Here is a 226,556-nt window from a genome sequence, read left to right as displayed (position 1 = left end):
TTAGCCAGGGGTTCCAGCCTGCGCCACCGGCGCCCGGCCTGCCATCTTAGGGATCGCCTTAGCTTGTTCCGCCGACGCTCGCCGATAGCATGTTTCGTTCCGCTTTTGAATTGCGATCTTACTGCTGTATTGCCCAGACAGGGCTTCAACGCAGTCTCCAGCGTGACCCTTCGCGTCCAGCAAGACGGGATGGGTAGTTCCAGTAGAGTTTGTTGTCCTTGAGAAAAATAAAGCAGCTGGGGTTATCCTTCTTTAAAGTGACAAAATGCATGTATGCTGTCATCGGTGTTTTATGTATCCTTTCAGAGTTGCACAGTATTTTCACCAAACAATATCGGATATATCGATGAAAAGAATGGTAGGGGTACAGAATATGCCACTTTGGTGTAAGGAATACCTGGAGCTGTCTTGAGATTTGAGTTCTCTGCCCTCCCCTTATTTGCTTAAAATCAAGATATGAATTTCTTTCTGTGAAGAGTGCTTAACCTGAGGCAGGATCGCCTAGGGAGATGAGGCATGATAAATGGCTGCCAGGAATTCAAAAACTCAAGCTTAAAGCCCGTCTATCCACATTAAGGGAATAAAATTATATTAGGGGAAAGGAGCTACAGTCAGCTCACAGCAAATACAGGAGACATTCCTTCCTGTCCTTCCCTTAAGATTAAAGGAATGGCCGGGCGCTGGTGTCTCAGGCCTGTAATCCTAGCTACTAAGGAGGCTGAGATCTGAGGATCGCGGTTCAAAGCCAGCCCGGGCAGGAAAGACCGTGAGACTCTTATCTTCAATAAACCACCAGAAAAACCGGAAGTGGCGCTGTAGCTCAAGTGGTAGAGCGCTCGCCTTGAGCTGAAGAGCTGAGGGACAGCGCCCAGGCCCAGAGTTCAAGCCCCACGACCGACAAAAAAAAAAAAGATTAAAGGAATGACCAGGCGCCGGTGGCTCAGGCCTGTAATCCTAGCTACTCAGGAGGCTGAGATTTGACAAGGGTCGCAGTTGAAAGCCACCAGGGCAGGAAAATGCATAAGACTCTTATCTCCAATAAACCACCCGAAAACCGGAAGTGGCTCTGTGGCTCAAGTGGGAGAGCACCAGCCCTGAGCTGAAGAGCTGAGGGACAGCGTCCAGGTCGAGTTCAAGCCCCACAACCAAAAAAATTAAAAAAATAAAGGAATGAGTCATTCTAGGGGAAATGAAGCTGGATAGGCTAAGGGAAAATAAAGTGTGGTAAACACCGCAAATACAGGAGATATTCCTTCATGTACTTCCCTTAAGATTAAAGGACCAAAGTCATTTAGGGGAAAATGAAACAACATAACTTAAGAGACCTGATGAAGACAACTCAGAAATATGGTATTTAGAAACATAGAAGTGCCATCTTTGCTTCAAAGAGAGATAACAGGATGCATTTCTTCCTGAGAAAATTGCTTCCCCCAAACTTAAGCAACCTCCTACCCAAAATGCAGATAACAGGATGTCCTCTTTATCTCAAGGTTAAGGACCTGTTTTACCTGGAAACTCATAAAGTAACACCAAGTGGATTAGAACAAAGACAAAAACACCTATCTTTGCAAAACTTTGAAGCCAGAACCCTTATCTTCCCATGTGAATACCCCAAGAGCCACAGAGCTGTGTTTGTCCATCTCTCTGTGAGAGTACCCACACTCTGCTAACATGTGCCTCTGCCCTTTGGCTTGCCTGTCTGATTGCCTGCTTGTTTACTTACTCAATAAAGCTCTGCCAGCTGGGCACCAGTGGCTCATTCCCATAATCCTAGCTACTCAGGAGGCTGAGATCTGAGGATGGTAGTTCAAAACCGGCCTGGGGAAAGTCTGTGAGATTCTTATCTCCAATAAACTACTAGAAAACCAGAAGTGGCTCTGTGGCTCAAGCGGTAAAGCGCTCACTTTGAGCTGAAGAGCTGAGGGACAGTGCCCAAGCCGAGTTCAAGCCCCACGACCGATCAAGAAATAAAAAAAATTAAAAATAAAGTAATGCTCCACCAAGTTTTCTTACCATGGTCATTTGTCCAGAAATTCTTATTCTGCGATCAAAGTCAAGGATCATAAGTGAAGAATTCCTACATGTAAAGGAAAACTTCACTAAACCTCACCGGCATCCCGTGACAAACCCCCTTACCAGTAAGGAAGGACAATTCTTATCAAATAGTCAATACCAAAATGAGTTTGCATAAACACACTGTACTTTAAACCTTATTCTAACCCTTATTCACCACTAGTTCCCCTGTATATTACTTGGTTGCTTCATGGTTTATCACCCACCAAAGTTCAAACTTTCTTTTGCTAAAAGGATATCTAAACCTCAAAGTCTAATGGCTTGTTAGTTTCACCTCTTTTTCTGTGAACTTCCAAAAGGTAAATATTGATGAGAAGTAGAATGCTTTTTCTTCTGATAATTTTATTAGTTTAATTCATACGCCTTCATGATTGAACCTAAGAGCATAGAGGAAAGGTTTTTCCTCCTTAACACTTTACATTTCTGGAGAATCAGGAAATCCTGGAGAATTTTTTAGAACAATAAAGTAATTATGCATAGATTTAAAATAGTTATCACAGTCATTTATAATAATATGGAAAATTTGGAAATGAATTATATTTAAATCATTAGAGTTGAGTACCTAAATGGAATACCATACAGTTAGGTAGCTTTTTATTCAAAAATATATCAGGTGGGAAAAAAGAAAAGCATGGAATGGGAGGGAAAAACTGGGAGAAGGTGAAGGAAGGGGTGACATTTACCTGACTTATGTAAGTATAACCTTCTGTAGACCGTTATAACAATAAAAAGAAAAGCAGATATATGATTGCCTTGATTAGACAAAATTAGGAATAAGCATCATTATAGGAAACATATACCATATATTTGATGTATGTATATACTTGTGATATATTTTCTTTTTTTTCTTTTTTGCAAGGCAAGCCCTCTACTACTGAGCCACCTTCCTAGCCCTTGTGATATATTGTCTTTCTTAGATTTTTTGGGTTTTTTTGGTCAGTTGTGGGGCTTAAACTCAGGGCCAGGGCACTGTTCCTGAGCTCTTATTGCTCAAGGTTAGAGGTCTCTCACTTTGAGCCACAGCTCTACTTCTAATTTTCTGGTGGTTAATTGGAGATAAGAGTCACTGAGACTACTGCCCAGGCTGACTGAACAGTGATCCTCAGATCTCAACCTCCTGAACAGCTAGGATTACAGGTGTGAGCCACCAGGACCTGGCTTCTTCTTGGTGTCTTTATGTTTGATATGTAATTGTTGTTATTCTAGTTCTAGTACTGAGGCTGGAACTCAGGTATTGTGTGTGTGTGTGTGTGTGTGTGTGTGTGTGTGCACGTGTGTGTGCGTGCGTGTGTGCGCACCATCGTGGGATTGAACTCAGAACTCAGCATTGATGCTGTCCCTGAGCTTCTTTTGCTAGTATTCTGCCATCTGAGCTACAGCTCCACATCTGGCTTTTCTCAATAGTTTAGTGGAGATAAGAGCTGGGAATGTGGCTTAGTGGTAGAGTGCTTGCCTCGCATACATGAAGCCCTGGGTTTGATTCCTCAGTACCACATAAACAGAAAAAGCTGGAAGTAGAACTGTGGCTCAAGTGGTAGAGCGCTAGCATTGAGCAAAAGCAGCTCAGTGACAGTGCTCAGGCCCTGAGTTCAAGCCCCAGCATTGGCAAAAAAAAAAAAAGTATCGCAGACTTTCTTGCCTGGGCTGGCTTTGAACTGCGATCCTCAGATCTCAGCCTCCTGAGTAGGATTACAGGTGTGAGTCCCTGGCACATGGTGGTCTTCTCATTCTTGATTAACATTTTTATTCCTGGTTGGCATTCTACCTCTTGAGCCATGCCTTCAGTCCTTATAAAAATGTATTTTTACACACCAGGATATTGTAAAGACTTGCACACCCATGCGCACTGTTGCTGTATCCACAATAGCTAAGTTATGGAAACATCCCAGATAAGTGGATCCAAAAAAATGTGGCACCTATACACAATGGAATTTTACACAGAAAGTAGAAAGAACAATATTAAGCCATTTTCAGGGAAATAGAACAAGTCATGTTAAATGAGGTTAGCCAAACTAACCTTGTGTCTCTTAGCTAAGCTCAGAGACATAAACAGTACATGTTTTCTCTCATGTAAAAACTAGATCTAAAATACATAATAAATTATACAGAACTCTAGGCATTCACACACAGTGAGAACAAAGGAGAGTGCACGAAGCTGCAATGCCTGTGTTTATCTGGTCATATCAAATGTATTTATTGAAATGAACTCCAGGAAGTGGAAATGAGGGTTTTTTTCTTTGTTACTGTTATTGTTTACTTTTGTGTTGTTTTTTCATTTATCTGCCTTTGGGATAGTAAAGGGGAGGCACAAAGGGTGAACAAATGCAGCAATAGTACTCACTAGAGATTATATTGAAAATGAATTATACAACTTGTGAGGGGAGACAGGAAAGAAAAACTAGGAGAGAGGGAGAGAAAGGGTGACCTTGTCCAAGAAGAAATGTACTCTTTACCTGACATACATAACTGTAACCTCCCTGTACACACCTTTACAATAATAAATTTTTATAAAGAAAACCATTGAAAATGTATTTTTGACTTCTTTTTTTCTGTTTTTGGTCAGTCATGGGGCTTGAACTCTGGGACTGGGCACTGTCCTTCAGATCGTCAGCTCAAGACTAGCACTCTACCACTTGAGCCACTGCACCACTTCCAGTTTTCTGGTGGTTTATTGGAGATAAGTGTCTCACAGACTTTTCTGCCCCAGCTGGCTTTGAACCTCAATCCTCAGATCTCAGTCTCCTGAGTAGATAGGATTACAAGCGTGAGCCACTGACACCGGCTTTTATATTTTTAAAAGAATGATAAAAAAGCACTTATTTAAAGATCAAATTTATACAACTTGTTAAAAAACCACTAGGCAGTAATTTTATATTCAGAAAAAAGCTACTTTATGTTTTGAGGAAAAAAAACTAAATATAAGTTTGTTTTTTAATTGGTTCTTTTTGTTCCTATATTACATCTAATACCTTAAAATATTAATATTTATACAAATCAGCATTTACCATAAGCTGTTAAACAGGACTAAAGGCATAATGTGATTTCTGGTCCCAAGTTTGTTTCTATTAAAATTTGTGTAAGTAAAAGACAGGCATGCCAGTCATACTGAGGCAGGAGGATTTGGAGTTCAAGGCCATCCTGGGCTACATAGTAAGACTCAAGAAATAAACAAAAATTAGGTAACTATATTGCATTTCCAAGTAAAGTTAATGCATTAAAATTATAGGGGTTTTCTTGGCCATTAAAACTAGAACAAAAATTCCTAAGTAGTTCCTATAAACCTAATTCAACCAAATTAAGTATTCTGAAATGCTAGCTGTAAAGAAAATATCCCTAGTCTATGTGCACAGTAGGATGGGGGAGGGAAATCTCTGTTATACAGCAGTACATGTGTATAGAAGTTACATGTTTTGTGAAAACCAATTGCAGTTATATAATAAAACTGCATATAAGGCTTCATTCATTCATTTAGTGGTGTAGTATTCCCTAGGCCCAGAAAGGTTAAGACTGGTTTACAGAATGTCTCAGAGCCAATTTTGCTCCCTTGACCTGCATTCATTGCTGCTTCAAAGATTCCCTCAGTTATTGGCTATTTACTGCACAGCTCACAGCAGTCTTCTATAAACAGTTGCTGGTCCAAAGTAAAGTTTCCTTATTACCATGCAATTTCAAGCAAGGGATTAAGAAAGCAACAAGGTTCTTTTTTGCCTAAGCTAGTTGTCTACCAGAGTTTTGCTTATTTTGTAGGAAGTCAAGTTTTACCAGGCAAGGAGACAATCTATAGATTGTCCATTTAATTTTGGAGGTAATTGTTTTTTTTTTTTTTTTTTTTTTGGGGGGGGGGGTCCGGTTGTGGGGCCTGAACTCTGGGCCTGGGCGCTGTCCCTCAGCTCTTCAGCTCAAGGCTAGCACTCTACCACTTGAGTCACAGTGCCACTTCCAGCTTTTTCTTTTTGCTTATGTGGTGCTGAGGAATCAAACCCAGGGCCTCATGCATGCAAGGCAAGAGCTCTACCACTGAGCCACCTTCCCAGCCCCTGGAGGTAATTCTATCCAGGCTGCCTAATTAACTTTTTTTCCCACTGGTTTCTTGTCTTTTGAAGTCTTTACAGAAAATCCTCTAATCTGACTTACCTTAGTTGTGCACAGTTAGTGTACATTTTCATTTGTTTTAATCATATTGTTCATTTTCTGATTTTTGCCTTTTTTAACTTAAATTGTTTCCTCTCGGGTTATAAAAATAACATAATCAACATATAGTTTTCAGAATATAGAAAATATAAAGAAAAAATTAAGTTCCTGCAGTCCTATTCACTAGAGAGATGTCTCAACTAATCTAATAGGTATGCAGCAGGTGAGAACTATAATTTCCTGCTCTAGTATATAGGCAAACAGCCATGTCCCCTTGCTCTCTGCAGGCCTCAAGAACCTTGTTTCATTGTTCCTGCTTGTTTTACTTTCTCCCACCTTCCTCTGCATGGAATACCCTCTTCCCTTGATCTTTTTTTTTTTTTTTTCAAGTCCTGTGGCTTGAACTCAGGACTTGGGCACTGTCCCTGAACTTCCTTTGCTCAAGGCTAGTGCTCTACCACTTGAGCCACAGCGCCACTTCCAGTTTTCTGGTGGTTAATTCCTGCTGGCTTTGAACCACGATCCTCAGTAGCTAGAATTACATTATACCTTTACAATGGGCTGGTCCACAATCATATTTAATTGAATTGAGTTTAATATTAACCTAGTTGGAGATAAAAGGAAAAGTAAACTGAGGTTCCTAACTGCGATGACCTTTTCTCCAGTCTTTGAACAAAAAACAAAAATGGGTACTGGGACTTGAGCTCAGGATCTGGGTGCTGTTCCTTAGCTTTTTCACCCAGATTGCCTGTGTGGCATAGCTTCACGTCTGTCTTTTTTTTTTTTTTTTTTGGTTGGTCGTGGGGCTTGAACTCTGGGCCTGGGCGCTGTCCCTCAGCTCTTCAGCTCAAGGCGAGCGCTCTACCACTTGAGCTACAGTGCCACTTCCGGTTTGAAGAGTCTCACGGACTTTGCTGCCCCGATTGGCTTTGAATGGTGATCCTCATATCTCAGCCTCCTGAGTAGCTAGGATTACAGGCATGAGCCACCAGCTCCTGGCTCACTTCAGGCTTTTTGCTGGTTAGCTGGAGATAAGAATCTCATGCTCTGGCTGGCTTCGAGCCTCAATCTTCAGATCTCAGCCCGGGAGTGGCTAAGGATTGCAGGTGTGAGGCACTGGTGCCCTGCTCAAAGTCATGGTCTTTATACATCTCCTCATACTTCAGCCTGTACCTGTGTGTGTCTGCTTTGGCAGTGCTGTGCCAGGTAGACTCCATTCTACTGACAGTGGGTCTTTAGAATATACTTCCTGTGGGGCATGGTTAGGGAAAGAAGAGGCTAGTACAAATTAGTTTTTAAAAACTCACTGTGCTATATGTTAGGTTTTTAAAAAGAGGTAGCCGAGTAAGAACAGCACCAGCACGTGGTATTCAGGTAAGGGGTAGGTTTATTCAGTTGACCTGCTGGGACCAGGTACGGTTGGCACTCCAAGAGGCTGGCAAAAAGAGCGTCTGGCCCCGGGTTAGGCCTTATATAGGGTAGGGGGCGGGGAAGGGTGTGTCCAGGTAAAGAGAAGTGGGATCAGGTGGGAGAAAGGTGTGGCCACATCAGATTAAGATGTGACCTCAGCGGATGCTGATGTGACCTGTTCCAGGTGTCCCAGTTGCCTAGGTAACGCAGGTACTGGGCCAGGTCTGTTCGCCGTCCAGGAATGGACCTTACACTATACAGCCATCTATATTTAAGGCAAAATGTTGTCTTGCCAGTCCCGAGGCTTGAACTCCGGGTCTAAGCACTGTTCGGGAGCTCCCTTTGCCCGAGGCTAGCACTCTACCACTTGAACCACAGCACCACGTCCGGCCTTTTCTGTTTACGTGGTACTGAGGCATCGAACCCAGGGCTTCATGCATGCTAGGCAAGCACTCTACCCCTGAGCCACCTTCCGAGCCCTAAAGCAAAATCGGAGTCACACTGTCTACACTTTTCTACACGTTTTCACCATTTGTTAAGCAGTGGGACATTGACAGGATGACGGAAGCCAGAATAACCAAGGCGGGTCTCACGCAGTCTACTTAACTTGGATTTTGATGGTTAGACACTCTGGTCTCAGCAAGAGAAAAGACAGAAGTTACGTTACAAATTAAGGATAGATCGGTGAGGAGGTCGCCGCTTCCTGCCGTCCGGGGCCACGCGGCTCGGATGGGGAGGCTCGCGGTCAACCGGAAGCTGAGGAGGGCTGGGGAGAGGCTCCCGGAACGCTCGCGCCAGGGGTGCGGCACCCGGCCGAGCAACGCGCAGCGCCGGCCCGCCGCCAGCTTCCGGTGCCGGCCGGCCGGATCCCGGGCCGGGACTTCCGCCTCGGTCCGGTCGCCGAGGCCGTGGCGTGGCGTGGCGTGGCGTGGCGGGGCGGAGGCATGTCGGGCACGGAGCTACGGGCGGCGCTGGAGCAGCGGCTGGGCGCCCTCGCCATCCGCACGGAGGTCGTGGAGCACCCCGAGGTGAGGGTGTCGCCCGCGGGGTGGCCGCTGCGCAGGCGCTGGCCGGCAGGGCGCCGCTGCCGGACGGGCCCGAGGCTGCGGGTGGAGAGCCAGGCCGTCACGCCGGTGCGGTGTCACGCACACCTCGGGTAGGCGGGTTGCTCAGCGGAAGCCTGTTGGCGTGGCTGCCATGAATGCGGCGCCCCAGGTTTGCTCTTGTGCTTCTGGGGGCTTTGCAGCGCGCCCCACTAACACCCCTACCCCTCACCACCGAATGCACATCGCTGCGTCTTACATAGAGTCACATGCAAACGCACTTAGCTTTCCTCACCTCTACGGTATAACATTAAAACCGTATTCCCTTCATTTTTACTGCCTTTTTTTTGTTACTACTGGTGTTTGAACTCGAGGCCTAACTACTGCTGTAGACATGGCTGAGCCCCTCAAACCGTTGCTAGAATTATATTTTTAACGTGTAAGTCCCGGTTTTACTGTCTTCTCACCCTCAGTGTGGTTACAAATCTGTGGAGTGAATGTTGCCATATGGTTTGAATTACTAGAAAACCATAGGAATCGAAGGACTGACTGTATACTTTTAACATTAAAAGTTTGAAATGTAAAAACGTAAGTTTTCCAGGAATGTGACGCCATGGTTTGTACACAGCAGTAAAAACCTGCACTGAAAGAAACTGAGATCAGAAACTGATGGCAAAGGTTTTTTTTTTTTTTTTTTAATATATTTAGTAATGGGCTAAGTATGATTTCATCTTGCTCTTATTATCTAGCAAACAAAATACATACAAATGTGTGGTTGTACACTGCTTCTAAACTCATCTTGTGATATTTTTATAGGTGTTTACAGTTGAAGAAATGATGCCTCATATCCAACATTTGAAAGGAGCTCATAGTAAGAACCTATTTCTTAAAGACAAAAAGAAAAAATGCTATTGGCTGGTGACAGTTCTTCATGATCGACAAATTAATTTAAATGATCTTGCCAAGCAGTTAGGTGTTGGGAGTGGAAATCTGCGGTTTGCTGATGAAACGGCCATGCTAGAAAAACTCAAAGTTGGTCAAGGTTGTGCTACGCCCCTAGCACTCTTCTGTGATGATGGAGATGTGAAATTTGTTTTGGATTCTGCTTTTCTGGAAGGTGGACATGAAAAGGTGTACTTTCACCCAATGACTAACAGTGCAACCATGGGACTGAGTCCTGAAGACTTTCTCACATTTGTGAAGACAACAGGACATGATCCTATAATACTGAACTTTAATTAAAACTTACTGGGTTAATGTTTAAAATACATTTAGTAGTTAGGAGTTAGTACTTGATCCAGGTAGGAGATTCCATGGGACTCTTGCCTCTTTCTCTCCCCAAAAGCTGAGAATAGAGCTGTCCCTCAAATGATAGAGCACTAGCCTTGATCACAAAACCTCAGGGACAGTGACCACACCATGAGTTCAAGCCCCAGGACTGGCACACACAAAAACAATTATTAGTGGAAAAAATAATGGAATTCTTTGCCTCCATCAGAAAGAATGAAATTGCCACATTTGTTAGGAAATGGAAAGACTTGGAAAAACTATTAAGTGAACTAAGCCAGGCCCAAAGAAACATAGGTCCCATGCTTTCCCTTATCTGCAATAACTAGTATATGTCTGAGACAAGCAGAAATGGTCAGATAAATTGATGTTAAGCGAAATGAACCCCAAGTTAAAGACTCAAATGTTTTTTCTTTCTTGCTATTGTGTCTAACATATTTATAAGATGATTTCTTTCTTGCTTTGTATGTCCCTCCCCCACGTATAACTCCTTTTTTCACTGCATTTGATGTTGGTATAATTTGTGGAGGGGAAGGGAAAAAACAAATTGTTTAAATAGGGGTACAGGTAGACCTATTGCACCAATGAGATGTACAAGATGTTATGTCGAAAATGAACTTTACGGCTGGGAAGGTGGCTCAGTGGAAGAGCGCTTGCCTTGCATGCATGAGGCCCTGGGTTCGATTCCCCAGCACCACATAAGCAAAAAGGAAAAAAGCCGGAAGTGGTGTTGTGGTTCAAGTGGTAGAGCACTAGCCTTGAGCTGAAGAGCTGAGGGACAGCGCCCAGACCCAGAGTTCAGGCCAATGACCGGACCCCCCCAAAAAAAACAAAAACAAAAAAGAAAATGGGGGATGGGAAGGTGAAACAAAGGAGGAGGCAACAATGCTTGATAAGAAATGTACTCATAGCCAGACACCGGTGGCTCATGCCTGTAATCCTAGCTACTCGGGAGGCTGAGATCTGAGGATCTCAGTTCAAAGCTAGCCCGGGCAGAAAAGTCTGTGAGACTCTTATCTCCAATAAACCACTAGAAAACCGGACGTGGCTCTGTGGCTCAAGCAGTAGAGCACTTGCCTTGAGCTGAAGAGCTGAGGGACAGCGCCCAAGCCCAGAGTTCAAGCCCCACGACCGACCAAAAAAAGAAATGTACTCATTACCTTGCCCATGTAATTGTAACCCCTCTGTACGGTATTTTCTTTTGTCTGTCGTGGGGTTTGAACTCTGGGCTTGGGCGCTGTCCCTGTGCTCTTCAGCTCAAGGTGAGCGCTCTAATGCTTGAGCCACAGCACCACTTCCCTGTATGGTATTTTCACAATTATATATAAATAAAAAGTATTGAAAGTGATAAAAATAGTATCCTTGATTTGCAGACTCTCAGAATTTTCATCTTAAAAGCTTTCTTAAAAAGGAAGGCGTCAAGGTAGTTTTACATACCAGATTCAGTCTCCCATCTTCCTTGACAGCTACTCATTATAAAAATTCCTTTAAAGCTGGTTGCAGTGGCTCACGCTTGTAATCCTAGCTACTCGAGGCTGAGGACTGTGGTTTTAAAGCCAGCCTAGGCAAGGAAGTCTGAGACTTTACCTCTAATTCACTAAAAAAGCTAGATGTGGAGCTGTGGCTCAAGTGGTAGAGCACTAGCCTTGAGCAAAAAATGCTCAGGGACATCACCCAGGCCCTGAGTTCAAACTTTAGCACCTGCACAAAAAATACCACAAAATGCTTAGGCATATTTTCAAGATTAACTAACTTAATACATCTTAAGAATGTTTATTGTACTTTTGAAAGAAAGCAAGTAATGTATAGAATTAAACAATAGAATTAAGCATGTAGAATACACAGTATAGAAAAAAACCCCAAAGGAATAGAATTATTATTTTTTTTTTTTTTGGCAGTTGTGGGGCTTGAACTCTGGGCCTGGGCGCTGTCCCTAAGCTCTTCAGCTCAAGGCGAGCGCTCTACCACTTGAGCTACAGCGCCACTTCCAGGAATAGAATTATTGATAGTGGTTATTTTTTAGAAAATGGAGATTAAGGAATATGAATTGCCAGATGATTAAATCCGACAAGGGTAAAAACTTTACCTTGTTGGGCATTTGCCTGTTCTTTTTCTGCAAAAGTAATATAAAAAATATTTTTGAAGCTGGGCACTGGTGGCTCATGCCTGTAATCCTAGCTATTCAGGAGGCTGAGATCTGAGGATCATAGTTCAAAGCCAGCCCAGGCAGAAAAGTCCATGAGACTCTTACCTCCAATTAACCACCAGAAAACCAGAAGTGGCGCTGTAGCTCAAGTGGTAGAGTGCTCACTGTTGAGCTGAAGAGCTGAGGGACAGCACCCAGGCCGAGTTCAAGCCCCATGACTGACCAAAAAAAAATTTTTTTCTGTTTAGAAAAAGTAGGTGAAAAATGTGACAAATTGTCATACTATAAGATTACATTTTAAACTCAGTAGCAAAATAATAAAAACAATTTTTAGTGTGTTCATAGGTTAAGAATGTGAAGTTTGTTTTATATTCTACACTATTTTACAATCCTATTTCTAGAACCTTCCCCCCCCCCAGTTATGATACCTGAAACAGTATTAAAGCCTAGGAAAATGTACAGACAGTTGTAACAGAAAAACATGAAGAATGAGAAATCAGACAAGTTTTTTTCACCTAACTTAGATTCAAACAAAAGCTTTCAGTAGTTGATAAACCAACATAGGTTAGATTACAGAAATTATTCTTTGGGCCAAGGACTGGTGGCTCATAATCCTAGCTACTCGGGAGGCTGAGATCTAAGGGTCACAGTTGGAAGCCAACTAGGGCAGAAAAGTCTGTCTAGTTAACCATTAAAAAAAGGGCGGGGGGGCTGGGAAGGTGGCTCAGTGGTAGAGCGCTTGCCTTGCATGCCTGAGGCCCTGGGTTCGATTCCTCAGCACCACATAAGCAAAAAAAGAAAAAAAAGCTGGAAGTGGTGCTGTGGCTCAAGTGGTAGAGTGCTAGCCTTGAGCTGAAGAGCTGAGGGACAGCGCCCAGGACCAGAGTTCAGGCCCCACAACCAGAACCCCCCCCCCAAAAAAAGGTGGGGGGAGGTGTGTTACAAGTGGTAGAGTGCTGGCCTTGAGATTTTACAAAAGCTCAGGGACAGTACCCAGGCTCTGAATTCAAGCCCCAGGACTTAAGTGAGAAGAAAATCTTAACTTTCCTCTTATACAATATAGGGTTTTTCCCCCCTCCCCTTTCTCCCTTAGTGGCACTAACATTTGAACTAAGGTCCTGAGCTAGCTCATCTGGCATGCTAGTCACACCTCCAGCCCAGCTTTGTTTTTGTTGTTTTTTGAGATGGTGGTCTGGTGGATTTTTCTGCTTGGGATCCTCCAAGTCTCTAAATAGGGTATTTTCCTTTTGAGCCTTCAAAAATATGTGGAAAAGATATCTTGGAAGGTAAAATAGGTTACGTGTTTAGTCTTCACTAAGGCAGTTTTAAAGTTGATAATACACATAAAATGAAGGAATAGTGTAATTGTGGACCTGGCACACGTGATCTGCTATATGAAAATAGGTTGAGAAAAAAATGCGTCAAAAGATAGTCTGAGCCAGGCATCAGTGGCTCATACCTGTAATCCTTGCTACTCAGGAAGGTCAGATCTGAGGATGGCTGTTCAACACCAACCAGCTTGAGTAGGAAAAGTCCTTGAGACTCTTATCTCCAATTCACCACCAAAAACCGGAAGTGACACTTTAGCTCACATAGAGCGCTCCCCTTGAGCTTCTGTGCTCAGGGACAGCCTCCAGGCCAAGAGTTCAAGCCCCACAACCAACACCCTCTCCCCCAAAAAAGTCTAAGTGAAAATGAAAAATTAATTTTTGTAGCTTCTCACTTCTTACTGATTTTGCTTCTAGAAGTTTCAGTTATCTGTGCTCAACTACTCCAGGAAATTCCAGGAACAAAAAATTCATACTTTTTTTTTTTTGGTCAGTTGTGGGGCCTGAACTCAGAGCCTGGGCGCTGTCCCTCAGCCTTTCAGCTCAAGGCTAGCACTCTACCACTTGAGCCACAGCACCACTTCTGGCTTTTTTCTGCTTATGTGTGCTGAGGAATCAAACCCAGGGCCTCATGCATGCCAGGCAAGCACTCTACCACTGAGCCAACTTCCCATCCCCTCATACATTTTTTAAAATTGCTTAAGTGTACGATTTCATACATCACTGAATTCTTTGTCCAGCATAACCAAACTACATGCTTATTATTCACTTATAGCATTTTTGGTTAATCAGGCTGATTGGTATTATCAACTATGGTGATATCAAGTGCTGGTTTCCATGTCATACTGCCTAGTCACTGACCTCACATGCCTCTCTTCAACTCATATAGGTATTTTATCTTGCATCACCAGGGGGGAAAAAAGCACAGCTGGGCACTAGGGGCTCATGCCTGTAATCCTAAGTACTCAGGAGGCTAAGATCTGAGGACTGCAGTTCAAAGCCAGCCTGGGCAGCAAAGTCCATGAGATTTACCTTTAACTACCAAAAACACTTGGAGATAGCTCCCAGGTCCTAAGCTCAAACCCTAGGCCTGGCACAATAAAAAACACCCAAAGAATACAATAATACAGGTATATTTCAAAAAGATAATATTCATGTAATTTTTATTATAGTTTTATGACTAGTTACACTTGTCAATCTCTTACTGGACCTATGTAATAAATTATTTCAGCAATGTATGGTAGGAAAAATCTGTTCAGATAGGACGTAGTACTATTTGTGGTTGAATTTCAGGTATCCACTAAGGGTCTTGGTAAATTGCCCTCAGATTAGTTGGACTATCTGTAAGTTGTATTGAAACCTATGTTGAGACAGATGGAACTAATACTAATCTTACTCCCCAAACTTGTTAGCACTCATCTGCAAATGATTAGGACCAAAATAATCTATATAAAAATTATAGGCTGTGTCTGAAAACTGTTCTCTAAAGCAAAGAATAGCATTTGGATAAAACAAAATTTTTAAATGATTACTAATCACTTGTTATAAATATTACCTGTTTTATTTCTTTTTATATCAGAAAATGAATGTTAATTCATAATCCAACTTTAAAGAAACAAAATTAAACTAAAATGAAAAGGTTTTAAAAAGACAAACAATGGTGCCTCTTGTCATGAGTTGGAATCCTATGGCTAATAGGTATTGCCAAGTAATAAAACATTTGGCATTCAAATCCTTCATTAGCATTAGTTTTAAAGGAAATGTTACAGATTTTGTATTACTTGATTTGGTTTTAATAACAATTATTAAGTACAATAGCAAACACTGAAGAAACCCCTTAGAAGAAAAAGACAATTTAAAATCAGGTTTTGTTAACAGGTGTTGTAAGTGCAACATTATCCATTAAGCATTCCTTTTAAGGCATTTTCACTGTTCAAATATCTCAACATGTACATCAAGGTTTATATTATAAAATGGGCTCCTTTTGTATTTCATTCAATGGTTAAAGAAAAGAATACATTTCAGGACTAAGTAGCTGAAAAGAAAAAGACAGTTTACCACTTTTTTCATAAAACGTAACTTAAAATACAAGTAATTTAACATACATTATTATTTCCCATTATAATTCCAGATTTGGTACAGTAATTTTTTCACTTCTTGACAGAAACTTAAGACAGTACAGGCTGTAGTACTTCACTTGTGAGGTGGTACAATTCTATAATATGCACAGTGATTTTTAAATAGGCTTTGCCATGAAAGGTGCTACATATAAGGTTGTGAATTCTTTGGTAACCACCATTCAAAAACTTGGACCAAAATACTTTATGGTCAGATCTGAAGTACATTAGAGCTCTGGGCTGAAACTATTACCCTGTATGTTGAATTTTTTTTCAGTTTCCTTGGGGGTTTAGGCATTGTCTTAGAATATAGCCAGATTAAAAGCATGTTATGAAAATGGCCCTGATAAATTCACCTTACTATTCTGTTTGGCAGAAGGTTAAAGGAAAAGAGTGGCTTCTTACCAACTGCCTCTGAGGATAGCTTTTCCATGTAATTAGCTGGTGTAGGGGTGGGGAACTTCTCCTAAGGGCCTTAGAAGGGCCTCAAAATCACCTGGTACATGATGGGACACACATGCAAGTTTCTGCTGTATGTCTCATCAGCTTCCCTTGACTGTCTACTTGTGTTGATGACCTTTAAACAATGTAATATCCAAATAGCTCTTGGCAAAAATAGGTTCCCTACTTCTGAGTCCTTTCTTGAAATGGTATTAAAAGGTAATGAACATAATTGAGTATACTTGTATGTTATATATATAGTCACAAGATTTTACAATTGGTTTTATCTGTCTTTCTCAGGGTCAGCCTACTTCAATTTAGTACTTTACAGCCTGTCATTCAGTGTTTTCCTTTGAAACAGTAGTGTGTTTGGCTACCTCAGAAACGTTCTGATTTAGGATATTAGTACTGTGGAGAGGTCAAACTGCTATCATTCACTCTCACCAGATCTCACACTCATTAAGTCTCAACTTTCAGTAACTGTCCTGGGATATGTCCTAGTTGTGCAAATTTGATGCTAGTTAATATAAATCTAAGTTACCCACTTTATTTAGCTAAAACATAATTCTACATTTACTTTCAGCTTACATAACTCAAAATTAATTTACAATTTTTACATGAAAGTGTCTCTAGGCTGCCATAATACCCATTTACCAATTATGTACTTGAATCCAGGGTGTCATGATGGAGAGAGGTATTTCACAGTCTAGAGAATACATTTTAAATATTTTGTCATGCAATATTTGTATTGCATTATGAATGCTTTGTATTTACATTTACATAGCACCTTTCATCCAAAAGTTTCAAAGTGATCTTACAGCATTATTTGCTGGCAAAACCTACGTTGATGGTGGCACTGAGTTAAAATAAATCCAAGCTATCTTTCAATATAACTTTCTGGACAACTAAACATGCTGTCTCTTTTTTACTGGTGGCCTTTCCAAAGGGACTAAACACACATTGCTACTGGCCTACCACTTACCAAAAGGCGAGAGAGTCAGACAGACAGTGAAGAGAGGCTTTGCTCGTGGTTACTGGGTTAGTGATGATGTACGTAGTTCATAAACAACATTATGGAATATGGAATTATTCCAAAAAGTTCTTTAGAGCTGGTAAGGAGAGCCTAAGAAGTGCATTGTTAAAATAAAAAAGTCAGTATCTTCTCATTTTCAGAAGATTATTCTGATAGTTTTATGTTGAACAATGAATTTGCATCAATGCATTCATTGCATTTTACTTCATAAGAAAATAAACCTGTGATATAAAATTGGAACTACTAAAAATTGATGTTTCCCTGGGTTAACTAAACCTACTTTTTGTGCTTCTTCCAAATGTTTAAGGTAACAAACATACAAATATTTCAAAAGTACCAGTTATCAACTTTAATGTAATATTATAAAGGACAAAACAAAAATCCTTATTAATAAATGATAACATTAATAATAAATGAGTTCTTGGCAAATTGCAGATCATAATAAATTATTTACATTATTTGTTTTGCCATAAGAAAACTTCTTAAGCAATAATCAGCTCTCAAGTTAAAAAAACACACACTTACATAACCCAACAGCAAAGAAGTGAAATGAGCTAAAACAACAGCTTTATCTTGGGAATGCCTTGCTGGAAAATGATCCTAAAAAGGTCTCAAAAAACCACTTTTATCTGGGGTCCATGTATGCCTGTTAAGTGTTGCTTGATGGGAATATGGAAAAATAATATAACTTATGCTGTTTATAATATATCTCATGTATTTTTCAGATGTATTTTATAAACTGAATTTCTTCTGGAGTGCACTAGAGTAACTGGCCTCAAAAGAAAAGTACCAACACATGCAGTCTGCTAACCAAAAAAAGGCTCGTTATAACATGCCAAAACATTTTTTTCCTCTGTATCTTGATATATAAGTACATTCCACAAAATACTACAGCATTTAATTTAGGTTTACACAACTAAATATAAATGGCTAGATTTTGGCTAATACTTAGCATTAAGCAAACATGGATAAATTCATAACTGATGAAAAGCAGACTGTTCTTGGAATACTTCTTATAACATTTGACCTTGAAACACTTGGTCCTTAGTGAGAGAATGTCCTTTATTCAGAAGAGCTTAACGATACAATATAGTAAGTCCTAAAACCTTCTAAAACTTTTGGCAGTTGAATCCAGTAGAGCTCCTTGATTCAAGGAAGGAATGAAGGTTTGTATTTCTTGCCTGCTCTATTCACGAAGGATTGTTAAAGGTCTCCTTAAAGATTTTTAAGAAATGGCTCCTATAGTTGCTAGGTGTCTTGTTACTTCAGAAAAAAGCTTCACACTGAGAAACTGAAGGGCACTTTTCTCTCTGCATTTAGTTGGAAGGTAGAAAGAAAGAAAGAAAATGTAAGAATAGAGAAGAGGGATATAAACTTTACAGAGCAGCCTCAATTAGAAAGCATGCATCAGATATTTCTATTAGAATGCAGATGTGACAGGAAAATCAGATACAACTTTTGAGAGGCTTTTCATAAAATAAGCATCTAGTTTATTATTATTATTAGTTAGTTGTGGGGCCCGAACTCTGGGCCTGGGTGCTGTCCCTCAGCTCTTCAGCTCAAGGCTAGCACTCTACCACTTGAGCCACAGTGTCACTTCTGGCTTTTCCTGCTTATGTGGTGCTGAGGAATCAAACCCAGGGCCTCATGCATGCAAGGCAAGCAAGCACTCTACCACTGAGTTACCTTTCTTCTTAATCATCAAGAAAGTTATGGGGAAAATTGTATTCTTGCCACAAAACACAATGTTATTTGCTAGTAAAGGTAAGTTGAAATTGAGGGGAAAGTAGCTTTCAACGATTTGAGTCCTAAACTGACAGGCAAAAACCTTTGGCAACAAATTAATGTTGCTTTGCTAGTAAGTATGTCAGAAAAATCAATGAATCAAGCAAGCAATATTTACATCTGTTAATGCAATATGCACTTGTTCTCATACTTAATTTGGTTAGTTTTATAAATGAGACTAATCTCATTTACAGTTGAAGTAGTTAACTCACCACTTGGCCCACATGTCATGTAGTGGGTAACAGAATTAGGAGCTTTGTTGCTCCCTAGACCTGCTTTTTGAATTTCTGCTTTCTTGTACTTTGTCCACATCTGCAGGAGAAAAGTATTTCATGTTATTTAGTCAAAGGTTAAACAACATAATTCATGATGACAAGAAACTAATAAAGAGCTCTCACTAGGCAAGAAGGATGTTTTAAATGTGTGGGAAAATTATTAATCTGATTAGTCTCATTACCTAAAGACTGATTTTTATACTCTAAAACCACAAATAACCTTATGAAAGATGTAACTTTTAAAAACCTAGAACAATTATTTCTTCCTTCTTACTGTCAGAAGGCTTTTGCATATGTACACTTACTGTATTTATATATTAAATGGTCACCAAAGTTTTAAAATAAAAAACAATATTGTAATACAACAGAAGAAATAACCACATTGAAATATTTATATGATTTACTAGGAAAATTAGTCCTGCTGGGAGCCAGTGGCTCATGCCTGTAATCTTAGTTATTCAGGAGGCTGAGATCTGAGGATCACTGTTCAAAGCCAGCCACGGCAGGAGAGTCTGTGAGACTCTTGTCTCCGATAAATCACCAGAAAACTGGAAGTGGTGCTGTGGGTCAAATGGTAGAGCACTTGCCTTGTACTGAACGCTGAGGGACAGCGCCCAGGCCCATACTTCAACCCCCATGACTGGGAAAAAGAAAAGAAAAGTAATTCTAAGGCTATTTTGCAATATATCTACTTTACAGTATACCTACTTAACCCTGACTGCCTTGCTCAAAGTGGACATAACATGTGATTCATAGTACCTCACAAATTATATTGTATAAGTTCTAGAAAGATAAGCCAGGAATACAAAAGCTATTCAGTTTCATTACAATCAGGGTACTGAATCTTCAAAGTTTTCTAATTCTAATCCTTGGTGAATGGTGAAACTATGTAAATATTTATGGAGTGTCTTAGAGGAAATAAGAATAGCTGCTTCAAATAATTTGAGCTACATGAATTTTCATTTACAGAAATTATGCTAATTTGAAAAATTGAAGAGAAAGGTTTTTTGAAAATAATTAAACATGTGTTTACATATGCTGTGAAGAAACACAGGTAAGATACTAGTGTTGTTTGGAGAACTTATTATTTGACTGTTGGTAATGGTTTTTGGGAGAATTGTCAAATATGCTTCAAAACATTTACATACAAGGTATTTGTCATACCTGCATACTGTATATATTCTTTCTGAAAACATGAGCTATAACCATTCGGTAGGAAATAATTCAAGTCTGTAAAGTAACTATATAGCTTTAAATAAAAGAGTAAATGATTTTTAAGTAATTTTGAATGACTGAGGTTAATATTTCAAATTGAAAGTATAATGGCCAAATTTATGACATCTAACCTAAAAATTTGAAATAGTTGTAAAATAATATTTGAATCATCATGGAAAAGATATATTAGCTATTATTTTTGTGTCATGTATGTCTCTCATCTAATCTCAACTAATTCAATTATTATCATTAAATTTTATTCCTAGGTTATAAGAAAAAAGGAAACATTAGCACCAAAAATACTTCAAGTATTAGGACTCACTAGGTAAAAACTAACAGTAAAATAGTATGATGCATTAATGTAGAAAATGGTACTAAAATATGAAGTTTCTGACTGTGTTCATCTGATTACCTGTACCATAATTATTTTTAGTAAAAGCTATGAGGTGGGGGAGAACCATGGCTAACAACATTTCAGGGACTTAACTCTGAAATGATCTTGCATAAGTACAAGACGCTAGTTCAGTTTATAAAGAAGTAAATATAAATTTCACTATACAAAGTTTCTGTTCACTTTTTTTTGGGGGGGGGGTGACCACACTGGGGCTTGAACTAAGGGCCTTTTGCTCTTGCTTGGCTTTTTCGCTAAAGGCTAGCATTCTGCAACATGAGCCACACACACCTCCACTTTTGGCTTTTTTCTGGTTGATGGAGATTAGAGTCTCATACAGTTTACTCCACAGACTGGCTTCCAATTTTTCTGGCTAGGCTAGCTTTGAACTGTGATCCTTAGATCACAGCCATCTGTGTAGCTAAGACTATAGGCATGCGCAATCAGTGCCTAGTGATTTTTGTCATTTTGGTTCAGCCTAAATACTGATTGTTTAGCCTGAACCAAAATGGCAAAATCATTCCAGAGGTTAGACATCCTTCTAGAAGTAAATCAGGGTTACAACAGGTTTTTTTGCCCCCTCTCTAAAAATATTCTGAGATTTGAGTTTAGCTGACTTATTCTAAATAATCTGAACACAGACAATTTAAAAGCCTAAGGTATTTTTTTCTGCTCAAGACTACAACTATACTACTTGAGCCACAACTCTACTAAAAGCCTATGATATGTAAGTCAGAGTTTACAGTTGTGTGCATCTTGTATCTTCAGAATATGTTTGTTTTACTTGAGTATGTTTTTAATAGGGTAAATTTTAGATCCAAGAATTGATATATACTTGTTAAAATTGTTACATGTGGTTTTTTTTGTTTTTGTTTTTTTTTGCTGGTCGTGGGGCCTGAACTCTGAGCCTGGGTACTATCCCTCAGCTCTTCAGTTCAAGGCTAGTGCTCTACCATTTGAGCCACAGTGCCACTTCTGGCCTTTTCTGCGTTTGTGGTGTGATGAGGAATCAAACCCAGAGCCTCATGCATTCAGGGCAAGCACTCCTGAGCCACCTTCCCAGCCCACAAGTCATTGTTTTATAGTGCAAAGTATTTTAAAAATATAAATGCATTTAAAATGTTTTAAGAATATCTATACTTTAGTAAGTTAGTGATATTGCTATCACTTTGCATAGAAGTAAAAATACCATTTCCCAACATATTAAGTGTGATTTGGTTTATTTCTCTTTGACTCTTATATATAAAAAGAACTGGAGAAATTATTATATAACTGATTTCATGTTAAGTAAGTCAGTCATCTTGATGGAAAGATAATATTTGAACTATTATATTTATCAGATGTACAAAGTACAAAGAACAAAATGAATACAATGTTCCTAATTACTGTGTAATTACATTTAAATTTGATTGAGATTTCTAGGAATAACACTACATTTTCAAAAAACAATGTTTTAAATCTGACAAAGGGTTTATCAACATGGACATTAATTAAAATTAAATTGAATTGTAAAATATTTCTTTAAATATGTAACAGGACAGAAGGTATAAAGGATAAACGAAAGACTAATGTATTTTTTACATATTTTCTTACTAATATTGTAATGTGCAACAAGAAGTGCACATTCTGGAAACCAAAGAAAGAGCAAGAAAAGGGGCAAGCGTGGGAGGAATAGAGGAAAAAACATTCCTTTTTGGAAGCAACAAAGCAAATCACTTGGATATGACTTCTTGGTAAAAAACATGCAACTACTTTAACATGCTTCTGGACATCAAACTACTAAGAGGAACATGCATGATTGAGAATTCAAAATGCATGCAGAAATGTACAAGGTAACTAATAATTCATGCTGGCTTTGGTATGGTTACACATTCACATTTATATACATGCCATCATGTACAGCTGAATTCTATGCAACAATTTAAAAATAAAAATACAGACCTAACTAAATGATTGTGTTCAACAGCAAGTCTTCAAAGAAGTACAGTGCATATCAAGTAACATTATGCAGTTTGGGTCATACACAACCATATTCATACCAAACAGTTTGATTATCCTCAGAAACCAACAATGCAGCTTCTACGTCATCAGGACATAGGCATGCAGGAATGATAAGATTACTATCTACAGAGGATTGTGGGTTACTGTAACTAGGGCTCTGACTGTCAGGAAACTGTTCATTGTCTTTCTGTGCAGTTTTACTCAAAGAAGAAGCCTGGTTAGTTACTCTTGTCATGAGCTTGGGAGGTAACCCACTTATGTTACTAACTAATTCTGTGTTTAAGGAAAGAAATGGCTGAGATGAATCAATCACAGTAAAAGACTCTACACTATCTTTAGCTGATACTCCAAATGAATCATTAGGTATTTTGACAGTGTCAAAAGTTTGGTTTAGAAACAATGATCTTTTTGTTCTTGAATTTCTAGCTTGGTCATACAGAGACTCAGGCATATCTGTAGCTAAATTATTCTGAGTATAAAAACCTTTAAAAGGTGTAGGACCACGAAGAGTGTGAGAGGACCACTGATGTAAATGGTACTCACTAGACGCTGCAGTGATGTTGCTATCAGCAGTAGGCAGTGGAGAATCAATTGACAAAGGCAGTCTACTGTCCTTGGCCAAAAAATCATGTATGCTTGTCCTCCGTGTTGTTCCTTCGGCTGTGGAGATCACACTACTTGCACGAGGTAAAGTGGCATAAGGATTGCTATCTTTTGATTGTCTTGACAGAGAGGTTTCTTTTACTAGTTTTATCTTTCCTTGAGTGCCTGATGCAGACTTTCCTGTAGAACCAATGAAGTAGGCATCTTCAGTCTTTCGAGGACCAGGTCTCACAAACTCAGGCTTAGTTGTCCTTCTGTCATGGAAGTCCCCTGGGGTTTTTCCACTTACTGACCTGGACAGACCACAACTAACTGGCTTGTCTTTTCCCAAAAAGTCAGAAGAAACAGATAAACTTTTCATTACTTCATCTAAAAGATTCTCTTGACTTGAGGACTTTAGCTGTTTAAAAAACAATGAAACAGGTTAGTGAATACAACGCCTTGCTGTGCTGAGACAGTCTTATGAAGCTTTTAAGTGTTGGCCTCTCACTCACTATCCTCCTGTCTCTATCTCCCAGGAAGCTATAACTACAGGTATATACCACCATGCACGGTTTGAGTATAGCCATATAAACATTTTCGTGATATAGCTGTTTTGCTTAAATTTTAGTAATGTGGCTTGAACTCTGGGTCTGGGTGCTGTTCCTCAGCTCTTCAACTCAAGGTGAACACTCTATCTCTTGAGCTACAGCGCCACTTCGAGTTTTCTGGTGGTTTACTGGAGGTGAGAGTCTCACAGACTTTCCTGACTGGGCTGGCTTTGAACCACGATCCTCAGATGTCAGCCTCCAGAGGAGCAAGGATTACAGGTGTGAGCTGCCGATGCCCAGCTTCAATATCTGTTTTTTTTTCCTTCTTTTTCTTTTTGTCAGGACCCGATGCGAACTCAAGGTCTCATGCTTGCTAGGCTAACACACTCTACCACACTTCCAGTGTACCCTCCCCCTCTTTTTTTCTTGCCTGGGAAGGATTTGAACTATGATCCTCCAGCTCTCAGGATCCTGAACAGCTAGGATTACTGACATGTGTTATGTATGCCCATTTCAGTAACAAACATTCCTCCCCCCACCCCCACCCCCCCGCTTCCCCCCTTCCCCCCACCGTCACTGCAAGCATTCCACTCCTTGAGTGACTCCCTCCAGTCTGGCTTGGTTGCTGGGTATTGACTGGTTTCAAATCATGACCCTAAGATTCAGTTTCTTGTGTAGCTAGAAATACTGCAGTGACCTGCCAATGCTTAGCTTTAATCATATTAAAGGTCACCCCACATAAAACTAACCTGTATTGAGGTAAGCTTGTTGCTTTCTTCCAGAAACTGTTGTAGAGTAACAACTTCACTTCCAGGGGAACCAGTTTTAATTTTATGAAGTCCTCGACTTTCTAGTGTTTCTGGCATTTTGTGCTGGAGCACTGGACTTGATCTGGCTTGTCTTTTCAAGTACTGGATTGGACTGCTACCACTGCTGGACCAAGTCTCATGATCATGAGGCAGGCTAAATTCTCCACTGCTGTGGCTTTGTGGCCTGCTTTGGTTATTAACTGCACCTGCTTTTAGAATAAATGCTGTGTTGAGACTTTAGTAATAGAAATCAGATTGTAAACAATAAAATTATTAAGTGGGCTTTTTCCATGAATAGCCAAACTTAATATTCAAGCTTTAAGAAATGCTTAGTAAACCATGTTAGTCTTCAGTGAAATCAACAACTGCCTGCCAGAGCTTGCTTTATTTTATCGAACTGACAAGTATTTTAAGCATTGCAAGGATAAAGACTTGCTCTTACCACAAAAGTCAAATTTAACAGTCCACTACAAAGCAAGCACTTAAGTACATTTGAAGATTAAATAAACAAGTAAATTGAATGAATGATAAATTGTTTAAATTCAGGTCCAAATAACTGTAAAAAATAAATAATTCAAAATTTAGAATTAGGACTTGATTATATACATTTTCAATTATTCATAAGGTTAAAGCCCAAGATTTTAAATGCAAAAATAGCATATTCTAATTATTTGTTTACAAAACCATGTTTTTTTCTGTTCATTCTAAATGAGGAAACATAAATTTAAAAACCAAGTAAAGACATGACAATTAATTTAAAAATTCCTATAAATATTAAGATCCAACTAATTAATTAAAGCCAGAAGCAATATAGGCCTGGAAGTAGATATGTATATATAGCCCAAGATGGCCTAGAATTTATTTCATTAGTTTTATTTTTTAGTTTGCCAGTCCTGGGGCTTGAATGCAGGGCCTGGGCACTGTCTCTGAGCTTCTTTTGCTCAAGGCCAGCACTCTACCACTTGAGCCACAGTGCCACTTCTGGCCTTTTTTGTTTATGGTTTTCTAATCACAAAGCATAAAGGGGTCATGGAAAAATTTGTTTCAACTTATTGACTGAAGAACTGAACTCAGGACTTCATGCATGCTAAGTAAGCACTCTATCACTAAGCTATATTCTCAGCCCTTGCCTAGAATTTATGATGTGTCTTCCTTAGCTTCCCAAGCTATTTTGTTTTCTTTTTTGTGTGTGCCAGGCTTGAACTCAAGTGCCCCATGTTCTTATTTGTCTTTCTTTGGCACTTAAGGCTGATGCTGTAAAACCTGACCAATACTACTAGTTTTGGCCTTTTGCTGGTTATTTGGAGTTGAGTTTCACAAATTTGCCTGCCCAGGTTGGTTTAAAACTGTGATCCTCAAGCCTGGTACTGGTAACTTGCACCAGTGGCTCATACCTGTAATCCTAGCTACTCAGGAGACTCAGATCTGAGGATCATGGTTAGAAACCAGCTCAGGTAGGAAAGTCCCCAAGACTCTTATCTCCACTAAACTACCAAGAAAGCTGGAAGTGGAGCTGTAGGCTTAAGAGACAGAGTGTTAGCCTTTGAGCAAAAGCTCAGGACAGGGCTCAGGCTCCGAGTTCAAGCCATAGGAGCTGCACCAAAAAAAAAAAAAAGCCAAAATATCTCAGTTTTTTTTTTTTTTGTTCCAATCCTGGGGCTGGGTACTGTCAGGTCTGGGGACTATCCTTGGAAAAATTTTTTTTTGTCAGTGTGGGGCTTGAACTCTGGGCTTGGGCACCATCCCTGAGCTCCTCAGCTAAAAGCGAGTATTCTACCAAGTGAGCCACAGTGCCATTTCCCATTTTCTAGTGTTTAATTGCAGATAGAGTGTCACAGACTTTACTGCCTAGGCTGGCTTTCAACAGAGATCCTCAGATCTCAGCCTCCAGAGTAGCTAGGATTACAGGTGTGAGCCACCATCACATTGCCTGGCTGTCCTTGAGATTTTTGCTCAAGAATAATGCTCTACCATTTGAGCCACAGCTTCACTTCTAGCCTTTTGGTGGTTAAATTGGAGGTAATTTATGAGTATCATAGATTTCCTGCCCAAGCTGGCTTTGAACCTCAATCCTCAAATCTCAGCTTCCTGAATAATAGCTACAATTACAGGCAATGAGCCACTGGCACCTGGATTAGATCTCAGCCCCTTGAGTAGTTAGAATTATAGGAGTGAGCCACCAGTGCCTGACCAATTAATTCAGTTTACTATTTTTTTAATATTTTTTTTGTTGTTTTGTTTTTTTTGTCACAGGAGCTGATCCAGGAGCTTGAACTCAATGCCGGAGTGCTGTCCCTAAGCTTCTTTTACTCAACGGATAGCACTCTACCACTTAAGCCACAGCTCCACTTCTGGCTTTTTGGCAGTTTGTTGGAGATAAGTCTCATGGACTTTCCTACCCAGGCTGGCCTCAGATCTTAGCCTCCTGAGTACCTAAGATTACAGGCGTGAGCCCCTAGCACCTGACATTACTTAATGTCTGAATTATCTGATTGTTCTTGCTGTCTACTGTTTGTATGTTATCTAGATAACCTTGAAAGACTCAGTTGTGGTTGAACTATACAGAATAGAAATCAGCAAGCTATGGAATAAACTCACTAAATCTGTGCTGTTCAGTAATACTACTACTGGTTTTGATAAATAGCAAACTGACAATAAGTAGTTTTCTAAACACAAAACGTAAAGGGGAAAAATTTGTTTCAAATTATTTAATGGTTTCCAGAAATAAGATTTTAAAACTGGGTGAAATTCTTCATGCTTTCAGACTATATTTTTCTTCTATCATGCTTTAGGACTGTATTTTTCTTCTAGACATAAAATGAACTAAAAAATTATCTCCTCCATATATCATATTATCACAAATAGTCATAACATTAATGATAAAATTATAACTGAAACAATTTTTTTATCCAAAAGTAATAAAACAAATGTATTACTCAACAATTCTGGACTACCCAAAATAACAATAATGGGTTAAATGCCTCCAAGAATTTGAAAAAGATAGTAAAGTTTGAAGGATTTAAAAAGGGTCAACCAGTTTCTAGCTATTCATATAAATATCTTACACAATACATTATTTTAAGATTAAGAAAACATATTTCCATTTGTTATATAGGGTATATTTGTAACCATAAAATTCTTGTGAAACACACATACACAAAACTGCTTCTCAAATTTTACATAAATAAGCTACACTATTTTCTTTCTTTCTTTCTTTCTTTCTTTTTTGGGGGGGTCCGGTCGTGGGGCCTGAACTCTGGGCCTGGGCGCTATCCCTCAGCTCCTTCAGCTCAAGGCTAGCGCTCTACCACTTGAGCCTCGGCGCCACTTCCGGCTTTTTTCTTTTTGCTTATGTGCTGAGGAATCAAACCCAGGGCCTCATGCATGCAAGGCAAGCGCTCTACCACTGAGCCACCTTCCCAACCCAGTATTTTGTAATACATGAGTAATGCAGGTTTAATGTACATAAAGCATAAAAAATTAGACACTTAGATGTCAAAAAAATCAAAAGCTACAGATAATTATCAAGTATAAAGATTACAATAAGACTTTTATCTGTGAAGATAAAAGCTAAAACCACCAAAATAACTGCTCCTGTTTTTACATTCGTATACATTGAAATACATCTGTATTACAATGTAAACAGTGTAAATGTTCCAAAGAACTATGTTTCAAACATAAGTGATTTGGATTTAAACTTTACCTCCAAAAATCTTCATACCATCTCTAATATTTTCCCACTTGGTGGTAGGGACTGAACTCAGAGCCTTGTATGTGCTAAGCACGTGCTCTACTTTTTTTTTTTTTTGCCAGTTATGGGACTTGAACTTAGGGCCTGGGCACTATCCTTGAGCTCCTTTTGCTTAAGGCTAGCACTTTACCACTTAAGCTATAGCACCACTTCTGGCTTTTTCTGCATATGTGGTACAGAGGAATCAAAGCTAGGGCCTCATGCATGCGAGGCAAGCACTCTTGGACTAAGCCACATTCCCAGCCCTACTCTTTGCCCCTCTCCCACCTGTGTATGTACTGGAAATGGGTGGAGTATATTAAATTTACCTACAGCATACCTTTGACTTCATGGAGTGAAGCATTGTTATTGCTATTGCTAGTGGATGTTCTGCCACTATCAAGGCTGGCTGGTCTTGAAGCTAAGTGAAAAAAATCAGGAGACAGTGTGATAAAAAATTTCCAGTTGATAATACTGAATTCTGATGTTTTAAGAAAGTAATCATGCATACTTTCCCAGGTTGAGCATGTCCACAAATGGATCTTACAGAGTTAAAAAGCAAAGACATTTCCAGATAGTTCAGTACGACACGAGAATAGGACACTTCTAAAACAATAGCTGACATTCAAAAGAAAGACATATTTATACTTGAAAATTATTTCTAGATAAATTTTACAACTGTTTTAGTTGAACAGAATGATGCTGCACCAAAATGCTAGTGATTAGATCACTTAGAACATACCAAACAAGGAACCCTGCACATTACAGATGAGTCATGAAGAGGAATATGAGCATCTACAGAGTTAATGCCCTGTGTTCCTATCCATAAAAGAGAAATAATTATATAGTTATCACTGCCTATGCTACTTCTTAAAATCCTGCTCATGTATCAATTTCCTTTACCATATTATCCATGTTAATAATAATTTAGTCTGGTAAGATATGATTTTCCAGATGGAAACTTAAAAATCTAAGATATTCCCCAGGTGCTAGTGGCTCATGCCTATAATCCTAGCTACTCGGGAGGGTGAGATCTGAAGACCACTGTTCAAAGGCAGTCTGGGCAAGAAAAGCTGTGAAACTCTTTTTTTTTTTTGGGGGGGGGGGGGGTTGGTCACTGGGCTTGAACTCTGGGCTTGGGCACTGTCCCTGTGCATTTCAGCTCAAGGCGAGTGCTCTACCGATTAAGCCACAATGCCACTTCTGGTTTTCGTGGTTTATTGGAGATAAGTGTTTCACGGATGTTCCTGCCCGGGCTAGCTTTGAACCGTGATCCTCAGACCTTAGCCTCCTGAGTAGCTAGAATTAAAGGGGTGAGCCACTGGCACACGGCTAGCTATGAAACTCTTATCTCCAATAAACCACCAGAACTGGCGCTGTGGCTCAAGTGGTAGAGCACTAGCCTTGAGCTGAAGAGCTGAGGGACAGAGCTCAGACCCAGAGCTCAAGCCCCATGACTGACCAAAAAACCCCAAAAAACTAAGATACTCAACACTGCAATAATTTTTTCTTAATAGTTTACCAAAATAGTTAAAACCAATGGTAAAATGCAACTCACAATAACTTTATATAAAAACAGTTAACTGTTTTTGAGGTTTCTGAAGGTACTTATTCTTAGTTAAAATACTGTACATTTAGATGAAACAGCAATTTTTAAGGCAATTATTAAGCTGACGAAATGAGAGAACTATGAGATGTAAGACAGAGAAAATATGTTTTCTGGCAATGGCTCATTTACCTATTCATAAAAGAGTCTCAGCATTCCCATTTAGTATTTAATTCATACTATCTAATTAAATTCATATCTTACCATGAACTCTTGATCCCGTACTAGAATCATCACTAATACCTTGTGGACTTATATCTTCAAAGGATGTAGTATCTACATAAAATAGCAAAATGGATATAAACATATTTTTGTAACAAAATAATTTCATTATAAAAATTTATATAGAATATGGATATTGTTTTTAGTCACATATAATACATCTTGACCTAGCATATTTTATAAACTCAGCAAGAAGTAGGAGTAAGAAGTTAACTATAAGGAGAGGCGACTTAGGAAAAATGCCAGAAGCAATGAGATAATCTCTCTTGTCATCCTGCAAAGCAAAGCAAAGAACCTCTGTTTTTGTTCTATATGATTTTCTGAAGTAGTATGCATCTCTCTTTTTTAAAACATATACTACTCTCTCCTTTTTTTTCATTTTAAATGGCTTACTTCTTTTCTTGTTTATAAACTTATTATGAAAAGAGACCTAGGAAAAGTTCTACTTATTTTTGTAATAATTTATATATTTGAAATGATTTGAACATTTCCCCTAAATCAAATCTATATCATGGTTGATAGTTATTCTTGGTTGTTTGGAAGAAAAATACATGGGAAGTCAAATTAAAATTCTTGTTGTCAACAGTTACACCACAGTGCAAACAGCAGACGGCCTATACCTTTATTATTAACCAACTGCTTGGATCTGAAGCCTGCAGAAGAGTTGACAGTTGAAAAGTTGATGGCTGTAGTAGAGAAGGCCATAGCTCCCAATTCTTTTCTCCTTTTACCAGTTGAAATATCATCAGGAACCTCCAAATTCTCAGTACTACCTGTCCACTGTCCTCCTGCTAGGACCATGGACTGCACCAGGTCATTCATGGCTGGGATGCAAATGAAAGCAAATGAATCAGCATGGTTAATGTCTTATTTCTATTTTGTATTCTAAATGATCTGGTTTTTGTCTATGAATTAATGAACATGGACCTAATAATAATCATAGTGTCATTTGAATTATGAAATGCATTCAGCTGAATGAAGTGAGGAGGCCAAACCCTGATAAAGTTCAGTAAATATTTATATTTCACCTCTGCCCCTTTTAAAGGACAGAAAGGATTTTACTATGATCAATTGCCATGCATTTTGCACAATGATGTGTAATATAGCTAGAAGCCTTCATAATGTGGTTTTGTGGTGATAAAAATGAAGATGAAATGCAATTCTTATACAGCATCATTATTGCAAATGAAAGAGTCCTTGGTCAGAGCAGGTTACTGAAGAAATTACTCATTTTATAAATCAAATAAGTATACCATTGAATAAAAACCTGAAAGAGATATCCAAAGTGACAGACATTGATTATATAATTAATCCACTTAAAAAAAAAAAGAAAACCCAGACTAAGAAATGACAAACATTTTGAAGGGTTGTAGGCCATTTGTTTATTTATTTAATTAGGTTCATTCAGGAAGTAAGTGCCTAATGCTAATGGTTTTATTATATTTTCCTTAAGTACATTTCTTGGGGGAAAATTCTCTATGGCAAGTTTGTGTTTTTTCCTGCCAACTTTTAGAAAGCACTGGAAATTTACAAGTATATTACATGTATTACTAAATATATGCATATATGTATCAGTAGATATACATATAATGCAAATGCAGTGCAATTAAAAAAATATTCTTCTAGCTCTTCGTATTAAAGGAAGACTGCACTTTGCTTTGCAAAATAAGCAATCAGCACAGTCCAGAGAATGGTTAGTGAAAAATTAATAATGGAAGCCAGTGTAGTTATTTGAAAGAAGCTGAACTGTCATAAAGTCTTACACATGGAACGACGGTAGCAGGCCTTCATTTTGTCTTTATCCTTCGGTCTGTTCCTCAAAAAGGGCAGTCTTTTCAGTGCAACCACTTTAATGTCAGAGCATGAGGAAAAACAGAAACAGGAAAATGAAAGAAAAAAGGGAGAAGAACAGATGGGAGTTAAATGTTGAAATTAAGGACAGAAATGAATGTTGAGTTTCAGCTATGTATGCTATATTAAGCTATTATTCTCATGCTGCTGAGTGATAATGAAACATGAAATATGTACTTTGATACTTTATAAATACTTGGAAAAGCACTGAAGACAATGATGAGGAACATACTACTTGGAAAGCATGGACTGGCTATAGTCCTATAAAGACAAGAAGTAATTAGAATTATTTATGGAGTGACTAAATTCCCTAGTAGTAGTTGTAAAGGTAAACTTAAAAAATTAGGTGACTAATAGTTCATATTCTTTTTTTTTTTTTTTTGGGGGTCCAGTCATGAGGCCTGAACTCTGGGCCTGGGCGCTCTAGGTTAGAGCTCTACCACTTGAGCCACAGCCCACTTCCAGCTTTTTTCTTATGTGGTGCTGAGGAATCAAACCCAGGGCCTCAGGCATGCAAGGCAAGCACTCTACCACTGAGCCACCTTCCCAGCCCTAATAGTTCATATTCTAAATAATGAAAATATATACATTTTTTTCAAGTCTCTATTTAGTTTTTTTAAATTAAAAGCTTTATTTTGGGGGGGGGGGGGGAGGACAGGAAAATGCACATCCTAACAAAGTATTTTAGTAATACATCAACAAAAATTAGGGTGCCAGATACTAAAAACAATCTAAAGAAAATAATCAAAAGAATTTTTAGAAGTAATCTAAAAACCTAAAGAAACTTTAGAAAATAATCTAAAGAAACTTTAAAAATCACCTTAAAAACTTTAGTGATTCTCCTAAGCTTTAGTGTTATTATCAATACCTGGAAATACATATTTTCTTTCTTAATATATTTTTATTTTTTGTTGATTGGGGGGGGGTTGAACTCAGGTTGCTCAAGGCTAGCTCTCTCTACCACTTTAAGCCACAGCTCCACTTTTGGTGAAACACAGTTTCTTTCAAATAATTTTTGAAAAGATAAAATAGCAATTATATTGAGTTCACTTTATTAAAAAATGGTTGCAAGAAAGAAGAAGAAAAAAACAGTCTTTTGACAGTAGTAAAAGTATTAGCACTAAGCTCTGAAAAATGTTAAAGATAAGGAAGCACCCCAAAGCATGCAAAATGAAAGAAAAAAAATATAACCCTCTGGTTATATTTCACATAAAATGTGAGCTTATGTTAAAAAAAATTAAATGAAGCACTGGAAGCAAAAAAACAACAACCCAACAACCAATTTTACGAATCAAAGTTTTATCAGCAAAGTAGAGGAGTCATTGGGACAAAAAACTCATTAACCATTTAAGATTTAGTTATACCCTTTAATTTTTTTTAGTACTGAGAACTGAACTCAGGGCCTTGCATATTTGGCAAATGCTGTACCACTGAGGTGCCTCCTTAGCCCTATTATACCTTTTGGAAATGTAATTTAGGAATTAAGAAAACAACTTACAAAAAGATACACAGGCTTAATAACTAACCTCTTTTTTATAATCTTGTAAATAATAAAAAGTTTTGATAAACTGACAAGAATCATTCGTTAAAGATAGTACAATCGACATACAGGCTTTTTAACTTGTTTAACTGCTTTAAGGAAAATTTGTGATTCATTTAAGGTTTTTAATCTGACCTACTTTTTTTTTCAAACTTGGTAAGACACACTGTTTTCAATGGTTAAAAAGAAATGAACTGAAAGCAATGTAAAAATGGACAATTAGCTAAAACAAAGCTGAATGATTGAAGCATGCACATGTCATGTTTAGATACTTTTTTTCCTTTGTCTGTTTTTAACTGTTTGCAAAGACTGCTTCAACTAACAGATGCTCTTCTAAAATGAACCAGGATAAAGAAGAGTTTTAAATGTGTGAGGAAGGAATATGATCCTTATGGTAATTAGTTGGGAGATAAATAATGTTTTTTTCTCAAAGCATTTACTAAAATTAAGGGACTATTAGTATTGGATTCTGTGTCTAAAATGACTGCCTTCTGATTCTTATTCTGAACAATTTCAGCAGAGTATGAAAGAATAACATACTGACACTCCCAACAGACAAAAGTACCTCAAGACTGCTGTGCTTTCTTATGTAACCAACTTAAAAACATACATCACTACTTCTTAATTGGATGTTAGATTTGCATCTAGAGGGAACAGATAAAATTGATTTATAAGCCACTTTAAAGGAATGCTTGAGGATCTTCCCACAATATTAATTGTTAATTTAGTGGAAAAGGCTGTATAGCAAAAGACCCAGTGGAAACAATATACATGTATGTGTATAGATTTGTCCTTTATTGCCACTTATGTACTATAATGTGTAATAGCTTACATACTAATCTTTTCAGAGATAGTTTATTCACCTGAGGCCAAAACAGGGGTACAATTTTTTTGAGAGCCTTGAGAGTCATCATGGACTATCTTTGGAGGAGACAGCAACTTCATTTGCTTGTTATTTATTTTAACAGAATGATGAATGTGTTGTGTTGTATTTTTTAACTTGTGACACAGGTAATAATTCGAAGATTCAAAAATAGTTCCCCCTCCCCCCATTTTTTTTTTTTTTTTGGGTTGGTCATGTGGGCTTGAACTCTGGGCCTGGGTGCTGTCCCTCCGCTCTTCAGCTCAAGGCTAGTTCTCTACCACTTGAAGCACAGCACCACTTCCAATTTTCTGGTGGTTAATTGGAGATAAGAGTCTCATGGACTTTCCTGCCCCAGCTGGTTATGAACCGCGATCCTCAGATTTCAGCCTCCTGAGTAGCTAGGATTACAGGCATGAACCACTGGCACTGGGTCTTTCTTTTTTTAAAAACATAATCCCTAAGAATAGTGACAGACAACCTCTTGAACATCTTCACAGGATTTAGTATTGAATTTTTTTTCTACTGAAACATACTTTTTTAGGCCTTTACTCTTGCTACTTGGTTAAACATACTAAAAATGAAGTATCAGCCATGTTAGGATGTAATACTTCTAGATCCTAAAAATTAAAATACAAGTTTATATACGAAGTTATATATCACCATCTTTATTTCATTTAAATCAAAACATTACCAGACACCCCTCAATAATTTTCTTAACCTTTAACTCATTTCTAAATAGTAACACCTCTTCCAATTCATACCTATTTTCCTTTGCTTCATCCAATGTAATAACTTTAGTCCAGTTTGCTAAGCTCTGAGGAAGAATCCTGGTATAAAATGCTTTATTTTCATTAAATTACAGCTATTAATGAAAATAAAATTATATATATTTATCTGTATAAATATATATATATTATCTGCAAGGGATAAAGACATTCTAGCTCTTAATTCAATGTTCTTTTTAAAATATTTTACTTCACTGGCCAACTGAGAGCATCTCTGTGTATGTCTCAGAAAACCATACAGTTATGCACTATTATGCAATTAATTTTATACTAATATAAAATTAAAAGGTGATGCCATTCCATTCATTAGACCATTTCCTGAAAGGACTGAAGTTGTAGTTTTCTATTTTAATAGAAAGCTTTCAAAAGATTCTAGGTCAAAAAAATATGTTTAAAGAGTTTAAGTTAAGCACTCACTGCTGCTTTTCTTGGTCCCCAGAGTTTGTCCATCTTCTAAAGAATTTGACCCTACTGAAGAACTATCTTGACTATCTTGATGGGGCAGTTGAAGAAATCCTTCGCTGGAATCTGAGCGTGTAGGTGTTAATGTTAGAGATTTCTGACGTTCCCGGTTAATATCTTTCTTGGACTTTATCAATTTTCTCATTTTTAGAGTAATCCAGTTGCCTCTCCTAATAGAATAATGTAAAAAATTCTCAGTCTAAAATTCAACACATAAATCCAACACCAAATTAGAAATTTTCAAAGTACTAGAAATACATTTTTTTCTAAATAAAAATTCATAAAATTTGGTTAGTGATACCTTCTAGGAGGAGATGGGTCATAAAACTTGTACTGATCCATAATTTTCTCTTCCAATTTCTCCTTCTGTCGTCTTAATTCATTTAACTTATCACTATAAAATAAAAATTACTTTAAAAAATATGTATATTTTATATAGACATGAATAAGACTAAATTATTTTGTATTTAATGTTCTTCTTTCCGAAACATAAATACAGATCCCACTAGTGACAACTGAATTTGTAAGACAGTAACCATGAATTTTCTGTATTTCTCCTTTGCTTTAAACTTACCATTTACTTAAAAATAAAAGTATATAGAATTTAAAGTTTCAATTCTTCAACAGACTTGTTCAAAGAAAAAATTTCATACTATTATCTCATCATATAAAGAAATTCTACAGGTTTGGTACAGCTTTTTTAACAGTATGAACATTAACTATTTCCCTACTCTTCTGGATCTTTATAATCCCAAAATTTTTTCACAGAAGGATGATTTATTTTAACTTACATGAGCAACAAGTGAAAATGCTAAGATATTTAATTTGCTTATAATTAAAATAAACACAGGAGGCTGAGATCTGAAGATCACACTTCAAAGCCTGCCTGGGGGAAAGTCCTAAGGCTCTTATCTCCAATTAACCATTAAAAAGCTGGAAGTGGAGTTGTGGCTCAAGGTAGAAAACCAGCCTTGAGGGGAAGAAAGCTAAAGGGCAGCACCCTTGCTCCAATATTGGCAAACCCACACGGGCACACACATGTGTGCTACACACACATACACACATAAAACCCTCAAAATAAGCATAATAAAGAATTGTGCACGGGGCTGGGAAGGTGGCTCAGTGGTAGAGTGCTTGCCTTGCATGCATGAGGCCCTGGGTTCGATTCCTCAGCTCCACATAAGCAAAAAGAAAAAAGCCGGAAGTGGCACTCTGGCTCAAGTGGTAGAGCGCTAGCCTTGAGCTGAAGAGCTAAGGGACAGCGCCCAGGCCCAGAGTTCAGGCCCCATGACTGGACCCCCCCCCCCCCAAAAAAAAAAAAGAATTGTGCAATCAACATCTTTATGCAAATAAATATTTTTTCCCTCCTGGCTTTAAATACTTAGATTAAATTTACTTGTATAGAATTATTTCCTGACCATTGCAATGGATAAGTATGCTAGTTTCATTATGTCCTACTAGTAGAATTTATCATATACAGAAACATCGAAGACCACAAACCAAAGCAGAGGGATCACTTTTTGGGGTCGAGGGAACCCACAAAAAAACATTAGTAATGAAAACCTTATTGTCAGAGACTGGTGGCTCACACCTATAATCCTACTTGTGAGGCTGAGAACTGAGGATAGAGATTTAAAGCCATCTATCTCAGTCAGATACATTTGAGAGACTCTTATCTCCAATTATCCAGCAAAAAGTGGAAGTGTGGCTCCAGTGGTAAAATACCATCCTTGAGCAAAAAAAGCTAGTAAGCAAGAATGCAAGGGCCTTACTTAAAACATCAATGTCAGCGCAAGTGCAAATAGACACATACACACAACAGTTGCAATGTAAGAAACATAAGGTTGCTAACCAAGTAGTTTACTTTGAACACAGAAGGGGAAGCAGTAAAGGAGTCTTGGGTTTAGATTTTGCTCAGTAGAAAGTCAGATACATATTTCACAAAGTGATATTGTGAAATCTTTGCCTAAGGTACCTTAATCTAATGATGGAAACATCTGAAAGGCTAGAGGTAAAGACAATACTCAAGAAGCTTGAACCACAATCCTCCAGAGCTCTTCTTCTTGAATCATTAGGATTTCAGATGTGAGCTACTTCGTACAATTAGGTCTTTTTATGCTCAGGCTGGTCAAACAATCTTCTTGCTACAGCCTACTAAGTGCTGTGGCAACAGGGGTGCAATGCCTCACTTGAATTCATTTCTTGGTTTAAGTACTATACTAATTCCTCTAAGGCAAGACCTATGTGTTTTCATATTAGTATTTCTGGTTATTTGAGGAGGGCCTGCAATATAAGCATTCAAAAATACATACTGAAGAAGTTAAAGATCAAGAAAAATGAGCATAATTTTTTCTGCTACTGGAAGAAGCAATGAACATCATGGGTAATATTTAAAAGTACAGAATTATTTGGTACCCACATGTACTGTCTTTGCTCTACATGAAAAAGATCCTTGCTCTCCATATTTTGTTCCAACAGTGTTCTATTCTGAAGCATTAGTGTCTGGATTTGATCTAGTAGATGTCGATTTTCTTCTTCCAAATTTCCTTTAAGTTGGCTGAGCAACTGTTTAAAACAAATTTTTTTAGAAACATTGACATTTAGCATAAGTCACCTGAAACATTCAAAATACAGTATTTCATGAAGACTTGCCTTAACTGTTTGAATAAACAGATGACTGTACTTTGATCAGAACATAAATTATAGTAGTAAAAACAGCTACAGACTGATTTCCAAGCTATACATATGTATTTCTTAATTCCCACAAACACTGGATAGGTCTACTATGAAATAAATTACCTAGGTCTAAAAGTCTGCTACTTTTGAAATAACTTAGTCTGTAGCCCCAAGGCTAGACTCTTATCCCTGGTCTTTTATTTAAGTAGCTAAGAAATGTTGGAGAAGTTAATTAATTCTCAAATCTATAAAACTATCCTCAGATAGTTCTTATCCCACCAAATTGTTGGAACAATTATTTATGTAAAGTATCTGGCTATATGTTCCACTTCATAAATGTTATTCTTCTCCTAACCACTATTTTCAAGTAAGCTTAAAAGTTTGTGTTTTATGGCTTGATAAAATGGAGTAAGATTTATTCTCAGCTAGTTTGGACTTTTTGTGTGCCTTAATAGAAACTGGAAACACACTGCAACTACAGCAGAAGTTCTAGTAGAAGTCAAGCTCTCAAAGAAGTGTTTCTCAAAACTGAGCATCCCTTTTAGGGCAGATTTCTGAATTCCAACATTTGAATTTAACAGGGCTAGAATGAACCACAGAGATCTGTATCTAAAATAAAGACAATATATATTCCTTGCACCTCACCAGAAAGAAAAACTCCAATATTGTAAAAAATTTTTAAAGGTACAGAAAATCAGGAACAATATTTTCTAGGACTATAAACAATTACTTAAATCCAACAACTACTATTGCATCATGTTTGGTTTATGTATTTACGGTTAAATTAAAATATAACAACACACAGCAGAGTCACTGAAAACTATTCTCTTCCTTAATTGTACCTCTTTCTTGTAATTTTGTGTACCTGTGTGTGTGTGTGTGTGTGCGTGCGCGCATGTGTATGCATGTGTAAGGCTTGAACACTGTCTCTGAGCTTTAAAAGAATTTTTTTTTTTTTTGCTCAAGGCTAGTAATCTACCACTTGAGCCACAGCTTCACTTTCAGCTTTTTAGTGGTTAACAGGAAGTTAGAGTCTCATTGACTCTCTTGCCTGGGCTGGTTTGGAACCATGATCCTCAGATATTAGCTTCCTGAGTCACTAGGATCCCCGGGTGTCTGGAACCTTCCTGTAATGGACTTCCCACTCTTCTCAGTAATTAGGGAAATCTACTTCCCTCTTTTGAATTTAGAATGCCTTTGGCCCACAGAAAGTGGAAGTGAAGCACGAAAGTTCTAAACCTTTCCTGGAGGCCTTAAGTACTTCCACTCAGCTTTAAGAACCTTGCTAGATAATGAGAAACCACGTATAACAGAATGGAGGTGACCAGCCAATCCTTTAATATACCTGCAACCTAACTATAGATGCAGAAGCAAACCTTTGGGCTTGGAACCCACATACTTAAGCAAAAAGAGATATTTACTTCTCCATTACAAACTGAGGTTCTATGGTTATTATTGTATCAGATAACTGGTAAGACATATATTCAGAAAAGAGAAGAAATTTGTGTATATACAGGGTAAGTGAATTATCACAAATTTAACACCATGTTAAAGCAGCATACAGATCAAGAAATAGATTGTTAATTGTATTTTACAATCATTTCTGTGCTACCTTCCAATCATCATCAATATTAAAATCACACCCTGACTTCTCACCATAGAAAGTTTCTACCATTTCCAAATCATGACATTATATACCACACCACAGTAAAGGGTTAATGTCTGATCTGAATTAGGACAATCGACCAGAAAAGAGGACTCTTCTCTGGTAGTAACATGTGAGGCATTACCAAAATTCAGTGTTGCTGTCTCATTTCTTCAATCTTCTTGTTAAATTTTCTGAGTAGTTTGCTTTTATACGACTATTTGCCTCAACTAGCATTTCAACTTTAAGCTAGATGAGGAATGAATAACCCCTAAGCACAGGACTTTGTTCCATTCTGCTTCAAATCAAATCTATCTCAATTTGGGGGCTGGTGGGTCACACTTGTAATACTAGCTATACAGGAGGTTGAGATCAGGATTGAGGCTCAAAGCCTGTCCAGAAGGAAAGTCTGTAAGACTCTTGCCTTCAATTAACCACCAAAAAGCTGGAAGTGGAGCTGTGGAGTTGTGGCTCAAATGGCAGAATGGTATCCTTGAGCTAAAAAGCTCAGGGACAGCACCCAGGCCCTAAGTTTAAGCCCCAGGACTGACACAAAAGAAGAAAAAAAAATCCCCCAAGTCTGTCTCCCCAGTAGCAAAACTGCTGGATTTTACAGCTTATTTTGTGTACTGTTAGAACTGTTGGCAAACAACATATACCTTTCCCCTCATAACCACCTATATATAATAGAAAAAGAAAATTTTCAAATAGGTACAGAAAAATCAGAATATTATGAATATATATAAACAACCATCTAGATTCAACAACTGTTAATAATATACCGTGTTTATTTATATAATGCTCAATGCACTTGCTTAAAATATGACTTTACTTCAAGTCAGTCTGCACCAGGGAAGGCGAAGGGAAAGAGAAACTATAAAATACAAATACTACATATAATCAAAGTTACTTCTCAAGGTTGAGTAGTTTTCTTTCAGAAGTGCCTCTTATATGTCAATAAAGTCCTAAAATGGTTCTTTTTGACAATTTTATCCAACTTTATATTTTTTGTTTTTGTTTTTTTTCAAATCAAACCAATAAAGCCACAGCCCAACTTTTACTAACAGAAATTTGCAACATTCAAAAGCTCCACTCCTTTTACATATTCACTAGCTTTTGACTTTGGAAGGCAATTCTCTTAACAAACACATGCCATAAGACTTCAGAATTAGTATGCTACATTCTCAAATATACCAAACTACTTCTTTCCTCTTCTTGAGCACTGTCATAAGAGGATTATGTATTTGTGGTTTATTTATCTTTGTTCAGATGCTTGTTGATTTTTTCAGTGTGTGTTCAAAGTGTTTAATTAGCTCTCGGCTTTTGAATCTTTTCATGTCCTCGATAGCATATTCAACAAGTTCTTTCTTAAATTCCAGAGTTCCTTGCATTTCCTCAAGCAACTCGAAGACCTTTTCATATCCTTGTCCCAACTTTTGAATTTCCTTCCTGAGCTCACGTTTTGTATTGAAGACTCTTTTAGGTCTCCCTTGCTTCCCTTTAGACACCACAGCGGATTTAGGCATTGCTCCAATCTTGTGGTCACCTTCTCTCTCAGCCTTCGCTGAGGCCTCAAGATAGGATTCATCCTCTCCTGCTGCTTTCTTGGTTGTAATGATCCTAGTGTATTTCTTAGGTAGTGGTAGAGGAACCATTATTTTATTATCTGAATTCACTGCTCTAGTTCTTACAGAATTCTTATCTGCTTTATCAGCCATCACTTTCAATGAGTGGAAGTGTGGCAGGATCAAGTTCAAGTCCCGGTCTCGGATCTGGAGTTGGGAGCCGGAGAGCACCTCCAAAGTGGTGGGGTAGCTGTGCACCTTGCTTCCAGGGTGACTTTTTCTCCAACTTTACTTTGAATATTAATTATTCACTATTCTGGATGTACATCAACCTAAGTATATTTTACTTATACTTTTATAAATTATGGGTAGAGGGGCTGGGAAGGTGGCTCAGTGGCAGAGCGCTTGCCTTGCATGCATGAGGCCCTGGGTTCCATTCCTCAGCACCACATAAGCAAAAAGAAAAAAGCCGGAAGTGGCGCTGTGGCTCAAGTGGTAGAGCACTAGCCTTGAGCTGAAGAGCTGAAGGACAGCGCCCAGGCCCAGAGTTCAGGCCCCATGACCGGACCCCCCCAAAAAAAATTAAAAATAAATAAATAAATAAATAATAGGTGGAATAAATGCTATGAACCTTCTGAGTTTTGTTGCATATGATTTCAAACTATTTTTTTCTATTGGCTTATTATCTCATGCTAAGTTTACAATGCATATTTTATTATCAAATAAAAGCACATAACTAAAATTTGAAAGCATCTGTACAATAAAAATTGAACTGTCAGTAAAAAAATGAAATTAATGATAAGTTTCTCAATTATTTGTAAATGTCAGTTATCCTTAACCAACCTTTTTTTTTTTTTGGTCAGTTGTGGGCTTGAACTCTGGGCCTGGGTGCTGTCCCTGCTCTCTTCAGCTCAAGGCGAACACTCTACCTCTTGAGTCACAGCACCACTTTTAACCAACTAGTATAGAAGCAACCCACTAAGTAGCTACTGCTATTGTCACTTATCATATGATTAGGTTACATTTAGGGCATGGCCATAGAAAGAAACAGAACTGTGATGAGACTTGTAGCTTACCTCACACTGGTTATTTAGCTTTGTGGATGTGATATCCAGCTGTTGGTACTGTTCCTTTAGCTTCGAAAATTCAGCTTCTAATCTTGTTTGTTCCAGTTTAGAATTATTTAGGAGACTTTTCAAATTTTTGTGGTCAGTTTGTAAAATTTCAGTCTCTTTTAAAAGCTGGCTATATGTATAATTTAACCTATAAATAGAAATCATAATAGAAGTAGTTAGACTAATTTTTTTTTGGTGCTTCTGGGACTTGAACTCAGTGCCTCCCATTTCCTACCCATGATTTACCACATGAGCCATGCCCCTACCCTTTTAATTTTAATTATTTTTCAAGTAGGGTTCTAAGATTTTTGCCTGAGTGGGCCTGAACTGTTCTCTCTCTCTCTTTTTTGTGGTTGTGGGGCTTGAACTCTGGGCCTGGGCCCTGTCCCTCGGCTTTTCAGCTCAAGGCGAGTGTTCTACCACTTGAGCCACAGCATCACTTCCAGTTTTCTGGTGGTTAACCGGGCATAAGAGTCTCACGGACTGTTCTGCCCAGGCTGGCTTTGACCCGTGATCCTCAAATCTCAGCCTCCTGAATAACTAGGATTATAGGCGTAAGTCATCAGCACCAGGCTTCTCTTCTTATTTTAAGACTCCTGCACAGACAAAATGACAGTTGTATATCCCCATGCCCAGCTTTTCTGTTGCAATGAGATTCTCGTGAATTTTTTTTTTGCCCATGTTTGAGGACAACTTCTATCCTCCTAATCTCCACTCAAGTAGCTGGGCTTACAGGAGTCAGTCACTGTACCCAACCTACTAGATTTTCTTTACAGATTTCACTGTAATTTACACCATTTGAAAATGCCTAAAAAAAAGTTCAGACAGTGAAAATACAAAAGATTCTTTTGCCAGTTACTAAACTGATTTAAAAAATCAGTTTCTTGTCTTTAAAAACTAGATTAAAAATATTCTAAGAGTGGTGCTGTGGCTCAAGTGGTAGAGCGCTAGCCTTGAGCTGAAGAGCTGAGGGACAGAGCTCAGGCCCAGAGTTCAAGCCCCACGACCGACAAAAATATTCTAAGTACAGGCAGGGAAGGTGGCTCAGTGGTAGAGTGCTTGCTTTGCATGCATGAGGCCCTGGGTTTAATTCCTCAGCACTATATAAGCAGAAAAAGCTGGAAATGGCGCTGTGGCTCAAGTGGTAGAGCCCTAGCCTTGAGCTAAAGAGCTGAGGGACAGTGTCCAAGCCTAGAGTTCAGGCCCCACAACTGACAAAAATAAAAAAAAAAAAAAGAAGAAGAAAAAAGAACTCCCTCCCCGCCCCCAAATATTCTAAGTACATCTTTTCCAAAAAAGAATATTTTAGGTTTTAAATATGCTTAAATAGACATTTTTTTTTTTTTTTTTGCCAAGTCCTGGGGCTTGAACTCAGGGCCTGGGCACTGTCCCTAAGCTTCTTTTTTTGCTCAAAGATAGCACTCTTACCACTTGAGCCACAGCACCACATCCAGCTTTTTCTGTCTATGTGATACTGAGGAATCGAATCCAGGGCTTCATGTATGCTAGGCAAGCACTCTACCACTAAGCCACATTCCCAGTCCAAATAAACACTTTTATCACATAAAACTTAAAAAGTGTTAATAAAAATATTTAAAGAATGAAAGAAAAAACGATCAATAGTTATTTTTTCTCTATGCTGGTATTGGGGCTTGAACTTAGAACCTTGTATTCTTGCTCAGCTTTTTTGCTCACATCTGACACTCTGCCACTTGAGTCACGTAACTATTTTTTTTCTTTTTCAAAATTATATTTTATTATCTATAAAATAGTGTTCAAAGGAGATACCATTCAACAAATCAGTTTATGAATATAATGCATCTTGACAATTCTGGCTTTTTGCTGGTTAAGGGGAGGTAAGTCTTCTGGATGTATCTGACTGAGTTGGCTTTGAACCAAGATTTTCAAATCTCAAGTTCCTGAGTAGCAAGGATTATAGGCATGAGCCATTGGTGCCAGGCACCAATCCAGTTTTTTTTTTTTAATTTAATTTAATTTTATTTGTGAACATACTGTACAGAGGGGTTACAATTACATGGGCAGGATAATGCGTACATTTCTTACCAAGCATTGCAGCCTCCTCCTTTGTTTACCCTTCACCTCCCTTCCCAGCCTCCCCCCTCCCCCCCAATCCCAATCCTTCTCCTTCCCCCCCCCCTCCCCCCACCAATCCAGTTTTTATTTCTGCTTTTTTGTGTTTTTTTTTTGGCTGGTATTGGGCTTGAACTCAGAGCTTTGCACTTTTACTTGGCTTATCTTGCTCAGGCTGGTACTCTACCACTTCATCCAACACCTTAACTTCTAGTTTCTTGCTGCTTAACTGGAGGTAAAAGTCTCAAAGACTTTCTTGCCTGGGTTAGCTTTGAACCTTGATCCTCAGATCTCAGCCTCAAGAGTAGCTAGTTTAAACATGAGGCACAGGTGCCCAGTCCAATCCCCTTTTGATTCAAAGAAAATATAGAATCTAAAATTTCACACGAAACAAGGATTGGATAAACAGAATGTGTAAATTCAATATGAAACACTATGTTGACACATTTGCTGATAATTAATATGTACAAGTTTAAACCAAATTTTAGTTGGTAAGCTTTCTCTAGTTATTGCAAATTATTAGTATTTATACAACATTTGATTGTTATTATGTAAAAATATAGTTTTTCTTTTCTTGCCACAATTCACTTTTAGAGCAAGGTTCACTGATCTCTAAGTATGGGGACTGACACATTTCTTTTTTTTTTTTGCCAGTCCTGGGCTTGAACTCTAGGTCTGGGCGCTGTCCCTCAGCTCTTCAGCTCAAGGCAAGCACCCTACCACTTGAGCCACAGCGCCACTCTGGCTTTTTCTTCTTCTTCTTCTTTTTTTTTTTTGTCGGTCGTGGGGCTTGAACTCTGGGCCTTGGCACTGTCCCTCAGCTCTTCAGCTCAAGGCGAGCACTCTACCACTTGAGCTACAGCGCCACTTCCGGTTTTCTGGTGGTTTATTGGAGATAGGAGTCTCACGGTCTCTCCTGCCCGGGCTGGCTTTGAACTACGATCCTCAGATCTCAGCCTCGTGAGTAGCTAGGATTACAGGCGTGAGCCACCAGCGCCCGGCTTTGGCTTTTTCTTCTTATGTGGTGCTGAGGAATCGAACCCAGGGCCTCATGCATGCAAGGCAAGCACTCTGCCACTGAGCCACCTTCCCAGCCCTGACACATTTCTTATAAAGACCAAAGAGTAAAGACTCAAGGCCTTGTAGGCCATGTGTAGTCATAGTAGCATACTTCTTTACTTCCATTTTACCAATGCATCAAATTATGAAATTTTTCTTTTCTTAGTTTGGAGGCTGTCCTGAGACAATACCTAAATGAACTTTGTGCTGGGCTGGCTACAGTTTGCCAATCTTTTTTTTTTGGTCTGGTTGTGGGGCCTGAACTCTACGCCTGGGTGCTGTCCCTCAGCTCTTCAGCTCGAGGTTAGCACTCTACCACTTGAGCCACAGCACCACTTCTGGCTTTTTTTTCCCCTGCTTATGTGGTGCTGAGGAATCAAACCCAGGGCCTCATGCATGCAAGGCAAGCGCTCTACCACTGAGCCACCTTCCCAGTCCATCCAATCTTATCTTATCCCAAGGCTAGTAAGGAAGCTCAGTGGAAGTGTGCTTGCCTAGCATGCATGAAGCCCTGGGTTTGATTCCTCAGTACCACATAAACAGAAAAAGCCACAAGTAATGCTGTGGTAGAGTGCTAGCCTTGAGCAAAAGAAGCTCAGGGACAGTGCCCAGGCCCTGACTGAGTTCAAGCCCCAGGGATGGAAAAAAAAAAAGTTTCAGAATCCCCTAAGAAAAACAGGCAACCAAATGAAGGAATTTCTTGCTTAGGGTGGTCTTTGTTTGGAACATCTGATCATTTACCAGAACTCATTTCCTCATAGAAATTTAGTCAGCTTACAAAAGTCATTATAAAATATATTTTTTTAATCAAGAATTGGTACAAGCCAGGCACTGATGGCTCACGCCTGTAATTCTAGCTATTCAGGAAGCTGATATCTGAGGATTACAGTTCAAAGCCAGTCTGGGTAGGAAAGTCTATGACTCTTATCGCTAATTAACCATCAGAAAACTGTGGCTGAAAGTGGGAGAGTGCTAGCCTTGAGCCCAAACCCCGAGTTCAAGCCCCACAACTAATTAAAAAAAAAATAGAATTGGTATAAAAACCAAACTGGCAAAACTAGACATATACAATAAACGCTATATAAATAGACTGACTCCTTAATTAGATGCAAACCATTCATACAAATATAGGTAGTATATCAACACCTATGATAATAAAAAATTTCCTAAAGATGCTTCATAGGAAGGAGACAATGTTTGAGATCCCATATCCCCACTACAAATGCTAAGATAAGCTCTTGGAGTCCCTTCCTACCTTTTAAAAGACTTTTTTTTTCTTTTTTGCTGGTCATGAGGCCTGAACTCTGGGCCTGGGCACTGTCCCTCAGCTCTTCAGCTCAAGGTTAGTGCTCTACCACTTGAGCCACAGCGCCACTTCCAGCTTTTTCTGCTTATGTGGTGCTGAGGAATTAAACCCAGGGCCTCATGCATTAAGGCAAGCACTCTACCACTGAGCCACCTTCCTAGCCCCTTTTAAAAGATTTTTGAGACAATATCTCCCTTTGTAGCTCAGACTGGCCTAGAACTTAACAATCTTCCTTCCTCAGCCTCCTGTGTGCTAGGATTACAGGCTCATACCTTTACACCTGGGTTCTTGAATTTGTTATACTGTCTTTTAAAACAGTAATAAGAAAATACAGTTCAGTGAATACAATTCTAATAAGGCCTAGACAACTTAAGTCCATTAAAGAAACTCTGTTTGGCATTATCTAAAATTAAATAGACTATTCAGAGAGACAAATTATTATCCTTCAGATGTCTTCATAAATATCTTTATTTGAGGGGAGAAGGGTGAAACATGTTCCACTTAAAGACTTTTCTTCCCTTAGAACCAAGACCTTCATTCTAAGACATGAGTACATAAAAAGTAGGCTGGAATATAACTGAGACAGAAAATACTCAGATTGGGTAGTATAACCACAGACAAAAATAATCTCTCAATGGTCATTATTTTCTACAAACCTGGAGAATTTTAGAGTTAAGCCTATCATGCTCAATTTCTTCTTCAGTTTTGCTATGTCCTTTACCTGCAGGGTCCTACTAACATACACAATTACATTCCTAGAAGGACCAACTAAATCTAGGAATTGCTTCAGCTATCTATGAATCCTAGCAATGAACAAAAAATAGATAAAAATGGGACACTTCTACAGGGAATGTGTTCCTCAAAGTTTGGTATATAATAAAAATGAAGGCAGGCAATAATGATTCATACCTGTAAGCCTAGCTATTAAGGGGGCTGAGACCTGGCGAACTGTAGTTCAAAGCCATTTCAGACAGAAAAGTTCTTAAGTTCCATCTCTGACTGACCAGCAAAAAGCCAGACTAAAGGTATGGTTCAACTGGTAAAGTTCAGGGCATGAGTTAAGGAAGCCAAGGGCATGGGAAGACTGTAGTTAAAACCCCAGTACTGGGGGGAAAAGAAGACCCTGTAACTTGTGGGAGTTTGGTCTACTACTGCATATACTGATATGTGTGTGTATGTATATATAGATATGTATTTATATATCTATATATATCTATATATATATCTATTTATATATCTATCTATATAAATACATATCTATATATATATACATACACACACACACACATATATATCCTCTTTATCATACATTGTCTTTATTCTAATGAAATGTGGTGTTTAACTCATTGAAGTTCAAATCCCACAATAGAGAATTTCAACAATAGGATAAGAAACTGTTGAGCATGAAAATGAACATGGTTCATTTTATCTAGAATTTGTGTGTGTGTGTATGCATTCACACACACCAGTACTGGGACTTGAACTTAGGGACTAGGTGCTATTCCTTTGTCACTTAATGAGCCACAGCTTCACTTTCAGTTTTTGAAAGTCTCACAGACCTTTGTGCATGGGCTGGCATCAAACTGTGACATTTAGATTTCAGCCTCTTGAGTAACTAAGATTACAACAAGCGTGAGCCACTGGTATCTCTCTAGAAATTTTTTTTTTTAATTGTGAAAATACTGTACAGAGGGGTTACAATTACATGGGCAAGACAATGAGTATATTTCTTATCAAGCATTGTAGCCTCCTCCTTTGTTTCCCCTTCCCATCTTCCCCCTGTCCCCCTCATTCCTTTTCCCCCCCTCCCCTACACCAAAGTTGTAAAGTTCATTTTCAACATAATGACTTGTACATCTCATTGTCTCTAGGAATTTTTTTTTTTTTGGCTAACCCTGAGGCTTGAACTCCGGGCCTGGGTACTGTCCCTGAGCTTCTGAGCTTCTTTTTGTTCAAGGACCACTTGAGTCACAGCTCTACTTCCAGCTTTTTCTTTCTTTCTTTCTTTTTTTTTTTGGGGGGGGGGGGGTCCGGTCGTGGGGCCTGAACTCTGGGCCTGGGTGCTGTCCCTCAGCTCTTCAGCTCAAGGCTAGCACTCTACCACTTGAGCCACAGCGCCACTTCCGGTTCTTTTTGCTTATGTGGTGCTGAGGAATCGAACCCAGGGCCTCATGCATGCAAGGCAAGCACTCTACCACTGAGCCACCTTCCCAGCCCACTTCCAGCTTTTTCTGAGAAGTTTTTTTTTTTTTTATTGGATATAACAGTCTCATGGACTTTCCTGCTTGGGCTGGCTCTGAACCATGATCCTCAGATCTCAGCTTCCTGAGTAACTAGGATTACAGAAATGTGCCACTGACTAGGAATTTTTAAAAAGAAAAACGTATCATTTTTAAAGGTGAGTTTGTTAAATTTATAAATAGAAAATAGTTAAGAAATAACTTATATTTGAATTTTGTATGTTGCCTTTGAGCTCTTCAGCTGTAGTGATATAAGTGTAATACAAATGCTTTTGCTATTTAAACTAAAATTTCTGAAAAAATTCAGAATTATACCCTTATGGAATAGGATGGTTACACTTGGCAAGTTCTGACTTCTCAAGGCTCTCAATCAAACAAACAAACAAACCAAACAAAATATTTTCCTGTGCTAATGTAAAGACATTAATATACAAGGTAATTAAAAATATAGGTTCCAATCCAGTTAGTCAGAAAATTATTAGGCACCAATTTCAAAGACAAGAACTGGGATGCCAAACTAGGGAAAGCAATGACACAAATCATCAGGTTTAATTATATTTTATCCCTATAAAGCTTTTTTTTAGGTTATCAGCTTTAGAAATTTTGTTAAATAATACAAAATGTACATGTGATTTTTTTTGTTTCTTTTGTAAGTTCTTCTCCCATGGTATAACCCCTGTTTTCACTGTATTTGATTCTGGTACCCTGCATTTTATATATACATTTTTCTAATTTGGGGAGGGGAAGGGAAATAAAAAGTGCTGAAATAAGGATCTAGGTTGACCCATTGTAACAATGAGATGCACAAGACACTATGTTGAAAATGAACTTTACAATTTTGGGGAGTGGGGGGAGAAGTTAGGGAGGTGGGGAGGGAAGGGATGGTAGGGGGAAAACAAAGGAGGAGGTAACAATACTCCATAGAAAATGTACTCATTACCTTACTCATGCAACTGTAACCCCTCTGTACAGTATTTTTACAATAAAACATAACAAAACACAATTTAGTTGAAGCTGAGACTGGTGGCTCATGCCTATAATCCTAACTGCTCAGTAGGCTGAGGTCTGAGAATCAAGGGCCAGCCCAGGCAGACAAATTCAGAAGAATCATCTCTAAACCAGCAAAAGCTAGAACTGGAAGCATCTTGAGTGGAAAAAGCCAACTAAGAGTTTGAAGCCCCTAGTTCAAGCCCAAGTACAAGTAAATAAACGAACAAGCAATCTTAGCTGAATAAAACAAGAGAAAATAGAACAATCAGGTTTTTCCCTCAGTGATTCCATAACTAGCAATGCAACTGTTAGTTAGCTTACTTACCGCTTTGAAGTCTTTGAAAAAAGTTTTGACTGCAAAAAAACTTTATCAGTCTATTCCTTAAAATTTGAAATCCAAATTATAGGTGGTATTAAAAAGGGCAGTATATACTTCAGATATAAGGAATACAGAATTAAAATATATAAATTACGTTACCTATCATTTTCACCACAAAGTTTCTTGTATTCTGCAGCTATCGTCTCATGATTTTTGTTTTCAAGAAGCATTTTTTCCTGTTCTATTTTGAGTGTTTTTTCCAAATCTTCCAATTGTCCTTTCTGTTTTAATAACTGATTGTAACTGTGGAAAAAGTTAGATATATAAAACTTATATTTCCAAAGTATTTAAAAATGAACAAGAGTAGCTTATTAGAAGTACTATATAAAACACATGCAATTCTATGTAAATTACCTTAATAAATGTGTTAATTCCTAAATTGACCATATTGTCTGAAGAAAATTTGTTTAAAATTTAACAGTACAATATAATATAGTCAGTTACCGGTCTTCAAGATCTTTATGTTCCACTTCAAGATTTTTGTGGGCAGACTTCAGAGTTCCATGTTTAGAGATGAGAGATTCATACTCTGAGGCCTGGCGTTCATGAAGAAGTTCCAGCTTCTCATGATCTTTGATTAGAGAATCATAGAGAGATTTCAGGTCTTCTCGTTCTTTGATTATAGATTCATTTTCATTTTCTAAGGATGACTGCTGGATTAAGAGTTGTGCATTCTGGTTCATAAGTGAGGTACTTTGAGAATTAAGAGTGGAGTTTTCAACCTGTATGAAAGTAATGTTACCATAAGAAAGTTCTAAATCACAGCAGGTATATTCATATTTTAATATGAAACTTTAGATTTTTAGCTTCCCAAAGAATAAAGTTACCATTCAATTTTTACCTCTGGAGATAACATATGTATTTTATATATCTGAAGGTATAAATATATATGTGTGTGTGTGTGTGTGTATGTATATATGTATATATATATAGTTAGTTAGTTAGTTAGTTAGGTGCTACATATATGGGTGGCTCATGCCTGTAATCCTAGCTACTCAAGAGGCTGAGATTTGAGGATCATGATTTGAAGTCTACAAAGGCAGGAAAGGCTGTGAGACTCTTATATCCTAATAACCCCCATAAAACTGTAAATGGAGCTGTGGATCAAAGTGTTAAGAGTGCTAGCCTTGAGCACAAAAGCTCAGGGACAGCACCCAGGCCCTAAGTTCAAACCTCATGATATACAAAAATAAAAAATATATATAAATTACATAACATACATATATATATATACACACATAAATACATCCACATATATATATGTATTACATATATGCATTATATATTTGAGTTAAATTTGTTTTAAATAAAGTTGATCACCAAGTATTTGTATTCCACTTACAAAGTAAAAAGAAAAAGTATTATTTTAGCTAATCATTTCTAGAATCTGTGAGTTGACAGAACTGAAAAAATATTTTTTGAAATTTTCCCAAGTCCAAATTAGTAATTTACCACTTGGAATAGGGTAACAGAACTATTAGGTTCAGTGAGAAAGCTTGTTTTTGAGAGCTTTTTTGCTTTATTGTTTTGAAAGTTGGACTTTTTTCTACCAGACTATTCTGTCTGAAAAGACATTGGGTGGTAAGTGAAAGATGGATCCTTTGAAATAAATCTAATGACAAAATTCCAAATTGTATTGTAATCGTACCATACTGCAAAGTATTTTAGCTAATTAGAATCGTCTTGCTGAAAAGACTATGATAAAAGTTATCTTAGCTGGGTAAAGGTGGCTCATTGCCTATAATCTTAACTACTTAGAAGGCTGAGATCAGACGACTGTAGTTTAAAACAAGCCCAGGTTGAAAAGTCAATGAGACTCATCTTTAATTAACCAGCTCAAAGTAGGGATAGAGGTATGAGATAAATGGTAGAATACAAGCTGAGCAAGCAAGATGAACAAACACAAAACTGTAAGTCCAAACCCCTGTAATCCTAAAAATGTATTTTTGGGTGAATTTATTAATTTTTATTACTTTTGACATTTATAAAATGCTGATGTTTAAATGTCTGACATTATACTAAATAAAAACATTTTGTTTTCAGCTGTTCAGTTCACTCACTAAGATCTACTGTCAAGTCCTCTTTATTTTAATAGCATACACTTTAAGTGTTTGGTTTTATAACCCTCAAATATCACATTACAACCTGAAGCTTGGCATTCTGGGTTTGAAGGGTAGTATTCTGTTCCTGTAATGACACAGTCTGCCTCTGAAGTGCAAGAATCTGAGCCTGCAAATTATTGTTCTGTGTTTCAAGTTGCTTCAGTTGAGTTTTCAATGCTTGCTTCTCTGCTTGCAATGTAGCATTCTAAAAAAGACAATAAAAATAAAGTGAATTTCAAACTTATTTTTCTGTAAGATACTGAAATTTTATGCAATGAGCATTTATTACTAGTTAAAATAAAAAAAACAAACCCTATAACCTAAAAAAGTCACTCTCTATCCCATATTGTTATCACATTTAATCTATGAAAAAGGTGGTAGTAATACTGTAACTTTAATATGCAATTTGCCTGGATTCTGCTTTATAATAATCTGTACACAAAATATTCCATGCTAAATATATTTATTAATTCAAGGAATTAGAATAAGGTTGTTTGCTCAGAAGTACTAAGTGGGGTTCCCCCTATCCAAAAAAGGGCTGAAACATAGCTGCTACCTAGTTAGTATAAAGGCTCTAAATTCAAAACCCCAGCACCACTGTGTCTGTGTCTGTCTGTGTGTGTGTGTGAGAGAGAGAGAGAGAGAGAGAGAGACAGAGACAGACAGACAGACAGACAAACGAACAGCACATGTTGGTAAAGATGCAAGAGCAGAGAAAAGGAACCCTTATACACAGTTGGCAGGAATGTAAATTAATGCAAACACTATAGAGCACAATATGTAGGGTTTTTTTTTTTTGAAAAAAATTAAAAATAGGAGCTGTGGAGGTAGCTCAGTGGTAGAGTGTTTGCCTTGCATGCATGAAGATCTGGGTTCAATTCCTCAGCACCACATAAGCAGAAAAAGCCAGAAGTGGCGCTGTGGCTCAAGTGGTAGAGCGCTAGCCTTGAGCTGAAGAGCTGAGGGACAGCGCCCAGGCCCAGAGTTCAGGCCCCACGACCAACAGAAAAAATAAATTAAAAATAGAACAACCATATAATCCTGCTATTCTACTCCTGGGGTATCTTTCTAAAAGAATGCAAGTCAAGATATAGTCGAGATAGCTGATACCCATATTGATAGCAACATTATTCACAATAACCAAAATATGGAGTCAGCCTAGGTGCCTATCAATGGATGGATGAAGAGAATATACACATTCATAAATAGTGGAAAATTATTCAGGTATGAAGAATAAAATTATGCTGTTTGCAAGAGAATTGACAGAACTTAAAATCAACATGCTAAGTGAAATACTCCAGACTAAAAAGGACAAATATCAAATGCTTTCTGTCTACTGAATCTAAACCTAAAGAAAAAAAATGAACAACAGGGATTCTGTTTGTGCGTAAGAACCAGCAGGAGCAGTGATGGGAAAAGGGGATGGTAAAAAGTACATGATCAAAGTTCTTGTTTTTCGTACCTATATACAATATTTTAATCAGATTTCTCTCATTTAACTCATTTTTCCCATCCCATTACCCTCTGTCAATTCAACAGCTTTCCACAAATTTCATTTTGTTATTTTAATTCACATATGTATTTTGTTCACCCTCCAGCATTCTCTTTTCCTCCTCAAGTACTTCTTATGCAGGTATGAAAATAGAATAATAAAATCCAGTAAAAATTGTTGAAAAGGGGGGAAAATAACAAAGGGGGAAAATTTGATCAAAGTATATTATATGTACAATGAAACCTCTTTATACAACTAATAAAAGCAAACAAAAAGTAGAAGAAAATAATTTTGAATTTTATCCTAAAAAATTTGAAGCTATTGATATACATATATTATTTTTATTTTTATTTTTTTGGAGGTGGTCACGGGGTTTGAACTGGGCATGATCCCTGAGCTCTTTTGCAAAGGCTAGTGCTTTACCACTTGGAGCCACAATGTCACTTCTGGTTTTCTGGTGGATAATTAGAGATGAGTGACTTTCCTGTGCTAGCTGGCTTCAAACTGTGATCCTCAGATGTCAGGCTCCTGAATAACTAGGATTACAGGCATGAGCCACAGGTGCTCAACAATATTTTAAGTCTTGAAATAACACAACCTGGGTTTTTTTTTTTAAAGAATGCTCTAGAAAGTATACTGAGGATGAATTTGATTAATAGAAGAGTGGAAAAGGGAGACATTTAGGATATACTGAGTCAAGATGAAAGGTAATGCTATCTTGAAAAGAGTGATAAGAGCAAAGATGGAAAGAAATAGATATATTTGGGATGTATTTCCTAAATAGAGATATAAACTTGGTTCTGGACTTATATGAGGATGATGGTGAAATGTCCAATTATTAAATCACCAGTCTTTTCTTAATGTATAAAAATCAATCAAGGAAGGGGCAAGATGGTGCCCCAGGCTCCCTGAACTGCTGACACAGATACCTGACACAGATTCTTCTGTGTCAATCTATGAATAAGCAATGGGAGGCGGAATAACAAAGGAAACTATATTATAAAAGAGAAACAAAGGGAGAACATCGATTATCACTGCATAGGTAACAGAAAAACAGAGAAAAGGAAAGGCAACACAGAAAAAGGAAACAGCCAGCAATTCCAACTTGGATCTCTGAGGGTAGGAGAAGAAGGTGATACTGTAGACACTTTTTTTTTTTTCAAATTCTTTATTGTGATTAAGTGATTATATAATTTCCCAAATTTCCCAGTATTGTGGGATAGTATGCTTAGTTAAAGCCACAAACACATTCTAACTTTCATGGGGCAAAATGTCTACCATAGACTCTTATCTCCAATAAACTACCCGAAAAGCCAGAAGTGGAAGAACATTAGCCTTGCACCAAGGAAGCTCAGGGTCAGTGCCCAGCCGCTGAGTTCTAGGCCCAGGACTGGCACTTAAAAAAAAAAAGACCAACTCTATGAATTATTGATGTAGAAGAAAAGGTACATGCTAAAAGACACAGAAAACAGTCAACAAAATAATAACAAACTTTCTACAATCTTGTCAAAGAGATAGTAAGTAGGCATTTAGGACTCTAAATAAGTAAGACCAAAAAAGAACTCTGCCTATATCACTTTAGAGCTAAAACACTACCTATATAGACCCAGAAAGTAATATTGAAAGCAGAAAAAAAGCATCAAGCACATAAAAAAGTGAAATCATTAGAATAGCAAATTTCTTAATACAAATTCTAAAAACAAGAAGAGCATGGAGGGGCTGGGAAGGTGGCTCAGTGGTAGAGCGCTTGCCTTGCATGCATGAGGCCCTGGGTTCGATTACTCAGCACCACATAAGCAGAAAAAAAAGTCAGAAGTGGTGCTATGGCTCAAGTGGTAGAGCGCTAGCCTTGAGCTGAAGAGCTGAGGGACAGCACCCAGGCCCAGAGTTCAGACCCCACGACCGGAACACCCCCCCCCCCCCTGCAAAAAAAAAAAAAAGAAGAGCATGGAATGATTATGTTCTAAACTCTGAAAGAAAATGAATGCTAATGCAGTTATTTAAACAGCAGTGCAAACTTTCATAATGGAAGAAAAAGTTAAAATACTCTAAAGAACAAATGCTTTTATCACTAGTAATACTAAGCCAGAACTGAAGAATATATGCAAAGGAATCCTATATTCAGAAGAGAAAGAACTAATGAAAACATTGGAAAGAGCAGACCAATTTACTAGTCATGTAGATAAAGAAATGAAGATTAGCAAAGAAAAATAACAAAATGACAGAATATACTACACATTTAATTCTCCAATTAAAACACAGGCTGGTGGACTGGATTAAAAAACAAACAGAAGACCCAACTGTTTATTGCTTACAAGAAACATACTTTACTGACAAAGGCAAACAGGTTTAAAGTAAAAGCATAGAAAAATACATTTCTAAGTAAATGAAACCCAAATGATAGCAAGAGAAGCTATACTTACAGCTAGTCAGGAGTAGCTCTACTCATCTAATAGAACAGGCTTCAAACTGAAACAAGGGGAAGGTGAGAAGAGGGATGGAGGGTAAGAACTACAGAGGGGTGAATGTGACTAAAGTACATTATATACATGAACGGAAATGTCATGTTGAACTATTGAACATATGCCAACAAAGGAGCATAAAATAATCAAAACTACACAACTAGGTGAAATTTTCTAACTTACCTGATTATGTCCAATGATCCTTTACTTCTAATATACTTTATTCTACTAAAAGATTTTAAAATACTTACATTTCTCTCTACTTCAATTAATCTGTCTTTAACTTTGAGAAGCTCTCTAGTTGTTTCTTGGCTTTCTCGCTCCCATTTATTATCTTCCCTGGGTACTAGAGGAGAGCTCTGCACCATCCTTTCCTCATCTTGTCGCTGTTTGAGTGCTTCATAATTTTTTTTCACCTAAAATTTATTCAAGTATTTTAATGCAGAGAAAAAAAATCACCAAGGTTATCTTTCTTACAATTAATTCCACCCTGCATAGGTCTGGTGAATGGAACTGTGGGGGGGGAGGGAATATGATAAAAATACAGGTGATTATTATCATCATCAGAGTTAAAATTTCATCTTTTAAAAATGCCAATCAGGTTAAGTGCTGGTGACTCATACCTGCAATGATAGCTACTCTGGAGGCTAAGCTCTGAAAGATTGAGGTTAGAAGCCAACTGAAGCATGCAGTCTGCAAAATTCAATTTTCAATTAACAAAAAAGCAAGGATGAAGTTGTGGTTCAAGTGGCAGATGACTAGTCAAAAAAGAAAGCCAAGCAAGCATGAGGCTCTAAATTAAAAACCCAGTACGACAAAAAGAAAGCAAAACTTTTTCTCCTAGAAATATTGTAAATGGTGCTTCCGTGTATGTTCATACAATATATATTTTCAATTTTTTTATTAGTTATGGAGCTTAAACTCAGGGCCTGGGTCTTGTCTCTGAGCTTTTTCTCTCAAGGTTAGCATTCTATACCACTTTATGCCGCAGCACCTCTTCTAGTTTTCTGGTGGAGATCAGAGTCTCAAGGACTTTCCTGCCTGGGCTGGCTTTGAAATATGATCCTCAGATCTCAGCTTCTGAGGTAGCTAGAATTACAGGCATGAGCTACTGGCACCTGGCTATAATTTCAAATCGTATTGTGATTAAAATATCCCTCAAGAATAGTGAGAAGACTCAGATGTGTTGCTAAGTAGTAACAATTATTTTTAGCGCTATCTGTAGCCAATATAGAAATTTCACAGAAAGAAATTTCACAGATTCCTGTGCAAAAACCAAATAGTAATTTGTTATACAAGTTCCTATTCTTAAAAAGATACCTAAAGTTACTGAAGTATCTGTAAATATCTTCTCTTCTAAAGGTATGTCATAAAATGATATTATAATAATAAGTTTATTCAGATCTTGACATATGTAATTACTGTAATTTCTTTTAACACTGTTGTAACAATAGATGACTAACATCATTATTTTCTGTCTTACTTTAGATTGGTAAGAATGGTGTTAAAGTGATAATATGATTTTTTTTTTTTTTGCCAGTCCTGGGGCTTGAACTCATGGACTGGGCTCTGTCCCTGAGTTTCTTTTGCTCAAGGCTATACCATTCTACCACTTAAACCACAGCAACACTTCCAGCTTTTTCTGTTTATGTGGAACTAAGGAATTAAACCCAGGGCTTCATGGATGCTAGGTAAACACTCTAAGCCACATTCCAAGCCCTGATATTTTTCATCCAAGTTTCTTATAGGTGGGTCTTGCTATTTTATCTAATTATTAATCTCTTTCATTAAACAGAGATACTTTCACCTTTTATATTTAATGTGACTCTTGATATAGTTTGACTTAAAACTTTCCTCTTACTGTTTTCTACTTGCCTAATCTGTACTTTATTCTGTTTCTTCTTTTCTGCCTTCTTTTAGATTTGGTTTGTATTATTCTACTATTCTATTCCTTTTGAGGGGTCATATTAGCTATACTTTTTTTGCTATACTACTTTAGGCTTATACTATTTCACCTCCAGAATGTGTTATATCATTGAAATTCATACACATGGCATAAAACTAGTCCATAGAATTTATGCCCAAATGACTGAAAGTAGAAGACAATGTTGGAATTAGATCTCATAACTTTTACATTTCAAACATATATCCACCAACTAACACCAAATTCATTCATTTTCTGGCTAAGTAGCTTCATGATGTTGATTTTTATTGTAATCCATTGGTAATGCTTACAGGGATGGAAATTCAAGACTTTAAACACAGAAATCTGGCATAAAGTTTCATCTCTTCTTCTTCTTTTTGCTAATTATTAATCTTAACCAATTCTAAGTTCTAGCATTTCTTCTGGAACAATAAATATTCCATTAAAAAAATCAGTGGCCAGGGGCTGGGAAGGTGACGTGAGGCCCTGGGTTCGATTTCTCAGCACCCCATAAGCAAAAGAAAGAAAGAAAGAAAGAAAGGAAGAAAGAAAGAAAGAAAGAAAGAAAGAAAGAAAGGAAGAAAGAAAGAAAGAGAGAGAGAGAGAAAGACAGAAAGGAAGAAAGAGAGAAAGAAAGAAAGAAAGAAAGAAAGAAAGAAAGAAAGAAAGAAAGAAAGAAAGAAAGAAAGAGAGAAAGAAAGAAAGAGAGAGAGAAAGAGAGAAAGAGAGAGAGAAAGAGAGAGAAAGAGAGAGAGAAAGAAAGAGAGAGAGAAAGAGAGAGAGAAAGAGAGAGAGAAAGAGAGAAAGAAAGAGAGAGAGAAAGAGAGAGAGAAAGAGAGAAAGAGAGAAAGAAAGAGAGAAAGAAAGAGAGAAAGAAAGAGAGAGAGAAAGAGAGAGAGAAAGGGAGAGAGAAAGGGAGAGAGAAAGAGAGAGAGAAAGAGAGAGAGAAAGAGAGAGAGAGAGAGAAGGAGAGAAGGAGGGAAGGAAGGAAGGAAGGAAGGAAGGAAGGAAGGAAGGAAGGAAGGAAGGAAGGAAGGAAGGAAGGAAGGAAGGAAGGAAAAGAAAGGAAAGAAAGAAAGAAAGAAAGAAAGAAAAAGAAAGAAAGAAAGGAAAAGAATGAAAGAAGCCAGAAGTGGCACTGTGATTCAAGTGGTAGAGCACTAGCCTTGAGCTGAAGAGCTGAGGCCCCATGACTGGACCCCCCCAAAAAAATCTGTGGCCAAGTATTAGTAACAATAGTGTAAATAAGTTTTCTACTTCCCACATGAGAAATTTAACTTCAGAAGGCACTTGTGCTCACTACCGTATCACTGATACTTTGATTAACTATTTCTTTGGAAGCATAATGAAACCAAAATATTCAATGTTACTAGGAAATACATCATCTACAAAAATAACCTCTGATTGATAAATTGTATCTAGACTTGGAGGACTACAATTACTTAATGAAAAGTCATATAACTGAATTTCTCTGCATGCAGCAACTCTTATAATGTGCACCATATTGATCTTATTAAATCTATGCCTTTAGAATTGCAAAAGGTAATGACTACAGTGGAGTATGAGTCTCAAAACCAGGGTAGCTTTCTTCCATATATAGTGTCAATCTCCTCTTTTACCTGAAAGAGTATCTAGTGGAAAGATGATTTTCAGACAATGAAGAGAACTCTCTTCCTTGCCCTGCCATCTACTTCTATTTCCTACAGTATACTGAAAAGTTCTGTATGTGGCCTACATGCTTGGTTGACCAAAAAAGATCTCTATTGGGATAATGAAAAGAATGAAAGAAAAAATAAACCAGAACAAGATTCTACTATTGTATGGAATGGACAAATACCTTGTGTTTCAGTTTATTCACTATAAGAAAAACAAAGTAATCTAAACATTATATGAAGGGATGTGAAGGGTAAACAAAGGAGGAGGCTACATTGCTTGATAAGAAATGTACGCATTAAAGACCACACTAAAGCTACCAGCACAACTATGTTTATTGCAGCATTATTTACCATAGCTAAGATATGGAACCAACCCAGATGCCCCTCAGTAGATGAATGGATCAAGAAAATGTGGTATATATACACAATGGAATTCTATGCCTCCATCAGCACAATGGAATTCTATGCCTCCATCAGAAAGAATGACATTGCCCCATTTGTTAGGAAATGGAAAGGCTTGGAAAAAATTATATTAAGTGAAGTAAGCCAGGCCCAAAGAAACATAGGTCCCATGGTTTCCCTTATTTGCAATATCTAGTATAGGTATGAGTCAAGCGGAAAAAGTCAGAGAATGTGATGTTAGGAAAACGACCCCTCAAATATGTATTTTAATGTTTTTGTTTCTTTCATGCATGTGTTTCTAACGCATTTACAAGATTATTTCTTTGTTGCTTTGTATGTCCCTCCCCCACAGTGTAACCCCGCTTTCACTATATTTGATGTCAGTATAACATGTGGAGGAGACGGGGACAAACAAGTCGTTTAAGGATTCAGGTGGACCTGTTGTAACAATGAGAAGTATAAAATGTCATGTCAAAACCAGCTTTACAATGTCGGTGTTGGGGGGGGGAGGGGGGGTATGATTGGGTGGGGGGGAGGAGGGAGGCTGGGAAGGGAGGTGAAGGGTAAACCAAGGCGGAGGCTGCAATGCTTGGTAAGAAATGTATGCATTATCCTGCCCATGTAATTGTAACCCCTTTGTACAGTATGTTCTCAAATAAAATAAAATTAAATTAAAAAAAAAGAAAAAAAAAAAAAAGAAATGTACGCATTATCCTGCCCATGTAATTGTAACCCCTCTGTACAGTATGTTCACAAAAAAAAAAATAAAATTAAATTAAAAAAAAAAACACACCTAATTAGAACAAATACTGTCATTTGAATATAGTAATCTACTTTTAAGCTCATTGTTTGTAACCACTAACTGGAGTTTTTGAATTATCAACGTGTTTAGGTTAAACATACATAGTTTAAGCTTAAATATACAACTATTCCAGCAAGATTTCTGTGAGTTACTTGAAATTCTTCAATGCATCCCTTTCTCTGTAACAGATTGTCATCCTCCTACTGTCCCCACTTATAAAACAAACATTATTTTCAAATATAAAACTTCTATTCAACTAGTAAGAAAATTTTAGTTTTCCTAATGAAAAAATGTAAAAGGGACCTTTATCACTTATCAAATACTGAATACATTATAGCATATAGATGTCATATCCATATTGTAAAGATTTGTTTAATAATATGCTCAAGTTTCTGAAAATGACTGACTAAATCTGAGTAAAATGTTTAAACTTTTATATTCCATTTTATAGTTTTCTGTCCAAATAGTTTTAAGATAAATTATAGTTAAAATTATTTTGAAAAAAGTCACTTACTGTTTTAAGTTCTTGTCGCAATTGCTGGTTATAATTTGTGGATTCTTCTAATCGAGCTTCTAACGCAGCAATTTTTTCTTCTTTTATTTCAAGAGATTTCTTAAGAGTAGATTCTAACTTTGATTCCAAAAGTTTGTACCTACTGTCCAAGTAAAGAAGTTATATAGTTCATCAACAGAAGTCAGAGAATTGTTTTCAAAGACAATTTATGACAACAAATACTGGTAAATGAGTCATATAGAAGCCCTTTTAAGAGGCAAATTGGCTTCCTTTTTTTTTGTCCATCATGGGGCTTGAACTCTGGGCCTCGGCCTGTCCCTGAGCTCTTCATCTCAAGACTAGTGTTCTACCACTTTGAAGCCACAAACAACACTACTTCCCTTCCGGTTTTCTGGTGGTTAACTGGAAAGAAGTCTCATAGACTTTCCTGGTTGGGCTGGCTTTAAATTGCAATCCTCAGATCTCAGCCTCCTGAGTAGCTAGGATGACAGGCATGACCCCTGGCACAGCTAAATTAGCTTTCTTGTACTGATCTACTTCTCCTTTAAAACTATTCCTGGTCAGAAAGCAATACAAATCAGTGAGTAAATAGAGCTCCAAATTATAGCCTAGATTGTCAGAAAGTAATTAATAATAGTGCATGCCTGTAAACCCATCACTTGAGAGGCTGAAGCAGGCTTGTAAGCCAGCCTGAGATATTTAGTGCATTCAAAGGCTAGCCTAGGTACTGGAGCCATAGTTCAAATAGTAGAGAGCCAGCTGTAAGCAAGCTGAGCAAGAGCATAAGACACTGATTGAGTTCAAGCCTTGGTACTGGCACTAAGGCTAACAATTAGTTTTCAAAAAAGGGATCTAAGTCCAAAAGTCTAAGGTCTAAGTCCAGAAATATTTATTATAGTTTTACATGACTAAAATCAAGAGAAAGGAAATAGATTCATTCATTTTATCATCAAAAATTTGCCTATGACAATGTGTAAACCAACTTAACACTCAGTGGCTTACAGTATGTAAGTATCTATATAATATTTAGCATATCTCAATATTTACCAGATTAATACCTAATATTATTACATATATTGAAAGGTAACCAACCAAATTAGCATTTAACTTTCTAGTTAAATCAAATGATGTATGACCACATGAAATACCTGTAGTGTTAATAATGGTAGCCTGACTTTAATATCTAAAACTTCTCTTTATTAAGACCTAGCCTTGCTGGGTGCCAGTGGCTCACACCTGTAATCCTAGCTACTCAGGAGGCTGAGATCTGAGGATCATGGTTCAAAGCCAGCCCAGACAGAAAAGTAGGTGAAACTTTAAAAAAAAAAGTAAACATACTGTACAGAGGGTACAGTTACATGAGTGAGGTAATGAGTACATTTCTTATCGAGGACTGTTACCTCTTCATTTGTTTTTCTCCTATCTTCCTTCCCTTCCCATCTCCCCAACTCCCCCAAGTTGTAAAGCTTGTTTCCAACATAGCGTCTTGTACATCTCATTGTTACAATGGGCTTCCTGTATCCTTCTTCCAGCATTTTGTTATTTCCCTTCCACTCTCCAAATAAGAAAAATACAAGATGCAGGGCACCGGAATCAAATACAGGGTTTGTACAATGGGGAAGAATATACAAAAGAAACAAAATCACATAGTACATTAAAAACAACAGTGACAAAGAAAAAAACCTCTTGTGTCCATATCCTGGGGTTCATTTTGCTTAGCATCATCTTATATGGTCATATATACATAGCTTTTAAGCTTTTCTACTTGTCTGGTAAGATTTTACTAGACGCATAAAAATAAGGGAAACCATGGGACCTATGTTTCTTTGGGTCTATCTTACTTCACTTATCTCCAGTTATTGTGAGAAAAACAGAAATGGTACTGTGGCTCAAGAGGTAGAGTGCTCGCCTTGAGCTGAAGAGCTCAGGGACAGCGCCCAGGCCCAGAGTTCAAGCCCATGACTGACAAAAAAAATTTTTTTTTCAAGGACAGCATCCAGGCCCTGAATTCAAGCCCCAGGATTGGAACAAGAACAAAAAAAGATCTAGCATTTCTTTTTTTCTTTTTTTTTAACGATTGTGGGGCTTGAACTCTGGGCCTGGGCACTGTCCCTGAGCTCTTCAGCTCAAGGTGAGCACTCTACCACTTGAGCCACAGCACTACTTCTGTTTTTCTGGTGGTTACCTGGAGAAAAGACGCTCATGGACCTTTCTGCTGGGGCTGGCTTTGAACTGCAATTCTCACATCTCAGCCCACTGAGTAGATGAGTAGGATTACAGGCGAGCCACCGGCACCTGGCAAGCTAGCCTTTCTAAGTATCAATTTATACTATTTTGTCTATTCTCAAATTATGGTAAGTATCAATTTTCTCTAACTGATATAATGGATAATGGATGACTGATATAATGGATAAATAATAAAATTATATCAAAAATTCCAATTAATTAATATTTAGACTATACAATATGATAGTGAAGTTTGAACTGAAGATTTCATGCCTGCAAGGCTGGTACTACTCACCAGTTGAGCAAAACCCTTGTCCCTTTTTTCTGCGTTAATTATTTTTAGGTAGTGTTTTTATTAAGGCCAGTTTCAGCTCACAATCTTACCTGTGGCCTCCTGTGTAGCTAGGATCACAGAATATACCACCACACCTGGCTTACTCATCGAAATAGGGGCTCTTGCTAGCTTGCAATACGATCCTACCAATTTCCACTTTGTTTATTTGTTTGTTTTTTATTTGGTCAGTCATTGGGCTTGAATTCTGGGTCTGAGCACTGTCCTTCAGCTCTTCAGCTAGTGCCCTACCACTTGAGCCACAGCACCACTTCCTGTTTTCTGATAATTTATTGGAGACAACAGTTTCACAGCTTTTCCTGCCCAGGCTGGCTTTGAACCGTGATCCTCAGATGTCAGCCTCCTGAGTAGCTAGGATTACAGGCATAAGCCAAGCTCAATTTCCACTTTTTGAGTAGTTGGTATTCTAGCCATGAGCCATTAGGCTCAACCAAAACAATACTAACCATATAAAACTTTTTTGTTGTTGTTGTTTTTTTGGTCCGGTTGTGGGGCCTGAACTCTGGGCCTGAGCACTGTCCCTTAGCTCTTCAGCTCAAGGCTAGTGCCCTACCACTTAAGCCACAGCGCCACTTCCGGCTTTTTTCTTTTTGCTTATGTGGTGCTGAGGAATCGAACCCAGGGCCTCAGGCATGAAAGGCAAGCACTCTACCACTAAGCCAACTTCCCAGCCCCCCATATAAAACTTTTATTCTAAATAGAATCTTTTTTTTTTGGGGGGTCCGGTCATGGGCCTGAACTCTACCACTTGAGCCACAGCACCACTTCCGGCTTTTTTCCTGCTTATGTGCTGCTGAGGAATCGAACTCAGGGCCTCACACATGCAAGGCAAGCGCTCTACCACTGAGCCACCTTCCCAGCCCTCTAAATAGAATCTTGTAGCTCACTAGATGCTAAGTAGTAGCCCACTGGAAAATCAAATTAATCCTAGTTGGTAGACTAGATTTATCATGGCATAACAAATTTTCTTTAAATCTCTATTAATTATTTTTAAATTAAAACATATGTCAGGTCTGGGGATGTGGCTTAGTGGTAGAGTGTTTGCCTAGTGTGTGTGAAGCCCAGGGTTTAATTCCTCAGTACACATCAACAGAAAAAGCTGGAAGTGGCACTGTGGCTCAAGTGCAAGCCTTGAGCAAAAGTTGCTCCGTTCCTAGGCCCTGAGTTCAAAGTCCCAGGACTGGCTAAATAAATATAAATAAATGTATGTTAAAACTAGGGACTAATGGCTCATGCTTGTAATGTTAGCAACTCAAAGAGACTGAGATCTGAGGATTCCAGTTTGAAACCAACCCAGAAAGAAAAGGCTGTGAGGCTTTTCTGTAGTTAAATATCAATATGCTAGAAGTGGAACTGTGGCTAAATTGGTAGAGTGCTAGCCTTGATCAAAGTGTATCAGCTATTTTTTATCCTGTTGGTCAATCCTTCATTTTTATCATACTTTAATTATATCAATATATTTTATTTCATATTTTCCCTCCATTTTTTTTTTTCTTTTTAGGTCCGAACCTGAACTCAAACTCTATACCTAACATTTTTGCTCACTGGCTGGCACTCTACCAACTGAGACATTTTTTTTTTTTTTGGCACACATGCACATAATTTTTTTTTTGGGTCTGGTCATGGGGCCTGAACTCTGGGCCTGGGCGCTGTCCCTCAGCTCTTCAGCTCAAAGCTTGCGCTCTACCACTTGAGCCACAGCACCACTTCCAGCTTTTTTTCTTTTTGCTTATGTGATACTGAGGAATCGAACCCAGGGCCTCATGCATGCAAGGCAAGCGCTCTACCACTGAGCCATCTTCCCAGCCCCAAAAGTCTATTTTTATTTTTTGTCAGTACTGGAGTTTGAAATCAGGGCCTTGGACTTTTTTTTTGGGGGGGGGGAGGATCTGGTCGTGGGGCATGAACTCTGGGCCTGGGCACTGTCCCTCAGCTCTTCAGCTCAAGGCTAGCACTCTATCACTTGAGCCACAGTGCCACTTCCGGTTTTTTTTTTTTTTTTCTACTTATATGGTGCAGAGGAATAGAACCCAGGGCCTCATGCATGCAAGGCAAATGCTCTACCACTGAACCACCTTCCCAGGCCCTCTCCCTACATTTCTTAAGTCCACAAATGAAAAATAAAATGCCTAACTGTATTTCCTGAATGATTGATTGTTCACTGTTGATATTTTATTCACAGGCAATTACAGTCTCAAATCTCTGTTACCTAGGTGGCTCTTGTTTTCTAGTTTGTAATTGTACTTATATAAGATTTTTTTTCTTACATAAGTATTAGTTTCTCTTTTTTTTTTCTTATATATCTTTCTGTAAGGGAAGAAAAGAACTAGCTACAGCTGGGCGCTAGTGGCTCATGCCTATAATCCTAGCTACTTGGGAAGCTGATATCTGAGGACTGGGGTTCAACCAGCCTGGACAAGAAAGTCCATGAGATTAACCCCCTGAAAACCAGAAGTGGAACTGTGGCTCTAAGTGGTAGAATGTTAGCCTTGAGCAAAAGAGCTCAGGGACAGTGTTCATGCCCTGAGTTCAAGTACCACAACTGACAAAAACAACAACAAGAAAGAGTATGAAGGACATAATGTGCTTTTACAGCTACTAGAGGAAGAAGTTACTGATTAAGTAAGAACAAAACAAAACCCTCAATAATAAATAGTTGGAATGATAATTCCAACTGTTTGCCAGAGTTTGTACTCACCTGTCATCAGTACTTTGTTCATCATGTAAGAGGCGCTCTTTATTTAACCCTATCTTCTCAAGCTCATGAGTTAATTTCTCAAGATCATTGTTCATTTGTTGAGTCTTCAATTTTTCACTCACCAAATCCTTATTTCAAAAGAACACACAACTCAATTATATGTCAAGAATCTGACATCTCAGAAAATAAGTCAAGATTTCCATTACTTTTATCCAGGAAGGCAATTTTAAACCAGGAGAGGTAGAAATGTTATCATTAAACCTTCCTTTTTTCTTTTCTTGGTTTTTTGATTTGTTGAGTTTGGAAAGGGGGATTGAACCAGAGCCTTGGGAATGTAGACAAGAACTATAGGACAGAGCCACATCTACATAAACAACTATTAGACAATAATTAAGTTTCCCATATTATATTCCGGTTGAAATGGACTTTTTCCCTGCTTTTTTTGTGCTACTATTTCTTTTTAATCATAATGTTAAAAACTAATTGAGGGAAACTCCACACTTAGAAAAACACACCTGCCGTTTGAAAAGTATGAAGAAAAAAATAAACCCACTTCTCCATTTAGACTTTAGTACACATTTCTTCCTAAAGATATATGTTGAGGGGCTGGGAAGGTGGCTCAGTGGTAGAGCGCTTGCCTTGCATGCATGAGGCCCTGGGTTCAATTCCTCAGCACCACATAAGCAAAAAGAAAAAAGCCGGAGTGGCGCTGTGGCTCAAGTGGTAGAGCACTAGCCTTGAGCTGAAGAGCTGAGGGACAGCGCCCAGGCCCAGAGTTCAGGCCCCACGACCGGACCCAAAAAAAAAAAATATATGTTGAATATAATACTCCTCCTTCTACCACAACGCTCTTTCCTTCTCTTGGGAGAAAGTGGCTTAAGATTGGGCAGTTTTGGAAGTTCAGGCCTAAGAAAACTATTGTTTATGTTTGTAAGACTACAGAACAACAAAAAGAAAAAATGAAAAGTCCCTTTTAATACCTCTGTAGCAGAAGTGTACATTTCTGCTATCTCATAGCAGAAATGTGCCTTTCTGTCAGAAAGCTAAGATTTTTAACATTATTTTAATTTTACAAATGTTGGGAATTAAATCCAGAACTCATCAAAGCCTGAGTGGGTTATACTTCCTGCCCTGGGATACTTGTGTGTGTGTCCCTGGGCTTGAACTCAGGGCCTGGGTGCTATCCTTGAGCTTTTCTGCTCAAGGCTAGTGCTCTACCACTTGAGCCACAGAGCTCCATTCCAGCTTTTCTGATGCTTAACTGGAGATAAAAGTGTCACACAGACTTTCCTGCCTGGGATGGCATCAAAATGAGATCCTTCGATCTCAGCCTCCTGAGTAGGGGTAGCTAAGATTCCAGGCCTGAGCCACCAGTGCCTGCCTCTGAGATACTTTTTAAATAGACTTAAAAGTTTATCACATATTGTATTGCATAAAGATGGTTTAAAAAATCCAAACATATCTTCTTATTTGTATTCACCATGTTTCACAGGACATATTGCCAATCTAATTTTGTAAAATTTAGGTTCTCAATACATGAATCCAAGAAACTACTATTTTTTCAGTGTTCATTTTTAAGTATAACCTGGTTTGCAGTCTCTGACTTTTAAAAACAACAAATTTTGGAATGTAGAAGATTTGTATTTGAATGAAAAAACTGAACTTTGCTATTTATAAACTATATTGAGTAAGTAACTTCATGTTTAGAATCTGCTTACTAATATGAAAAATGGAGATAAAACACTTAAAAAGGATTGGTTGTGAAAATTTTAAGAACACAGATAATTACAACTTATATTTTAAGATTTTTTTTTTTTTGGTAGCAATATTGGAACTTGAACTCAGGGCCCAGATACACCTAGTCCCTTAGTTTTTTCACTCAAGGCTGTTTGCTCTTATGCCATAGCTTCACTTGGTGGTTAACCGTAGAAAAAAAATCTCATGGACTTTCCTCCTTCAGCTGGGGTCAACAAATCTCAGCCTCCTGAGTAGTTAGAATTACAGGTGTGAGGTACCAGCATCTGGCTTGATCAAATATTTTAATATTATTTTTGAAATCAGAGATTAAAATTAAGGTGTAATAAATCATATACCCCAAAGAACCTTAATACTACAAATCTTGAGACATTCAATTTAAATTTACTTTTAGTTTAACTGAAGTAGAAACCTACAAAGTAGTTTCCAAGTTCTGCTGCACCATCAAAAGGAATTACTCATGTTTCCAATGAAACTTAAAATATTAGACTAAAAACATAGAAATTATTTTTAAAATTTTGGTAGGTATGCTTACCTCACGTAATGTAACCAAAGTTTTTACATCAATAGTCGCTCTTTTCACAAGCTCTTTATTTTCCTTTTCTAATTCTTTGAGACGAACACAAGATTCTTTGTATACACCAATTTCTTTACAAAGAGTTTTGTTTTCTTTTTCCAAATTTCCAATCTTCACATTATTTTCTTCTAAGGTATTATCTTTTATTTCTGCTTGTTGTCGGAGTCTCTTGTTTTCCTTCTCCAGTTGTTTCTTATCCTTTTCCAGCTGAGATGTTTCCTGCTCTAATGATTTATTTTCTTTTTCAAGCTGTTCTAATCTCTTGCTAGATATTTTCAATTCTTCTAAGTTCTTTTGCAATGTTTGATTTTCCATCTCTAAGTCTTGTAGTTCACCTTCTAATTGTTGGATTTTTTTATTGCTATTTTCCAAAGCTTTCTGTAGCCTTTGGTTTTCTGTATCTAGTCCCTGGTAGCTAACTTCCAAACGTTCTGTTTTCTTGAAAGATGCTTTCATGAGCTCTAAACCTTTCTTAAGTTGTTCTTTTTCACTTTCTAGTTCTTTGTTTTCTAGTTGTAGCTGAGCCATTTTCATGCTTGCTCCCTTCAAAGACTCCACATTTCTTCGAAGTTCTAAGTTTTCTTCATCAAGTTGGGAATTTTCTTTTTCTAAGGATTCTAACTGAAAAGTAAGGTTTTTAAAACTATCCAGTGTTTTTTTAAACTTTCTATTTTCTCTTTCTAGCTCTGAATTTTCTTGTTCTAAGGCCTCAATTTTTTCGCAAGTAATTTTTAAATTGGTTATCTTTTTCTGCAACAATTCATTTTCTTTTCCAAGATGATGCAACTCACTTTCAAGTTCTTCTGTTCGTTCTCCTTTTTCTTTATAATGTTCCAATTCTTTTCTAATTTGCCTTTTTTCAAATTCAATCTTGCTTAGCTTGCTACTTGTTTCTTTGATAGATTCGTGGAGAATTTTATTTTCTTTTTCAATGTCTTTTACCCTTGCTTCAGCACTTATCTGAGAACGCTGCCTTAAGGAAGACACTGTTTGATTCAGATGTTCATTTTCCTGTTCCAGTATTTTAATCTAATTCAAAAAACATAAACAAGAAAATTTAAAATTGTAATGAGCAAAATCACTATTGTGAATTATAGTTTTTACCTTCCAGAAACACAAATACCTATGTGCTAGAGGATATAATACTATAATATGCCTTACTTTGAATTCTGACAAATACTTACTGAAAGATCACTTTGCATAGGTATTGTCAGGTCATTCTTTTGGTTTTTTGGGGGCTTGAACTCAGGGGCTGTGTCAGGTCATTCCTTAGAGAGTTCACAGTCTGAATGAATAGCTAACAGACATTCATTTACTATTATTATTATTTTTTTCTGTGCCAGGACTGGAGCTTGAACTCAGGGCCTCTTGCTCTTGGCTCAGTTTTTCTACTCATGGCTGATATTCTACCATTTGAGACATGCCTTCAATTCCTGCTTTTTGAGTGGTTAATTGGAGATGATAATCTTGGGGACTTTTCTTCATGGGCTGACTTCGAATTGCCATCTTCAGATCTCAGCCTCCTCAGTAGCTAGGGTTACAGGCATGAGCCACCAATGCCTGGCTTGCACTTATTATTAAAATGATGTTCAGATTTTTTATAGATGTTTTAAATTCAACTATAAATGTAGAATGGGAAACATGGATACATCTCTTTGAAGATGTATGTTTTAACTTCCATTAAATAATTTTTGCAATGCCTGTAATATAAAGGATCCTCACAATGTATACACTGTGTATTCATTCTTAAAAAGAACTGTAAATAGTCAACATTTAACAAATAAAATAATCTGATACATCTGATAACAAATTCATCTAATTGATACCAGTATAACGGGTCTCAAATTTTCACTAATGTTCACTAATGTTCACTACATTCACAAATGTTCACTAATCCTAGGAAGTTTATGAAAGATGTATTCTTCAAAATTTTTATTCCATACTCTATAGAGAAAAATGCACCCAATCTACTGTTTTGTTTTTTCAAAAATAGCAACCAATAAACAGCTGCAAGCAAATTCAATATCATCCAAGATACAGGCTGCTGCCACACTTCCTCTGCTTTAGTAGTGTCAGTGTACAGCTGCATTTCTTTCTAACTCAACTAAGGGACTTTAGTCCCTCCTTATCCATGAGGAATATGCTCCAAGATCTCTAGTAGATAAATGAAACTGTGACTAGTATGAAAACCTTGTACTTATCATGTTTTCTCTTATATACATTTGCCAATGATAACATTTAATGTATAAATTAGGCACAATAAGAGGTTAACAGTAAATGACTGGATATTTTCACAATTTGAACATACTTCTTTTCCTTACCAGATCAAGACCTTTATTTAAAGGAAGTACTTAATGGGTTTCTTAAGTATATGTGAATTGCTTATAGCACTACTCTTACAATTTTGGGTGACCTGAATATAAACACTGAAATTTTATCATAGATAGACATGTGATAACCATGAAGCTAATTAATGATTATAAGTAGATAGTATATATAGCACAACTATGCTTGGCAAAGGGATGATTCATATTCCAGAAAGGAGTGAGCAGGAAATCCTGAAATTTCAACTACTCAAAATGGTATCCTATTTAAAACTTAACAATTATTAAGTTTTGGAACTTTCCATTTAACATCTGTTGTAACTACAAGCAAGGGATTCTTGCTTGAGGGGTGGTGTGGTGGCAGATTACCCGGGATAATAAACTATTTTAAAATTAAAAAAAAATCCCTTTCATGCTATAGGAATGTTTTGTTTATGATTATTTTAAAATAACTTCTGGCAATAATTTTAAAATACATTATTTGAAGTAAAAAAATTAATGAACCTGTCTCTCTGAATTTTCTCTAAGCGTTTCAATTGTTTTTTCGAGCTGAGCTTTTTCCTTCATTAGATCCTTGCTTAAATTTTGACAATTCTGAAGACTTTGCTTTTCTTGAATAATCTCACTTTCAAGAACTTCAACCTAAAGAAAAAGAAAATCATAAAACAATACATTAAATATTTTCCAGGAGGCAAACTGTCAAAACATAAAGCAATTATTGAATTAACAATACTTTTAATTTAAGCATTTTACCACTGAGGTACATCTCTATCTCTAAATTTGATTGGTATATTTTAAAGATACAATAATAATGGTGATAAGTACAGAATAGCAATTTCATAAAGGAATGTCAAACTGTAGATAATTTTATTACTATGTAACCTATTTAAATCATGTAATTTTAAAAGACCAAGATGTTATAATTTGAACCTTTATTATTCCCCCAAAGTCTCACATGTTAAAGAAAATATTAAAAGTCTTGAAAAAATATCCAGGAACCTAAGACAGTGGTTCTTAAAGCATAGTTCCAAGGGCAGCAAAAATGACCATTACCTAGCAACTTCTCAGAAACAAAGATTCAAGAATTCATAGTTGGGGCTGGGAATGTGCCTTAGTGGTAGAGTGCTTGCGTGAAGCCCTGGGTTTGATTTCTCAGCACCACATACACAGAAAAAGCTGGAAGTGGTGCCTGTGACTCAAGTGGTAGAGTGCTAGCCTTGAACTAAAGAAGCTCAGGGACAGTGTCCAAACCCTGGGTTCAAGCCTCAGGACTGGAAAAAAAAGAAAAAGAAAGAGAAAAAATTCATTTCATAGTTGCTGGGTGCTGGAAGCTCAGACTTGCAATCCTAGCTACTCAGGGGGCTGAGATCTGAGAATTGCTGTTGAAAGCCAACCCAGGGAGTAAAGTCCATGAGACTCTTATCTCTAATTAACCACAAGGAAACTGGAAGTGGTGCTGTGGCTCAAAGTGGTAGAGTGTTCACCTTGAGCTGAAGAGCTGAGGGACAGTGCCCAGGCCCAGAGTTCAAGCCCCATGATTGACAAAAAAAGAAGAAGAAGAAGAAGAATTCATAGTTATGTTTCTGAGGTAAGATTATTTTCCTTTTTTTTTGGGGGGGGGGGGAGAGGTGGCGGGTACTGGAGATTGAACCCAGGATATTGCACTTGCTAGGCAAGCACTTTGCCACTGCGTTACATCCCAGCCCTCTGAGGTAAGATTCTATTTGTACAAAATTATGTGCATGTGGGCTGGGAAGGTGGCTCAGTGGTAGAGCGCTTGCTTTGCATGCATGAGGCCCTGGATTTGATTCCTCAGTACCACATAAGCAAGAAGAAAAAAGCCGGAAGTGGTGCTGTGGCTCAAGTGGTAGAATGCTAGCCTTGAGCTGAAGAGCTGAGGGACAGCGCACAGACCCAGAGTTCAGGCCCCACCACCGGACCCAAAAAAAAAATTATGTGCATGTCTGCCAGGTAAAGATGCAAAAGTACTCAGCCCATTGAAGAATAAAAATTACTGTTCAGCCCAGTGCCAATGGCTCACGCCCATAATCCTAGCTACTCAGGAGTCTGAGATCTGAGGATCGCAGTTCAAAGACAGCCTGGGCAGGAAAGACCATAAGACTCATTTCCAATTAACCACCAGAAAACCAGAAGTGGTGCTGTGGCTCAAGTGGTAGAGTGTTCTCCTAGAGCTGAAGAGCTCAGGGAGAGCGCCTTGGCCCAGAGTTCAATCCCCATGACTAACAAACAAATAAAAAGTTACTGCTCAACTATTTATATTAAAATTCAGGTTTCAGCTGAGCACGAGTGGCTTATGCTTGTAATCCTAGCTACTCAGGAAGCTGAGATCTGAGCTTCACAGTTCAAAGCCAGCCCAGGCAGAAAAGTCCCCGAGATTATCATCTCTAATTAACCACTCAAAAATCAGAAGTGGTGCTCTGGCTCAAAGTAGTAGAGCACTAGACTTGGACAAAAGAGCTCAGGGACAGTATCCAGGACCTAAGTTCAAGCCTCACAATGACCACCCTTTCCCCTCCCCCCCCAAAAAAATTAGGTTTCAATTGTGATCTCTAAGTATCATTTTCTACTAAAAAGAAAGACTTTTGGGGAAAATGACTGTTCCAGGCCTTTGCCAGAAAATATTAAAGATGAGCTTGGAGTATGACAGACAGCTAAACACGTTTTTTCTGAGCTAATGATTAAGTATTCAGGAAGCAGTTTACAAAGAGATTCCCACTAGCTCATGTTAAGATGAGACAGTAAAATAAATGGAGAACCAAAATGCTTCAAATACGCTTAAATCCATCTGAGTTACCAATGACACTAAAACTATAATTATTATAATTATCTCAGGAGTATATGGGAGAACCAATTCCTAACTTGGAAACTAGAAAATAAGGGAAAAGAAACATTGTTTTTCTTACATTAGCTGTCCCTCTGAGTAATTATTAATACTCTTATTTAAGCCAACAGTTTTATTTGTTCTGAAATTTTCTGTTTTGGTTTTTTGATCCTGGTACTGGTGCTTGAACTCAGGGCCTGGATTTTGTCTGTGAATTTTTCTACTCAGGGCTACTGCTCTACCACTTGAGATATGGCAGGCTTTTGGCAGTTAACTGGAGATAAGAGTCTCATGAACTTTCCTGCCCAGGCTGGCTTTAAACCATGATCCTCAGATCTTAGCTTCCTGGAGTAGCTATGATTACAGGTGTGAGCCATCAGCATCTGGCTCTTAGATGTGATGACACTGTCCTTGAAAAACATTCCTTACATTGTGAATGTGTGCATAGATGTATCAGTTATTTTGTTGATGAATAATATGCTGTCTAGGATTTGCTTCAGGATCATTCTGATATAGACAAAGTAGGCAGGAGTACAAATGAGGTAACATTATAAGTTAATAGTTCTAACAATAACTGGTACAGGGTTTCACTACATAAAGTATATTAAAATTCTATGGTAAGTTAAAAAATATTAAGGAGGGCTGGGTAGGTGGCTCAGTGGTAGAGCGCTTGCCTTGCATGCATGAGGCCCTGGGTTCGATTCCTCAGCAACACATAAGCAGAAAAAAGCCAGAAGTGGCACTGTGGCTCAAGTGGTAGAGCGCTAGCCTTGAGCTGAAGAGCTGAAGGACAGCTCCCAGGCCCAGAGTTCAGGCCCCATGACTGGATTCCCCCCCCCCAAAAAAAATATTAAGGATATTTTAAAAACAGAAAATAAGTATGCTACTTATTTATATCTATATATACTTAACATTAAAATAAACATTACATTTTTATTTACCTTTTTATTCAGTCTTTGATTTTCTTTTTCAATTTTCAGTATTTTGGAAGTGGTGTCTTCTACAGAATCCATAGTACTCCGAAGCTCTTCTACAGTTTTTGTCAAACTCTGGTTTTCCATCTCCAACTTTAATAACCTACTTGATGTCAACTCACTGACTTCATGGCTCAAGGATTTCTGTGGTGCTATAATGTTGAAATATATGCCATTATATGTTTACTCTTTAATATTGAAAATATTGCTGGATGCTAGTGGCTCATAACTGCAATCCTAGTGACTCAGAAGACTGAGATTGGAGGATCATGGTTTGAAGCCAGCATAGGCAGGAAAGTTTGTGAGACTCTTATCTCCAATTAAGCACCAAAAAAGCTGGAAGTAGAGCTGTGACTCAAATGGTAGAGTATTTAGTCTTGAGCAAAAAAGCTTAGGGACACCCAGACCCCAAGTTCAAGCCCTAGGACCATACCAAAAACAAAAACAAAAAAAATTAAAATATAGATAAAAAAACACTAGGCAGTGTGCTGGTTAATTGGACATAAGAGTCTCTTGATTTGTTTGCCAGGTCTGGCTTCAAACCAGTCTCCTCAGATGTCAGTCTCCTGAGTAGAGAGGATTATAAGGTATATGCCATCATCACTTGGCTGCTGAAACATTTTTTTACTATTCAGTCATTACTATTTATTATTGGCCAGTTCAGATTTTTTTCTTCATAATTCAATGAGATCAACTTTCATTCATGTATTTCAAATAAACAAGATTAGTCTACAACATGGTATGTATTTATGTGTCCAATACTATGATGCTTTAGTGAAACTTCATGTCAGATTATGAATACTAAAAAGCATGCTTACAACACCTTTTTCTTTGTCAGTTGTGGGGCTTGAACTTAGGGTCTGGGTGCTGTCACTGAGCTTCTCTGCACTCAAGACTAGCACTCTACCAATTGAGTCACAGTGCCACTTTTGGTTTTTGAGTGGTTAATTGGAGATAAGAGTTTCATGGGAACTTTTCTGCTGGAGCCGGCATGGAATGGTAGCTCAGATCTCAGCCTCCTGAGTAGCTAGTATTACAGGCATGAGCCACTGGCGCCTGGCTACAACATATATTTAACAACATATTTTAACAATATGGGAGAGTATGTATATTGTAATCTTAGGTGAAAAAAGGAGCCTGGATTTTGTAAGCACATTGTTGAAATGTTAAATTAGACATCTATACAGAAATGTTCTAATGCAAATTTTATGAAATGTCAGAGTAAAGTAAGTTATGAGTGATTTTTATTTCCTCTTTTATATTTCTCCACATTCTACAAGGTTTTTTGAGACTGTGTAATTTAAAACTATATTACATTTTAAAACAAATATTCTGGGGGCGAGGGGGGGGGACAGGGTGTGGGAAGGGATGGGAAGGGGAAACAAAGGAGGAGGCAACAATGCTTGATAAGAAATGTACTCATTATCTTGCCCATGTAATTGTAACCCCACTGTACGGTATTTTCACAATTAAAAAAAATATTCTTACCTATAACCACAGCTAAGACCAAGTACAAAACATGTATGATACAATAATAATAATAGTTAACACTTGTATTTACCATTTAGCACGTCCTTTTCTAGGGGCTTTGTATCAATAAATTTAATCTTAACTACAATCCTAAAAGGTACTATTTTGTCCCCAATTATATGAGCAATTCTTTAACAATATATTTTAACCATGGTAGTAGTAGAATACATTTATGTCTGCATGCTTACTTTGTAATTCAGTTCAAAAGCAATATTAAAAATGTTATACTGGCTGGGCGCCAGTGGCACACACCTGTAATCCTAGCTACTCAGGAGGCTGAGATCTGAGGATCACAGTTCAAAGCCAGCCCAGGCAGGAAAGTCCGTGAGACTTTTATCTCTAATTAACCACCAGAAAACCAGAAGTGGTGCCATGGCTCAAGTGTTAGAGCACTCACCTTGAGCTAAAGAGCTCAGGGAAAAAGTGCCCAGGTCCAGAGTTCAAGCCAAACAAAACAAAACAACAACAAAAAGTTACACTGAACCTTTAAATACATATTTTAATTAGTGAGTTCACTAGTTTCATAGCATCATGCACTATACTGTCAGTACGTGGAGAACCAGAATTTAGAATTAAGTTCTTAAGTGTAAGATCAGGAAAACATAATAGGTAGTACATAGGATGAATTATCTATGTTATTATTCTATAAGTACTACATTAGAAATTCCCTCAGAGCATGTATCTACCTTAAAACTGTATCTGCAGGTTCTGGAATAGTGTTTTATACTTCGTCTGTGTTTAGTTTTGCAGAAGAAATTTAGGTAGAATAATCTAATATTTGCAAATGGAGAATTATGGAATTAGTCTTGTTTTAATAAATTTGACCTGGTTTAATTTCAAACAGTATATCAAGCTGAACGCCAGTGGCTCAGGCCTGTAATCCTAGCTACTCAGGAAGCTCAGATCTGAGGATCAGGGTTCAAAGCCAGCTCAGGCAGGAAAGTCTGTGAAACTCTTATCTCCAACAAGCCACCAGAAAACTGGAAGTGGTATTGTCGCTCAAGTGGTAGAGTGCTTGCCTTGAGCTGAAGAGCTGAGAGACAGTGCTCAGGCCCAGAGTTCAAGCCCCACAACTGACAAAAAAGAAAAAAAAAGTGTATCAACATTAGTATATCAAATGCTGACTCAAATATGCAAATATGCAAATGTAAATAGGCAAATCAATCTGGAGCCTAGGAAAAACAACCAAAAGTTAAAAATTTTATTTGGTGGTCTTTCATCATATGCAGCAACAGACTGGTTGGTACATAAGTTCCTATAATGATGATTAGATTTATGAAATTAGCCATGAAGACCTTTCACCTTCTTCTGACTAAATATTCAATTAAGTATCTTCTGTTTCTGCCTTCCCATTCTGGCTTGTCTACAGTTAAAAAACAATGGTGACCAGGACTTTTCTGTTTTATTACTGGATGACTACACTTCTACAAGAAATCAATAAATTGGTATTTTAGGCTCTTACAATATTAACATGAAATAGTGTGAGTTATATCTTGTTATTACATTCATAAAATTGAATTTTAAGAAATGCAATGCTAAGAAATGGACTTAAAGAACAGAAACAATGTATTACTGTATGAGATCATATTTGGTGAGGCACTGACATATGGAGTTATCTCTGCAAAACAAAGAAATGTAATAAAATACCCAGAAGTAAAAGTGTAAATGCTACTTCACTTATTTCTTTATTTAAGTAAGACAAAACTGGGAATACCTTCAGAAAGTTCACTAGTTCTGGATATCTGTTCCAGCTCCCAGCCAAGATGTAATGATTCATCCATACTTTGTTTCTGGGCCATTTCCAAAGTCATATTTTCTTCCATTAATTCTTCAATCTTTTTCCTATCCATGTCTCGTTCCTTTTTATTAGAAAGCAGAAGACAAAAACTTATAAACAGTCCAATACTATCCACTACTTAATTACTCATGAATTTTATTAATTAGAAACTGAATAGTTAAGTTCTGAGTTCTTTAAAAGTTTTAGCTTAATTAATACTGATCATATATATCCTTTTCAAGTGATCTTTGGGGACACTGTAAAAATGCCTCTTCATAGTCAATACATTGATTTAGTTATATAACAAAAGAGTTCTAACTAAATTTTAGCAAAATAGTTTTATTTCTATGTTTTTCATGATATGCTTACAGAATTCATTATTATGGGGAAAAGCAGATGATAAAATTAATAAGTAATAGTCATATGTAAAGAAAACAAACTTCCACATATGTACTTATATCAACCTGGAAACATTTTATTTAGATATCTGTCTTTTCTCCACATTTTTTATTAGCATAGTTGTAAGAGGGGATTTAATTTTGGCATGACCATAACATACTTACAATGTACCTTCATCACTTATTCTGCTTTATTACTTTCCTTTCTTCATTGAAGCCTCAAGGACTCTAGATATCCTTTTCATTATGGGAAAATCAGATGGATCATAGATAATTTTCTCACTTGCTATATAACTGATTTTGCTCCATAACTCTTACCATTTCCATATCATGTAGTTTAGCCTTTAGTTGTAAATTCTCTTTTTCTAATTCATGTAATTTGTCAGAACGAGCTCGAGTTCCTTCTAGTTGATCTTCCAACATGGTTTTTGTTTCTAATAAAACTTGATTGTCTTCTTTTAATTCCTATAATCATTTTGAAAGGGTTTTTTTAAAAAACGTGCTACGTTATCTCTTAATTTTTTGAAGTTCTGCAACATAAACATTTTTTATTGTAAACTAAAACATTAAGCCAGTCTTATAAACAGCTTGATGAAAAAGTAAAGCTTTTAATAGAAATATAGTTGATGTTTTTTGGATTCATTTACCCTCCAGAATTTAAGCTACTATGCAATCAAAATACCCAGTACTTATAACAGAATAAGTAATACTTCTATAACTGTAGTAAACTTAAATTGTTAATAATATATTTAAGCTATTAAAAGGTTAAGGAATATTTAAGTCAAATCTCCATAGAATGAGTGCTAAACTTTGACAGAAATTTCATTCTGAGCTATACCTTGCAAGACAAGGGTTTTAGGTTTTTATAGTAAAATACTAAGACTTAAACTAAGATTCACAAAAACCAAGGCTCTATGAATAATTAAATAAAAACAACTTAAGGAAATGCAACCTGGTATCAAATTCAAGATCCTCCTTGCCTTAGTCTTGCAAGCTTGGGAATTACAGGTTGTACCAACACATCCAGCTCTAGCCTGTAATCCCACGTGTTGGAGAAGTGGAAATCAGGAAGAACACAGTTCAAGGGTAGCCAAGGGGAAAAGTTAGTGAGATCCCATGTGAGTCAATAACAGATACTGTGGTACAACCTGTCATCCTGGTTATACAGGAGACATAAATAGGGACTGGGAAAGTGGCTCAGTGGTAGAGCGCTTGCCTTGCATGCCTGAGGCTCAGGGTTCGATTCCTCAGCACCACATAAGCAAAAAGAAAAAAAAAGCTGGAAGTGGTGCTGTGGCTCAAGTGGTAGAGCTAGTCTTGAGCTGAAGAGCTGAGGGACAGCGCCCAGGCCCAGAGTTCAGGCCCCACGACCGGACCCAAAAACAAACAAACAGGAGACATAAATATGAAGACTTTAAGTAAGGCTAACCTGGGCAACACTCAAGTTCCTACTCAAAAATAACTAAAGCAAAAAAGGTTGAAGATGTTTCTAGTGCCCAGGAACTAAGGAACTAAGGTCCTTTGTTCAAATGCACCACCAAGAAAAAAAAGGTGCATTAAGTCCATTAGTCATGGGTAAGAACTCCTTAATAACAGCATACACACATACATCTGAATAACTTGCAAAAAATTAATGTTTTGCATTACAATATTATTATTTCTGTTGAATGGTAACATCAGACTAAAATGTCTTTATGCTTCCAATTCTTTTTTTGCATATATTTTTATTGTAAAAATACTGTACAGAGGGGTTACATTTGCATGAGTAAGGTAATGAGTACATTTCCTATCAAGCATTGTTACCTCCTCCTTTGTTTATCCCCTACCATCCCTTCCCTCCCCTGCATAATGTTTTCTTATCTTGCACTGACCAAAATCTCTTCTGTTCACAGAAAGTAAGAAAATTAATCAAGAAAAAAAAGGATTAAAGGACAGTCAAATTCCTACTCAACTTTAGGTAACACAAAACTGCAACTAAGAGTTGTTTTTCTCTAATTTATTGGCATATACATAGCTTTTATTGATACTAATTCTAATAATCTCATTAAGAAGCAGTCAGAAATGTTTGTTCTCATCTGTAGAAAAGTTTGAGATTAGCAGAGATCAATATTTCAACAATGACAAAAAGACTTCAAAAGTCTTCCCTACTTCTGATATTAAATAAGGAATAATAATAATAATAATAAAAAAGAACACTAGGCGCTGGTGGCTCAAACCTGTAATCTTAGCTACTCAGGAGGCTGAGATCTAAGGACTGAAGCCAGCCTGGGCAGGAAAGTCCATGAGACTCTTACTTCCAATTAACCACTAGAAAATTGGAAGTGGCACTGTGGTTCAAAGTGGTAGAGTGCTAACCTTGAGCAAAAGAGCTCAAGACCAGCGCCCAGGCCCAGAGTTCAAGCCCTATGACTGACAAAAAAAAAAACAAAAAACCATTTGTAGCTGGGCACTGGTGGTTCATGCCTATAATCTAGGAGGCTGAGATCTGAGGATCACGGTTCAATGCCAACCCTGGCAGGAAAGTAGTCCGTGAGCTGAGGGACAGTGCCCAGGCCCACAGTTCAAATTCCATGACACCCCCCCCCCCAAAGAAAGAAAATAAAAAATGAAAAAGAAATCCAGTTGTGATCTATCATTTACTGTTTCAAAAATTCCTTGTTTAAAATCCAGCAACAGTGGCTCATGCTGACATCTGGAAGACTGAGGTTCAAAGCCAGCCCAGGAGAAAAGGCTGTTAGACTCCATGTCCAATTAACCAACACAATGATGGACTAGAGGTATGGCTCAAGTAGGAGAGCACCAACTGTGAGCAAGAAAGCTGAATGAAAGCATTAAGCCTTAAGTTCAAGCCCCAGTATCCACACAAACAATAAAAAAATTTTATGAAATAATTCTTGTTTATTGAGTACATTTTGAAAATCATTAACACTTTTAAGGAAAAATGATTATGAATCATTAATTATACAACATACCTCAACTCTTGCTTTATAAAATTCAATATCATGTAGTCTCTCTTTATATCTGCTGACTTCACTTTCAAGTTTATCAACTCTGACTGCCTTTTCTCGAAGGGCATCCAATTCATCTCGGTACATTCTAGCACAACGAGCATCCGAAAGCAAATTCATGTTCTAAATATAAACACACAATAAAGCCTTTAATATTACTCTTTCAACTTTTTATTTCTTGGTTACACAACATAATATACTGAAAAAACCCAATATATATTTATATATAACATATATATATATATATATATATATATATAGTTGTGGGGGGCCAGTCCTGGGGGTTTGAATTCTGAGTCTGGGTGCTGTCCCTGAGGTTTTTTTTGCCCCAAACTACTAATCAATTGAGCCATAGAGCCATTCCTGGATTTGTCATGGTAAATTGGAGATTAAGAGTCTTATGGACTGGACTTTCTTCCCAGGCTGGTTTCAAACTGCAATCCTTAGGTCTCAGCCTTCTAAGTAGTGAGGATTATAGGAATGAGCCACCAGTACATGGCAAAATAAAAGATTTTTGAAGAAAATTATATGGTATGTAAAGTATACTCCTCTCTGGGCATTTTTTAATATACAGTCATACAAAGTTTTTTTCTTAACCTAAGCAGAAAAAGGCACTTAAACATATGTTTATATTTATATGCCAATTTTTTTTTTTTTTGGTCCGGTCATGGGGCCTGAACTCTGGGCCTAGGTGCTGTCCCTCAGCTCTTCAGCTCAAGGCTAGCGCTCAACCACATGAGCCACAGCACCACTTCCAGCTTTTTTTTTCTTTTTGCTTATGTGGTGCTGAGGAATAGAACCCAGGGCCTCATGCATGCGAGGCAAGCGCTCTACCACTGAGACACCTTCCCAGCCCTATATCTCAATTTTATGTGCAAAAAATTTTAAGAGTTTCAAAAAAGTAAGTTAACTTCTAATTAAGGAGGACAAGTTAAAACACAATGATGCTGGGTGCCAGTGCATCATCCTTTTAATCCTATATATTTAAGAGGCTGAGATCCGAGCATCACAGTTTGAAGCCAGCCCAGGCAGCAAGGTCAATGAAACTCTCATCTCCAATTAACTAGGAACAAAGCTATAATTAGAGGCATGTCTCAAGTGATAGAACACTAGTCATGAATAAAAGATACAAGCAAGGCCCGAGTTCAAGCCCCAGTTCTGGCACAATCAATCAATCACAAGATAGTAAAAATATGAACAAAGCTTTATTACTAACATAAAGCACTAGTTACTTAAGAGGTTTCTATGAAAACATTATTTGCGACATATATATCTTACTGAGAGGACAAGTATTAAAATCCAATCTTTTTTGGGAGGGGAGGAAGGCGGGTGTAGATGCCAGTACTGGGGTTTTAATTCAGGGCCTGGCCCCTTTCCTTTAGCTTTTTTCATTCAAGGCTAGCACTGTATCACCTGAACATAGCTCCACTTCTGGCCTTTTGGTAGTTAATTGGAGATAACAGTCTTAAACAGACTTTTCTGAGTATGCTGCTGGAATTGAAATCCTCAGATCTCAGCCTCCTGAGCCAAAGGTGCCCAGCTAGAATCCAATATTTTAAAAGCTTTAGTGTAATTCTTTAAAGCAGCAATTCTTAAAGCATTGTCCAACACCTTCTATGTGCCCCTGAGATCTTTTCAGGGAGTTCATGAGGTCAAATCCATTTTCTTAGTAAATAAGAACTGACTTTTTTTGTTTTTGCTCTTATTCTCTACCAGTGACATTTTCCAGAGGATACACAGTATATAACATCTCAATAGACTAAGTGCAGAAATAACTGAGAATCCAGGAGTCATATTAGTAAGATTTGAAAAACTAGGTTCTTCCCTCTAATTTTTTGTTTGCTTTGGAGAATTATTCCTTTAAAAGGACATCTTGAGTTTACTTGCATGTACACACATGCACACAGACACAAAACCTAAGCAAGAACAGCAACGACAGTTTATCAGAAAATAAAATTTTTGGGGCTGGGAAGGTGGCTCAGTGGTAGAGTGCTTGCCTTGCATGCATGAGGCCCTGGGTTCGATTCCTCAGCACCACATAAGCAGAAAAAGCTGGAAGTGGAGCTATGGCTCAAGTGGTAGAGCACTAGCCTTGACCTGAAATGCTGAGGGACAGCGCCCAGGCCCAGAGTTCAGGCCCCATGACTGACAAAAACAAAAAACAAAAAGAAAATAAGATTTAATTTCCAGTCTTATTCATCTAAAAAGATCTCAAGATGCATTAACTTTAAAGTAATTCATGTGCCACCAGAGAGCTTAAGTTCAATCTATTTCAAATTCTTCATATTTTTACTTGGCACTTTCAGTGGTCTCTCATCCTAAAGGAGACAGGCTTATGTGGAAGACTCAAGACTAAAACAGAAAAAAGGGTTTCCTAATATGCTACTGAAGAAAAGAAAGTATTAAGCAAGAAAACAAGGAATATTAAAAATTTAAGAACACTAAAAAAAACAAGTCCTGCCAAAGATTAAAATAAGCTACAAAGAAGAAATAAAACCGGGGGGGGGGGGGGGGGGGGGGGGGAGTGGGGGTGGGGGAGAGGCAATCTCTTCTTTAAAAGTCAACTATTTGCTGGGCGCCAGTGGCTCACGCCTGTAATCCTAGCTACTCAGGAAGCTAAGATATGAGGATCACAGTTCAAAGCCAGCCCAGGCAGGAAAGTCTGTGAGACGATTATCTCTAACTAACCACCAGAAAACTGGAAGTGGTGCTGTGGCTCAGGTGGTAGAGTGCTCGCCTTAAGCTGAAGAGCTGAGGGACAGTGCCCAGGCCCAGAGTTCAGGCACCACTTCTGACCAAAGGAAAAAAAAAAGTCAACTATTAAAAACAAAAAAAAGGCCAGGTGCTGATGGCTCACACATATAATCCTAACTACTCAGAAAGCTGAGATCTGAGGATCACATTGGAAGCCAGCCTAGGCAGAAAAATTCCTGAGACTCTTATCTCCAAACAAACAAACAAACAAAGTAGTATGGCTCTAGTAGAGTGCCAGCCTAGTACCATCCCCAAAACTAGAAAACAAGAACAAGAACAGGAACAAAAACATTCCAATCTATATTTGTGTGAATGGAGTATTCTGAACATTTAAAAATGGAATTTTAGGTAAAATTAAATAATTGTATGGGCTTACTCATTTAAAAAATGATTAAATTTTTTCCCTTGTTTTCAAAAAAGCATATTTTTTTTGTTTATCTGGGGTTTTTTTTTTTGGTTTTGGGGATTTTTGTTTTTTTTTGGTCCGTTATGGGGCTTGAACTCGGGGCCTAGGTGCTATCCCTAAGTTTTTTTCCCAAGGCTAGAGTTCTACCACTGTTAACCACAACTCCACTTCCAGTTTTCAGGTGGCTAATTCAAGGTAAGAGTCTCAAGGCCTTTCTTTCCCAGGCTGACTTCAAACCACAGTCCTCAGATCTCAGCCTTCTGAGTAGCTAGTGTTACAGGCATGACCCACCAGTGCCCAGCTAAAGTAAGTATTTTAATTGAACAAAACAATGGATTTTATTGTTAAATTTTCATGCATATAAGGTGCTTTGATCATAGTCCCCTATCCTTCTTTTCTTTAGCCCCTTGTTCTCCCCTTCTTTTCTCCCTTAATAGTTGCTAGAAGTATATTCTTAAAAACTGTCAAAGATCCGGATGCTGGTGGCTCATGCCTGTAATCCTAGCTACTAAAGAGGCTGAGATCTGAGGATAACGGTTCAAAGCTAGGCCAGGAAAGAAAGTCTGTGAGACTCTGATCTCCAATAAACCACCAAAAAATCGGAAGTGGCGCTGTAGCTCAAGCAGTAGAGCGCTAGCCTTGAGTTGAAGAGCTCAGGGACAGTGCCCAGAGTTCAAGCCCCAGACTAACACACACACACACACACACACACACACACACACACACACACACACACACACACACACACACACACACACACACACACACACACACACACACACACACACACACACACACACACACACACACACACACACACACACACACACACACACACACACACAAAAGAGCCAGGCACTAGTGGCTCATGCCTATAATCTCAGCTATTCAGGAGACTGAGATCTGAGGATTGCAGTTCTAAGCCAACCTAGGCAGAAAAGTCCAGGTGAGACTTTTTTTTTTTAATCCTCAGATCTCAAGTCTCCTGAGTAGCTAGGATCACAGGCTGAACCACCTGTGCCCAGTCCAGTGAGACTCTTATCTCCAATTAACCACTCAAAAACCAGAAGTGGCAATGTGGCTCAAGTGGTGGAGTACTAGCCTTGAGCACAGCGAGGCTCAGGGACAGTGCCTAGGCCCTGAGTTCAAGCCTCACAACAGACCAAAAACAAAAACAAAAATCCTTAAAGATTTGAAACACAAATACACACACACACGCACATACAAACACAGTGTTAGGTAAAATATAATTTTTTTAAAGTAAACTGGAAGTTTTGATCTTTTTAATAGGCAAAGAGTAAAAACTTAAAAAGCATTCTTACATGTAAGTTAAAATATCAGGTAGAGCGCTAGCCTTGAGCTGAAGAGCTGAGGGACAGCGCCCAGGCCCAGAGTTCAGGCCCCACGACCAGACCCAAAAAAAGAAAAAATAAATAAAAATCAAGTATCTTGAGCAATCATAGACCCAGGAAAATACACATAAATAGCACAATTCACAGTACATAGAGTTGTTCTGGTTTCCAAGCCACAAGTGCCAAATACACAAAAAAAAAGACAGACTTGCAATTGCCCCTGTCCCAAGATGATCTTTTGAAACCTAGAAGTTTAGAACAGAAATAAAAGTCGAAAGACCTTAATTTCTAATTTTGACTCTAACATTTTGATGAGAGAAACACTGAAAAAGTCATCACCTATAGGTCTCAATTATCTCATTTATTTATATGAAGTATTGAAGTCAAGTTTATAAATCAGAAGGAAAAAAATCACAATTTCCAATTACTTGAGGGTCCTATATAGTAACAGTTAAAGGTACAAACCTCTTGTTGTAGCCTTTTAAATTCTATTTCCATTTGTTCAAGTTCTTGTTTGCAGTCCAACAACTGTTCAGTCTTTTCCTCCCTGAAACACAAAAACTTATCAAAGATAAACCTCAATACTTAAAAACTATTTTCCCTATTTGCACTAATGTAAATGAATTACCATTACATAATACATAAGCTATTACATTTAGGATTAGTACATTAATAACATACATTAATAACATTTCTTCCAAATGTTTCTTTTTGAATTACTGGATACTTTTTTAACTAAATTTTTTTTTCTTTGCCAGTCCTGGGGCTTGAACTCAGGACTTGGGAACTATCCTTGAGCTTCTTTTGCTCAAGGCTAGCACTCTACCACTTGAACCACAGTGCCACTTCTGGCTTTTTCTGTTTATGTGATACTGAGGAATGGAACTCAGGGTTTCATGAATGCTAGATAAGCACTCTAACACTAAGCCACATTAAGTCTTAACTTAATTTTTGACTGTGGTAATATATATTATAGATATAATAAAATTTGCCAATTTAACCACTACTCACTGTACAGTTAAGTAGTGTGACACTGACAAAGTTTTGTCCATTCCTTCATATATACACAGAGAATTAAAAATATATACTGATTAAAAAGTAGCTGGAAACCCATGCTGGTGGCTTATACCTGTAATCCTAGGTACTCAGGAATCTAAGATCTGAGGATCACAGTTCAAAGCCAGCAGGAAAGTCAGTGAGACTTTAAAAAAAAAAGTAGCTGGGTCATGGCTCAAGTGGTAGAACAGTTGCCTAGCAAATTCAAGGTTCTGAGATCAAACTCTAGTAAATGCTGTAATAAAAATGAACAAGTGTGTGTGTGTGTGTGTGTGTGTGTGTGTGTGTGTGTGTGTGTGTGTGTGGTGTGTGTGCGCATGTATGCACATGTGCCAGTTCTTTGCCTTGAGCTCAGGGCAGCCTTTTTTGCCTTTTCATTATTAGTGCTCTATCATTTGAGCCACACTCCATTTCTGGCTTTTTAATGATTAATTGGAGCTAAGAGTGTCACAGACTTTCCTACCTGAGCTGGCTTCTCAAATCTCAGCCTCCTGAGTAGCTAGGATTACAGGTGTGAGTCACCATATCTGGCAAACCAATTATTTTTAAAGCATTCAACCAATTACTTCTTAAACATCACCAATTACTTCTTAAACATTATTAAAAATAATGCTAAAAGATATGCATAGTCATAGCAGCAGTATTTACAACAGCTTAAAATGGAAATAATTTGAATGCCCATCATCTGATGAAATGAAAAATGTAAACTATTATTCACCCATAAAAATATTTAGTACATTAACCAATACCTACTATAACATGGATGAACCTCGAGAACATTATGCTAAATTAAAGAAGTCAATGACAAATCAATATATTATATGATCCTATTTAAATGAAATGACCAGAATAGACAAAGTCATGTAAAAAAAAAATATTGGTTATTATATGAGCTAAGGGCACAAAGAATAGAGAGGGTTTATTTTGTCTTAAAAATCAAAATGTCTTGAAATTATTGTGCAATGTTTTCATGACTCTATTAATAAACTAAAAGCTACCTAATTATATACTTTAAAAGGATGAGTTTTTGGACTGAAGGTGTGGCTCAAGTGGTAGACTGTCAGCTGAGCAAGCAAGCTAAGCAAGCTTGAGTCTGACTTCTAGTAACAGCAAAAAACAAACAAACAAACCTAATTATAGAAAAATAAGTTTTTTTTCAAAAAAAGAATAAACGCTTTATGTGAAAGAAGCTTTCAAAACATGGAAGTGGTGGGAATTTTTTTTTTTTTTTTGGTCATGGGGCCTGAACTCTGGGCCTGGGCGCTGTCCCTCAGCAATTCAGCTCAAGGCTAGCACTCTACCACTTGAGACCCAGTACCACTTCTGGGGAAAATTACTAAAGAGGGTTTGACAGTGCATAAAAATGAAATTAACAAATTATTTCTTCTATCCAAATCAGAAATTACATTTTTACTCTGAATGTTTCTAAATCAAAAGCAATTATATTCTGTTGCACAACCCAAAAAAGTATAGCTTTTACATTCTAGTTACAAGTATTTATTGTATACTTTTCTAGTGTATATAAAGCAATCTGAATTACTTTTGTCGATCATGATTTCTTTCTAGTAAAGATCTGTCACAGTAATTAGACTAAAAACTAATGTTAGTATAAGAAATCCATGAGGGACTGGGAAGGTGGCTCAGTGGTAGAGCGCTTGCCTTGCATGCATGAGGCCCTGGGTTTGATTCCTCAGCACCACATGAGCAAAAAGAAAAAAGCCGGAAGTGGTGCTGTGGCTCAAGTGGTAGAGGGCTAGCCTTGAGCTGAAGAGCTGAGGGACAGCACCCAGGCCCAGAGTTCAGGCCCCACAACCAGACCCCCCCGCCCCCCGCAAAAAAAAAAGAAAAAAAAAAGAAATCCATGAATGCAACATTTTCAAGGAACAATCAAGATATTAGATGATATCTGATGAAGTATTAGTGTTAGTTATGAGGAATACTTGCTTTATCTAGCATGTTTATTTATTCATTAAAAACATTTTTTCCATTTTCTAATCAGTATAGTATGAAACCAAATTTTGCCATTCCATCCAAGTTGTTTGGAATTTTAATATATTTCATAGCTAAGTAATTTTTGAGAATTAAATTCTAACATAATGCAAATTGTTAAACAGATTCACAGACATGACTGTAGTTCTAATTGCATGCTTTATCTAAAGACTGGAGAAGATTGTGCTAAATTATATGCAAAGAACTAGTGTTCACTGTTTAGCCTATCCATTAACTGCCAGTCAAACTAATAACAGCAATCTCTTCCCTAATTTTCCTGGTGCAGCTGTTTGTAGAATATCCTGGGCGTGTTCACTTCAATAGACACATAATAATGCAGACATCCACAAATGAAAGCTGTATTTTTGTGTTTTCAAATTTTCCTATAGTATAATATTTCTTCCACCTTGCATATTCAATTTACTTTAACTACATTAACCAGTAAGTATAATTGATATATTGTGATTTTTAAATTTAAAATCTATAATCTGAAGCTCAAATTCCACATAATGTAAAAAATGTTCCTGAAACAAAAATTCTTTGTTCTTCCTAAAATATATGATGCAAGATATCCAGCAGAAAATGGTTATGTTTTTGCTTATGGCTCACTAAGGAATGTCTATGTGTAACATTTATATTTTAGAATTTTAAATTTACATCTTAAAAATTTGAATAATAATTTTATCAAGACTAAATGTGACTAATTTTACTAAGTAGACTTACATATTTCAAATACTTGATATAGAAGATAGACACAAATTAATTTTTTACAAAAATTATTCTTAAATACCAGAGCAATTTAGTCCTATAAAAACAATTTTTTTAAAAAGCAGAACTTACTGATTTATGTCAATGGCTCCCAGTGTTATGAATTTCAAGGAATATAAAAAAATAATAAGCCCAACAATTTGCCAAAGGAAGGATACAATTTTAATAAAAAAAATTTTAACACAGAAAGATAGGAAGGATATAAATCTAAAATAAAAGGTATCCTTTAATAGTTGATAAAAATTGGTATTAAGAAAACTTTATATTTCCCTTTTTTTTGTTCTAGTACTGGGGCTTAAACTCAAGATCTTGTAGCTGTCCCTTAGATTTGTCATTAAAAGATGGTACTCTACCATTTGGGCCATAGCTCCATTTATAGTCTCTTGGTACTTAATTGTAAGAGTTTCATGGACTTGTTTGGCTTCAAACTGCTATCCTCAGCTCTCAGCTTTCTGAGTTGCTAGGCTTACAGAGGTGAGTCACTCACTTGTCCCTGGCTTATTTTTCTCATTTTAACAAATACTAGTGAAAATTTAATATAGGTCCACTGACTGAATAAGTCTATAAGCCTAAAAATATTATTAATGTCACTTTTGTGATTACATAAATACAATGAATCTTGAAAATCAGAAACTTACAGTTCCTGCCTAAGCCTTCTTATCTTAGCCTTAGCATCAGCCAGTTCCACTGACAGATGCTGTCGACTTTCTGTTCGCTTCATGCCTGGAGAGCCACAGGGTGATTGTGCAGATGAAGAGCCATGGGGTAGAAAATGAAGACCATCTCGCTCTTCAGAGAGTTCTACGATAGTCTAAAAATTACAGAAATAAACACAAAATCACTTTTAGTATTCTATATATCAACAAACATTAATATTATTCACTGGGTCTAAGTATTATAGTATAAAGAATCAAATTCAGTGTTCAAAAATATCTTAAACTTTACCATAATATTTAGTTGCTTTTCTTTTTTCTTTTCTTTTCTTTTTTTTCTTTGTGCAGGTCCTGGGGCTTGAACTCAGGGCCTAGGCACTGTTCCTGAGCTTTTATGATCAAGGCTTCTGCTGTACAACTTGAGCTACAGCTCTACTTCCTATGTTTTTGTTGTTAATTGAAGACAAAAATCCTACAGACTTTCCTGCCTGGGCTGGCTTTGAACCTTTATCCTCAGATCTCAGCCTCCTGTGCAGCTAAGGATTATAGATGTGAGCCACCAGCTCACATGAACTATTTAGTAGATAGCATAAGAACAAAACTTCATGTTTTTCCCTTTCTGGTTTTTCAACAAAAGAAATCAATCATGACAAAAAAAAAGTAGATAGTAACTATTAGAGAAGCATAAAGATTGTTGATACAGGAAAGGAAACAACACTGAGAGTGATTTGTCTACAAGTGTGCTGTCCAATTTAAATAGCCAGTAGTATGGGTGGTTATTTAAAATTTTAAGTTAAAAATTCAGTTCTATGGTTACACCATCCACAATTCAAGTACACAACAACACGGGTGGCTAATGGATATACTGCTGGACAAACCCAAGATACAAAATCTTACCACCAGGACAGAATTGGACAGTACTACTCTAGAATTTTATAATTCATGAGAAACCAACTGCTAGAGAGAATAAGACATCAGAGGTTTAATTTAATCTTTTTTCCAGAGGTAAATGAGGTACTAAGATGGATTCATTTAAGATTACACAATTAACTAATAGCAATGCTGAAACTCCAGGCTAGTCTCAACTGTATATCCTATGTTCTATATCTCACAATAATCCGCTTTCCATCTCAAAGCTTCCTTTATTCCTTTCTCCAAAGGCCCTCCATGAAGCCTCCTTTTCTTTTTTTTTCATATAACTGTATTTTAAGGAATATTTAACACAAATAATGTATCTCTTACTATCATTCTCTCCGTTCTTCCAATTTTTTTTTCTTTACTGGTAAATTCTCTAAATCTTTTTCTTCCAAATTTCTCAGGCAAACAATTTAACTTCTAGTGTAATTCCAAATGTTCTACTACTCAACACAAAATGAGTTGGTTACTTCCTTTTTATCATAAACTCATAACCTTTATTTGTCATGAGGTGGTCATTACTTATTTTTTGTTTTGACCATCTACTAGAATTTACCTGTTCATCTTTGGGATATAATTTTAGTACCTGTATCAAGGTATATTGGCTTCCTTGCAACTACTGCTTTTATTGATTCATACGCATGTTGATAAGCCTCAGAAGGAGCTGGGCAATGGTGACTTACATCTGTAATCTTAGCTATTCGGGAGACTAAGAACTGAGAATCAGTTTGAAGCCAGATCAGGCAGAAAAATCTAAGAGACTTTTAATCTCCCACTAACCAGTAAAATGTAGGATGGGAGGCATGGCTCAAGTGCACCAGCTCTGAACACAACAACCAAACACAAGTACAAGGCACTGAGTTCAAACCCTAGTCCTAGCACCAAAAGAAGGAAAAAAGAAAAACAACCACTCCATGACATCAAAAGATGGTTCCACAGTTCCTTTCCTCATATTCATTACTTAATATATGCAGGCTTCTCCGAAAAGAATCAATTTTTTTTGTGTGACATGTCTCCTTTACTATTCTTGCTCATATGTCACCATACCTACAATTGAACTTTTAATCACCCAATTCTTCTCTTGCTCAAAGAGAACATTTTTAACTACTCCAGATTCCTAGTCAGTCTGGAACAACAAATTGTCCCTTAAGTGTCACTTATACTTTTTATTTTAATAGCACTGACAATGTCTCACTTTTTTAAAATGTATATTTTTAGAATTCCTACTAGAATTTCCTTACAAGAGAGTATTAAGCTTTGATTCTTTTTTGAAAGTTTGGCAGTTTGTTGCTGTAACACTTTAAGCAATGATCTTGAAAAAAGCAACTGTTCGTTAATATGTGTTTGAAGAATGAACATAAAAATATACATAAATGGTAAGGGAAAAAAAAATCAAGTGGTCGCCAGGCGCTGGTGGCTCACACCTGTAATCCTAGCTACTCAGGAGGCTGAGATCTGAGGATCACGGTTCAAAGCCAGCCCAGGCAGGAATGCCCATGAGACTCTTATCTCCAATTAACCACCAGAAAACCAGAAGTGGTGCTGTGGCTCAGGTGGTAGAGCGCTAGCCTTGAGCTGAAGAGCTGAGGGACAGTGCCCAAGCCCAGAGTTCAAGCTCCATGACTGACAAAAAATAAATATTATAAAAATAAAAGTAGAGACAATAAGAATCATAAATTTTAAATACTAATATATTTCAAATTTATTAAAATCTCCTATTTGGTACTTAGTTAAAAAGAATGGGCTGAAGAAGTATCTACAGCTTAAAAAAAAAGTTGAACTTAACCTAAATCAAAACTTGTTTTGCTGAGAGCCAGTGGCTCTTGCCAGTAATCCTAGCAACTCAGGAGTCTGAGATCTGAGAATCACAGTTCAAAGCCAGCCCTGGCAGGAAACTCCGTGAGATTTTTTTTTTTTGGGGGGTGGGGTCCGGTTGTGGGGCCTGAACTCTGGGCCTGGGTGCTGTCCCTCAGCTCTTCAGCTCAAGGCTAGCACTACTCTACCACTTGAGCCACAGCGCCACTCCCGGCTTTTTTCTTTGTGCTTATGTGGTGCTGAGGAATCAAACCCAGGGCCTCATGCATGCAAGGCAAGCGCTCTACCACTGAGCCACCTTCCCAGCCCCTCCATGAGATTCTTATCTCCAATAAACCACTAGAAAACTGGAAGTGGTTTGTGGCTCAAGCGGTAGAGCGCTTGCCTTGAGCTGAAAAGCGCAGGGAAAACAACCAGGCCCAGAGTTCAAGCCCCATGACCGACAAAACAAAATAAAACAAAAAACAAACTTGTTTTAACTTAGCAGGATACAGAATTATTACATTTATATGTTATATACTATATTTAAATGTGTAGTTCTTTTTAATGCATATTGATTTTTTTGGAAGAACAAAGGTTTGAACTCAGGGCTTATTAGGCAAAAGTTGTACCTCTTGAATTATGTTTCTAGCCTTCTTTCTTTTTGGTTATTTTTCAGAAAAGGGACTGGCATTTTTTCTTGGGGTTGGGCTTAAGACTATAATCTTCCCACTAATGCTTCCCATGTAGCTGAAATCACAAACCCAAGTCACCACATCTGGAATGCTGGTTTGAGATGCGTCTTGCTAACTTTTTGTCCAAGCTCTCAATTTCCCTCTCCCAAGTAGCTAGGATTATAGGTACATACCATCATATCTAGTCTCTCATATAATAATTCTGAAAACCTTTTTTCTAATTATCTTTTGGTGGCTCAAATTTAAAGAAAAAAATTCCCCAAAGAAATGAATTTTAAACAGCTTACAACTTGTTTCTCAAATAGCTGAGAAAGGTATTTATTTTCTCTGTTACAAATATTAATGTAACAAAAATGCTGAACTGGGCAGGATAATATATTCTGGAAGGATTTTCAAACCATCACACTACAGTACTTCATATTCCTTTTAGATTTGCCACAGTCACATAATGACAAGTGTCTTCATCAGTACATGTAAATAAGATAAAAGCAATTTATACATGCCCATCAGTCATATAAAAGCAAAGCAAAGGTTTTTAAAAGTAATTTTTCAGAAGCTGAATGGTCTTATTGCAACATATTATAAAAATTGAAATATAAATCTAAGAATGTTCTAGACCATAGATCCATCAGTAATGACACTAAAGTCAAGTGAAGATACAACATATGTGTACAAATAAAGATAACTTAAAAATTAATACTGTGGGGCTAGGAAGGTAGCTCAGTGGCAGAGTGCTTGTCTGGGATACATGAAGCCCTGGGTTCGATTCCTCAGCACCACATAAGCAGAAAAAAAAAAGCCAGAAGTGGCACTATCCTTGAGCTGAATTGCTGAGGGACAGCGCCCAGGCCTAGAGTTCAGGCCCCACGACTGGCCAAAAAAAAAGAAAAAAAAAAATAATACTGTGACTAATTCACTAAGGAACAAGCCTTTGTTTAAACATGAAATATTACCTTTCAAAAATTATACTATATTATATTGTTATATATAATTGTGTAATTATAAAATTATACAACTTTATATTATATAAAATTATATTACATTATATTGCAAGAATATGTATTATGAGATATTTTATTACAAAGTTGACTTTAATATATAAAAAAAATCACACTAAAAATAAAATGATTTAAGTATTTCAGGAAAAGCTGGATACACACTAGGGATTTTTTCCCAATAATTCATCTTTTTCTTTCTTCGGTCTACTAGCCCAGTTTAGAAATTTAATTTTTCTCTTAATTCATTTCCTGTATTTTTTTCTGTTTTGATACCTGAAGTAAAATGGAAAATTCTCATCAAAACTGAAAGGCTCTATAGAGATACGTGTTTAGTTCAGGAAAAAAATCATTAGCAATTTCTTCTATGTAGACTTTCATTGGTCTCAAAAGCAACCATACAAATTCTCATATAAATAATCTCAAAAATGGGTCTCACATGTAAATAGAACAGTAATACTCAGTATCCTCTACATTGAAAATCAACCATACAACTCATGGACGGGGACAGGAGGGAAAAATGGGGAAAGAAGGAATAACATTGTCCAAAAAGAAATGTACTCATTACCTAACTTACAAAACAGTATCCCTTCTACATATCACCTTTATAATAATAATAATATGTACAAAAAGATGTATGTTCGCTTGAATGGCAGAATACTTTGGTCTGCTTTTAAGAAAACATTAACACTGCATGCACTAAAGTCTAAACTGTTCTAAAATCAAAAACTGTTTTGAGAGTGCAAAAAAATTCAGTGTAACTTTGTTCTTTTTACAAAGCAAAGTTCTGTTTTAAAGAGCTTATAATAATTCTCTTTTTACAGATCACACTTCATCATACTACAAAAATTTGAGATCTCTTTAGAACATTTTATTCAGAACACCTGTTATTCTCCTTTTCCTCATACTCATTTTTTTCCAACTTCAAAATGTGGCAATAAAACTACAAAATTAACCTGAAGCAAATTCTTATGGTTTAAAGCAATGGTTTTTCCACTTCCTTCGTTTCACAATCTATACTATTGCCAGAACTGTGGGCATAAAATGTGGGGACAACTTGAAAAAATGTAGAAACAAAATTAGAATACTAATTAAAAAAGAAAAAAGAAAACCTAACTGTGTTTTATTTATTAACAATTCGGGGTTCTTATATTTCATTTTTGGTACCTGTGGTTCACTAAGAAAAGAATAAAAGGGAAGAAAAGGTTAAAGGTGGGGAGAGGAAGCAGAAGTAGAAGGGGAAAGGGAAGAGGAAGGGAAGACGAATAGGAAGGGGAAAGGGGAAAGAGAGAAGGGAAAAAGGAAAAAAATTAGGGAGAAAGGGAAGGAAGATTTCCCAATTGGATATCCATGGGGTCCACATTTGCAGATTCAATCAAGTGTGAATGAAAATATGTAAGAAAAAACATGTATCTGTACTGAACATGTATAGATTTTTTTCTTGTCAATATTCCCTAAATAATACAAAACAATAACTATCTGCAAGCCATTTACACTGTATATAATGACAGAGTATTTTGTAGAATATGTAATTCTAGAGATTATTTCAAGTATATATATTTGTAGGTTGTGTGGTATATACAAACACTATACCATATTACATAAGAGATTTGCCCACTTAAGGCTTTGGGTATTTGTAAGGAGTCTTAGAACAAATCTTCCACAGATACCAAAAAGGGCTGTACTTTATTACCTATCTCTATTCTTATGCATAAGGTATCAATTCCAGAAAAATTTCCAAAGTCACTTTATTTTGTTAGAAAGCAAACTTTTATAATACAAACCTTCATAATATAAACTTTTATAATACAAACCTCTGAATGTTCATCTCTCTCGTCTATAAGTCTCTTTAGATGCAAGGCCATATTTTTCAATAGTGGTTCTATATCCTCCTGAGACATATCTGACACTTCCATCCATTGCAGATCAAACACATTTTCCTGATTATGCGTTACCTTAAGAGAGGTAAGCAAAGGAGTGAAAAAAACAGCTTCTACTGATTACGTTTTGGTACAATATTAGCTCAATCATTAATTTCATATAGTGAAAAGTCAATATGGTATTTAATGTACAAAAGTACACTCAAAATTAATGAAAACAGAGCTTGCCAGCCTGGAACCTGCCAGAGGCAACCTCTTCCCTGATGTCCCCGAAGGAAGGAGGGAGGAGCAGGAACCGGTGCTCCAAAAGAGACTCATCTCCAATGAATTTCCCACCTGTGTGTCAACCCACACAGAATATGAAAGCCACACATGAGCTCAAGAACATGCAAAGACTCAGTTTAGAGGCGTCTCATTTTGAACATGGAGACTCGTTCTGTAAACAAGATGGATGCCTCTGCCATCGCTGCTGCCATTTAGAACCGAGTTTTTAGGGAAGCTGTCTACCATCCAGACACTTCCCAGCCCACCTCCTTGAGAATGTCTCAAGGATGGATGGCTAATTTTACTCAATCATTATCTGGTTTCCCGAAGGAGAAAATGCCTCTGCCCCACCCTGCAGTTCCCTTCCCAAGGCCCCACGTCTGTGGGTGAGGGAGGGGAGAGAAAAAAACAACAACCAAAAAGCATGAAAATAATAAGTCAACAGACGTATATTTATATGTGTATCACACTATATATAAGTATATATATATGTGTATGTATAAATATATGTGTGTATGTATATATATGTATAAATAAATGAATATATGTGTGTGCTTATACATATATGCATATATGTATAAATGACTGTGTTTATATGTGTATATGCATATATACACATATATGTATACATATATACATACACGCATACACACACGTACGTATACATACACACAAAAAAAAAATTAATGAAAACAAAATTAAAATTATTTTAAATTAAGTGATTTAAAAATGAATATTCATTTTCTCATCAACAAAACATCCTTACAGAAAAGTAGTTCCTGACAACTATTATGAAAGCAACTGGACTTTTTATATTTTTGTGATACTAGGCTTTAAACTCAAGCTCTTACACTTGCTTGGCTACACGATACTATTTAATCCATGTTCCCATCCCTGTTTTGTTCCTATTTTGCCAATAGAAGGACTTTTACTCAGGGCCTGGCACTAAATTAACTTGTTTGCTCACAACTGGTGCTCTACCACTTGAGTAGCACCTCTAGTCCAACATTTTGTTGGTTAACTGGAGATGGAGTCTCACAACCTTTTATGCCCAGGCTGGCTCCAAATGTTAATTCTCCAGGTCTCAACCTCCTGAGTAGGGACGATTACAGGTGGGAACCTGTAGATACTCAGCTTAAAATAAATTTTAACAAATAGATCATATTAACTCCAATTATTTGATACATCATTCCCTAGATTTAACTTTAACTTTCTACAAATGATGTTATTTGTATTCAAGAAAAAATATTCAAAAATATTTTATAGTCATTCATTTAGAAATTATAGGAATGACATAATACTAATTTTACTATCTTACCTTTCTGTAAGAAGTTTTGAATTACAAGCAGTCTTCCATTTTCTGGTATTTCTATAGAGTATCTGATTCACTTTGTGCTATTCTAATAAAGACATACTTTACTTTTCAAAAATCACCCTCTCGCTCAGATAAAAATAATGAGTACTTTACAGTTAGCACTATACCATGTATAAAGCACTATAAAGAAAAGACAGTGTTTATTTATATTTGATCTTTATTTGTTCTTATTCCCTTTTTTAAAAATTTATTTTTATTTTTTGTACCTGAATCGACATGAACTCAGAGGCTGATGCTCTCACTTGTCTTCTTCACTAACAGCTGGTGATCTATCATTTGAGTCATGCCTCTAGTTTCTTTCTTCTTGCTTATCTCATGATTTTAAGTATTCTGAGTGACAGACACCCTAGAAACTTCATTAAAAATTATAAAATTTATACATGTCATTACCTCTTGAATATGTGCGGCAACTGCTGCTTTTGTATCAAAATCTAATCCTTGAATTCTTTCAATAAATTCTTCTTTTTTCTGACACTAAAATAAATGAAAACAAATCATTCATTCTTTGAAAAATATCATCCTTAAAATGTTGATATATAACTAACAATCTACCAGCATTGGCTATATTTTGTACAGTACAATAAAGGTTTTGTTCTACATTCAAATTGCCTCTTTCAAGTATTTGCTTAATAAAGAAATAATGATATAGAAGTATTTATTTAAAACAGAAAGGTATTGAAAATCCATACAATTTTTATGTAGGAAAAGTTGTAAAGTGGGAAATTATGACACAACCCATCTGAGGTCAGTACAATATTATTATGCTAACTTTACAGAGAAGTAAAGAATCAAGAACTTGTTTCAGAGAGAATAAGTTACTTGCCAAAAAACACAAGTGAGTCACTGGCAGAATTCGGAACACAGCCAAAATGCTCAGGCAGTCCCTGGCTAACACCAAACAACACAGCCTTTCTTCTTGTTTGAAAAAATTTATGCAATTTTAACTTCAAGCTTACAATTCATGCTCACATCTTCATCCTATCAATTCTAATAAAAGAAACTCAATTTTGAGGCCTACTTCAATATTTGCAAGGTAATACAATAAATATTTGACTTGTTTCTAACATGAAGTAAATAGGGGCAAAATTTAAGAATGCATATATAAAAATGCACATAATCAAATTAATTCATCATAAACTTTAAAAATCTTTATGTAAATTAAATATACCAAAATGGAAACACAATTTTCCCTAGTATTAAGTAACAACTTAACATGCATCTTTAATCTCTTCCAAAATCCAACTGCTAGTACAACTGTATTCTTGCAGCTACCAAATGAGAAGTGCATACAAAAAAGACAGCACTGCCTTGTCTAACTCTGATGCATCTCCACAGCCAATTTCTGAACTACTAGTGAAGACAATACACTCACGAAAAGAAAAAGTAGCTCTTTGATCATTAAGAAACTAAGCTCTTATTTATATTCTACATGTTTACCAAATTATAATACTAAATCACCAGGAATGTGTAATTTCTAGTTATAACTAGGAAGTCAAAAGAGTTTCAGGAGAGTTAAAAATTAGTTTTAAAACTATTTTTTGCCTTTTAAATATTTAACAGTTCTTGTGAAAACAAGCAGTTAATTATTTTATAATTGTACGTTCAAAGCATATATAAACTAGCTTTTCAGGAATAGTAACCTCAATTTTTTACTTTAACATGTATATAAATGTTGACATAAATAGCTTCTGAGTCAATCAGAATATAGAATGGCAGCTTTGTAAAAGGTAATAACTAAGACTCCCCAAAGAGTTCTCTAATTCAGCTATCTTTGTTTTTTCCTACCTTAATTTTAAACCAAACAGATTTCTTTTTCTAAGCCTAAAAGCCATTGTTTCTTTACTCCTACTATCTTCAGGAACTTACTATTAAATCTCACCTTAATTCAAACTCTAAGAGCTTTAAGAATTTTGAAAGGGGGGCTGGGAAGGTGGCTCAGTGGTAGAGCGCTTGCCTTGCATGCATGAGGCCCTGGGTTCGGTTCCTCAGCACCACATAAGCAAAAAAAAAGAAAAAAGCCGGAAGGGGCGCTGTGCTCAAGTGGTAGAGCGCTGACCTTCAGCTGAAGAGCTGAGGGACAGTGCCCAGGCCCAGAGTTCAGGCCCCATGACTGGACCCCCCCCCCCCCAAAAAAAAAAAAAAAAAAAGAATTCTGAAAGGGGCTGGGAAGTTGGCTCTGTGGTAAAGTGCTTGTCTCACATGCATGAGGCTCTGGGTTCAATTCCTCAGCACCACGAAAAAAGCTGGAAGTGGCACTGTGGCTCAAGTAGTAGAACGCTAGCCTTGAGCAGAAGAACTGAGAGACAGCACCCAGGCCCAGAATTCAGCCCCACGACCGACAGAAGAAAAAAAAAAAGAATTCTGAAAATATTTTATAAATAGGTGAGGCTTTCTTAGGATCCAGAATAAATTTCATTTTTTATTTTAAAGGGCAGAAAAGAGAAAGAATGAAACTGGATAGACCAAATGTTCCGTTCAGTGTTGTCCAACATGGTAATCAATAACCATATGTTATTACTCAATACTTTTTTTGTATGTGCTGGTCCTGAGGTTTGGACTCAAGGCCTAGCTAGTCACTGTCCTTGAACTTTTTGGGTCAAGGCTGCTGCTGCTCCATCACTTGAACCACAGCTATACTTTGACTTTTTAGTGGTTAATTGGAAATTAAGAGTCTTATAAGCTTTGCTATCTGGGCTGTCATTGAACCATAACCCTCAGATCTCAGCCTCTTGAATATCTAAGGAATACAGATATGAGCCATCAGTGCCAGACTAAAATTGCTTTTAACTGTATTATTTTAACTGACTTCTGATACATTAGAAAAGTAACAGAATATTTGAGATTATTATTTTTACAAACTGGGATATATGGGGTAAAAAAAGTAGGAAAACTGCATTAACCTTAAGCTGTACATGTGCCATCAGAGAGGTTAAGTTCATTCTATTTCAAATTCCTCATATTTTTACCTGGTATTCTTAGAGGACTCTCACCCTAAAGAAGACAGGCTTATGTGGAGTATCAAACTAAAACAGAAAAAAGGGTATATCCCTAATAAGCTATTGAGTAGAAAAAGGTATTGAACAGAAATATTAAAATCTTATTAATAAGAAGAACACTGCCAGGCGCTGGGGGGGGGGGGGGGGGGGGGAGGCGGGGAGTGATAATGCACGTACTCTTAGTGACTCAAATTTGAAGGTTGTGGTTTAAAGCCAGTCTGAGCAAGAAAGTCCAGGAGACTCTCATTTCCAATTAACAAACAAAAAAGTTAGAAGTAGAGCTCAAGTGGTAAAGCACTAGCTCTAGGAGAGCACCCAGTCACTGAGGTTCAAGCCCCAGGACTGGCACATACACACACAAAATAAGAACACTCAAAAAAAAATAGGGCTGGTAATGTGGCTTAGTGGTAGAATGCTTACCTAGCAAGCATGAAGTTCTGGATTCGATTCCTCCCTCAGTACCACATAAACAGGAAAAGCTGGAAGTGGCGCTGTGGCTCAAGTGGTAAAGTACTAGCCTTGAACAAAAGCAGCTCAAGGACGGTGCCCAGGCCCTGAGTTCAAGCCCCAGGACAAGAAAGAAAGAGAGAAAGGGGGGGGGGGAGGGAGGGAGGGAAGGAGGGAGGAAGGGAGGGAGAGAGAGAAAGGAAGGAAGGAAGGAAGGAAGGAAGGAAGGAAGGAAGGAAGGAAGGAAGGAAGGAAGGAAGGAAGGAAGGAAGGAAGGAAGAAGAAAGGAAGAAAAGAAAGAAAGAAAGAAAGAAAGAAAGAAAGAAAGAAAGAAAGAAAGAAAGAAAGAAAGAAAGAAAGAAAGAAAGAGAGAGGGAGAGAGGGAGGGAGGGAGGAAGGAAGGAAGGAAGGAAGGAAGGAAGGAAGGAAGGAAGGAAGGAAGGAAGGAAGGAAGGAAGGAAGGAAGGAAGGAAGGAAGGAAAAGATAGTCCTGCCATACATTAAAAAAAAAAAATCAGAAAAACAAACAAACACAAATACCCTCTTGTAAGGACAACTGTAGGGGGGAAATAGAAAGGCAGAGAGCCTGTGGCTGATGCCTGTAATCCTAGATATTAAAGATGCTAAGACCTGAGGATCTTGGTTCAAAGCCAGTCCTGGAAGATAAAGCCAAGACACCCATATCTCCAATTAACCAGCAAAAAGGTGTAAATAGGGATGTGGCTCAAATGCGAGAGTGCCAACTGTTAGCAAAAGAACAGTGCAAGGCCCTGAGTTTAAGCCCTAGCATTGCCCATCTCACCAAAAAGGTAGAAAATAACAAATGTTGGTGGTGGTCACCTGGAAATATAAAGGGCAGCCACATAGGAAAAACAGTATGTCAATTCCTAAAAATAACCAACAAATTACCAAACAATCCAGCAAATTTTTCCAAGTAGATACCCAAAAGAATGAAAACAGAGACTAAAACAACTATTTGTACATTCAAGTTCACAGCAGCATTACTTACAACAACCAAAAAGTAAAAGTACTCCCTGTATCTATCAACAGATAAACACAAAATGGTATATATAATGGATTGTCATTCTGCCTTAAAAATGAAATTGTGACACATAGTGCAACAAAGATGAACCTTGCTAAGGAAAGGAGTCAATAACCAAGGACAGTAAATAAAGGATAAATGAGTCTATTAAATGAGGTACTTGAGAGTAGCAAATTAATAAAGACAAAGTAAAATGGAGTCAAAAGTTCTTTTTTTTCTTAACACATACAAGTGTTTGTTTCAGACAATTTCAAGTAATGTCAAAGCATAACAATGTGAGCACCAAAGATGGTATACTTAAAAATGGCTGATTATATGGGCTGGGAAGGTGGCTCAGTGGTAGAGTGCTTGCCTTGCATGCATGACGTTTGATTCTCCAGCACCACATAAATAGAAAAAGCTGGAAGTGGCAATGTGGCTCAAGTGGTAGAGCAGAGAACTAGCCTTGAGCTGAAGAGCACAGGGAGAGCACCCAGGCCCAGAGTTCAATCTCCAGGACCAAAAACAAAAAGGGCTAAATGTTAAATTTTATCATTTTACATATTTTATGAAAAGCAGAAAATTAAAATCAAACAATTTCACATAAATGATGAGTTCATATAAATGTGAATAGTTGTTTTTTAAAGAAGTAAATGCTAAGTTATAACTGCTTTTGAGAATACATATGAAGGTCAAATTTTAATTCCAAGAACACTTGATCGTCAGCTGATTTCAACACTACCCAAAATGGCCAAACTTTAAAATAAATAACATTTCTGGATACCAAAAAAACCTGTATAAAATCTAAAGTCTGCTAAAAGCCACAAAATTTATATGGTCTAAGAACAAAGAAATTTTTAGACAACAAACACTATAAAAATGTTCCCTTATAATATATAATCCCTCAACTACATCAGCGCCAGAATGAAGAATAACACATCTGCAAAATTTCTAGCTGATGTTCAGAATTGGTTAGGACTTGTGCTATCCACTCTACAAAGATACTGGAGGCTCCTGAATGGGTATGCAAGCCAATAATGAAAAGTCCAAGAACTGATCTTAGACAGAGACAAAATATATACAAAGACTTGTTTCCAAGTTTATTTGTAAGTTCATCTCATATCAAAGACAATGTATAACAACTTTTTATTTCCTCTTTTTCATAAAATCTTGACTGGACAAGTGGTACATACCTGTAATTCTAGCTATTTGGAAATCAGAGGTAGGAGAATCACAAGTATTCCACAAAGCTAACCTGAGCAAAAGAGCATGAGACCCTATCAAAAAACAAAGTAAAGCAAAAAGGGCTAGAAATGTGGTTTAAGACATTAGAGCACCAGAAAAACTTTGAATAATATTAAGTGCTTAGGACAATGGTTTTCAAAGTAGTAAAAAGTATGCTCTCTTAATATAAAAAATAAATTTGCTTGCATTTCATTATTCTCAAATAAATTTACTACTTTAGGTTTTAGGTATCTTCCAAATAGTACCATAAATTACTCTCTACTGACTCTAGCCATACTTCACAAAAGCTTGTCTGTCATATTTTGTTGAGTCTTTGAAGTATAATGAAGTTAGTAAATTCTTCTCTCAACCTTAAAATATAATCCTCACTTCTCTATACTTTCTAAACATCTTAAAATAACCTTTATTCCCCTCCTTACCTCACATTGTCACACATATACATTTATATAATTATCCTCATACATTTTTCCATTCTGTGCCTTTTCTTACATCCTACCTTACTCAAATATTCTTTTTCCTTTTCTAATGGCTATTAGAAATAAAAATCTACCAAAGAATCTCCAAGTCATCTGAATCTCCAGATTATATGAATTTATACAGACTGTTAAACCACCAACTAACAAAAATTAAGAATGCTTAAGGAGCTGGGAAGGTGACTCAGTGGTAGAGTGCTTCCCTGCATGCATGAGGCCCTGGGTTCGATTCCTCAGCACCACATAAGCAGAAAAAGCCAGAAGTGGCGCTGTGGCTCAAGTGGTAGAGCACTAGCCTTGAACTAAAGCGCTGAGGGACAGTGCCCAGGCCCAGAGTTCAGTCCCCACAAACAACCAAAAAAACCCCAAAAAACAAACAATACCGTAACATCTATTAGAAAACCCTAATTGATGTTCCAAACCACATGGGCACGACAGCAGCTGTAGGTCTGAGGGAGGCAGTCAGGCCTACCAATCCTCACCCTTGTGCCCCTCTCCAATGACCATGCCTGGGGACTTTTGTGGAAAGTATGCATATTGCAACCCAAGTGTATTTTCTCAGCTATGCAGGTTGCATCTTCTTGTGCCAGCATCTAGTCCTGTCCACCCTGAGCAGTACCTAGTCAAAACCTGAAATATTCTAGTAAAAGACTATGACCAGGACTCAAAATATTTGGAGTTTCATAAGGCTACTGGGCAAAAATCATTCGTAATTCTTGCTCTGAAATAAACCAGAGGCTTACAGCAGTCAATCGATTTTTAGAATGAAGAGTATGCTCTCAGGAATAGTGTTTTGAACTTCTTGGATGCTCTTGTCACATTTTTGCCTTGAAATGCAACTTTCTTCATTGCCTGTGACACCAGGTTTTATTACTGCTATATTGTACCTAGCTGTTTTTGCTTGGGTTAAGGAGCATTTTACATTATTGGCATGGCCTGCTCCTGCATGGTGTAATACCTTTCAAAGCATTTTTGCCTGGCTCCATTTATAAATCACCTGTTAAAATAGTTCTGTAAATAATGACTAGTGACCAAGTGACTACATACAGATTGTGTGGACTAATCAGAAAGAAAGGTGATTCCCAAAGGAGGTTCTCAAAGGAGGTTCTCAATGCTTACACAAAAAAAGAAAAAAGAAAGAAAAGAAGAAAAAAAGAGAGAGTGTATTTGGGACAGGCAACAGCTATCCTGGAATGTAAGACAGCAATATAAAAATCTACCTGTAGAAGATATATCAAAGTGATGACAGGGTATTGGAATGGAAAAGGTATAAGAAATATTACTCAACTGGATGCTGATAACTCATGGCAGTAATCCTAGCTACTCATGAGGCTGAGATCTGAGGGTCACAATTCAAAGCCAGCCAGCAAAAGCCTTAAGTGTAGCTGTGGCTCAAGTGGTAAAGCACTAGTCGAGCAAAAATGCTCAGACAGCACCCAAGCCCAAGTGGTAAAGCACTAGTCTTGAGCAAAAATGTTCAGACAGCACCCAAGCCCTGAGTTAAAGGCCTAGAACTACCACCAAAAAAAAAAAGTTTCTCTTGTTGCTAAGTAGCACTATTTTTTTTGGGGGGGGGGGGTCGGTTGTGGGGCCTGAACTTCAGCTCAAGGCTAGTGCTCTACCTTTGAGCCACAGCACCACTTACGGCCTTTTCTGTTTATGTGGTGCTGAGGAATTGAACCCAGGGCCTCATGCATGCAAGACAAGCAACTCTACCACTGAGCCAACCTCCCAGCCCACTATTTTATTTTTATAGTTACAAATGCTATATATGTTAGTTTAAGTATCAGGTACAACTTGTAATTTTTCACCAATTTTTTTTTTGGCCAGTCCTGGAGCTTGAACTCAACATCTGGGCACTGTCCCTAAGCTTCTTTTGCTCAAGGCTAGCACTCTACTACTTGAGCCACAGCACCACTTTTGGCTTTTTTCTGTTTATTTGGTACTGAGGAATCAAACCCAGGGCTTCATGCATGCTAGGCAAGCACTCTACCACTGAGCCATTTTCCCACCCCAGGCCCCCCTCACCCCCCACGCCCGCTTTTTGTTTTCCCACTATCCCTTTCCTCCTCCATTTACATTTCCAGCCCTTTCATCAACTCGAAGGCACCTGAAAATAAGCCAAAATTAAAATAAGCCAAGTTAGAAGGTAGGTTCTTCGCAAGACAGTTCTACTTTGCTTCACTAATAAAGTAAAATAAAGTAATATGAATACCACAGTCATTCAGATATATAAAAAAACTTCTTGATAATTTCTTAAAGAAAATGCCCATTATCAGAAATAGAAGGGTTTGAGAGTTAACTTATCAAAAGGTCTGGCTTGAAACCTCCCTCCTCAGATCTCAGCCTCCTGAATAGCTAGGATTACAGGCATGAGTCACCTGTGCCCAGCTTATAAAAAGATTTTGAATGTTCCCAATGCATAGACTTAGTAAATGTCCATTAACTTGATCTAATCATTACAAATGTTATATTCATACTGAAATGTCACAATATACCACATAAATATGTATGATTACTATGTGTCAATAAAAAAATAATAATGTATAACTCCAAAGCAGTCAGGTATAAAAGCCTACACATTCTAGGATGTTTCATTTAAGCAGAGGAATATAAAAAGTTACTAGTGGGCTTATAATTAGTTTATGAACAACCTCATTCCACAAAGAATTAAAATAGTTTAACACTGTAAAAACTCATCCAAAAATAAGGCTTATCAAATGAGAAACCAACATTATATAATAGATTTGGAAGTCACAGAGTTGAATACCAGTTCTTTGGCCCACTAGTAATATGACCTAAATCTAGAGTGACTATCTCAGTTTAAGAAACATTGTTTCACTTAATTAACACCTCCCTTGACTCAGAAATGTCCTAATTTATAAAAATAACTTATATTTATCACCCCAATTCCAGAAAAACAGGAGAAAAGGAAGGATGGAAGGAGGGAGAGAGAGGGGAAAATTCCAAGTAGAAAATATCACGGTATAGCTTAAATATCAGGGTATAGCTTAAGTGCATATGGCTAGAAAGCATGAAGCTCCAGGTGCAATCTCTAATATTGGGGAGTGGGGGGGGGGAAGAGAGAGAGAGAGAGACAGAGACAGAGAGTGCGAGCACTAGGGGGTGGGGGGAGGAGCTAGGAAGGGAGTAATGAAGGAGAGGAAAAGGGGAGGGGGAGTGTTCAGGATGGTCTCGTCTCTTCTATCTAGAGTCTACATCTAGCCTGTTTAGGATATGGCCTGCTGACTGGTGACAAGCTGCTCATTTCTCCTTAGAGATTACAAGGTAGTGAGGTAAGCTCTCTAAGATTTAGAAAAGCAGTCTCTTACCTAGAGCAATAGAGAATTTACTATTATTTAATGAATAACTTGCCAAACTAAGCCCCTTAAAAATGTGGATAATGCCTTTGATAAACATTTTATTTGAGTGTACCCAGTCCTGTGCACTCAGGACTGGGTGCTGTCCTCAGGGCCTGAGTGCTTTTCCTGACTTTTCTTGCTCAAGGCTAGCATTCTACCAGTAGAGCCACAGCTCCACTTCTGGAATTTTTGGTGGTTCACTATAGGTTAAGTTTTACAGACTTTCCTGCCTGGGCTAGCATTGAACTGCAATCCTCAGATCTCAGCCTCCTGAATAGCAAGGATTGCAGGTGTGAGCCACTGGCTCCTGGCTGATAAATTTTTATAACAGAAAAAGATATATATTTATAACTTTGCTTAAATAATCTTTTTATCTGAGAAAATATCAGAAACCTATGTAAAGTATAATACTTAAGACAAAGCAGACAGTCAATAAATCATAGCTATCATTTGTAGTATTATTATGGATCAAAGAGTAATCTAGTAATAATCCAAACTCCTAAAACATTTATCACAAATCCTATCTCCTTTTTACTATTAACCTCACATTCCCCATGCCTAAAACATGAACACATACAAACAAGTCATAAGAAATTTTGGGGAATAAGTTTTTAAAGATACCTCAGAGAAGAAATGGAAAACAGGACTATTAAAAGACTCCAAATAGAAAAAGTAATTAAAGACTAAATGACTATGATAATATAAACTTTAAGAGAATTGTTTATCACAATCTCCTTATGAGACTATACAGATATATTTTCTAACACAAACTTTGAAAATCAGTGGTCTATTCCTTAAATCTTTCAGAAATTAGAGCCTAAAAGGAAGATGGTATTAAAATAAAAATATGAAGAAATATTTTAACTTACCTGAACTGCACATCCCAGTAAGAGCAAAAGCAGTTTTTTAACTTCTTCTGTGCCTTGTTCTGAAATTTAAAAAAAATTACTAAGCATTTTTGTAGCTCTATGTCAATTTTCTTTCTCATACTAGGATAATCAATTCTAGAGGTAATTATTCATAATCACTTGACCAAAGGCTTCATCATATAAACAAATTTAGTGGAAAATTCAAATGGGTAGGTCTCTGTGTGCAATATGATAATAGAAAATAACAAGTATTTCGATTGTGTAGGGCTATAAACAAATGGACTTCAAGAGTTTGTATAATATGTATGCAAACTATATATCTACTCCTCCACAAATTATATTACATCAGCCAAGTAAATTAAATTATTACAGGGACATGCTCCAAAGTCAGCCAAACTTACTCTTAAATGGGCTCAGTCTCCTTTATTTCTTACTAAAAAACAAATATTAAGATTCTTCTACTTTTAAAATCTAAATGGATTTCTACTCTCCCTCCCCCAAATATTAAGGCATCTTATAAACAATGGAGACAACTGTTATTCTTAAAGTTGGACTATTAATAAGAATTCGGGACCATTCGTGATTGGATTGGGAAAACATAATTAGAGATGTGTTTAGGATGATGGTTAGTAAAGATTAGAATCTTAAATGTCTGTTAGGACAGTGCAGCTGCTAAAATGAATGTATTTAACAAGCTGGGTGAAAAGTTAATGGTCTACAACATAGCTGGAGAAAATATCCTTTATCCAATGGCATTCAATTGAGAGTATCTTAAAATATTTATTAGGCTACATTTTCACAATCAGGCTAACCTGGGAATGATAAAGTCCATATCTTCAGATTTTTATCCACATACGAGAAATTTCTTCCTACTTGCCATGAAACTATTTTCTAGACACAGTGAGCCATGTTAATCACCATTCCACTCAAATATACATATAGACACACTAATTGTCTTAATGTTGGATAGTCTCTCTGCCTTTCTTCTCCTACCGCCTGATCCCCAAACTAAATTACTTATTATCATCCTAGGCAAAGCTCTAATATCTCTGTATGGTCTTCCTCAGCTAAAAAAATAATGTCTCAAAATCTCACTAATATGCCCATTGAAGATTAAATGTGCCATAATTTATACTACACATTAATATTTTGTACATATCTGCTTATTTCCTACTAGTTAATTTTATAATTTCCCAGTAATCTGTGTACATCTCATTGAACTACAAGATACTCAGAACAGAACAATTCAGTTACATGATAACCACTTACTAAATGTATATGGAATTGAAAACAATGGCATTGTTTTTTCTATTTTGGCCATACTGGGATTTGAACTCAGGGTTTCATGTTTGCTAGGCAAACTATGATGTTTACTAAGAGATTATTTTTACATTAACTCTCTGGGTTTTTCATGACCCCATGGGAGTTTGAAGTAATGTTCTAGTTGTAGTTTTTAGAGAGAAAACAGATTCAGAATATTTTTAAGTTGTAGGTGATATTATCCCACACTTAACACTAAATCTAGTACTTTTTCTTCTATGTCAAATCTAGACTTTTTGGTAGTGATTATGATTTTTAATACTTTCATTATAAACAACCATAGAAGGTCATATAGTTCTAGACTTTTTTTAAAACATTTTTTCCTTTTTTTCTGGGAGGGGGCAGTACTTGGGGGAAAAAATCCATTCTAAGCCGGGCGCTGGTGGCTCACGCCTGTAATCCTAGCTACTCAGGAGGCTGAGATCTGAGGATCGCGGTTCAAAGCCAGCCCGGGCAGGAGAGACCGTGAGACTCCTATCTCCAATAAACCACCAGAAATCCGGAAGTGGCACTGTAGCTCAAGTGGTAGAGCGCTCGCCTTGAGCTGAAGAGCTGAGGGACAGCACCCAGGCCCAGAGTTCAAGCCCCATGACCGATTAAAAAAAAAAAAAAAAATCCATTCTAAATGAATGGTTTGTTATTTTTGTTTTTTTGTGTGCGTTATTTTTATTATCAAAATCTAGGATTGGAGTATCCTAAAAACTCTCTAAACACCAAATTCACTTAAATACTAAGTCAGTTACACTCTACCTAACTAAAGTCACTTGAATAAAGAGTCAACAAAAACAACAACAAAAAACTCACCCTTGAACAACCTTAATAGTGACAGGTAGTAGATATATAAATATAAAACTAAAAATCATTTTAAAATCATTTATTTTCTAAGGTTATATTCTTTTTAATCTAGAACTATATGACTTTCTATGGTTGTTTATAATGAAGCATTAAAAATCATAGTCACTACCAAAAAGTCTAGATTTGACACAGAAGAAAAACTACTAGATTTAGTGTTAAGTGGGGGATAATATTACCTACAACTTAAAAATATTCTGAATCTGTTTTCTCTCTAAAAAATAAAACTGGAACATTACTTCAAACTCCCATGGGGTCATGAAAAAACCAGTAAATTAATGTAAAAATAATCTCTTAGTATACATCATAGTACTGCATAACAGAGAAACATTATTGTTACATTTTACTAATTGTAATACTCACCAGAAAATGGATTTTTGCCAATAATCAAGACATTTGGCAAAGACATCATAATCAATTGCTGCAAAGTCTCCTGTAAAATGATATCCAATAGTTAATTGTATGTCTAATGCTGACTAGGTAATTATTCATCAAATTAAAACAGGATTAGAATACACTTCCGTAAATATATTATAAAAATAAACCAATGTCCTTTAGAAATATCTAAATGCACTGAAGTTACAAAGGACTAATTTTAAAATAAGCATGATAATTACTAAAACTCCTCTTTATAATCATTCCACCAAAAGTGAGTTCTTGCTCAGTGAATCGTTATTTCCTCCAGGATGGAGCTGGTTAACTTCCTTAGATTATTGTCAAAGTTTTAGAGACAAAAATATAGACACACCCTGATGGCACATGATGATTCAGAAAGAACTAAATATATTCATTTTAGGCTACACACTAAGTATGCACCTTCTTCTTACACTATCTTCTCCTTGGGGAAATACATCATGTCTGCCATTACAACCACTGCCAGTGGTGACATGCTACAAAGAATGGATGTGTGCCATGTGAAATTACTGAATCTTGGCAAGATTACAGTCATAAGCATGACAATTTCTCTACAAGTTGCTTTTGATAGTACTATTTACAAATACTAATATATAAATTTCCAAAAATTATTCAACTTTTTTTTGAATCATGTTTTAACATAACATTAGAAAACAAATAGCAATTTAAAAAAACAACAACTATTAGGACTTGGTGCTTGCCTAGCATGCACAAAGCCCTTGGTTCGATTCTTCAGCACCACATAAACAGAAAATCTGGAAGCGGTGCCTGTGGCTCAAGTGGTAGACTGATAGTCTTGAGCCAAAGAAGCTCAGGGACAGTGTCTAGATCTGAGTTCATGCTCCATGACAGGCTAAAAAAAAATAACCAGAAAAGTTAACTTGTCATTCTTGATCCTATAGAATATTTGTACATGATTAGTGAACAACATGTCAGCAAATGCTAAACGGAAGTAATTTTCATCTATAATTCTTCGTATTTTTGAGGCCTAAAATCTTTTTGTTACAATCTATGTCTCTGATACTTAAATTCAGTAGCCCTCCCTTGCTTGTGATTAAAAACAAAACAAAACTATATATTTATTATTATTATTATTATTTTAAAGCCTACCTTGCAGGGTACTAGTGGCTCACACCTGTAATCCTAGCTACTCAAGATGCAGAGATATGAGATTGTCATTCAAAGCTAGTCCAGGGAAGAAAAGCCTAAGAGATTCTAATATCTCTAATTAACTAGCAAAAAGCCAGAGGTGTTTAGATGTACCTAAAGTGATAAAAGGCTAGCCTTGAACAAAAAGACTCAGAGGCAACACCTAGGCCCTGAATTCAAACCCTGGTGCACTCGCACAGGGTTGGTGCATAACAGCTATAATTTACTCATTTTCCTTTGACTTGAACAAATATTCATTTGCAAGACAAAGAGATGTCTGCCACAGATCTAGTGATTATTTGAAAAGGTTTGAATTGCCCCTTAATCACAATGAAGTACCTTCAATGAAACTTCAACTAATGTTTTTAATTACCTCTACCCACAAGTTCTCAAATTATTGTCTTTGTATTATTTATCACAATAAAAATTATTTAGTCATTTACTTGCTATTATCATTCTACATGTACATTCTATAAAAATTGGGACATGCAACCAGGTGCTAGTGGCTCATACCTGTAATCCTAGTTACTCAGGAGGCTGAGATCTGAGGATCTCAGTTCAAAGCCAGCCCAGGCAAGAAAGTATGTGAGACTTTACCTTCAATTAACCACCAAAAGGCTGCAAGTGGCACTGTGGCTTAAAGTGGTAGAGCACTAGCCATGAGCCCCAGCCAGGACCAACAAAAGAAAAGGGAAATTGTTTTTTGGAAACATATAGTTGAATTTTAGCTTAGTTCACTTTGTTTAGTCAGAACAATCAAAATGCAAGAAAATATTTCACCTCAAATAGTTTTCCTAAGGGGTATGTAGTATCAAAATGACAAATTATTTTTATAGTTCTATAAAGAACCAGGGGGAAAAATCTGTAGATAAGTAGAACTGCATTGATTGTTAACTTGAAATCTGTGATATCTTAAACCAGGTTGTGTCTATCTTGGTAATATACATAAGAATAAAATATATTTCAGTAAGCACACTAATATTATAAATAAGGTGTCTGATCTATTTCTGAAGACAATATAGACATTTTATAAACATTTTATCTAACAACAGGAAGCACAGGGAGGGTAGTTTTGGAAAAACTATTCTAGAAGAATAACAGAGGGCTGGGCGCCAGTGGCTCAAGCCTGTAATCCTAGCTACGCAGGAGGCTGAGATCCACGGTTCAAAGCCAGCCCAGGCAGGAAAGTCCATGAGATTTTTATCTCCAATAAAACACTAGAAAACCGGAAGTGGCACTGTGGCTCAAGCGGTAGAGTGCTCGCCTTGAGCTGAAGGGCACAGGGACTGCACCCAGACCCAGAGTTCAAGCCCAACAACCGACAGAAAAAAAAGAATAATAGAGGGGGCTGGGAATGTGACTTAGTAGAAGCCCCGGGTTCAATTCCTCAGTATCACATAAACAGTGCTCAGTGACAGTGCCCAGGTCCTGAGTTCAAGTCCCAGAACTGCCAAAAAAAAAAAGAACAACGTAGGGGAAGTAGTACATGGAAATTTCAATCCTCAGTATTTTATCTTAAAAACTTCAGACAATATTTAGAAAATGTTGTCAATGTTAGCTCTGCATTAGTCAACTGGCATACAAACATGGATTAATGAAAATAACAAGGTAAAACTAGTCATCCCACAAATGTTAATGAAATATTTATAGATATATCTAAATATATAAAGGCATATCTAAAATCTAGTCAATACAATCAAATCATCAGTTCTAGTATCATTTTGGTACTATTATCATTTTCACTTGTAAGTTTATTATTAACATTGTGGACTGAATAATTTGTACTTTGAGGAACTGTGTGTGTAGGAAGCTTAACCAAATCTCTAGCTTCTACTCACTAGATGCCTATAGTATCTTCAACTGTGTCAACTAAAAAATATCTCGTCAATGATGTGTTCCCAAGGGCATAAAAATCGTAAATTTTATATTCGTTCATCCCATATCTCTCTGTAATTATAACAACATTCAATTAACATGATTAATATACAGAAAATTTCAACACCTTGCATGGGGCAAGGATGATGACAAAGACATCAATAAAAATAGGAATGAAATATTAACATATATTCCAATATGGATAAACCTCAAAATCATCATGGTAAGTGAATTCAGTCACAAGGCTACATTCCATATGATTCCAGTTGTATAAAATGTTCTAAACTGGAAAACGTTTAGATTGAAAATAAATGAATGATTTTCTACAAATGGAAGCTTGGGATAAGTATGTATGTGCTAGACAAGGGCAATGAATGGCTCTTAATAATGAAGTGTTTTCTTGAGATAACAAATATGCTGTAAAATGTAGTTGCACCACTATGTAAATGTACTAAAACCCACTGAATAGGAAATTTTAAATATCTGTATGCTATTTATGCTAATTAAATCTCTATTATACTGTATTGACAAGACTCCAGTACAAAAATTTTTTTATCTTTTATTTGTTTTATCTGAGGAGTATCACTAAAATTTCCAAAAGACACTACTACCTCCAAACAAAACATCATTCTAATAGGACAAAACTAATAAGCAGCAAAATTGAGTAACTTTATTACATAATCTAGTGTTTGGTGTGAAATATCTAAAAATACTGATACTATGAAACAATGAACAATGAAACAATATCTAAATCACTCAAATCAATGGGAAGAAAATTAGAGCCTAAACATTGATAAATACTTATAAATATGATTAGAAAAAGTCTTTCAGACTTCTATATTTGGTAACAAGAAGGTCTGAAGAGCCAGGCGCCAGTGGCTCACACCTGTAATCCTAGCTACTCAGGAGGGAGGCTGAGATCTGAGTCCAAAGCCAGCCCAGGCAGGTAAGTCTGTGAGATGCTTATCTCCGAAAAACCACTAGAAAACTGGAAGTGGCGCCGTAGCTCAAGTGGCAGAGCCTTGAGCTGAAGAGCTGAGGGACAGAGTGCCCAGACCCAGAGTTCAAGCTCTATGACCAACCAAAAGAAGAAAAAGAAAAAGAAAAAAAAAAAAAAGAAGCTCTAAGATGAAGGCAGGGAGGAAGAACATCCTGGATAAAAGTTACTAATACATGTTACAACATAAATTTCAAAATCAGGCCTGGGAAGGTAGCTCAGTAGTACAGTGCTTGCCTTGCATACATAAGTCCCTGGGTTAGATTCCTCAGCACCACATAAGCAGAAAAAGCCGGAAGTAGCACTGTGGCTCAAGTGATAAGAGGACTAGCCTTGAGCTGAAGAGCTAAGGGACAGCACCCAGGCACAGAGTTCAGGCCCCATGACCAACAAAAAAGAAAAATTCAAAATCATTATACTAAACGAAGCCAGTTATAAAAGACAAGACCACAGAATTCCATTTATATTGAATGTCTAGAATTGGCAAATCTACAGGCAGAAAATAGATTAGTAGGTTGAATAAGTAGGTAGATAGGATGGGATATACACACTAGAGAAAGCGAGGTACTGGGTCCATTGACTGGATATTTTTTTGAAGTATTTAAAACATGACTGAGCTCAAAAGAAAGGAAAAGGGTAATCTTCATCAAAAGATAAAAAAGAAAAAGAAAAAAAGCCTGAAACCCCAAAACCTGCAAAGGAAGACAAGGAAGAGGCTAACTTTGTAGGCATTTGGTAGGAACTGAGAATTGTTTCCTCAATGATTTCCAACAATGTGTTCCAAGATAAGAACATGTTATAAACAGTATATATTATTCAAGTGATAACAGTGGTGTTACCTTGGCACCAGACCAATTTTTGCACTTGCTATTTTCTTCTAACATTTTATAGTATACCAGTAGTATTTGTAAAATAAAGTTGCTTAAAAGTAGTTACACCAAAAACTGGTTTAGGGTTAGTTTTGCTTGAATCAACATATATCCTTGGCCCAAACAACAAAGATGTAAGTTCTCCCCAAAAATGAGCTCACAAATACAAACATATCAATGCCACTGCTGATATAGTGGCATTACTACCACCATGACCACAAAAAATAGAAAGCAGACAACAAAGAACAGAATCAGATCCCCACATACTTCAGATTTTGAAATAATCAGATAGAAAGCCTGAAACAGAAAAATAAATAAATTTCTGAAGAAATGAAGGAATCAAAAAAATTAATGAGGGACCAGAGGTGTGATTCAAGTGGTAAAGAACTTTAAGAGCAAAGCCCTCAGTTCAAACCCAGTACCACAAAGTCTTGTGTAAGTCGTATATAACTTTTAGAATCATTAAAAAAAAAAAAAGAATTAAGTAGAGCATTTGTGATTCACATCTGTAATCCCAGCTACTCTCAAGGATGAAATCTGGAAGTCTGAAGTTCCAAGTCAGCCCAGGTAGAGAAGTCTGAGAGCTCCACCTCAAAATACAATGCTGAAAGCATAGCTCAAATGGTAAAGTCCCAGCTATGAACAACAAAGTAAGAGTTTACCCCTGACTACAAGCCCCTGCACTAGCATTAAAAAGTAAACAAAAAAATAAAAAGCAGCTATAAAAACTAAACAGAACTTCTAAAAATTAAAGATACAATGAGTCAATGAGTTTGAAGACTTGATATAGATAAGAAGCAAATTAGCAACACAGACAGTTCTGGATCATAGCACATGTGCCAGTGGCTCACGCCCATAATCCTAGCTACTCGGGAGGCTGAAATCTGAGAATCATAGTTCTAAGAGAGGAAAGTCTGTGAGAATCTTATTCCTAATTAATCACAAAAAAACTGGAAGCTGTGCTGTGGCTCAAGTGGTAGAGTGCTAGCCTTGAGCATAAGGAGCTCAGAGATAACACCCAGGCCCAGAGTTCAAGCCTTAGGACCAACAAAAGATAAAAAATAAATAAAATTTCAATAAGCAAGAAAGAACAAGGAGGAAAAACTAATGTAATCTAGTTGAACTATCTGAAGGATATCAGAAAGAAAGAATTAAAAGCAGCCAGGTACAGTGGCCCACATAATCCTAGCTACTCAGGAGGATGAGTCCTGAGGATTATGATACAAAGCCAAGAAAGGCAAGAAAGTTGGCGAGACTCTAAATTCCAATTAACCACCCAACAGCCAGAAGGGATGCTATGGCTCAAGTGGTAGAATGCTAGCCTTGAGCAAAAAACTTAGGGACAGCACTTAGGCCCTAAGTTAAAATCTCAGGAATAGCACCAAAAACAAGAGGGGAAAAAGACATGTTAAACTAGCAGCAAAACTTAAGACTACCAAAGTCAGGCCCTGGTGTCTCATGCCTGCAATCCTAGCTACTCAGGAATCTGAGATCTAAGGATCTCAAAGTTCAAAAGTTCAAAGCCAGCCCAGATAGGAAAGTCTGAGAGACTTTTATCTCCAATTAACCACCAATACACCAGAAATGGAGCTGGCAAATCACTAGTCTTCAGCAAAACAAAGTTCAGAGACAGCACCCAAGACCTGAGTTTAAGCCTCAGAAGCTGCAAAGAAAAAAGAAAGAGAAGAAAGGAAGAAAAGAAAGAAAGAAAGAAAAAAAAGGAAGAAAGGAAGGAAGGAAGGAAGGAAGGAAGGAAGGAAGGAAGGAAGGAAGGAAGGAAGGAAGGAAGGAAGGAAGGAAGGAAGGAAAGAAAGAGGGAGCAAAATCCTTCAAAGTAAAAGGGAAGCAGAGACAGAATAATAAAATGTGGGAAGTATTCAGAGAAAAACAATTGTCAACTAAGAGCTATGTGCCTAACAGCACTATTTATGAAAAACTATTTATGAGCTAAGGGCTAGAGGTACATCTGGGTGGCTGAATGACTGCCTAGGCGAGCATAAGCCCTTGAGTTTTCCACCAATATCATGGAAAGCGGAGGGGGGGGGGGGGGGGGGGAACCAGTGAGTGTGAGATGGGTAACTCAGTGGAAGACATGTTTAACATGTATGAAGCTTTGGGTTTAATTCTTATCACCAAACACAAGACAAAAATCAAAGAAGAGTGACATAAAGGCAAGTTTAGACAAATAAATAATGAGAAACTTTATTAACAAAATGCTCTCTCTGAACTTTTTTTTTTTAAATACTACAACATTTATTGATATCTATGTCTTTTCTTTCTTTTTTTTTTTTCCTGCTTATATGGTGCTGAGGAATCAAACCCAGGGCCTCACGCATGCAAGGCAAGTGCTCTACCACTGAGCCACCTTCCCAGCCCTCTCTCTGAACTTTTAAAAGATGTTGTGTTCTTCTTGCCAGATACAAGAGAAAATCATGGGAGAAAGGATTAAAAATGTGGCTTGATCTGAAGAAACATGACTATGATTTAAAAAAAAAAAAAAAAGCTTTCAATATTTGTAGAAAAAAGAATGAAAAGGTCATGTGCCTTTTTGTGATAGAGGGCTAGCCTTGAGCAAAAAAAAGCTCAGGAACAGAGCCCAGGCCTTGAATACAAGTCCCAAGACCAATACACACACAAAAGACATTAAAAAAAAAAAAAGAACAAAAATGTAAAAACACAAAAAACTTCCAAGTATAAGACAGAATGACTGGAATTAAAACATTCTAATCCAGGCACAGATGGCTCATGCCTGTAATCCTAGCTACTCAGGAGGATAAGATCTGAGGATCATGGTTTGAAACCAGCTCAGGCAGGAAAGTCCATCAAAAGGCTCAGGGTCAGCACCCACACCCTGAGTTCAAAGCCCAAGACTGCATACAAGGGGGAGGGGAGGCACAACAAATGGGGCATTCTAAGGTCACTGAACTACTCCATAAGAAAACAAAGATATTCACTAACTTTGGCTTTTGCAATTTTATATACATACGAAAGATATAATTTTATATAGCTTTTAGGGGAAAAAGAAATGAGTAAAATTTTTAAAACCATTGTTAAAAAAAAAAGTTAAAATTTAAACCATTTTTATAAAGAAAATATATAGAAGCAATTACTGGGAAATGATCCAACTCTCCCAGATGATTTAACCATTTTAAACTCATCTGTATCTATTAATATACCTTTAAAGTATATAATGAAAATTTTGGTAAGCCCAGTACAAAAGGATGTGACAACTCATCATTCTCAATAGCTGGTACAGATACAAAAATAATGAAGCTAAACTAAGTAGTTAAAATGTCAAAGAATCAGAATCATCATACAAACCACATTCTTTTTTCTTTCTTTTTTTTTTGCCAGTGCTGGGGCTTGAGCTCAGGCCTGGACACTGTCACTGAGCTTCTTTTTGTTCAAGGTTATTAGCACTCTACCACTTGAGCCACTGTGCCTCTTCCAGCTTTTTCTGTTTATTTGGTACTGAGGAATCAAATCCAGGACTTCATGCATGCTAGGCAAGCACTCTACCACCTATGCCACATTCCTAGCCTATAAATCATATTCTTTAACAAAAAAAAAAAATACTAAAAAAATCTCATGCTTGAAAACTTAAAAGTACACTTCTACTTAACTCAAGAATGAAATGAATCACAGCATAAACAAAAAAAATGCATAGAATTAAACATTTAAAATTGTACCAAGCCAAGCATTGTGCAATGAAGCTATAGTGATTCTCAGAGGCATATTAGTAACTTGAAGAAAGCTAGTAACTGAAAAGATAAAATACACATGCCGTTTGTTTTGTAATACTGGTATTTAAAACTCAGGGCCTCATGCTTGCTATGCAAGTGCTCTACCCCTTAAACCACGGCCCCTGTTTTGTTTGCTTTTTATATTTGCTTATTTATGTATTTATTTGTTTTTGTCGGTCGTGGGACTTGAAAAGTCTGGGCCTGGGCGCTGCCCCTCAGTTCTTCAGCTCAAGGCTAGTGCTCTATTACTTGAGCCACAGCACCACTTCCGGTTTTCTGAGTGGTTTATGAGTCTCATGGACTTTCCTGCCTGGGCTGGCTTTGAACTGCAGTCCTCAGATCTCAGCCTCCTGAGTAGGTAGGATTACAGGTGTGAGCCACTGGCGTCCAGCTGCTTGTTTGCTTTTTAAAGACCATTAAAAAAGCATACTCTATAAAAGCATAATTCAATTAGCTAACAAAATCACATTAAGCATCCTTTCAGGAAACTAGGAAAGGGTTGTAAAAATAGGTAATACATAGCAGTTATTTTTAATATTAGAAAATAATGAAGTACTTGCTTATAACCTTAATATTTGTAAGACTATCCAGCAAACAGATTAAAGGATCTGATAAATGATAAGCATTTAATATTACAGGATGGTTCAGCACCAGTGGCTCACACCTGTAATACTAGATACACAGGAGGCTGAGATCTGAAGATCACAATTCAAAGCCAGCCTGGGCAGGAAAATCCATGAGATTCCTATCTTCAGTTAACCAGCAAAAAAGCTGGAAGTGGAGCTATACTCAAGTGGTAAGAATGCTAGCCTTGAGCAAAAAAGCCCAGACCCTAAGGAATGGCACACACACAAAAAATTGGTAAATGAGTGACAGTAAATAACACAACAATGTAAGTTATTATTAAAATATTAAACTAAAAAAAGAACTACTTACCTGGTAATAAAATTTTATCTGTTTCACCAAAATGGATAAATTATGAATTCTAAGTGAAGCATCATTGTTGACTTTTTTATTAACTCTCTGACTCTCCGATTTAGGATTACTGAAAGAAATTTGAAAAAGTAAAATTATATTGAAGGATAATTAAAACTAATCATATAATACAGTTTTTTTCTTTTAAGAATGTGCAATAATCTGCACCAACACAGGTTACTTTAACATGTATTCTGAGCTTCCAATTAATATAATGCATCTGATACGTGTAAAATCAGCAAAAACATAAAAAAAGAGATGAGTTATAAAAAAAAAAGCTTAGGTCTTTTGTTCCCTGGAATTTCATTTTATAAATTAGATATGGCATTTTTTTCATACAAATAGCTAATTCACCCAGTAGTGTGACATTTTACCCCCAGATATAATTGACTTTTACCATTTCAATGTATCCACTTTATGCAAGAGCCAGGCTAATTTCTCTATTTTTTTTTTAATGTTCCACCAGACTACTTTATATATTTCTATGTTAACAGCTCTACTTTAACTAGTATAGTTGTGAGTACCTTGATGTCTGTAGTGCAAGAAGCCTCAACTAAATTATTTGTAAATTCATTTTAATATTCATAGCCCTTAACATTTGCAGGACCAATTTGTCAGAATGTACATAAACAAACCAACAAACCAACAAATCAAATTCTAGGATTTCAATTGAAATAAGCTCAGTCTTTGAACTTAAGGAGCAATTGACAACTTGATAGCACTGAGTCTTCCCACTGATGAGCATAGTCTGTCTCTGTCTGTCTGTCTGTATCTATCTACCTACCTACTTACCTATGTCCTGCCATTCAGCTCTTTTTCAAAACTTTTATAATTTTCCCCAGGATTTTTATTAGCTTTATTACTAGATGCCTTACAAGATTTGCTACTAAAGTAAACGTATTACTTTTAAAATCTACTTGTTCACAGGACATTGGTGATATATGAAAGCTACCAATTTTTGTATAATGCTCTTTAGCAATCATGCTACTCAGGAGGCTAAGATCTGAGGATTGTAGTTCAAAGCCAGCCTGAGCAGGAAAGTCTGTGATACTCTTATCTCTAATTAACCACCAGGAAACTGGAAGTAGAGCTGAGGCTCAAAGTGGTAGAGCCCTAGCCATGAGCAAAAAGAGCTCAGGGACACTGCCCAGGCCCTGAGGTCAAGCCCTATAACTGACTAAAAAAAAAGTCCTCCTGAACAGATTGTAGCTTTCCCATATTAATACACAATTATTCAAATATCACTTACTAAAGAACTAATTATTTCCCACTAATCTCCATGATAAAACAGCTTTCCATATAAGTGTAGGTCTACTTTGGAAGTTCATTCTGTTCCACTAAATTTGTTTATTCTTGTGCCTTTAAAACCTTTTTAATATTACTATAGTTTTATTTGTATCTTCACTTTAGGAAGACAAGCCCTATTCCTTTGTTCTGTTTTTTAAATCATCTCAGTAACATTAAGCCAGGCACCACTGGCTCATGCTTGTAATCCTAGTTACTTCAGAGGTTGACACAACCGGACCCCCCCACCCCCCAAAAAAAGAAGAATTTTTTCTTTTCTTTTTTTTTTTTTGGTCAGTTGTGGGCCTGAACTCTGGGCCTGGGCACTGTCCCTCAGCAATTCAGCTCAAGGCTAGCGCTCTATCATTTGAGCCACAACACCAATTTTTGCTTTTTCTGTTTATGTGCTGCTGAGAAATCAAACCCAGGGCCTCATGCATAAGGCAAGCACTCTACCACTGATCCACCTTCCCAGCCCAAGAATTTTTTTCTTATTTGAGCTTTTGGTTTTATGATTTTTTTCTATTTTTCCACATTATCTACTTTATCATTGCTAAAATATAGCAGAAAATGATAGGATTTTTAAATGTTGCACTTCTAATTGACTGCATTTATTTTAAAGGATTGAGGGGGGAAAATCATGCCATCCCAAATGTGCCTTTTCCTATCTTATTTTCTAGAATTTAATGGAACTGCTTTTAAGGTTTTATCATTAATATATAATTTTTGCTGTACTTTTCTGAATAATATCCTCTGTGAATGTTTGGACCTTAAATGTGCCCCAAAAGCCCATGCTTAGTCCCCCGCGTGGTACTATTTTAAGGTGGTAGAAATGCAGTAAAAATGCTTAAAAAGGGGGGGGCTATTAGGAGGTCTTAATTCACAGGAGTCATGCCCTTGAAGGAGATATTTGCAATGTGACCCATATTCCTTGCCTTTTTGTGCTCCCACCATCTACCCACCATAAGGCAAAGAGCTTATTCAACATGTACTCCCCACTCCCCACCATGTTGTTCTGTTATACCACCGGTCTAAAAGCAGTAGGGCCTACCAACCTTGGACTGGAACCTTTGAAGTTATCATCCAAAATAAACTTTCTCTGGTTTTTATTTAATCTGGTATTTTGTTACAGTAACAGAATGCTAATGAACATATTAAGCTCCCTTCTTATTCTATATCTAAATTGATGCTAAATATTATCTGGTTTTCCCAACATCTAACTCTCATTTGATCCTTTTTCTTTAATATGAAAATGTAGTTATATAATCACTATCAAAATCCTAGAGTACATATTATCTCAGACCTCTCCAATGTTCTAACAACTCTTCCAAGATTTTGTGCATAAGTGTTTTAATACTGAGTTACCTCTGTTTGTGTGTGTGTATGTATGCGCTCGCACACATGTGTGAGTGGGTGTGGTGTATGGCTTCAAGCTAGATTGACAGGCACTCTACCACTTTTTTGCTCTGGTTATTTCTGAGACACTCTCTCTGACTCTCTCCTCTCTGTCTCTCTGGCTCTCTCTCCCCCTCTTTCCCTCCCCGCCCCTTCTCTGCCTAGCCCAACCTAGACCACAGCAATCCTATTTACCCTATTGATTGAGATGAGGACCCAGGTTGTGATCTTTTTGCCCAGGTTGGCCTCCAACCACGACCCTCCCAATCTCTACCTCCCAAGAAGCTAGGATTACAGATTTGGGCCTCTGTTGCCAACCCTAACTGCTATTTTTACTCTCATTTTCTCCTAGGCTGAAAGCTCCTTGACACAGGGATCATATCACACTGAAACTTTTATTTCTAAAAGCTACCATATTTCCGGGGCTGGGAAGGTGGCTCAGTGGTAGAGTGCTTGCCTTGCATGCATGAAGCCCTGGGTTCAATTCCTCAGCACTACATAAGCAGAAAAAGGCAGAATTGGCGCTGTGGCTCAAGCAGCAGAGCACTACCCTTGAGCTGAAGAGCTGAGGGACAGTGCCCAAGCTCAGAGTTGAAGCTCCATGACCGCCCAAAAAAAAAAAAAAAAAAGTTACCTATTTCCTATTATTTGAAGATGAAGATGAGAACAAATTAGCAATTAAGCATAGTATTCTAAAAACTAGGTTTCCTAACAAAAATTATGAGATGACAGTCTAACTCACTTAACAGCCTAGTACAGATTTTCCCCTCTAAAGTGTCTGACTTTAAAATCAATTTAATAGTGAATGGTCCTAACCTATAGTTGAGATCTGCTGAAAGGGAGAATATCGGTAAATAAGGAATCTAACTTTACTGCAAGGGAAATAATGAAAAAAAGCACAGGCCGAGGCAAAGAGAATTTAAATGAAAAAGTGGGTATCTGATGTAGAAGTATGAACCAGAACTAGTTAACTTATAAAAACAGAATCACAGAAGTCAGATCACGTGTCACAGAAAACAAAGACAAACAGCAGATTGGCCAGGAAGTCATGGTTAAAAACCCAGACAGCTGAAGGGAAAATCTTGTTTAATGTAGTCAATTCCAGTACATTCTTAGTCAGTGAGTTCAGCAAATATTCAGAGTATCTATTGTACTGGTCAAATTACTTAATGTATAAAAGCTTGGTTTAGTAGTCAAGCTATCACTGTGGGGAAAAGTATAATTGTAACTAGGAAAACAGAATAGAAACAACCCTACTAATGAAATGTTACGTATACCTACAGTTATTTAAATTTCACTGGCAACCATTGATATTCATTAGTTCTTTAGCCTTCTTTTAATTTCTACTTCCCTAATTATTTACGGGAAAACTTTTCATATTGCTTCTCACCAATGACTACTCTTGTTTATATACTCATAATACTCAGACCTACAAAATAGTAGGATCCAGAATTACTATAAATAAGGAAATGGAAGATCAAACTGTCATTCACCAAGGACCATAGGGTTCTTTTTTTATACTATTTAGACTTTTCTCTTAAAAGTATCATTTAAAAGAAACAAAGAGAAGACTGACAGAAAAGCTCCAGCAATGTCTTCTATAAAACCTATGTGTACATAGTTTTATTATACTACTCCAGCATATTCCCAATTCTGTTGATAGTATGTAATCAAATTAAACATAATTCATCTTTCCTTATCAGTTCATCACAATATTATTTTATTATAAAACTGAGTATTTAAAATTAACAATATTGAATATTGGCTGGGAGGCAAGCTCCAGGGGGTAACTACCAAAAAAATCAGTATAACCTCTAAAAATGTATACATGTTAAAACATACTGTGCATATAGTGTACACACCCATTTATGTGTGTGTACAACATGACAACATACAACATACAACAGTATTCTTTTTATGACAACATACAACAGTATTCTTTTTTTTTTTTCTTTTTTTTGGTCAGCTATGGGGATTCAACCCTGGGCTGGGTGCTGTCCCTGAGCTCTTCAGCTCATGGCGAGCGCTCTACCATTTGAGCCACAATGCCACTTCCAGCTTTCTGGTGGTTTATTGGAGATAAGAGTCATAGACTTTCCTGCCCAGGCTGACTTTAACCACAATCCTTAGATCTCAGCCTCCTGAGTAGCCAGGATTACAGGTGTGAGCCACCAGCGTCTGGCACAACAGTATTCTTAGAAGCTTATTACTTCACTCCCATTTAACAAATTTTGTAATACTATATTATTATGACATAAAATTATTATTAATTTTTAAGTGTTTTTTCCCTCCCAAAGTAAAGTTGGTTGTTACTGCTTTTAGTAGTGTTGGGGATCAAACCTAGGGCTAAGCAAGCACTCTACCATTGAGCTGTATTGTCCAACTCTCAAAAATTTCATATTTTTAAAAATTTTTTGTCTAACATTCTTCACATGGTATCTCAAAATTCATTCAGTTGTCAGGCAATCTGAAAATTTGCTTTGTATAAAGCTCTTCTATGAACTAACCAAAAGTTGGTTTTTGGTTTGTTGTTAAAAGGGCCATACTGCAAAAGAAAATAGTATGGTTTGATTAAAATCTTTCAAGAATGTTTTGTTAAAAAACATGGGTTTTGTGTTTTTGTTTGTGTTGTTTTTTCCGGTCCTGGGGCTTGAACTCAGGGTCTGGGCACTGTACCTGAGCTGCTTTTTGCTCAAGGGAAGTGCTCTACCATTTGAGCGACAGCACTACTTCCAGCTTTTTCTGTATGTGGTTCTGAGAATTGAACCCAGAACTTCATGCATACAAGGCAAGCACTCTACCACTAAGCCACATTCCCAGCTCCCAAAATTTTCTTTTTATGAAACTGTTCTGCCTATCTTTGATATGTAAGAGAGATATGAGGAATTTCTATAACCTGTAGACTCATTTAGAAGTACAAAAGAATAATGGAGTCCTTTGGTCAACTCGGCTTATTTAGCATTCAAGGCTCCCAGTGTTCATTTGCCCTGTATCTGACTGAATGTTATTTTAGTATGATGTTAGAACTGAAAAATTCCTACCTCCTTAGAATCACTGGACTGATCATAATCTATCATCATATACTTTTGACTTGGGAGAACAGGACAACCACCAAGCACTTTTAGGCATGAATCCACAAAGCAATAAACTTTCAATTACACGGTTCAAGTTTCCTATTTGATATATGCCTAATCTGAGTTAAGGGTCACACTGACATATGTTAGAATCATGGAAAACTGGACCCTTTATCCCCAAGGATGTAATCTCCTTATGTAAGGAAAAATCTTGTGAAAAATCCTGAATTTCAACTTTATGGAAAATATTTAAGGATGAATTTACAGAAAGGCAAATTAATAGAGTAACTTCAGGAACAGTAACACCTAGCTTTTTAGTCAACATCTCATGGTAACACTGCTGTAGAAACTAACTAAACAATTAACAATATTAGCAGGACATGGGAAAATAGAGAAACACATCAGAAAGATAAAATCTTACCTATAACTATCAGGAAGTAAACATACACAGATACTACACACTATATAGTCACGCACACATACATAAAAAAGAAGTGATGTAAGGGAAGAAAGAGAAAAAGAGTAAGCACATCATTATTGGTTTTCACTTCTGAAACTTTTTGGTCTTAACTAATTCTTATAATCCTGGAAAATATTTTTAAAGTATATTTGAAAAGCACAATATAATTATTTTCTTCATGAACCTTGTATATTTTACTTATTTCTAGGAGAAAATATTAGTAATTGTGGGCTGGGAGCATGGCTTAGTGGTAGAATGCTTGCCTAGCATGCGTAAAATCCTGGGTTAGATTCCTCAGTCCCATATACACAGAAAAAGCCAGAAGTAGTGCTATGGCTCAAGTGGTAGAGCTCAGGGATAGTGCCCAGATACTGATTTCAAGCCCTAGGACTGGCAAAAAGAAAAAAGAAAACATACACACACACACACACACACACTAGTAATTGTGCCTGATTGTATAAAGCACATTTAATGAAGCTATACTATACCTAAAATTCAATGCCAGGATTCACAGCATCATAAAATATTGATGAGACTAAAGTTTAAAATAAGTAAAAACTAAAATAAAATGAAAAGGTAAAAGACTGCATCATAAAATATTGATGAGACTAAAGTTTAAAATAAGTAAAAACTAAAATAAAGTGAAAAGGTAAAAGGCTGCATCTTATGTAAAGACAGAAAAACTCTAATTCATATATATTTATTTAATGATATATACAATAAAATCTCAATAGTCAGCAAACAATCTAGATGACTCCATGCTTCTTTAAAAAGAAAGTACAGTAAGATGATACAAAGCGACATGAACCCCAAGATATGGACACAAGAGGTCTTTCTTTGTTGATGTTTTTAATGTACTATGTGATTTTTTTCTTTTTTTTAATGTTTTTTCCCCTATGATGTATCCCCTGTTGTCACTGTACTTGATTTTGGTACCCTCCATCTTGTATATGCATTTGTCTAATTTGGGGAGGGGAAGGGGAATAACAAAATGCTGAAACAAGGACACAGGATGACCCATTGCAACAATGATACCCACAAGATACTATATTAGAAACGAATTTTACAACTGGTGGGGGGCAGGAATGAGGGAAATGGAGGAGTGAAATGGTGGAAATGGAGGAGTAAAATGGTGGAGGGAAGGGAGAGTGGGAAAACAAAAAGGGGTGGGGGGAGGCGGAGCTGGGAAGGTGGCTCAGTGGTAGAGTGGCTCAGTGGTAGAGTGTCTGGCATGCATGAGGCCCTGGGTTCGATTCCTCAGTACCACATATACAGAAAAAGCCAAAAGTGGCACTGGCTTAGTGGTCAAGCGCTAGCCTCGAGCTGAAGAGCTGAGGGAGAGCGCCCAGGCCCGGAGTTCAAGCCCCACAAGCAACCAAAAAAATAAAAAAATAAAGGAGGAAGTAACAATGCTGGACAAGAAATGTACTCACTCCCTTACTCATGTAACTGTAACCCCTATGTACAGCATTTTTTACAATAAAATAAAATATTAAAAAAGAAAGTACAATCTACTAAGTATTCTAAATATTCTGACTTTCATTTTAACTGTATTTTTTTGTCTTTTCTTTTTTGGTACTGGGGATGGAACCCAGAATGTTGCACTTGCTAGGCAAGCACTTTGCCACTGAGCTATATCCCAGCCCTGACTTTCATTTTATTTAATATTTAAATGCTAAATAATGTTAATTCAAAATAATCTTAATTAAGGAAGATTTATGAGGGTTTTTTTGAAAGTATTTTTACAGAACATACCGTTGGAAAAGCCTTTTTCTAAAATAAAAGATAAGCTATTAAATGATACCCATGTAACACATGGATTATGAACTGGTACTACTTCCTACTAATACGCAGCTGTTTCCAAAGCAACATAAACTCAAATCAACTATCTTTCTAGCTATCTTTTTATTAGATGAAAATGAAATACCTTCAATGTTTTAGTAAATAATAGCCTAAAATATATCCCAAATCTGTCTAATAAAGTTAAATATCAAGGGGGTAGCAAAAGCGATTCTCAAACTATTTCACATTTATAAATGGCCTGTAAGACAAGTCGTAGTAATTTCACTGACATAATAAACAGGTAATAGTATTACCTACCACTGTATATATACAATTTTAAATTAGGAGAAAAAATAAAGGAAAAGTTAGCACTTATTCTCAGAATTGGTCCCTGGATAACCAAGAGTTATGTCTTTATTTATTCATTGACTAATATCTATGAGAAACAGAAATCTGATCATTTTAATGGCTTTATCCTTTTCTATTCAGCTTCAAATCTGTTGTGTGTTTTCTGGACCATCTGTTCTCTGTTGGTGCTTACATGGTACTGGTTAGGCACCATTAGCACTTTTAGTACATGTGTTCAGGCTTCTCACCATGCCACTATAGTATGACTAGTTTTATAGTTTTTATTTTAAATTTTTGAGATCTCATAATATCTGTATGTCACTAAACCATGTGAAAAAATAAGTTATCTACATATCTAACAAAATTTCCATAAACTAGAATGTTTGCTTTAACTGAGTAAAGCGCATCACAATTAAGGGCTGTCTGAATACTAAGATATCTTATCCTTGAGTATCAAGAGGAAAATGAGTGGACTTTTTTTTTTTTTTTTGGTCCAGTCGTGGGACTTTTTTTTTTTAAGATACTATTTCAACTTAATTTCCATCTCAACTTTTCAAAAATTAAATCACCATGCATAACAGGTAACAAATACAACTTAACATTTATATAGTCCTTACATATCAATAGCATACTTCCATTCAATCTTTCCAATGACCAGTCATATTAGAGAGGTATGTAACATATAATCACTACAGAGATTACAGAAACAGCCCCTCTAATATATTTATCCTTTTAGATAATACTTAATTACTTCTTCAAAAGTTGAAGCCAGGTGCTGGTGGCTCACGCCCATAATCCTAGCTACTCAGAAGGCAAAGACTTGAGGATCTCAGTTCAAAGCCAGCCCTTGAGACTCTTATCACCAATTAACTACCAGATAACCAGAAGTGGCACTGTGGCTCAAGTGGTAGAGCACATGCTCATGCCTTGAGCTGAAGAGCTCAGGGACAGTGCCCAAGCCTAGACAAAAAAAAGTTAAAAGAAAAAAATTGACATTTTTTAAATTAGCCCAAGACTGAGCTAGCAATACAACAATTACATTCATTAGTTTAACAAACACAAAATCGTTAATGCTTTAGAATCTTTTAATGCTTTACAGATTCCAAATAGACTCAAAATTAGTAAAAGTCCAGTATTATACAAATACTAACTTTAGTTTTATCTAAATTAGATAAAATAGCTGAAGACCTACCCTTTGTTTATTTTTGTGCCAGTCGCAGTGTTTGAACTCAGGACTTCACTCTCCTCTGGCTTTTATTCCCAACACAGCTAGTACACTACCACTTGCACTACAACCTACAACCCAGCATTTTACTAGTTAATCAGAGATAGAATCATTTGAACCTTTTTGCCCAAGCTGGCTTGCATCTTTGATCCTCAGATCTCAGCTTTCTAAGTAGCTAGGATTATAGATATGAGCTGATTTTTGTCATAAGTCCGTGTGAGCCCTTTATATCAAGAAAGCAATTTTCTAACATTTTGGTTTCAGAAACCCTCTCTCAACTCTCAAGGTGCAGTCAGTTTACCCATATTTATTTATTTATTTATTTATTTATTTATTTAATTACAGAGACAGGGTCTCTCACTTTGTAGCTTACCTACGCTATCCTATCATAGAAGACTCTCCTGGCCTCAGCCTCTGAGGGCTGAGATTATAGAAATGCACAGAAGCATCTTTACTTTTGTGCCACCAGTGCTTTTTCAACACCGCCAAATGGCATGTTTGTATTATTATGGAAATAATTCTGACCTGACAATCATCTTCAGAATCACTGGGGTCTGCTGATTTCACTTTAAGAATGATATTGGGCAAATCATTTTCTATTGTTGGAATGGAGATCTAAGGACTTAGTATTATGCTAACCAGTTCTTTGAATAAGGTAGTAAAACATTTATTTCTATAGTAACTGACCACATGACTGAAATGGAAGAATGTTAATAGGATCAATAGGCAGCATTGATCTATGATGGAACCTTTACCCACTGTCCTTAAATTGAAGACAGAGCCACAGAGGTTTGTTTTCATTTTTCTTAATCAGTATTCTAGAGTAATAAATAATAGCTTCAGTTCCAGTCAGTCCTAGAGACTCAAGAAATACTGAAGAGGGCTGATGTTTTTCCTTGATCAGTGGCAAACTACTATGGGTATTATTCCCTTTTTAATAACTTAAATACAGTAATAATAGTCAACATGAACTCTCCTCCTAGGGTAATTTAAATATTATATTTGATTAATTATTAGTGACAAGTACCACTGTCTCTTTTTTCTCCTCCTAGTGCTGAGGGCCTTTACACCCCAGGCAAGTCTCTTATCACTGAACATATTCCCCATTTTAAACCAGCTTTGAACTCAAATCTAACCCAAGCAAGTCTTGAGCTCAACAATCCTGCCTCATCCTCTGGAGTCCTGGGATTATAAACATACACAATTGTATATGGCAAACAAAGAAAACCTATATAAAATATTTCCAGAGTACAATATATTTTCATTAATAAACTAAAATAAATTGTAATTATGGCAACTAGCCTCGTTTTAAATTTTGACTAAAAATCTTTTTTCAAGGGCACAGACCTTTTCAATACCTGAAGCTGAAGTAACTTCAGCTAGAGAAGAAGACTTATAACAAAGGGTGGAATTGCAATAAAAAATTACCATCTTCCTCTCTAAATTCTGTGATTAAAAACATTAATAGCAATCAGAGCACCAGTGTCGGCTATTTAAAGGACAGGATCTTTTGGTTCATTTTGGCTCCTTAAGTTTCTGTGCAGGTGGTTCAGAAGACACTCACAACTACCTTCTATGAGGATAAAGTGTAACCTCAATTTATCACCTAAGTCTTCCTTTTGAAATCATGAGCTACTAATAGAGTTTCAAAACAGCTACAACGACAAATTCTACCAATACCATTGTCTTCTAGACTTCTAGTGTTTTTCACTCTACCAAGTTTCCAGAATTATCTCTTAGTGATGTATTTTTAGAAAGCTGTAATTGATGTTGACCTTTTGGTGTTTATGCTTAAAAGTGAAGAACTGTGCTGGTGCCTATTATCCTAGGTATTCAAGTGGGAAATTAAGAGGATCATAGTTTGAAGCCAGCCCAGGCAGAAAAAGACATGAGACTTCATCTCCAACATAATGAGCGAAAAATAAAGGCTAGAGACATGGTTCAAGTGGTAGAGGTCTTGTTATTTGAGATAAGGTCTTGATAACTTTTGCTCAGGCTGGCCTTATGAACCATACCCTCCTTTATTCCCTCCCAAGTAGCTGATTTACCAGCATGTCACCACACTCAGTTTATTTTTATTTCGCCACAAGGATTATGTTTATGTACATAGTTATGTTTTCTTCCTTCCCCAAGATGAATTATTCTTCAGTATCCACAGTGTTAAAATTAGCTATTGGTTGCCTAGCTTTCTATTTTAATTTTTAAATTAATATTCATTTCTGTCTCTACGAGTAAGAGATCATAGATTTTATCTTTTTTTAAATTTTTATTTTTATTTTTTGTGAACATGAGATCATAGATTTTTAAAGACTAATGAGTGAAACTCTTTCTGGGCTTTAGTTATCTTAATTAATGTTCAGTTTATCTATACATAAGCAATGGTCTAACCTTGGTACTAGTCACTATTCAGAACTGGAACCTCCAAAATCTGAATTTCTTCAACCTCTGACTACAACTGCCTGTTCTTTTTGTTTCTTTCTTCTAAACCTAAACCTAGTCTCTTCCTTTATTTCTGCTTGAACCTCTGAACTATCACTTAAGAATTAACTACTCATTGGGGCTGGCAAGGTGGTTCAGTGGTAGAGCGCTTGCTTTGCATGCATGAGGACCTGGGTTCCATTCCTCAGCACCACATAAGCAAAAAGAAAAAAAAGCCGCAAGTGGCGCTGTGGCTCAAGTGGTAGAGTGCTAGCCTTGAGCTGAAGAGCTGAGGGACAGCACCCAGGCCCAGAGTTCAGGCCCCACGACTGGACCCAAAAAAAAAAAAAAAGAATAAACTACTCACAGCCAGGGGCCAGTGGCTCACACCTGTAATCCTAGCTACTCAGGAGGCTGAGATCTGAGGATCAGGATTCAAAGCCAGACTGGGCAAGAAAGTCCATGAGGGGCTGGGAAGGTGGATCAGTGGTAGAGCGCTTGCCTTGCATACCTGAGGCCCTGGGTTCGATTCCTCAGCACCACATAAGCAAAAAAGAAAAAAGCCAGAAGTGGAGCTGTGGCTCAAGAGTGGTAGAGCGCTAGCCTTGAGCTGAAGAGCTGAGGGACAGTGCCCAGGCCCAGAGTTCAGGCCCCACAACTGGACCCCCCCCCCGCCCCCCCCAAAAAAAAGAAAGTCCATGAGACTCTTATCTCCAATAAACCATTCAGAAAATCAGAAGTAGTGCTGTGGCTCAAGTGGTAGAGCACTAGCCTTGAGCTGAAGAGCTGAGGGACAGCATTCAGGCCCAGAGTTCAAGCCCCATGGCCAAAAAAATAAATAAATTTTAAAAAAATTAACTACTCTGTAGTATAGTGAATTGGGAGGAAAAAGCAATCTCCAGTTCTGAATAAATTCTACAGGACTTTTAGTTTCTGAGCAGGTATAAGGATTACTGGTTACCCAAATATGCTGACTGACTCCTCTACAAATGTGTATTTAACAAATTTCAAGTAAGTCATCAACTTTGCATGACTATTATTGTATTCATCTTTAACTCCTTTTGTGATTTCCTCCCTTTGTGATTTCTTCCCAACAGCCTTGTAAATTCTTTCCACTTTCCTCAAACCTACTGATTCCCCCACTTAGATTCACATCTTCTGGTTTTTTTTTTCATGCTTTTTTTTTTGTCTTTGATTAAAATATTATTCTTTTCACATCCCCACTGTTTATAACTAATGTCCATCCTTATCACTCGTAGTCAACTTTCATCTCTAGCCAAACATTATCTCTTACAAGAAGTCCTTTTATTTTTATTTTTTTGTGGTGCTACAAACTGAATCCAGAACCTTCCACACAGTGAGCAAGCACTACCGTTGAGCCACATCCACTCCAAGAAATCTTTCTTCATGTGAATCATTGCTTCCCTCTTTGTGCCAACCCTCTATCAAGGTCAGTGATTCCATTATGTAACACATCATACAAACATGTTTACATGCTTCTTTCCCTTACCAGTGGATAAATATATCCCAGAAACTAGCAGTTTGTTATATAGTAAGTACTCAGAAACTATCCACCGAACAAAATGATCTTTAGCTAGACAAGGGTGGTTCGTACCTACAATTCTAGCTAACTCAGGAAACTGAGATCTGAGGATCCCAGTTTGAAGCCAGCCCAAGGAAGACAAATCTTTGAAATTCTTATCTCTAATTTACCAACAGAAAAACAGAATTGGAGGGTCAAGAGGTACAGAGATATGTTCTAAGTCCCATTCTGGCCTTCCTTGGGGCATAAAGTTCCACTGGCTAAAGAGCTATGCAAACAAAGGGAAGTGTTCATATACCCCCACACCTCTTTTCTAGATGACATTCTAGGTACCTGAAACTTTGGATGGTCTTGATCAAACACCATTAGTCCAATTGCAGGGTCTGCACAGGTCCCTTTCCCATGTCTATCCCAAGGAGGGACATTATAGATGTATATCACCCTTGGGTCAAGGGGAGACAGTGTGTGGAAGAGAATGAGAGAGCCTGGACTTTGGACATATACCTAAAGTCAGAGTCAATAACCATACTTGGTAATGAAAACCTATACATTTTGTTATTTTATGATTATTTTAGTATAATAACCAAATCTTAAGATTTGATGGGGCAAAAAAAAACATTTCTCAGTAAACAGCCTCTACTCAATAAGTGGCTTTTTTACATACACATTATGAAGCTGATTCCCAGGATACTTGAGCAGAAATTGCATGACAATGGCAGGGCTTTAATTTTTTTAGTTATGATAAAGGTGATATATAGAGGGGTTATAGTTATATAAATTAGGTTTAAAAGTATATTTATTTTGGGACAACATCACCCCTTCCCTTGTTCTCTCCCAGTTTTTAGGGCTTTAATTTTTAAAAAAGATTTTCAGAGTTAGTATCAGTGACTCATTCCAGTAATCCCAACTACTTGAGAGGCAAAGATAAGGATAATCAAAGTTCAGGGCCAGCTTAGACAAAAAAGTTTATGAAACTCATCTCAACAGAAAAAGCTGGGTATGATGGTGCATGTGTGTCACCCCAGCTACAAGGGAAGAATAAATAAAAGATTCACGCTCACTAAAGCAAGATCTTATTTCAAAAATAACCAAAGTGAAAAAGGGCTGCAGGTGAGGTTGTACTTCAATGTACAATAATCACTTCGCATGTTCAAAGCACTTAGTTCAGTCCCCAATTCCACCAAAATAAGTAAATAAAGTAATAGTAATTTTTAAAGAGCATATATAGGGACTGGGAAGGTGGCTCATTGGTAGAGTGCTTGCCTTGCATGCATGAGGCCCTAGGTTTGATTCCTCAGCACCACATAAGCAGAAAAAGCCGGAAGTAGCACTGTAGCTCAAGTGGTGGAGTGCTAGCCTGAAGCTGAAGATCTGAGGGACAGCCCCCAGGCCCAGAGTTCAGGCCCCAGGACCGAACAACAACAAAAAAAGCATATATAAGTATATAAAAATGATAAAATATTTTAAATATAGATCTTTAGAGTTAATTAATGGGTTCAGTCATAAAAATCAATTTCAAGCATTGTTCTGATGCTAATAATTTTCTCAGTATTTAAACTGTTAATATTAAACCCCATTTATATTTTAAGCTGCTTAGACAGTGTTAATAGCACTCCCTCTAAGATTATAAATGTACATAAATTCCTTAAAAGGTCGTAATATTCAATAGCAGTTATAAAACTAGTTTCTCAAACAGAAAAATTATAATGTCTGTTTCACTGTTACCAAGCCTTAAAACTAGCATGAGGACTGAAATAGGAAAATGCCCTGCAGCATACAGAACGGCTGGTCTATCATCCAAGATTTCTAAATAGCTTCTCCCTTCCCATTAGTTAAAGATGGCTGATGTCTCCTCACAAGTTCCTAGGGGCATTTCCCTCTCTCCCCGATACAAGGAGCTATTCAATGAAATCCAAGATGCATCTTTCAATATACTAAATCCCAAGTCAGTGAACAGACTTCAAAAGCATACAAGAAGTCATTGAGGTCAACTCCTCATTTTCAGCATCTGGTTACAAAATGACAACACTGGAATCAATAACTTAATCAATATTCTTCTTCAAATAAATGTTTTAGATGAAGACTCTATAGTAAGCCTTCCATAATGAAAGTCTATGTCACATCAAGCAGTAAGAAAAGACTAGTAGGTCAAAAACGTAATAAGTGTAAAAAACAGATTTGTACTTCTTGCTATAACGTAGTAATAAGAATCAAATTCACTCTCTTGCCTGAAACAACTAGAAAAAAAGACAAAATATATTAAATGTTTTTCAAGACACTGGACATCAAGCAATAAACCAGTTATCTTTGATAGATGAGAAACAAAACTAAGTCCAAGAACTGACCCAGCTTATTCACTTGAAATAGTTCCTAAGCCATGAACAGAGAAGAGGAAACCTATTTAGTGCAATAAACACTCTCTGAAACAGAACTAGCCAGATTACTACAGGGATTTTGCCTCAACAGTATAACAAAGTAATAGTGCTTAACAAAACTTGAAAACTCAAAAGTCCTGAGTGGATCAAACTCTTTCAGTGTAACTTAACTACATTCCAGAACAAAGTTCAAGATTTCTGCATTCAGTGGAATATAAATATAACCAATAACCAACAACAAGGCAAAATTTCAACAATGACACCAAATAAAAGTTCACAAGCCTACAAGAGCAAGACAATACAATCCATAATGAGAAGAAAAACCAAAGTGAAATGAAATGACACAAACAGAATTAGTAGGAATGGAACATAAGCCAGTTATAACTGCATTCTATATGTTTAAGAAGCTAAAAAGACAAAGCACAAAAACGAATTTCTACAGATTAAGCTATATAATGTCTGAAATCAAATACATGCTGCATATGACTAACAGTAAATTAAACATTATAGACCAAAAAATAAACTTAGAGGTATCACAGTAGATTATCCAATGAAATGACAAGAAAGGCAAAAGAAAAAGACATAAGTATCAGTTAGATTTAAGACAACTTCAACCAACCTAATACACATGTAACTGGACTTCCAAAAAGAGGAATATACATATATATATATATATATATATATATATACACACACACACATATACATATATATATAATCACATATTTAAAGAAATAGTACTTGTAATTTTTCCAGATTTGATTTTTTAAAAAAAAACCTACAAACCCAAAGTTTACTGAACTGCAAATAAAAGGAACATAAAGTAAACATACGAACAGTTTCATTTACATATGGTTCTCACTCATGATTTTATAACAAATGTAAGTACTTAGACAAAGGCTAACTTTTACATTCTAACTAACCTTAAGGTACAGTGTTTCGAAGGCCACTTTAATAAGGTGCATTAAATTGGTTATCTGAGTATAGAAAAATCCTATTTCAAAAGCAGCCAAATATAGCTTTTAAAATTATGGATTATTTTGTTGCCTTACCACTTAAATAAATTATATAAGTAAATATGTATTGATCTGATTCTAGAAAATTATTTAAGAAAACAAGAGCTTACTTTTCTTTTTTCCCTAATTTCCTTTCCCTTAACTTATTTAGGTCATTCAGAACAGAATGAGGACATTGAAAAAAGCTACAGAAACTGAGAGGTGGAACTGAAAACAGAAGTGGATTTGAGGTTTAGAAAGCAACCAGTGCTCCAAAAAACAACCTGGTAACCACTACTCTGGAACATCATCATTTCCAACATAAACATATATGTATTTTTTTTAAATATAAGTGTGCTTAAAAGTGTAAACATGTTGACACATTTTTGCTGTTAGCATTAAAAATATTGAAATAGGGGCTGGGAAGGTGGCTCAGTGGTAGAGCGCTTGCCTTGCATGCCTGAGGCCCTGGGTTCGATTCCTCAGCACCACACAAGCAAAAAGAAAAAAGCCGGAAGTGGCTCTGTGGCTTAAGTGGTAGATCATTAGCCTTGAGCTGAAGAGCTGAAGGACAGTGCCCAGGCCCAGAGTTCAGGCCCCACGACTGGACCAAAAAAAAAAAAAAAAAAAATTGAAATATTTCTGAAAAAGTATCATCTAAATAAAACTCATTAATGTAAAAGTAATATATTTTCCTTTTTTTTTTACAAACCCATCTCTCTTTTTTTAAGGATTCATCCCACTAATTCAGACTTTCCTGTCTAAAACTAACCAAGTAAAGAAACATAAGGATAAAGTTCTGAATATGTAACATAATGGCTACCTTCCTGTCAAAGGTGTTCCCTAAAATATTAATATTTTTTTCATTATTTTTATTAAAATGTTATTTTTCATCATTGCTAAAATATCATTTCATCACTCTAAATTTTGCTTAGGAAACAGTGGGATATTGCAAATAAAAAATTCCATGGGTGGCTGTTTATATTTACTAACCCTAAAATAATACTGACAGTATAGTTTCCTAAGAAAAAAATATATATATACACATATACACCTAGATACATTAAGACAGTATATTTTTCTCTTTGGATGGCTATACAAAAACATGTTTTGGGCCAGGTATTGGTGGCTCTCCCCTGTAATCCTAGCTACTCAAGAGGCTGAGATCTGAGATCTGAGGTCCAATGCTAATCTCAGCAGGAAATCCATGAGACTCTTATCTCCAACTAACCACCTAAAAGTGGCGCTGTGGCTCAAAGTGGTAGAACACTACTCGTGAGCAAAAGAGCTCAGGGATAGTGGCCAGTCTGTAAGTTCAAGCCCACAATCAACAAAAAGAAAAAAAATGTTTTTGGAAAAAGTGTAACAGTATAATTCTTCCCTGTGAGATCAACATGTACAGGAAAAACATACACAAATCTCTGAGTTCAGAGAACAGTTAGTAATGGATTTGACATCTAATCTCTTGCATAGAAAAATCAAACAAACTAATTTTCACGAAACTGAACTGATATATGTCCAGCTATTACAGCAGAACAGACTTACTTTCTAAAAACAAGTATGTGTAATGCATAAAATTCCCTCATATATAAAAGGATAGGAATGTCTTCAAAAGTTTCAAACTACCCTTGTAATCAGGCTCTATTCAGGACAAATAAGGGTACATACACATTATTTTAGGCACAAGTATAATATTCAGTTTGGTAACCTACACTTATGTACATGAGTGTATGTACACTATAAAACCTCTTATGATAAAATGGAATAGCTTTTCATTGATTCAGCTAAAAACATGCTTTCAATATTCAATTCCAATCTCAAAAAATATACATTCCTATTTAATAACCCTCAATAAAGTCTCTATCATAAAAGACAAAGATTTGGCACACATTCCTATTTAATAAACCTCAATAAAATATCATAAAAGACAAAGATTTGGCAAGGGCTGGTGGCTTACATCTGTGATTTAGCTACCTAGAGAACTGAGATCCAGATGATCACAGTTCAAAACCAGCGTAAGCAGAAAAGTTCTTGAGACTCCATCTCTAAAATAATCAGTAAAAAGCTGGGCTAGAGATGTGATTCAAGTGGTAAAACACCAGCCTAGCAAGCAAGCATGAGACTTCAGACCCCAGTACAAAAAAAAGGGCAAAGATTTGCCTAATAATTCATTAATCTTGTCAAAATTTAAGTTACTTATATAAATATCTGAAAATACCTTTAAACAATTCACCCAATACTAAGCAATCTAATAATTTTTCAGTAACAGTAGGTTATCTCAGGGAACTTATTATAGGTATTTAAATTGCTTGCTACCGTAAATCTTCATCCATCAGAAATGCTTGAATTTATTCTGAAATCTGTTACTGCCCCATCAGTTTCGAGTTTTATGCCATTTTATTCGTAGACACAAAAGGTTAATAGGAAACACTGCTGCTCCAAACACAAATAACTTTTACAGTAAGGTCTCCCCCCCCCCTTTTAGGAAACTAGATTCATATTTCTTTCTCTCTCCCTCCATCATTTGTCCACATTATCAAAGACACAATGTGTTTTGAATTTCAACACTGAACACACACACACCAAAAAAAAAAAAGACAATAAAAAGGCTGGCCGAATGAAGAATTCAAGCTTCTAATTTGTAACAGATAAAATTACAGGTTGTTATAAATGGGCTGGGCATCTACCCTGAACACTCCTTTCAAGATCCAATCCTTCAAACACCTCAGTTTTTCTGACCCAAAGAATCAAATTAGGGGTTTAAAACCCAACGTCTCTTAAATTCATGGCATGTTATTTTTCAAAGAAAACAAGTTACCTTAAAAAGAAAAGAAAAGGAAAAGAACGAAACGAAGCAAACAACACTTACATTTGGAGCATGACCTGGTTCAAGAACACCCCATCCACCAAAGCCACATACTCATCCAGATTGGTCCCACTGCCTGCGGCCAGAGGTCCGAACGTTTTCACCTGGAACAGAAAGGATCGTCGCGGCGTGAACGCCCACCTCCATCTCCGCGGCCGCACACACAACCCCGCAACACATACAATAAAGGACACCCCACTTACCCAGGTGACCAAGGGGCTGGTCATGAACTGCTCCAAAAGCGGAGTGAAAATTTCGTTCTCCATTTTTTAACAGATTATGTGTTTGAGAGCAGGGGGGGGATGGGGGGAAAAAAAAGGAACTAGCACAAACATACGCCTAGGGGACGGGTTCGCTGCACGCTGGGGAAGTAAGGAGGAATCAATGAAAGTCCATTGCGAGCAGCCAGGAAAATCCCATCGAGGAGCTGGGGGGAAATCTCCCTCGTCCAAAGCCGCCGAGGGCAGGGAGCCCCAGTCCCGGGGAGCGCCCCCGACAGCCCCACCGGCCGCGGCCGGCGCTGCAAACGTCTGTGCCCGACGAGCAGGGGCAGAAAAAAGGCATCTGGAGCAGGAGGAAGGGGAAAGAGAGCCGGAGCGGCAGGACAAAAAGGGAAAGAAGAAAAAAAAAAGCCCCTCAAGGCTGCCCAGCGCCCACGGCAGCCGAGCGGCCGAACGGCCCCACGAGGAACGGATCCCCACGCGGGCGGGATGGAAAAGCCGCGTCCCGGGGCTCCGGGAGGCCGCCGCGCTCGGGCCCGGCCTCGGGGCTGCGCTCGACCCTCGGCGGCGGGCGCAGAGCCTCCGCGGGTCCGCAGCCCCTCAGCGCCTCCGGGCAGGGCTCGCCCCTTCCTCCCGGGCGGACTCCATCCCTCGGCGGCCCTCACGCCTCGCCGGCCTCCCCTGGGCTCCTGCCCGAGGAGGGTCTGGGGGGGTTCGCTGTGTGTCCCTAAGCCTCGGGCTGGCCAGAGCCCCGCCACAGTCTCTTCAGCAGCGCCTCTGGGAAAGCCCTCGACACAAAATCAGCGCCGCGCTCCAGCCTCCCGCTCTGCCCTCTGGAGGAGCCGGAGTAACGGCCTAGGAACCGCAGTGCCGCAGCACACCCCACTCCGGGCCGTCCAACCAGCGCCCGCCAGCCTGCGGGCCGAGGGAGCGCGTGGCTCCCTCCGCGCCGATATCCTTCCGCCGGCTCACACACACACACCCCCCACCCCTCCTGCCCCGCCCCTCCCGCGCCGCTGCCTCTGGATTGTGGGAGAAGAAAACCGCTGCATGAGCGCGCTCCCGAGCGCGCGCGCTCCCGAGGGTCCGGGTCCGGCCCTGGCCGTCGCTGCTGCTGCCGCCGCCCAGATTCAGGCGCGCGCGAGCGTTGCAGCTGCTGCGGCTGGCCCGCGCGCCTCGCTCGCGCCGGGAACGCTTGCCAGGGCCCCGGGGAGGGGGTGGGGGACGCAGTAGGAAGGGGGGGTGGGGGCGCTGAGGGGGATGGGCAAGGCCAAAGAGGGGGGTCTGCCTGCTCGCTCGCTCATGCCTAATTATGGTTTATTTCCTCCCGGCGTGCCTTCTTTGATGTGTGAAGGAGAGGAACGAAAAACCCTTCTCTTTTAAACATGAGGGATGCAGACCGCCCTTTTTCAGACAGTTTGATCTGAGCTGTTAAGCATGCTTTTGAGCCAGCAAACAGGGAATGGGAAAACGGATTGCAGCAAATGGCTAAAGAGATTTGAGGCACAACTTGGGCTTGTTAACACGGCATACCCTTACTGTAGCAACTGTGATGCAGACTTTTTTTTTTTTTAATGCTATTTAGCTATTGAAAAATATCCAAGCAAAATCAAAAGCCACAAGGAGAGAATATTTGGAAATCATCCCTAGTCAGGTGACAATAAACAGATTATGCATTTGTCAGAAATCTCTCTGCTATGCCCCATTGGAACCGTCAAAATAATTTTTGTAGTCCCTAGCAAAATCAAATGTTCCTTTTGTTTCCAAGGAAAATAAAAATGTTTTTCCAGGTATAAAATGAACATATAAAACACTTTTAGAAAATAAATACAGTTATGTAGTTTCACTAGGTGAATTGTATTTACATTTACAGCAGTATCTACTTTGAGTCTATATTTTCACTAAACAGGAAGGATGTTTTTGTTATAACACTCAGTTAAGAAAAAGTACAGTGATTGTGGAGTGGGCTTGATTTATTTACCAGCTGTGTAAGCCCAGGCAAGTCTCTGAACATCTCTGAGCTCTGCTCCCTTTATATGGAAAACTGGGAGAATGATATCGTGGATGAAATTGTTATTGTTATTGATGTTGTTTTATCATTATAGCTCCCAAATGAGGAATCTGTAGGAAAAAAGTTTGAAATGCAGTTTCTCCTTTTTCAGTTCAAGAGTCCTTCAGTTCAGTTCTTCCTTACAAAAGATCTTGCTTTGGAGCACAGAGGAACGAACATCCTTGTAAAATCATCTTATTTTAAATTAGGATGCATTCATGTGGCACTGGTGGTATAGACAAAGCCTTATATTGCTCTGGCCTGTACACAAGCTTGAGTCATCCTGGTTGCTAGCAATCTTTTCCTTCTGGCTGACTCTTAATCACAGTTCATTTGGCCAATGACATGCAGAGGGAAAGCAGGCACCAAGAAGGAAGCATTGCTTTCAGGAGCCAGTCAATGCCTGATATACCTTCTTTTCTTTGTAATCCCACAGAAACATACAAAACAACAGGGAATTATGTATGTCTAAAATGGCATTTATCCTAAGACAGACCAACCTTCTTCATTCAGAGATGAAAGCCCATAAAGTGTTAGCACCAAGTACAGCAGGTTAAGGATATTTTGGACAATGGTGACTGAAAGGTTAGACCCCAAGTAGTATGTTAGCATAGTAAGTTACCATTGTTTACCCAATTTACATTTAATACCCATCCCACATAGAAATCTGGATTCCCCTCTAGAACCAGATGGCCTCAGATGCTTCCTGGTCTATCTTTAGCTTTTACACACACACACACACACACACACACACACACACACACACACTCAACAAAGAAACATGAGGAGTTAATTCTAAAAACAGGAAACTTTAGGCCAGACTGAAGTCTGCAGGAACTTTGTTGAAAACCTACCAATGCACAATTCACTACTTTAACAGCAGCCCTAGAAATGTTTTATAATATCTCAAGAGAACAATCAGGAAACTTCTCTGTCTGGCAAAAGAGGAATTGTACATTACACACAATTTAATGGTCTTTGAATTGCAATGTCCTGTAAGATTAAATCCAAAACTTTCCTATCCTCCTTTCACTTAGGAAGAGATGCCACAAAAATTCTTTAAGTGTTTTTTGTTTTGTATGTTGTAGTCATTTTCCATCCATTCTTTCTCAAAATGTTGAAAATTCAACAAGAAAGCTGGGCATGATGTCTTACCTATAATCCTAGCTACTCAGGAGGTTGAGATCTGAGGATTGCAGTTTGAAGTAAGCCCCCCTGCCAGGGGTGGGGGATGTTATTAAGACTCCTATCTCTAATTAACCAGCAAAAATCTAGAAATGTGGCCCAAGTGATAGAGTGCCAGCCTTGAGCAGAAAACTCTGAGGACAATGCCCAAACCCTGAGAACTGTCTTGTCTTTCTGTCTGTCTCTGTCTCTGTCTCTATCTGTCTGTTTATCTGTCTGTCTGTCTCTCTCTCTTCTGTCTCTGTCTCTCTCTGTCTCTCTGTCTCTGTCTCTCCCTCTCTCCCTCTCTCCCTTTCTCCCTCTCTCCCTCTCTCTCTCTCTCTCTCTCTCTCTCTCTCTCTCTCTCTCTCTCTCTCTCTCTCACACACACACACACACACACACACACATCCAATGGGAAAGGACTTCAGAAAAGCCATACTTGTCTGGTTAAAGTCTAAGTTATGTGATCAGTTCTCTTCTAATATAAAATTAAATGATTGGGGGCTGGGAAGTTGACTCAGTGGTAGAGTGCTTGCCTCGCATGCATGAGGCCCTGGGTTTGATTCCTCAGCACCACATAAGCAGAGAAAAGCCGGAAGTGGCATGTGGTCAAGTGGTAAGGCACTCGACTAGTCTTGAGCTGAAGAGCTGAGGGACAGCACCCAGGCCCAGAGTTCAGCCCCCACCACTGACAAAAAAAAAAATTAAATGATTGGAGTAGACTATGGTCTCATTTAGAAATGATAGGAGAAATATTCCACCCCCACCTTGCAGATTCTACCCATATAATAACACTACTCAAATACCAGAGTACCATATATATCATTGTTGATCTTTATGTAAGTAACTACAGGAGGTGATACAACCACATCTCTTAGGGACAAATACTTTTATGTACAGATTTACAGGAATAATTGTATTCATAAATTATTACAACCAAAATAACTAAAATAGTAGAATGATACTTCTATTATAATAGAGGATAATACATTGTATGATTGCATTTATGTAAAATGTTCAGAATCAACTAATCTTTATTTTTTTTTTTTTATTTTTTTCACATTTCAAGAATTTAATAGTCATAGATGGCTTGTGAGCACCATGTTGGACAGTGTAGTTCCAAATGATTCAGAGATAACTATGAACATTTACTGAGTGATTACTATTCCATGTTCAACTAATCTTTAAAGAAAGAAAGTAGATTAGTTATTTACAACTGGGGAAGCTGGGAGAAAAATGAGATCATTCCTTAAGAGTATACTGTTCCCTCCCCCACAGTATAACCCCTGCTTTCACTATATTTGATGTCAGTATAACTTGTGGAGGAGATGGGGAAAAACAAGTCGTTTAAGGATACAGGTGGACCTGTTGCAACAATGAGAAGTACAAGTTGTCATGTCGAAAACGAGCTTTACAACGTTGGTGCAGGGAAGGGGGATGATTGGTGGGGAGGGGGGGGGTGGAGGCTGGGAAGGGATGTGAAGGGTAAACAAAGGAGGAGGCTGCAATGCTTGATAAGAAATGTACGCATTATCCTGCCCATGTAATTGTAACCCCTCTGTACAGTATGTTCACAAAAAAATATAAAAATAAAAAAATAAAAGAGAGTATACTGTTTACTTTTGAGAAAATGCAAATACCTTAAAATCAATTTCAGATAAATATACAACTCTGAAAATACACTTAAAGCCATTAAATTTATACTTTAAATGGCTGAATATATGAAATGTAAGTTACATCATTTTTTTTTTTTTTAAGAACTTACACCAATGCCTCTTGAAGTTTACTTTCAATGTCATCAGCAAATCCATTCTCTAGCTGGACATGGTGGACCAGCTACATAGGAAATTGAGGCAGTTGGATTGATGAAGCCCAAGAATTAAATGCCAGCTTAGGCAACATAATGAGTCATATCTCAAAAAAAAGGAGAGAGAGAGAGAAAGAGGGGGGGGGGAGGAAAGAAAAGAAGGAAAGAAAGGGGAGGAAAAGAGAGAGGGAGGAAGAAAAGAAAGAATCGAAAAGAGAAACAAAAACAAAAGTCAAATCCTCTCTGGTAAACTCAAAATGGCCCTCTTTTTTTTTTTTTTTTTTTTTTAATTGAGAAAATACCTTACAGAGGGGTTACAGTTACATGGGCAAGGTAATGAGTACATTTCTTATCAAGCATTGTTGCCTCCTCCTTTGTTTCCCCTTCCCATCCCTTCCCATCTCCCCCCTCGCCACTCCCCCACCCGATCCTCGCCCCCACCAAAGTTTTAAAGTTCGTTTTTCAACATAACTACTTGTACATTTCATTGTTGCAATGGGTCCACCTGCATCCCTATTTAAACGATTTGTTTTTTCCCTTCCCCTCCACAAATTATACCAACATCAAATACAATGAAAGCAGGGGTTATACTGTGGGGGAGGGACATAAAAGACAACAAAGAAATAATCTTATAAATATGTTAGAAACAATCGCAAGAAAGAAAAAACTCCATTCGTAATAGCCCCACAAAAAATAAAATACCAAAAATAAAATAAAATAAAATACCTAGGAATTAATTTAACCAAGGAAGTGAAGGACCTCTATGATGAAAACTTTAAAAACCTGAAAAAGGAAATCAAAACAGAACTTAGAAAGTGGCAAAACTTCCCATGCTCCTAGATTAGAAGGATCAACATCATGAAAATGGCAATACTTCCCAAGGTTATCTACAAATTCAATGCGATACCTATCAATATTCCAACCTCATTCTTCAGGGAAATAGAAGAGGCAATCCAAAAATTCATATGGAACAATAAAAGACCCCGAATAGCAAAAACGATCCTCAACAGAAAGAACAGTGCTGGAGATTCCTCCAAATTTCAAACTCTACTACAAAGCCATAGTAATCAAAACAGCTTGGTACTGGTACAAGAACAGACCTCAGGACCAATGGAATAGAATTGAAAACCCAGAAATGAACCTACAGACCTATAGCCATCTAATCTTCGATAAGGGAACTAAAAAAATAGAATGGAAGAAAGACATTCTCTTCAGTAAATGGTGCTGGCAAAATTGGTTAGTCACTTGTAGAAAACTAAAGCTAGATCCTTATATATCACCCTGCACCAGAATCAACTCCAAATGGATCAAAGACCTCAGAGTCAAAGCAGATACTCTGAAAACATTACAGGATGGAATAGGAGAAATCCTAGGTCTCCTTGGCGCAAGCCGAAATTTTCTTAATAGAGACTCAGAAACACAACAAATCAAAGAATGGCCCTCTTGATATATGGAATAAGACTTCAAATTCACTTGATATGGAGAAAAAGAATGGAGAAAAGGAGAAGAGAAGGAAGGAGGGAGGGAAGGAGGGGAAAAGAATAGCAAAAAGGAGAAAAAACTCACAAATCCTCTCTCTTGTAAACGTCTCATAAACTTTTCAAAATGGCCCTTTGGATGTACTAAGACTCAATGAGTCTTCAAGCTCAATTAAGTACACAAAAGGCATATGTTTTTAATCATTCAAAAAATGGTTTAAACGGAAACATAACAGAGAGAAAGTGAGAGATCAAAATTAATCAAGTTGTTTATCTTGTTTGAGGGTCAGTTTCCTGAGCTGTGAAACAGGCACTTCCTGTTGCACATCTGCTTAGACCAGTGGACTTGTTGCTCTATTCTGTATAGCAATTGGACAGATGAAAAGAAAGTTGTAAAGAGATGATAGGAAAGAAAGAATTCTCTCTTTGGACCTCTCTTTTTTGGTTGCCCTGTGTTCCAAACAAAGTGAACCATCTCAAATTGACCATTATATTCCATGCACCTGTGCCTCTAAAGCTGCCAGAAAGCTCTTTCCTGTTGGCTAGCCAAGTCCTGCTCATCCCTCAGGATTCAAATGTCACCGCTCTGTGAAGTATTCTGCCTCAGCATGAGTTGAACACTCGAGTTTGCTTACATGCTGTTCTCCTGAGTGAGCCTGTTTAGTTCATCTTTTAACTCCATGTCTAGGCCAGTACTTTGCAAGCAGTGGGCACTCTCAGGCAATAGATCAGAATCTTCCTTCAACTATGATGACCAGTTCAAATTTTAAACAATTAGGCAGATACAGGGAGGATTTAGGGTTTGAGGCTAGCCTCAGAAAAATTTTTTTTAATGCTAATATTTGACAAGAGCTCTTTGTTAGTCAGCTTTCAATGGCATGACAAAATGCCTAAAATAATGAACCTAAAAGAAGAGTTTATTTTGGCTCATGGGTTCAAAAGTTTTTGCCCATTACTTCTTGGCTTCATTGTTTAAAGTTTGTGGAGAAGCAAAACAGTATGGCAGGGAGTATATGGTACAACAAAAATGTATGGTTTCATGCCATCCACAAAACAGAGAACAAGGCAGGGACTAGGGTCTCTATACCACTTTTTCAAGGGCATATCTACAAAGAGCTAACTTTCTTCCATGGGGCCTCAGCTCCTAAAGGCTCCTAATAGCAACACAGGCTGGCAATCAACCCTTTAGCAAATGGGCTTTGGGGAACATTTAAGATCCAAACCATTACAAGCTCATAGCAAAGCAATTTCTGAAAACTATTCCAATTCACTAATGATCTTGAGGAGATATTAACTAGAGATTGTTTCTTACCAGTGAAATTGTAGAGCCAAACGACTTGCCCCAGGACAATGAGCTTATAAAAATAAATTGCCTTCAAGACAATTTCTTTCCCAAGTCTTTATAATTTTTCCCAGAAGAAATCTCAAAGGAATATTTATATATTTATATATACCTTTATTTTTCAGTGAGCATCTAGTAACATTTATCCTTTTCAATAGCCAAACTATTTTTAATTAATTAATTTTATGTCTGTATTGGGGCTTGAGCTCAGAGCCTTTTTCCACTGAAGGCTAGCACTCTTTAACACCTGTGCTTTTGGCTTTTTGATGGTTGATTGGAGATGAGTCTTACAGACTTTTTTTTTTTTGCCTGAGCTGGCTTCAAACTGCAATTCTCAGATCTCAGCCTTCTGAGTAGCTAAGATTTACAAGATTTGACATCAGCTACCAATGCCCAGCATGTTTTAATATTTAACTTACATTTATTTAATATTTTTCATTTGAGATGGAGTCTATGTTGCCCAGGGTGGCCTCACACTCTCAGGCTTAAGTGTTTCTCTTGCCTTAACCTCTCAAGTAACTAAAAGTATAGGCTACTTCATTCAGATTTTTATTTTTATCATTTTGATAGAAATCTTCTAAAAATGTATTATAATTAGCCAAGCTTTGTTGAACAGCATATTCTAAACATAAACTGGTCTTTTCTTAAAGAAATGACAGCTTTACAGTTGATCTAAACGATCATGTTATGTTTTTAATACAGTGATGCTTGCACAGGCTCTTGAGAAGTACAAGGGTATGCATACACTTTGACAACTGAAGTTTTTAGTTTCATGTTACTTTAGCAGATTTCCTATGTTCTTTTGTTTTTGTTGTTGGTCATGGGCCTTGAACTCTGGGCTTGGGCGCTGTCCCTCAGCATTTCAGCTCAAGGTGAGCATACTACTGCTTGAGCCACAGCGCCACTTCCTGTTTTCTAGTGGTTTATTGGAGATAAGAGTCTCACAGACTTTCCTGCCCGGGCTGGCTTTGAACCGTGATCCTCAGATCTCAGTCTCCTGAGTAGTTAGAATTACAGGCGTGAGCCACCGGCACCCGCTCCTATGTTCTTTTGTAAATAATATCTTTACCTTTAAATCTGATGCTTCTATTTTCAACATGTTAGGAATACATAGATAATTAAAATAGTCTGAAAGAATGAATACTTATTGAGTGAAGACCTGATAGGTTTCCCTTGTCAATGGCTGTTGGACCAGAGTATCTTTAGGTATAAGTTCTTGCTTATGTTCATTTTCCTGTTTTATACTAGAGTAACATGACGCTACAGTATGACACAAAACAGTCCTATAAGTTAGTGGTCACTTATAGGTACAATAGTAGGACTGTTGCCTGCCTACTCAGTCTTTGTGCTTGATTTTCTTCTTTTATTCCTCAAATCTATACAGTGGTTGCTACCGACGGTTAGATACTAAGCAAATGGAGAAGCAAATAAAGACATTTGCAGAAAAAGACAAATATTGCAAAATAGACTTTTAGAAACTGAGAAAAGTAAGTCCCTTATTCTAATTACAAGCCAATTTCTAAACTCTACTGTACACACATTTACATTCTAGAGATACCTAACTAAAACAGAATCTAGCAGATGATGAAACTCTAGCGGAGTAGATAATGGTTCATAATAAAAAAGGTAAATATATCCTGTGGTGGACACTAGTCCTATGATGAAAACTAGTGAAATGTAATTGATTAGTCACAGAGCATGACAGAAAACTTAGAGCTTCTAATAAAAGAAGCACAAACTGAGTACCCCTAGGTATAATGGTGCCATCTTTGGGCATGACTTGATTTTGTTACAAAGCCCAAATCACTGTCCTCAAAATGGATCAGCAAGATTTACATGTAAAGAACGAAAAGTACTATTAGACAAAAGGGTAGGGTGAGTAAGTATAGGTTGAAACAATTAGATATTTTTCATCATAGAAAATAATGTAGATCTACGTTCATATTAAAAATACAAATTATAAATGACAATGAACATTATAAATGAAGACATCTGAAGACATTTTATTTCCTTCTGTTGAAGGTTAGTAGCAGCAATAAGACATAAAAATGTGTGATGTTCTGTTATTAAAAAGTTAAAAAGCATGAAATTTGGAGTCTTTAAATTCCTTTTCTGTATGGGAAGCAAGAAATGTTTCTCTCTTTCTCAGTCCTTTTTTTTTGGGGGGGGGGGGGGTCCGGTCATGGGGCCTGAACTCTGAGCGTGGGCGCTGTCCCTCAGCTCTTCAGCTCAAGGCTAGCGCTCTACCACTTGAGCCACAGTGCCACTTCCGGCATTTTTCTTTTTGCTTATGTGGTGCTGAGGAATCAAACCCAGGGTCTCATGCATGCAAGGCAAGCGCTCTACCACTGAGCCACCTTCCCAGCTCCTATTTTATAATTCTAAATTAATACCTATCATTTGACTTTTTTTTTTGCCAGTCCTGGGACTTGAACTCAGAGCTGAGGCATTGTCCCTGAGCTTTTATGCTCAAGGCTAGTACTCTACCATTTGAGCTACAACTCCATAGCCAGCTTTTTGGTGATTAATTGGAGATAAGAGTCTCACAAACTTTCCTGCCTGGGCTAGCTTCAAACCACAATCCTTAGATTTCATTCTCCTGAGTTGCTAGGATTACAGGCATTAGCCACTGGCACCAGCTTCATTTAACTATTAAAAAGAAAAATTAGTTTAGGAAGAGTTCTCAGACTCAGGGTTTTTTTTTGTGGGGATTTTTATTTTGTTTCTTTTCTTTTCTTTGTTTTTTCTTTTGCCAGTCCAGATGCTTGAACTCAGGATCTGGGCACTGTCCCTGCCGATTTGTGCTCAAGGCTAGTGCTCTGCCACTTGAGCCACAGTACCACTTCTGGCTTTGTCTGAGTAGTTTATTGGAGATACGAGTCTCATAGACTTTCCTGCCCCATCTAACTCTGATCCGTGATCCTCAGATCTCAGTCTCCTGAGTAGCTAGGATTGTAGGCATAAACTACTGGTGCTGGCCAGACTCATTTTTATTCCACGACTTTTGTAAACTAAAGGTCTACTGTTGATTTCTTTTTATTTTTTATTTTTTTGTCGGTCGTGGGGCTTGAACTCTGGGCCTGAGCGCTGTCCCTCACCTCTTCAGCTCAAGGCTAGAGCTTTACCACTTGAGCTACATGCCACTTCCGGTTTTCTGGTGGTTTATTGGAGATAGGATTCTCACGGTCTCTCCTGCCCGGGCTGGCTTTGAACCACGACCCTCAGATCTCAGCCTCCTGAGTAGCTAGGATTACAGGCGTGAGCCACCAGCGCCCGGCTCTACTGTTGATTTCTAAAACTAAAGCTAACTATGTTTCATATTTTTAAAAAATTATTTTATTATTGTAATGTTTTGTTGTCGTAGCTGGAAAAAATAAGTAACAAAGAAGAAACTTCAAAATAAACTATGTAAGCCAGGCATTGGTAGCTCATGCCTATAATCCTAGCTATTCAGGAGGCTAAGAGCTGAGGATTGCAATTTGAAGCCAGTCCACGCAGGCAAGTCAGTGAGACTCTTGTCTCCAATTAAGCACCAAAAAGCTGGAAGTAGAGCTATGGCTCAAGTGGCAGAGTGCTAGCCCTAAGCACAAAAGCTCAGGGATAATGTACAGGGCCTGAGTTAAAGTCCCGGGACCAGCACACACACACAAAAGGAACTATGTATAGAAGTTAATATATTGTTGCAGTTTCTCATATTTCAATGAATTATATTACTTTCATAAGACCATTAGAAAATATAGCAATGACCATGGGTTTTAATCAAACAATACTAAATAGAATTTGAATGCATTTTTATAAATGATTGTTATGTTTTATGTATATAGGATCACAAAGTAATTAAAAGAAATTAGATCCCAATACCCATAATGACACATGAAACTTGACAAATCTTACAAAAGAATGCAGTCTAAGTTTAAAGCAGAACTGAAGCTATGAGCTCTAGCTTTGTGTGTACATTCTCACTTTTTCCATTGAAAACTATTGAGCTACCAGGTATAAGATAAACATAAAGTGCATTCAAGATGCAGAAAATATTGTATCTAAAGGAGGACAAAAGAAGCTGGAAAATACATCATTCAATGAATTGATTCAGAGGTTGACAAACTTCTCTAAAAGGCCCGATGGCTGTGAGTCATAAGGTCCTAGTTTTATTCAACTCTTCCACTCTAATAAAAATAGACTAGTCTTTGTTTTTGTGAACTCTATTTACAAATAGAGATAGCAGATCTGGTTTAGCCCCAGGCCCTGGCTGGTCAACCTTTAAACTAGTTGAATGCACTGGATACAAACAAAACAAATCCAAAAACAGGACTAACATTTTCTCTTAATTAACTTCACAGATAGCTAAATTAACCATCAATGGTATTATGTAGTTATTTTCTGGAACTGCAAAATTGCCTAGAAACTGAATTCCATTAGTCTATTGTATCAAATATAGTTGCTTTCAATCTCTCATGACATTGTTATTGAAAACCCTCTCCCTGGACTGGGAAGGTGGCTCAGTGGTAGAGCGCTTGCCTTGCATGCATGCATGAGGCCCTGGGTTTGATTCCTTAGCACCACATAAGCAAAAGAAAAATGCCAGAAGTAGTGCTGTGGCTCAAGTGGTAGAGTGCTAGCCTTGAGCTGAAGAGCTGAGGAACAGCGCCCAGGCCCAGAGTTCAGGCCCCAATACCGGACCCCCCCCCCCAAAAAAAAAGAGAACACTCTCTCTGTATAGAAGACTGACATCTTCTTGAGCTACAACAGGAAATAGGCACATTTAAGGTATTTAATTGAAGAGAATGTAATGAAGGGCAATCTAGAGAGGCATGGGTGACCTGACAGGGCGTGGTGAAGTACCCACCATGAGCAAGAGAATATTCTCACTCCTAGAACAAGAAGAAACTGTCACTAGAACTCGGAAAGACTTGGTGTTTTGGAAAAGAAGCCACTGCTCAAGAGCCACGTCCATGGGTCATGGAACGACTGACGTAATCGTGACACACACAAAAAGGCAAATGAATGCCTGGGTCTTCACTCATACTTGTGGCCAGTGTCTCACAACAGTGTCAGCAAACAATAAAGGACAACTTGGGAGTCCAGAGGAGAACAAAATGACAATGATACAGGAAGCTCTAAAAGAAGAGAATAGAGCTCAGAACTTTCTGTGAAAGTAGGGATAACACCTATAGGATTACTAGTAGTAGATCTTCGGATAGCCATACCAGGTGGCAATTCTTATCAGATTAACAGAGACTTAAACTTCTGGCAGAGTGTCATGAAGAAACAGAAAAATGATCAGTATATTAGCACTTGTTATAAAAATTTGTGGCATACAAGGTTGTCATCTATAATGTGGAGCTGGGAGCTTGTATGCCACAAATTTTCTTCCTCCTCTTCAGTGTGGTAACATCTGCCTAGCAAGTATAAGCCCCTATGTTCAAAGCTCAGTACTACCAAAAAAAAAGGTAAAATGACATCTATTATCTCTTAATGAAGAGTAGGAACTATTTTTTTTCAGTGACAAATATATATGATCAATATTTTGCATGTATTATACATAGTATATACAATGCATTATCAGTTGAATGAATAAATGTATTGAAGTAATTACTTTTTCATAGCTTTTATTTAAATAATCTGATTTTTTTTGTTGGTGGTGGTGGTGGACATGGGGCTTGAACTTAGAGCCCGGGTATGTTCCTGAGCTTTATTGTTCAAAGCTAGGACTCTACCACTTTGAGCTACAGTGCCACTTCCATTTTTTTTTTCTGGTGGTTAATTGGTGATAAGAGACTCACAGACTTTTCTGCCAGAGCTGGCTTCAAACCACGATCCTCAGATCTCAGTCTCCTGAGTAGCTAGGATTATAGGTATGAACCACTGGCACCTAGCAAATAATTTGATTTTTTAAGTACAAAATGTGCTCCTTTTTTAGAAGACATTTTGTTTGGTTTTATGGAACAATCTCACTGTGTAGCCAGACTGGCCTCAAACTTGTGATCTTGTTTCCACCTCCTGAATATGGGATTACAGATACACACTACCACACTTGACTAAAAGACATGGGGCCTGAACTCTGGGCCTGGGTCTGTCCCTCAGCTCTTCAGCTCAAGGCTAGCGCTCTACCACTTGAGCCACAGCACCACTTCTGGCCTTTTCTGCTTATGTGGTGCTGAGGAATTGAACTCAGGGCTTCATGCATGCAAGGCAAGCACTCTACCACTGAGCCACTTTCCAGCCCCAGTTGGATATTTTTTTTAAATAACTTTTTATTGAGATTAAGTGATTAAATTTTACAAATTTCACAGTATTGTAGGATAATGATACTAAAAGTCACAAACACATTTTAACCTTCAAAATGCAAATTGTCATTATCATGATCTATAATGTTTGTGAATTCTATGAGCTTTGACAATACAACTATTTCTTCCATTTTGGGTGATATGTACAGTTCTTTCCTTCTGCTTATCGTCAGCTGTTCCCTCTTTCCCTCTCATTCCCTCCCTCCCATCACTGCCCTTGAGTTGCTTAGTTCATTTTCATCAATGTCCAGTGCAGCTGATAGGCCCTCTGTTGTATTTTTTCCCATTTCCCTCTGATTCTGTGCCCTCCTCCTAGCTTCCCTCAGATGTGCATATATATACCATATAGGAGAAAGACTTTATTTTAAAAGGAAACAAAAAACTAATGTTGTGACATCTTCTCTGTGCCCTTCTCACAACAGAAACTTGAAGCACTTAACATACAAACAAGCTTACACCGAAACCCATTCATGAAAATTTATTTAGAAGGTATACCTATCTGAAACCACCTACTCATCAACTTCTTTGACAAAAGCAAAGCAAGTAACAAAATAGAATTTATGCCCTTTACTTATATTGAATAAAATTTAATTAGTCCTTCCAAATTTACGATGAAAATGACATAGCAGATAACATGGCACTGATTGAGATAGTATCAGTAGATAGTAACTTCCAACAAATTTGCTTTTTCTAAGCAGCAGCTACATTGCCTATGTTTCATAGGATCTTAGTCATGTGAAGATTTTGTCTCTAAATATGGAAGAAAAGATTTGTGCATGATTTTGGCTTTTCACAAACTTGTATACACCTTTTGTGGAAATTTTTAGAGAGCAGGCTTCAAAGCTCTGAATAGAATCTACTTTGATCCCAGAAGTCAGCCTGATCTAAATATGAGATATAAACATTCTTCTTTTTATTTTGAGATATAGCAGTAGTATATCAATTATATTATGGTATCCACAAACAGGTTTTGAATTTGATAGTTTTGAATTAACCAGCTCTTTAAGACTTCTTTATTTACCAGGAGCCTACCTAACTTATATTTGAATACATACATACATACATACATATGACAAAGGTCATAAGGATAATGACCATATTTTTCCTGGAGTGCAATGTGAAAGCATTTTTCTCTTAATTTGCAAGAGGCGTGTCATATTTCACAGAATTGGCAAAAATGAACATGATTTTGAGAAGAGCAAATCCTGCCAAAGTAATTCCTTTCTTTTTTTCTTTTTAACCAACTGAAAAACCTGGCAGATGGTATTGCAATGATCACCTCTTCAAAATATCATCTGTGTCTACTTACTATTATATATTATATACATTATACACATATATATGATGTCCTTTAAAACACTCTGCAGTGCTCAAGTCTGAGGCAGAATCATGAAAGGAATTTCTCCCTCTTCCTTCATTGTCCTATCAAACCCTAACCTCCACACACAGGCATAGATGAGATTGGAGCTGGTTATTGAGTATACTGACTGCACACACTGTAGACGATCCCTTGTCTCCAGAGAGGCAGGAAAGTAGAATTCTACCTGTCATAGAAATCTAGTGGCCTAGTGTTAACAGAATTTCTTCAAACTAAGTAACCTGATACCTATACTTCTGCACTAAAAGATCACTACCTTAAATATCACAAAAAGTCTTGGCCACTGAGAGATGATAAGGAAAGTAAAATTTACTATAAAATTTCCATATATTTATAAACAATCTAATACTATATGGTGCTTCCTAAACTTGAAAGAAGTAATATCCACCTTCCTTAGCTGCGATGAATAAACCTTTAGCCAGGTGTTTTGAACAAGATGAGAACTTCCTGTTCTGAATCAGATCCTTTTCTTTCTTTATTAACCCCCCCCCAACAATTGCTCTGTGTGTGTGTGTGTGTGTGTGTGTGTGTGTGCCCCTAAGGATATGAAAATGAACAAGAAGGTTGTTGGGCTGGTGTTGGTTTTTGTTTGTTTTTAAAAATATATGAACCCTCTAGGATCTTACAGCCTGCTAAAGATTATAAACTGCTACTAAACAGTGCAATGTATGAGATGTGCTACTTGAGCAAGGCTCACTTTTTTTTGTAAGGGTAATGTACAGAGGGGTTATGGTTACATAGGTCAGGTAATGAGTCCATTTCTTCCCCAGTTTTGTCCCTCCCAATCCATCCTCCCCCATAAGTTGTACAGTTCATTTTCAACATAGTTTCTAGTATCACTGCTGAATTAGTTCACCCTTTGTCCCACTATTTCTGTGCTTCTCCTTCCCCTTCCCCAAAGAGATAAATTTACATACAAGAAAAAAATACAGAAATTAACAACAGCGAAAAAAGGGGGAAAGCAAAAACACAAAAAGTAAAATTAAAAAAAAACTCGTTTCCATCTTTCTTGGAGTTCATTTCAGGAAAAATAATTTTATATGATCATATGCACATAGCTATTGACCCCTTGCAAGCTCTACTAAGAATATCCTCCTTTGGTCTCACAGTGTGAATGTTTAGAGTCCTGTTTAATTTATCATGTCCATGTGTATTTTTTTTGTCTTTTGCCATCCATTGTGTTTACTTGTAGCTTTATAGGCACATTCTAATTACTACAAATGAGGAAAACCTTGCAACCTATGTTTTCTTGGACCTGGCTTACTTCACTAAATATAATTTTTTCCAAGTCTTTCCATTTCTTTATGAATGGGGTCCTTCCTTCCTTCCTTCCTTCCTTCCTTCCTTCTTTCCTTCCTTCCTTCCGTCTTTCTCTCTTTCTTTCTCTCTTTCTTCCTTTTGGTCAGTCATGAGGCTTGAACTCTGAGCCTGAGTGCTGTCCCTCTGCTTTTCAGCTCAAGATGAGTGCTCTACCACTTGAGCCACAGGGCCACTTCTGGTGGTTTATTAGCGATTAGAGTCTCACAGACTTTCCTACCCGAGTTGACTTTGAACTGTGATCCTCAGATCTCAGCCTCCTGAGTAGTTAGGATTAGAGGTGTGAGCCACCGGTGCCTGGCTCAATATCATTCTTTCTAATGGGAGCATAGAATTCCATTGTGTATACATTCCACATTTTCTTGATCCTTTTACCCAAAGAAAAAACAACCTGATTAATAAATGGGCTAGAGACTTGAAGAGAGATTTCTATGAAAAGGAAATAAGAATGGCCAATAGACACATGAAGAGATGTTCAACATCTCTGGCCATAAAAGAAATTCAAATCAAAACAATATTGAGATTCCACCTCAACCCAGTTAGAATGGCCATTAGCAAGAAAACTAACAATTACAGATGCTGGAGGGGATGTGGCCAAAAGGGAACATAACTACACTGTTGGTGGGAATGTAAACTTGTTCAACTACTCTGGAAAGCAGTATATGCAGGTTCCTCAAAAGACTAAACATAGAGCTTCCTTATGACCCAGCACTTCTGCTCCTGAGCATTCATCCAGTAGACCACAAACCAGGCCACACTAAAGCTACCAACCCAACTATGTTCATTGTAGCATTGTTTACCTTAGCCAAGATATGGAATCAACTTAGATGCTCCTCAGTGGGAGAATGGATAAAGGTTCACTTTCAATGGTTAAATCAAGAAAGGATTTATAGCTGGGCATCAGTAGCGCATGCCTATAATCCTAGCTACTCAGGAGGATTTGACCTGAGGATTGTGGTTGAAAGACAGCCCAGGCAGGAAAACCTGTGAGACTCTTATCTCCAATTAACTACCAACAAGCTGGAATTGGAACTATTGCTAAAAGTACTACTCTTGAGCACAAAAGCTCAGGGACAGCACTCAGGCCCTCAGTTTAAGCCCTAAGACTGGCACAAGAAAAGCAAGCAAGCAAGAAAGAAAGAAGGGAGAGAGGGAGGGAGGAAGGGAGGGAGAGAAAGAGGGAGGAGAGGAGAGAAGGGGGGAGGGAGGGAAAGAGAGGGGGAGGGAGGAGCTAGGGCTTGTATGGAAAAATAGATGTTCCGTGGGAGAGGAAGTACAGGAAAATTCAGGGGGAAGACAAACAGAAGCAAAGCACTGAAGCATAGAAGTATATGGTGTAAGCCAGGATTGGGTGGCTCACTCCTATTATCACAGCTACTAAGGAGGCTGAGATCTGGAGAATCTCAGTACAAAAACAGCCAAGGTAGAAAAATCTGTGCGACTCTCTCCAAAATAACCAACAAAAAACTGGGCTGGTAGGACACTAGCTGAACAAGGAAGCATGAGCTTGAGGCCCTTACTTCAAATACTACTTTTGCCAAAGGTGGGAGCGAGGGGGAGAGGGAGAGGGAGAGGGAAAGGGAGAGCAAGAGAAATATAAACTATATTGAAGGTGGGAGAGGGAGACTACAAATAGCTTTAAATAGGTTAATAATCAAAGGTGGACAATGATGAGCTGAAAGTTAAAATTATATCAGGAAGAAACCCAAATATTTAAGGAACTTGACCTTTATCTCTTAGAGGAAAGCAGTGGGATATAAATGAAGCCCTTCCTTCCTTCCTTCCTTCCTTCCTGCCTGCCTTCCTTCCTTCCTTCCTTCCTTCCTTCCTTCCTTCCTTCCTTCCTTCCTTCCTTCCTTCCTTCCTTCCTTCCTTCCTTCCTTCCTTCCTCTTTCTCTGTGAGAAATACTTGCAGGTTTCTTTTGGATAGGAAATTTTAGAAACAGTATACTAGAAAGGTTATGAAGAGATTCTACAGATAGGAATTCCTCTACTAAAATAGGATGGTTTCAACTTTGCACTGCTTTTTGTTTACCATAAGTTTAATACTGACTGTTTTGAACTTTGTTGAGCCAAGAGGCTGTGAAGGCTGCTGTCAGTCTAGCAACTTGATCATGTTGCCCTCTATCGGCAGAAAAGAAAAGAAATTACCCTCAAAAGTATTATTTCACTTGCTGGTGGTATTTTGATTTACCTGAAATCGTGTTTGTGCTGTTTGGTATCATAAAAACACATTCCCGGGTTAGAATCCTATATGTATACCACCACTGAGGTTTTGAATTATTATTTCTATTATGGACCTACCAGCCCTTTAAATTTAATTCATTAATATATTGTATCGCAACTGTGTTCCTATTCCTGTGTAAAGAATAAAAAATACAAAAAGGAATCAAAGGAAGTACATAATATAAGAATGAAAATAAACTGCAATTGTGTGGTGGTCAGAAAGCATAAATAAAACTAACATGTTTTATATAAAACATGATGAAATAATCTGATTGATATCTGTGCCTTGAATTGTGTGTGTGCGTGTGTGTGCATGTGCGCATGCCAAACTCAGGGCCAGCATGCTACCCTTTAGCCTTTATGCTCAGGACTAGCTCTCTGCCACTTGAGCCATACTCTACTTCCTGGCTAGTTTCTGGTTAGCTGGAGATAAAAGTCCCACAGATTTTTCTGCCTGGGTTGGCTTTGAACCTCAATCCTCAGATCTCAACTCCCTGAGTAGCTAGGATTAGGATTATAGGTGTGAGCCACTGGTGCCTGGCTTATTATACATCTTATTAAATGCTGTACAAAAATATTAACAAAACCTGTGACATATTGGTATGAATGGACTTGTTTTTGTTTTTTGTTTTGGTAGGTCGTGGGGCCTGAACTCTGGGCCTGGGCGCTGTCCCTCAGCTCTTCAGCTCAAGGCGAGCGCTCTACCACTTGAGCTACAGCGCCACTTCCGGTTTTCTGGTGGTTTATTGGAGATAGGAGTCTCACGGTCTCTCCTGCCTGGGCTGGCTTTGAACCGCGATCATCAGATCTCAGCCTCCTGAGTAGCTAGGATTACAGGCGTGAGCCACCAGTGCCTGGTGGTATGAATGGACTTGTAAAAATATGTCTGCTGCCAAAAATCAGATAGTACAGATGAATACAAAAGAGACAAAAGAGAGGAGAAATAAAGGGAAGTCTATCTGTCTGCCTATCTATCTATCTACCCCCATAATTACATTTACTTAGGTGTTTCCAAATTCTCTCTATACCTTTCTCCCTCACTCTCAATTTCTAGGCCAATCTCTCGGATGAACAGAAATGGCTATTTTTCAGTCAGGTACTGGTGGCTCATGCCTGTAATCCTAGCTAGTCAGGAGGCTGAGATCTGAGGATCATGGTTCAAAGCCAGCCCGGGCAGGAAAGTCCATGAGACTCTTATCTCCAATTAACCACCAAAAAACTTGAAATGGCCCTGTGGCTCAAGTGGTAGAGTGCTAGCCTTGAGTTGAAGAGCTTAGGGACAGCGCCCAGGCCCAGAGTTCAAGCCCCATGACCACTACCAACAACAATAACAACAACAAAAGGCTATTTTTCAACAGATCAAGTCTATCAGCAAATTAAAATATAAAATATTATTAACAAAATTAATTTAGTAATACATAAAAAGATATATCACAGCCAGGCTCAATTGGCTCCTGTCTGTAATCTGATTACTCAGGAGGCTGAGATCTGAGGCTCACAGTTAAAAGCTAGCACAGGAAGGGAAGACCCTGAGTCTCTTATATTCAATTAATTACCAAAAAGTTGGAAGTGAAGCTGTGGCTCAAGTAGTAGAGTGCTAGCCTTCAGCAAACAGCTTCAAGGACAGAGCCAAGACTTTGGATTCAAGCCCCAGGACCACTCCTACCCAACCCAAACCGTGTGTGTGTGTGTGTGTGTGTGTGTGTGTGTGTGTGTGTGTGTGTGTGTACATACACATACATAGAAATATTTATGTGAAGAGTATATATGTATACATATATATGACGTATTTGTTATAACTGTGAAAAGATATTTTAACATAAAAATCATTTCAACACATATACACCACATTTATCATAGCACTGTTCACAATAGCCAAGCTGTGTAATCAGCTTAGCTGCCCCCAAACTGAGGAATGAATAAAAAAAATGCGATACACACACAAACATACACAATGGAATATTATTGAACCATAAAGAATTTGCAGAAAAATGAGGTAATTATGTTGAACAAGATAGGCTAAGCTTTAAAAGCCAAATGTCATGTATTCTCTCATGTAAAATGTAGACCTAAAATGCTGCTGGTGATAGAACATAGGAGTAAAAATGAAACTGAAGGTGAATAAGCAGGAGAAGGGTAAAAGAGAATGTATTGGGGGAAGAAGATCAAAGTATGTTAGACACACACACACACACACACACACACACACACACACACCAAGATAACATAATGAAATCTCTGAATATTGTGTGAAAGGAAGACTGAAACAGGAGGGGCTAAGAGAATATAATGGAGGTAGTACACTTATTTAAAATACATTGCATATTGTGTGGAATGATCACAACTAGTCCCCTGTACTATTGCCATATGGTAATAAAAAATTTAAAAATCGGGGGGGGGATGATGGGAAGGGATGGGAAGGGGAAACAAAAGGAGGAGGCAACAATGGTTGATAAGAAATGTACTCATTACCTTGCCATGTAATTGTAACCCCTCTGTATGGTATTTTCACAATAAAAAAATTTTTAAAAAATTAAAAAATCACTTTGAATCACTATATTTACAAAACAAAAAAGTCATATGATAATATTATTAATAATGATATTGGTAGATGCCCTATTCAAGTAATTTAATACCCATTCAAATGAAAAATAACCTTACTGAGGAGGAGGAAAACTTAAGAGAAAAATAAGGGAGGGGTAACAAGTTTGACAAGAAATGTACTTATTACCTTATTTATGTAACTGTAACCCCTGTGTACATCACCTTGACAATATAAATAAATAAATAAATAAAAATAATCTTACTAAATTAGTAATAAAAACAAAGAACCTTAATCTTGAAAATGATTATTGGCAAAAACAATCTGAGCAAACACAAGACACAATGGTAAAATTTGTTTAAAAAATTTCAAGAAATTGGGAGAAAGGCATAGATAACTAAACACCACTTCTATTAATATCTTACTGGAATCCTAAACCAGGAAGTGAGTATTTTAATTTTGGGGACAAAACATAAATAACTTAGAATTCAGTCATTTCAATTGTGTGATTCAGCAGCATTAAATATATTCACACCATTATTAGAACCTCAGCATAATCCAGCTCCAAAACTTTCATCAACCTAAACAAAGTCTGTACATACCAAGCAATAACTGGTAATTACTATTTTACTTATTGTCTCTGTAGACTTGAGTGTTTCAGATATTTCACATAAAGGGAATTTTGCAATATTTACTTGTCCATTTGTGTCTGGGTGTGTACGTGTGTGTTTGTGTGTGCATGTGCCAGTCTGGAACTTCAACTCAGGGCCTGGGAGCTATCCCTGAGCTTCTTTTGTTCAACACTAGTACTCTACCACCGTGCCATAGCTCCACTTATAGTGGATATAAGGGTCTTACAGCCATTCTGTAAGACAGACATTCTGTGCCCAGGCTGGCATTGAACCATGATCCTCAGATCTCAGCCTCCAGAGTAGTTAGGATTACAGGAGTGAGCCACCAGTGCCCAGCTGTGTCTGGTTTTTATATTCAGCGTCATCTCTCCAAAGTTCATCCTGTATCTAAATTATGGATCAAAAATGTGGAAGCTCAGTTGGCTTGATTAAATCCAAGACAAAGTCAGGCACAACACATTCCAGAGATTCCATGGGGGACCAGGCTGGAGCTACCTTCAGAATGGGGGTGCCTACTGTCACAGATGTGCTCTGCTTTCTTGTCCTACTTCTCACATCCTATGTTATTTTCTCCAGGTAGCACATTCCTAATAACTCACTTGTACTAGAATCCTTATCTCGGGGTTAGTGTCTGTGGAATCCAACCAAAGACATCACGAAACAACTTTCAGGTGAGTGTGGTGGTACATCCTTAGAATCATAGCCACCCAAGAAGAAGAGGCAGGAGGCTAGCCTGGCCAAAGTTAGGGAGACCCTATCTTAAAAACAGAAATATAAAAAGCCTGAAGGGCTAGGGAGATTGCTCAAATGATAGAGCTCATTCCTGTCAAGTTCAAGGCCCTGGAAAGGTTTCAGAAGAGGTCGGGGAAGAAACAACTTGTATTCAGAATATACACATTTAAAAAGTCCTCCAAAAGTTAGACTATTTAAGAGGAAAAAAGATAAAAGTTTTCAAAAGACAGTTCTTATTTTTAAAAAGATATCCAAATACTCAGTGAACATATGGAACCATACTCAACTTCATTAGTCACTGGGGGAAATGAAAATTGAAATCACAGTGCTATACTACTAGACACCCACCTGAAACTGGAAGATGGAAATAGCAAATGATGAGGATGCAAGCCAGCAGAGTTCTCATATTGCTGGTGCAAGTGTAAATTGATACATTGGAAGACTGTTCCACAATAAATACAAAAAAACCAAATGGACTACAATGTAGTAATTCCACTCCTAGGAACTACTCAAAAGAAATGTGTGCCTATGTCTACCTAAAGAATGTGTGAGTGGGAATGATCTAGTGGTACTATTTGTAGTTGCTCCAAATTAGGAATACCCAATACCACCAACAGTAAAGTAAAAATGAATAAAGTAACTAGAACACTATATACTCAAAAGAATGAATGTTCTATGATAAAGAACAGAGATGATTCTTGCAATGTAGTGTTTAATGAAAGAAGCCAGACACAAATAAATGCATTGTAATGCATTGTTATGTAATTCCAATGATGTGTAGAACAAAAACAGTCTTTTTTTTTTTTTTTTGCTAGTCCTGGAGTTTGAACTCAGGGCCTGGGCACTATCCTTGAGCCTCTTTTTGCACAAGGCTAATGCTCTACCACTTGAGCCACAGAGCCACTTCCGGTTTTTTCTGTATATGTGGTACTGAGGAATCAAACCCAGGGCTTCATGCATGCTAGGCAAGTGCTCTACCACTCAGTCACATTCCCAGCCCATAAAATAATGTCTTTTTTCAGATAAACTTATATACAATATACAGGATACCAAAATCAAATACAGTGACAAGGGATAAACCATAGGGGAAAAAAGAAAAAAAAAAACACAGGAAAAAAGAAATAACTTCAAATAGTACATTTAAACAACAATAACAAAGAAAATTCTTGTTTCCATATCTTGGAGTTTATTTCACTTAACATCATCTTATAGGTTCATATGTACATAGCTATTGAGCTATTGTGATCCTCTGCTACAACTATCCTAGACATATACTAATTATAACAAATAAGAAAAACCATGAGGCTTATGTTTCTTTGGGTCTGGCTTACTTCACTTAATATGATTTTTTTCCAAGTCTTTCCATTTCCTTATAAATGGGGCAATGTCAGTTTTTCCTGATGGAAGCACAGAATTCCATTGTGTCTGTATATCACATTTAGTTGATCCATTCATCTACTGAGGGGCAACTGGGTTGGTTCCATATCTTAGCTATGGTAAATAATTCTGCAATGAACATGGTTGTGCTGGTAGCTTTAGTATGACCTTGTTTGTGGTCATTTGGGTAAATGCCTAGAAGTGGGATTGCTGGGGCACAGGGGAGCTCTATGTTTAGTCTTTTGAGGAACCTCTGTACTGTTTTCCAGAGTGGTTGGACAAGTTTAAACTCCCACCAACAGTGAAATAGCATTCCCTTTTGGCCACATCTCCGCTGGCATCTGTTGTTATTAGATTTCTTGATAATGGCCATTCTAACTAGGGTGAGGTGGAATCTCAATGTTATTTTGATTTGCATTTCTTTTATAGCCAGAGATGTTGAGCAAATATTTCTTCCTGTGTCCATTCAGAGAAGGGAAGGGGAACAACAACATGGTGAGACAAAGGACAAAAGACTAACCAATGCAACAGCGATACTCACAAGACAATATATTGGAAATGAACTTTACAAGGTGAGGGCATTGGAGGGGAGGGAAAGTGGGAGAGGGCAACAATGTTTGACAAGAAAGGTACTCATTCCCTTATGTATGTAACTGCAACCTCTCTGTACATCACCTTGACTTTTGCAGTTCTGGAGCTTGAACTCAGGGCTTGGGTGCTGTCCCAGAGCTTTTACAAACTCATGCCTGGTTTTCTACCACTTTGAGCCCCAGCTCCACTTTTTAAAATTAGTCTTTACCCTTAGAAGTATCATAATTAATTTTCTGGGGGAGGCTGGAGAGAGGAGCAAGAAGGCAGCACAAGAGGGGCTTTGGGTGCTAATAATGTTGTTTCTCGACCTGGGGGCCGGTCTGCCCTCGTATATTTTGTTCTATGAAAATTCATTGAGCTGTACAATTTGATATGTGCACATAATCCTCTATGTGTATATGTATAGGTTGTGTTTTTATAAAGTTTTTTAAACAACACTAAATATAATTGAAAAGTAGCTCCTGCTAGAATAATTGAATAAACTATTATATAGCAACAGAAAGATCTATTATACAGCTGTCAAGAAAAACAATGGAAAGAAATAACTGATTTACAGGCTATATTATTACCTGTGAAAAAGCAAAATGCAAAATGGCATTTATAGGATACTATCCATTATGAAAGAATGAAGAAAGAATAAGAAAAAATATGTGTATATATATATTTTGTGTGGAAAAAAGAGGAGGATGACAAGAAAGAAGAAGAGGAGAAAGGAAAAGATGAACCCAAAAGCCAATTATATTGACTGCTGTCTTAGGCTGGGCTGCTGTAACACTGCCATAGACTGGATGGTTTATAAAAAATGGCAAGCTCATAGTTTAGAAGCTGTTTTAGGTGAGGGTGCCAGTATGGTCAAGTTCTAGTGAAGACTTCTGGGTTTATAGAGAGGCAATTCTCATTGTTTTCTTACTTAGAAGAGAACTGAAAGAAGCAAGCAGTTGCCCTTGGGGTGTAGTTCAGTTTCACATGCTGAAAAAATAATTTACACAAACTAGACTGTGAGATGCACTGATCATGGAATGCAAGTAGTAACAAATGAACCTAATGACATTACAAATGAGTAAAACCACCAAACTGAAGGGATTAGGAAAGACAGAAACTGATCCAAGTAAATTTGGACCATAACATTTTCAGTAAGGTGGTTTTCTGTTGTTTTTGTTTGTTTTGTTTTTCTTTTCAATAGTGGGATTTGAAATCAGGGCTTAGCATTTGATAGGCAGGTGCTATACTGCTTGAGTCATACTTCTAGCCTTTTTTGTTATTTTTGAGACAGAGTCTTGCTTTTTTTGCTCAGGCTTTCCTAGACTATAATCCCCATTATTTATCTTTCCCACAGCTAGGAATAAGTACCAGCCACCATGCCAAGATATTGGTTAAGATAGGATCTTGTGAACTTTTTGTCTGTTCTAGCCTTGAGCCTCAATCTTCCTGATTTCTAACTCTAGAGTAGTAGCTAGGATTATAGACATAGACACTCAGCCTTCAGTATAAGGCGTTAGTTGACAAATCAAGGCCTCTGAGCTAAGTATTTTACTTTTGTAAACAAAGCTTTATTAGACACAGCATGTTCAAGCATTTATGTATTGCTAAGGCTGATTTTACACTACTGTGACAGAGTTGAGTAGCTGCAACGAGACCATATAACATTTAAAGCTGAAAATATCTGCTATCTGCCCTTTTATAGGAAAAGTTTATAGACTCCTAAGGCTACAGACAAAATGAACTGTGCACAAATATTATACTCTAGCTAATAAATTTGTTCTTCACAAGGGAATGAGTTAGCAATTATGAAACTATTTTATATGTAATCTGAGATTAAGCAAATAAGTAAATATAGCTTTAATATCATAAGCTAGATTTTATATAGTAGTTATGTCAAGTGATACCAACTTAATCTCTAAAATAAAATATTTATGAGAACTTTTACTTTTTTAGCACAAAACATTTCAAAAATTGATAAAAATAGAGATAATGCATACTAAACTCAATACCTTCAATAGTTATCACTATTCTGCTGTTTTTTAAAATCTATTTTCATCTCTCCCTACCCCAAATTTTTGTTCCCTATTGGCTAGCACATTGTAAAAGAAATCTCACATGTTATTTATCCATAAATACTACCAGTGTATATCTTTAACTCATAGGTATTTTTTCATAGGCATTTTTCAGTAGAAATGCTTAAATGAATCTAGCCAATAAGAATTTTTAAAAAATAAAAATAGGGAAACCTGATCCTTTAGATATTAAAATCAAGTTATATTTTAAAGCTACAATAATTAGGACCATATATTTGGCTGGGAATGGAATAGCAGGGAGAAAGGGAAGAAATCCTTTCATGAGCAGCTAACAGGTATAAATTGGCACAATTTTTCTCGAGTGCGCTTTGGCAGCATGAATTACAAGATTTTGAAATATACATTCTTTTATGATCTATGGTTTATTCTCACTTGGGAGAGTAGTGGAGTCTGAGTAATACATTATGGTCTCAATTTCAAATTCCTCACAGAAAGAATAAGATGGACCTGGTTTGAGTCAGATGTTCACAGATAATATAGTAGAGAGAGGATTGTCTGGGGTCCAGCTCTAAGGAAGAGAAAGCACATAGTTATTGCGAAATGAGCCAACACCTCCCCACCCCACCCCCAAAACCCCTAATTATAATTGTTGTGTGGTAGTAAAGACAGCTATTTATAATACAGTTGTATTTCTGTAAAACAAGCCAAAGACAAAATTTCATCTGAACAAAAAAGTCTAGTGTTAATACATGTATTAGAAGAGCCTTGAAAGATTTTTTGTGAATAACTATATATACATATATTTTTAACTTTTCATTATGAAATAAATTCAGTTTCTAAAGAGTTGCAAAAATACTACCAGGAATTCCCTATAGTCCTCACTTAACTTCCCCAAATGTTCAGTCTTACATAATCATAGCAAAATAATTTCTTCATTTTTTAATTTGAAAATTCTAAAAACAAAGGGGGTTAAGTTCCATAAGTCGGGCAAAGGGCATATTTCCTTTTGGACAATGTCACCCCTTCCCTCACTCTCTCCCCATTTTTCTTTCCCATCCCACCTACAAGTTGGATAGTTCATTTTCAACATAGTGCCCAGTGAGTACCATTATTACATTTGTTTACCCTTTGTCCCTCTATTTTTAAAAGAAAATAAAACCATCAAGTAGAACTACCTAATCTATAGATCAGATTCAACATTCTTTTCAACTGTTTCACTGTATCTTTTTTTTTGTTTTTTTGCTTTTTTTTTTTTCTGGACCAGGGTATATTCTGAATCACACAGTGCATTTATTTATCTTGCTGTTTTTTTTGGGCGGGGGAGAGAAGGGCTCTTTAATCTGGGATAGTTTGTTTATCTTTGTTTTGTATGACCTTGACACGTTGGCATAATACCAATAATTTTGTAGGATATTCTTCATTTGGGGATGTATGATGGTTAAAATTTGATTCTATATATTGATTAAATTAGCATGGTAATGATGTTGTACACTTGTCAACACATTGTATCAGCAGGCACTGATACTGATACTCCTGGAAGTATAACTCTAGTGCAAGTTGCTGGGAGCCAGTGGCTCACACCTGTAATCGTATCTACTCAGGAGGCTGAGATCTGAGGATCACAGTTAAAAACCAGCCTGGGCAGGAAAGTCCATGAGACTTTTATCTTCAATTAACCACCAGCAAAACCAGAAGTGGTCCTGTGGCTCAAGTGGTACAGCGCTAGCCTTGAGCTGAAGAGCTCAGAGACAGTGCCCAGGCCCAGAGTTCAAGCCCCATGACTATCCCCCCCCCAAAAAAAAAATGTATATACAAGTTTTTTCCACTATAACATTATTTTTTCCTCTTTCCTACCAACAGGTATCTTCTGGAAGACTTTTATACTATACAAAAAAATCCCATTACTCCATATTTTAGCCTACTAACTTTGGCCCCATTAGTGATTTCTGACTCAGGCCATTTTTACTGACGTGTCTGCCAACTTCAGACCTTCCTTTTTTACTCCTATCAACTCTTCAACATTTATTATTTGGAATTCTTTTGTAAGGAGAGCTTCCCCTATACAGCAAACAATTTATGCATCTAATTATTAATTTATCACCATGGATTTATGGGTATTTGTTTATAATATTGTTTTATAATCTACTACTATCTTTTTTTTTTTTTTAACTTAATTTGGGACCTCCTTCAAGTTGGTTCCTGTGTTCTTTCAACATTTCCCCATCAGGTTCTGAGAACTTAGTTTTGGGCATTACAAGATATTCTAGTTTCATCTTTAGTACTAGGGTTGGAACTCAGGGCTTCCAGATTGCAAGGCAAGAGCTCCACCACTTGAGACCCCCCCCCCCTTTACCTTATTCTTCAGATAGAGTGTTGAGTGTTTTGCCCAAGGCCATCCTCAGACCACAGTCCTCTTGCTTACATTTCCTGTGTAACTGAGATTACAGATGTTTACCACAATTTCCATATTGTTGATTGAAATGGGGTCTTGCTGACGCTGACTCCCTGGGGGGGTTGCCTTGAACAGCAGTTCCATAGGCCTCCACTTCCTGAGCAGCTGGAATTACAGATGTGTCACGTAGCTTGGCCCACAGGCTCATCTTGTTCATGCTCTATTCCTTACCTGCAAGTAGACATTTCTTCAAGGATTCTAGTTTCATTTTTCTTTTCTTCTTTCCTTCCTTTTCCTCTAATTTCCTTTTTTCTTTCTTTTCCTTTCCTTTTAATCCTTTTTTTCTTTCAAAAATAGTATTTAGAAAACAAAGTCTGGGCAAAAAGTATTTTATTGCAATGGAAACTGTGCTAGCTGTCTGCATTTTACAGATGGAGAAAGCGAAGAGCGAGCGTGATGGTGCAAGACTGCAATCCCAAGTGGAAGCAGGAGGATTGCAAGCTTGCAGACGGCCCAGGCAGAAGGAGGCATACATAGCTCAAAGACAAAATACCAAAGTAAAGAGCTGGATGTGTGGCTCAATTGCAGAGTACTTGTTTAGCCTGCACAGACCATGGTTCAGTCCCCAGTATGAGAGAGAAGGAGTGGGCAGAAGAAGCAGCAAAAGGAGGATGAAGGAAAGAAAAGGAAGAAAAGGAATGGAGGAAAGAAAAGGAAGGAAAGAAAAAGGAAGAAAATACTGAAAGAAAAAGGGAAAGAAGGAAGGAAAAATGGAGATATCAGGAAGTTAAGAATGTGGCTATTGGGCTGGGAAGTTGGCTCAGTGGTAGAGTGCTTGCCTCGCATGCATGAGGCCCTGGGTTCGATTCCTCAGCACCACATAAGCAGAAAAAAATAAGCCAGAAGTGGTGCTGTGGCTCAAGGGGTAGAGAGCTAGCCTTGAGCTGAAGAGCTGAGGGACAGCGCCCAGGCCCAGAGTTCAGGTCCCACGACCGGACCCCCCCCCCAAAAAAAAGAATGTGGCTGTTTTTTTTTAAGTTTTAACAAGGATTTATTTTAGTATAACAAGATTATTTTCTCTGTTGAACCCAGTAGAATTGAATTAAAGCTTCATCTCTCATTGTTCTGTCTCAATTTGGCATCCTGACCTCACACTATTGGTCTTGGCACTACTATTCCAGAGACTCCATAGGAAACTGAAGTGGTAATTATTCTTTTGGCTCCATTCACCACAGCCTCATGCCTACTTCCAGCCCACGGACTCAAGGGCCCCATCTGTCCAAGGCAGGGATTCACAGGAATACACATGCAAAAAAAAAAAAGCACAAGACAGATAAGTTTGACTACACAATAAAATAGAACACATTTACTCTTTGAGATGACATTGAAATCTGATTCATACTTACATATGCATGCATGTATACAAGGTGAATTTTAAAACTTTAACATTTCTTGAGTCTGATTTTCCCCAAAATATTAATTTTTCTGCAATTTTATAGCTTTGAAAAAAATGCTTAAACTTACAGGAAACTTTAACAATACAACAAACACCTATACATCCTTTGTCTAGATTTTATTTTTTTATTTTCTTTGTCTGTCATGGGTCCAGAACTCTGGGCCTGGGTGCTGTCCCTCAGCTCTTCAGCTCAAGGCTAGTGCTCTACTGCTTGAGCCACAGCGCCACTTCCAGCTTTTTCTGCTTATGTGGTTCTGAGAAATTGAACCCAGGGCCTCATGCATGCAAGGCAAGCCCTTTACCACTGAGCCACATTCCCAGCCCTCCTTTGTGTAGATTTGTGAGTTTTCCCACCAGACTTAAATAATTATTTCTATCTTAAAAAATTGTGTGCATTTATCTTTTCATGTGGTATATGTTTCATATGACCATCCAAAATTTGACAACTTACAAGAAAGACTCAGAAGGTTCTAAATCAGGTTATAGTCATAGTTAAAGTTTATTCTAACCAAAAATTTAGAGGGGAAAAAAAGCAACCAAAAAAAAAAGCCAGTTCTGTCTCAAGGTCCAAGACTTTTGTGAGGTCTGGTCACAGAGGCATGACCATCCATGGCTACTGAAACTCAGAAACTCTAAAAATGAAGCCAGGTGCACATCAATTGCCATGTTTATTCAAGCAGTCCTAACAAGATGGTAAGCCATGAGCCATTGCTCCAGGTGTATGTGACAAAAGTCATTAATATTAACATTTTTAAAAAAAAAAACCCTTTCAACTGCTACAAACCCACGTGTTGGCCAATGGTCAATCACAGTTCAGGTTTCCTTGGGCCTTTGCAAGGAGAGAGCTACCAGACTGAGTGTACAAACTTTTCACGTCAAACCTTTACTTGTTCTGTTTCCACCATTTAAATTGTCTTTCTCAAAACCCAGATCCAGTTACACGTTCCCTCCAGCATCTGCACAGGGTCCTTCTGAGAGCGGGTACTTCCTAAACTTATGCTCAGGACGTGTACCTCAAGTAAAGTTTTCCCAGTGGAAAGAACCCTTCCCTATCAATCCAGTAATTTCTTCCTTGTTACATATTTCACTAGTTTTATAATTAATCACATGATGCCTAAGGATATATCTTGTATTCTCTGATATTGTCTTGAGTTTTCAAGTTTATATTTTCTCCTTAGCCGGATGTTATGATTGTCTCTTAGGTGACTTAGTGCATGTATATTCTACTGCTTCTAAAACACACTGGTGAAGGCCGGGCGCTGGTGGCTCACGCCTGTAATCCTAGCTACTCAGGAGGCTGAGATCTGAGGATCGCGGTTCAAAGCCAGCCCGGGCAGGAGAGACCGTGAGACTCCTATCTCCAATAAACCGCTAGAAAACCGGAAGTGGCGCTGTAGCTCAAGTGGTAGAGCGCTAGCCTTGAGCTGAAGAGCTGAGGGACAGCGCCCAGGCCCAGAGTTCAAGCCCCACGACCGACAAAAAAAAAAAAAAAACACACTGGTGATTATAATATGCACTACCTGAATATTCATTGGTGCTGATTAATCACTGGTTCAAAAACCATCTTCCTTTGCTGTTGTTGTTTTCTTTTCTTTTTGTCTTGTCTGTTCATTTATCTGTCTTTGGGAGGGTAAGGGGAGCACAGAAATGGAAGGAAAACGGTGAACAAATGCAGCAGTGGTACTCACTGACACTATATTGATAATGAACTATGCAACTTGTGCATTGTTAAAAAATGAACTCATTGGGGCTGGGAAGGTGGCTCAGTGGTAGAGCACTTGCCTTGCATGCTCAAGACCCTGGGTTCGAGTCCCCAGCACCACATAAGAAAAAAGCCAAAAGTGGCGCTGTGGCTCAAGTGGTAGAGTGCTAGCCTTAAGCTGAAGAGCTGAGGGACAGCCCCCAGGCCCAGAGTTCAGGCCCCACGACTGGACCCAAAAAAAAAAAATGTACTCATTACCTGACTTATGTAACTGTAGCTCCTCTGTACATCACCTTTATTGTTATACTAAAAATAAAATATTTACAAAAAACCTGTATCCTTACAACTTAATTGCCTTTCCTTTTTTCTTTTTTAGTATCACATATTTGTAATATGAAGGGATTTCATTATGGTATTTACATATATGAACTCAGTTGTATTTTGAACAAATTTACCCCCTCCACTATATTCTATTACTTCCCTCTTCTTCCTTTTCAGTGTTTAGTAGGTCTCACTTTGGGACACTCTTATCTTTACCTATATCTATATAATCTATATCCTCTCTCTCTCTGTGACACACACACACATACACACATACACATACACACATACTCCTCTTCACCCTACAGTATTCGCCTTAATCTTTTTTTCTCTTTTTATTGGTGATACTGGGGTTTAAATTCAGGGCTTTGTGCTTTCTTAGGCAGCTGCTTTACTTCTTGAGCCAGAACCCCCATTTTTTTGCTTTGATTATTCTTTAGATAGAGTTCACATTTTTGCCCAGAGCAGACTTGGTCATGATCTTCCTATGTATAGCCTCTAATGTATCTAGGATAGTAGGCATGTACAACCACACTCAGCTTATTAGTTAATTATGATGAGGTCTGGATTACTTTTTTACCTAGGTGACCTCAAACCTCAATCCTCCACTCCTAAGTAACTGAGATTAAAGGCATGTGCCATAATGCCTAGCCTCTTATAGCTTAATTTTTAATCTATGAATAATACAGAGCAAATTATGTATCTTTGGCTACCACATGTGCTGAATTGCCCTAATACTAACTGACATAAGTAAATTCCAACCTTCCAGTTTATGAAAAAGAAAACCACACTTTAAAGAATATATATTATAGAGAAGATATACCTTAGTACATAATTGTGCAGGTTGTTTGGCATTATTTATATGTAACAGGATGTAGTATAATACAAATAAAAGTAACCTGAAAGATTCCTTTTTTTTGTCAGTTGTGGGGCCTGATCTCTGGGCGCTGTCCTTCAGCTCTTCAGCTCAAGACTAGCACTCTACCACTCGAGCCACAGTGCCATTTCTGGCTTTTACTGCTTATGTGGTACTGAGGAATGGAACCCAGGGCCTCATGCATGCAAGGCAAGCACTCTACCACTTAGCCACCTTCCCAGCCCCTGAAAGATTCCTTTTGATGGCTTAAAAAATTGATGAAGAAAATTAGACTTTTTCAATCAAGCTAATATGTAAGTTTCATGTTATTGGAAGTAGTTGAGACAGTAGATGCGCCCCAAGCTGGTTTATTGCAGTAAGGGAATCCCATGCATCAAAAACTTCTACATCCTCTACTCTTGTTGTTTGGATATTCCATCATGAGTTAGAATGGTTCTCCTAAAACCTTAGCATGCACTGGAAGTACTTGGAAAGATTGTAAACACAGTGTTTGAAGCCTTCCAAAATTTCTGATTCAATGGGTCTGGGGTAAAGCTAAATAATTTGCATTTCGACAAGTTCTCAGGTGACTGATTTTAGAAGTCATATATCATTCTTTGAGTAGCAAAGTACTATATCATGCATGTACACCCAATATATGTCAATACCATAAGTACAACTTTCAGCAACCAACTAGGCCACTAGTAAACTTTGACTTTTTTGCCCACTCTTCCGCCTTTATTATAGTCTTATCTATCTCCATGTGGTCATTATCTTTCATAAGAAATAGTAACATTTTTGCTTCTCTTCAGAATCTTTCCAATAATAGAACTTCTTGATAAAAAGTTGCTAACTGCACCTGTCATGAACACTTAAACTTGCAACTGTTACCATTTACACATTCTTAAATGAACACAACTATAAACTTACTCACCATTATGGTATGGCCAGATATCATATCACCATTTATTACTGTTTGATGTGGTTCTTGCAATTTGTTCTCTTTGTTCCTCTTTGAAGCTTCTTAGTAACTGAGAGAAGTAGAAAAATAATAGTGTCCACACTGCATGTGGTCAGTACTTGACCTGGCACTTCATGTTTGACAGACACTGTGTGGGGTGAGCTATTACCCACAATCTGTTCAATCTACCCTCCAGTAGGCACAGCAAATAGGATGTGTTCCAACTAGGCTGTAGGTCTCCTCAGAGAACAAAATACTACATATGGTATTTGTTGAATCATTTATTGTCCACAGGACAGAGATATATTTATCCGAGGTATCACACACCTTGGAATTCTATGCGTTTCTTACCTGTGGATGGAAATCAGATGTATAAAGAAGTTGGTTTTCATAGTCCCCCAAAATCATTTAATTGCACTGATTAAAGAAATGTATTTTGATTGTGACATTCACTGCTGTGCTATATTGACATCTTTTTTTTTTTTTTTTTTTTTGGGTCTGGTCGTGGGGCCTGGGTGCTGTCCCTCAGCTCTTCAGCTCAAGGCTAGCGCTCTACCACTTGAGCCACAGCACCACTTCTGGCTTTTCTCTTTTTGCTTATGTGGTGCTGAGGAATCAAACCCAGGGCCTCAGGCATGCAAGGCAAGCGCTCTACCACTGAGCCAACTTCCCAGTCCATTGACATCTTTTTTTTCAGGTCAATGTTGACCCACATCTGCTTATAAAAGCACTTAAGAATTCAAAAAAATCTGGAGCTGGTGGCTCATGCCTGTAATCTTAGCTACTCAGGAGATTGAAACCTGAGGATCACAGTTCAAAGCTAGCCCGGGCAGGAGACTCACATCTTCAATTAACCACCCTCCAAACCAGAAGTGGAACTGTGGTTCAAAGTGGTAGAGCACTAGCCTTGAGTAAAAAGCTCAGGGTACAGTGCCCAAGCTCTGAGTTCAAGCCCTAGGATTGACAAAAAAAAAAATTCAAGAAGTTCTTAGACCAACAGTTCTACATGGTTCCATCTACTGCAGAATATGAAATGAGTCAAAATCTTAAGACATAGCTTTTCATGACATCCAACTTAACACATATAAGCTGAAGCTTCTAAATATAGAAAGTCAGGGAAAGGAGAACAGAAAGGCCTGAGGGAGTCTACAGCAGCTACAGATTTGGGGGGTTTGGTCTCATTCCATTGTTGGGGTATAACTGACAAAAATCATGTATCTTTAAAGTTTGCAACTTGATGCTTTGATATAGATATAGATAGGCATTGTGAAATACCAAGCTAATTAACATGTCCTCAAACTTCATATAGTTATGTTTTGAAAGTAGTGAGAACACTTAAGATAAAATGTAGAGAGTACGGGGCTGGGAAGGTGGCTCAGTGGTAGAGTGCTTGCCTTGCATGCATGAGGCCCTGGGTTCAATTCCACAGCACCACATAAGCCAAAAAAAAAAAAAAAAGCCTGAAGTGGCGCTGTGGCTCAAGTGGTAGAGTGCTCGCCTTGAACTGAAGAGCTGAGAGACAGCGCCCAGGTCCAGAGTTCAGGCCCCATGACTGGACCTCCCCTCCCCCAAAAAAGTAGAGAGTACTTCATGAGTTTACATGTCATCCATACACTAGAGGCACATTAATAATCTTCAATTGTTCTAATGTTAATATAGCTGCTGCCAAACTGAGCAAAAAAAAAAAAATGGCCCAGAATTAGACACAGTGCCCAACTTTCTCGAAAAATATTCCATAGGATTATTATGGGAACATAATAATCTCTTCTGGAAAGATTCTTGAGAGCCCCTAGGTTGTATGTTCGTGAAGCTAGAGAAAATGAGGCTAGAGTGGCTTGTGGTATGTCATGAGAAAGATGTAGCAGAGGCAGAGTCAGGCCAAAGCTCAGAGAGGGAGCTTGTACAGGATTGACAGAGAGAGAGACAGAGACAGACAGAGAGACAGCTAGAGAGATACAGCAAGAGAGGGAGAAAGCTTTTCATCTTTTCATGCCTTTTGAATACTTGGGTCTAGAAGGCCTATAAGTCTCTCCTTGTTTTCCCAAGGACCATATGTCACTGACTTCAGCTCTTGTCTTAAATGAATTTGAATAGAATCAGTCCCTTGACTAATAGTAAGACATGCCAGTGGCTCACGCCTGTAATCCTAGCTACTCAGGAAGCTGAGATCTGGTTCAAAGCCAGCCCAGGCAGGAAAGTCCATGAGACTTACTTCCAGTTAATCACCAGAAAACAGGAGGAGTCACTGTGGCTCAAGTGGTACAGAGCTTGCCTTGAGCTGAAGAGCTGAGGGACAGCACCTAGGCTCAGAGTTCAAGCCCCACGACTAACAAAAAAAACAAACAAAAAATAGTTAGACATATTGCATTTTATTTATTTCTGAGTAGTGGCAACTATTTTGAAATAAGTCTTACACCTATAAGGAAAAATACTCTGAAAAATAAAATTATATTTATTAAACATTATTAGCTAAAGGTTTCTGGTATTTTGCCTGGAATTTGGTTGAAAATACACTGATTCAATGTATATAAATTAATTTGTCCTCAGAGACAATTACTTAACATTTTAACATGCTGATTCAGAGTTCACACTCAAGGCAGGGATGAGCAGCTAGCGGTAGTTGAAGGACCCTAATCATGGGGTCATCTGCCAAAGGCGTCTAGTGTAGAGTGTTCAATATCGCTAGCTACACCTGCACTGTGGTGTATTCAAAATGCACTGTTTTGTCTCATTCTCATTAAGAATCAAGCAGATTTTAATAGCTGGTAGATGCCTAACAGCCTTTGAAGTAGCACCCAAGATTTAGATCTTGCTTACTTCCATGTCACCTCCTTTCCTTTCTTTTTTCTCCCTCCCTCCCTCCCTCCCTCCCTCCCTCCCTCCCTCCCTTCCTTCCTTCCTTCCTTCCTTCCTTCCTTCCTTCCTTCCTTCCTTCTTTCCTTTCTTCCTTCCTTCCTTCCTTCCTTCCTTCCTTCCTTCCTTCCTTCCTTCCTTCCTTCCTTCCTTCCTTCCTTCCTTCCTTTCTTTCTTTCTTTCTTTCTTTCTTTCTTTCTTTCTTTCTTTCTTTCTTTCTTTCTTTCCTGCCAGTCCTAGGACTTGAATTCTGGGCCTGAGCACTGTTCTTGAGCTTCTGTTGCTCAAGGCAGGCACTCTACCACTTGGGCCACAGCACCACTTCTGGCTTTTTCTGAGTAGTGTATTGGAGGTACAATAACTGGCAACTGGATGTCATCCTTCTTAATATAGAGTTGCTTTACTACAGCTGATTGGAAGGCCATATTGTCCTCTATCAGAACAAAGGTTGCATGGGCCTCCAGGTAAATTTTCCATGCAAAGTACTTATTAAGAACAGCAGAGTGGCAGGTGCCAGTGGCTTATGCCTATAATCCTAGTTACTCAAGAGGCTGAGATCTTGAGGATAACTGTTCAAAGCCAGCCAGGGGAGAAAAGTCCCTGTGGGACTTTTATCTCCAATTAATCACTCAAAAGCCAGAAATGGCACTGTGGCTCAAGTGGTTGAGTGTTAGCCTTGAGCACAGAGAGGTTCAGGACAGCGCCCAGGCCTTGAGTTCAAGCCTCACAACCGACAGGAGGAGGAGGAGGAGGCATGGTCATGGAAGCTCATGTGAACTGCTCCCTAACTTCCACAGACTCACTAGACCTGGGCTCTGCAAAGGACCCCTGGTCTGGCTGCCTCTTCACCATCGACTCTGAATCAGCAGGAAATAGCAAGAGCAGTCTTCATTTCTTTTCTCTAGTAGTGGTTAGGGTTACCTCTTGAGGGAGTTAGTAGAAAAGCAGTCAGTCAGGAACTATGGCTAACACAGCTTGAAGATGGCAAGATTAGATGATAAACCAAAACCTGGGTCACAAGGTTAGAAAAGAATACGGAAATGAAAAGGACAAAGAGGAAATGAGGAAATAAGGCTAGAACACTAAACCTTTGTCACCACAACCTTACAGGAAACTCATCAACAAGAAAGCAATCCACTTTTCACTATTTAACCCAAGGCCAACCTCTCTTAAGGAGAAGATGGCAGAGATGGCAGAGATGATCCCATCTTCCCCAGGTCCTGTTTATGTCATGTGCTTTCTTTCTCCATGATATTTCTCTTCTAATAAACTTTCCTATCATATTAAAAAGAGAAAAGAATTCCAGAAACATGGAGTGTGGACATTACCAAGTCTATAGGAACTATTGTATAGCCTGTCTTATTTGGCACATATGCCAATATGTGTTGTATGTCTGGAAAATTTAGGTCTGAAACTAGTTTTCCTGGCAGTAAAATCAGACTAACAATATTATAATTTTACCTCATTTTAAAGTGATACATCATAATCGTACATAAGGTATAATGTGATTATTTCAATATATCGGTATGATGCATAGCAATCCAATCAGAGCCATTCACATCCATGATATCATTTATCATTTCTTTTTAAAAAATTTCAAGTAGTTGTACAAAGGAGTTGCCATTTAACAATGCCGTTTATGAACACAGTGCATATCTTCTTAATCAGTGTCACTTTTCAACCTTTTCACCCATCCCTCCCAACCCACCCCTTCCTTCACTTTTCTTATAGGATTTATCTTTGGATATACATTGGATTGTTGACTACATTCTTCCTTCCTTCTCTTCTTCATTTGTTTATCCCTCTCCCTTTGACCCCACCCATCCCTTTCAAGTACCCCTTCCCTGGTGTTTATCTTGTTGAACTTTTTTGGGGGGATTCGGTCATGGGGCTTGAACTCTGGACCTGCGCCGCTGTCCCTCAGGTCTTCAGCTCAAGGCTAGCCCTCTACCACCTGAGCCACAGCACCACTTCCAGTTTTCTAGTGGTTTATTAGAGATAAGAATTTCACAGCCTTTCCTGCCCCGGCTGGCTTTGAACCTCCAATCCTCAGATCTCAGCCTCCTGAGTAGCTAGGATTATAGGCTTGAGCCACCATTCCTGGCTTATCTTGTTGAACTTTGCCTTTGCCTTTCTAAGGAATTATACTATTTGAGTTCTCCCTTGAACTTCCCATACCTTAGTTAATGCATTTGTATACACTTGCATACTATCCAATGTATTTATTATGTTTATAAACTAATTTTAGCTTCTACATATGAGGGAAAACATGCAATCTTTGTCTCTCTGAGCCCGACTTATGTCACTTAACATAATTTTTTCAGGTTCTTCCATTTCTTGGCAAATGATACAATATCATTCTGTCTAAGGGATAAGTAAAATCCCTCACATTTATCCATCCTTTGTGTTGAAAATATTAAAAACATCTTTGCTCAGGAAGCAGAAACATTCTGCAAAAGGAGGGATGGTACACAAATGGAAGGAGAAATAGTGAGCCACTATGATCACTATATTCTCTATACATTATATACACATTGAATTACTTAACTTGAGGGGAGAGTTGGGAGCAGGAAAAATGGGGAGAATGATGGAAAGGGTAACATTGATCAAGATGCATTGTACTCATAACCTGACTTCTGGAATTAAAAGTCCCTTTGTACATTACTTAATGAAACAATATATTTAAAATACATTTTCTTTTGGGTCCGGTTGTGGGGCCTGAACTCTATGCCTGGGCGCTGTCCCTCAGCTCTTCAGCTCAAGGCTAGCGCTCTACCACTTGAGCCACAGCACCACTTCTGGCTTTTTTTTCTGCTTATGTGGTGCTGAGGAATCAAACCCAGGGCCTCCAGCATGCAAGGTAAGCACTCTACCACTGAGCCACCTTCCCAGACCATACATTTTCTTTTATTTTGAAAAAATACAATAAATTATTGCTAGTTTTTATCAACCTATCATGTGTCACGTAATTTCTTAAGATTCAGGCATGTGTGTGTCCTTGAAATGGAGATCTTGTTTCTTTTAATTGTTTCTCTACAGAGGTATCTGGCTAATTCTAAGCTACTTGCTTTAGGAGAATGGGAAGAATGGAAAGGACTCCACTCCCACCAGAAAAATTACTCAGAGGGTATTTCTAACTTCTTTGTATTGACCCACAGAAAAGTACACAAAATATCCAAAAGACAAATTGAACTGACTTGAGAGGAGTGGGAGAGAAGCTTTTATTTTGTAAACACTTATGTATGGATGAGGAAATACTTGCATGAGGTCTCAAGACAAGTAGACACTGCGTGCTATGGCTTGAAAGCCTCATAAAGTTGCCCAAGCCCAACTTTGCCACAGTGGGAGCAGAACACTTGGTTTCAAAGGATCCCGAATGGGAATGGAACATCTGAAGTGCCAACATCTTTAAAATCTTTTAACAACTGTTCTAGAATGTATACTGCTTCCATGTCTAGTATCATTCCAACATTGTGGTAATATTTACTGCTTCCATGTCTAGTATCATTCCAACATTGTGGTAATATTTATTACCCATCTCTATTATGGAGTAAATTTATGTCTACCAGGAATACATGCACAATTGAAAAATGTAGAGCAAAACTGGGTGCTGGTAGCTCACACCTGTCATCCCAGCTACTCAAGAGGCCGATATTTGAGGATCATGGTTCAAAGGTAACCTAGGAAGGAAAGTCCTTGAGATTCTTTAATTAAGCACACACACACACACACACACACACACACACACACACACACACACACACACACACACACACACAGCCAAGAGTAGACTGGTGGGTTGAATGGTAGAGTGTTAGCCCTGAGCACAAAGCTCAGGGAGAGCATCCAAATTCTGAGTTCAAGCTCAAGGACTGGCACACATACACACACACACACACACACACGCACACACATATGCACACACATGCATGCACACACACACGCACACACACACACTCAAGTAAAGCAATTCACTTACAGTACATTAAAAGTGTCTTCTTGAGGAAGAATTGAATATTATCTATTACAGAGGTTGGGTATGCAAGAAGCAGTTGGGTACTTTTCATTAGAGTGTTCTAAAGAGGATGCTTAATTCTATTAACTGAGATACTGACTGTCTTGTCTTTGGACAGCTAGTTGTCTTCGTTGGCTGCCTTCGGCTATAAACAGCCCTTTACTCTTGTCTTGGTGTGTCATACAAATGCTGTATTATCACTTCTACATATGCTGTTTGTGTTATAAATGGTGGTTCCATGATCTGTAATAGTTTAATGCAGAAGGGAAAAGTATTCTGCTTCATCTCTTCTACTGAAAAAATAATCGTAAGCATTAACTACTTGCATTCAAAAACTACTTTATCAGATAAAAGGGCAGAGCCAGACCACATGCAGAAAACTAAAAGTGGACCCTAGCCTCTCACCATGCACTAACATGAGCTCAAAATGGATTAAAGACCTTAACATCAAACCTGATACTCTGAAACTACTGCATGACAGATAGGAGAGACACTTGAACTTATAAGCACAGGCAGGAACTTCTTGAACAGAGTCCCAGGGTCACAACAAATTGGAGAGAGACTCGACAAATGGGACTACCTTAAAATAAAAAGTTTCTGCACAGATAAAGAAATAGCAACCAAACTAAAAAGAAATCCAACTAATTGGGAAAAATATTTACCAGCAACATATCAGACAAGGGTCTAATTCCATTATGTACAGGGAACTCAAGAAATTAACCCCTCATATATTTAACAAACCGATCATGAAATGGGCAAGGGAGCTAAAGAGAGACTTCTCAGAAGAAGAGATAAAAACGGCAAAGAAACACATGAGGAAATGTTCATCATCCCTGGCTGTAAAAGAAATGCAAATTAAAAACAACACTGAGATACCACCTTACCCCAGTCAGAATGGCCCACATCCTAAGTTCAGCCCATGACAAATGCTGGAGGGGATGGGGAGAAAGAGGAACACCACTGCATTGCTGGTTGGATTGTATACTAATAGAACCACTTTGGAAAGCAGTCTGGAGGTACCTCAGAAAGCTAAATATAGACCTCCCTTATCACCCAGCCATACCACTCCTATGCATCTACCCTGAACAATGGAACCAGTATAAATGACACATGCACCTCCATGTTTATTGAAGCACTGTTCACAATATGGAAACAACCCAGATGCCCTACTACTGATGAATGAAACCAAAAATTGTGGTACCTTTATACAATGGAATATTATGCAGCCATTAGAAAGGACAAAATAATGGTATTTGCAGGGAAATGGATGGAACTAGAGAGAATTATTTTGAGTGAGATAAGCCAAGAACAAAGAGACAAATGGCACATGGTCTCCCTTATATGTGGATACTAAAGCCAAAATACAAGGAGATATGACAAAGTAAACAGGACTTGAGAAACAAAGGACAGCCACTCATTTTGTCATATCATTGCTAAATGACTTGAACATATATGTGATACACACACACACACACACACACACACACACACACACACAGTGGAGGAAAACCAGGAGGAGGGCGTAGAATAAGTGGGAAACAGAACAACATACAACAAAGGGGCCCATCAGCTGCACTGGCCATAGAAGAACAAGAACTAAGCAACCCAAAGACAGCAATGGGAAGGAAGGAATGAGAGGGAAAGAGGGAACAGCTTACACTAAGCTAAAGCAATTTTTTCCACCCAATGTGAAAGAAATAATTTGTATTGTCAAAGCTCATAAAATTCACAAACTTTATAAACCATGATAAAGGCGATTTGCCTTGGGCTGGGATGTAGTTCAGTGGCAAAGTGCTTGCCTAGCAAGTGCAACATCCTGGGTTCGATCCCCAGTACCAAAAAAGAAAAGACAAAAAAAAAAAAGGCAATTTGCCTTGTGAAGGTTAAAATGTGTTTGTGACTTTAAGTATCATTATTCCACAATACTGTGAAATTTGTGAAATTTATGTAATCACCTAATCTCAATTAAAAAAAGAAAAGTGAGAGAAGGGATGGGTTAGGAGCCATGGGTGCAATGGTGTCAGACACCTTGTATTCATATGTTGTTTTGTAGAGTGGGAACTTCTTTGTACAACTACTTAAAGATAATAATAATAATAAATGTAAAAAAGTAAACCTGAAAACAACTAAAAATAAAAGGGGCAGAGCCAGAGCAAAGCAACATTCAGAGCAGGACAGATACAAGTTCCTATGACACATATGGTAAAACTTCTGGATAGCTGATCTATCCATAATTGAAGTTTAGAGTTGTGTTTCTGAGAATTGTTTTTCTAATTTTATAATCAAAGAGAGGTGGAGATGAATTAGTGGAGATGAATTAGAAGTAAAATTCAGAAGCTGAGTAAAATTGAGGAATTAAGTACAAATTTCTTACAGAGTTTGACTACTGTGGACTCTAGCCAGGATTCTGTCTGAAATCCATTTGTTCGTTCATTTGAAGTGTACTGATTTAAGAAGATCAGGCCAGTCTGGGAATGTGGCTTAGAGATAGAGTGTTTGCCTAGAGTTCTTAAAGCCTTGGTTCAATTCTTCAGTACCACATAAACAGAAAAGGCTAGAAGTGGCACTGTGGCTCAAGTGGTAGAGTGCTAGCCTTGAGCAAAAGAAGTTCAGGGACAGTACCCAGGCCCTGAGTTCAATTCCCAGGACTGGCAAAAAGGAAGAAGAAAGAAGAAAGAAGGAAAGGAGAAAGAGTAGGAGGAGGAAGAGGAGGAGGAGGAATTTCAGGCCTTCCGTACTTTCTGTTTTCCTTCAGTTAGAGAGTAAGCAGTATAAAGCAGTGATTTTTTTTATCCTGGCTGTACATTGAAATTACCTAGAGAATTTTTTTCTTCCAACAAACTGATGCTTTGGTCTCGTCTTAAGCCAGACCAGCAGCATCAGCATTACGTGAGAAGTTGCTAAAAATGCAATTTATTGGGTATCACCTCCTGTCTCCTGAATTTGAATTCTGAAGATGGGTCCCTGCACTCTCATGATGGTATGTGTGTGCGTGCGTGTGTGTGTGTGTGTGTGTGTGCGTGTGCGTGTGCATATGTGTGCATGTGTGTGCATGCATGCTTGTGCCTGCATACGTTAGTACTGGGCCTTGAACTTAGGGCCTTGCCCTCTCCCTTAGCTTTTTCCACTCTAGGCTGGCACTCTACTGCTTGAGTCACATTGGTACCTCTAGCTGTTGCTGTTAAATTGGAGGTAAGAGTCTTAGATTTGCCTGGGCTGGCTTCAAACTGCAATCCTCATTTCTCAATGTCCTGAGTAGCTAAGATTAAAGGCAATGAGCCAAGGACTCTGGCTTCCTGATGATTTCTGATGTACTCTAAAGTTTAAGAATGCTTGACTTAGACAAATTAAATCAGAATATATGAGGCAGGGTATAAGTTAATGTATTACTTCAGGTGACTCAAATGTACAGCCAGCAATGACACCATTGCCTTGGACAAAGCCCTAAAGGACTCAGCAGAGTTCCCAGTGGCACAGATGCTTAGTACTCACACCTGACCCTGGTCCCCACCTCTATGTTCAAAGCCCTTTCCCAGTGTGATTGTCAGAAGCTCAACTGATTCTGAAGTAGACTACTGAATTTATTTCTGGCCTTGACTAGATCTCATTTTAAATCCCTGCTTAAATTTATAAATATCCATGAAGATGAGTAGCCAAGTCTCAGAGCATTTGTTCTCTGAAATATAAGAAATGCTCACAAATGCATTACACATGAAGAATAGAAGGAATTAGTGCACTTACATTTTCAAGCGAAAGTTCTCAATCTTGACTGCATATAAGAATCACCCTTTTAAAACTCCCAACACCCAAATTATATCCCAGGCCAATGAAGTAAAAAGCCTCTGGGATAGGCCCCAGATATTAATATACTTTTTAAAGCTCCCAGGTGATTCCAATTGGCTGAGACTCATAGTATAGCAGTAAAAACTTAACTAGGAACTCAATCTTGACTAAGAGGCAGGGGAAATACTGGGAGGGACAAAAGCCTCTTAGTGAACATGTCCTGTAACTTTTTGTTGTTGTTGTTGTTGGCTGTTGGGCTTGAACTCAGGGCCTGAGCGCTGTCCTGAGCTTTTGTGCTCAAGGCTAGCACTCTACCACTTTGAGTCACAGCTTCACTTCCAGTTTTCTGGTAGTTAATTGAAGATGAGTCTTATGGTCTTTCCTGCTTGGGCTAGCTTTGAACTGCAATCCTTAGATCTCAACCTCTTGAGTAGCTAGGATTATAGGCATGAGACACGAGTGGCTGGCAACTTTTTTTTTTTTAAATAACTTTTTGCTAACTTAAGACAAAACTGGATTGGCACCTTTCCTATTTAGGAAGTATGAAAAGAGAAGAAAGTAAGCAAAAGTGACGATTGATTATATCAGTTGATGACAACTGGTAAGTAAGTAGATGGAAATTCATCATACAGTTTACCTATTTACTTCACTTTTGTGTGTATTTGAAATTTTGTATAGTAAAGAATCAATTAAAAGTTTTCACAGAAGTGGAGACATTATTGGCATCTGGATTGCTGATGGCTCATACTAGATCTCAGGGGCCTGAGTTCTGAGGATTGCAAGTCAAAGTCAGCCCAGGCAGGAAAGTCTGTGAGACTATCTCCAATTAACCACCAAAAGCAAGAAGTGGAACTGTGGTTCCAGTGGCAGAGTGCTAGCTTTATGTCCTGAATCAAGCCTTGGGACTGTAACACACACACACACACACACACATATACACCACACCACACACATCACACACACAGATGATACGAACAGGAGCTCATTCTGGTCACTTACCTATAATGAATGAACCCTTTCCATTTCCACTATGTTACATTATACTGCTCAAGATACAAAGTCTCTAGTTACACAACACTCTGAATATACTTAATTCCACTGAATTGTATTACTTGAGTTTGTTAAAATGGTAACTTTTATGTGATATATTTTACCATAATAAAAAAATTAATAATCTTGATATAGCCAAATACTTAAAATATTCTGGAAAGCAGTTCTAGGGCAATGAACATATAGTTTTTAATCTCTTCAGGGATTAGATTACAGCAGTACTTTTACATTTAGAAAACAAAAAATGTACAGGGACTACTTTGAGTCTATAAAAAAAATACAACAAAAAAGAAACAAATTAGAGGAAAGAGAAAGAAAGAGGAAAAAAAAAAAACAAAACCAGAGAGAGCATGTGTGTTACTAGATGGATTTGGATTTGGCTCAAGGCCCAGAAGGAAATTACATCATCGGGTCTCTTTCCTGTCCCCTCCCCCATATCTCGGCTTAGACTCCTCTGTGTAGTGACCTCATTTTCTTCCATCTTCTAGGCTGCCAGAGAAGTAGGTTGCCCACAGCTGTAGATTTACATCATCTGCTTTTGGAATCCCAGTGGAAAGAAACTTCTCTCTTCCCATATCACAAAATCAGTTCCAGAGATGCACTTTTAGAACCTGCTTGGGTTACATGCTTGCCCCAGACTAATCACAGTGCCTGGGGAATGGAATGGTATGATTGGGTGGGCTTCTGGCATATGCATATATCTGTCCTAGAGGAAAAGGTATGTAGTAGGAGAGAGAAATAGCCTGATGCCAGACAAAGTCATTGTCGTCATCTATACTCTTGGAAAATACATGCAATTCCAAAAATGTCCTGAGTTTTTTCAGGGCCTCATCTTTGCCAGGCAGGTGTTTTTTTTTTTTTTTTTTTTTTTTTTTTAACTGAGCAATGGCTTTACTGAATTTAATACAACATCTACACATACAGTTCATTTCTTAATGAGGAAAATCAGTCTCATACTGTGACCACATTGCCTTAAAGTCTAGGAACTCTGGGTCATACGCTTGCTTCTTAGTGAGGTAGAAATGGAGCTCTTCATAGTCTTGGGAAAAAAAGACAAAACAAAAACCCCCACAAAACTTCATCTGAATTTGCTTCCATGGCAGTAAAATACTTTTTGGTCAGTCTTACTGCATGGGTCTACAAATGTGAGGGGGAAATCTTGCTTGTGAATTGTATTCCAAGACCACACAGTTTCAACCACCAACTTATTATTGGTCCCATTATAGAGCGTGGGTATTTCCTTGGGCTTAAAAAAACAAAACAACCCCCCCCCCCAAAAAAAACCAAAAACAAAGAAACAGGCTTATTTCCAAGTTAGAGTTTTCTGGCAGTACAACTCCCTTCAGATCTCAACTGGATTTTCGCCAGCTTTATACCTGGGGATTTCATAGATTAGTTACCGACACCAGAGATCTTACCCTGCCTCGCAGTTTGTTTCTTAGCAACAGATCTCAGCTTTGCCTGTTACTCTCATAATGGCTAACGTGTGCCCTTAGCTGTATCTCAGTGGGTAGTGTTTTGCCATACGTATGAATTTCAATGATATTTAATAGAAACAACAGAATTTAGAGGAGTGGGGCAAAGGAAGCAGTGTTCCCTATTTTGTAGGTTCTTACCAAGCCCCCAGTGCATTTCTTTTGTATTACCTTCAGGTTGGGGCACGAATTTCAGCTCTTTCAGAGGTTAGGAAGAAGCATTATTTGAACTTCAGTGGGCTGTTGGATAGAGACAGAAAGGGGCTTCCCTGTGTGCTACTGCTTTTCTGCTTTCAGACAGGTGAGCTTTGAGTCAAATTTGTACTTCCAAGCTTAGCAGGGTTTTCTCTTAGACTACACTTGCACCATTTTACTTTGGCAGTATGTTCAGAGAAAAAGATATTGTACTATGACCTGGATCATGTATCTATTTCTTAGTAGGCAAAGTTTACTGAAGAAAGAGGAGTGGGAATACACATACTACAAGTAGACTACATGTGACAATTTATCCTTTATTTTAAAAATAATTTATGAAAATCTTCAAAGCTAAGACTAACTTAACCTTTAAAATTTACAACGTAATCACAAGCAGAATAAGAAGAATCAGGACAAGGAAAACAGTGGAAAAGTTTGTTACCATCTTCGCACTATCAGAAATCCTGTAATATTTAACAAGTTCCAAGCTTTCATCTCTGATAGTTTCCAAGAATTTAACATAGCCGGGTGCTGGTGGCTCATGCCTGTAATCCTAGCTACTCAGGAGGCTGAGATCCGAGGATTGCAGTTCAAAGCCAGCCCAGGCAGGAAACTCCGTGACACTCTTATTTCCAATAAACCACAGAAAACCAGCAGTGGTACTGTGGCTTAAGTGGTAGAGTGCTAGTCTTGAGCTGAAGTGCTGAGGGACACAGTGCCCAGGCCCAGAGTTCAAGCCCCAAGACCAATAACAACAAAAGGATTTACCATATAGTGTCTAAATTTCAAAAGTACTTTTAGAAAGATGAACTCATTCAGTGTTATAGCCATCATTTTCATTTACACATATATTTTCTTCTTATAACAATATGGTTTTAAAACCTAATTTTAAGATTTATACTATCATTTAGTGCATACCCATATTCCCAACCTAGAGAATTCCCTTTCAGTCAAGAGCTATTCTGCTAGTTCTGAATGCTCTCACACAAAAGCACTATTGGTTCCCAGGTTTTGATTTTCACTGTCTTGTTCCCCTGACTTCCCAGAACCTCAAATCCAACCCAGATCTTTAAAATAGACAATTTTGGATATTAATTTGTAAGTGTGACTTCAACATACTGCAAAGTTCGTTTTTAAAATAAGTGTTTTAGAATAATTTTAGGTCCACAGAATGCTATAAAGAAAGCACAGAAGGTCCCTGCATAATTTTTCACACTGTCCCCTAATGTTAACAGCAGCCTGGGAACATTTAAAACTAGACAATTAACATTTGTATATTGTTATTAACTAAATGCCAGACTCTAAGGATTACCAGGTTTCCACTGATGTTCTTTTTCTATTCCAGGATCCAGTCCAAGATACCACATTGCATTTAGCTTGCTAAATTTTAAAACAAATTCTTTTTCAAGTTGTTTCTAGACAAGTTGTGACAATTATGAAGACTGTGGGACTTTAAATATTTGAGATAAGGTATTCATTAACAAAAACAACCACAAGTCATCAAGAAGCTACTGTGACTATGAGTTTCTCCATAAAGTCTCTGTTATTTGTTTGGCACATTTTAGCTATATAGAGAGAGTTTCATTATATTCTCTACAGGATGTAGTTTTCACAGCAGAGTTGAAAGAAGCACACGAAATTAAAAGCATTTTGACTTAATGGAAAACAATTTAATTCTTCCTCAAATAATTAGTAGTGATAGTAATTTATTCCTATGTCATGTTATGTGAACATAATTGATTAATACATTAAAGTCTGATCTAATCATCACAGTCAGAGTCACAGAAACCACAAAAGATCTCACAATCAGATGCTCTAACCAACTACTCTAGGGGAAAGGCTACTTGCCAACTAAACCCATTGCTCTCTCCATGGAGTAATTTGGGAGAAAGTAAAAATTACTTTTCAGAGCCGGGCACCAGTGGCTCACACCTGTAAGTCTTAACTACTCAGGAGGCTGAGATCTGAGCATTTTGGTTCAAAGACAGCCCAGGCAGGAAAGTCCATGAGACTCTTATCTCCAATAAACCACCAGAAAACAGGAAGTGGTGCTGTGGCTCAAGTGGTAAAGCACTTGCCTTGATCTGAAGAGCTAAGGGACAGTGTCCAGGCTCAGAGTTCAAGCCCAATGACCAACAACAACAAAAACTTTTCAGTTTTACATAAAAAATTTTTCAGATCTATGAGGTTATATTTAAGACTTAAAAAAAGAGCCAGCTTTGAGTGAAAGCTAAAGGACAGCACCCAGGTACTGAGTTCAAGCCTCAGTACTGGCACCCAAAAAACAAAATCATGTACAGCAGATAGGAAAAGATGGTGGCTAAAAAGCCAGCCTGGGCAGAAAAGTCAGTGAGATGTTTATCTTCAATTAACCAACAAAAAGCCAGGAAGTAGAGCTGTGGCTCAACTGGCAGAGCACCAGCCTTGAATAAAAAAGCCAAGTGAGAACTTGAGACCCTGAGTTCAAATTCTGGCATGCATGTGCACACACCCACACACACATACACACACATTCATCTGTGAGAGGCAGGGCAGGATGGTGGATTAGAAGCATCCACTGTTTTGACTTCATGAATGGCACAGGAAATACTGCATTCTGAACAGAAAGAGAAGAAAAGCAGTAGAATCATTTAAGAGGGAGTTGATGGCAGAAAACCACAGAGAAACTGAGTGAGACAGAAAAAAAGCTGCAAAACTTTTCAAGTCTCCAGCATCCCAGGAGAGAGAGGCTGAAGGCTGAAGACACCATCACAAGGCAAAACCAACGGCCCTAGTGGCAGCCAATTCTAGCTGCAAGATAATCCAATACCTCCTGCAAGTCTAAAAACCAATGTGGGGATTTGTGAGACAGTGACACTCTGGTGTGGAAGACTAGCCTCAGTTAAAAAAAAAAAAAAGATATTCTGTCACTCTCCTTATATGTCAGAAAGTAATAGGAAAGGGTCATCTTGGAAGAATGTCTATGGTTTTGAGACTGAGATACTCAGGGGCCTGAAAAAATGAAAAAACACACATGGGTCAGATTTTCTTGGGACATTTTGCCAGAGTGAGACATGGACCCTACAGAGAAGTTCAGGCTACAGGGCCCTGTGCCAGCAGCGTAGAGAGTGCTGCAGTGATTGGAGGCCTTGTGCTCCTTGGCCAGGAATCAGTCCCATCACTGGAGACTTGGAGAAAACAAACCACCAAGCCTAGGATGGCTTAGCATTCGGCCTCCAAGCCTTGCTTCCTGGCTGCAAGTGGTGACTGGATGTGTCAGAGCTCCTAACAAAGACCCTCCAAATTACATGATTATATACAGACTTCCCCAACCCCCAACTGTCAGGGCCTGAAAGCACTGAGACCTTGCTCTGGAGGCTGCATCCTGGTGTGTATTTGCTGACGGTCGGGGCTGAGGTCCCCAAGTCTAGACCTTATGAAATATGAAACTTCACAGACTCCTCTTCCACAAAGGGAGGTGAAATGTCAGACGGGATCTGCAATCACAGAAACCAAAAGGTATAATAACTAAGTCCCTCGATTCTCCTACAGCCAGCACAGAACACAGGGCTCTGTTTGCTACCTCCCAGTTTCTGATGCATCCATGAGTCACCCTGGGGCTGGGAAACTTGTTCCCTACACAAAACAGGGGACATGTGGAGGAAGTGGGAACTTGCCCAGCCCATAAGCTATAAAATTAGTTGCAGCCAATAGCAGCTCCCAGTACACAAAAAGGGGAAGCCTTTATAGTACAAGCAGCCCAGAAGATGGCAAGTAGCTGACTCCAGCTACTTGAGCATTTACCCTTAACATTGCTCCTTGATTTGAGCAATGATGAGGACAAGGCCTGGTGCCCTAAGCACTGGGTGAATATTTGACTACTGAGTCATAGCCCCCAGTCCAGTTGTGAGAAATTGTATCTTAACACAGCTTTACACTATTCTGCATGAATACTGAGACTATTTCAACTGAAAGAAGAACACAGGTGAATAAACTTCCAAACAATGATTTAGCCTTGATTCCATAAATCTCAATATAGAAACAAGTAATATGAAGAAAACACAAAATGTCTTTTCCAAAAATTAACAAATCTACAATAAAGTACTTGAACGCCAGTGATGTGGGTGAAATTTCAGACAATAAACTTTAAATAACAGCAAGACTAATAAGCAAAATTTGGGGATGAATAGAAGCGCCTGAATGAATTCGAAGAGGATGCAAATAAACTACTGATCTCAAATAGAATTAAAATAATTTTAATCATAATAATTAAATTAATTCAAATAGAATTAAAATATGTCACTGAATGAAACTGGGAAGACAGCACTCTTGGGTGTATATCTGAAGGGATGTATATCAACATAGAAGATATATAACTGCATTGTTCACAATAGACAAGCTGTAGTAGAGAATATGAAAGAGGAACTCAATAAATACATAAGAATGCTGAAAAACACCACATTAAATGAATAGGAAATGAAGAGGTCAACAACCCAAATAAAAACTCATTTGAAAGTCAAAGTAATAGAATAGAACAAGTTGAATAGAATAGAACAAGTAATAGAGTAGAACAAGTATCATAGATCAACAAATAAGGTAGAGGTACTAGATCAGTCAAAGGAAAAAAAAACAGAACTCATATGACCAGTAGGACACCATTAAAATACCAATGAGAATGAAAAGTATATGAATGATGTATATAAAAGAAGAAGAGATTCAAGTTAAAAGTATTGAAAACATATTCAACAAAGTAATAGCAGAAAACTTCCCCAGTCTTGAGAAAAACAGGGCTATCCAAGTATAGGATGCTTTCAGGATACCTGGACATTGTAATAAAAACATTAAATATAAAGAACAAAGAAAGAATATTGAATGCTGTATGAAGGAAACAAAAAGTCACATGGAAAGGCAAACCCATCAGAATAATAGCAGGTTTTCAATAGGAACTCTAAAACCATAAGAAAACATGAAACCATATATTCAAGTCAAAATAACTATCAATCTAGATTAAGTTATACAGGAAAGCTATTCTTCACTACTGAAGGAGAAATAAAAACCTTCCTTGAGAAGTAAAACCTAAAGGCATTCATAATCATTAAATTAACCCTGCAGAAGATACTTAAAGGATTCCTACACACAGAGGAAGGCAAATGTGACATGAAAAACTAAATCCCACTAGACATGTAGATTCACAAATTATAAGGATTAGGAAAAAAACCCAAAAAAGTCAAAATGTATATTTCAGTGCATAGTATTTATTTATATTATTTAAATAATATCAGTGTTCTTAATTCTACAAAGACCTAGAATGGTGGATTGGATGAAAAAGCAAGATGTAAAAATTTGTTGCCTACAATAAACTAATGAAATCAAACTCTGGAAGTTAGTTTCTCCAAAACCTAAAGATAGACCTACTTTATGACCTTCTGTACCCATTCTTTTTTTAAAATTTGTTTTGTTTTTGTTTTGCACCAGTACTTGCCCTTGTACTCAAGGCTTCAATATCTCCCTGAGCCTTTTTACTCACAGCTGGCATTCTACCAACTTGAGCCATGCCTTCATCTCCAGATTTCTGCTAGTTGATTGGAGGTAACAGTATCTCAAATTTGTCATCTCAAGATAGTTTCAAATTGTAAACCTCAGACCTAACCTTCTGAATACCTAGGTTTATAGGCATAAGCCACTAGTGCTCAGTTTGCTATACCATTCTGAAGGGATGTAAATCAACACAGACACTATATAATACTGGTTCACAATACCAAGCTGTAGGATCAGCCTAGGTGCCTAACAAATGATGAATTGATAAAGACATTTTTACACATATACACACCATGGAATATTATACAACCATAAAGAAAATGAGTCATGCCATTCTCAAGAAAATGGATGGAATGGAGATCATTATGTTGAACGAGATAATCCAAATTCAAAATGCCAAATATTGCATCTTTTCATTCATAAAGATCTAAAACAATGAAGGTGGACATGCTAGTAAAAAGGACAACTATTTGAGGATTATCAGTGGGAGAAAGGAGGGGAAAGGAGGGGATGGAGAAGATTGAAATCGGTCATATATACGATACATTATATATGTCATATATATATGATATAAATTATATGTGGCTCTGTGTATATATGTGTATGTATATGTATTGTGTATATGAAGATAGAATTAGGAAACCCACTAATCACTGTTTGAAAAAGAGAGGGAGAGCCAGACACCTGGTGGCTCACACCTTTAATCCTCACTACTCAGAAGACTGGGCTCTGAGAGTTGCAATTCAAAGCCAGCTGGCAGGAAAGTCTGAGAGGCTCTCAACTCCACTTAACCATGGAAAACTGAAAGTGGAGCTGTGGCTCAAAGTAGTAGAGCACTAGCCTTGAGCAAAAAAGTTTCAGTGATAGCACCCAGGTCCTGAGTTCAAGCTCTACAACAATGACAGAGAGAGAGACACACACACACAGAGGACTTCAGAGAATAAAATAAAGGTGTAAACTTATACAACATACAGTGTATACCTCTAAGGAATTACCACAATGAACTCCTCTTGTACTAATAATATATGCTAATAAAAAGATAAAAAAAGAACTGGTTATGGGAAACATTTCTTATATGAATTATTGCATGAGAATTAAATATTGTATTAAGGTAATTATAATAAAAATAAAATCCAAATGTGTCTTTCATTTTGAGAATAATACTTTAGATATTAAAACCAAAAAATTATAAAGAATCTTACATGAAGCCAATTCAGTACTTACTCAACCTAGACAATTATAGGACTTTCTTAAGTATATATTCCTTCTAGTCCCTGCCACAGTAATATTTATCTTCAGGTGCTACTATCAATTACAGTATGGCAGATAAGATTATCATTAAAAGTTCACTCTTCTGTCTTTTTTTTTCTCTCCACCACACCTCCCGAAATTAAGATTTACCTGTTATTTTGTAAAACCTAAAAATGTCAAGGACAGAGAGTAATGAAGAAGAAACAAAAAAACATTTTGCTAGTATTAAAGAAGGAAAAAATGTATTATCAGTCTAAGTGTCTAACAATTGGTGAAAATTTTATATACTGAGTTTTCCACTTAGTATTTGTTTTCTGGAAAAATAAGGAATATAGTGATTTAGCTTATTAACTAGAAACAAAATAAATATTTACTTAGCACTTTATTGCTTTCTTTTTTTTTTTTTTTTGTCGGTCATGGGGCTTGAACTCTGGGCCTGGGCGCTGTCCCTCAGCTCTTCAGCTCAAGGCGAGCGCTCTACCACTTGAGCTACAGCGCCACTTCCCACTTTATTGCTTTCTAACCACTTGCTCATATATGACAACTTTATTAGTTAACTTTATATATAATTTAGGCATTTTGTTGCCACAAGTAAATAATGTCAGCTGGGCGCCAGTGGCTCACGCCTATAATCCTAGCTACTCAGGAGGCTGAGATCTGAGGATCGCAGTTCAAAGCCAGCCTGGGCAGGAAAATCTGTGAGACTCTTATCTCCAATAAACCACTGGAAAACCGGAAGTGGTGCTGTGGCTCAAGTGGTAGAGCGCTCGCCCTGAGCTGAAGGGCTCAGGGACAGTGCCCAGGCCCAGAGTTCAAGCCCCATGACCAACCAAAAAAAAAAAAAAGTAAATAATGTCAACCTCTTCTCAGGACCTATTTCAAATGAAATCTTCTCTGTGAAGCTTTCTGACCTCCTCTAGATCAGAATCTGGCCTCTCTTCTATGTAACTCTCAAGATACTTAACCAGTTAATTATTGATATTTCCATGTTAGTACTTATTACATTGTTACCCAGTTTAGGGACTCCAGCCTTTCATCTTTAAAAAGTAGTTGGGGAGGTGGGGAAGGAAGGAATGGTAGGGGAAAAACAAAGGAGGAGGCATCAATGCTTAATAGCAAATGTACTAATTACCTTACTCATGTAACTATAACCCCTCTGAACAGTATTTTTACAATAAAACATGTAAAAAAAAAAAAAGTTGGTGTTGTGGGCTGAATTGTGTCACCATAGGTCATTTGTTGAAACCCTGTCCCCAAGTCTCAGAATGTGACTGTATCTGGAACGAGGGCCTGAAAGGGGTCATTCAGTTAAAAATTATGCTGCTAAGGTAGGCCCTAATTAGTCGATTAGGAATCAGAACTGTGAGACAGTAAATTTCTGATGTTTAAGCCAGCCAGTGTGGTATTTTGTTTTGTCTGTTCTAGCAAGTCTATCCAGACATAGATAAGTGAAATTTGATAAGTGCTTCAAAAGTGGTAGTTATTGCCAGGCTCCAATGGCTCACACATATAATCCTAGCTATTCAGGAGGCTGACATCTGAGGATCTCAGTTTGAAACCAACCCAATGCAGCAAAGTCCATGAGACTCTTTCTGATCATCCACCAAAAAAACTTGAGCTATGGCTCAAGTAGTAAAGCACTAGCCTTGATCATAAAAAGCCCAGGGACAGTGCCCTGACCCTCAGTTCAAGTCCCAGGACCAACACACACACACATACACACACACATACACACACACACACACACAAAATCACACATGTATGGTAGTTATTATATATATAATTGACAGTTTAACATGTATATACATTTTATATACTAGTACTGGGGCTTGAACTCAGGGCCTCAATCTTTTGTTGGTTATTTCGAGATGGAATCTTGAAGAATGTTCTATCCAGAATGACTTTGAACTGTGACCCTTCAAGTCTCAGCCTCCTGAGTAGCTAGATAGATATGAGTTCCTGGCTCCTGACTTAATTCAAGAAATTTTGAAAAAATTCTTATCTGTTACGAAGACTTTTATCATGAATAAGTTGATACTCTTAGGTAAGTAGTTGTGTTTTACAATTCAATTGTATAAACATTTTATTCAGATAAAAGGCACTAGAAAATTTTGGGGGGGGGGCTGAGAATGCGGCTTAGTGGTAGAGTGCTTGCTTAGCATGTATGAAGCCCTGGGTTTGATTCCTCAGCACCATATAAGCAGAAAAAGACCAGAAGTGGCACAGTGGCTCAAATGGTAGAGTGCTAGCCTTGAGCAAGAAACTCAGGGACAGTGCCCAGGCCCTGAGTTCAAGCCCCAGGACTGGAAAAAAAATTTCTTGTGTGTAGCTTAATTTAGAAGAAAAATATCTCTGAATTAACTTTTTCAAATTTAAATTTTTCATAATTCAGTTAAATTTCTCATTAAATACAGTGAGTTAATAACTATAAAGATAAAGTAACTATAAAGAAAAAAGTTCCAGCTGGACACTAGTGGCTCATGCCTGTAACTCTAGCTACTCAGGAGGCTGAGATCAGAGGATCACTGTTCAAAGTCAGTGGGGGCAGAAATGTCTGTAAGATTCTTTTTTTTTTTTTTGCAGGGTGAGGGGCTATTAATGCAAATGTTTTATCTCTTTTTCAGGAATGAAAAGTACATTTTGACAACACTTCTCTGAGAAAATCATTTGTGCAAGAAAGCAAGCAAAACTTGGAGATAATATTTTTTTTTCTTTTTCTTCCACTTCCTCCTCCTCCTCCTCCTCTTCTCTTCCTCCTCCTTCTTCCTCCTTCTCCCTCCTCCTTCTCCTCCCCCTTCTCCTCTTCCTCCTCCTTTCCCCCTCCTCTTCCTCTTCTTTTTTGCCAGTCCTGGAGCTTGAATTTAGGGCCTGGGCACTATCCCTGAGCTTCTTTTGCTCAAGGCCTGCAGTCTACCACTTGAGCCACAGAGCCCTTTCCAGCTTTTTCTATGTATGTAGTACTGAGGAATCAAAGCCAGGGCTTCAAGCATGCTAGGCAAGCACTCTACCACTAAGCCACATTCCCAGCCCAGATATATATTTTTCTACTTGCTGGTTTTGCTGTTCTCTGAATCTCCCTGCACCTTGGGTCAACTGACCTTTCTGGGTTTCAGTATATTATTTCCAATGAACCACCAGAAAACTGGGAGTGGCGCTATGGTGCAGAGTGGTAGAGCTGCTAGCCTCAAGCAGAAGAGTTCAGGGATGGCACTCAGGCTGAGTTCAAGCCCCATGGCTGACAAAAAAAAATTTTTTTTAAATAAAGTTATAAAGTCTTAGGTCTTATGTTGATGATTTGTGGAATAAATAAAAAAAAATGTTAAAGGGAGGCCCTTACAAGTGAGAAAGGACAAAGTACCTATGGGAAAGGGTTCTTGGTTACGAGGAAACCAGCTCTGGCTGATTTTAGCATCAAGGGGACTGATAGATGGAATAATCAGGCTCAGAGGTCTCCAGGGCCCCAAACTGGCCCAAAAAAATCACTAACAGAACTAGTCAGATGAGAAGTGCCGAGCTCTAAAACCACAGCCTATACTGCCCATCCAGACCCATGGACTGGCACTAGGAGCAAAGGCCATTACCTGCCTGCTTAGCTGGCTGCAGCTTTCCTAAGCAAGGCACTGTTGTCTTTCTGTTTTTGATTCAGAATGCAAGGTCTGTAGGAGGAATATCTGGCAGCACTAATGTCACATGGCAATATGCAAGGCAATCTAGGAAACAAAATTCTGGAGGCTTTTGCTTTTTTAGTAGGTGGCAGTTCTGCCTCCATATAATTCCAGATGACAGCATGCCTCGGAAATATGGAAGAGGGTGCAGACATAGGCAGCCAAAGTAAACAGGAATAGCATTGTCAGTAGCAACAGTATCCCAGAGGAAGTGTTGGTTCTTTCATTCTTCTCTCAACAATGCAAAGATTTCCATTCATACTTACCTAGTTTGGAAGGTCCTCAAAGATCTGACTTCGTTTTCTATTTTTCCCCTTTTTGTGTGCTTTGTCACAGAAACCTTTGTGCTCCCATATGCTAAACTAATTCCATCTGCCTGAAGAACTGCTTTTCCTGAGAGTCGCATTTGCATTACTTCAATCTCTATTCCAGTGTCATCTGATCAGGCTTTCCCTATCAGCCAGATGAAGAGCTTTTCCTGTCATTTTCTTTTTCTTTATTTTTTTCCAGAGCATCTATCAATACTTGAGCATTTTGGCTTATCTATTATTTTTCTTTTTACTACTACATTTTCCCCAAGGACAGGGATTTCTATGCCAATAAATGTTAGATGCATATTTATAGACTCAAATATTAAAAATCTAAGATACTAGCTTCCAGTAGCCCTTAGTGATGTAATGAGTGTGGCAAAATAGTCAAATAATGCCTCAGTAGTAAAAGAGAGTATATTATGTTGTCCCAGAAACTTTTGCACTTTTTTTGGTACTAAATAGTATATTCTTAACACTCAGGAGGCTGAAGCAGGGGGATCAGGAGTAAGAGAACTGTCTGGGTTACAAACAAAAGTAAATAAGTAAAAATATGGCCATTAATGAGATATTTTACCCTCTTTATTTCCAAACTATCCTCCATATTCAGCAGATAGTACATACTGGCAACTTACCTTAATTCAGATTTTATAGATACAGATATTTCTGGTCTTGAACTTGAACTCAGGGGCTGGGCATTGTCCTGATCCTCTTTTTGTTCAAGGCTAGCACTCTACCACTTGTGCCAGAGTGCCACTTCTGGTTTGTTCAGGGTAGTTTATTGGTGATAAGCGCCTCATGGGTTTTTGTGCCTAGGCTAGCTTTGAACTGTGATCCTCAGATCTCAGCCTCCTGAGTAGTTAGGATTACAGACATGAGCCACTAGTGCCCAGCTTCAATGATAATTTTTAGCAGTTAAAATAATAAGCTCAGAGCTGATGGTATGACTCAAGTGGTAGAGTTCATACTTAGTAAGCATAAGACCCTGAGTTCAAATCCTAATACTGCCCAAAATAATCAAATAATAATCTCAAGTGCTGGCTTGAATTAACTTCCCAGGTAAATAATACTTTTAATACTTACATGAAGATGTGATAATATTTTAAAATATTAGCTTAAAAATTATGATTTGGTTTACCTATTCTTTTTTATTTATTTTACTTATCTTTATTAATTTATTTATTTATTGCCAGTCCTGGGCCTTTAACTCGGAGCCTGGGAACGGTCCCTAAGCTTCTTTTGCTCAAGGCCAGCACTCTACCACTTGAGCCACAGCGCCACTTCTGGCTTTTTCTGTTTATGTGGTACTGAGGATTAAACTCAGGGCTTCAGGCATGCTAAGCCAGCACTCTACCACTAAGCCACATTCCCAGCCCCTATTCTTTTTATTTAAAAAATGTAGCCATTACATCAGAAATAGCTATTATTGGGAAATTAGGGTACATATGTTACACATTCTCTTAGTGTTGCTTTTATAGCTATACTCTGAGGGTTTGATTCCTCAGTAAATAATAAAGTGGCATATAATGGAAAACATTTTGCATTACTGAAGTTTTAAAATTAATAAAAAGGAAATAAAAGAAAAAATCAACTGGTCAGTAATTCTAGCCTCATTTCCAGTGATCCATAGTTACATGTGTTTGGTGGCTAGTGTATTGAGTAGTGTAGGATAGAGACTTGGTCTGTGGGCCACACCTGACTGGAGCAGCAGCAGCAGCAGAGTCTTCTACTCATTGCCATACCAATCCCCCACAACCCTTCTTCATTTTGAGTTTGGACTGCTATGCCCAGACACTGGAGTTTAGTGTTGGGTCATGTCAGGGGCACAATTCTAAAGGGAAGGTTTGTGCACAGCTGTTACCAGGGTCCCCAGAGTTTCCTTGGCTTTTGCCCTTTGTGGTTAATTGTTCAAGTCATTTGGATTCCATGAGTGAGACTAATGTGTTTGCTTTTTTTTTTTCTGTTGCTTATAATAACGTTAAATAAATAAATGGAGGAAAAAATCTTAGCAAAAAGCTTTCCTTAAAAGGAAGTACATCAAAGAACATAAGTATGCAGCAGTATTTACATTATGCAAAACTGCTCTGGCTACCTCAGAAAAATCATAATTGTTTAGGATGATATCAACTCTCAACAGAATGGAGCACATTCATATTATAGATAATTCAAATCAGCAAATTAATATAAAAAGAGTATTTATTTGATTTTGAAATGCATTTCTGTGAATTAGGGGTGGGGATGAGGGCAGAGCAAAAAACAAGATAGAGGTTCCTAATTGTTTTACAGAGAATTTAATCAGCATGAATTCTCCCAGAATGACATTGATCACACAGCAGGTGTTTGATAAATGCATGTTGATTAATTGATTTAGAATACACCAGCTGTCGTTGAAAGAATGTAATCCACAATCAAACTGCTTGACAGAAGAAAGCCAGGATGGCTTTTAAAATTAGTAACAACATGAAATTCTACAATGCAAATGATCTGGAGATGGTGTTGCTGCTCTTGATTTCCTTCCTAGTTAAGAAGGAAGGGCTTCAGCATTTAAGGCGTATACATAGGCAACACATTCTCCAGTCATTTGTTTCCAGTCCTGTGTAAGTGGAAGAGTTTTTGTGTGTAGTAATTGTGGTGGAGGGAGTTGGGGCTCATACTATCATAAGTAATCTCCCTTGATTCTTGGGACTTTGGTTTTTTTCCTCTTAGCATCAATCAATCAATACTTAAGTTTCACATGGTTGAGGAGAAAAGTAAAAGAGGATTTCAAAATATCAGGCTTATTTGGGGTGAAGTTGAATCTACCAGTTTACAGAAAGTAACATATTAAGAATACACATGGGGTGGGGGCTGGGGGGTGGGAATGTGGCTTAGTAGAAGATTGTTTGCCTAGCATGCATTAAACCTTGGGTTCAATTCCTCAGTATCACATAAACAGAAAAAGCCAGAAGTGACACTGTGGTTCAAGTGGAAGAGCGCTAGCCTTGAGCAAAAGAAGCTCAGGGACAGTGCCCAGGCCCTGAGTTCAAGCCCCAAGACTGGCAAAAAAAAAAAAAAAAAAAGAATACACACAGGGATATTACCATCCAACCCTAGGTTATGGGAAAATCCACAGAGCAAACGACCTGTTGTTTTTTCTTTTTTAACAAATAATAAAATCTAAAATGATTTTGTAAATGGCACCATTACAGCGGAGGTCAGTTCCTCCTCTGGTCCTCTGGTAGAACAATGCTTAAAAGGTTAATTCCCTAGATAAAAATTCCAAGGCAGAGTGTTACTGGAGAGGTGCTTATGTGAGGAGAGGAGCAAGGGTGGGGGGAGGGGTCCACTGGAGAAGCTGATCCCAGTGACATGTTTCCATGGCCTCAGTCAACGTAGGGGTGAGTTTTGGAGTGGAGATGACCCTTCAAAATTAACTCAAATTGAGGTTAAAGTGGCCAGGCTATGTATTCCTGTCTTCAGCCTGTCATTCGATATGAATGAGGGCTGTGTCCTGGTAAGGGTGTAACTTTAGGAGGGGCATTTCCTTGCTCAATGGGGGAGCACAGCTGTGAGACAACAGCTGATATTCCAAGCAACTAGAAGATTAAAGCATTGGCTCTAAAGAGAGACTCTTGATGGAGAACAATGGTATGTGGTATCATAATACAAAACAAATTTTAAACTGCAGATTACCAGAGACACTCCGTCATTATTCAAATCACAACTTGCACAGTCCCCGATATTCTATTTCAAAGATTCTAAAACATTACCACAAAGCTTTAGCATTTTCTATCAGCTATCTTCAGTGATACATTTTGGTGTAGGAGTATAAGTGACTGTGTTATATTCACTGTTTAGACATTTTAATTATATAACCATTTTTGGAACCCCAGGCTATTGCTTAGCTGATGGCTTACCATACTTGCTTACTGGCCACGCCTTCCTCGTCTTTTCTCATGCCTTCTCCCCATCTTTGGCTTCTGAATTGTGCAGTGCTTTGGTAGGCTAGGTCCTTGAGACTTTTCTTCTGTTTGGAAAAAAAAAAGGACTTTCATTTTCTAAATGTTCTCATCTAGTCCCATAGCTTTAAATATCATGTATACCTTGATGTTTATCTCTTCCCTGAATTCCAGACTGGTATATCCAAATGCTTACTCAACGTCTCTACTGGGCTATCTATATACTTCTCAAACTTAACATGTGCAAACCAAACCCATTATTTCCTCCTACTCTCATCCTTGGCAAAACTACCTCTTCTTACAGTCGTCAAAAATCTCTGCAAATAACAGCTCTACTCTCTCACTTGCTCAAGCCAAAAATCTTGGACTCATTCTAGAGTGAAGAAAATTTCAGACCTTATGTCAATTTACTAATAGTACTACTTCATTATGTAGCTCTTCTTTACAGAGCCTTTTAATTTTTTCACACAAACACCATGCCTAAAACAATGAATGTCATTCTTCAATAATATTGAATATCTAGTCTATCTCAACTGTTTTGTTCAAAGATTGAAATAAGGGAGCGCACCAATCAATAAACAGGTAAGTTTAAAACATACCAGATGGTAATTAATATTGCAGAATTAGGGGTGAGTAGATTGTACAAAGCAGAAGGGACCAGTTGGTTGACTAATCCAGAATGCTCAGGGAAGTTCTCCCTAATACAGTGACATAAGAATAGAGATTGAAATAAAATGTTTTGTACAACAAGAATACTTGTAAAATGCTGCAAATGGGTTAAATGTGAGGACTTGCATACATGAAGTCATAGCCTCTATATTTTTGGGCTGTACTGGGGTTTGAACTCACAGCCCACATTTATTAGCCAGGGGATACCACTGGAGCCACAGGTCCAGTCCTCTTTTTTAGTTAGTTTTTAGTTATTTTGGGGATAGGGACTAGTGTTTTTGCTTGGACCAGCATGGATTTTGATTCTCTTATTTATACTTCTGGTACAGCTTGGCCCAGAGTTCAGGCCCCATGACTGATCAAAAAAAAAAAAAAAGAGGTTTACTTAGTTTATAGTTTGGGTGGTAACAGTCTGAGACCAGGTGGCCCTATTTGGTCAGCTTCTGAAGGGAATGTGGCGTTCTAGCTGCTTTACTCTCTCTTCTCCCTCTTTTGCCAAGGATTAAATTCAGGACTTCACACATGCTAGACAAACACTCAGCCACTGAGCTATATTCCCAGACCTATTTTTTTTTATATTATAATCCACAGTAGTAAGGCCTATGTGACATATAGAAACATAAACAGCACAGCTGATTTTTATAGCCAAAAGCATTAAGGAGGTGCAGAGCATTATACTATGATTAGAGAAGCATTTAAAAAAGGAAAGAAAAAGGATATATTACGTCTCAAATATAATCCAACATTAACATAGTTAGAATTGGTGGCGATGCAAGGATAAACAATTCTGGTTATAGCAGCATTTTGTGGGATAACATAGACAGATTATATGATCAAATTGTTGTCTGTGAGAGGATAACATTCTTTAACCCATTCCACTTACGTTTAGCCTCTGATTTGCTTTGGTCTACAGCATGTGTGCAGAAGTCATGTAAGCCCCACATGTGAAGACAAGCTCTTTATTTTTTTATTTTATTTATTTAGATAGTCCTGAGGCTTGAAATCGGAGCCTGAGAGCTGTCCCTGGGCTCCTTTTGCTCAAGGGTAGCACATTACCACTTGAACCATAGCACCACTTCCGGCTTTTTCTGTGACTAATTTGAAATAAGAGTTCTCCTGGACTTTTCTGCCTGAGCTGGCTTTCAGCCAGGATCATCAGGTCTCAGTCTCCTGAGCAGCTAAGATTACAGGCATGAACCACTGGCATCTGGCAAGACAAGCTTTAAGAAGACATCTGTGGTTGAGACATGAGGTTGGCATTCCTGCACAGGGGCTGCCCCTTCAGCCTATATCCTGGAAGGAGGGTCCTGGAACAGAATTGTAACCAACATGTACAGTGAACGACTAATTAGTATTTGTTGTTGTCAATCACAGTAATTTGGGGAGGGATGCTTGTTTAAAAACATAATATAAAGCCTGGTGCCAGTGGCTCATGTCTCTAACCCTAGCTACTTAGGAGGCTGCGATCTGAGGTTTGAGGTTCAAAGTCATCCTGAGCAGGAAAGTCCATAAAACTCTTATCTCCACTCCAACTAATAAATAAAAAGCCCAAAGTGTAGCTCAAGTGGTAAAATGGCAGCCTTGAATCTTATGACACTACCCAGACCCCAATTTCATGCCCTAATTGTGGCACAAACAAGACAAAACAAAACATTATGAAATCTAGTTGTTGTACTGCATAATCTTAAAGGTTGTTACTAACACCTAAACAGGCGAGTTAAACTCCAGCACACATGGTTCTAAATACATAACTTCATTAGAAAGTAAGGGACTCTCCAGGACTTGTAAATGAAAGGGATAATGAAACGAAGTACAAGTTTTGAAGTGATGCATTGGCTGTAAATAGTAACAAGAAAAAAAAATCCAATAAATGAACCTAAAAATATATAGAAAAGAAAGTAGGTAATTACTTAAAGATGACAAGGGGAAGGGGAATATTAAAAAATAAAAAGCAGAAATGAGAAAACTGAGCAATAGAGAAGCAGAAATATATACATATATACACACAATGTTTATATTTATTTGTTAACAATATTTCTAAGTTGAGTAAAATAGTTCAGGCCTATAATACTAGTTATTCAGGAGGCTGAGATCAGGACTGTGGTTCAAGGCCAACAAGGGAAAAAATTTGCGAGACCCATCTCAATCAATTAGGTAGACCTAGTGGTGTATGCCTATTAACCAAGCTTGTTGAGAGACATAGGAAGATCATAGTCCAAGGACAGGTCCTTGGACTATATCCTATCTAAAAATATCTAAATCAAAACTGGGCGCTGGTGGCTCACACCTAAAATCTTAGCTACTTGGGCTGAGATCTGAGGATTGCAGTTCGAAGTCAGCCTCCCAGTGAGACTATTTAATCCAGTTAACCATTCAAAAACCAGAGTGATAGAACACTAGCCTTGAGCAAAAGAGCTCAGGGGCAGTGCAGGCCCTGACTTCCAGCCCAACAAAGGACAAAAACAAACAAATGAAAACAATAACCTAAATCAAAAAGGGATATATATATATATTGCCAGGAAGCCATTCATTCCAATTCTCATAATTTTAAAGTATTTCGTAATTCTGGGGAAAAGTCTCTGAAGCTGCATTTCAGAGTGCAATCCCACATCAAATAAAAAAAAAAGAGGACAGAGAGATATTCCATGAAATTTAAAGTATCTATATACATATACCTTGGCAAGAAGCAAAGTTCATTTTAAAAACTAATATTTTTACTTATCAGGACTTTTAAAATTAAATGTGCTTTACAGTAGAATTTTCAAAGGAATCTTTAAAGTCATCTATGCATGTTTATCATTACAGCAATTGTTCTGTTCAGCATTTCTGTTGGATGTTTAATATGCCACAGGAATTAACTCATTTTTGAGTCATATAATCCAGCCACAAAACCCTAGAGAGTGCTAACAAAGCACTGTATGAATCAGAGCAATGGTGGAGGAAATAGGAGTTTAAAGATTGCACATCAGGTATCAGATGACAGTAATGTGAGTCCTTCACGCTGCTTGTGGGTAGGCCTCAGTGGTATAAGAAGGGAAGTTAATTTGGGGACATAACTATTATGTTATTTCACTGAGTTGTCTAAATATGTTAAAGGACGATAATTTATGTAGCTTTTGCAGTTTTGGTGACTCATCTTCAATTATACAGAAGATTTTACATATAATTAGTAAGCCAGATTTTTTCCTCACTAAAAATTCCATTGGCTTTTTCTCTTAGACAAAAGGAAAAGTTTTTATTCTGGTACCCTTTCCTTCAATGTTAAAGACAATTTCCTTCCTTCCTTCTTTCTTTCCTTCCTTCCTTCCTTCCTTCCTTCCTTCCTTCCTTCCTTCCTTCCTTCCTTCCTTCCTTCCTTCCTTCCTTCCTTCCTTCCTTCTTTCGTTCTCTCTCTCTATATATATATATTGCCCAGATTGGCTTGATCTTGTAATACTCCTGCCTCGGCCTCTCAGTGTTGGAATTACAGGATTGTATCACCACATCTGGCCTGGAAATATGTTTTTGTTGGAAAAATGAATTATTATTTTTTAAATATATGCTGGCCTTTCAGCAAATTGATTAGCTGTGCTTCTGTCTTAGACCTTCCCATCATGGCCACTTGGCCCTTTCTCAGCTATCCTTGACTCTGTCTCCATCTGGTGCTACTGCCATCCTAATCAGCAGAAAGATTTCCCTAGACATAGGTAGAAAGACATTAATGCTCATACAACTAGAAAGAAACTGATGCTATACATTCATCCAGTCCACCCAGAAGTACTTTTGTTACCAAATGTAATTGATTTAAAAGTATTTAACACCCATCCAATTAACTGACAATATAATTGAACCAGTTCTTTTTCTTCCTTTCTTTTGCCGGTGCTGAGGTTTGGAGTCAAGGCCTTGTGCTTGCACATAATTGGCACTCTATCCCTTGAGCCATACCTCCACTTCCAGATTTTTTCTGGTTGTTTTGGAGATGGAGTCTTAGGACTTTCCTGCCCAAGCTGGCTTTGAACTGTGATCCTCCATGTCTCAGCCTCCTGAGAAGCTAGGATTATAGGTGTGAGTCACCCTATCTGTCAATACCAGTTATTTTTCTATTGGCTCAGTCTCCCTTCTGGACTTCTCTATTTTATACTGCAACAGTGGGAAACCAGAGAGCTTTACCAAGTCTAGTGAATGGGCTTTTGGTAGGAGAAGAGAAACCATCTGTGTGGCACCAGTGGTGGTGTATCTGCACAGACTCAGCACTGTGCGGATGATGCATCTTCTGTGAAAGTGGCACTCTGGTCACACAGTGACCTGCAGCAGTAAATACTTTTTAGCAGTTTTCTTATGTCCGGGTGGCAGTTTTTCCTATCTCTAGCCCTTCCAATGCCTTTGGAATACCTGTCCTAGCATTATTGTTTGGTGCAGTAATATGTGACAGGAGTCTCAGTTACCTAGGAGGATTGAGTTCAAGGCCAACCTGGACAACATAGTCAGACTCCTGTCCCACAACAAAAATAAACATCCAGGTATGGTGGCATACACCTACAGTTCTACCATTTGCAAGGCTGAGACAGGAGGATCATGAGTTTGAGGACAGCCTTGGCTACATTTCAAGTCTCTGTCTCAAACAATGAATCCTCCTCCCCAACAACTGTTTTTCTGTTTAATTATTTTCAGTGGTTTCTGTTTTCTAGACTGGGCTGAATGGACTGATTATGGCCTAAACCATACAGGACCAAGCTACTAGCGCTTTGAGGAAGGAAGACGTTTTACCTACGGGCATGACAGTGCCTGCCTGAGGTCCTAGAACTTGGGAGAGGAGGCTGAGGTAGAAGCTTGGTGACCTCAGGGCCAATGTGGGCTACACAGGGGTCACTGTTTCCAAACGAAGCGAAATCATAACCAAACCACCCCAAAGCAAAGCAAAGGAGCAAAACACAGAAAGAAAGGTGTGTCACCCAACCAGGTTTACCTCCTGTTCTGAGACACACAGGTTTATCTTCCACACACTCTTATCTTCCAGAAAACCAGAAGTGGAGATGTGGCTCAAAGTAGTAGAGCACTAGCTTTGAGCAAAAAAAGCTCAGGGACAGTACCCAGGCCCTGAGTTGAAGCTCCATGATCGACAACAACAACAACAAAAAAACAAAACCAGCCAAGAATCTCCTTTGTGGGTAAAAAGAATTTAGTAAAATGATTGAAATTAAAGTGAACATATAATATATGTGTGTGTGTGTATATATAAAATGAAATAACCTCCATAGGCACCAATTACATTCAGTTTGAAACATGTAATCAAAAAGAGTCTTGCTAGGTGCTGGAGGCGCACGTTTGTAATCCTAGCTATTCAGGAGGCTGCGATTGGAAGGACTGCAGTTTGAGCCAGCTGGGGAAGAAAGTATATGAGACTCCATCTCCAGTTAATAAGGAAAAAACAATGCTAGCAGCCACAATACTGTCCCCCACCCACAAAAACAAACTAATTTACAGTAGTAGCAGACATAAACACGTTGGGAACTTCAAGTGAAATATGTCACCATAGCTGGGATTGTAGCTTTGAGTGTTCAACTAGTATGCACAAAGCCCTGAGTTTAGTACCTAGCATTAACATAAAATGATATAAATATGAAAAGGTGGATTTTTCTGAAAGATACTAAGTACAAAAAATGATGCAATAGTTTTAGACAAATATTTTAATGATGTCATTTTTCTTTTTTTTTTTTCCTTTTTCTTGGGGGAGGGGGAAGGGTCCGGTCGTGGGGCCTGAACTCTGGGCCTGGGTGCTGTCCCTCAGCTCTTCAGCTCAAGGCTAGTGCTCTACCACTTGAGCAACAGCACCACTTCTGGCATTTTTCTTTTTGCTTATGTGGTGCTGAGGAATCGAACCCAGGGCCTCAGGCATGCAAGGCAAGCGCTCTACCACTGAGCCACCTTCCCAGCCCCATGATGTCATTTTTCTATAAATTAAGTAATACACAAAGCAATTAGGAAAAAATGCCAAGGAATATAATTTGGGGGAACTTGACAAAATTATTCTAAAATTTGTGATACAATAAACATGTAAAAGACTGGATATTATATTAATTAAAAAATGAGACAATTACCAGGTACCAGTGGCTCATGCTTGTAATCCTAGCTACTCAGGAGGCTGAGATCTGAGGATCCCTGTTCGAAACCAGCCCAAGCAAGAAAGTCAATGAGATTCTTATCTCCTCCAACTAACCACAAAGAGCTGGAAGTGAAGCTGTGGCTCAAGTGGTAGAGTGCTAGCCTTGAGCACAAAATTCAAGGACAGTGCACAGGCTAGTTGAAGCCCCAGGACCGGCAAAAAAAAAAAGAAAAAAAATCATTCAAAATAAATGGCTAGTATTTTATTTTTCTGTATGCACATTATTTGTTAGCAAAATATTTACTTAAAAATACAAACTTAAGGGGCTGGGAAGGTGGCTCAGTAGTAGAGTGCTTGCCTTGCATACATGAGGCCCTGGGTTCCATTCCTCAGTACCACATGAGCAGAAAAAGCCAGAAGTGGTGCTGTGGCTCAAGTGGTAGAGTGCTAGCCTTGACCTGAATAGCTGAGAGACAGCACCCAGGCCGAGTTCAGGCCCCACGACCAACAAAAAAATTAAAATAAATTTAAATACACACACACACACACACACACACACACACACAAACGTAAATTGTATATTCTTAGGTGGCAAAGACCAAGGCAATAAAGTTATACTTGATGAAGCATACCGATTGCTTACTGATGTGAAATAGTGTATCAATAGTGCTCTTTCCAGAAGTTTCATGAGTGACTTCTCTCAGCCCTTTTGGTTACAGTCTCTACTAACGATATTTCACAATTGCACAAGTGTTGTTTTTTCCATGATAGGAAAATATATTTCAAAACTTGAGTTTAAATTTTTAAGTAGTCAGCCTCGTATATTTTAATTTATTTGGGTTCCAGTTACAATTTCATTTAAATTACTTTTTGGCTTTTTATAAATAGGCAGCTGCCATTTTTCTATCTACTGACAATTATGACTTAGAAGATGAATTAATAAGTGATGAGGCTTTAGCTTCAAATGAATGGTTGCTCTGACCTCTCTAAAAATAGTATGTGAAACTGTTCATCTAATGATAATTCATTGAAAAAATTCCTTGATCTACTCAGTCATTTGAAACCTTGCCTTTTAAATGTGATTCACTCTGTTCCTACAGAAATACAAAGAGCCAACACATTCAAGACTGTTCATAGCAATATTACTGAATCTTAAAGTTCCAATAATGGATCTGGATGTGGAGACTGCATGTAAAGCTGGTGCACACTGAACGATATATTTTTAGCAAGTTTAAAGTGTAATTATAGTAATGGATTCAGTGAAATGAATTCATCTTTCAAAAGCAGCTCAATGATATACAAGCAATTTCCATATTAAAGTGCTGATTCTATTCTTACAGTTCTCATTATAATTCCTCCCCCCCAGCTCTTCTTAATCTTTTTTTGTAACCTATGACCATTTTATTGATATAATTACTCAAATTATGCTTAGTGAAATGTTCATGCCCAACATTTAAACAGTCACTTTTTTTTTTTTACTAAACTAGCAAAAATTCAGTAGGGCTGGATGCAAAAACTACAAAGATACTTGTAAGTATGTAAACAAAGAGAAAAGGCAGTAACCAAATGCCAGTGATAAGAACAGCATATACTTCTCAGAATGGTCATAAAAGAGTGCTCAGATAGGACATATCTAACAGTTTAAAAAAACTTTTTAAATTTTTGATGAGCAGAACCAATACTAATTCTAAATAAATGCTAAAAAGCCACCCAATGAAATTCAATGCACACAATGCACAATCTTATTACATATATCTTATGAAATATTCATGTACACATATATTATGCATATTATATTAATATGTACTATTATAGACTATATTATATATGTACACATATACTTATTTCATAAAATATATAAAGATAAAAATGTTATACATATATAATACACATGCACGTTTATTTCATAAAATATATAAATATACAAAAATATATAGGCTGTACTGGAAGTTCAAATGAAAGTTTCAACCATTGTATCTCTTGAGCCATGCTTTTTGATGGGTACTTGGGAGATGGAGTCTTACAAAGTTTTCTGCTTGAGCTGGCCTCAAACTGTTATCAGATCTTAGTTTCCTGAGTAGCTAAGATTACAGTCCTGAATCGTTGGTGTTCATGTCCATTTATATTTTTTACAAAAATGTATTACTAAATAGAATTAAAAACAATAGTATTTATTATAAATAAAAAGATCAAACAAAAAGTTAAAGATGCATTCTTTATCATCATTATTAAATATTGCATATTGCAATGTCATTTATAGGCAATTAACAAAATATGAAACAGTGGAAACATAAACAGAAAAACATCAGTGGAAACACCAAAACAAAAAGTTAAGAGATTTCAGATATGACTGCATAACAAAAAGTTTAAAAAGAACCATTCATAGCTATTAGAATTAACAAAATACAGAGATTAAATGTTAAATTTTCAAAATCCAATACATTTCTATAAAATCAAACTTCAAGGGCTGGGAAGGTGGCTCAGTGGTAGAGCGCTTGCCTTGCACGCATGAGGCCCTGGGTTAGATTCCTCAGCACCACATAAGCAAAAAGAAAAAAAGCCGGAAGTGGCGCTGTGGCTCAAGTGGTAGAGCACTAGCCTTGAGCTGAAGAGCTGAGGGACAGCGCCCAGGCCCAGAGTTCAGGCTCCACTACCGGACCCAAAAAAAAAAAAAAAAATCAACTACCATTGATAAAAATATAGAGTAATTGTTCACTCTGAAATGAATGCATTTCTTTAAAATAATAAAAATCCACTAAGAATATAAAACCCCATTTCTACTAAATTCTACCAAATTGTTAAAGAGTAATGTTGCAATGCTATTTGAAAGATACAAATGGAAGCCTAAGTAAGCAAAACATGATGTTCTTCAACTGGAAAAATATGAGGTTCTTAATTTCTTTCAAGGTGTTTTATATATTTGATGCAATTGAAATAAAAATACTTTTGAAGGCCTTAAACATAAAATTTATAAGAGAAAGCAAAAAAACCCATAAAATATTTTAGACTGAACACTGGTGGCTCATGCTTGTAATTCTAGCTACTTAGGAGGTTGGGGAATCTAAGGATTGTGGTTTAAAGTCAACTCAGGCAGGAAAGTCCAAAAGATTCTCATCTCCAATTAACCACTAAAAAGTCGGAAGTGGAACTGGGGCAAGTGGTAGACTGCTAGCATTAAGCAAAAAAGCTGAGGGACAGCTCCCAAGCCGAGTTCAAGAAGTGAATGTGCATGTGCACCCGCACACACAAACACAAACACACACCATATGAGAATAAAATATAAAACATTTCTCTCAGTTATATACATAGCTATACTTTAAAACATTGTATTGCAGCCTTCCTTTTCTCTTTCCAGTGGACTGCCATCTGGTGGCCTAATTAGTAACTACATTTATTCTTCTGCAAAACGCTTGAAGTTGTCTATAGTTGCTTTCTTGGCTTCGGTCTATAGTTGCTTTCTTGGCTTCAATTATTTTTTTTTAATTTAATTGTGTGTGTGTGTGTGTGTGTGTGTGTGTGTGTGTGTGCAAGTCCTGGGATTAGGGTCAGGGCGCTGTCCCTAAGATTTTTTTGCTCAAGGCTAACACTCTACCACTTGAACCACAGCTCCAACTTCTGGCTTTTTGGTGGTTAATTGTAGTCAATAGTGTCATAGACACCTTCCTGGGGTTGGCTTGGAACCATGATACTCAGATCTCAGCCTCCTGAGTAGGTAGGATTATTAGTATACCAATCTTTATGGGTAGCCAATAAACAAGAAGTGATTGCCTGAGTCAGTGTGAACTAAATGACAGCATCAAATCTTGTTGACTACAGAAAGTGACATGATGCTTCACTTTGGGAAACATGTAATTATAGAAGTATAATTTTTGTATGCTTTCAAATTTCCATATTAAAAAGTCAAAAATACAAAATTGCTGCTCCCACAAAATATAAATGGTCACAAGGTGCCGGTGGTTTGATCTGTAATCCTAGCTACTCAGGAGGCTGAGATCTGTGGATAGCAGTTTAAAGCCAGTCAAAGCAGGAAAGTACTTGAGACTATATCCAATTAGCTACCACAAAGCTGGAAGTGGCGCAGAGGCTGAAGTGGTAGAGCGTCAGTGTTGAAGGAAAAAGCTCAGGGAGAGTGCCTGTTAATTGGAGATGAGTCTCACAGGCTGGTTTCAAACTGTGATCCTCAGAGCTCAGTCTCCTCAGTAGCTAGGATTACAGGTGTGAACTACTGGTGCCTGGTGTAGACAGTCTTTTGGTGAGAGTTGGTATTACCTTTTGAAGACTAATTTCATAATGCTGATGGGACATTTTATTGTCTAGAATATTTCATATTCTCAGAATTCCACTTCTTGAGTTCGGCACTGATGGCTCACACCTGTAGTCCTAGCTATTTAAGAAGATCACAGTTCAAAGCTAGCCTAGGCAGAAAATTCTGTGAGCTTCTTATCTACAATTAACCACCAGAAAACCAGAAGTGGCATAGTGGCTCAAAGTGGTAGAACACTAGCCTTGAGCAAAAGAATTCAAGGACAGCGCCCAGACCCCAAGTTCAAGCCCCATGACCGATCAAAAAAAAAAAAAAAAAAAAAGGAATTTCACTTCTATCTTATTAAATTACTCAGGACAAACGCAAATATACAGGTATGTAGATTTTAATTGTAACACTGTTTATAATGGAAAAACTTTGGAAGTGAGTATGAGGTATTCCTTAAATAAGTTAAGAAATGCTGAATGCTGATGACTGAAGCCTGCAAACCTAGCTATTCAAGATGCTGAGATCTGAGGATTGTTGATTGAAACCAGCTCAGGCAGGAAAGTCTGTAAGACTATCAACTAAAACTACAAAAAAAAAAAATCCAGGAGTGGAGTTTCGGCTCTTTACAAAAAATGCTCAGGGACAGTGTCTAGGTGTTTGAGTTCAAGCTTCATGACTGGAAAAAAAGTCAAGAAACACAAGATAGTAACATCTATTTTTTAAAGAACTATATATTAGCAAAGAAAGAATTCTGTGAAAAATTTAAAAAGCATCTTGTGTCAATGAGAATTACTTTCTTTTGTGAAAGAATAAGACACATGCATTTAAAAAATCTGCCAGGTATAGTGGTTCATACTTGTAATCCTTCCTAGTTCGTTGGGAGGCTTGGGCAGGAAAGTCTCCAGTTTGAGGCCAGTCTGGGCAACTTAGGTACTGTCTTAAAATTTTTGTTTTTAAAAAGGAAAGGGTAGTGATGTTAGTTCTTCTGTGAGGCTCTGGTTTAATCCCTAGTGTAGAAAAAACGAATCTGGAGGCTGATTATGAAGTAATTCGGGAGGTTTTCTTTAGATGGCAGTAAAAATGGGAGTTTTCACTTTCTTCATTATGAAATTGTATAAAATTCAAATTTTTCAATGTATATGTATAACTTTTCCAACAAAAAGCAATTAAGATAACATTTAAAACAGAAGTGTGCTTCTATGACATCCCTGAAAAAATTTTATTAAGTCATAGTTCTTATATCAGAAGAGGAGTTTTGAGGGTCTTGCATTCAATGTCCTGAATTTCAAGTATGAATCTCAAAAGTCTCTCATTTTCCCCAGAATTGTCTGAAAGGGACTAGGACAATTAAGACATGCTATAGATTCCTTACTAGAAGGACAAAGATAAAAAACTAGAGGTCTGTGTAGTGGAGATAACCAATTGGCCTCCAGGAAAAAATTATTAGAAATTCAACTTACAGACTTTTGATTGTACTTTGTGTTAATCTGTCAAGTTTTGCTTCTCAGTTATGTATTATATAACTATTTGTACTCACATATGTACATGTACATGTTACATAGCTCATTAATAAATATATATTAAGGGCTGTGTTCAAACATTTATTTTTGCTACTGTTACATGTGATAAAGTAAGTTCAAGGGCCATGCATCTAAGCTATAGCTGCTTCAAAGAGAATTACAATCAGAGCTAAGATACCTATAAGTATAGTATGTTCTATGAATTAGTTGTTCTCCCCAAAGCTACTAATACGGTAGTTTAAGAGAAAAACAAGGGCTGGGAAGGTGGCTCAGTGGTAGATTGCTTGCCTTGCATGCATGAGGCCCTAGGTGTGATTCCTTAGCACCACATAAGCAGAAAAAGCCGGAAGTGGTGCTGTGGCTCTAGTGGTAGAACACTAGCCTTGAGCTGAAGAGTTGAGGGACAGGGTCCAGGCCAGAGTTCAGGCCCCACGACCTGCAAAGAAGAGAGAGAGAGAGAGAGAGAGAGAACCCAAGAAATCAGGAAAATAGGTGAGGAAGACAAAGGAAAAGCCAATCCAGTGACTAGAAAAAGGTAGAAAGAAAAAAAAAGCAAAACAGAAAAATTATTTATATATAACAAAACAATAGTTAAAAGGTCCCAGTGAGTAAACATGTCATTAAAATTTAAAGAAAGGACTAATCATTAAAGACCATGAAAGACCCTGAACATTTAGAGATGAAATGAACTGAAGGTGTAGATAAAATGGTTTAATCCAGGGTACCAATCTGCCTCACCCTCCAACACAGAGATGAATGAATGACATTCGGTTATGAAAATAAGCAGACTGTCATACATCTAGAATTTAGTGTTCACTGTACCTGGAGCTGTATGTACATAGTGCTGTGCATAGCATGCACTCATGGAGAAAGGCAGGAAGGATTTTTGCTTATAGCATTTTAGATCAACTAAATGTGTTGACTTGAAAGTCAGTGCATTTTTGCTCCTTCTTTTCCTATTTTAAATTGAACTGCTGAGTATTTTATAGATTTTTAAGAAATAGAAAAGAAAGGAAGGGCTGGGAAGGTGGCTTAGTGGTAGCGTGCTTGCCTTGCATGCATGAAGTCCTGGGTTGATTCCTCAGCACCATACAAACAGAAAAAGCCAAAGTGGTGCTGTGGCTCAAGTGGTAGAGCACTAGCCTTGAATGCAGAGAGGCTCAGGGACAGATCCCAGGCCCCCCAAGTTCAAACCCCAGGACTGGCAAACAAACAAAAAATGAAAAAAGAATGGAAATTTTGTGAAGCTACATTTGCAAATGCAACTAAAAAACATTTAAGGATTCATTGGGAGAATGTGAAGCTATGGCAGGTAATTATTTATTTGCCAAGGCATGGAAACCTCTGGCCTTTGTTTATATGCCAAATAATCAAGTACGAATATTTGCAAAGAACCTATAATTTAGAACTTCTAAAAAGTCTTTCTATAGCTAGAATAAAGGCAATTTACAGCATTAAATTTACAGTGACCTTTTTTCCCCTCTCTTTACTTGATAGTTGAATTCATACCATTTAGAGTGGCAATTAGGTGTTTCATCAGTGATGACCTATAGAGAGAATAAATTATATTTGAAGATGACACTTCTGGGGGCTGGGAAGGTGGCTCAGTGGTAGAGTGCTTGCCTTGCATGCATGAGGCCCTGGGTTCGATTCCTCAGCACCACATAAGCAAAAAGAAAAAAGCTGAGAGTGGTGCTGTGGCTCAAGTGGTAGAGCGCTAGCCTTGAGCTGAAGAGCTGAGGGACAGCGCGCAGGCCCAGAGTTCAGGCCCCACGACCGGACCCCTCCCCCCCCCAAAAGGAAGAAGATGACACTTTTGATACACTGATATTTTTGACACTATCTCTAATAATGGCTTTACAATCTGCACTAGAATAACAGCATGTTTTAAGAGTTAAAAACAAACCCAATCCCTGTTCTATCAGTAGTCAGTCACATCTTTACCATTTGCTCAGGGCCCAAAAAGAGAAATGAAACTATTTTTAGGCAGATATAATGCATTACGTAGTCAGATTTTTTTCTTTTTGATACTGGAATATTTACTCAAGACCATGTACTTGCTGGCCAAGCACTCTACCACTGGGCTCTCCAGCACTTTTGGTTTTGAAAAAGGGCAATGTAGGACATCATTACAGCTCAAAATATGTTAAACTCAATGAATTTGGAAGCTTTCACCTGGATACAATCAATGCTTTTCAGCAGAGTTTGGATCCACAGATGACTCTTACTTGGCCTGGTGATAGGGATAACATTATTCAGATGAATTATGTACTGAGTCACCTAGCTGCAAATTGAAGTCTCATGTGAAGGAAGTGAATGGTGGCTGCGGAAAAGTTGTCTGCACCAAAGTAAAATTGTTTCAGAGTATTAATTTGTCTCCATAGTTTGTCTTGGAGAACTTTCGGATTGGATTATTGACTTTGCACTGGGAATTAAAAAAAAAAACACACTGCAGGAGATTTCCAATCTTTTTCTCTCTGGCCTGTGACGAGGCAATAGGCAAATAATAAATACCATCCAATCAGTCATTTTCATTTGTGGGCTAGCTACACAGTTTGACTTGTGAGAGGAATGCTGTCTCTGGAGGTCATGTATATCACTACAAGAGGTGAGGAATTGTTTGAGAGACCTGTGGTTATTGATGAAGAAATTTGAAAAGTTAAGTGACCTTAATATAGTTGGGGCTCCAGCTCCAGCTGGCTTGCAAAAAGGGATTGTCAAGAAAGAACTGCATTGAGCTGGGAGCTGGTGGCTCATGCCTGTAGTCCTAGCTACTCAGGAGGCTGAGATCTGAGGATCATGGTTCAAAGCCAGCCTGGGCAGGAAAGTCTGTGAGACTCTCTTCTTTTTGTAGGTCGTGGGGCTTGAACTCTGGGCTTGGGAGCTGTTCCTGCTCTCTTCAGCTCAAGGTGAGTGCTCTACCGCTTGAGCCACAGCACCACTTCCAGTTTTCTAGTGGTTTATTAGAGATAAGAGTCTCACAAACTTTCCTGCCCGGGCTGGCTTTGAACCGTGATCCTCAGATCTCAGCCTCCTGAGTAGCTAGGATTACAGGCGTGAGCCATTGGCACCTGGCCTTCTGTGAGACTCTTATCTCCAATAAGCCACTCAGAAAACCAGAAGTGGAGCTGTGGCACAAGTGGTAGAGCACTCACCTTGAGCTGAAGAGCTGAGGGACAGCACCCAGGCATATGACTGAGATACACACACACACACACACACACACACACACACACACACACACACACACACACACAGATGGAAAGAACTGCATTGATCCAAGTGATTCAATTATATACCAATGTATTATACACCAAGAAAGTTTCTGTACACTGTCACTGAAGCTCAACAATGAGATATCAACAGTAATGACATGCATGTATTTTGTCAAAAGCAGAGAGTTTATAGGCACCAGTTTAAGGACTTACTGAATGAACTAAACTCTGAGTATGGTGATCTTATCACCCTGAAGTGCGATCAAGTCACAGGAACAAACTCATGAGGTTTCTTTCATGAACTGTGAAAAGAGGTCAAACAGTTCCTGGAGATGAGGGTAAATCAGCAAGGGAACTCAATGATATTAATTGGCCGTGTGATCTGATGTTCACGGTGGATATTACTTTGCAGAGCTGAATATCAAGCTGCCAGGGCCAACCAGCTTATCAGCTTCCTGTGTACAAGTGTGGTATCATGCAATTTTGAAGCTAAATTAAGACAGTGAAATGTATAACTAAAAAGGAATAACATGTTGCATTTTCTCCTCTGGAAGGACAAAAGCATTCTGATATTTGAATATGCTGGTGAGTGTGTGAAACTAATTGAAGCATTTAAATGAAAGATTCAAGCGTCTGAAAAGGAAACAAATGGAATTCAACATCTTTCCTACATCGTTCAATGTGGAACCAGCTGATGTTCCTGGTAAAACAAAAGGGAAAACCATTTAGCTGAAAACCACGAGCTAAAAGCTAGGTACAACTATGCTTCACTGATTGAGTTCTATAAATACATGGAAGTGCCAGATGCCAGTGCTAAGGATAATCCTAGCTATTCAGCAGGCTGAGATCTCAGGATTTCAGTTCAAAGCCAGTCTTAGCAGGAAAGTCTGTGAGACTCTTAACTCCATTAACTACCAAAAAAAGCCAGAAGTAGAACTGTGGCTGAAATGTTAGAATGCTAGCCTTGAGCAAAAGAGCTCAAGGACAGTGCCCAGGCTCTGAGTTCATGTCCCAGGCACATATATATTCTTACTTTGAGGAGGCATACATAGAAATTTCCATCTGTGTTCAGAACAACTTACTGCTAGAAGCAGTTGTTTTCAAAGTTATCATTACAAAGACTTGAATAAGCTCTAGATTGACTGACACAAACCTGGAAAAGAAGTTTTAAATAGTAACATCATTTATACTAGCTAGCATCATACACCTCCTCAAAGAGAAGCATTTCTAGCTGGTGGCTAATGCTTGAAATTTTTTTTTTTTTTTTTTTTTTTTTTGTCGGTCATGGGGCTTGAACTCTGGGCCTGGGCACTGTCCCTAAGCTCTTCAGCTCAAGGCGAGCGCTCTACCACTTGAGCTACAGCGCCACTTCCGGTTTTCTGGTGGTTTATTGGAGATAGGAGTCTCACGGTCTCTCCTGCCCGGGCTGGCTTTGAACCATGATCCTCAGATCTCAGCCTCCTGAGTAGCTAGGATTACAGGCGTGAGCCACCAGCGCCTGGCTAATGCTTGAAATTTTAGCTGAGGATCATAAGGCAAGCTAGAGCAGGAAAGTCCATGAGTTTATCTCCAATTAACCAGCAAAATGCTGGAAGTGGAGATTTGGCTCAACTGAAAGAGCACCAGCCTTGAGTGAAAAAGCTAAGGGACAGTGCCTAGTTACCAGCATGGGGGGAGGGGAGGAATAGATGCATTTCCAGCCATCACATTAGGAGTAGTTAATTAAAAATTTTGAAATTAAGTTAGAATGGCTATAATCAAGAAATCTAATAACAACAGATGCTGGAGGGGATGTGGCCAAAAGGGAACCTTACTGCATTGTTCGTGGGAGTGTAAACTTGTTCAACCACTTTGGAAAGCAGTATGGAGGTTCCTCAGAAGACTACACATGAAGGTCCCCTATGACCTAGCAATCCCACATAAATATATATATGTATGTATATATATGTATATAAATATTCAAATGGCCTGTAAAAGAATAAAGTAGCCAGGTGCTAGTGGTTTAGGCCTGTAATCCTAGGAGGATCAAGGTTCAAAGCCAGCCTGGGCAGGAAAAGCCGTGAAACTCTTATCTCCAATAAGCCACTAGAAAACCAGAAGTGGTGCTGTGGTTCAAGTGGTAGCCTTGAGCTGAAAAATGCAGGCACACTACCCAGGCCAAGCCCCAGGATGACAAAGAAGAAGAAGAAGAGGAGGAGGAGGAGGAGGAGAGGAGGAGGAAGAGGAGGGGGGGAGGAGGAGGAAGGGGAGGGGGGAGAGGAGGAGGGGGGGGAGGAGGAGGAGGAGGAGGAGGAGGAGGAGGAAGGGGAGGGGGGGAGGAGGAGGAGGGGGAGGGGGGGAGAGGAGGAGGAGGGGGAGGGGGGGAGGAGGAGGAGGAGGAGGAGGAAGGGGAGGGGGGGAGGAGGAGGAGGGGGAGGGGGGAGAGGAGGAGGAGGGGGAGGGGGGGAGGAGGAGGAGGAGGAGGAGGAGGAGGAGGAGGAGGAGGAGGAGGAGGAGGAGGAGGAGGAGGAGGAGGAGGAGGAGGAGGAGGAGGAGGAGGAGGAGGAGGAGGAAAGAAGGAAAGAAGAAAGAAGAAAAAGAAGAAGAAAAGTTTTTCCAGGCCTGCTCTAAGGCCTCCATGGGAGCCCTGGGTATGTGGAGAACAGCTGACACAGCATAGTCTTGCCATTACCTAAATTCTCAAAGTATTGGTCAAACTCTTGAAGTCTAGTACTTTAGGTTTGTTACTCACATATGGTGAGGGAAGAGGATCCAACAAGTTTTAACAGAACCTTTTCCAAGGGGGAAGATTTTTTCATATTCTTGAAAGGAGGGTAGAGTTCACTCTAAATTCTCATACAAAAGATCTGTTAAGATGTCCAATCTTAAAACCTTAAAGCAGAACAAAAACAGATTCAAAAGCAAAAGCATCATGAAGCAAACTAAGTATCTGAAATCATTTCAAAGCTATGAACAGTAATTTAGTGTTTGGGAAAGCTAAAAATAGAACTATGATATAATTCTGCTGTACCACTCTTGGGCATATATCCAAAGGAATGAAAGTCAGCAAACACTCTAGATAACAGTATACCCATGTTTATCACAGCACTACTCACTACAGCCAAACTATGGAATCTGTCTAGGTGTCCATCAACCGATAAACATTTCCAGAAAAATGAATGAACTTGGAGAGCATTATGCTAAGTGAAATAAGTCAGAATGAGAAAGACAAACATTGCACGTTTTCTTTCATATGCAGAATCTAGACCTGAAAAGAAAAATGACATGAATGTAGAAGGACTCTTTAAAAAGGTAGAGGGAGAAGAAAAGACAGGGTGATGAAGGAATGAATACAATTGAAATGCTTTCGATGCATGCATGAAAACAAAGAATGAAACTCATTAAAAATTGTAAAAAAAAAAGTCCTGGCACAGTGGTCCACATCTATAATCCAGCTATGCAGATGGCAGGGATAGGAGAATCATGGCTTAAGGCCATTCAGGGAAAAAGTGTGAGGTTTTTAATCTTAAAAAAAAAAAGCTAAAGACAAAAGACTAGAGGTGTGACTAAGTGTTAGAGCATTTGCTTAACAAGTGTAAGATCCTGAGTTCAATCCTCAGTACTGGAGAGACAAGGAAGCATAATAGAGAGATAAGGAGATGATCCAAGAACATTATGTGGGTATTTCCACAGCACAATGAAACCTTTTTGTAAATTAATGTTCACTAAAAACTCCAAACATCTATTTTTGATATATATTAGTTTTTTTTTGTCTGTGTTTAAATTTTGTAACCTAAAATGTGGGATAAACTGGATATTTATTTATGCCAGTATGGGAGCTTGAAGTCAGGCCTGAGTGAGGTCCATTAGCTTTTTCACTTAAGCCTGGCAAGTCTACCACTTGAGCCACAGTTGTACTTCAGCTTTTTTGTGGTAATTGGAAGTCTCATGGACTTTTCTGCCCATCATGGCTTTGAACTTGGATTCTTAGGTCTCAGCTTCCTGAGTAGCTAGGATTACAGATATAAGTCACCAATGCAGAGATATTTTTTAATTAAAAGTTTTAAAAATTATCTTTAAGTAGTTGTATAAAGGGGTTTCAATTCACCATATCAGTTTATGAATACAATGCATCTTGATCAATGCCACTCTTTCCATCATCATTCTCCATTTCTCCCAACCCCATCTATCCTCTCAAGTTACCCAAACCTGATTTTTTTTGTTGTTGTTGGTAGTGGGGCTTGAACTCTGGGCTTGGGCGCTGTCCCCCAGCTCTTCAGCTCAAGGTGTGCGCTCTACTGCTTGAGCCACAGCACCATTTCCGGTTTTCTAGTGGTTTATTGGAGATAGGAGTCTCACATGGACTTTCCTTCCTGGGATGGCTTTTAACTGTGATCTTCAGATCTCAGCCTCCTGAGTAGCTAGGATTACAGGTGTGAGCCATTGGCGCCCAGCTAAACCAGATTTTTTTAAGAAGAAAATTAATTCCTAAAGAAGAAAAATTTTCTTTTTCTTACTTCTGTCCTTCCCTTTCTCCATATTTTTCCTTCCTTCCTTCCTTCCTTCCTTCCTTCCTTCCTTCCTTCCTTCCTTCCTTCCTTCCTTCCTTCCTTCCTTCCTATCCTTCTTTCTCTCAACTCAGGCTGCCTTTTAAACTGGAAAATTCCTGTTTTAGCATACTGCCACCACACCTATCTATCTTCTAATTTTAGTATGTTGATGACCCAACATTGTATAGTAAGTCTTATTTCCTCTCCTCACTATCCCAACAAAATGATGACATTATCAGTGTCCCTGACACCTTCCCACACATACTTGAAACCAATCCTACACAAGATCTGAAAAGTTAAGTCTGAAATGCTTGGCTAGGGGTCAATTCCAGGCTTTGAGGTAAGATTTGTTCCAAAGTAGAGAAAGAGCCTGACCCACTATAGATGAACTGGGTAGCAGGACTCATTGCCCTTAATGGTTTTAACTTACAGCAGCTCTCTGGAAATTGAAAAACAAAGATGGACTTCCTCAGTTTTATTCTCCATTCCAAGGTAGAGCACTGAAGAGGTACTCAGTATATTATAAAGAATTTTTTTTTTTTGGGTCCAGTCCTGGGGCCTGAACTCTGGGCCTGAGCACTGTCCCTCAGCTCTTCAGCTCAAGGCTAGCACGCTACCACTTGAGCCACAGTGCCACTTTTGGCTTTTTTTTTTCTGCTTATGTGGTGCTGAGGAATCGAACCCAGGGCCTCAAGCATGCAAGGCAAGCTCTCTACCACTGAGCCACCTTCCCAGCCCTATTATAAAGAATTTTAAGAGCTTTGTATAAAATATACAAAGGACATTTTAAAAACAACACAGAACTAAGAATTTGGGATAACATTTACACATGACTCAAAAGAAATGTACTATTCTTATAATAATAAGCATTTAAGGATAGGTTAAATATATCAAATGATTTTGTATATGTAGACACATGTATTAATTCCTTGCAATCGTAAGTAAAACCAATAGTTCTTATGGACACAAAGATGCTTATTTCAGCTGCTTGTTGAAGCATAAATTAGTTGAATTAAATTATCCTCAAAACATGGAAAAATGAAAAAGAAGGGGGCTAGAGGTGAATTCAATAGTAGAGAGCTCTCCTAGCACACATAAAGCCCTGGGTTTAATCCCTTGCTCCACCACAAAACATTACAAAACCTTACACATTTATGATCACATTCATATACAGAAATATGATATTGTCTACACACATGGCATTACAAATAGCCTAAAGGGTGGTTTATAGATTATCCTGTTGCAAAGAAGTGTTCTGCTTGAAAAGGTGAAGACACAGTAAGTGAAAAACATTCATAGCTGTCCATATATTGATTTGCTTTATGTAATATATATTACATATATAATATATGTAATATATATTACATATATAATATATGTAATATATATTACATATATAATATATGTAATATATATTACATATATAATATATGTAATATATATACATATATATGTATATATATTATATGTATATATTATATACACATAATATATACATATATATGTAATATATGTAATATTTATACAATATATATTACACTATCTATCTATATATATTACAT

The 226,556-nt window shown here is 37.9% G+C and overlaps 2 protein-coding genes across 11 annotated transcripts; one reads left to right on the top strand and one right to left on the bottom strand.

Moving 5' to 3' along the window:
* The first annotated feature begins 8,493 nt into the window (after positions 1–8,493).
* On the top strand, positions 8,494–10,096 carry LOC122117476 (prolyl-tRNA synthetase associated domain-containing protein 1). Its single transcript, XM_042691227.1, has 2 exons — positions 8,494–8,642; positions 9,474–10,096. Exons 1-2 carry the CDS (start codon positions 8,559–8,561, stop codon positions 9,897–9,899), a joined length of 510 nt encoding a protein of 169 aa, XP_042547161.1. The 5' UTR covers positions 8,494–8,558; the 3' UTR covers positions 9,900–10,096.
* Positions 10,097–14,549: 4,453 nt separating this feature from the next.
* Ccdc88a (coiled-coil domain containing 88A) lies at positions 14,550–142,407 on the bottom strand. 10 transcript variants are annotated; one of them, XM_042691155.1, is made up of 33 exons: positions 142,031–142,407; positions 141,831–141,931; positions 122,024–122,132; positions 112,404–112,473; positions 109,869–109,927; positions 99,846–99,929; positions 97,751–97,891; positions 91,523–91,695; positions 87,537–87,618; positions 82,524–82,682; positions 79,870–80,016; positions 79,091–79,235; positions 75,814–75,998; positions 72,535–72,672; positions 69,665–70,735; positions 67,375–67,502; positions 62,099–62,240; positions 57,053–57,217; positions 52,891–53,052; positions 51,190–51,467; positions 50,845–50,988; positions 42,642–42,828; positions 38,099–38,244; positions 35,981–36,073; positions 35,635–35,849; positions 31,940–32,023; positions 30,797–31,000; positions 30,159–30,230; positions 28,689–28,769; positions 24,559–24,827; positions 23,220–23,679; positions 19,007–19,106; positions 14,550–18,319 (listed from the first exon to the last, which is right to left on the bottom strand). In XM_042691155.1, exons 1-32 carry the CDS (start codon positions 142,091–142,093, stop codon positions 19,042–19,044), a joined length of 5,622 nt encoding a protein of 1,873 aa, XP_042547089.1. In that variant the 5' UTR covers positions 142,094–142,407; the 3' UTR covers positions 14,550–18,319; positions 19,007–19,041. The 10 variants fall into 10 exon arrangements, with proteins under 10 accessions (XP_042547089.1, XP_042547091.1, XP_042547090.1 ...); XM_042691157.1 differs by having other exon boundaries at positions 24,559–24,824; XM_042691156.1 differs by having other exon boundaries at positions 62,099–62,237.
* Positions 142,408–226,556: the final 84,149 nt, after the last annotated feature.

The sequence above is a fragment of the Dipodomys spectabilis genome, unplaced genomic scaffold (assembly GCF_019054845.1).
Source record: "Dipodomys spectabilis isolate Male_0828 unplaced genomic scaffold, ASM1905484v1 ptg000141l, whole genome shotgun sequence".
NCBI lineage: Eukaryota > Metazoa > Chordata > Mammalia > Rodentia > Heteromyidae > Dipodomys > Dipodomys spectabilis.
The sequence above is the reverse complement of the archived record's forward strand: the minus strand, read 5'-3'. Positions and strand labels throughout refer to the sequence as shown.

Bases quoted from the DNA above. Each gene is read 5' to 3' on its own strand.
- LOC122117476 (XM_042691227.1), top strand. From the start codon at position 8,559: ATGTCGGGCACGGAGCTACGGGCGGCGCTGGAGCAGCGGCTGGGCGCC. The intron at 8,643-9,473 runs GTGAGGGTGTCG...ATATTTTTATAG, and splicing joins AGGTCGTGGAGCACCCCGAG to GTGTTTACAGTTGAAGAAAT.
- Ccdc88a (XM_042691164.1), bottom strand. From the start codon at position 142,093: ATGGAGAACGAAATTTTCACTCCGCTTTTGGAGCAGTTCATGACCAGC. The intron at 53,053-57,052 runs GTAAGTATTTTA...TGTCTTTTTTAG, and splicing joins TAATTGAAGTAGAGAGAAAT to AATGCTACATTGCAAGCAGA. The intron at 23,680-24,558 runs GTTAGTTTTATG...TTTTTTAAACAG, and splicing joins ACAAGCTTACCTCAATACAG to CTAAAGTCCTCAAGTCAAGA.